This window comes from Dama dama, chromosome 22, assembly GCF_033118175.1.
Source record: "Dama dama isolate Ldn47 chromosome 22, ASM3311817v1, whole genome shotgun sequence".
NCBI classification, from domain to species: domain Eukaryota; kingdom Metazoa; phylum Chordata; class Mammalia; order Artiodactyla; family Cervidae; genus Dama; species Dama dama.
Window position 1 is genome coordinate 38,550,023 of NC_083702.1, and position 243,793 is coordinate 38,793,815.

A 243,793-nucleotide genomic window follows, 5' to 3' on the forward strand; every position below is an offset into this window, starting at 1 on the left:
TCCATAAGAAAGGAAGTATGTCCTTAAAGAGACCCAGGAGGACGTCTCAGAATGCAGGAAGGTGCAGTAGGACAGATCATGCTGACCCACCAAGTGCATGCTGTGAGGAGTGAAAGTGAAAGTCACTCAGTCGTGTCCGATTGTTTGCAGCCCCATGGAAGGTAGCCCACCAGGCTCCTCTGTCCATGGAGTTCTCCAGGCAAGAACACTTGAGTGGTTGCCATTTCCTTCTCCTGGGAATCTTCCCAATCCACGGATCGAACCTGGGTCTCTTGCATCGCAAGCAGATTCTTTACCATCTGAGTCACCAGTGAGGAGTAGAGAAATGTAAATGTGGGGAATAGAAGGGTGTCTGGGTGTGTGAAAGAGAAGAAAACAGAAGGGAAGGGGAGAGATGGAAGGGAAAAAATTCTGAATGTACTGTTATAACCAAGGGAGACCTCTGGAGGTGAAGTGGGGTGGAAGAGGGAAAGGAAGCCTTTATAGCCACACTGCAACAGAGCTTGTGACTTAAAAGATGTTGCTGGAATCCTTGACCACTCCTAACTGCAATTTTTGCTATTTTAATTAACTAAATAATTAATTATAGAAAGTGACTAGCTTCCATTTGAAGATGGGTAAGAAATCAGCATGTACTGATACATAAAAGGACTGATCAGGACTGATCTCCTTTAGGATGGACTGTTTGGATCTCCTTGCAGTCCAAGGGACTCTCAAGAGTCTTCTCCAACACCACAGTTCAAAAGCATCAATTCAAAAAAAAAAAAAAAAAAAGCATCAATTCTTTGCTGCTCAGCTTTCTTTATAGTCCAACTGTCACATCCATACATGACCACTGGAAAAACAATAGCCCTGACTAGATGGACCTTTGTTGACAAACTAATGTCTCTGCTTTTCATATGCTATCTAGGTTGGTCATAATTTTCCTTCCAAGGAGTAAGCATCTTTTAATTTCATGGCTGCTATCACCATCTGCAGTGATTTTGGAGCCCAAAAAATAAAGTCAGCCACTGTTTCCACTGTTTTCCCCTGTATTTGCCATGAAGTGATGGGACCAGATGCCATGATCTTAGTTTTCTGAATGTTGAGCTTTAAGCCAACTTTTTCATTCTCCCTCTTTCACTTTCATCAAGAGGCTCTTTAGTTCTTCACTTTCTGCCATAAGGCTGGTGTCATCTGCATATCTGAAGTTATTGATATTTCTCCCAGCAAAGTTGATTCCAGCTTGTGCTTCCTCCAGCCCAGCATTTCTCATGATGTATGTATTTAACATATAAGTTAAATAAGCAAGGTGACAATATACAGCCTTGACGTACTCCTTTTCCTATTTGGAACCAGTCTGTTGGTCCACGTCCAGTTCTAGTTGTTGCTTCCTGACCTGTATACAGGTTTCTCAAGAGGCAGGGCAAGTGGACTGGTATTCCCATCTCTTTCAGAATTTTCCACAGTTTATTGTGATCCACACAGTCAAAGGCTTTGGCATAGTCAATAAAGCAGAAATAGATGTTTTTCTGGAACTCTCTTGCTTTTTCGATGATCCTGCGGATGTTGGCAATTTGATCTCTGGTTCCTCTGCCTTTTCTAAAACCAGCTTGAACATCTGGAAGTTCATGGTTCACGTATTGCTGAAGCCTGGCTTGGAGAATTTTAAGCATTACTTTACCCTCATCTCTAGAGGGTAACATTTCAGCCATAGTGATTGGTTCAGGAACAGATCTGTGACATAAATTGGTCAACTCACAATGAAGCAATTATTTATGTGCAATATCTGAATTTTCTTTAAAAAAAAAAAGCCTTTTATTACTTTATTTCTATTAGAATTTAAAAAAAAAAAATGAAGGTCTGAAATTTGCTTATAGCCATGTTATAACCACAAGGGGAGCTCTTGCCTAAGGATGGAACCAATACCAATAAATTCAATTTGAGAAGTTGAGAAAGAGAGGGAGAGAGGGAAAGAAAGAAAATAAGTCCTGAGCACATACTTTTAGTCCTGATTAAACTCATCCCCTGGTCTTTTCAAGATCTAACCTTTTGTTGTTGTTGTTGTTTTAAGCCATTTGAGTCAGTATTTATTGCCTGTTTAGGAACATTCCTAATTGAAGCACAAGAGATCAAGAAATAGCCAGTAATAGAAATAGATAGCATTTATTGATTACTTGTTTTGTGACAGGCATGATACTAAGCTCTTTATGGGGACTATCTTAATTAAACATCAGAGCAGGCCTACATAATAGGTACTATTATTATCTCCACTTTATAAATGAAATAACTGAGTGACCCAGATGAAATAAATAATGTGACTTTCCAAAGTCACAGCTAGTGAAAAATTGAGCAATTATTTACACTAAGTAAATCTAATTCCAAAGCTATACTTAAACAGTAGATGGAATTCCTTCTGAAAAAGATCTTTTACACAATGTAAGAATATAAATTTCGTTCAATCACTTAGTCATGTCTGACTATTTGCCACGCTTTGGACTATAGCCCACCAGGCTCCTCTGACCATGGGGTTTTTCAGGTAAGAATATTGGAATGGATTGGCATTTCCTCCCCCAGGGTATTTTCCTGACCCAGGGATGGAACCCACATCTCCTGCATTGCAGATGGATTCTTTACCGCTGAGCCATCCAGGGAAGCCCAAGAACACAAATTAAGTAGATATAAATAAACTGGAACATGTAAACTATGTACATCTTTTTCTATTCCATTTGTTTGTTTTGCCTCTTCTTGCATAGTGCTAATTTGGAAGTTGGATCTCTTTATCATCTTTCATATTTATCATATTTTTTATTAAAATGTTTATATTCATTTTTTACAATTAATTGAGATTTTTTCAAGTTTTTTTAAAGTGTTTCAATAATGTTTATTAGCTTTATAAAATTTTGGTTGCTCTATAATGTTTTATGTTTGCTTCTTCCTTTTCTTTCTTTTAATCTGTTATTCTTATTTACAGATGACATGATCACCCATGTACAAAAATGCTAAGAAATCTGAGAGAAAGCTGCTAGCAGTAATAAGTGAGTTTACTAAAGTCAATGGATACAAAGTTGATATACATAAATCAATTGTGTTTCTATATACTAAAAATCAACATTAGGAAATTGAAATTTAAAAGCAATATTATTTGAAACATTATCAAACACTATAGAAATAGATATAAATTAAAGAAAATATAGTTGAGCCTTGAACATGTATTTGAACTGCACAGATCCATTTATACACAGACTATAAATAAATATTGCAGTACTATGTGATTCATGGTTGATTGCATCCATGGAGGCAGAACTGAGGATATGAAGGGCCAACTGCTAAGTTACACATGGGTTTTCTACTGTGGGGGTGGGGTGCGGCATCCCTTAATCCCCCGTTGTTCAACAGTCAACTGTATGTGTAAGACTTGCATACTGAAGACTGGCAATGCTGACAGGAATTGAAGAAGCCTTCAAAAATGTAAGGATATGTGATATACATGGATTAGAAGTTTTAATAGTGTAAAGAAATCAGTTCTTCCTAAATTAGTCTATATATGTAACAGAATTCCAAACAAAATTTCCAAGGGCTTTTTGGTAGAAAGAACCCAACAAAATTAGAAAATTTACATTAATTAACTTTAGTATTTACCATAAAGCTACAATAAATAACACAGTGAAATCTTGACATATAGATGTAAAGCATGTAATACAACAAAGTCCACTGATGAAACTACACATTCATAACAAATGGATTTTCAACAGAAGTATCAAGGTATTCAATGAGGAGAAGGATAATCTTTTCAGCAGATTAAAAAGGATTGGTACACCCATATAACCAAATGAATCTCAACCTAACCTCGTACCAAATTCAAAAAGCAGTTTGAGTTAGATCATGCAACTTATGTGGGCTTCCCCAGTAGCTCAGCAGTAAAGAATCAACCTGTAATGTAGGAGATGAGGGTTTGATCCCCAGATTGGGAAGATCCCCTGGAGGAGGGCACAGCAAACCACTCCAGTATTCTCGCCTGGAGAATCCCATGGACAGAGGAGCCTGGGGGGCTATAGTCCATAGGGTCGCAAAGAGTCAGAAAGGATTGAAGCAACTAAGCACACATGTTCACGACTTATGTGAGAGCTAGTACCATAAAACTTGTAGGAAAAAACACAGGGGAAAAAACTTTGTGAACTTGGAATAGGCCAGATCATCAATCCTGGAATATATTTCTTAAATACACACACACACACACACAAATAAAAGAAAAAATTAATAAAACTTACTTTATTTAAATTTAAAACCGTACTCTTCAAATATTGCAAAAATGATGAGACAATCCCAGGTTGAGAGAAAATAATGGAATGCACTCATCTGAAATTGGACTAGTATACAAAAATATAAAGAACACATCACTCAATAACAAAAAGACAATAATAAAGATAAAAAACTCAATTTTGACAGGCAAATATTTAAACAGATACTTCATCAAAGATATGAAGATGTAGCAAACAAATGTCTATCTTAAAAAATCAGCATCATTTTTAGGGAAATTAGAACCACAGTGAGATATCATTAAAATGTCAAAAATTAAATAGATTGATAACACCAAGTGTTGACAAGAATGTGGAGCAACTAAACTCACACATTGCTGATGGAAACGCAAAATGATAGTGGCACTTTAAAACATAGTCTAGAAGCCTTTATAGTGTATACATGAAACTCCAATAAAACACAGAAATTTATACCTAAGTATTTACCAAGAGGGAAAAAATGGACATGTCCACAAAATATAAGTGGCAACATGGAGAACAAAAACTGTAAACAGTCCAAATGTCAATCAACTAGTAAATAGATTAGCAAAGTGTGTTATATTCATAAAATGAAACTCCATCATAAAAAGAAATGTACTAATATATTCACAACAACATGGATCATTCTCAAAAGACTTATCCTAAGTGACAGAAGCCAGACATAAAAGACTGCACTCTATATGATTCCACTTATATATGAAATGGTGAAAAGATAAATCTAGAGTGACAGAAAATAGATCATTGATTGCCAGGGTCCTGGAATGAGGGGAAAAGATTTACGACAAACAAGCATGAGAAAAATTTGGAGGACAATAGAAATGTTTTATACATCATAATTAGTTGTAGTTGTTATTACCCAGTTGTGTTTATTTGTTAAAATTTATCAAATTTCATGTTAAAAATCACAGGATTTTATTGCATGCAAATTATAACTAAAAAGGTTAATTTTTTTAATTAAAAAGGCTCTCATCTGTATATCATAATCATCAGACATGTAAGATGCTGATTATTTTAAATTACTATTGTAATCTTCAGACAAACAAAAGAAATATTTTGTTTAAAAAAAGACAGGTCATTTGAGAGTGGAGATCTAGATGGTAGATTAGAAGGAAACTGAACTCAACTCCTCTGATGAACACATCAAAAATACAACTACACATGGAGCAATTCTCACTGAAAACAACTTGGACCAGCAGAAAGTCTCTTCTACAACCAAGGCGGGTTTCTCTGGTGGCTCAGCAGTAAAGAATTCACCTGCCAATGTAAGAGACGCAGGTTTGATCCCTGGGTCAGGAAGACCCCCTGGAGAAAGATATGGCAACCCACTCCAGTATTCTTGCCTGGAAAATCCCATGGACAAAAGAGCCTGGTGGGCTACAGTCCATAGGGTCAGACACACCTGAGCATGCACACACAACCTAGGCTGTAAAGACAGGAAGGAAGCAAAAGTGATCTTGTCAGGATCTGCACCCCTAGAAGGGGACACAGACGAGCAGGGGGATTTCACGGGCTCTGTGATCTTCCCACGAGAGTGAGGAATTTGAAACATATTGGTCACCCTGGCCCTGGAGTCTGACACCAGGAAGATTATATCCCTTTGAAAACCAGTGGGACTTACTGGAGGAAACCAAGCTTTTGCTCTTGAAGAGTGAATACATGCACCTGTTTACTCCTGGTCACATGGATTGAAAACTGCTTGGGGCTTTGGCCAGGAACATCTAGTTTGCACCCCAGCCCACACTAGACACCAGCTCCTGTCCCCACTGAGCTAGGGCTGCTCTCTACTGGGACACAGGGTGCTGTCACCAAATAGAGTGCTCACACTTAGAAAAATGCACCTAGCTCAGTCCTGACCCTGCCTCTGACAAGGGTAGAGGAAGGCATTGCCAACATGCATGTCCCTGCCCACATATAGGAGTGAAATTAGCTGTAAAGACAGGGACTGACATTGCCAGCAGGAGCTAACACAGCTATTAGTGAGTCACCAGTCTCTCTTGGCCTGACCAAACGTCTAACCAGTGTACCCTCAGCAGGGAAAAAATGAGACCAGAACAGAAATGTAGCCCCAAGCTGTTAGGCCTCCACCACTACCCTACCCAAAGCAAAGATAACCATTACAAACACAGGAGTAAACTGATTCCTTCAAGGCATCTGCTGGAACAGATCTGGGCCTTGATCCCACCCCTGACTGTCATTAAGCACAGGAGAAGCCCTAGGTCATACCTGGTTCTGACTCTAGTTCCTCCATCTCTAATCCTACCTCCCACCAAGGTGGTGGCTGCCAGCATATCTCAGGGGAAGGCATGACCCTGGATCACTTCAGATCCAGCTCTCCTACCAAAGCCCCTAGACACTTGAAGACCACACAGGGATGCTCCCAGACAAAGACAAGATAGGTAACTGTTTTACCTAATTTCATCGAGACAAAGTTGAACAGAATGAGAAGACTGAGGAACACGTTTCAAACAAAACAATAAGGAAAAAACTCCTAAAAAACCTAGTGAAACAGAGATAAAGAATTTACCAGCTAAAAGTTCAAACCATTAGTAACACATATGCTAACTGAAATTGGGGAAAGTATATACGAATATAGTGAGAATTCTTTTAAATAATAGAAAATATTAAAAAAAGAAACATTCAAAGCTGAAGAATACAATAACTGAAATGAAAAATATATTAGAACTAAGAAAAGAGTAGGTGATAGAGAAAAATGTGCAAGTAATCTAGAAGGTAGAGTAATGGAAATCAACTAATCAGAACAATAAAAAGAAAAAAGAATTTGAAAAATGAGGATAGTTAAAGGGACCTATAGGACAACATCAATCATACTAACATTTACTTTAAGGGTTCCAGAAGGAAAGAGAAAGAAAGGGGTTGAAGAGTTATTTAACAAAAGTATGACTGAAAAATCCTCAAAGCTGAAGAAAGAAGCAGATTTCCAGGTACAGGAAGCACAGAGAGTTCCAAACAAGATGAACCCAAAGAGATCCATATTAAGACACATTATAATAACAAAACTGCAAAAGTTAAAGGAAAAATTTAAAGTTAGAGAGAAAAACAAAGAGTCACGTACAAGGGAACCCACATAAGGCTATCAGTTGATTTCTCTGAAGAAATTTTACATGCCAGAAAAGAATGGCATAATGTATTTAAAATGCTGAAAGGGAAATACCTACAACCTTGTAAATTCTACCCAGCATAGTTAGCCTTTAGAAGTGAAGACAAGATAAAGAGATTCTCAAACAAAAAAATAAATAAATACACTAAGCTGACTTTTAAGAAGTGTTAAAAGATCTTTAAGTGAAAAAGAAAAAGGCTACAATAAAATGTAAGAACTTATAGGAAAGGAAAAATCCCACTAGTGAAGGCTAATATATAGTAGAGGCTGAGATCAACCACTTGAATAGCTAGTATGAAGGTTAAAAAACAAAACTGTAAAGTCAGCTATGACTGTAAGAAACAGTTAAGGAATAGACATGAAGACATAAAATATAACATCAAAAACACAAAATATGAGGGATGGGAGTAAAAATGTAGATCATGTTTATTTCAGAATTATTCACAGCAAATAAGATATGGGAACGACTTAATTGTCCATCAACAGATGGATAAAATGTTGTGATACACACACACATACAAAATAAGATATTACTCAACTTTTAAAAGGGAGAAAATCTTACCACTTGCAACAATATAGATGGATGACCCTGGACGATATTAATGTAAGTGTCTTTCAGACACAGGAAGAAAAATATTACATAATCTCATTTATGTGGAAACTTTTTAAAAGTGGAAAGTCACATTTAAGTAGCACAGAGTAAAATAGTGTTTACCAGAGACACCACCGCTGAATGGAGTTGGGAGTAAAGGGAAGACACTAGTATTTAAATTTTCAGTCAAGATGAATAGTTTTCTGAGGCATGATATACACCATGTTATTGATAATGTTATTGTTAATGATAACATTATTACATACTTGAAATTCACTAGAATAGATCTCAAGAGTTCTCACCACAAGAAAAGGTAATTAATTATATACATATGCTAATTTCCTTCATTATGATAATCATTCAATGTACACATATGTAAAAATAATACATTGTTTACCTTAAACATACATAATTTTTGTCAATCATGCCTTGATAAAGCTGGAGAAAAATCAGTGAAAGGCTCATGAATCAATTTATTTCACAATAGAATTTGTTGCCACAAGAAGGAAAATTCACTTGGTGGTTAAGAATAATATCAGTGTGCAGAATTACAGTGAGTAAAATTCTTGGATAAGATGCAATGTGAGAAATTGAAAAGGTTCAATTCTCCAATAGTATGAGTCAACTTTTTGATAACCTGTCAAATGAATTTTAAGAGATCTTCTGTAATAGACTAAAGAACAACAGCTTCATTATCCAATTTGATATCAACAGATTTAACCAATAAAAGTCATTGTATGTAACATTTGTAAAAATTACATATGCTGGTGAAATTAAAGAAATTATATCTGCTGCAAGACCTGTGCCAAACAATCAAAGCCCTAAATATATTTAATTTTTTGTCTTCATACCTAGCGAAAAAATATTCTGCTAGTATTTGACAATTATGTTCGTTAAAGGTTTCACCTCTCTTGTGAAATATAGGGAAATGTGGGCTTTGTCCCATTTCTTTTTTTCACAGAGAGATTCTAGTGTCAAATATTCTTCGAAATGAAATGAAAAATTATCTGGATGATACTAAATGGTTAGACTCATTAAAGAAAGACCAGTTTCCTTGAGAAAAAAACAGTATGAAAACCTAAACTAAGAACACATAAAAATCTCCTGCCACACACAGAAATCCGTTGGCTTAAATTATGAAGTGCTCCTAGTAAGTTGTTTGAGTTGAAAGATGCATTTCAGAAGCAATTTCTGGAAGCTAGTAGTATAGATTTTGAAGCATGCCTGCTCGATGGGGAATAGTTCCAGAAACAAGGCTCACTGGAAAACATTTTTATCATGACAACCAGTTGAACAAGCTCCTGCAAAGCCTGGAGAAAATGTTTTAACTTGAAGTGACACAATTCTTGGACTGAAAAAATCTCAGTCTTTGAGAAAATCATGTTGCAAAATGAAATCTTTAAATATTTCCACTGCTGCTTGGACTTGAAAGTAAGAAAAGATATCAAGTTTCAAGTATTGTTGAAAACCAGCCAGAACAACTGAAGATTAGAAGAGAATGAAATTTTCAACTCTTTTCTCTGAATCTTCTCTTCAGCCTGAAAATGTGACTGTGACAGAATTAAAAATCCCTTTATGAATTACACTTAATATGAAGTTTATTAATCTGCTCCTCGACATAGTCTGGATTTTTGTGTACAAAGAGTATCACACAAATCATAGGAAAGCAATGTGTGCTTTGCTACAGTTTTTACTTTCTTAACATGTATGATCAAACCTTTTCTTGTTCCATTAATAATTAGAATAAAAATTAAAATCTCATTTCAGTTAAAAATGAAATGTGTGTGTGTATTTATCTCAAGTGTAACCCAGAACTGAGTGCTTGTGTAGTAAAAATCAATGTTAGTTTTCACAATAAACAGGTGAATTTCATTCTTCACTTTTAATGTCAAAAATAGTGCCTTTATGTATACATATTTCTATAGAAACTACCTACTAACTCAGGGCTATCGGGTAGCTTCCCTGGCTACCAGGTTCTTCCCAGGCTCAGCTGGTAAAGAATCTGGCTGTAATGCAGGTGATCACAAATTCAATTCCTGGTTCTGGAACATCCCCTGGAGAAGGGATAGGCTACCCATTCCAGTATTCTTGGACTTCCCTGGTGAGTCAGCTGATAAAGAATCTGCCTGCAATGCAGGATACCTGGGTTCCATCCCTGAGTTGGGAAGATCCCCTGGAGAAGGGAATGGCTACACACTCCAATATTCTGGCCTGGAGAATTCCATGGACTGTACAGTCCATGGGGTTGCAAAGAGTCAGACATAACTCAGCAACTTTCACTTTCACTACTTAGAAACTTACAAATAGCTGAGAAAAGGAGACGAGTGAAAACAGAGGCAAAAAGGAAAGATACACCCATCTAAATTCAGAGTTCCAGAGAATAGCAGGAGAGATAAGAAATCTTTCTAAGTGAACAGTGCAAAGAAAGAGAGGAAAACAACAGAAAGGGGGAGACTAGAGATAATTCAAGAAAATTAGAGATACCAAGGGAACATTTCATGCAATGATGGGCACACTAAAGGACAGAAATAGTATGGACCTAACAGAAGCAGAAGATATTAAGAAGAGGTGGCAAGAATACACAGAAGAACTATACAAAAAAGATCTTCAAGACTCACATAACTGCTATGATGTGATCACTCACTTAGAGCCAGACATCCTGGAGTGTGAAGTCAAATGGGCCTTAGGAAGCATCACTACGAACAAAGCTAGTGGAGGTGATGGAATTCCAGTTGAGCTACTTCAAATCTTGAAAGATGATGCTGTGAAAGTGCTGCACTCAATATGTCAGCAAATTTGGAGAACTCAGCAGTGGTCACAGGACTGAAAAAGGTCAGTATTCATTCCAATCCCAAAGAAAGGCAATGCCAAATAATGATCAAACTACCACACAATTGCACTCATCCCACACGCTAGCAAAGTTATGCTCAAAATCCTCCAGCTAGGCTTCAACTGTACACAACCAGAGAACTTCCAGATGTACAACTGGATTTTGAAAAGGCAGAGCAGTCAGAGATCAAGTTGCTGACATCCATTGGCTCATAGAAAAAGTTAGAGAATTCCATAAAAATATCTCCTTCATCAATGAATTGACTATGTCAAAGCCTTTGACTGTATGGATTACAACAAACTGTGGAAAATTCTTCAAGAGATGAGAATACCAGACCACCTGACCTGCCTCCTGAGAAACCTCTACGCAGGTCAAGAAGCAATAGTTAGAACTGGACATGGAACAATGAACTGGTTCCAAATTGGGAAAGGAGTACATCAAGGCTGTATATTTTCACCCTGCTTATTTAACTTATATGCAGAGTACATCACGTGTAATGCTGGGCTGAATGAAGCACAAACGGGAATCAAGATTGCTGGGAGAAATATCAATAATCTCAGATATGCAGATGACACCACCCTTATGGCAGAAAGCGGAGAGGAACGAAAGAGCCACTTGATGAAAGTAAAAGAGAAGAGTCAAAATGCTGACTTAAAACTCAACATTCAAAAAACGAAGATCATAGCAACTGGTCCCATCACTTCATGGCAAATAGATGGGGAAATGATGGAAACAGTGACAGATTTTATTCTCTTGGGCTCCAACATTACTGCAGACAGTAACTGCAGCCATGAAATTAAAAGATGCTTCCTTCAAGAAGGAAAGTTATGACAAACCTAGACAGAATGGTAAAAAGCAGAGACATTACTTTGCCAACAAAGGCCCATCTAGTCAAAGCTGTGGTTTTTCCAGTATCCTTTCAGTCATGTATGGATGTGAGAGTTAGAGCCCAGAGAAGGCTGAGTGCCAAAGGATTGATGCTTTCAAACTGTGGTGTTTGAGAAGACTCTCGAGAGTTCCTTGGACTATAAGGAGATCAAACCAGTCAATCCTAAAGGAAATCAACCCTGAATATTCATTGAAAGGACTGATGCTGAAGCTGAAGCTCCAATACTTTGGCTACCTGATGCGAAGAGCCAACTCACTAGAAAAGACCCTGATGCTGAGAAAGATTGAGGGCAGGATAAGAATGATGTGACAGAGGATGAGTTGGTTGGATGGCATCACTGACTCAATGGACATGAGTTTGAGGAAGCTCCAGGAGGCTGTGAAGGACAGGGAAACCTGGTGTGTTGCAGTCATGAGGTCACAAATAGTCGGACATCACTGAGCAACTGAACTGAACTGATTTCTATTAAAAAGATCAAAAGTGCTAGTATAATAATTTTGAAACACCTAGGTTTATGACTTGATCATGTAGGAAACTGTCTTTCAGTGTAAAAATAGTATAAAATTGTGTCTTGAGTTATACTTTCACTCACATAGGTGTAGCTTATGGTTTTAGTAGTTTTACTGCTTGGCATTGTCAATAAATTTTAATGCTGTAAATGTGTGTGTGTTAGTCACTCAGTCATGTCCGACTCTTTGCGACCCCGTGGACTGTAGCCCATCAGGCTCCTTTGTCTATGGGATTCTCCAGGCAAGAATGCTGGAGTGGGTTGCCATTTCATTATCCAATGCTGTAAATAGCATTAGTTAAAATTAGTAACCATTGTTTAAAATAAATCTAGCAGAACCATTTTTATAAAATTGAAATTTTAGTTTGGCTTAAGGCAGTAACTTACCACAGAATTATTAGGTTTAACTTGTGAATTTTTACATTTATAAAAATAAAAAAAAAGATTAATAATGGGAAATGTAAGCAAGGTTTTGTTACCTAGTTCTTTTTCAAGAATGTTTGGCTAAAATGTCATTTTTTGTTTTAAATACAAAAAGAAAAAAAATACTTTTACGTATATCATCTACTACATATAGCAGATGGGGCTTGCCAGGTGGCTCGGTATGGTAAAGAATCCTCCTCCCAATGCAGGAGACACAGATTCGATCCCTGGGTTGGGAAGATCCCCTGGTGAAGGGAGTGGCAACCCTCCCCAATATTCTTGCTTGGGAAATCCCATGGACAGAGGAGCCTGGCGGGCTAGAGTCCATGGGGCCACAAAGAGTCAGACATGACTTAGTGACTAAACAACAACAACATATGCCAGATACCATAACTTACTAGCATGCTGCATGCTAAAAATGTTTTATAAGACTTACCCTACTTGGGTAGGTAAAAAAAATCAAGAAGAACAAAACGATGTTTTCATTATCTATTTTACTGACATGCATTAAAGCTGATGTTCTTTGTGCAGAGGGGAAAGTCACACCAAAAGACTAAACTAAATCTTCAGCCAGAAGAAAGAGATCGTGAGAAAATAGCATTCTTTACTCAATAGAGCATTAACAGTTGTAATTGACTTCTTATATCTACAACTTACTAATCACGTTAATGTACCATGAACTGTACATACAGTTTTTATGCAGGTGTTCCTGAGATCTGATCATTACTGCGAGGAGTCCTCAAAGGCAAAAAAGATTAAGAAAGGCTTCCCTAATACAGCAACGTCTGTCGGATAATGCTTGGAATGTTTGCTCAAGGCAGTTCATGATTTCAACATTGAATTGTTTTGTTCCTTTTGAAGACATCATTTCTTTTTTGAAACTAGGTTTTTGGATGGATGTTTCTGTGGGGGAAAAAGGACCAAGATAAAATCAATGTGAAACAAGAAATGAGAGTGAAAGTATTCAGTTTCACTCCAAGATCTGAGAAGTTGTTCCATGTCTATCAAGTGCACATATGCTATGAGAAAATATTGAGTTACTGAAGAAGGAAATACAATTATTTTTCCTTAAAAAAACAAAAACAAACAAAAAGACCTCAATAGAATTACCCACTGGGAAGTCTCAGAGTATTCATAAATTTTCTGGAATGTAATGCAACATTTTTTAATAATTATTATTCTACATTAATTTCTATAAATTTTATATTTTTGCTACTGTGAACATAATAGTTCCTTTCATTTTGTTCTCTAATTGGTTATGATATTACATAAGCAAGTTATGTTTTTGTGTGTAAGTTTTTAAATCCACATCCCCCACAAAGCTATTATCTTTTGCTATTAACTTCAGTTGCTTACTATGGATGTTCTAGACCTAAAACAATTTAATCTGCAAATAATGTTAATAAATAATGGCAGTGGTAGTAAGTATGTGTTATGTAAAGTTGCCCAACATTCTAATCTTCTCTTCCTATTAGCATCCCACCTTGATTTGGAGAACACTCCAAGTATATGCAATATTGCAATGTTGGTGGGAGAAGTCCTCCCGCCAACTTAGAGCAAGGTGACCGACCCTCTCCAGGGTTTTGCATCTTGAGCCAGTCACTTGACAGTGTGCGCACTGTTAGAGGTAATAATCACAGTGACCAAGGCAGCCCTTGTAGATGAATCGCACTAGGACTACTTCTGACCAGATACCTGCCTGGTATCTCTGCTTCCACACCTTTGGGGTTTTCTCTAATCCTGTGGTTTCTAAGTCTGGTCCTCCAGCCTGTCAACAAATCTGTGAGCCTCCTAAGAATTTTCTAACCAACTTCCTTTTTGTGAAAATTAAGTAGTTTTAACTAAAGTAATTTTCATTCTTAATTATTCCTTGGTTTTAATAAGGCTATTTGTAATGTGCAAACTCAGTTGCTCAGTAGGGTCCAGCTCTTTGTGACCCCACAGACTGTAGCCTGCCAGACTCCACTGTCCATGGGATTATCCCAGCAAGAATACTGGAGTGGGTTGCCATATCTTCCTCCAGGCTATGTGTAGTAACCCAGTCTTAAATATTATTTTAGTTATTGATCTATAGCAAATATTCTTTTTTAGGTTAAGGAAATTAACTTTAAATTCTGATTTACTTTTTTAAAGTTTTTAAACAAAGAATGGAGTTTGAATTTTGTTATACTTTTTAAGCATCTACCAAAAAGATGGTTTTGTGAGTTGACCTACAAATGTGACATATCATAGTAATGGTTTTCTTACATTGAACTATTTCTAGAATAAAGTCTACTTGACCATGGTGGACTATTCCTTTACTTTACCTTCATTTGCTGAGTATTTAACCCTATACATTTATACTCATAAATAGGATATCCCATTGTGGGCCATCTTTGTTAGTTTTTGGTATCAGATTTATATTCATTTTAATTGGTTCATATTTTCACCTTTTTCTGTAATATAGATTATATGACATATATATTCTTTAAGAGTTGAAGTTAATAATAAGGCCCTCAAGCAATTACTGAAGATAAACCTTTCACCATAGACTACATAGTCAAAGATCTTACAAGATTGATGTTTTTTATAAGGTTTAATTATATTTTATAGAAGGTTTAATTATAAGTAGAAAATTCCTACTATTTTCTAAAACTAAAAATGTAAGTATGCTTAAGCAATATAATTAAGCTCTTCTGATTGTAGATATAAAACATATGTTTCATATTTAGATCATAAGCAAACAATCCAATCTCTCTGTCTACCTGTTGATAGGTTATTAATTTATTCTTGCATTTTCTCCATTCTGTTTTCAAGGTTTTTGATCATCTTTACTATCATTATTCTGAATTCTTTTTCAGGTAGTTTGCCTATTTCCTCTTCAATTATTTGGACTTCTGTGTTTCTAGTTTTTTCCTTCATTTGTGCAGCATTTCTCTGCTTTTTCATAATTTTTTTTTAACTTATTTTGTTTGAGGTCTCATTTTCCCAGGCTTCAAGTTTGAATTATTTCTTCCTTTTGGTTTTTGCCCTCCTAAGGCTGGTCCAGTGGTTTGTGTAAGCTTCACAGAGGGTGAGATTTGTGCTGAATTTTGTTTTGTTTTTCTTCTGATGGACAGGGCTGAGTGAGGTGGCAATCCTATCTGCTGATGATTGGATCTGTACTTTTGTCTTTGTTGTTTGGCTGAGGCATTCTGCACAGGGTGCTACTGGTGTTTGGGTGGTGCTGGGTCTTGTATTCAAGTGGTTTCCTTTGTGGAAGTTCTCACTATTGGATACTCTTTAAGATTAGGAGTTCTCTGGTAGTCTAGGGTCTTGGAGTCAGTGCTCCCACTCCAAAGGCTCAGGGCTTGATCTCTTTTGCAGACATTTCCTCCACAAAACCTACAGGATATTCACAGAAGACTGAGGAAAATTCCAGAGAATTTCTTCTTGTGGTGGTGGAGGGGAAAACCAGCTACTGTGGAAATTTGCAAAGAAGGGTTTCCCTGTCATCCCTTCAGATAACAAACCTTATTTAGGCCCAGTACTTCAATTCTAAGAGGGCATGTAGGATATGTGAAATCTACAGCTATGGAGATGCAGAGACCCAGTTCAGCCCAAGACTGAGGTTAACTCAAAACAAAGAAAGCCCCCGCCTCTCCAAAACACTTTTACCTGGTGAGGATATAGAGAAACTGGAACTCTCATTCATTGCTGATTGGAGTGCAAAATGGCACAGCCATTTTAGAGAACAAATTGACAGTTTCTTACAAAATTAAACATATACTTACTAGGCAATCTAGCAATCATGCTCCTTGGTATTTACCCAAATGAGTTGCAAGACTAAATACACACAAAACACCTGGAAAGGAATATTTACAGAAGCTTTATTTTTATTTGCCAAAATTTGGAAGCAATCACTATATATTTCAATAGATGAATGGATACACTGCAGTATTAGGATAGTAGAATATTATTAGGCACCGGCAAAGAAATCAGCTATCAAGGCGTAGAAAGACATGGAGAAACCCTAAAATCAGATTAATAAGTGAAAAACTGTTACATACTATCTAATTCCAACTATGTATAAAAAGTCAAAATTATGTAGACAGTAAAAAATTCTGAGATTGACAGAGGTCGGGGACAGAAGGGATGAATAAGCAGAGCAAATAGTATTTTTATGGCCATGAAACTATTCTGTTGGATATTATAATGATGAATATATATCATTATACTTTGACAAAACACATAGAATGCACAGCAAGAGTGAACCCTGGAGTAATGATGATAATGATATGGTGATAATGATGTGTCAATGTAAGTTCATCAGTTGTAACAAATGTACCACTCTTGCATCAGATGTTGGCAGTAGGATAGGCTGAGAGGAGGAGCACAGGAGGAATATGAGAATTCAATATTATGCCCTAAGTTCTTCTGTGAACATAAACTACCCTAAAAATAGAGTCTATTAAAAAAGAAAACAAAAAAAAAACAGAAAAATACTTTGATGCATGCTACAACATATGAACCTTGAAAACATTATGCTCTATGAAATAAGCCAGACAAAAAGAACAAATAATGTATGATTCCACTTATAAGAAGTACCTAGAACAAATAAATTCATAGAGACAGAAAATGCAGTAGTGATTACCAGGGGTCAGGGGAAATAAGAAATTGTTATTCAATGTGTACAGAGTTTTGAAGAGCCAGCTCATTGGAAAAGACCCTGATGGAAAGATTGAAGGCAGGAGGATAAGTGGACAAGAGGATGAGATGGTTGGATGGCATCACCGACTCAACTGACATGAGTTTGAACAAGCTCCAGGAGATGGGAAAGAACAGGGAAGCCTGGCATGTTGCAGTCCATGGAGTTGCAAAGAGTCAGACATGAGGGACTGAACAACAACAAAGTTTCAGTTTGAGAGGATATAAAAATTCTGGAGGTGGACACTGGTGATGATTACACAACAATGTGAAACTTCTCAGTAACAATGACTTGCACATTTAAAATTGTTAAAATAGTAACATTTTTGTTAAATATATATATATATAATCAAAATTTTAAAAAGCAAAGAAAGGAAAATCTTTGTTTATATATATATTTCTATTTAGCTGAGTTTCCAATATGGGCTTCCTTGGGTGGCTCAGGTGGTAAGGAATCTGCCTGCAATGCAAGAGACCCAGGTTCGATCCATGGGTCAGGGAGAGCCCTGGAGAAGGGAATGGCAACTCACTCCAGTATTCTTTCCTGAAGAATTCCGTGGATGAAGATCCTGGTGGGCTACAGTCCATGGGGTCACAAAGAATCAGACATGATTTGACTCTTTGTTTCAAACTATGTTTCCAGTGAAGTTAATTCACAACCCAAGTTGAACAATTAACTGAATGATCCTTGTCCAGGAGTATTATGGTTGCATCAGATTTAAGATTTGGCAAATAATTGGACTTTCTCTTTTTCTCAAGTCTTTATTTGTTTGAAGTGAGGTAGCAGACAGTGGGCCTATGGGCCAGACACCAGGTATTTGTCAAGTGGAGTAAAATTCAAACTTTGTTCTCACTCAGACAATCCAAATTTAGTGGTAAAAGCTGAGCTCTTCTAAAACAATGAAATAAGGTGCCCTGTCTGCACATGCACAGGAAGGTTTCTTGGGGATCGAAAAGGGAGGGGCCTCATCCCATAATCTGTGGACACGCACCCATAGGCCTCTGTGGTGGGATCAGTATTCAGTTCAGTTCAGTCACTCAATCGTGTCCAACTCTTTGAGACCCCATGGACTGCAGCACGCCAGGCTTCCCTGTCCATCACCAACTCCCGGAGTCTACTCAAACTCATGTCCATTGAGTCCGTGATACCATCCGACCATCTCATCCTCTGTTGTCCCCTTCTCCTGCCCTCAATCTTTCCCAGCATCAGGGTCTTTTCAAATGAGTCAGTTCTTTGCATCAGGGGCCAAAGTATTGGAGTTTCAGCTTCAGCATCAGTCCTTCCAGTGAATATTTGAAGGGATCGGAAAGGGAGGGTGCCCCATCCCATAATCTGTGGACACGCACCCGTAGGCCTCTGTGGTGGAATACACATTAGAAAAAAGTTGCCTGAGCATACACCTTGGGGAGGTTCCATGGACCATCAGGAAGAAAGAAACAAGAAAATTGGCCAAAGGTAAACAAAGTCCTGAAAGGACTCTCCTATATGAGTGATTTACGTAACCTCCTTACTCTGCTCCTCCTCACTCAGGATGCCCGCACTCCTCTCCGGCTATTTGTCTCTGCCTAGTTTCTGCTCCTCCTCATCCAAGATGCCCACATTTCTTTCTGGGTATGTATTTCTTCCCCACCCAGTTGGATAACAAAATGTTTTCCTGTATATGCTCTCCCCTACATTGTACTGTGTATCTAATAATAAATTTGATGCTGGGTTTTATATTTTTCCCCTCCTTTGAAACACTCTTGCTTTCAAACAGGGGCAAAAGCCAGGGCCACTTTGACTCTAACCTCTAGCCCCTGGTGGTCTAGTGGCGAGGACTCTTCATTTTCATCCAGGTTACCCAGGCTGAATTCCTAGGAAGGGAACTAAAATGTCTCTTCAGGACTGCTCACTGCTCTCCCTCTGAGATCAAAAGGCCTAAGACTCTACATGAAATGTTTTCTATCACTGGACAACCCACAACTCTCTTAACATGCTTCACAGGTTTAAAGCTGGAAAATTCAAAAGACATCATATTATGTGACAGAATTTATGTTGATCCTGGGAGAACTGGGTCCACAGTAATATTTATAAGACTAGGGATAAGATTATACTAACTTCTGGACAATATCATGTGATCAGCTTTTCCTCAAACTAGAACTTCTTTCCTTGTTCTGACACATTAAAAATTTACCCATCCTCCAATAGTAGAAAGAAGTTGGAGCACCCTAATTTATTAGCCAGGCCTCTTTATCTTTAGGTTCTAAAGTGCTCAACCATTTAGTGAATAAAGTGTTATACAAATTTTGCTTTGTCTTCAGATTTTAAAAAAAAACCCTCTGTTTCCATACTTTCTTCATAAGTGAAAAAACCAGTGCATACAGAACTAGCTGAAGTCACATTTAGATGTTTTCCCTAAAAGCTGATGCATCTTTCCCTTCACTTCTGTATAGCCTAAGTGTAGAAATATAGCATTCAAAAGTGATTTTAAGTCCATTCAAGATATTAGTGATAGAGAATGTAGAGTGCACGTTATTTACCAGTATTTTTTATGTACTTATTTTATGACAGTCACTGGGGTAAACATTTTAGAAATGCCACATTTACTCCAGGGATTACTCACCAAGATGGTGACATGGCAGGCTCCTGAATTTCCCTTCTCCCCTGAATGCCCCAAAGGTACACCTGTATATGAAGCAACTCCATATGAGAGAATTCCAGAAACTAGATGTTGCTCATACACATCAGGTGACTAAGAAAATTCCCACATCAAAATGAACAGGAAAGGCTGAGACACACTCTCACCATAAATCGAGCACCCACACAGCACTGTACAATGGAAAGGTATTGCCTAACTTCCAGCTTATACCTGACATGGGTAGGGTTTGGACCACATATCTTCATGCCCAACTTTTAAGGCTCCTACTCAAAGAATGTGCACCCAAAACACCTGACTCTGAAGACCAATAGTTCTTTATATAAAATGCAAAGGAGTCAATTTATCAAGACGTGAATATAAAGACTTGAATGTTAAGACCTGAAATCATAAAACTCCTAGAAGAAAACAGGCAGTGAGATCCTTGACATTGGTTTTACCAATGATTTTCTGGATGTGACTTCAAAAGCAAGGCAACAAAAGCAAGAACAAACAAGTGAGACTACATCAAACTAAAACGTATCTGTGCAGCCAAGGGGCCATATGCAAAATGACAGGAAAACTACTAAATGAGAGAAACTATTTGCAAGTTATATAAATATATGATAAGAGGTTAATATCCAAAATATATAAATAACTAATACAGTTCAACAAAAAGTAACCTGATTTAAAAAGTGGACAAAGAATCTGAATAGATATTTTTCCAAAGAAGATATGCAGATGGTCAATAGGTACATGAAAAGATATCCAATGTCACCAATCATCACAGAAATGCAAATCAAAACTACCATGAGATATCACCTCATTCCTGTCAGAATGGCTATTATCAAAATGATAGGCAACAGCAAGTGCTGGAGAGAATGTGGAGAAAAGGGAACCCTTGTACATTGCTGGTGGGAATGGTAATTGGTGCAGCTACTATGGAAATCATTATGGACATTCCTCAAAAAATTAAAACAAGAACTACCATATGATCCAGCAATTTCACTTCTGGGTGACTGTCTGAAAGAAATGAAAACACTAACTCAAAAAGATATATATACCCCTAAGTTCATTGCATCATTGTTTACAACAACCAAGATATGGAAATAGCCTAAGTGTCCATAAACAAATGCAGGATAAAGAAGATGTAGTATACATATATACAGAGGAATATTATTAAGCTATTAAAAAGAATAAAATCTTGACATTTGCAACAACATGGCTGGACCTTGAGGGCATTATGCTAAATGAAATAAGTCAGACATGCATGTATGTGTGCACGTGTGAGTGTTCAGTGATGTCCAAGTCTTTGCTACTCCACTGACTATAGCCCACCAGGCTCCTCTGTCCATGGGATATTCCAAGCATGAATACTGGAGTGGGTTGCCATTTTCTTATCCAGGGGATCTTCCCAACCCAGGTATCAAACCCACATCTTCTATGTCTGTTGCATTGCAGACAGATTCTTTACCACTAAACCATCTGGGAAGCCCAATAAATCAGACAGAAAAACAAATACTGTAAAATCTCACTTATATCTAGAATCAAGAAAGAAAGAAAAGGAAAAAGAAAAAAATATCATAAATACAGAGAACAGACTGGTATTTGCCAGAGATGTAGGGTAGGAAGTGGATGAAATGGGTTAATGGATTCAAAGATTACAAACTTCAGGTATTCAGGGGATCAAAATGGCAGAGTACAAAGATCCTGAACTCACCTTCCTCCATGAAGACATCAAAACCACAACTTACATAGAGCAACTGTCCGTGAGAATGATATGAAAACTAGCAGAATGGCTCTTCTCCAACAAACATGATAAAGAAAGAACCATGTGGAGACTGGTAAGAGGGGAAGAGAAGTAATCTAGTCAAGTCCCATATCCCTGGTGAGTTACCCAGAAGAAGAGGGGGATATCACAGACTCAGGTTTCCTTCCTAAGGAGCAAGGGGTTCTAGCCTAGCATGGGTCACCATAGCCCTGATGTTCATCACTGAGAAAACAAACTTTCTTGGCTGGTTTGAAAACCAATGGGGCTTAATCGAGGGTTGTAGGAAACTGAGACTGTGCTCTTGCAGATCACTCACACAGACCTACTTGTTGCAAGTCCCAGAACAGAGACAGTTGATTGACAGTGGCCTGGGCTCTAAAATGAGAAAAGGAATATGTTCCAAGTTAAAAAACAAGATAAAGTCCTAGAAATAAGCCCTAATGAAGTGGAAATAAGTAACTTATGAATAAAGAATTCAAAGCAGTAGTCATAAAAGTGCTCAATGAGCTCAGGAAAAGAATACAAGAACACTGTGAGAACTTTGACAAAGAACTAGAAAAGATTAAAAAAAAATAAGTAATCAGAGCCGAAGAGATGATAACTAATATTAAAAGTATACTAGAGGGAATTTAGACCAGATTAGGTTATATAGAAGAATGCATAAGCAACTGGTAAGAGAATTGTGGAAATAACTCAATTAAAACAGCAAAAAGAAAAAAAATTGTTTAATGAAGATAGCCTAAGGGACATCAGGGAAAGTATCATGCATAGTAAAATTCACATTTTAGGGGAAGAGACAGAGAAGAAAGAGAAAAGTGGTAAGAAAATGTATTGATTAAATTATGGCTGAAAACTTCCCTAACCTGAAGAAGGAAGCAGATATTCAGGTAGAGCAAACAAAGAATTCCAGATAAGATGAGACCCACCCCAAGACATATCATAATTAAAATGACAAAGTTAAAGAGAATTTTATAGTCAGCAAGAAAAAAAAAAAAAAACAGAGTATATACAAGGGAACTCCCCACCCATCAAGACATCAGCTGATTTTTCAGCAGAAATTTTGTAAGCCAGAAGGGAGTTACATGATATATATAGAATGCTAAAAGGAAAAGATTGCAATGAAGAGTATTCTACCCAGAAAGGTTATCATTCAGAACTGAAGGAGAGATAAAGTTTTTCCCAGATAAGCAAAAACTTAAGAAGTTCAGCACCACTAAACCAGACTTACAAAAAATGTTAAAGGATTTTTTAAGCTTAAAAAAAATGGTGTAACAAGAAATAAGAAAATATATAAAGAAAAAATCTCTCTGATAATAGCAGATATACAGTAAAGGCAGTGGATCAAAAATGCAAAAAGCTAGTGTGAAGATTAAGCAAAAAATTATAAAATCAGCTGTAACTTCAATAAATAGTTACAATAAAGACATAAAATATCAAAGCATAAAATATGAGGAGGGGAGGAGTAAAAAGTGTAGAGCTTTTTTAATGTGTTTGACCTTAAGTGACTAAATATCCTCATGGTAACAACAAATGGTGGCTCAGACGGTAAAGAATCTGCCTGCAGTGCAGGAGTTCTGGGTTTTATCCCTGGGTCTAGAAGATCCCTGGAGAAGGGAATGGCTATACATTCCAGTATTCTTGCCTGGAGAATTCCATGGACAGAGGAGCCTGGTGGGCTACAGTCCATGCGGTCACAAAGAAGTGGACATGACTGAGTGACTTTCACTTTCACAACCACAAATCAAAACCTACAATAGATACACACACACATACATATAAAGAGAAAGGAACCCAAATATAATGTCAAGGAAAATCATCACACCACAAAGATCAGACTAAAAAATGAAGAAAAGAACAAATAAGAACTCCAAAAATAACCAGAAAACAAGTAACAAAACTGGAATAAGTGTATACCTATCAATAATCACTTTTAATGTCAATGGTCTAAACACTCTGACTAAAAGAAAAAGCATAGCTGAATGGATACAGATATAAGACCCATATATATACTCCTACAAGAGACTCACTTCAGAGCTAAAGACACATGCAGACTGAAAATGAGGGGATGAAAAAAGACATTTCATGCCAATTGAAATGACAAGAAAACTAGTATACCAATATTCATATCAGATAAAATAAACTTTAAAATAAAGTCTACAACAAAAGACAAAGAAAAGCATTATATAATGATAAACGGGTCAATTCAAGAAGTAGATATAAGTTGTAAACATATATGTACCTAATATAGGAGAACCAAACATATATAACAAAAATTAACAGACATAAAGGGAGAGATTGACCATAAAGCAATAACAGTAGGGGACTTTAATTATCTATGTATGTTCATGAATAGATCATCCAGGCAGTACAGTAATATGGAAACAGTATCCTTAAATAACACATTAGATCAGATGAACTTAATAGATAACTACAGAATATTCCATCCTAAAGCAGCAGAATACATTCTTTTTAGGTGCACATAAAACTTCCTTTAGGATAGATCACATGCTAGACCACAAAATGAGTCCCAATAATTTCAGGAAGACTAAAATTATGTAAAGTATTTTTTCTGACCACAACCACATAAAACTAGCATTACAAGAAAAAAACTAAAGAAAGACACAAATATGGAAACCAAACAACATACCACAGAAAGACAGAGAGAGAAAGAGAGAGATGATTTTTTTGAAAAGGTGAGAAAAAATGAAAAATCTTCAGTTAGATTCATCAAGAAAAAAAGAAAAAGGCCCAAATAAATAAAATAAGAAATGAAAGAGTAAAAGTTATAACCAATATAATAGAGATACAATCATAATTTGCATAGTTATGTGCCAACAAACAGGACAACCTAGATGAAATGGATAAATTCCTAAAATACACAGTCTTTCAAAACAGAATCAGAAAAAAAAGTAGGAAATCTGAACAGATCACTTACTAGTATTGAAATTAAACTCCCCCAAAACAAAATTCCAGGGCCAGACGTTTTCACATGGGAACTCTATCAAACATTTAAACATTTTAAAAAGAGTTAATACCTATCTTTATCATAACTATTTGAAAAAAGTTGAAGAGAAGGTAATACCAATCCTATGAGATCAGTATTACCTGGATAAGAAAACCAGAAAAAGATACTCTAAGAAAAGAAAATTATAGGCCAATATCACTGATGAACATAGAAGTAAAAATATTTAATAGAATATTAGCAAACTGAACTCAACAATACATAAAAGGAATTCTACAACATGATCAAGTGGAATTTATTCCAAAGGTACAAGGCTGGTTCAATATCCATAAATCCATCAGTGTTATACACCAGATTATCAAAGCAAAGGGTAAAAATCAAATGACCATCTCAATAGATGCAAAAAAGCATTTGACAAAATTCAACATCCATTCATGATTAAAGTTTTCAAAAAAGTTGGTATAGAGAGAACAAAACGCAAATTAATAAAGGCATTTTGTGACAAACCTACAGCTAGTGTTATACTCAATGATGAAAAGTTAAAAGTTATTCCTCTAAGATAAGGCACAAGACAGGGATGTCCATTCTTATCACTTCAATTTAACATAGAATTAGAATTCCTAGGTAGAGCAATTAGACAAGATAAGTAAATAAATAGCATCCAGATTAGAACAGAATAAGTCAAACTACCACTATTTATAGACAACATGATACTATATAGAGAAACCCCTAGATTTTCCACCAGAAACTACTAGAACTAATAAATGAGTTCAGTCAAGTCATAGGATAAAAAATCAACTTACAAAAATCTGTTGCATTACTATACACTAATGATGAAATATCACAAATAGAAATTTTTAAAAATCCCTTTTAAAATTGAATCAAAAAGAATAAAATATTGAGGAATAAATATAATCAAAGAGGTGAAAGATCTATACTCTGTAACTTGTGAGGCATTGATGAAGGAAGTTGAATAAAATGAAATAAATGGAAAGATATCCTGTGTTCAAAGATTAGAAGAATTAATATTATTAAAATGTCCATACTATCCAAAGAAATCTGATGTAATCCCTATCAAATACCCATGGCATTTTTCATAAAACTAGAAAAAATAATATTAAATTTGTATGGAACCACAAAAACCCCAAATAGCCATAAAAATGTTGGGGTTGGGGGGAGGAAGCAAAAAGTATTGCTCTTCCTGACTTAAGACTACATTGCAAAAGTATAGTAATCAAAACAGTACAGTGCAGACACAGAAACAGACATATGGATCAATGGATCAATGGAACAGAATAGAGAATCCAGAATATAAACCGAGACATATATGATCCATTAACCTATAACAAAAAAAGGCAAGAATATACAATAGGCAAAAGGCAGGCTCTTCAAGAGTAATGTTGGGAAAACTGAATAGCATCATGTAAACAAATGATACTAGAACATCTTCTCACAGCACTTTAAAAACAAACTCAAAGATTTAGATATGAGGCCTGAAACTGTAAAACTCCCAAAATTAAATCTAGGTAGTATGATCTTTAATACTGAGTCTTAAGAATATTGTTTTGTATCTGTACCCTGAGGCAAGAAACAAAAGCAAAAATAAACAAGTGGGACTTAATAAATCTTAAAATATTTTGTGTGGAGAAGGGAACCAACAACAACATGAAAGGCAACTTTCTGAACAGGAGAAGATATTTGCAAACATTATGTCTGAATAAGGAGTTAATATCCAAAATATATAAAGAACTCTCATAACTCAATACCAGACAAAACAAAATTAAAACAAGCAATTTTTTATTAAATTAAAAAGTGGGCAGAGAACCTGAATAAGCATTTTCCAAAGAAAACATACAGATGGCCAATAGGCACAGGAAAAGATACTCAACATTACTAATCATTAACGGAATGAAAATCAAAATCACAAAATATCACTGGACATCTGTTAGGATGGCTATTATCAAGAAGTCAAATGATGACAACTGTTGGGAAAGTTGTAGAGAAAATGGAATCCTTTTATACTATTGGTAGAAATATAAGTTGCTAGAGTCACTATGGAAAATAGTATGGAGTTGTCTCAAGAAGTTAAAAATAGGACTAGCCTATGATTCAGCAATTCCATTCCTGGATGTATATCTGAAGGAAACAAAACCACTATCTTAAAGGCATATCTTCACTCCTATGTTCAATGTAGCATTATTCACAGTAGCCAAGATACAGGCAATGACATATGTGTAAGCTGACAGATGAAAAGTAAGAGAAACTGTGGTATATGTGTATAACGGAATATGAGTCAGCCTTAAAAAAGAAGGAAATTCTGGTTTTTGTCACAACATGAATGAACCTATACACCATTTTGAGGCAAAACAAGGCAAACACAGAAAGACAAGTACTGCTATGCTATCACATTTATGTGGAATAAAAGAAAGTCAAATTTACAGAAACAGGAGAATGATTGTTGCCAGGGGCCAAGGGTGTGGGACACACAGAGACTAGTCAAGGGGTATGAACTTTCCATTGGAAGATGTGTAAAGTCTTAGAATATAAAGTATAACATGGTGACTCTAGTGTATAATACTGTATTATATAACTGAAATTTGCTAAGAGAATAAAATTGAAGTATTCCCATCAAAAAAAGTTGAATATGTGGTGATAAATGTGTTAATTAACTCAATGGTAGGAATCCTTTCACAATGTATATGTATATTAAATCATCACGTTATACACTTTGTATTAACATTTTACTTGTCAATATCTCAGTAAACCAGTGGGGGGTGAGGGGAGAGCACATTTAATTCTCACAATGATCCTCTTAGGTAAATACAGTAATAGATTTTCTCTGAGTGAAAGAACCTGAAGCTTAAAGGATATTAACCAGTTTGCCTGAGATCAGTAGCCAGTGGCAGAGTGAGGATTAGAAACAAGGTCTAATTTCAAAGCTCATGCTTCTGAATCATTACAGAATTTGTAAACATTTCTGTATGGTCCATATTACAACATTGAAAATTCATGTATATATGAATTTTTGTTTTAAAGTTAAAAGATATGATGATGAACAACAATAACAAAATGCATGATTTTCTCTAGTCCTAAACGTTACATGTCCCTTTCATGGTTCAGCATTAGTTCAGTCTGATGTCTAAAATTCTCTTCTATCCTGCCTAGCTCCCCCTAACTTGGTGAGAAGAAGTAGAGTATTTATGTATATACAAATTTATCTTTTAACCAAAGACAGAAATGATAGAAGAAGCAGAATTAAAGGTTCTGACTTCACCACCACAAACTCCCGGAGCTCAGTAAACTAAAGCTTGGAATTATATGAGGTCATTGAATATGTGTGTCTAACTAGCCTTACTCCTGACCTGTGGACCAAGATGATATCTACAAATCTTATTTAATATTTTCTCCCATAAACATCTCAGAATCCTTAAGGATGAAATTGTAAAATGTATAGACACCAAAAGTCTTTATTTAGGCTGTGTCAGTGAATAAAATGTCACATGGAAATCTGGGCAATTCCCAGATATGTATTTAAAATTTTTTTAAATATGACTTCTTTAAATTAATGGACTTTATCTTTTTAGATGATTGAGGTTTGAAGAAAAAATTGAGCAAAAAAATAAGAGCCTACATTTACTTCTCATCTCCCTCTAACTTAGAACTTACTTTATTTGTAACAACTTGCATTACTGCAGTACATTTGTTACAATTGATGAGCCAAGTTGATACAAGCACAGTTTGTTTTACTGTGCTTCACTTTACTATGCTTCACATATACTGTTTTTATAGTGAAAGTGAAAGTCGCTCAGTGGTGTCCAGCTCTTTGTGATCCCACGGACTGCAGCCCACCAGGCTCCTCTGTCCATGGCATTCTCCAGGCCAGAATACTAGAGTGGGTAACTGTTCCCTTCTCCAGGGGATCTTCCCAACCCAGGAATCGAAGCCAGGTCTCCCGCATTATAGGCAGATTCTTTACCATCTGAGCCTCCAGGGAAGGTTTATGACAACGCTACATGCATCAAGCAAGTTTGTTGATGCCATTTTCCCATCAGCATTTTCTCACTTTGTGTCTCTGTGTCACATTTTGGTAATTCTCATAGTATTTCCAATTTTTTAGTTATTATTTCTTGTCACAATGGTCTGTGAACAGTGATCTTTTATGTTACTATTGCAACTGTTTGTGGAGGCCATAAATCGCATCCACATGAGACAGTGAACTTAATCACTAAATGCTGTGTGTGTTCGATTGCTCCATTGACCAAGCATTCTCTGTCCTTCTCCTTCTCCTCAGGCCTCCTTATTCCCTGACACACAACAATATTGAAATTAGGCCAGTTAATAGCCCTGCAATGACCTCTAGATGTTAAAGTGAAAGAAAGAATCACATGTCTCTCTCTCACTTTAGATCAAAAGCTAGAAATGATTAAGCTCGGTGAGGAAGGCATGTCAAAAGCCAAGACAGAACAAAAACTATGTCTCTTGCACAAAACAGTTAGCCAACTTATAAATGCAAAAGGAAGTTTCTTAAAGGAGATCAAACATGCTACTCCAGCAAATGCACAAATAAGAAACAGCCTTACTGCTGACATGCAGAAAGTTGTAGTGGTCTGGATAGATGATTGAACAAGCTACCCCATTTCCTTAAGCCAATGCCTGACCCAGAGCATGGTCCTAACTCTATTTAATTCACAAAGGCTGAGAGAAGTGAAGAAGCTGCAAAAGAAAAGTTGGAAGCTAGCAGAGTTTGATTCATAAGGCTTTCAAAAAGAAAATATCTCCATTAACACAAAAGTGCAAGATGAAGCAGCACCTGCTGATATAGAAGCTGCAGCAAGTTATCCATAAGATCTATTCAGATAAGTACTGAGAGTGACTACATTAAATGACAGATTTTCAGTGTAGGTGAAACAACCTTCTATTGGAAGAAAATGCCATCTAGGACTTTCATACCTAGAGAGGAAAAATCAGTGTCTAGCTTCAAAGTTTCAAAGGACAAACTTACTATCTTGTTAGAGGCTAAAGCAGTTGGTGACTTTAAGTTAAAACCAGTGCTCATTTACCATTCTGAAAATCCTAGGGCACTTTACAATTATGCTAAATCTACCTGCTTGTGCTCTATAAACAGAGCCTCAAAACCTGGATGACAGCACATCTATTTACGACAAGGATTACTGAAGATTTTAAAGCCACTGTTGAGACCCACTACTTGGGAAAAAGGATTCTTTTCAAAATAGTTTTGGTCAATGACAATGCACCTGGTCACGTAAGAACTCTGATGGAGATATAAGATGAGATTCATGCCATTTTCATGCCTGCTAATGCAACATCTATTCTGAAGCTCATGGATCAAGGAATAGTTGTGGCTTTCAAGTCTTATTCTTTAAGGAATACATTTCATAAAGCTAAATCTGCAGTAGACAGTTATTCCTCTAAAGGGTCCTTCTGTAACAGATTTACCATGAAGAACACTTGTGATTTATAGTAAGAGTCAAAATATCAACATCCACAGGAGTTTAGAAGAAACTGATTCCAAACTTCATGGACAACTTTGAAGAATTTCATGACTTCAGTGGAGAAAGTCACTGCAGATATGATGAAAATATTGAGTGAACTAAAATTAGAAGTGGTGCCTAAAGATGTGACTGAATTACTACAATCTCATGATAAAACTTTAATTGATGAGGGGGTGCCTCTTATGAATGAGCAAAGAAAGTGGTTTCTTGAGATGGAAGCTACTCCTGGTAAAGACACTGTGAAGATTGTTGAAATGACAACAAAGAATTGAAAATATTACATAAACTGAGTTAATAAAGCAGAGGTAGGCTTTGGGAGGCTTGTCTCCAAATTTGGAAGAAATTCTAGTGTGGGTAAAATGCTATCAAATAGCATTGCACGGTACAGAGAAATCATTTGTGAAAGGAATAATCAATCAATGTGGAAAATTTCACTGTTGTCTTATTTTGAGAAGTCCCCATCAACCACCCTACCTTTGTCATCCATCACCCTGATCCATCAGCAGCCATCAACGCCAAGCTAAGACCTTCTATCAGCAAAAAGATTGATTTACTAAAGGTTCAGATGATGGTTAGTATTTTTTAGCAATAAAGTACTTCTAATTAAGGTGTGCAAAAAAAAAAGTGTGCACATAGGCTTCGTTTCTTGTTTTTTACACATAATGCTATTGCATACTTAATAGACTATGGTATACTGTAGACACAAGTTTTTAGATAAATTGGAAAACCAAAAACTTTGTGTGACACTGTTTTTTTATTTGCTTTACTGTGGTGGTGCAGAACTGAATCCACAAAATCTCTGCAGTATGCCTATACATTTTTATTAACTAAAGCTCAGAGTTTACATTGGGTTTCACTCAGTGTTGTGCATTCTATGGGTTTTGAAAAATGTATAATGGCATGTATTCACCATTATAGCCTCCTAGAATTTCACTGCCCAGAGTACCCTCTATGTTCTGATGGCCCTCTGATGACCTTCTGTGCTCCACCTGGTCAAACCTCCTTCTCCCTTTATCCTCTGACAACCACTGAACTTTTCCCTGTCTCCAATGCTTTGCCTTTGCTGGAATGTCATGTAGTTGGCATTAAACAGTTTGGAAGCTTCAGATTGGCTTCTTTTTCTTTATATCTTTTTATGACTTGATAGCACATTTCTTTTTAGAACTGAATAATATTCTACGGTATGGTTATAGCAGTTTGTGTATATATTCACCTATTGAAGGACACCTTAATTGTACTAGTTTTGGTAGTTGTGAATGAAGTTGCTATAAACATCCTTAGGCAGGTTTTTGTGTGAGTAACTTGCCTGAGGTCACATAGTGGTGGGCCAGACCTGACCACCTGGTTCCAGAGCTCATCCTACAGAGTCTCCCTACAATGTTTTCTTAGGAGTAAAACAAAACTGAAACTCAGTGATTTCTTCGTAAGGTCTCCAGATGATTCCAGGTCTCCAATTGGTTTCTTGATTTCAGACTCAATCCTCTCAAAATCATCCCACACATAGCTACCACTAACAAAAATGAAACCTGTTTTCTGCCTCAAACTTTCCTGACCCTCCTATAAAAGAAGAGCTAGGTCCCTTAGCACAACGCCCAAGAGACTTTATGTGAGCAGGTCTCTGCTTCATAACCTCTGTACACCTTCCCACATTGACATTGCAGCAACAGATAACAGTCTGTAGTTTCTTACACACACTCCATAATCTCTAATTAGTTTCTGAAACACATGACTATATGGGCAGTTCTTACACCAAAGTCTCATTCCATCAGGGAAACACCTATCAACCCATGGCCAGGAATCCTTTCCACACCGGACACTCCTCTTAACTCCACACACTTCACTGAGGATGAGCCCTCCTCTACACTAGTCAAATCTCCCTTAGAATTTTATTTATGGATTCTGTATTAAAGTCATAATACAGGGGTCAAATTTTGCCTTTAAACTACAGGCTTTTTGAAGGCAGAATAGACCTCATTCCCTTCTGTTCATATATAAACGTTATATAATTTAAAATTTGACCAACACTGGGAAATGAAAGAGTGATCTAGTGATTTGCCCTGGCCCCTAAATAATTCTCCATCACCGTTAAGCAGTTCAGGTACTTTTGAATGGAGTCATCACTAAGAAAACTCAGGAGTGGGAGGAGGGAGGCACAGGAGCTCTGCTTGGTACCTGAGCCTAGTCTGGGGCCTGCATCTCCTGGGAGCTCACCAAGCCTCTTGACCAGTTTGCAGTAAATGGGGCAGAGCCTGAAAGGAGTGGCATAGAGTATAATAAAGCTGAGTATTCTGTCTCAAAATAGGACCAGAGACTAGGTAACACATGGATCAAAAGATGCTGAGTCAGTGTTAGTGAAATTTTCCAACTGCATCATGGCTTCTTTAGAAAAGTTTTAACTGAAAATATCCATGTTTTATTTCACATCATGCCCTCGCACAAAACTCCCAAGCTGTAAACCTTAATACAACAAGCTTCCTGTTTTTAGTCAAAGCAGTCTAGTGAAGAGCACAGTTGCCATGTTTTACAAGATATTTTTCTCCCTCCAATTCTTTTAAGCATGCAGTGTGATTTAATGCCACTCTCGCCCTTTTTGAAAACCTAACAATGCTGGTTTATTTCTTGGTTATAACAAGTCACTTGCTTTAATGTGTCAGTTTTCTCAGAAGGCTGCCCATAATAGAACTGTCTTGATAACTTCAAAATAAAGCCTAAGAAATTGATTTTAGAAGGTAAAACCCTACTATTGCAAGCTCTTTGTAGGTGTGCGTGCCAAATCAGGCTATTGACATTAACCTAGCTGACTTTAATTTCAATTCATTCACTCAACAAGCAAGTATTGAGTCCTACATTTATAATATCACCTTAAAATAGATTGAAAGACTTGACAAGGAACTTGCTAAATAATCTCTTAAGCTTGTTGACATGAATAACTCCTGATTTATGTTGAATGAAGAGAGTTCTTGGTATTGAGTGTTTACTCATCTTCCTTTTTATCAGTCAGGGAAAAAAATTAACCCTCTAGAGAGGAAAAAAAAAATCACGAAATATAGTATAATCCAGCTAGAAAGGGAAATAAACATTAGACTAGCTCAGCCTTCCTCAAGATACTGAAATCTGAAAACCAAGTTTTCCCAACTTCCCTTTGGCAAGTTTTCCCTTGCCAAAATTCTCATAGCAAGAAAAGGCTGGGCTGTTTAGTAAGCATTTTCATTATTTTGTTACAGTGAATTCTCAAATGTAAAATGTATCATAGTTAAACATCAGTGTAAGTCTCTCAGTTGTATCCAACTCTTTGCCATCCCACAGACTGCAGCCCACAAGGCTCCTCCGTCCATGGAATTCTCCAGGCTAGAATACTGGAGTGGGTTGCCATTCCCTTCTCCAGGGGATCTCCCCAACCCAGGGATCAAACTCAGGTCTCCTGCATTGCAGGCAAATTCTTTACCATCTGAGCTAATAGGGAAGTCCAAACATCAGCGGAAGAAGGTATTTAAGAGGCTTATTTTTAAATAAATTGATTCTAAATTAAGTACTTTTTTAGATTACTCATTTTTCTCTTCTGTGAAATAAGAAACTGTGAAATAAGATGTGAAATAAGAAAAATTGTTACACCATTTTCCAAGAGAGCAAGTATGTCAAAGCCATGGATACAGAGATGCAGTTTTGTTCACAGTGACACACAGATACACAATTTCAGGTTAAGGTACTATTACTATTCTCTACTGCCATCAATTCTGAATATTTTTCCTAAATGCAATTTATTCCAATTAATATCTTAATAATTTCAGCTGTAAAGTAGGGATAATAATAGTGCCTGCCTTCTGGGTTTGTTGTGTGAAATGAATGAACATATATATATATATATATATATATATAAAGCACTTACAGTGATGTAGCACACAGCTGGTGTTATTTAAGTGTTAGATATTACTATTCATTCAAAAGCTGTGATATATTTACAAGTTAGACATGTTGTCTAATTTGTGTTCACAATTCAGATAGTATGAAAGCATGGGCTATCAGAAACCAAACTAACCTCACCAGTAACAAATAGGAGTGTGAGGAGTACCCAAAAAACTCATCTCCATAAAAAGATGATTATGTAAGAAGGTTAGAGTTGTCTAGGTTGAATTTTAAATGTGCTTGAGAAGCAGGCTTAGCTATTTTTGAAAGTGGTAGAAATCTATTTGTGTTGCTTTGCAAATGAAGATGTGTACTATAAAGATGGCATTAAAGACATAAATGGCCTAGATTCAGTTAGGCTAGTTGGAGGCCTACAGAAGAATTAGAGGCTGGGGAATAGACCAAGAGCTGATGGACTACGGAACAAGGAAAGGAGGAGAAAGTGGAAATAATTAGCTGGGCAGAGATGTACAGAGGTGGTATCATAGGAAGGAAATAAAAGAATATCAAAAATGAGGGGAAAAGATAGGTGACAGAAAACTGAGAGGTGGCAGAAGGGCAAACCTGTGGACAGGAGGTAGAATGAGGACATGGAGGCTGTCAGAGTGATCTGAACTCATGCAGTCTAAGAAGAGGCTGAGAGCAGGGCCTACTGCCTTAGAAGCACAGGAAGGGAAGAGCAGGAGTGACCACTTAAATCTTAGTATCTGAGCCACCCCTGTATCCCCAGTGGGGTCACTGAGTGCTTACCAACATGGTGAAATTGCCTGAACTACATGAAACTTTAACACATTAAATTCTGTGAATAGTGCCTGTTTCACACCACAGTACTCACACACAAGAATAAAACGTGGCTGTGCATCAGAGTTTTCCCTAGTGGCTCAGACAGTAAAGAGTATGCCTGCAGTGTGGAGGACCTGGATTCAAACTCTGGGTCGGAAAGATCCCCTGGAGAAGAGAATGGCAACCCACTCCAGTATTCTTGCCTGGAGAACCCTACGGACAGAGGACCCTGGAAGGCCCCAATCTACGGGATTGCATCCAAATTCTTGTTGCATCTTATTTAATGGAAGCTGGCAGAAAGAGAACCTAGCAGTGTGCCCAGGACAGAAAGGGGCTGCTGTCTGCTGTCGTACAAGTGGAAGTCAAGCTGGGACGGCACAGATGAGAAGTAGAAGCAAGGTGTCCTGGTGATGAGGTGAGGGGTACTGGGACAGCAACGCCAAACTTAGCAACAGAGAGATATTGAGATGGGCATGGAGTAAATGTGCACATAATTCATCTCAGGGTAGTGGGGTTAATTTGAGGGTTTCCTTTGCAAAATGTATTTTCCAAATTTTTCAAACATAAATATTTGATTTTGATGATTAAAAAGACAGTTTTCCAAAAACAAAGAAAAAAAAAATCAAAGTAAAAGCTGGTGAGGATAGTGCTCCCTGGGCAAACCTGTATTTCCTGTTCACACATTGTAGTTCCTGCTCCCACGTGCCTTCAAAGTGCCCTCCACCATCTGACAACCTGCTTTAGGGGATTGGCATCTCAGGTTGAGGAGGACTGCCCCCCATCTGGCGGCAATACCATCTTACTCTTACAATCAGCTCCATTATGGCACAAAATTTTCCTGGGGTATAATTTTGAGGACACAGACCTTGAGATGTGTCTGCAAGCCCTCATCATCAGTAGAAACTTTAAGCTGTTTCCCCTCTAAATAGATACACTGAGTAAAATTGTTTTACAGGAAATATATGTGATCTTGAGCCAGAGAGTTTGGAAGCTGGCTCCATCATTTATTAGCTGTATATTAGTTAATCACTGTGTGTTTTATTTCCAAAATTACTGAAAAAGGGTAATAAACTTACGCTATGCATTATAAGGATTAGACATGAAATTTTAAAGTGTCTAGTGTATGACAGATATAAGGTGTTCAACAACAATAGAAAATAGCTGTTATTATTGTTAAACTGGGGAGGTGATATAACATGGCTGATTATGCACTTAAAGAGCATACCATTTAGGCAGACAGGCAAGCTAATGATTATACAGAGTGTAGGAAGTGTGCTGATAGATCTATGTTCTAGGAACCTGGAGGTGGGCACACACATTAGACTGGGAGAGGACAGGTTTCCTGAGTGAAATGATGCTTGTACTGAATCTTGATGAGAAGAGAGTCTACCACAGGGTCAGGCTTAGGGTGAAACAGAGAGGCACCAGCCTCAAGCACAAAATCTAAAAGGGGAGGGGGCAAATACTCAATAATCAATAGAAATAATGTTTTAATGCAATACTTTAAAAGTTGAATTAGCAAACTGTAGCCTGCAGGTTGACTGCTTGTTTGTATAAAGTTGTATTGGAGCAGAGGCCACCTTTAGGTAAGTTAAGGCAGGGGTATAGAAATGCAGGATCAATTTCTGTCTTTATTTCAGGTTTGAATTTTCTTGATTATTATAATTATTTTTTTCCATTTATTTTTATTAGTTGGAGGCTAATTACTTTACAATATTGTAGTGGTTTTTATTTTTTAATTTATTATTTTCTTTATCACTGCACTTATTGGCAACTCCTTAGACTTTCTACTTCAGAGGAGTGACTTACCCTATGATGAGAAGATATCAAGGCAAAGGAGACCGAGAAGTTAGGGGATTCCAAAAGGGAAAGAGGCATTGTGAAGACCCTGGGGGCAGGCATGGAATGCTATCCTCACAGAAAATAAGAAGACGGCTCTGCGGGGCTGGAACAGAGAGAGCAGGAGGGAGAAGGGCAGGTGAAGGGTCAGAGAAGCTGGGCAAGGCCAGATCTTGAAGAACTGTTAAATACAAGCTTAAAATAATTAAATCCTAGCGAAGCATCAACCATTCTCACTAGCAGATTGACGGGATAACATTTTTGTTTGAGGGAAAACAACTCTTGGGGAGCCAAGACCAAAGTATGTAAGAGGCTATTTTCAGTTCAGTTCAGTTGCTCAGTCATGTCCAACTCCTTGCGGCCCCATGAATCTCAGCACCCCAGGCATTCCTGTCCATCACCAACTCCCGGAGTTTACTCAAACTAATGTCCGTCGATCCAGTGATGCCATCCAGCCATCTCATCCTCTGTCTCCCCCTTCTCCTCCTGCCCCCAATCCCTCCCAGCATCAGGGTCTTTTCCAATGAGTCAACTCTTCACATGAGGTGGCCAAAGTACTGGAGTTTCAACTTCAGCATCAGTCCTTCCAATGAACACCCAGGACTGATCTCCTTTAGGATGCACTGGTTGGATCTCTTTGCAGTCCAAGGGACTCTCAAGAGTCTTCGCCAACACCACAGTTGAAAAGAATCAATTTTTCAGGGCTCAGCTTTCTTCACAGTCCAACTCTCACATCCATACATGACCACTGGAAAAACCATAGCCTTGATTAGACGGACCTTTGTTGGCAAAGTAATGCCTCTGCTTTTTAATATGCTGTCTAGGTTGGTCATAACTTTCCTTCCAAGGAGTAAGCGTCTTTTAATTTCATGGCTGCAGTTACCATCTACAGTGATTTTGGAGCCCAAAAAATAAAGTCTGACACTGTTTCCACTGTTTCCCCATCTATTTCCCATGAGGTGATGGGACCAGATGCCATGATCTTAGTTTTCTGAATGTTGAGCTTTAAGCCAACTTTTTCACTCTCCTCTTTCACTTTCATCAAGAGGCTTTTTAGTTCCTCTTCACTTTCTGCCATAAGACTGGTGCCATCTGCATATCTGAGGTTATTGATATTTCTCCCAGCAAACTTGATTCCTTCTTGTGCTTCCTCCAGCCCAGCGTTTCTCATGATGTACTCTGCATATAATTTAAATAATCAGGGTGCCAATATACAGCCTTGACGTACTCCTTTTCCTATTTGGAACCAGTCTCTTGGTCCATGTCCAGTTCTAACTGTTGCTTCCTGACCTGCATACAGGTTTCTCAAGAGGCAGATCAGATGGTCTGGTATTCCCATCACTTTCAGAATTTTCCACAGTTTATTATGAGCCACACAGTTGAAGGCTTTGGCATAGTCAATAAAGCAGAAATAGATGTTTTTCTGGAACTCTCTTGCTTTTTTGATGATCCAGAGGATATTGGCAATTTGATTTCTGGTTCCTCTGCCTTTTCAAAAACCAGCTTGAACATCTGGAATTTCATGGTTCACGTATTGCTGAAGCCTGGCTTGGAGAATTTTGAGTATTACTTTACTACTGTGTGAGATGAGTGCAATTGTGCGGTAGTTTGAGCATTCTTTGGGATTGCATTTCTTAGGGATTGGAATGAAAACTGATGTTTTCCAGTCCTGTGGCCACTGCTGAGTTTTCCAAATTTGCTGGCATATTGAGTGTAGAGGTTCGTGACATTGTACAGGAGACAGGGATGAAGACCATCCCCATGGAAAAGAGGCTATTTTAGTCACAGGTAAAAGGATGGTGACATGAATTATGGAGTAGACAGTGTGGGAGAGCAGAAGGGCCTGGGTTCACAGACATCTAGAAGGAGGGAACCTTGACTAAGCATTGACAATAACTATCCTAAAAGGTTCTCTTCCTCTCTCTGCTAGAAAGATGGCAATGCCATTCACCTAGATAAGTCATACAGGAGGAAGAGCAAGTCTGGAGGAAGATGATGATGGGGTTGGTGTGGTTCAGGTAAGAGGTATAAATGGAAATAACATTACAGGCTTATTGTAATCACCAGGAGAATTTCCAAAACTCCACTGGAATGATAGACACTATGTGAGCAGGCACCAAACTCAGTCCTTTGTCTTGGAAAAGTCACCTGGGCGATGTGAGGCTGTGGAGACCTGCCTTGCACAGGAGTCTATGAACCTCTAATGCTCAGAGTTCCCCTCAGAGAAAAACACTCATCGGTGTGTCTTTGTAAAGTTGCTAAGCCTGTCCCTCTAGTCATTACTGAAGGAACTAGGAGCTGGTGCCCAAGGGAAGTCAACTACCAGAGAGGTGCTTTGGTCCCAAATCCACTCTTAAGGTCCCTTTGTATAGGAAGTTGATAAAATGTCCTTAGTGTAATCTACCAGAAGTAAGCATATCCAAAAAAAGCAGCAGGGATTAATAGATGCCTGTTCTGAGGAAACAATAAAATGACCGAAGTATGTGGGGGAGCTGTTATATCCTGTTTAGCAATGAGCTGTTGACACTTCTCCCTGAAGCTGGCTGTCCACATTGTCTGGCCATGGAATCCTTGGGACTCATCCTAAACCAACAGCAGACAAGACAGGTTTTGGTGCATGGGGTCACAAAGAGTTGGACATGACTGAGTGATTGAACAACATTTTTGGGTAATCCCTATAAGCCCCTGACATGTCATTAACATGTGTAGCTTTTTTTCCATGCAACCTAAAAAACTATCGGTGAAGTAAGGCCCCTTTCTCTGGAAGAGCCAGAAGACCAAAGTCTGAGGGCAAGGTTGTGACAGAAACCAGAAGCTCATAGCTAATAAGGTTAGGACATAGGCAAATTCCAGGAACAAAACTGAGTCACGAGCCAGCACAGGAATCAGATCCTGAAGACTGACAATGGGAAACCTAAGGAGGAGCCCCAACAAAACTCATTCAACAGTGACCTGGCCAAGTCCGTTCTCTGTGCCTCGTTTTCCTAATCTGCAAAATGGAGTTAATCTTAGTATTTCTACATGGGGTTGTGATGAGGATTAAATGAATTAAATGTGTAATGTCCTTACAGCCAGGAGTAAACAAACATTATGTAAATGGCTGTCAAAAATACACTATTTGCTTTTATAAAAATTGACTTGTATTGGCCATTTTCTCCCTTCTTAGACACTAGGTAGCTTCTGACACATATCACAACTAAAGTTAACCAATTGCCAAATGTACCCCAAGGTCCTGGGTCAAGAAGATCCCCTGGAGGAAGGCACAGCAACCCATTCCATTATTCTTGCCTGGAGAATCCCTTGGACAGAGGAGCGTGGCGGGTTACAATCCATGAGGTCACAAAGAGTCAGACACAGCTGAAGTGACTTAGCGCAGCGCAGACACACATCAAGGCCAACAGTTGCTTGACTCAGTTTAGGGTTAAACTTTCTCAATTCGGTTTATTTAACAGCTGTATACAGGACTGCCAGGACATATTAATACATTCTCCAGTGAATCTGAGGAAATGAGCACTTGTGTCTACACTGGATATTTAGTTTATAGGGTTACTTGTAGGGGGGAAAATATCATCGTACTCTGATGTAGTTCCTAATAAGGCCACCAATCAACAGTAAAAGAATGTCTTTCAAAGTGAAGAAACAACAGTTAACAAAGTCAATTGTTGTGAATGTCCTTTACTTCCATAGTCTAATTTTCCTGTTTGATAATAAGCATCTACTTTAGTTTTTTTTTTCTATAAAATATGCTGTTTCTGATTCTGAAGTAATTCTTCTAATTGATACATATGCAATTCATTTTATATAATTTTTAATTGGCTAGAAAGAAAAGAAAGGGAAATTTTCATTGAGAAACTACAATGGTTTATGTACTATGTGCTTCACTGTTACACATTTTTCTCATTAACTTCTCATTGCACACGTATAAAGTTAGCAATATCATCCTCACTTAAAATGCAATTAAAGAATCGAGAATTGTTTACTCTTCTTATAATATTGAATCCAGAAGATCATGTTAAATTGTAAACACTTTTTGTTCACATTTTCATAAATGATGAATTCCACATTAACAATGAAAGAAGATAATACAGTGCTTTGTTTTGAATTTTATTTATTTATTTTTGCCTCTCTTCACAACTTGAGGAATTTTTAGTTCCTTGACCAGGGAGTGACCAGGGGCCCTTGCCAGTGGGAGCTCAGAGTGCTAACCACTAGACTGCTAGGGAATTCCCAAGGCTCTAGCCTTCTAAGAACTGCTCACAGTGAGTATTCACGCTGATTCCCTCTGGTAAATGCTTGATGTGTGACATCTTCACTTCCCTTTAGACATCCCAAATCTTCCAAGAATTAGGGTACAGGACTGCCAAAGAGCAAAGATTTAATATTGTGCTTTAACTTGACTTAATTCTAACATTTTGGAGCCTGTTAACCTAAGGTTTAATGGATTTCCCCAATTGGCTTAGTGATAAGGAATCTGCCTACAATGCTGGAGACTCAGGTTCAATTCCTGGGTTGGGAAGATCCCCTGGAGGAGGAAATGGCAATCCACTCCAGTTTTCTTTACCTAGAAAATTCCATGGACAGAGGAGACTGGCAGGCTACAGTCCACAGAATCACAGAGAGTTGGACATGACTGAATGTCTGAGGAGGCCTTACAAATAGCTGTGAAAAGAAGAGAAGCAAAAAGCAAAGGAGAAAAGGAAAGATATTCCCATTTGAATACAGAGTTCCAAAGAATTGTAAGGAGAGATAAGAAAGCCTTCCTCGGTGATCAATGCAAAGAAATAGAAGAAAACAAAATGGGAAAGACTAGAGATCTCTTCAGGAAAATTAGAGATACCAAGGGAACATTTCAGGCAAAGATGGGCTCAATAAAGGACAGAAATGGTATGCACCTAACAGAAGCAGAAGATATTAAGAAGAGGTGGCAAGAATACACAGAAGAACTATACAAAAAGATCTTCATGACCCAGATAATCATGATGGTGTGATCACTCACCTAGAGCCAGACATCCTGGAATGAGAAGTCAAGTGGGCATTAGGAAGCATCACTATGAACAAAGCTAGTGGAGGTGATGGAATTCCAGTTGAGCTATTTCAAATCCTGAAAGATGATGCTGTGAAAGTGCTGCACTCAATATGCCAGCAAATTTGGAAAACTCAGCAGTGGCCACAGGACTGGAAAAGGTCAGTTTTCATTCCAATCCCTAAGAAAGGCAATCCCAAAGAATGCTCAAACTACCGCACAATTGCACTCATCTCACATGGTAGTAAAGTAAAGCTCAAAATTCTCCAAGCCAGGCTTCAGCAATACGTGAACCATGAAATTCCAGATGTTCAAGCTGGTTTTCGAAAAGGCAGAGGAACAAGAAATCAAATTGCCAATATCCTCTGGATCATCGAAAAAGCAAGAGAGTTCCAGAAAAACATCTATTTCTGCTTTATTGACTATGCCAAAGCCTTCAACTGTGTGGCTCATAATAAACTGTGGAAAATTCTGAAAGTGATGGGAATACCAGACAATCTGACCTGCCTCTTGAGAAACCTGTATGCAGGTCAGGAAGCAACAGTTAGAACTGGACATGGACCAAGAGACTGGTTCCAAATAGGAAAAGGAGTACGTCAAGGCTGTATATTGGCACCCTGATTATTTAACTTATATGCAGAGTACATCATGAGAAACACTGGGCTGGAGGAAGCACAAGATGGAATCAAGATTGCCAGGAGAAATATCAATAACCTCAGATATGCAGATGGCACCAGCCTTATGGCAGAAAGTGAAGAGGAACTAAAAAGCCTCTTGATGAAAGTGAAAGAGGAGAGTGAAAAAGTTGGCTTAAAGCTCAACATTCAGAAAACTAAGATCATGGCATCTGGTCCCATCACCTCATGGGAAATAGATGGGGAAACAGTGGAAACAGTGTCAGACTTTATTTTTTGGGCTCCAAAATCACTGTAGATGGTGATTGCAGCCATGAAATTAAAATACACTTACTCCTTGGAAGGAAAGTTGTGACCAACCTAGATAGCATATTAAAAAGCAGAGGCATTACTTTGCCAACAAAGGTCCGTCTAATCAAGGCTATGGTTTTTCCAGTGGTCATGTATGGATGTGAGAGTTGGACTGTGAAGAAAGCTGAGCCCTGAAAAATTGATTCTTTTCAACTGTGGTGTTGGCGAAGACTCTTGAGAGTCCCTTGGACTGCAAAGAGATCCAACCAGTGCATCCTAAAGGAGATCAGTCCTGGGTGTTCATTGGAAGGACTGATGCTGAAGTTGAAACTCCAGTACTTTGGCCACCTCATGTGAAGAGTTGACTCATTGGAAAAGACCCTGATGCTGGGAGGGATTGGAGGCAGGAGGAGAAGGGGGAGACAGAGGATGAGATGGCTGGATGGCATCACTGGATCGACGGACATTAGTTTGAGTAAACTCCAGGAGTTGGTGATGGACAGGGAAGCCTGGGGTGCTGAGATTCATGGGGTCGCAAAGAGTTGGACACGACTGAGCGAATGAATTGACTGAACTGACTGAATGAGGGACTGAGCACACACACAGTGTTTATGGGAGATGTGCCTTCTTGTTTGAAAACACTCAGAGCTTCTTACTTAACAACACAGACTATGCTACTCTTCTGTCACAGCCAGAAATCTCACTGTAGGGACAAAAAGAGGAAAAGGAAAAGTTATCCAATTTTTAAGCTTCTTCTTTAACTTTCCAGATTTAATTGAGTGGTATCTTTTTTTTTTTTTTTTTTAAGGATCTAATTGTATCAACTGAGAAGAGTTTCTCCTTTACTCAGTAAAAGGAGCTTCAGATCTTCTTTATTTAACAAAGCAAAAATGGCAATCAGAAATATCATCAAAATTATTATCCTCTCAACTCATCTTCCTTCTATATTTATTCTTTGGTTTAGCCTTCTAAAAGCACTAACAAAATACAAGAGTAGCCACTGCAGAAAATTACCAACTGATAAATTACATTTATAGTTAAGGGATTTTTTTATTGTTGTTTATTTTGTTTTGTTTTTAAATAAAAGTCCATGAAGTCTATTTGAACAAAATAACAACAATAAATAACTTTATGGGAAAACTTGATGTTTACTAGAATCCCAGAAAGAGTGAAAATGCCTTTGAAAGGACAGGATCTTAGGAAGTTCTGGGGACTCAGTAGCAGAAATTCATGGATTTTCTAGAACGCTGTCTAGAGTTACTGAGCTTCCAGAAAGTTTCAGAGTCTGTGTCTTTTGGGTCAATAATTCCAAATCCCTGGAAAGGAAAATCTGATTGACCTCACTAACCCAGGTAATCACCCTTGGATTAGCCCTCCAGAGGTTTCCACATCTCTCTCTTTCTCTCTCTCACACACACACACACAGACACACATATGTAAGCAAGAATGTTTCTGTCGTGGGAGACAGTGGCAATGTGATACACCGTCCTGAACATCCACTTTCATGATTAATAGCAATTATGTCCTAGGAAATGCCGTCTCTCTTGCCATGTATCCTCAAAACACAGTGTGACTGCATCTGAATGCCAGGAAGGTGTGAGGTTGCGTTAGTTAGTGTCAGAGAGGGGTGCTACTTTGGAGTATGAAGAGGGTTTGAGTGGCAGAGGCACATAAGCAACAAAGGAAAAGGCTAAATAAAAAAAGAAGCAAAATAATTAACACCAAATCCTGCCCCTCAGATACTGTGAATACAATAAACTCCTGCATGATAAAGTGCTTTTTCTTAGTGGTGCTGAAAGTCAAGTGTCTTGTTTCTCTTTGTGTTCCAATCTGATTCCAGATTAGTGATTCCAAATTTAAAACAGTTGCTTTTCACAGCTCAAGACCATTTTGCCATAGTAAACAATTCATATTACTCTTTAACTTGTGTATACCTAGATCTCAAAGTGATACTATGTAACACAATACCAGTTTTATTTATTTTTTTTGAATTAGCAACTAGAGGAACCTTGAACACTAGAATTGAAAATACTGATAATTTTATTTACATAAAAGTTCTTAATATGATGCATTAACTTTTTCCAAAACAATTTCATTTTTATTTAAAACTTTGATATTCAATAATTTAACTTATAGTTTGACTTTTCATTAAAAGATCATTTAAATGTTTTAGTAAACAGTATTAAAAATACTTTTCTTATTTTCAAACTTTGCATTTAATTCTTGTTAAAAAATAAATGCAAACTTTATCCCTTTTAAATATAATTTCATTTTATTGTTTAATTGATTCTAACCTAAAACAGAATACAATTTATACTATTGTCTTGGTATTAATAATATAATTTGTGATTTATTTAAACTCAGGCAAGAAAAATCATTTCTGGGAATAAATAATAAAGAATTTTTGAATTATGTGCATCTTTATTTTTTTATTCACCTTAGCATTGTCAGTCCATCAAGTGTGCATTCATGTACATGCAATAATTATATTGAGTCATCTTGTTACTTTGGCAACTTTTAGTCATATAAAAGTCCTGGATTTACAGATTTGTCATTATTTTGTTATTCCAAGGTATATTTGTCAAAATAGAAGGTTAGAAGATATATAACAGTGCATTAGCTTGATTTGTGATTTAAATGTCTAGACAATAAAAGCTAGTCAATATTCAGTCAAACTCCATTTGACTCTTGCAACAGGCTTCTTAATATTAGAGGCAGAGCTACATTTATGATTTTCTCTTTATAGCTTCTCCCTTCTCATTCATTGTTTACCTCTGTTACTCTCTGACTCTTTACAGAACTGGCCCTAAGCCTTGCTAGCAGATCCAGACAAACCATGGGAACAAAATCAAACCCTACAGAACAATGATGCAATATTTGGAGAGACCTGTCCTACTGGTAAGAGCTATACTTGTGTACAGTGTTATCACATGGAAGCATCATTGATTTAAGGTTGCACAGATAACAAAGTAGCATGTACACAATTCTTTGTTCTTTGCGGGTGTAGTCATTCTCACATTCTTTTGTTCCACGACATATAAGGCAAATTCCTTCAGTAGCCCTATAACCATCTGATTATAGCTACTATTACAAGGTCCTTCTCTGAGAATTTAAAGCATCTCATCACTGAGCTTTTTACTCTTCACAGGGTTACTTTTTCCAGAATGTTGTATACTTGGAATCATAGAGAATGTAGCTTTTTCAGATTTTTTTTCAGGTAGTAATGTTTATTTTGGGTTCATCTGCATTTTTTTACTGGCTTAATATCTCATTTATTTTTATCACTAATTAATATTCAGGGCAACCCAGGTATCGTTAGTGGTAAAGAACCTGCTTGGCAATGCAGAAGACATAAGAGACTCTGGTTCGATCCCTGGGTCAGGAAGATCCCCTGAAGGAGGGAATGGAACCCACTCCAGTATCTTTGCCTGGACACTCCCATGAACAGAGGAGCCTAGCGGGCTACAGTCCATGGGATCTCAAAGAGTCGGACATGACTGAAGCCATTTAGCCTGCAAATAATATTCATTGTATGGTGGGATGTGCAAGTTTATCTTTTTACCAATTGAAGAACATTTTGATTGACTCCAGGTTTTGGCAATTATGAATAAAGCTGCTATAAACATCCACATTCAGGTTTTGTGTGGATATCAGTTTTCAGCTCCCTGGTTAAATATCGAGGAGCATGATTCCTGGATTGCATGGTAAAAGTGTATTTAGCTTTCTTAGAAACTGACAAACTGTCTTCCAAAGTGGATATGCCATGTCCTCAGCAATTAATGAGAGCATCTGTTGCTCCGCATCTTTACCAGCATTTGGTGTAGTTAGCATTTTGAATTTTGGCCCTTCTAATTGGTATGTCATGATATCTCATTGTTTAACTTGAAAATTCTCTAGTGAGATATGATGTTGAACACCTTTTCATATGTTTACTTACTATTGATATTTGGATATATGCTTTGGTGAGATGTCTGTTTAGGTCTTTTGCTCATTTTTTAATTAGGCTGTTCATTTTGTTACTGTTTAGTTCTTTGTACATTTTGGATAACAGTCTTTTATCAGATGTGTCTTTCATAAATATTTCTCCCAGTCTATGTATTATCTTCTCATTTTCTTGACATTGTCTTCTGCAGGTTAGAAGCTCAAATTTAATGAAGTCCATCTTACCAATTATTTCTTTAATGAATTGTGCCTTTGGTGTTGTACCCAAAAAGTCATTGCCAAACCTAAGGCAATCTAGGTTTTTCTCCTACTTATCCTCTTGAAGTTTTATAGTTTTGAGTTTTACATTAAGGTCCATAATCCATTTTGAGTTAATTTCTGTGAAGTGAATAGTATCTTTGTCTGGATTGCTTTTTAAATGTCCAGTTATCCCAGCAATATTTGGTAAAAAGATTATCTTGGTTCCATTGTATTTTTCCTGTTCCTTTGTAAAAAATCAGTTGATTATATTTATGTGGGTTTCTTTCTGGGCTCTCCATTCTGTTCCATTGATCTATCTGTTCAGTATCACACAGTCTTGATAACTGTGGCATCATAGTCAATTTTGAAGTTGAATAATGTCAATCCTCCAACTTTATTCTTCTTAATATTAAGTTACTTATTTTTAGCTTTTTGCCTCTTCAAATACTCCTTGGAATCAGTTTGTTGATACCCACAAAAATACCTTGTTGAGATTTTGATTGATATTGCATTGAATATACAATCAAGTTGGAAAAACAAACATCTTGACAATACTGAATTATCATAATCATGGATATAAAATCTTTTCCTAGTTAGTTCTTCTTCAATATCTTTCATCAGAGTTTTGTAGTTTTCCTTATATAGATCTTATACATATTTTATTAAGTTTATACCTACTTAAGAATTTAATTTAAGGAGGATGCTAATGTAAATGGCTAAGTGTTTTTTAGCTTCAAATTCCATTTGTTCATTGCTGGTATGTAGGAAAGGGATTGACTTTTGTATATTAATCTTGTATACTACAACTTTGCTATAGTTATTAATTCCAGGAGTTTTTTGTTGATTCTTTTGTATTTTCTACCTAGAAAATCATTTATTCTGTGAAGACAGCTTTATTCTTTTTAGTCTGTTTACATTTTATTTCCTCTTATTGTCTAATCTCATTAGCTAAGACATCCAGTACAATGTTAACAGTAGTGAGAGGGGACATCCTTGCCTTGTTTCTGAGCTGGGATGAAAAACTGTTAATTTCTTACCACTAAGTATAATCATAACTATAGGTTGTTTGCAGATGTTCTTTCATCACATTGATGAAGTGCCCCTGGATACCTTGTTTGCTGAAATCATGAATAAATATTGAATCAAATAAAAACTCAAATGATTTTTCTCCTTCTATTGGTATGACTATATGATTTTTCTTCTTTTGCCTGCAGCTATAAAGAACTTGCCTGCCAATGCAGGAGACATAAGAGACGTGGGTTCAATTCCTGGGTAGGGAAGAGCCCCTGGAAGAGGGTATGGCAACCCCCTCCAGTATTCTTCCATGGAACAAAGGAGCCTGGTGGGCTACAATCCATAGGGTCACAAAGAATCGGATACAACTGAAGTGACTTAGCACACAAGCATGCACATGATGAACTACAATAATTGATTTCTGCATGTCGAACTAGCCTTTCATACCTGGGATAAATCCTACTTGGCTGTGGTGTATAATTATTTTTATAAATTGTTGGATTAAACTCATTAATACTTTGTCAGGGATTTTTGCTTCCACATTCATGAGAGGTATTGGTCTGTGGGTTTGTTTTCTTTTTCTAATATGTTTGCCTGCTTTTTGGCATTAGAGTAATGCTGGTCTCAAAATGATTAAGGAAGTGTTTTCTCTACTTTTATCGTCTGGAAGATCTAAAGAATTGCTACACTTTCTCCCTTAAATATTTGGAATTCTACCAACTAGTGAACACATCTAACTGGTGATTTTTGTTTTGGAAGGTCATTAACTATCAATTTGATATCTTTACTAGTTACAGGTATACTAAGATTGCCTATTTCTTCTTTTGCTAGTTTTGACTAATATTGCTTTTCAAAGAATTGGTCTATAAGAATAAATTATATTATTAAATCTGTGTGAATAGAGCTGTTCATAATATCCTTTTATTTTTGTTTTTATGTCCAAGAGATCTATCATGATGCCCCTTTCTTAATTTCCAATATTAGTAATTTGTGTTGTCTCTGTTTTTTTCTTAGTTAGCATGGCTAACATTCTTTCAATTTTATTAATCTTTCCAACTTTTCTGATTTTTCCTATTGATTTCCTGTTTGCAATTTCATTGATTTCTGCTTTAATTGCTATTAGTCCCTTTCTTCCACTTAATTAAATTTAATGTACTTTCTTTTTCTAGTTTCTTAGAAGCCTAGATAAGTGATTTTAGAGCTTTCGTATATTCTAAAAAAATATATTTAATGCTTTAAAATTTTCCCTAAGCTCTACTTTTGCGGCATCCCACACATTTTAAGTTGTATTTTCATTTAGGTAAAACCTTATTTGTGCTATGTGTTATTTAGATGTGGGTTGTCTAATTTCCAAGTATTTGGTCATTTCTCATCTATTTTTGCTATTGATTTCTAATTAATTCAACTGGTGTATGAGAACAGAAATTGCATGCTTTCTATTCTTTTAAATTTGTTAGAATGTGCTTTATGGCCAAGTTTGCCTCCCAAACTCTCTTGGTTTTATATGTAAACTTAAGAAAAATATATATTCTGCCATTGTTGGATGTAGATAACTATATTCAGTTGATTGATGCTGTTGTTAAATTCAACTATTTCCTTACTGATCTTTTGCCTGCTGTATCTGTCCATTTCTGGTAGAGGGATGTTAAAATCTCCAACTGTAACAACATACTGGTCTATTTCTCCTTGCAGTACTATCAAGTTTTGCCTCATGTGTTTTGATATCCTCTTGTTAGATTACTATGTCTTCTTAGGGGATGGCCCCCCTAGGGGTTAAAGATTATTATGTCTTCTTAGGTTATTCATCTCTTTACCTTTAACTTCATTAATGCCCCCTCTTTATCCCTAATAATTCCTTTGCTCTAAAGTCTGATCTGTCTGCAATTAACATAGATAATTCTGCTTTCTTTTGTTTAGTATTAGCATGGTATATCTTTCTCCATCCTTTTCCTTTTCATCTCTCAGTTCAGTTCAGTTGAGTTGCTCAGTCATGTCTGACTCTTTATGACCCCATGGACGGCAGCATGCCAGGCCTCCCTCTCCATCACCAGCTCCCAGAGCTGGCTCAAACTCATGTCCATCGAGTCAGTGATGCCTTCCAACCATCTCATCCTCTGTCATCCCCTTCTCCTCCTACCTTCAATCTTTCCCAGCATCAGGGTCTTTTCAAATGAGTCAGTTCTTCCCATCAGGTGGTTGAATTATTGGAGTTACAGCTTCAGCATCAGTCCTTCTAGTGAATATTCAGCACTGATTTCCTTTAGGATGGACTGGTTGGATCTCTTTACTGTCCAAGGGATTCTCAAGGGTCTTCTCCAAAACCACAGTTCAAAAGCACCAATTCTTTGGTGCTCAGCTTTCTTTGTAGTCCAGCTCTCATATCCATACGGACTACTGGAAAAACCATAGCTTTGACTAGACAGATCTTTGCTGGCAATGAAATGTCTCTGCTTTTTAATATGCTCTCTAGGCTGGTCATAGCTTTTCTTCCAAGGAGCAAGTGTCTTTTCATTTAATGGCTGCAGTCACAATCTGCAGTGATTTTGGAGCCCAAGAAAATAAAGTCTGTCACTATTTCCACTGTTTCCCCATCTATTTGCCATGACATGATGGGACCAGATGCCATGATCTTAGTTTTCTGAATGTTGAGTTTTAAGTCAACTTTTTCACTCTCCTCTTTCACTTTCATCAAGAGGCTCTTTAGTTCTTCGCTTTCTGCCATAAGAGTGGTGTCATCTGTGTACCTGAGGTTATTGACATCTCCTAGCAATCTTGATTCCAGCTTGTGCTTCATCCAGCCTGGCATTTCACAAGATGTACTCTGCATATAAGTTAAATAAGCAGGGTAACAATATACAGCCTTGACATACTTCTTTCCCAATTTGAAACCAGTCTGTTGTTCCATGTCCAGTTCTAACTGTTGCTTCTTGACCTGCATACAGATTTCTCAAGAGGCCAGTAAGGTGCTGTGGTATTTCCATCTCTTGAAGAATTTTCCACACTTTGTTGTGATCCACATAGTCAAAGATTTTTGCATAGTCAAGAAAGCAGACTTAGATGTTTTTCTGGAACTCTCATGCTTTTTTTGATGATCTCTGGATCCTCTGCCTTTTCTAAGTCCAGCTTGAACATTTGGAAGTTCACGGTTCACATACTATTGAAGACTGGCTTGGAGAATTTTGAGCATTACTTTGCTAGTGTGTGAAATGAATGCAATTGTGTGGTAGTTTGAGCATTCTTTGGCATTGCCTTTCTTTGGGATTGGAATGAAAACTGACATTTTCCAGTCCTGTGGCCCCTGCTGAGTTTTCCAAATTTGCTGTCATATTCAGTGTAGAAATTTCACAGGATCATCTTTTAGGATTTGAAATAACTCAGCTGGAATTCCATCATCTCCACTAGCTTTGTTCATAGTGATGCTTCCTGAGGCCAACTTGACTTCTCATTCCAGGATGTCTGGCTCTAGGTGATAACACTATTGTGGTTATCTGGGTCTTGAAGATCTTTTTGGTATAGTTCTTTGTATTCTTGCCATCCCTTCTCAATATCTTCTGCTTCTCTCAGGTTCATATCATTTCTGCATGAAATGTTCCCTTGGTATCTCTAATTTTTTTGAAGAGATTTCTAGTCTTTCCCATTTTATTGTTTTCCTCTATTTCTTTGCATTGATCACTGAGGAGGACTTTCTTATCTCTCCTTGTTTTTCTTTGGAACTCTGCATTCAAACACATATATCTTTCCTTTTCTCCTTTGCCTTTTGCTTCTCTTCTCAGCTATTTGTAAGGCCTCCTCAAACAACCATTTTGCCTTTTTCCATTTCTTTTTCTTGAGGATGGTCTTAATCACTGCCTCCTATACGATGTCACAAACCTCCATCCATAGTTCTTCAGGCACTCTGTCTATCAGATCTAATCCCTTGAATCTATGTGTCACTTCCGCTGTACAATCATAAGGGATTTGACTTAGGTCATACCTGAGTGGTCTCATGGTTTTCCCTACTTTCCTCAACTTAAGTATCAACTTGGCAATAAGGATTCACGATCTGAGCCACAGCCAGCTCCCAATCTTTTATTGACTGTGTACAGCTTCTCCATCTTTGGCTGCAAAGAATATAATCAATCTGATTTCTGTATTGACCATCTGGTGATGTCCTTGTGTAGAGCCATCTCTCATGCTGTTGGAAGAGGGTGTTTGCTAGAACTAGTGCGTTCTCTTGGCAAGACTGTGTTAGCCTTTGCCTTGCTTCGTTTTGTACTGTAAGGCCAAATTTGCCTGTTACTCTAGGTATCTCTTGACTTATTTTTTCATTTCATCTCTATGTATCTCTATATTTAAAGTATCTAAATACTGTAGACAACACATAATTGGGTTGTGGGGTTTTTTTTGATCCATTCTGACAATCTTTTCATTACATATTTATACCACTGACATTTAAGAGGACCTCTGATATGACTGTATAAATATCTCCCATATTTGTGATTGGTTTTTATTTTTATTTTCTTTTTGCCCTTATTCTTTGTTCTCATTTTTGTGTTTTGCATTTTTTCTGCTTTTTGTGGTTTTAATTAAGCATTTTATATGGCTCCATTTTTTTTCATTTCTTAGCTTAGCAATCATACTTTCTACTTTTGCTTTTTTAAAGCTTGCCCTAGAGTTCACAATATTCATTCACAACTAATCCAAGTCCCTTTTCTAATAACAGTATACCACATCACAGGTAATGTAAATACCTTATAATAACAATATATTCCCACTATCTGCCTCCTTTCCAAATTTTGTGCCATTTATACATTTTATAGATAGATTCAAATATATTGCTTCTATTATTTTGAATAATCAATTATATCAGTTAAGAATATGAAATATAAAATATATATTTTACTTCTAATTTTTTATCCACTGGTACTCTTCTTTTTTCTACAAAGATCCAAACTTATGACCTGTTTTATTTTCTTTCTCTCTGAAGAATTTCTTTTAATATTTTTTGCTAGGTAGTTCTAATGGGAACAAATTTCCTCAAATTTTATTAATCTGAGAAAGTCTTTTTTTCTTTTTCTTTTGAGATATAATTTTATGTGGCACAGAATTCTAGGTTGATGATCTTTTTTTCTTTCAATGGTAAACATTTCATTTCATGCTATTCTTTGAGTATTTTCTGAGGACAAGTTGGGTGAACTTAAGGATTCTTATTTTTGTTTCTCTATAGATAAGGTGTTTTTTCCTCTGACTTTCTTCAAGATTTTTTTTCTTTACCTTTGATTTTCTAACGTTTGAATATGAAAGACTTAGGTATAGATTTGTAGATTGGTAGGGTTTGGGGGTTTTGCTTTTTATTTTTGTTTGTTTTTGCATTTATCCTGCCTAGTTTTTCTGAGATTTCTGGATCTGTGGTGTGGTGTCTAAAACTAATTTGGGTTAATTCTCAATAATTATTGCTTCAAATATTGCTCTGTTTCTTTTTCTCTTTCTTTCCCTTCTGGTATTCTCATTATGCACATATATTTTTTTGTTGTCCCATAGTCTTTGGATATTCTGCTTGCTTTTTTCTTCTTTTCACTTTTCAGCTTTCAAAGTTTCTATTGTCATACCCTCAAGCTCAGAGATTCTTTCCTTAGTGATATCTAGTCTATCAAAGAGCCCAGAAGGCATTCTTCATTTCTGCTACAATATTTTCCATCTATTGCATTTACTTTTTATTCTTTCTTAGAATTTACATCTCTCTGCTTATGTTATCCATCTGTTCTTGCATATTATCTACTCTTTCCACTAAAGTCTTCAGCATCTTAATGATAGTTTTAAAGAAATTCTTGGTCTGATAATTCCAACATTCCTGCTATATCTGACTGATTTTGATACTTGTTCAGTGTCTCCACACTGTATTTTTTACCTCTAGTATACCTTGTAATATTTGTTGTGGTGGTGGTTGTTGAAAGCTGATCTGAGTGCTGGGTAAAAGTAATCACAATAAATAGGCATTTAGTAATGCAATGGTTATATGTGAAGAAGGGAAGCATTGTATGGTCCTATGGTTATGTCTCAATCTTTTGGTAAGTCCATGCCCCTGGACTGTCAACTTCACAGATTCTTCTTAGTTTTTCCCACCTTAGATGGAATGAGATGGGGGCTATTTCTCAACATCAACCATGAGCAGCCATGGTTTTAAGATACAACCCTGGAGACTACTCTGTAACCAAATCAGCATGGAGCTGAATTGTCTTGACAAGAGTTGCGTGTACAGCATATGTGAGGATGCAGAACTGTAGGACCCATTTCATAAAATCAAAATCCTTTGCAGTTTTATCAGCACTTGTGCCTATTGGAGAGTTTTACCATTGCAAGATGATAAAATATTTAACAAGTCTTCTGTCCATGACTTCAAAAGTGGATGAGAATTTTAAGATTTCTAGTAAAATACTCACTTGAAATGGTCTTGAGTCATAGATATCCCTTTCAAGAAAAAAAAAAAAAAAGTAACTAAGCAGGTTTCCACCTCAAATTGCCTGAATTGATTTTCTAGAGCTGTAGTAATAAATTACTGGGTAGCTTAAGCAACAAAGTTTTATAGGGTCACAGCTCTGAACGATGGAAATCTGATCTCAAAGTGAGGGCCTTGCTTCCTGTGGAGGCTCTAGGGGAGAATCCTTCCTTGTCTTCTGGCTTCTGGAAGCTGTCTGCATTCCTTGGCTTTCTTACCTTTTCCCCCACATTGCTCCAATTTCTGCCTTGTCTTCAAATCACTTTATCCAACATGTGGCTCATATGGTAAAGAATCTGCCAGCAATGCAGGAGACCCAGGTTCAATCCCTGAATCAGGAAGAAATCCTGGAGAATGGAATGGCTACCCACTCCAGTATTCTTGCCTGGAGAATCTCATGAAAACAAGAGTCTAGTGGGCTACTGTCCTTGGGGTTGCAAAAAGTCAGACATGACTGAGCAACTAAGCATGCTATCACTCTATGTGTTTCAAACGTCCCTCTGCCTTTTGCTTATAAATGCAATTGCCATTGGATTTAGGGCCCATCTGGACAATCCAGTAAGACCTTTTCTGAAGCCTTTTAATTTCATTGCCTATGCAGAGACTCTTTCGTCCAAAGCAGGTAAGAGTAATAGGTTTCATATAACTGCACCAGGACATATATTTTAGGAGCCACAATTCAACCTACTATGTAATAGGGAAGAATCCTTGTATTCTGTTACAAGTTAATCACAAAGATGTTGCCTATAAACTTAAATTATACATAGTGGCCCCTCTCTGGAAACCTTGACTCTCATGTGATTAGGACTAAGCTAAAATAACTTTGCTTAGCTCACAGGAAACATCCTTACCAGGCCCACTTTTGAATGACTGCAGGAAGGAAAAAAACACATCCCATTCCGAGGCTGACTGGAGCCAGGAAATGTTTGACTTTACTCTCTCCTCATTTAGTATAAAAGAGGCCTGAATTCTAACTCAGACAAGTTGGCTTTTTGGAACATGAGTCCACCATATTCTTGGTCTGCCAGCTTTCTGAATAAAGTTGTTATTACCTTCCCTACCAATTCACTTTTTTGATTTATTGGCCTGTTGCAGGGTGAGTAGTATGTGCTTGGACTACATGGTCTCTTCTCACTGTTATATGCTTATGGGTTGATTTACGTCTTTCTCCACATTTCTCCCAAACTCATGTGTTGGAGTCCTAACCCTCAGTACCTCAGAATGTGACTTTATTTGCAAATTTGTTGTTGTTCAGTCCTGTCAGACTCTTTTCAACCCCGTGGTCTGTAGCACGCTAGGCTTCCCTCTCCTTCACTATCTCCCAGAGCTTGCTCAAACTCGTGTCCATTGAATCAGTGATGCCATCCAACCATCTCATCCTCTGGTGTCCCCTTCTCCTTCTGCCTTCAATCTTTCCCCGCATCAGGGTCTTTTATAATGAGTCAGATCTTCACATCAGGTGGCCCAAGTATTGGTGTTTAAGCTTCAGCATCAGTCCTTGTAATGAATATTCAGGATTGATTTTCTTTAGGATAGATTGATTTGATCTCCTTGCAGTCCAAGGAACTCTCAAGAGTTTTCTCCAGCACCACAGCTGAAAAGAATCACTTCTTTGCATTCAGCCTTCTTTATGATCCAACTCTCACATCCATACATGACTACTGGAAAAACCATAGATTAGACTAGATGGACCTTTGCCAGCAAAGTGATGTCTCCACTTTTTAATATGCTGTATAGGCTGGTCATAGCTTTTCTTCCAAGGAGCAAGCGTCTTAATTTTGTGGCTGCAGTCAACATTTGCAGTGATTTTGGAGCTGAAGGAAATAAAGTCTGTCACTGTTTCCATTGTTTCCCCATCTATTTGCCATGAAGTCATGGGACCAGAAGCCATGATCTTTGTTTTTTGAATGTTGAGTTTTAAGCCAGTGTTTTCACTCTCCTCTTTCACCTTCATCAAGTGGCTCTTTAGTTCCTCTTCACTTTTTGCCATAAGGGTGGTATCATCTGCACAGCTGAGGTTATTGTCATTTCTCCTGGCAATCTCGATTCCAGCTTGTGCATCATCCAGCCAGGCATTTCCCCTGATGGGAATAGTGTTGTTGCAAATGTAATAAATTCAGATGAGACCATTAGGATGAGCCCTAGTCCAATATGACTGGTGTCTTTATAGAAAAAGAAAATTTGGACATAGACATATACATGCACATAGAGAATACAGTGAGAAGATGGAGGTAATGACCAGGGTTATACTTCCGGAAGTCAAGAAAAACCAGAAAAATTGTCAGCAAAAAACTGGAAGCTAGGTAGGCGGCACGAAACTGATTCTCCCCGTTTTCAGAAAAAGAATCCTGTCAATAGTTTGACCTTGAACTTCCAGAGTCCAGAACTTTGAGATAATTTCCGTTTAATTCACCCCTCCATGTACTTTGTTAAGGCAGTCCCAGCAAATTAATACATTATCCATAAAAAAAAATCAGTTTAAATAGTGAAAATAAAATTATGGTCCATCATAAAGGAAATCAGTCCTGGGTGTTCATTGGAAGGACTGATGCTGAAGCTGAAACTCCAATACTTTGGCCACCTCATGTAAAGAGTTGACTCATTGGAAAAGACCCTAATGCTGGGAAGGATTGGAGGCAGGAGGAGAAGGGGAAGACAGAGGATGAGATGGCTGGACAGCATTACCAACTCGATGGACATGGGTTTGGGTAGACTTCGGGAGCTGGTGATGAACAGGGAGGCCTGGCATGCTGTGATTCATGGGGTCACAAAGAGTCGGACACGACTGAGTGACTGAATTGAACTGAACTTATACTAATGTCAAATACGGATGTGAGAGTTGGGCCATAAAGAAAATTAAGTACCAAAGAATTGATGCTTTTGACTGTGGTGTTGGAGAAGGCTCTTGAGAGTCCCTTGGACAGCAAGGAGATCAAATCAGTCAATCCTAAAGTAAATCAACCCTGAATATTCATTGAAAGAACTGATGCTGAAGCTCCACTACTTCGGCCACCTGATGCAAAAAGCCAACTCATTGGAAAGACTGAAGGCAGAAGGAGAAGAGGTGAAAGAGGATAAGATGGTTGGATGGCATCACCAATTCAATGGACATCAAGTTGGGCAAATTCCAGATGATGAGGGACATGGAGGCCTGGAGTGCTGCAGTTCATGGGGTCACAAAAAGTTGGACGCAACTTGGTAACTGAACAATAACAAGTAATGTTGCATTTTATCAACACTCCATTGAAAGTACGTTATTTTACTTCTACTTTATAAATAATGCTATAATAAACATGTAACTTTGTCCATATCGCATTTTCCTTTTTGTGATTATTTTCTTTGGTTATGTTCTAAAGAATGAGAATTCTATTTCAAAAGATTCAGATAAAAAAGTTTGAAGGACTCAACATTTTAAGCCTTGGAAACTTCTTGCAAATTGTTTTTCAGAGTTGTAACAGTTTACCTCTATCTCCTATGTGATGAGTGATTTCAACACCTCTCACCACCATTTGACAGTATCATTTCAAGTGCTGTCATACCAGCTGTTTTGGCAACACTTTTAGATTTATTTTTCGGGTGGGGGGGGGTGGAAGGGGTGGGGGGGGTGGGGGGTAACAAAGTATATTTATGTGGTCCTAATTTTTTCTGTCTCCTTGCTTTCCGGCAATCACCAGAGGAAACTAGTCACAGTGTCTTTGGACTACATTTTGCTTAATACATTTAATTGTAGAGAGTCCAATAGAAGAGAATTCAAAATGAGTGTGATCTTTCTTAGAATGCAAAAAGTGGTTCATATTAACTCCAACTTGCATGAATTAAATTTTATTTATTTGTATGCTGATTGTTGTAATGAGGAAAATGAAGACAACTTATAGGACAATATTCCTTTTTTGGCTTTTCTTATTATCTCCCATATTGTCCAAGAAATGAGCCTGGGCGTTGACTGATGTTTTTGAGTACGTCCTGGCTCAGAACTGTGACAGCCCACTCATGTGCGTGTCTGTCCCCTTACAAGTCTTCCCTGATGAAGGCGCCAGTTTTTCCTTTCAAAACGTAACACAGACCAAACCAAATCTCCCGCCGCCCCCTCCCCCAAGCTACTAGGCTTATGAACAAAACCTCTCTTCATTCTCTTTTCTTAATCTTAAGAAGTGCTGCTGAGCAAAGCTGACCGGCAGCGTTTTTGCAGCCCCCTCTGATCTAGTCTGCTATTCACCTACCTAACTCCCACCTGACGCAGATAGAGCCTGATTTGTGCCCTCCGCACCCGGAGCAAGAGTGAACCGTGCCTCCGCCCAGCAAGAGGGGATCCGTGAATCCAGCCCCTCCTGGATTTTTAAAAGGACACTGCGCTGATCGGTCTTTGCCAGGCGCCTCCGCAGAGTTTGGAGCCCATAAGAGAGCATCCCTCCCACTGGGCGTGCAGTACAGACAAGCTGAGTACACTTGGATTTTTGGCTGCCTTTTCTGCTAGGGTGGGTGGGGAAAGGTGCGTCCTCCAAGCGTTCACAATAGAATCTCCGACCCTCTGTCTCCTTCTTCTGTCTCCGTCTCTCCCTTCCTGGTCTGTCTCTCCACCTCCCCTTTCTCCCACCTTCCCCCCCACCCCCTTTCTCTCAAGATGTGGGAGCTCCCCTTCTTTTCCAGACCGGAGAGGGGCGCCTTTCCTGCTCCCTCTCCCCCATCACCCACCGATTTAAAAAAAAAAAAAAAAAAAAAAATGAGGGAAAAAAATCCTACCCGGGAGTAATAGCGAGTGGATCTGCTCGGCGCTGAATGAATGGAAGCTGCGGGGCGGGCCTGCGCGCACGGCCGCCCTGCCCACGATGAGGTCGCCCGGCGGCCTGTAGGGCCCTCGCCAGCCCCTCGCCCTCCTCCCGCCCAGGGTAGAAGCAGCCGCCGGCTTCTCGCCCGACGCCCAGGCCGCGGTGGCCGCGGGGAAGGTCGGAGAGAGGGTTGTTTCCTCCCGCCCCACACCCAGTCTCCGAGCCGGATATATAGAGTGTCACGTTTGGGAGCCAAAAGACGAGAGCAGCTTCCTTGAGACTGGAGCACTTCCCGGAGCCCCGGGGAAGGACTGAGATTTCGAGGTCCACTAGTTGAGCCCGCCCCGCGCCGGAGGAGCAGGTACTCGGGGTCGCAGCCCGGTCGCGCGAGCGCCCACGCCTCTGCCGGCGAGAGCTGGCCGGGCTGGCCCGCAGGCGGGAGGCGGCGGGGTCGAAAGCGAGGGCGGGGCGCCTTCGAGGCCCAGAGGAAGGGTGGGCGCAGGGTCGGCGGGAGATGGGGGATTTCCGTGGCTCTGCCCTGGAGCTGCCCTGGCAGTCCGCAGTCACCGCCAGCGGGTTAGGCGCGCCGGGCGCCGGCTTCACTGGCCGAGGCGGGGCGCGCGAGGGCGGGAAGGGCGCGACGGGAAGGGCACGGTTGGGTTAACGCTGGAGGCGCGCCGTGGCCGCAGGCCCATGGGGCAGAGGCACCTACCGGGTCTCGGGGAGGCCTCCTCGGCCCCCCGGGCTGTTCCTCTCTGCTCGCTAGACAGTCGGGGCGCGCTTCCCGACTCCGGGCCCTACCTTGGGCTGTGCCCGCAAGAGTCCCCCTACTCGGGCCTCGCCGCTTACCGACCCCTAGACTGCAATGGGCCTGGGCGGCGTCTCACCCCATCAGGTGTGTTCCACCTCTTCTTGCCGGGCCTGGGCATCTTGGAGAGAGCAGGTAAGCGGGTACCAGAAGATTACCACAGGTGCGGATGGGCTTGAGGGAAGGCTGCTATCACCCTTGGCGAGTACGATAACACGCGGGGCAATTCCGTTCAATTGAAAGACTAAATGATCACCTTCCTTCTAGAAACCCTAGAAAAGCATCCCACCTGCCAGCCTCCTACTCTTTCACCTCTTGGGATGGGTAGAATTATGAACACTTATTCTTCCATGGATGGACTTACTAGGTGTGAGCAACCAAGGTTCTTTCTGGATCTGCCGGAGCTTTGGCGGCCGGTTGAATTATGTATTGCCCCATTGTGACATGAACAGGGATGAGAGTGGGGACTGCAGAGTGACCTAAATCTCAAGTGAATCGTGTCTTCCTACTTGTTAAAGGCTGCATCAAGAAATGTTTGACATGCTGTGCAAATGGAAATGTGAGAATTATCTTGAGGTTTCAATTAACCCATCTCTCTGTATCCGTATTCATGACTTGGAGATTTGGCTGAGAAGCATATTTAATGGAAAAGGGCAAAGAGACTAAACATAGTTTTAAGTCAGCCACTCAAACGGAAGGAGCAGGTCTTAAAGCAAAATCCATTTTAAGGGCTATTTGTATGTGAATCTTCTAGGAGATGGGATCGGTTTTTACCAGCCAGACTCAAGACTCACAGCCTTTCTTCTGTTGTATTTCCCAGGGTACAGGTCTTTAGAGTACTCTTTTCCCTTTTCTGAGAGCATCTTCTACACCTGTTCTGTTAACAAATTCCTACCTTACTCCTATTTCTGAGTTATAGTTATCTATAAAATTGATATAAATCAGCATGAGTTGGTAAATCTTACAGTGAGACATTTCTCCTTAAAAGAGTGAGTGTAACATCTAATTGCAGAAGAGGGAGATGTTTCTGTTAAGGTGGTGAAAATAAACACAATACCTCATATTAGGGTCATGTTTGGGTATCACTTTGGGGTTTCTGAAGAAAGTCATCTTGAGCATCTCAACATCACCTTGAATGTCTCACCGTTTGCTTTACTATCGTCTGAAAATGCAATCATGTTACTTCTTTCTGGCAATATCTGGGCAGCCCTAAGAACTCTTTGTCTTTGTGTTAATACTTGAGTGCTTATGAAAATTTATGCATGAACAAACACAACCTCTGAAGGAACATTAGTGTACATTGGCACCAGCAGGCCGCCTCTGCCAGTCTCTTGTGACACTGTGTTTGGTCTCTTTGACAACATTCATTACTCTCGAAGAGGAATTCTTAATGCTTTATTTTCTTTTGTTAACAGAGCACTTCAGGATCTGATAAAACCTACAAAATATGAAAAATAAACTTATGTGTATTAGCACAGAATTTTATCTACAATTTCAAGAGCTCACAGCCTCTTGGATACCCAGTCACCCAGATAGAGGTTCAGAGACCTCAGGCTAGGCCAGCTCACAGGGTCCAGTACCTAGAAGGGCCCCGTACTTGGTTTAATGTTCTGCTGTCACTGTCAGCTGTCTTAAACAGGAGCTCCAAATTTTCGTCCTATACTAGACCCTGCAAATTCTGTAGCCAGTGCTGAGCACAGGTTGACAAGCCTATTCTGTTCCTTTCTGAATAACAGCACTGTCTCAGCAATCCTACCTGGTGGGTGAATTCTCTGATACAATCTGAAATTTAGCTGCCTCATGCTTCTGTCCCTAAGTCCTTCTACACCCAGTTTTCTCATTGATAAAGTAAACATAACAGACAACATCTACTACTGTAATCATCCTAACAGGTTGTTGTGAAAACATACAGGTAAAAAGAGCTAATAATTGTTGAACTGTCTACTTACCTTGAACAGTTGTATACTAATAAAGATAGTATTATTACAGACTTACTTTTCTACTCTGTGTTTCAGAAGTAGCTTGAGGAAATCTGGTTAAGTACATCAAAAGGGTTGCAGAACTATTATAAACATTATGTTTTGGTGGAAGAAGAAAATAAAACAAAGTAGCTATGATTTTCAGTATTTTAAGTATTCCTTAAAAATCATTATTTGAGCAAGATTGAAATTGGCAACTAAAAGTACAGAATACCTTTCTGGATCCAAAAGATACTTTTAGGATTAAATTGATATTTGGGGAAAGTTCATCCAAAATTGAACAATGAAAAACTGAGTCAATGATTTAAATTTTTTGAGAAGGTAATCCTTTCTGCCTCATTTAACTTTTAGATACTCATATTTTCAAAACCTTGAGCAAAGCACTCTTTTTAAATGTTCTGGGAGATACCTGGCCATGTAAAGTACACCTAGGCCCTTAAGAGGTTGTTTTCACTTCCTGTAGCACTGCGGGAGGAAGTGAGAAACCGACAAGTCCTCTGTCCCCACATTCCTCCGTTGGTTACTTCCCTCTGACCTCAGAACTTATCCTTACCACAGCTTTCATTCCCAGCATGATGGCAACACACTGAGGAAGAAATAGCCTGAAAGAAAACGGGTCCTTTCTGAAAGAAAGGAAATGGCAGCACACAGGGTTGAGAAAGAAAATAAACTGAAAGGAAATGGGTCATATTTCCATATTAAAGTCTTAAAGTTGAGGCATTAAAAGCAGGTGGATGGGGACTCTTTCTTTCATTCAGCTACTCTGTGCAGAGGCAGGCATGCTGTGAACTATAGAGTATTAAGTAACAAGTCCTGTACTCCATAGATTTATGACATCATTGGCAAGACAGCATGGTAAATATAAGTTGTTAATTAACACACCTGATAAGCTGTTACAAGTCAATATGAGATTAGGCACCAAATGAATGGTACAGAAAATAAATACAATAAGTTCCTAAGAAGAGAGAGAGTAAAGTAAACCAAACTGGTTGGTGAAGTTTAAGAGAAGAGTTACATGAGTTGGTCCTTAAAGTTTGCCTTCTGATAGAGATGAATGAACGAGCCTTTTGGATGATAAGTGTGCAAAAAATGGAAATCTGGAAGGGTGTAAAGTTTCACATAAGAAAAAGGCAGGAGATAAAAAGAACTTTCCACTGGCTAATTTTAATCATGTAATATGTAATTTTAAGGCCATCTGTGACCAGACACAAATGACAATTTTCCTGCATTTAGTGTGGAATAAAGCAAGATGTGTAAGATCTTTTGGATCTTACAGACAGTAAAAAATAAATATATAATAGCACATTGTTAGAAGTAGTATGGAGAAGAACAGGGGGCTGTGGAAAAAAAAAAAAACAAAAAAACGGGCTGATTCAGATTTGGTGCTCTGTGAAGGCAAAGAGTCGGACACGACTGAGTGCCTGAACTGAACTGAAGGTCTCTGAAAAGGAAAGATTTAAATTGATATTTGAAGGAGGCACAGGGATTCACGTGGCAAAAAAAAAAGAAGAAAAAAGGAGGTAAATGCAATTTAGGTAGAGGAAATAGCATGTAGGAAATCTGTAAAGAGAAGAAAAGCTTAGAAGTGTTCAAGGGATAAAAGGAAGGCATGTGTGTTGGATAAGGGAGTTTCTGAGAGGTTGGACATGAGTGTGTGTGAGAGTGTGTATGTGTGTGTGTGTGTGTGTGTGTGTGTGTGTGTGTATTGTGGGGGTGGGTAGGCAGGAGCCTGGTCATGCAGATCCTCACAGATTGTGAATTTTATTTTAATGAGAAGATTTTGAAGCCAGAGGGTAATTTACATTTTAAGGATACCTTTGTGGCTGCAATAAAGAGAATGGACTAGCAGGATCAAGAATGAAAAGTAGAATACAGTTAGGACACAGCCAGCGACTGTGCTGGCAGGGGAAATGGAGAGAAGTGGGCACACTTGAAGTGCATTTCGCAAGTCAGATTGATAGACCTTGGTGAAAGACTGGTGATGAGAGGTGGCAGAGGAAAGAAGTGTGAGAAGAAATTCCTTCAGTAGATACTGCTGAGTTTTTATAACTCAAAACTATTGTCCCTGAAGCATAGAATTTAGAGTTTTCACAGAAGAACTGAAAAGTGACATGGAAACTTATAACACTGCCTGGTACCTCTGAAAAATATGCCAGGCTGTTGGCAATGGGGTGAGAGAGAAGAAAATAATATGCTTTTCATATTATCCTTTGTAATATTGAGATTATTTATGAAATGTGCACACACTTTACAATTTTCTAAGAGGTTTCCTCCACAACAAATGTGACTCCTGCTTTTCTGACTTGAACACATGTATAGCATATGGGATAATCTAAAATGACAAAAACTCAGACAGAAAGGCTGATCCTTATGCAAGTGGTTGCTCTATAGCATAACTTACTCCCTTGCTTAGAAGCTTTCCATTCTTCCACCTTTGCTGTATCAATGTTTCCCAGAAATATAGTCTATGGATCATTAGTTTCTTGGGATGTTAATAATAGTCAAGTAAAGAAAAAGAAAAGCTTCCTGATCATGTAAGTGCAAGGAACAATTTAACCTAATTAAGCAGTTTTATTGCAAGAGTCCTTGGAGCCTTTAATACACTATTAATGCTCTTTAAGAATCATCAAGACAGAAGAGATATTTTATGCCACATTTCCTAAACTTATTTGACCTTGAAATGCTTTTTTTGGCAGAACATCTGACAGAGTCAGCATTAGCCTAACACGCTTTGGGAAATGCTGCCCTATATTAATAGATTAAACCTCTTAACATCCATAGCTTTCTATTAACCATCGACTTCTCTTACCTCTTTCATGCAACTTAGTTGGAAGAAAGCAGAAGACCAGAATTGAATTGACTCTGTTAATAAGCTCAAAATTGATGAAGAAAACAATTCCACTGTATGAATCAGTGATAAAATTATATTCACAAGCAAGATCTGCAGTGTGACTAAAAACAGTTTTTAAAAATTTAACTTCTCCTTTCCTGGCAAAGCTATGCAGGACCTCTCGAGGGTACATTCTGTCAAGTTTAGATGTATCCATGAGGAAGCTGATGCATCGACAGTGGGGAAGGGCCTCTCCTGTCCCATGGTAGGTCTGAGCCTTAGTTGATGTTTGTAGTATATCCCCTACAAGGTACGCAGTGTGAACACATAGGATGTCTGCAGGAACAGTGATTTTGCAGTGAATCTCATTCATCTTTGTTCCTGCTTCCCAGTGTATTTGCATGGTGGTGGGCTGGAGGCAGAAGTGCAATTTATGACAAAAGAATAACCAACAGAGCAGAACAGAAGAAACAAGTTCACATAGCTATGGACTCTGGCCAGGGCTTCATCCACTCAGTACTCTAGCCAAGGGGTCCGCAAACAGTGACCCGAGGGCCAATTTTGGCTCCTGCCTATTTTACTATATCTATTGAACTAAGAATTGTGTTTATATTTTTAAATGGTTTTTTAAAAAGCAAGAATAATGTTCCATGGCACATGAAAGATTTCATAAGTTCACATTTTAGTATCTATAAATGAAGTTTTATTGGAAATCAGCTGATGCCATGCACTAATTCATCCTATTATCCTATTGCAGCTGCTTTGGTGCTCCACATAATAAGTAGTTGTGATCCGCAAAGCCTAATATATTTACCATCAGACCCTTTACGTAAAACATTTGTCAGCCCCTACTCTAGGCTATTAACTCATTGGCCGTTGAAATTTTAATAGACTTCTTTTATATATTAGGGGGTAGTCAGTTCAGGCTGCTATAATAAAGTACTATAGAATGGGTTGCTTATAAACAACAACAAAAACCTATTTTTCTTAACAGTTCTGGAGGCTAGTGGTCCAAGATGAAGGCACCAGCAGATGTGATGTCTGGTGAGGACCACTTCCTGGTTCACAAATGTCCTTCTTTCCATTGTAACTTCACATGGTGGAACTTCACAAGGGAGTTCTTAGGAGTCTCTTTTATAAGGTCACTAGTCTCATTCACCAGAGTTCTCCCTTCGAGACCTAATGACTTCCCAGAGACCCCACCTTCAAATACCATAAGGTTAGAGACTAGATTTCAACATACACATTTTTGAAGGATTCAAACATTTCAGTCTGTGTCAAAGCTAGAAATACAAATAGATACATTGATGGACTAGAAGCTCCTCAAACATTATTGTCATTGGAGTCATGACAATGTCATTTATTGTGGATGACTAGTATAGCTAGTCATTGGAAAAGGTCCTGATTCTGGGAAAGATTGAAGCAAAAGAAGAGGGCAGCAGAGGTGGAGATGGTTAGATAGCATTACTGACTCAATAGACATGAATTTGAGCAAACTCTGGGAGATAGTGAAAGACAGGGAAGCATGGCATGCTGCAGTTCATGGGGTCACAAAGAATCGGACACAACTTAGCAACTGAACAACAACAGTATAGTTAATGTTACCTGCCAATGTAAAGACCAGAAGATAGTTTTGAGGTGATAGCTTTTGAAAGTTACTCAGACATTTGAACTCAATGTAAAGGATGGACTGTTAGATAAACATACCCAGGGTCCAAGAAGTTTAGGGGGTAATTAACCCCAGTATTACTTAGTTGTTGAAGTCTGCTGCCGCTAAGCATGGGTTTCCTGTGAGTAGTCACCTTTGATTTTTATTTCAGTAAAGCAAATTTGTATTTTATTAATGCATCCTTTTTGTGAAGAGTGATGGTTTAAGGGTGACAGTCTTAAGTTTGGGATGACAACTATACCTTTCGTTATCCCTACCCCACACCTATTGAGTCAGGATTTTTGGTACAAGACTCCCCGTTCCTTCATCCATAACCAGCACAGCACAGGTACAAATGTGAGAACAGCTGGTCCAGTTGCTTCTGTGGGAGTTAGCAGATGGAGATGGAGGCTTGTACTTAGGTCTGTCACTGTGGTCACAGTCTATCCAGAATCAATCAAATAGGATGAAATACGGGGCTTCTTGCCAGCCACATTCATCAGGGTACTTTGCATGACTAATTCAGAGACCTGTCTTTAAAAAAAGTTTTGGTTTCAGGTGAGATCTTCATTCAACAGCCAATTTTCCCACTTAAGTCAACACTGAATCAAAGCAAAAAAAATTATATATTTCTTTGTGTAACCAACAATGTGATTAAGTAGACAGTGAAAAACATCATCTTGCGTTAATTGACAGACACTAAGAATAGCATATATCTATTGTTTTAGTCATGGTTTATTTTAAAACTCCTAGATAATTCTTTATCCTTTACCTCTGAAGTCCAGCAAAAGCCCTTTCTATCAGCAGCTGGCAATGCATCTCCTCTGGCTTTTGAACATGCTTTCTAATGCATTTTAACTTCCCAAGCTCCTCCAGAGATGACCCCCAGTTGTTGAAGTACACACTTGAGGGAAGGACAAGAAGCTCTGCCTTGTGAATCTGTGTAGAAAAGGCAAAACTCTGACCTCTCCTATCCACTTACCCACCCATCCACCTCAGTGAAGATGCTGGGTCAGTAACATTCACTGGTGAATAACAGGATGACCACAGGAGGCCAGAATAATATTTTCTGAGCCAAGAAATGAGAAAAAGTCATTGTGAAAATGCTCCACTGTTGGTCCTTTAATGGACCGGAACCTGGTGGTCTGGAGTCGATGATGAGAAAGTGAAAGGAGAGGCTAATATTCCCTGGGTTATGCAGCCAGCTTTCACGCTCCAGGGAATCAGCCAGAAATAGAATATATATATATATAGAGAGAGAGAGAGCGAGAGAGAGAGAGAGAGAGAGAAAGACACGGGGACCCAAGCTCTGATGGAGCAAAGGTGTTTTAATCAACATAGTGTAGGCATATATACTGTCTTACAAGGTAGTTATTCTCAGCAAAGATAAAGATTAAAATTCCAGACTTACAAAACATAAGGCGATCCCTATTAAAGAGAGAGAGTTGTAAACAATCACTTTTTACCATAAGGTTCATAAGAAGGAAGAGAGTACTTATCACCGTATTGAAAAACTAATGAAGGACATGCCTGGATTCCTCAGACCTGGGAAAGGTGTGCCTCTCCTCTTAATTCCTGAATATTCAGGAATTAATAAGGACCAGAGGATTCCTGACAGATCCAAAACAGCACACAGGAAGCCTCCTGTTTAATGCTTCCTGACAATTCTCCCTCTTTTATTATATTTGTAAGAAAGGTCCTGACCAAATGAGTTTGGTTAGTATTAACCAACCTTATAGAAAGGCAATGATAAACAACAAATACAATTATCAAGACAATCACCAAAGTTACAGTTCCAGACCTGATGCTGTGGGTAACACTTTGAAACCATTTTCGTGGGTCTAGCCCAGATAATTTGTTCAGCTAAAGTTTCTAAATTAGTGGAAGAGGACAGACGTTTAGAAAAAGTTTTAAAGATTTCTTTTTGTAGTAATTGTACATTTAGAGAGGCATTATCAAGTAAATGAAATTTGATTTGTTCCCAGTTGTAGGTAATATGACTGAAATGAACAGGAGTGACACAAAATTGGCAATTAATACAAGTTACAGAACGTAAAGTCTTATTAAAATTGTAAATTTCCTATGGCTATAACAAAAGGAAGTGGGACACAGGCCTGCATAAAATATGACTGATTACAGCGAAAGAAATAGTTACTGTGACCACGACTGGTCCCTGTGAAATGTCCAGTCTAAGTCCCAAGTTCTTCGGTGCTGGCAGCAAGTTTCCGTATGTCTGTATGTCCCATTGTTTAGGCCAACTCTGTTTATCGAGGACAATTCGAGGAGGAGGGGGCGCCATTCCACCGTCAAGCCAGCCAAGAAGTCCTTTGTCACGGTAATGCTTCAACATAGTGTTAGTAACCTTTTACATAATGTTTTTTGTTCTTTCCCTAAAGTTTCAGTAGTAAACATGGTTCACAGACAGAGAAAGGGCAGCAATGTCTGAAAGTCTTCTTTTGGAGGCAGGACGAAAGCTCAAGCTTGTGGGCTGACATTTATGCATAATTTTCCTGGGCCCAGGCACAGAGGAAGGCCTAAAGAAATGTTAATTAGTTTTCCTTCCTCCCCAGGGTGTGAGGGTTCCAGCGAGGGGGCATATGGGTGGAGTCATTGGTTGATACGATCAGTCTTTTCTTCATCCATTTTATAACATGTAATAAAGGGGAGTTGGGTAAGAAAGCCGAGTTAAGTTTGGGAGACACAAGCTAGCAGGAAAATGTATTCAGGACTCCAAGGCCTTCCCTGTTGAGAGACCAAATTTTCTGCTTTATTAGTAAGGGTTTTTATCTGTCCCCAAGAAGGGAGTTCATAGGGTTGATGCTGCCGAGGGCAGTGCTTTTTGGCGATCTTTAGAGGCACCATGGCCCGTGTTGGAATTTTTTCCTCCTGGGGTTCTTGGTGTTTCGTCTCCATTTTGAATGCTGGGGGCCGCCTTGAGTCAGATTTTCCAAGGGAAAAGTTTGTTGGATCCATCTGGGGAAATACAAGCATATCCCTTTCCCCGTAAGGTTAATTTCCCAAATTTCTATTGTTTACTGAACCCGTCCTGGTACCAAATGGGCAGAGGAAGAGAAGTGTCCTTCAATTCCTTGAAATGTCTTTCTGCTCTTGTTAAAATATTTCCCTGTCGTAGGTTTAAAAATTTTAAAACAAATAAAGCTGTATTAACAATAGTTATAGGTTTAGAAAATATCTTATGTTGGAATCTAGTGAAGTCTGCTTTAGATAAGGAAGACCTGTATAGTACCTGTAGTGTACCTGTATATTCCCCCTTCTTTAATTTTTTTATTTGTAACTTTAGTGTGTGATGTGTTTGTTCGACTATGTCTTGGGTCTGTGGGTTATAAGGAATACCTGTAATATGTTTAATAGAAAAAGATTGTAAAAATTGTTTAAAGTGTCTAGAAATATAGGCAGGGCCATTGTCTGTTTTAATAGAACTAGGAGTTTGTGGTGGAGGTTTCTATATTTTTTAATATAAAAACTGAATATATAGAGTCAGAGACTATATTAATGGGGTAAGGATGTAGGCAAATAACTTGAAAAAGAGCATATAATTCATTTTATTGAGCAGAATGAAATTTAGTGTAAAAGACTCTATATTTTTTAAGAGACCAGAATGAAGCTTTGGCGTTTTTAGTCCCATCTATATAAAAGAAATGCGAGAAATAACAAATTTTTTAGAAATTTGGAAATCAATAGAAGTTTGTAATGTGTTCTCAAATTGAGATTTATTTGTAATAAAGTTTTATTAAAGTATAAAGTATAAAGAGAAAGCTTCTGACATAGGCATCAGAAGGGGGCAGAAAGAGTGTCCCCCTGCTAGTCTTAAGCCAGGTGTCATGTAACTACTAGCAGTCTGCTAATTAGAGAAAGGAAATGTCTCAAAACTGAAGAGAATAGCACCAGGCCCCTCACCCACAACATGCATTTTGAGATAACCTTGGTACCAGGTGAGTTGTCCGGGGCCACAAAATGGTTGACATGAATCTTGAAGAAAGGTAGGTTTCCAAGCAAATGCAGTTTTATTTACATAGCTTAAGAGAACATTTGCAGGAGTAAAACACACCGTTTGTCAAGTTGGTTCTGAGTCTTATGCAGAATCGACTTGAATAAAGAATCTAGGATAAATACATAGTTCATTAACATAGCTTAAGACAAATATTTCCATAAGAAAAATGCATTGGTTAACTCAGTGCTTGAGAACAGTTAACTTCAAGTGAAACCAGGTGTCATTATGGCAACACAGTATTTTAAGAGAAACCTCCTTTTAATTTTGTATAGAGAAGGAAAAAAAAAAGAAATATCACTAGTTTGTTTTCTCCTGCCGCTTAAGAGAGAGAAAAATGTCTGACACTTGCAGCCTATTTTCTCCATTTGGAGACCCCTGGCCTTCTTGCCTGTTAAGTTAAACTGGATTGGCCAAGTAAAAGACCGAAGGTTTGTGGGGGCGGGGGCCCAAAAAGTCCGGTAGGTATTCTAGAGGGGACTGCTTGAGGGTAAAGGAGAAAGTCATTTGGGGCTGGTATATCTACAGAAGCACTGCTGGATGTTGAGGGTTTAAGGGAAAAGATGGAATTTGTCCCTGGTTTTTGTTAAAGGGGACCTGGGTGGGGGGGTCTCCTGCTTGGAGTTTCCCGGAATAGGTTTCCCTTCAGTATCAAATTTAGATTTACAGTCTTTGGCCCAATGCATTTCTCTACGGAAGTGAGGGCAGATTTTTGGAGGCTTTTTATTAACTTTCTTAGGGCAGTCCCTTTTTAAATGGTTTTTATCATCACATGTAAAGCATCCTTCATTTTCCTTTTTAAAGCAAGCAGCCATTGTCTCAGCTAGCATTTGCATTTTTTAAGTTTCTGATCTTATATGGCAACAAGCCTTCAAATAATAAAAAATAGCCCCTGTCTCACGAATTGGGGCTACAGCCTTTTGACATTCCCGATTTGCATTATCATAAACAAGTAATTTTTTTCTTTTTAGTTGTCTTTTAGCTTTTTTCTTTTTCTTTTCAATTACAATATGGGCTTAAGAGAGTCGTTGCCAGAATCTTTAGGTTCTATCAAGGGAGAGACTTTGGGATATGTGCCCTCCGGCAGGGGAGGAGCACTTGGAGCAACCAGGACAGGGTTAGCAGGAACATTCTGAAATATCTTATGTTGTTCTAACTGGGCCTTTTGTGAGGCTTTATTGTCTAATTCATATTCATGTAATAAGTGTTCTGCCTGTTGCCAAATATCAAGAGGGCTAGAATTACCATGAAATGGCAGAATCAAAACTTCAGTGAGAGCCCACAGGGGCCAGAAATCTATCGGAATATTTTTTCCCTGTCTGATGGCTCATCCAACACTCTCTTTGACCTGATGCCAAATTTCTAAATCAAAACTACCTTCATCAGGGAACCAAGGGCTACATGCAACCACTGTCTAAAGGCAAGCCTTTATTCGCTGGTGTGAAACAAAAAATCCCTGAACTTTAAATAACTGATAAAGTAAAGTAGAAAAGTGAGGGGGCTTTCCAGCCGATTGACCCATGTCTTAGTACTTACCGGCCTCAATAGGCCCTCTGGGGTCATTCCGTCCAAATCCACGTGTACCAAGTCCCTGTTTCTGGGCTCCACTTGTTGGTCCTGTATTGGACTGGAACCTGGTGGTCCAGAGTCGATGATGAAAGAGTGAAAGAAAGAAAGAGGCTAATATTCCCTGGATTATGCAGCCAGCTTTTGCACTCCAGGGAATCAACCAGAAAGAGAGAGAGAGAGAGAACGAAAGAAAGAAAGACATGGGGACCCAAGCTCTGATGGAGCAAAGGTGTTTAAATCAACATGGTGTGGGCCTATATACTGTCTTACAAGGTAGTTATTCTCAGCAAAGATAAAGATTAAAATTCCAGACTTACAAAACATAAGGCGACCCCTATTAAAGAGAGAGAGTTGTAGACAATCACTTTTTACCATGAGGTTCATAAGAAGGAAGAGGGTACTTATCACCATATTGAAAAGCTAACGAAGGACATGCCTGGATTCCTCAAACCTGGGAAAGGTGTGCCTCTCCTCTTAATTCCTGAATATTCAGGAATTAATAAGGACCAGAGGATTCCTGACAGATCCAAAACAGCACACAGGAAGTCTCTTGTTAAGTGCTTCCTGACACTCCACATTTTAGATCATTTCAGAAAAATGGTGCTTTATTTATCATAGGTCAGTAAGAGGACACATTCCACAGAAGTCAGTGCAAGTTCCCAGTATTTTTGAAGGCAAGGTAGTTGGAAATAGGAAGACCATTAAAGTATGTGTCTGGTCCCAATATATTTAAAACCACTAAAGCACTTCAAACAGAGTTAGATTCTCCAATATTGTTGGGAAACTGGAATAATCTGCCCAGAAGAATTTGATAACCTGAACAAAAGAAGCTCTGTATAACAGTTCACTATGTGTACATGTATTAAAGTTTTTTCACTATTGTTTTCAAGAAAGAACATTTAATACTAAATAGTGTGTTGGTAATAGCATAATTTTATCCAATAATAAAGGCATTTTAGAGATAGATAATACTCATTTAATAAAAATGGAACTATTTGTCTAAAACTTAAGAGAAATTGTCCACTTAATTCCACATGAAACATAAATGTAAATAAGATACCCTGATAAATATTAATGAAATCAACTATGTCCATCTGTGTATTTTTAGTTCTATTATGTTGTAACTGTTGTCTCATTCAGAATTGACTCATTTCCATTGTGTTTTATTTACATGAGACCTTCAGGACACATCTGTTCTGAAGATAACTGTGTCTTCTGAATGATGGACTCTTATTCTGTCACCAAAATGCTTTGAGAACATTAAGATCTACTTACAAAACTTCTCCAAGCTGAGGGAGAGTTTGAAAGAGTTAATAGTTCTTGAACTGAGCAGTTTCCTTCTTTCTCAGTGACCTGGACTTGTCAAACCTCTCTCCTTGGTAGAATTTTGACATTGCTTCTTCGTTCTTTTCTTCTTACTATTTTGGTCCAGTCCCGCCTGAAGCAGTGATTATGCAAGTGCCACTGAGTGCACTGCTGATCACAGGATTGCACTTTAGGTAAATTTATATCTCAGTTTCTTTTAGAACAGTGAAACTTTCTCAAATTAGCCTTCCCCTGAACTCTTAGACATACTATATGTTAGCACATATGGCATCTAATCTACCATACATAATGGTGAGCAAACAGCTTTGCCTTAACTAACTCTATTCATATTCTAAGTTGTGGAATGTTCAAGTACCGTATCTATATTTGATCTAAATCTGTCATTTTATAATAAAGAACAAGGCAGTCCCAAAGACCTAAAGTGACTTGTCACATATCTATTTAATGAATAAGTGTAGAATATTATCCAGATCTTATAACTGCAAATTCCATGATTATTCTATTCTATTTGTTCATTCATTCAGTTTACTGAGCATCTACCATGTGTCAGATTGGGTATTAGGCTCTGCAAATATAGTGGTCAACAAGTTATAGTACCTGCCATTAAGCTTTAGTGCCCTCTATTCATTGAACATTTTTTAGCCAGTCAAAACTTTGGAGTTTGTGAAATCTTTCAGCAAAGACCCTCAATGTAAAAATATAAGATACTCATATATTTTTATTTCCTGGTCTTTCCCCTCCTAACCAGCTTCAGCAAATGATTTAGCTTCCCATGACCCTGAGCAGTTAACACCAAGAAGGGAGTGATGGGAAATGGAATTAAAATGAATTAAAGTCCACAGGAAAGATAATGAAAATTCTCCCCAAGGAATAGTGTTCTCCTGTATCCACCATAAGTCCTGAGGATTAACTAGCCTGTGTCACCTTCCTCTTAGTCACTCACTCTTTCCCCAAACTGCCATGAATGGAGCTCAATCTTCATACTTCCTCCTTTCCTTTCTGCCCTTTAAGTTAGATACACAATCTCTTTGTGTTTTAAGTAGTTAACTGCTAATCATAGTGGAAAAAAGAAATGGAAGAGCAGAAACAACCAATGTGGGCAAGTTATAGTTTCAGAATGATACCTGTGAGTCTTGGTGTAGGGCCAGTAGTTAGGCACTGACTTCCTGTGTGATGACATGTGGACACCCCATTATCTTCAGCCATCCAACTTTATTTCTACAAGTGAGATCTAAAACCAATCCTCTGTTTGAAAAAATCCTCACCTTTACTCTTAAGTGCTTCCTCATAGTTCGGTTGGTAAAGAATTTGCCTGCAGTGCAGGAGACCTGGGTTCAATTCATGGCTCGGGAAGATCCCATGGAGAAGGAAATGGCAACCCACTCCAGTATTCTTGCCTGGAGAATCCCATGGACAGAGGAGCTGGCAGGCTACAGACCATGGGGTCGTAAGAGTTGGACACAATTTAGCGACTAAACCACCATCACCATACTCTTAAATCTGGATGAGGGTATTTGTCTGATGGGGACAGTCATAGTTTTCAACAGATTTTCAAAGGGGTCATAATCAAAGCAAGATGGGGAACTACTGCCTTAGGAACAATCAAGTGACCATTTTACTTCCTTGAAGACCTCCAGACTCAGGAAAGATCCCTTCTGAGGATTCCTCACAAGGACCATAGAGCTGTTCTGGATGCTTAGGTTTTCTTGATCCATTTTCAGTGTTACACAATCCAGAAAGTTCCATTGTTCCAAAACAGAAAAAGGATCATATCATTCCCCTGCCTAAACCCTCTGCTGCTCTGCATTCCCTAGAGCAGCCTTTCAAAGTGTGTGAGATGCTAGTTGAAGTAGGTGTGGGTGGTAGGCCTCCCTAATGCAGAAGCACTTTGAGCATCACCCATCCTTCCTGCATCTCAGAAATCTGGAGACTCAAAAAAGCAAGGTATTGAAAGGTTGGTTCCTTCCCAAAGCTATGAGAGAAGCAACTGTTTTAAGCCTCTTCTCGGCTTGTAGATGCCATCTTCTCTGTATCTTCACATCCCCTTCTCTCAGGTATGTCTGTGTGTCCAAACTTCCTTTTTTATTAGGATACCAGTCATATTGGATTAGGGTCCCATTCTACTTCAGTACAGTTTCATCCTAATAAGTTACCTCTATGATAATCCTATATCTAAATTATGCCACATTCTGAGATACTACAGTTGAGGATTTTAACATTTGAATTTTGCAGGACACAATTCAACCCATAACACCCAGGAAACTAGTACCTGATTCTTCCTTAGTGAGTGATTAGTGAAGTAGCTCAGTCGTGTCCGACTCTTTGCGACCCCGAAGACTGTAGCCTACCAGGATCCTCCCTCCATGGGATTCTCCAGGCAAGAATACTGGAGTGGGTTGCCATTTCCTTCTCCAGGGGATCTTCCCGACCCAGGGATTGAACACCGGTCTCCCGCATTTCAGGCAGACGCTTTAACCACTGAGCCACCAGGGGTGATTCTTCCTTACCATGATGGAATGTGGTGATAAAACTCTATCTACAAGGCACTTCAGTGTTACTCAAACAAAACAAAAACTCTACAAAAAGCAAACAAGAACAAGCAGAACATGAAACTGAAACCAAAACCAAAAACAGAAGAAGAAGAAAGGAACCCTCCAAAACTATACATTTTAGATACGGATTAATAATGAACATAGGTAATAACTATTTTCTTCAAGAGTTTCTTCTCATGTGTTTTTAATTTTTTCATGAGGTATAACTTACATGTGAAAGAGTGAATGTGTCATAAATACAGCAAGTAGAGCTCAGATTTCAGCTTCCAGATTATAAAGAAAAACACTACTAGCTTTCCACACACTGCCATCCTGTCATTACCTATTGCCCCCCAAAGTAACCATTATACTGACCTCTAAGTCATTGATTGATAGATGGTGGTGGTTTAGTCACTAAGTTGTGTCCAACTCTTGTGGCCCCATGGACTATGGCCTGCCAGTCTCCTCTGTCCATATGATTCTCTAGGCAAGAATACTGAAGTGGGTTGCCATTTCCTTCTTCAGGGGATCTTCCTGATCCAGGGATCAAATCCACCTCTCCTGCTTTGCAGGTGGATTCTTTACCAACTGAGTCACCAGGGAAGCCCAAGTCATTGATTAGCAAGATTCAAAGATAGGTTAGCTTTGCTAGTTTTTGGAGTTTTATATATAAGAAAAAAAAATACATTGTGCGTTATTTTGTGTCCAGCTTATTCACTCAACGTTATATTTGTAAGATTCTTTCAGGGCTTTGTGTATTCATTCACATTACTGTCTATCATTCAGTATGTGAATATACCACATTTAATTTATCTTCTACTGTTGATGAAATGTTGGGTAGTTTCCGCTATAGAGTTCTTGGGAATAGTGCTAATAGGAACTTTCTTATGAAAGTCTTTTGTTGAACAACTGTATGAATTGCAGATGGGAATACCTCCACATGGAACTGATTTATGTAGAAAGCTTAAATAAAAACTGCCAGAGGGTTTACCAAAGTGGTTTTACAGTGTGTACTCACAGAAGCAGTAGTCAAGAGGTTATACTCGTTCCATTTGTCAATACAAATGGGCATTTCTTCATGTGTCCTTTGCCTGTTTTTTTCATTTTATCCATTTCAGTGTGAGAGTAGTCGTATGACATAGTACTTCTGCTTATATTTTTCTGGTGACTGACAGAGGAGCACCATTTTGTATATTGGTCACTTGGATATCTTCTTTCTTCTTCTTCTTCTTTTTTTTCATTTATTTTTATTAGTTGCAAGCTAATTACTTCACAACATTGCAGTGGGTTTTGTCATACATTGACATGAATCAGCCATGGAGTTACATGTATTACCCATCCCGATCCCCCCTCCCACCTCCCTCTCCACCCGATTCCTCTGGGTCTTCCCAGTGCACCAGGCCCGAGCACTTGTCTCATGCACCTGGGCTGGTGATCTGTTTCACTATAGATAATATACATGCTGTTCTCTCGAAATATCCCACACTCGCCTTCTCCCACAGAGTCCAAAAGTCTGTTCTGTACATCTGTGTCTCTTTTTCTGTTTTGCATATAGGGTTATCATTACCATCTTTCTAAATTCCATATATATGTGTTAGTATGCTGTAATGTTCATTATCTCCCTGGCTTACTTCACTCTGTATAATGGGCTCCAGTTTCATCCATCTCATTAGAACTGATTCAAATGAATTCTTTTTAATGGCTGAGTAATATTCCATGGTGTATATGTACCACAGCTTCCTTATCCATTCGTCTGCTGATGGGCATCTAGGTTGCTTCCATGTCCTGGCTATTATAAACAGTGCTGCGATGAACATTGGGGTGCACATGTCTCTTTCAGATCTGGTTTCCTTGGTATGTATGCCCAGAAGTGGTATTGCTGGGTCATATAGCAGTTCTATTTCCAGGTTTTTAAGAAATCTCCACACTGTTCTCCATAGTGGCTGTACTAGATTGCATTCCCACCAACAGTGTAAGAGGGTTCCCTTTTCTCCACACCCTCTCCAGCATTTATTGCTTGTAGACTTTTGGATAGCAGCCATCCTGACTGGTGTGTAATGGTACCTCATTGTGATTTTGATTTGCATTTCTCTGATAATGAGTGACATTGAGCATCTTTTCATGTGTTTGTTAGCCATCTGTATGTCTTCTTTGGAGAAATGTCTGTATAGTTCTTTGGCCCATTTTTTGATTGGGTCATTTATTTTTCTGGACTTGAGCTGCAGGAGTTGCTTGTATATTTTTGAGATTAATCCTTTGTCTGTTTCTTCATTTGCTATTATTTTCTCCCAATCTGAGGGCTGTCTTTTCACCTCACTTATAGTTTCCTTTGTTGTGCAAAAGCTTTTAAGTTTCATTAGGTCCCATTTGTTTAGTTTTGCTTTTATTTCCAATATTCTGGGAGGTGGGTCATAGAGGATCCTGCTATGATTTATGTCGGAGAGTGTTTTGCCTATGTTCTCCTCTAGGAGTTTTATAGTTTCTGGTCTTACATTTAGATCTTAAATCCATTTTGAGTTTATTTTTGTGTATGGTGTTAGAAAGCGTTCTAGTTTCATTCTTTTACAAGTGGTTGACCAGTTTTCCCAGCACCACTTGTTAAAGAGGTTGTCTTTTTTCCATTGTCTATCCTTGACTCCTTTGTCGAAGATAAGGTGTCCATAGGTTCGTGGATTTATCTCTGGGCTTTCTATTCTGTTCCATTGATATATATTTCTGTCTTTGTGCCAGTACCATACTGTTTTGATGACTGTGGCTTTGTAGTAGAGTCTGAAGTCAGGCAGGTTGATTCCTCCAGTTCCATTCTTCTTTCTCAAGATTACTTTGGCTATTCGAGGTTTTTTGTATTTCCATACAAACTGTGAAATTATTTGTTCTAGTTCTGTGAAAAATACCGCTGGTAGCCTGATAGGGATTGCATTGAATCTATAGATTGCTTTGGGTAGTATAGCCATTTTGACAATATTGATTCTTCCAATCCATGAACACGGTATGTTTCTCCATCTGTTTGTGTCCTCTTTGATTTCTTTCATCAGTGTTTTATAGTTTTCTATGTATAGGTCTTTTGTTTCTTTAGGTAGATATACTCCTAGGCATTTTATTCTTTTTGTTGCAATGGTGACTGGTATTGTTTCCTTAATTTCTCTTTCTGTTTTCTCATTGTTAGTGTATAGGAATGCAAGGGATTTCTGTGTGTTAATTTTATATCCTGCAACTTTACTGTATTCGTTGATTAGCTGTAGTAATTTTCTGGAAGAGTCCTTAGGGTTTTCTATGTAGAGGATCATGTCATCTGCAAACAGCGAGAGTTTCACTTCTTCTTTTCCTATCTGGATTGCTTTTCCTTCTTTTCTGCTCTGATTGCTGTGGCCAAAACTTCCAAAACTATGTTGAATAGTAGTGGTGAGAGTGGGCACCCTTGTCTTGTTCCTGATTTCAGGGGAAATGCTTTCAATTTTTCACCACTGAGGGTAATGTTCGCTGTGGGTTTGTCATATATAGCTTTTATTATGTTGAGGTATGTTCCTTCTATTCCTGCTTTCTGGAGAGTTTTAATCATAAATGGGTGTTGAATTTTGTCAAAGGCTTTCTCTGCATCTATTGAGATAATCATATGGTTTTTATCTTTCCATTTGTTAATGTGGTGTATTACATTGGTTGATTTGTGGATATTAAAGAATCCTTGCATTCCTGGAATAAAGCCCACTTGGTCATGGTGTATAATTTTTTTAATATGTTGTTGGATTCTGTTTGCTAGAATTTTGTTAAGGATTTTTGCATCTATGTTCATCAGTGATATTGGCCTGTAGTTTTCTTTTTTTGTGGCATCTTTGTCTGGTTTTGGAATTAGGGTGATGGTGGCCTCATAGAATGAGTTTGGAAGTTTACCTTCTTCTGCAATTTTCTGGAAGAGTTTGAGTAAGATGGGTGTTAGCTCTTCTCTAAATTTTTGGTCGAATTCAGCTGTGAAGCCATCTGGTCCTGGGCTTTTGTTTGCTGGAAGATTTCTGATTACAGTTTCGATTTCCTTGCTTGTGATGGGTCTGTTAAGGTCTTCTATTTCTTCCTGGTTCAGTTTTGGAAAGTTATGGTTTTCTAAGAATTTGTCCATTTCTTCCAAGTTGTCCATTTTATTGGCATAGAGCTGCTGGTAGTAGTCTCTTATGATCCTTTGTATTTCAGTGTTGTCTGTTGTGGTCTCTCCATTTTCATTTCTAATTTTGTTAATTTGGTTCTTCTCTCTTTGTTTCTTAATGAGTCTTGCTAATGGTTTGTCAATTTTGTTTATTTTTTCAAAAAAACCAGCCTTTAGCTTTGTTGGTTTTTGCTATGGTCTCTTTAGTTTCTTTTGCATTTATTTCTGCCCTAATTTTTAAGATTTCTTTCCTTCTACTAACCCTGGAGTTCTTCATTTCTTCCTTCTCTAATTGCTTTAGGTGTAAAGTTAGCTTATTTATTTGACTTTTTTCTTGTTTCATGAGGTAAGCCTGTAATGCTATGAACCTTCCCCTTAGCACTGCTTTTACAGTGTCCCATAGGTTTTGGGTTGTTGTGTTTTCATTTTCATTCATTTCTATGCATATTTTGATTTCTTTTTTGATTTCTTCTATGATTTGTTGGTTATTCAGAAGCGTGTTATTTAGCCTCCATATGTTTGAAGTTTTAACAATTTTTTCCTGTAATTGAGATCTAATCTTACTGCCCTGTGGTCAGAAAAGATGACTGGAATGATTTCAATTTTTTTAAATTTTCCAAGACTAGATTTATGGCCCAGGATGTGATCTTTTCTGGAGAAGGTTCCGTGTGCACTTGAGAAAAAGGTGAAGTTGATTGTTTTTGGGTGAAATGTCCTATAGATATCAATTAGGTCTAGCTGGTCCATTGTGTCATTTAAGATTTGTGTTTCCTTGTTAATTTTCTGTTTAGTTGATCTATCCATAGTTATGAGTGGGGTATTAAAGTCTCCCACTATTATTGTGTTACTATTAATTTCCTCTTTCATACTCGTTAGCATTTGCCTTACATATTGCGGTGCTCCTATGTCGGGTGAATATATATTTATAATTGTTATATCTTCTTCTTGGATTGATCCTTTGATCATTATGTAGTGTCCTTCTTTGTCTCTTTTCACATCCTTTATTTGAAAGTCTATTTTATCTGATATGAGTATTGCGACTCCTGCTTTCTTTTTTTCTCCGTTTGCGTGAAATATTTTTTTCCAGCCCTTCACTTTTAGTCTGTATGTTTCTCTTGTTTTGAGGTGGGTCTCTTGTAGACAGCATATATAGGGGTCTTGTTTTTGTATCCATTCAGCCAGTCTTTGTCTTTTGGTTGGGGCATTCAACCCATTTACATTTAAGGTAGTTATTGATAGGTGTGGTCCCATTGCCATTTACTTTGTTGTTTTGGGTTCATGTTTATACAACCTTTCTGTGTTTCCTGTCTAGAGAAGATCCTTTAGCATTTGTTGAAGAGCTGGTTTGGTGGTGCTGAATTCTCTCAGCTTTTGCTTGTCTGTAAAGATTTTGAATTCTCCTTCATATCTGAATGAGATCCTTGCTGGGTACAGTAATCTAGGTTGTAGGTTATTCTCTTTCATTACTTTCAGTACGTCCTGCCATTCCCTTCTGGCCTGGAGGGTTTCTATTGATAGATCAGCTATTATCCTTATGGGAATCCCTTTGTGTGTTATTTGTTGCTTCTCCCTTGCTGCTTTTAATATTTGTTCTTTGTGTTTGGTCTTTGTTAATTTGATTAATATGTGTCTTGGGATGTTTTGCCTTGGGTTTATCCTGTTTGGGACTCTCTGGGTTTCTTGGACTTGGGTGGCTATTTCCTTCCCCATTTTAGGGAAGTTTTCAGCTATTATCTCCTTGAGTATTTTCTCATGGCCTTTCTTTTTGTCTTCTTCTTCTGGGACTCCTATGATTCGAATGTTGGGGTGTTTCAAATGGTCCCAGAGGTCCCTGAGGTTGTCCTCATTTCTTTTGATTCTTTTTTCTTTTTTCCTCTCTGTTTCATTTATTTCCACCATTTTATCTTCTACCTCACTTATCCTATCTTCTGTCTCCGTTATTCTACTCTTGGTTCCCTCCAGAAAGTTTTTGATCTCTTTTATTGCATTATTCATTTTTAATTGACTCTTTTTTTGCTTCTTCTAGGTCTTTATTAAACATTTCTTGCATCTTCTCAATCTTTGTCTCCAGGCTATTTATCTGTAACTCCATTTTGTTTTCAAGATTTTGGATCATTTTTATTATCATTATTATAAATTCTTTTTCAGGTAGATTCCCTATCTCCTCCTCTTTTGTTTGACTTGGTGGGCATTTTTCATGTTCCTTTACCTGTTGGGTATTTCTCTGCCTTTTCATCTTGTTTAGATTGCTGTGTCTGGAGTGAGCTTTCTGTATTCTGGAGGTCTGTGGTTCCTTTTTATTGTGGAGGTTTTACCCAGTGGGTGGGGTTGGAAGATTGGCTTGTCAAGGTTTCCTGGTTAGGGAAGCTTGAATCGGTGTTCTGGTGCATTCAACTAGATTTCTTCTCTCTGGAGTGCAATGGAGTGCCCAGTAATGAGTTTTGAGATGGGTCTATGTGTTAGGTGTGACCTTGGGCAGCCTGTATGTTGATGTTCAGGGCTATGTTCCTGCGTTGCTGGAGAATTTGTGTGGTATGTCTTGCTCTAAAACTTATTGGCTCTTGGGTGGTGGTTGGTTTCAGTGTAGGTATGGAGGCTTTTAGACGGTCTCTTATTACTTAATGTTTCGTGTAGTCAGGAGTTTTCTGGTGTTCTCAGGTTTTGGGCTTAAGTCTCCTGCCTCTGGATTTCAGTTTTATTCTTCCTGTAGTCTCAAGACTTCTCCAACTATACAGAACTGATAATAAAACTTCCAGGTTAATGATGAAAAGATTCTCCCCTGTGAGGGACACCCAGAGAGGTTCACAGAGTTACATGAAGAAGAGGAGAGGGAGGAGGGAGATAGAGATGAGCAGGTGGAGAAAAGGGGGGACTCAAGAGGAGAGAGACAGATCTACACAGTTGTCTGTTCCCAGAGTGTTCTCTGTAGCCCAGACACCAACAAAGATTCACAGAATTGGATTGGGAAGAGAAGGGGAAGGGAGGAAATAGAGGTGTTCTGAGGTAGAAAACAGAGAGTCAAGATTGGGAGAGAGTAATCAACACACTCCTGAATAAAAATGGGAACTGAATATTGGATTCTTAAATTTCCACAATTTATATCATATACTGAAAAACAAAGGTTAAAAATCTAGAGTAGAGGTTAGACTCTTAAAAATACAATATTAAAAACAAAAACACAAAAAAAATTTTTGAAATATATATGAAGTTTGGTTTAAAAATAGGGATTATCTTTTTTTTTTTTTTTTTGCAAGGTTATAGTATAATGAAAATGAAAATTGAGGAGTAATAGAGGACTTTAGAAGGAAATAAGAGAAAAAGAAAAATAGAAAAAAGAAGAGAAAAAGGAAAAAACAACAAGAAAAAAATTTTTTTTCCTAATTAAAATAATCGTAAAAATCTATGAAAATGAAAGTTAAGGAGTAATGGGGGAGTAATAGGAAATTTTTTTTTTTTTTTTTTTTTTAGTTTAAAAGAATTTTTTATTAATCAGGATTCTTAATTCCTTCCAACATGTCAGATAACAAATCTTTTTAAGATAACTAAGTCTTTGGTCTGACACATTAATATATAATTGATAATTTAAGTTAATAATAAAAGTTCATTATTTTTTAATCATGTTCCTGAAGAATAAGTTATAAATCTGTGAATAACAGTCCATGAAATTAGCACTTCATTTATACAGAGGAGAAACGGGAACTCCTATCACAGTCAAGGCCACAGTCCTGCTAAGAGTTGCTAGTTTTTCATAAACGTGTGTAACACACATCCAGAGCTTGATAACGAAGGTTACAGAATTTTCACATCTCAACAGCTAAAAGGAGAAGTCCTCTCAAGTAGAGCAAGAGATTGTCACTTTTATTGATCACACACTCTTATTGATCACACACTCTTATGGGGAGGAAAAATAAGCATACTCCCCCAACATACAAATATTTATAGATTACTTACGCATAACATGTATTGCATGTAATAAAATACACAAGAATATAAAATGAAAAAAGATGAACTGTGGATAAAATATGGCAATATTTTAAAGTATATTATTTGCAAAATAACGTTTATTGACAGCACAAAGGTTAAGTGGGTGTGAATGACAGTAATGTGATCCAATGTAGTTTAACTTGATTAACAATTAGAATGCCATCATTTTAAATTCCATAATGTGGCTGAAGAGCAAATACTGCGCCTAGAAAGGCTGTCAACCTGACGACGTTTTATTGCCTGCCGATAGTTTGGTTCCCCCTCAACTCACAACAAAAGCAGTTCCTAGACAAGGATTTTGTTCCTTAGGGAGACAACCCCATGAGGCTGCATGAGCGTGGTGAAGAGAGAGGGAAGGATGGAAGGCAAGAGACAGTGAGATAATGAACAGATGGCTCCTACAGGGGCCACCCTGAGAAATACCTTCTTTCTCACTGAGGGGTGAGGAGGAGGGAGTTACCCACCTACCAAACGCTGACCGTCACTGGTTAAGGACTGCCCCGCCTGGCCCACATGTCGCCCAGCAGGCTCTGCGTCCAGAAGACACCTGCAGAAGTCGCTGGGTTTGGGGAACTGCAGGTTCCTCAAAGCTGGAGCTGCAGGTACAGATAGCTTATGCTACATCTGCCATGCCTGCATTATGAAAATGATCTTTTAAGCCCTTACAAAGCAGCTTTATTAGATAAGTAAACATACAGTTAATTTTAACTAAGCAGGTTACATTTAAATGAACACACCCTTGAGAACACCCATGTCCATTGTTCTTCCCACTTTTCCTACAGGATACCTCAAAAATTCAAGTGACACAGGACAATCTGATATACAGGTTGAATGAGTGATAGGGTCAATCTGAATATCAAATATTGATATGACTTAATCCTTTCTTAGATTAGAATATATGAACCAAGGTTCTAAATTTCTCTTGCTCCTTCACCGCAGGCTACCTTGTGTGCCCCTGGAGGCGCATGCACCCCTTTCTGGCCATTACTGGACCAAGGGATATAAAGCCTTGTCCAGCTCTCAGCTGGCAACATTTCGATTCATTTCAGTGTATGTCTGACCTATTCTAAATGGGTAAGAAAACACAAGTAATGTGCAGTTATACTATGGTTTTAGCATTTGCCTCTTACTTAACAGACAGAAGCAGGAGGAGAAAGGGGTAACAGGACCAGATGGCTGAATGCCATCATGGACTCGAAGGACACAAGTTTGAGCAAACTCTGGGAGATGATGAAGGACAGGGAAGCCTGGTGTGCTGCAGTCCACGGGGTCACAAAGAGTTGAACATGACTGAGTGACTCAATAACAACAAGCAAGTTACTTAACAAGAAAGATGAATTTCAACCTTCACAGAATTCTCTGAATGGGTATCTCATTTCCTCATGATTCAACAGTTATACAGAAACCCAACCACAATGCAGCTGCATCCTGGGATTCGGTATGACAGATCAGAATGCTCCGACTTCCCGAAGTCTTGGATGTGAATGGCAGATTGGGTAGGCTCCCTGCTTTCATCCCCTTTACAGAAATAACAGCTCCATAGAAACATTTTCCAAGTTCACAGCTTCTTAAAGAAGTTACATATGAAAAATCAGAAAGGCGTTTCAACTTTCCTAAACAAGTATTTAACTGAGTTCCAGAAATGTGACACAAAGTTAGAAAACTCCATTTTATTTTGACTGAAATGTCTGTCTTATTTATTTAGCTTTAAAACAACTTAATGTAGTTTAACTATTATTATTATCACTCTGAATAACCTTCAACAACCCAGGAACAGAACAGTCTAAGGTTCCAGTTTAAGAAATCCATTCTGTGTAGAAATGTGGTTATGTTAGATTCCCTTAGAGTTTAGTTTCAATTAGCAATAATCGTGCCTCGGATAAACCTCATTGTCTATGATACTGCCACTGCGCAAAGTTTAGTTTAAAATTTTAGAATCAAATCATTTTAGCCTATTAAACACTTTTTAAAACTGTGTAAGATCTGACAAAAGACTGTTTTATGATACACATCAACAAAACTCAACACCACTTTCTCCAATAGTAAAAAAGTGTTTTTTTTAATTGTTACTTTTTAAATGACGTGAAACTAAAGAAAACTGGTTGCCGGCTTTAAAATCATTTTGTTTGGAGAAAAGTATTCTGTGCTTCACCACCTGCTGCCAGGCCTTACAGCGATAGGGTCTATAGTCTACATCCACATCACTCAGGCGATTAAAGGCACAGGAAGGCCCTTCCTCCAGGTGTGAGGCTTTCTGCATTATACTTTGTGTTGTTGCAAAGAGAACCAACCGATACTCATTTACAAGCTTCTCTAAGAGTTGAGAACACTTCTTCAGAGTAGACTCCTGTAAGTTAACACTTTCTCCTCCGTTGATGCGGTCTATCCAATAAAAAGCTGACAGGCTATCCAAAATCAAAAGGCAGACAGAGGGATGACTACAGAGCATGGTTTCCAGCGAGCACAGGGTGAGGAGTAACTGGGTGCTACTACTGCAGTACACCAAAAACAGTCGCCCAAGGCAGCGTTTTAGTATTTCTTCAGAGCTTTGAGATAGTCTATGCTCAAGGACTGTAACAAGCCGGAGCATGTCAAAGTGGTAATCTGTATCAATAAACACGACTTCTACTTCCAGTCCACCTTCTGATTTTGGAAGTATACATTGTGCTGTTAAATGATAAAGCATTTCTGTCTTTCCTGTTCCTTCTGGACCATGAAATTCAAGAATATCACCATGCACAGGTGACTCTTCATCAGCAAACAGATGTGGTTCTATTTCTTTCAAGGAACTTCTACCTTCCAGTCGGGCAAGGAGCTCCGTCCCAGATTCAGCCCTATGGAAGTCACTACACATCTCCCCGGAGGCTCGGCGTACCAGCCACTCAACCTTCCCGCCTGCAGCGCCATTTACTGCCCGGCGTCTTCCCCTCAGCCAGTCAGAGACGCTGATCCTTTGACCGGGAATTTTAAAAGAAAATAAAAGAGAAAAAATAAAAAAGAAAAAAAAAAATTTTTTTTAATTAAAAAAAAAAAAAGTAGAAATACATCTAGGAATTTCTCTGGAGCTTTTGTGGTCAGTGTGAGTTTGGTTCAGTTTCAGATAGCTCCTTGTTCCAGCTTACACTTCTTGATATCTACAGGCCCCTTCCAGTGTAGTTGGTGTTTTCTACAGGGATTTTAATCTGTTGCACCGGTCCCTTCTGAAGCGGTTCCCTTTGTTTATTTGGCTTCTGTTTGCCGGGCTCTTCAGTGCCTAACTTCTGCCCTGACACAGGCGGGCGGAGGTGGTCTCTTATTAGGTTGCTAGTTCCGTTGTGCTCCGGGGAGGGGCTGGCGCTGCTTTCCCCGTCTACGCTGCTCAGGGCTCCCGGCTGCTCTATATGGAGCGTGCCTTGCGCTGCGCGCGGTTCCAGCCCGTGGGTGTTCCACAAAAGCGTGGACTTGGCTGCGCCTGTGTTTTGTGCCTTCCCCGTCCTAGCGGCTCAGGCAGCCAGGAGCTTGACGGGCGCACTCCCCCCGGGTGCCACGTTCCTTCTGCCCTCCGCGTCCCCAGCCCCAGTCCCCGCCCGCGCCGGTCAGGTGCCTGCGCCCTGTGTCTCGCTACCACCCTTCCGGTGGATGTCGACCATCCAGAATCTCAGGAAGTCTTTGGTTAGAAACTGGAAGCCTGTTTGCAGTGTGGTAGGGGATGCGGTCCTTGGGGCCGAGCCTGCCCCTTTCCCCTCCCCCCTGCCTCCTGCCTCCTGCGGGGCTGGGCCTGTCCGCAGCTGGCTAGCTCCTCTGGACTTGCTCGGTCCCTTTGTTCTGTGAACAGCTGGCAGTGTGTTCGGGCCGGTTAATTTTCTCTCTCTCTTTTGCTGTCCCACAGTTTAAGTTGGTTAACTCACAAAAGCTCCCTCCGATTGCCCTCAGGGCACTCGGGCCCGGTCCTAAGCAATGCTGCCCACTCCTCTCCGTTCCGCCCCCACTTGCTGGGGGCGGATGCGGACGTCTGGGGTACTTTTCTGCTGGGAGTTGCTTTTAGGCAGGTAATCTGTGGGTTTTATTTATTTTTCCCCTCCCAGTTAGGTTGCCCTCTGAGATTCAAAAACTTTCTCCAGACCCGCCAGTGCGAGGGTTTCCTGGTGTTTGGAAACTTCCTCTATTAAGACTCCCTTCCTGGGACGGATCTCCGTCCTTAGCTCTTTTGTCTCTCTTTTTATCTTTTATATTTTGTCCTACCTCCTTTCGAAGACAATGGGCTGCTTTTCTGGGTGCCTGATGACCTCAGCTAGCAATCAGAAGTTGTTTTGTGAAGTTTGCTCTGCGTTCAATTGTTCTTTCGATGAATTTGTAGGGGAGAAAGTGGTCTTCCCGTCCTATTCCTCTGCCATCTTGGCTCCTCCACCCGGATATCTTTTCTTGAGATGTGCCCAAGTTTTTGCCCATTTGTTTATCAGGTTTATTATTTATTGGGAAATTTTTCATGATTTGTGCATGTACTTTACCTATCTTGGATGCAATTCCTTTATTAGATGTATGTAATTTGAATACCTTCTTCCAATCTGTCACTTGAAAGCTTTACTGAGCAAGGCTTTGCCCAGCGGAGCAAAACCCAGTTTTCACCACCCAGTCCCTCCCATCAGGAAGCTTACAGAAGCCTCTTAGCCTTGTCCACTAGAGAGCAGATTGAAGAAGCAAGAATAACCACAATCCCACAGCTAGAACAAAAACCACAGTAGAGAAAGTTAATCAGGATGAAAAAGCAGAGAGTTATGTCCCAGATGAAGGGGCAATATAAAACCCCAGGTAAACAAAGAAATGAAGTGGAGATAGGCACCTTTCAGAAAAAGAACTCGGAATAATGATAGTGAAGATGATCCAGGATGTCAGAAACAGAATGGAGAAGATGCAAAAAATGTTTACCAAAGACCTAGGAGAAATAAAGAGCAAACAAACAGAGATGAACAATATACTAGAAGGAATCAATAGCAGCATAATTGAGGCAGAAGAATGGATAAGTGACCTGGAGGACAGAATGGTGGAAATCACTGCCTCAGAACAGAATATAGAAGAAAAAAAAAAAGACAGCTAAGAGACCTCTGGGACAACATTAAATGCACCAACATTCATATGATAGGGGTCCCAGAAGGAGAAGAGAGAGAGAACCTGAGAAAATATTTGAAAGCATAATATCTGAAAACTTCCCTAACATGGAAAGGAAATTGTCAACCAAGTCTAGGAAGTGCAGAGAGTCACAGGGAGGATAAACCCAAGGAGGAACACACCAAGACCCATAGTAATCAAACTGACAAAAATTAAAGACAAAGATTAATATTAAAAGCAACAAGAGAAAAATAACAGATAATATATAAGGGAACTCCTATCAGGTTATCAGCTGATTTCTCAACAGAACCTCTACAAGCCAGAAGGGAATGGTGTGATATATTTAAAGTGATGAAAGGGAAGAACCTACAACCAAGAATACTCTACCAGCAACACTCTCATTCAGATTTGATAGAGATATCAAAAGCTTTCCAGACAAGCAAACATTGAGAGAATTCAGTGCCACCAAACCAGCTTTACAGCAAATGCTAAAGGAACTTCTCTAGGTAGGAAACGCAAGAGAAGGAAAAGATCCATACAAAATAAGCCCAAAAGAATTAAGAAAGTGGTTATAGAATCATACATATCGATAATTACATTAAATGTTAATGGGTTCAATGCGCCAACTGGCTGGGCAGGGAAAACATGTACATGTATGCATTTCCATCTACTGCATCACTCAGCTTAACCCCCAAATTGTATGTAAGTGTTTCATATTGTTAGGTTAATAATTTTCCCATTATGGCTTTATTTTTTGTTTGGCTACTGACTGTGAAAACTGATAAACATCTTTTACTATTGTGATCATGTAACTATTATTCACTTAATGCTGTTGTATCATGATTGGTTAATGGAAAAATAATAGAATTCTGTATCTCCAAAATTACAATTTAATAGAAAAACTTGTAATCACTTTTTAAAATCCAGATGCATATCAGAATTATCTTGAAAGTTTTTGAAAAATATAAATGCTCAGAGCATTTTTCTCTAGAGCTCCAGATATGTTTCTAATGAGCAGCCATGTTTAAGAATAACTGGACTATATGATGATCTTTTACTTTTGTGTAGTTTGTTTCAGTTTTTCTATTTCATATTCAGTGCCCCCATTTCATTTGGTGTCTGTTTTCCAATTTCCTCATCTCTATTTTTTTTAATGTTCTTTCTTAAGCCTTTATCAAGCATGGTAGATCTGTGTGTGTATGTGCATGTGTGTGTGTGTGTGTGTGTGTGTGTGTGTTGTGTGTGTGTATATAGTATGTATAATATATATATTTTAGAAATCTTATGAATTTTTGCCTAAGAAATTTATGACATTTTGATTTACTTGTTTGACTTAGTATGGATAGAAAGCTAGATTTATTATTTTTTTAAAAATAGATATGCAACAAGCAGCAAAGGTTTACAGTATAGAACCAGAAACTATAGTCAATATCTTGCAATAATCAATAGTGCAATAATCTGAAAAATAATATGTGTGTGTATATGTATAAGGGAATCACCTTGCTGTGCACCTGAAATGTTGTAAGTCAACTATACATCAATAAAATGTATATATTAAGAAAAAATAAGTCAAAGTATAAAATTTAAAACAAATTTGGGCCCTAGATATGGTGACTATGGATGAAGAAAATTGCTGTCTTAATAGCATGATGAATTCATCACCAAACATGGGGAACAACAATCCAAAGGCTTATCTTTGGTTTTTAAGGAAGATAAACAAAGGGTTTACGAGCCTCCATGGCACCTATAGACTAATGTCTCACTAGTTTCCCCAGTTCACTTCCATGTGGAAGATAGATGAAATAAGGAGAAATCAAAGATAGAGAGATTTAGTTGGCCTGTCATTCTTTCATGAATTCAATCAACATTTTTAAGTTGTTTGCAAACCAGGAGACAAAACAGACAAATAAATAGCCAATCCCATATAAGCTGATGTTTCCTGGGGGCTCAGAGAGTTTGGCAGATAAACGACTTTCAACAGTGAGGCAACAATTGGGAACTATTTCCCAACTGACTTCCCAAAAGAAGTCAGTCTGTGCTTTGGACAGGACAAAGGGCATACGATTGGGTGAAGGGGGCATGGCCTCTGGCACTAGTCTACAAACTATGTGAACTAGGGTAAATCACTTTAATTTTTCTGTGTCTTGGTTTCCTACTTGTAAAATGAGGTTTATAATAGTAAGTATTGTTAAATTGTTGTGCTGACTCATGAGGTAATACAGGTAAACCATTTAGAAGAGTGATTGGCCCAATGAGTTGAGCTATTGTCATGTGGGAGAGTTAGAGAGTTAAATGGGCCCTGCAGAGAAGCAAATAGGTATTATCTATAGTAGTGGCCCCCAACTTTTCTGACAGAAGGGACCAGCTTTGTGGAAGATAATTTTTCCCCAGACTGGGGATATGGGATGGCTTCAGGATGATTCATGCACATTACATTCATTGTGCACTTTATTATTATTGAGGTATGCTCAGTTACTCAGTCATTTCCAACTCTTTGCAACACCATGGACTGTAGCCTGCCAGGCTCCTCTCTCCGTGGGATTTTTCAGGCCATAATACTAGAGCGAGTTGCCATTTACTTCTCCAGGGGGATCCAGGTGCGTCTCTTGCACCTCCTGCGTCACAGGCAGATTCTTTACCACTGAGCCATCAGGGAAGCCAACTCATTTCTTGTGCACTTTAATTCTATTATTACATTGTGATATATAATGAAATAATTATACAACTCACCATAATGCAAAATCAGATCATCAGGCACTCAAGTCTCATAAGAAGCGTGCAACCTAGACCACTTACATGTGCAGTTCGCAGTACGGTTTGTGCTCCTGTGAGAGTGATCCGACGAGGTAGGACTCAGGCAGTAATGTGTGTCATGGGGAGCAGTTGTAAGTGCAGATGGAGCTTTTCTTGCTTGCCTTCCCCTCACCTCTGCTGTGCAGCCCAGTTTCTAACAGACCATGGATGGTTGCCAGTCCATGACTGGGGGGTTGGGGACCCCTGATCTGTAACATGTGAGTCCAGTGTGAGAAGAGAGGGGAGAGAAGAGCAGACCAGGGCTCAGGAGTCTAAACTATTGTCCTGATTCTGCCCCCTGCTCACTCAGTGACTGTGTCTGTATTAGAAAATGACTGGATTATCTCCAAGTTTCTCCCAGCTCTCAAGCCCTGGGGTTCTGTGGCTCCTTCTGAGGTAGGCTTAATAAATATCATTTGGGTTCTGGTTTCTTGTTATCATTCAGTTGCTCAGTCATGTCTGAATCTTTGTGGCCCCATGGACTACAGCATGCCAGGCTTCCCAGTCCTCCACTACCTTCCAGATTCTGCTCAAACTCATATCCCTTGAGTCGGTGATGCCATCCAACCATCTCATCCTCTGTCACCCCCTTCTCCTCCTGCCCTCAATCTTGCCCAGCATTGGGGTCTTTTCCAATGAGTCAACTCTTCGCATCAGGTGGGCAAAGTATTAGAGCTTTAGCTTAAGCACCAGTTCTTCCAATGAATATTCAGGGTTGATTTCCTTTAGGATTGACTGATTTGATCTCCTTGATGTTCGGGGGACTCTCAAGAGTCTTTTCCAGCACCACAGTTCAAAAGCATCAATTCTTTGGCACTCTGCCTTCTTTATGATCCAGCTCTTATATCTGTACATGACCACTGGAAAACCATAGCTTTGACTATATGAGTCTTTGTTGGCAATGTGATGTTTTTTCCTTTTTTATACTGTCTAGATTTATCATAGATTTTCTTCTAAGGAGCCCATGTCTTTTCATTTCATGGCTGCAGTCACCTGTGGTAAAGAAATTTAAAAAAGAAAGAAAATTCTATTATGAGATTTCCAGTTGAGTGACTAGGTGAGCACTGATTCATTTCAAAAGAAATAGCAAGGCATGAAGAGACTGGTGTATGGAGACTGGGAACAATGTAGCACAGATTCATGGATAGAATTTTTAGGTTGAAAGAAACCATTTCTATCATTTTAATTCAGGGTGGTGGAGAGGCAGTGTGTTTTGGTGGCTCACAATGATTATAGAAACAGAAGCTCAGTGATTAGGGCCCAGGCTTGACTCTTTCTGGAAAGTTACTTAAGTGTTCTGTTTCTTCATCTGTAAAATGTAGATAAAATTCAGGCTGAATTGTGCACAATGGCCATTTGTAGGTCACAATAGTTGACTGTTGGCAATTTCACATGTTTCAACCTAGTAATAGACACTAGTAAAGAATCCACCTGCCAATGAAGAAGATGTATGAGGTTCACTTTTAACCCCTGGATCAGGAAGATCCCCTGGAGCAGGAAATGGCAACCCACTCCAGTATTCTTGCCAGGGAAATTCCATGGACAGAGGAGCCTGGCAGGCCACAGTCTATCAAGCCACCAAGAGTTGGACATGACTGAATTACTGAGCACTCATACACAGAGAAAAAAATCTAGCAATCTAAAAGCAGCAGTTGATACATGATAAGGTGCCATAGAAATGGTTCCCTCATTATTAAGCCTATTTTACTTGTTTGGAATTTATTGCACCAGGTTTTATTTGGTGAGAACAACAGGCATTGCATAATGCATTTATTTAAGCCTCTTTCCCTTCCTTAGATATAGGCAGGCATGAGGCCTTGGTTGAGCAATTAGTCTGTTAAAGTACCACTGTATTTACTTTCAGGATGGCTGCCACTACCATTTTGTTTGTTTCTAGTGCTTTCATCTAGACAGCATGTAACTACTCCAAAGGGAAATTTAATATCAAAGTTCCTGGGTTGAAAAGAGCTTTCTCTACCTCTTTTCCTCAAACCACCCACTCCCTCCCCATCCCAGCCATTGGCATCCTCGGGCATAGTTTCTACCTCCCTCAGAGTGTAATGCCACCCATCATCTGAGGACCCTCAACATTACAGTCACCAGACTGGTCCTCAGGGAGGTGAAAGGAGCAGGGGATTCTAAGAATGGCCCTGCATGGAGGCCTAAAGGAGGAGCTAACTGAAGAATACTAGAGAAGTAACAAAGACAGAACATTTTCTTTTTGAAAAGGAAGAAGAAAATATGTCCTGAGTAAAAGCAGTATACCAGCTACAGTTCCTTACAAAACTGTTTATTAATCATTGCCTGGCATCACTTGTATATTAACCATGATTCATGGGGTTGGATTGATGTAAGTCCTGCCTTCTGATTTGTCTTTTACTTTCTTTCTGGTGTGTTTTGAAGAACTCTACATGTTGGTAAATTTACCAAGCGTTTTCTCTTTGTCCTAGATCTTTATGTCTTGTTTAAAGAGATCCTTCCCTATCTGTTTTGCTTTTTAAGTAATCAGTTTGTAAACTTCTTCCTCACTGACACTGTGATTTCAGACTCAATGTTTAGTCAGTTCAGTTCAGTCACTCAGTCATGTCCGACTCTGTGACCCCATGGACTGCTGCATGCCTGGCTTCCCTGTCCATCACCAACTACTAGATCTCGCTCAAACTCACGTCCCTAGACCCGGTGGTGTCATCCAACTGTCTCATCCTCTGTTGTCCCCCTCTCCTCCAGCCTTCAATCTTTCCCAGCATCAGGGTCTTTTCCAAGAGGTCAATTTTTTCCATCACGCATCCAGATAATATTGGAACTTCAGCTTCAGTGTCAATCCTTCAAATGAATATTCAGGACTGACTGACTTTAGGATTGACTGGTTTGATATCGTTGCAGTCCAAGGGACACTTAAGACTATTCCAACACCACAGTTCAAAAAAATCAATTCTTTGGCACTCAGATTTCTTTATGATCCAACTGTCACATTCATGTAGTAGTTCAGTTCAGTCGCTCAGTCGTGTCTGACTCTTTGCGACCCCATGGACTGCAGCAGGCCAGGCCTCCCTGTCTATCACTAACTCCCAGAGTTTACCCAAACTCATGCCCATTGAGTCGGTGATGCCATCCAACCATCTCATTCTCTGTCATCCCCTCTTCTCCCGCCTTCAATCTTGCCCAGCATCAGGGTCTTTTCAAATGAGTCAGCTCTTCATATCAGGTGGCCAAAGTATTGGAGTTTCAGCTTCAATATCAGTCCTCTCAATGAACACTCAGAACTGATCTCCTTTAGGATCGACTGGTTGGATCTCCTTGAAGTCCAAGGGACTTTCAAGAGTCTTCTCCAACACCACAGTTCAAAAGCAACAATTCTTAGACACTCAGCTTTCTTTACAGTCCAACCCTCATATCCATACATGACTACTGGAAAAACCATAGCTTTGACTAGACGGACCTTTGTTGGCAAAGTAATTGTCTCTGCTTTTTAATATGCTGTCTAGGTTGGTCATAACTTTCCTTCCAAGGAGCAAGCGCCTTTTAATTTCTTGACTGCAGTCACCATCTGCAGTGATTCTGGAGCCCCAGAAAATAAAGTCTGCCACTGTTTCCACTATTTCCCCATCTATGTGCCATGAAGTGATGGGACTGGATGCCATGATCCTTGTTTTTTAAATGCTGAGTTTTAAGACAACTTTTTCACTCTCCTCTTTCACTTTTTTCAAGAGGCTCTTTAGTTCCTCTCACTTTCTTCCATAAGGGTGGTGTCATCTGCATATCTGAGGTTATTGGTATTTCTCCTCGTAATCTTGATTCCAGCTTGTGCTTCATCCAACCTGGGTTTTCACATGATGTACTCTGCATATAAGTTAATTAAGCAACATGACAAGTCCGTCTGCCTTGATGGACTCCTTTTCCAGTATGGAACCAGTCTGTTGTTTCATGTCCAGTTCTAACTGTTGCTTCCTGACCTGCATACAGATTTCTCTGGAGGTGGTTGGGTATTCCCATCTCTTGAAGAATTTTCCACACTTTGTTGTGATCCAAATAGTCAAAGGCTTTAGTGTAGTCAATAAAGCAGAAATAGATGTTTTTCTGGAACTCTCTTGCTTTTTCGATGATCTAACGGTTGTTGGCAATTTGATCTCTGGTTCCTCTGCCTTTTCTAAAACCAGCTTGAACATCTGGAAGTTCACAGTTCACATACTGTTGAAGCCTGGCTTGGAGAATTTTGAGCATTACTTTGCTAGTGTGTGAGATGAGTGCAACTGTGTGGTAGTTTGAACATTCTTCAGCATTGCCTTTTTTGGGGGATTGGAATGAACACTGACCTTTTCCAGTCCTGTGGCCACTGCTGAGTATTCTGAATTTGTTGGCATATTCAATGTAGCATTTTCATAGCATCATCTTTCAGGATTTGAAATAGCTCAACTGGAATTCCATCACCTCCACTAGCTTTGTTTGTAGTGATGCTTCCTAAGGCCCACTTGACTTTTGCATTCCAGGATGTCTGCTTTTAGGTGAGTGATCACACTATTGTGATTATCTGGGTCATGAAGATATTTTGTACAGTTCTTCTGTGTATTCTTGCCACCTCTTCTTAATACATCTGCTTCTGTTAGATCCACACCATTTCTGTCCATTATTGTGCCCATCTTTGCATGAAATGTTCCCTTGGCATCTCTAATTTTCTTGAAGTGATCTCAAGTCTTTCCCATTCTATTGTTTTCCTCTGTTTCTTTGCATTGATCACGGAGGAAGCCTTTTTTTTCTCCTTGCTATTCTTTGGAACTCTGCATTCAGATGGGTATATCTTTCATTTTCTCTTTTGCCTTTTGCTTCTCTTTTTTTCTCAGCTATTTGTAAGGCCTCCTCAGACAACAATTTTACCTTTTCGCATTTCTTTTTCTTGGGGATCATCTCAATCACTGCCTCCTATACAATGTCATGGACCTCCATCCATAGTTCTTCAGGCACTCTATCAAATTTGTCTGACTCAAGGTTACAATTAGTCTGTTTCCTCCTATTGGTGTCAATACAATGATACAGTTCACACAAAGGAAGGAAATACTCCAAGAGTGAATTGCATGCTAATATATCATGGCTGATTAAAATCACTTTTATTTTACTGAATGTTTAACAAGTTAAGGTACTATGCAAGACACTTTATGAAGCCCATATCCGATCAATCATGGAGGTTACACATTTTGCGGATGAGGAAACTAAGATCTACAAAGTTTAAAATACAGTCATTAGGCAAGCATTAACACAAGAATACAGTTATTGTTGAAGCGTAATCATTTAAGAGAGAAAATTCCAACTCAAAAATCTATTTTGAGAGTGAGTAAAAAGAAGCCTTCATTATTAAAACACTCATGGTTTAGATATAGTAGATATTTGTGTTGAGAGTAGCATCCTACTTTCCTGAAATTCAGTGCAAAATTATTCTATATTCATTTTTGATGAACAGTGTCTAAGGCACAGAATTGTGGGTTTGTCTTCACTACCAAGAAACAGTTTGGAAAATAATTGTATCAACAGGTAAATATGTGAAGTCTCAGAACGGAAATTGACTGTTGAAGATAGAATCACCTTGCAAATTCAATACCTTTGAGCCTTTAAAGTTCTAATATTCTGGTATGTGGTGGCTAAGAAAAAATACAGAACAGAGAGGTATCGGGTATGCATGTATCCTAGATGTTATTATACAGGGAAAGTAGGAAGCACATGAACACATGGTAAAGAGTTTTTTTGTTGTTTGTTTGGTTTTTTTTTTTTTTCTTGTTACCTTTGGGAGTTAGAAAACTTCACTTTCTTTTATCCAAATTAAAAAAAAAACCCTTGGCTTTAGCCAAATCACTCATTGTCTTCAATTTTCATATCCATGGATAATGGTATCTACTATTTACCTTCCAGGATTGTGGTGAGAAAATACTGAAATGTGCATATGAAATGTTTTAAGAACTGTTAAGATAAAGTGCAAGATATTACAAGAGTTGCTAAAATTTTAATAGTAAGTAGTATTGATAGCATATGAGGCATAATTTTGTATGCATGTGGATAGATTCCAATATCCATGTCTATATATAATTTTGTACACAAATAGTAATAATAACACTTTTAATTTAAATTACATTTTATAACCCATGAAGGATTTTTCCATTGTTTCACATCAGCCTCCCATGTGAGTTGGGCCAAGTGTCACCCTGCCTTTCCATGTTGCTCATGCAGGTGTCTGTTTTCTCCCCAAAGGCAAGCCTCTCCTCTTGTGCAATTTCTGCAACTTCTGCCAGTCCTTGTTGCCATTACTTTTCACCTCCAGATCATTCTCCAATGTCTGTCAGACACACAGCTCACAAATGTCCATTCCTTTAAAACTTCTGCCAACTTTCATATCAAACACTAAATAAAGCACCCTGTTTTTAGAAACCTACTTCCAAGACTAATCCTTGGGCTTTCATGTTGCTCCAGACTGCTGTATCTGAAATCTCTAAATCTAACAGTTCACACTGGGACAGTGACATTCTTTATTCCAGCTCTCTCATTTTCTTTCTCGCACCAGAGCTACTGTTCCAATTTGGCAGGACCACCAGTCATTTGCCTCCTTTCTGCCCATCTACCCACCCCCCAACCCCCCACCCCCACCCCACCACAGGCCCCGGCCCCATACACACACATGCACACACACATACACTTTCTCCTACTCATCATGAGCTCCCTCCTGGTTTCACATCCTTCTCTGAGCACCAGGTCCATTACTTTACCCATCTCCCAGCTGCTGACCTTTTCTATTTGTTTCCTCCAAGTCCATTGTTTATACCTCCAAAGCTGCATTTTGCCAACAATCTATTTTTCCTGTTCCAACCGCAGGCACTCAGGTGTTGCTGCAGAAAACCAAGTATTTCTATGAAGTGGGATAATACAAATCTATCTTTAACCTCTGCTTGACACTCTGAAGCTTCAGCTTCTTCACTGGTTTCTGGTCTCTTTTCTTTCTTACCTAGAGCAATGGTTATGAATATTTATCCCTTCCCAAGAGCACTTTCCCTTAGCTCTTTAATTGGAAAAATATGATCTTGCCCTATACTCCTTAGAGGAAAAACAGAAGTAACCAAAGATCTCGCTCAGGTTCTGTTCCAACCTACATTTATCTACCTCCCCTCTCCCATACCTCTTTCCCTCCTTTTCAGAGGATGAAATGACCTTGCTATGTTCAGTGTTGATCACGCTATCTTTTCTACTAATTTTATGCCCTCCCAGCTCCTCTAAAACCTCACCTACATTTGTTTTCATTCTCTCTCTTTTCTGTTTAATTCCTCTCAGACTCTGCATGTGCTCAAACATCCCCTGTCACCAATAAATGAACTTTCCCCACTCTTCCTTATTTGTATGTTCTTCTATTCTGTTGCTACCTTGTCACCTACATTAGTTTTCTTTCTTTTCCTATTCACTTTCTCCCAGAGGTAATTTTCACTTCCCATTCTAATTAAGTGAACTGTCCAGAGTTGTCATATAAATACTATGATCAGAGAGAGTTCATGCATTATTCTGACACAATTTGATGCTTTATTTAGTCACTTTTTTCTTCTATGTTGACATTTTACCTTACTCAATAAAGGCGCCTTCTTTGGATGAGTATGTGAATGTAACTTGCTACTTTGACCAATGGCTGGGGATGGTATCTGGGGACCAAATGTAAGACCTCAGGTAGGAAATGAAAACTTTAAAGATAGTGATGGGAATTATGGGGAAATAAAGATCCCTCATTATCAGTTACTGATATGACATTCTTAGAGAAATGGTGCATCAAAGATAAAAAGTGTAGTCAAAGTAAATGTGCATATCCTCATCAATGAATTATAAATAGGTTTTGCACTCAAAGTTCCAGCAACTACCAGAGGGTGAGTTTGTGATAATGTGTCACTTCAAAGTAAACACATCAGGGGAAGTCTTTTCTGTATGGTTTATCCTGGCTTGACACCAGAGACCAATTGGGAGTTGTTGAACTTTGGTTCTTTCTCCATAAAAGAAGAGATTGTGTAATTAGATGAACCTGCCTCTGTTGACAGAAATTACTAAGATTTATGATGCTTTGAGGGAGTATAGGGAACCTTTTACTGTTAGCAAGTGTCAAGTTACCCCAATGATGTTCCTGGTCAACTCATTTCTGGGAGTAGGGAATTGTATGTTTGCTAATGGATGAGGACCCTTAGGGATACTAAATTTGTGCATGTCTAGATGCTACAGAAGCTGATTCCAGAAGACCAAGCTCAGAAGGAAATGAATAGAAAGTAATTCAATAATAATAACATAGTATTCCTCTTAGTATATATAATAATATATATAATGTTATGTATAGTATTCTTCCAATACTTTGGTTACCTGATGCAAAGAGCTGACTCATTGAAAAAGACCCTGATGCTGGGAAAGATTGAAGGCAAAAGGAGAAGAGGGCAGCAGGGGATGAGATGGTCAGATATTATCACTGACTCAGTGGACGTGAATCTAAGCAAACTCCAGGAGACAGTGAAGGACAGGGAGGTGTGTTGTGCTGCAGTGCACTGGGTTGCAAAGGGTTGGACATGACTTAGCAACTGAACAATAACAGAGTTCCTCTTATAAAAATGGTGGAGTGAAAAATTGAAAACTAAAACAAAATACCAAAATTAATATGATGAGTAAAACCTAGATGACTTCAGTTTGTGAAATTTAAAGGATAGTAAATTTAAATATTATACTCCTTCAGTTTTATAAAATTATATACATGTTGCTTAAGTTTTCAAAAGCAATAACTGTAGGCCATTTTTATGATCTTCATTATCAAATTTAATTTTAAACTTCCCAGATTGTTCTTTCGCCATATGAAAATTTTGGGGAAATGTCTACCAACTTTGTTAAAGTGAAGATTTAATTCCTAATAGATTGTGGTGGTGATTTAGTCTCTAAGTTGTGTCTGACTCTTGTGACCCCATGGACTATACCTCACCAGGCTCCTCTGTCCATGGGGTTTCCCAGGCAAGAATGCTGGAATGGGTTGCCATTTCCTTCTCCAGAGAATCTTTCCCACTCAGGGATCGAAACCACATCTCCTGCATTGCAAGTGGCCTCCTGCACTGCAGGTGGATTCTTTACCACTGAACTACCAGGGCTGTTTATTTTTCAATAATTGCAAAAGTGGTAAATGACAACTGCTAATAAATCAAGGTGTGCATTTTTTTTTTTTTTTTCTCAGCCAGTTTGCTAACTTGCGTGCATCATCTCATTGGGGCCATTTGCCTGCGGCTAAACACTCTGATACTGGTTATCGGAATTCTAGCTGTGTTTGTGTAAGAACAGCAAAAACAGACAGTTAATTTGCCAATGGCGAAGACAACATTTTGAATATTTTTATTTAGTTTGCATTACTTTCTTTTACATAGAAAAGAAAAGGTAATTTCAGGGGAAAAAATTTAATGAAAATGAAGTATAGATAAAGCAATTCAAAGATCTAGAGGAAAATGAAATAGGAACTATAGTTAAAACTATCACAACATTAACAATTGTTATAATTGAACAGAAAATCTGAAATATCTAATCACTGAGGAAATGATGCTACAAATGTTATGGATATAAAATACAGATGTTCGGCCCTTGCCCTCAATTATAAATGGTCGTGTGTAATCATTTAGACTGTTTTGATTCTGCCTTAACCACTCCAGGTTCACTTAGGCTTTTACCTATGTCAATGGACGGAAAATGGCAAAAGGGAAGTTTTATATAACTCAATCAAATACTTTTTCAGAGAAGTAATTGTTTTGATTGTGGAAAGAGCAGAAACTGTAGGTTAAATTATTCTTTAACCAATGACTAGTGAATTGTATTTAACCATGTTATGCTCCTATCATTCATCAACTTACTTAAGCAAGATAAACCTACACATAGGGCTTACTTCATAAAATGAAGCAATGGTGAACTTATTGAGAGCCAATGTGCAGTCAATTGAAAATAACCCAAGCTAAAAGGTTTATGGGTTTATGAGGACATTTATGTTTGGTGTAACAGTGAATGAAGTCAGAGCATTTAGAGGTAAAGTTGGACTGCCTTCATTGGGGACTCAGAGCTTCAGATACTTGATGCAAATTTCATCAGTCTTATTTTAGCCCTTCTTTTTTTTTGGGGGGGGGGGTGGTGTGTGCATTGAGTCCATGGTAATACAGATGGAGATGAGTTGCATAAATTTCAAGAAATTCGCAGAACAAATAACAGAGATAGCTGGGGATGTGGTCCAGGTTAGAGATTCCTTTCTGCTTCTGTTTATGTTTTACTCGAGAGTCTTACTGTACAAAGGCTTCTGTGGAGAAACATGGATGGGAGAATGATGCCACTGAGAACTAGGCCAGGGATCCTCTTAACTTCATGGTGGCATCTTTTCAGACACAAACTGGGATAGAATCAATTTTTTTCTGTGACTCATATAGGAAGGGCTATTCTAGGGTTTTCTCCTACAGTTGGATAAATAGCAAAGTATTTGAAAATGATAAAAATGGAGATTGGGTTGAATAAAGCATTGAAATGGCATTACTATGACACAGTAGCTGACATAGCATCAAATTCGCATACTCATAGATCTCAGTGCTGGACAAAACCTCAAGTGGGCACTTGCTCTGGACTTTGGAAGGTATAATTATGCTCACTTTGTAGCTCTGTTGCAGAATTTCCCCCAGATTATGTGTAATCATTAATTTTATTGTTAAATAGCAATTGTAATGTAAGTCAGAAGAATTCAACAACCATATTTCTGCCCAGGAAACCAATTGCCTTTATGAATAAGAACCATGCAAGAAGTAAGGAAAATTGAGTTTATCTATACTGCTGATGCAAAGGGGCTGTGTGGCAATGCAAGAACAGTGGTTAATCTGCATGTTGCCTCCAAAATTTCAAGTGCTGTCCATTACATCTATGAGACACATTGCTCATGGTCTGCAACATGGAGGCTAAACTAATGTTTTTTATCTGGTGATCAGTATAAATTTAATGACCCTCAGAAATAGTGGCCTAAGTCTGTCCTAATAATTATAACAATAAAAATAACTATAAAAAGAATTCTCAGTAACATTAATTTCCAATTCTGTCACTCTTTTTTTATTCTTAAAATGTATCAGGAATTCTTCTCCTCCCCTCCCTTCCCTCCTCTCTTCCTTCTTCCTTTTCTCCCTTTCCTCTTCTCTTTCTATTTAAAAAAAAATTAGGGACTATGTTGTTCAGTCATGTCTGACTCTGTGTGACCCCAGGGACTGCAATATGCCAGGCTTTGCTTTCCCTCGTCATCTCCCTGAGTTTGCCCAAGTTTATGTCCATTGCATCAGTAATGCCATCCAACCATCTCATTCTCTGTTGCCCCTTTCTCCTCCTGCCATCAATCTTTCTCATCATCAGAGTCTTTTCCAATGAGCTGGCTATTCACATCAAGCGGCCAAAGTATTGGAATTTCAGCTTCAGCATTAGTATTCATGCTTCCAATGAGTATTCAGGGTTGGTTTCCTTTGAGATTGACTCATTTGATCTCCTTGCTGTCTCATGGACCTTCAAGATTCTTCTTCAGCACCACAGTTCGAAAGCATCAATTCTTCGGTGCTCTGCCTTCTTTATAGTCCAGCTCTCACAACCGTACATAACTACTGGAAAGACCATAGCCTTGACTATGTGGACCTTTGTTGGCAAAGTTATGTCTTTGCTTTTTAACACACTGTTCAGGTTTGTCATAACTTTCATCATCTTCTAATTTCAAGGCTGCAGTCACCATCTTCAGTGATTGTAGACCCCAAGAAGAGGAAATTTGTCACTACTTCTACATTTTCCCCTTCTATTTACCATGAAGTGATGGGACTGGATGCTATGGTCTTAGTTTTTTTAATATTGAAGTTTAAGCCAACTTTTTTCACTCTCCTCCTTCACCTTAATCAAGATGTTCTTTAGTTCTTCTTTGCTTTCTGCCATTAGAGTGGTAGGGGCTGTACATATCACCAAATGCACATATTCAGAAATATATTCACCTCTGGTTATTTTGCTAGGGATACCATAATAAAACAGCAAAACCAGGTGGTTTAAATGACAGAAATTTAATTTCTCATAGTTCTGGAGGCTGGAAGTCCATGATCAGGGTGCTGGCAGGTTTGGTTTCCTCTGAGGCCTCTCTCCTTGGCTTGCATAGGTGGCCTCCTCACGTGTCCTCACGTTGTCTTTGTTCTGCATGTGTGCACTTGCGCACACACACACACACACACACACACACACGATATTTAAATTTCCTTTTCTTATAGGGAAATCAGTCAGAGTAAATTAAGACCCACCCTAAAGAACCCAATTTTGATTTAGTCACCTAGTTAAAGAAGTCTCCAAATACAGTTACATTCTGAGGTGCTGGGGGTTAGAGTTTTAACATAGGAATTTGGCAAAGGGGGAAGACACAGTTCAGTCCATGACAATATCTTAACTGTATTGCATCTGAAAACTGATGCCAAAATTCAGGTTGTTGCTGAAATATATAATGAGAAAAGGAAATGGGAAGGAAACCGACATTGATTTTTTTATACTTCTCTTGTGTGTGGAGCACTGGGCTAGGTAGTTCAGAGGCTGATGCCTCTATAGCCACCTGCTGCATACTCACCCTGTACCAGGATCTTTATGTTCATTATTTTCAGCCCTCACAATGAAGCTTCAAGCCAGACATGATCTCCCCTTAACAGAAGACAGAACTGAAGTGATTGGTGCTTTTCTGAGCTGAGATTCACACCAAGGCATATCAGACTAAGAATCCCTTGCTCACTCTTCATGACACCAGAGTGACACCTGAATAACACTAGATCCCTGAGAGGCAACCCATGGCCATTCCAACTTGTATGAGCTAATTTCAGAAACATTCTCCTGTTTTGAGTGGGGAAACTGAGGGCTAAAGAGAAGCAAACCTCTCCTGGCCCCTCTGACTCCTCTATGTTGGTGATCTGTCATCCTAAGCAAGTAGTCCATTGTCAACTACAATTGCCTCAGTCAGTCACAGAGTTTTGCAGCAGGGAGCGTTGTTGATGGGAATGAAATAGGTTCTTTTTCACATAAAATTTAAAACTTTGCTATGACTACTGCCAAGAATAGAAAAATGGGTAATAAAAAAATCATGCCTTTCAAAGTAGGTGGGCTAAGGAATGTTAATATTAAAGATGTTGCTGTTTATCTCATATTTCAATGGAAAATTCTCCCTAAGAGGAATTTGGGGACAATTCAATACTTTACAAGATCAGTCAAGAAAAGCTTCAGAAGAATCAAACAACAAAAACTGCCTTTAAAAGGTCAATATTATTGGTGAAAATGTAATAGATGCAGCTAACCCAAAGGCAGATGCATTGCTGGTGAAATAAGAGGATGTGAATGTGAAGCTGAAATATCACTTTTCTCAATCAAAGAAAAGAGCTATCACTTCCAAATACAGGAAATGTTATTCATTGAACCCTAAATGTTTTTCAGAGTAATAATGAATAATTAGGGCTTCCTCAGTGGCTCAATGGTAAAGAATCTACCTGCAATGCAGGAGCTGCAGAAGACATGGGTTTGATCCCTAGGTTGGGAAGATCCCCTGGAGGAGGGCATGGCAACCCACTCCAATACTGTGCCTTGAGAATCCTATGAACAAAGGAGCCTGGCGGGCTACAGTCCATAGGGTTGCAAAGAGCTGGACATGACTGAATCGACTTAGCACGCACACAATGAATAACAGTTGTATTAAGAAGGCATCTCTTTGAGAGCTCAGGACCACCAGTTATAGACTAGCTCATAAACACAGTCAAACCTGTTCAGAATGCTCCTGAGTTTTTCTTTCAGGATGGGTTTCCAGTGCCCTCATGCTGCTCTGGGTCAGGTCTGCCAAACTGCCCTCTTCCAATGAAGTCTTTGACCTCACATCCTTGGTCTTGAGGAAATTCGTCCATCTTGTTATGTCTAGTCACTCCTGGTCCTACTGAATTAGTTTCTTAAATTGGAGAGATGCCATAACCAACTGATATGTAACCACTTCTAAAGCACATATATACAGTTTAACCCCAAATTTCATTGTCTTCTAAGCGTTTTAGACCCCGTGGAGGACTTCTAGGAGAGAGAAGGTGGCCTAGAGAATCTTTCCTCTCTTTAAACTGAATGTCTTTTCCTAAGCTTACATATTCTATTCAGTGTATCTATCTATTATATCTATCTGTCTGTCTATCTGTCTATCTGTCTATCTATCTATCTATCTATCTTATCTATCTATTATTTATCTGTTAAAACCACTCACAAAATAGAAAGGGCCAGAAATCTCTGGATTTCTTGAGAGAGCGTTTGGTTCTCTCATAGCTTAATCCTTCTGTGTGCAGGTAAAACATCAGCTTGTGATATCTTCTCTCTACCTTATTGGTGTCAGAGTGGGAAGACAGCTCCTTTTGCTCTTTTCTAAGCATATATGTTTTTGCATCATCAAAGCCTATTTATTATCCTTAAATGTTCATTAATTCTTATGTACTTATCTATAAAATATGTAATTGCATATTTTTACTTGCTTCAATGAGCAGTGTTTACCTTGCCAGTATGCTTAACATTTTTCAACTATCATGTAACAGTTGGCAGACTTAGAGGGATATAGGACACGTAAAAGATGCAGGTTTGATCCTTGAGTTGGAAAGACCCCCTGGAGAAGGAAATGGCAACCCACTCCAGTATACTTGCCTGGAAAATCCCATTGCCTGAGGGGCTTGGCATGCTATAGCCCAGGGAATTGCAAAGAGTCAGACACAGTGTTTTTTATTAGTTTTTCTGAAATTCATTCACAAAATTGCCCATTAAAGATTGATTTTTCTATAGCTAACAGTAATCAAAATTTAGTTGAAATGTGCCTTTTGGAGTATAGTACATTTTTATATTTCTCCAGAAGCTAATTAGCAGAACACTCTCCAATTAGCATTTTACATTAACCACTAGCAATCTAACTTATTATTTATTTATCAAGCACAAACATGTATCATTCATGTATTAAGTGACTGTTTTAATTCCAGATGAAAATTTACCAAAACCCCTCAGATTGCTAGATTCTGTACCATGTTATTTTATTATGAAACCCAAAAAAGAAATACACAAAAGACTGCCTTAACTGCAAATATCAACACAAATTTGGAACTTTTCAAGGTGATGGTTGTGTACCATTCTGAATGTATTAAATGCCATTGAATTGTTCACATTAAAAATGGTTTATGTTATGTGAATTTCACCTCAATAAAAAAAAATCAACGCAAAGATAGAAAAATCTCAATCTCTCTTCTTTATATAAAAAAAAAAACATTATTTAACTCCACGAGGGTAAGTGTCTTGCCTGGAAAATCCCATGGACGGAGGAGCTTGGTAGGCTGCAGTCCATGGGGTCGTGAAGAGTCAGACATGACTGAAGGACTTCACTTTCACTTTTCACTTTTATACATTGGAGAAGGAAATGGCAACCCACTCCAGTGTTCTTGCCTGGAGAATCCCAGGGATGGGGTCGCACAGAGTCGGACACGACTGAAGTGACTTAGCAGTAGCAGTAGCAGGATGTCTATCCAGGCCACAGAAATCAATTTGAAACTGCAGTTCTGAAAGAGGTTAGATCAGGCTTTAAATAAAGAAGTTGTAGGCAAGTTAAGTTGTCACTGAATTCTTAAATACCATTCAAGTGTCTAAGAACTGTACTTCTTCCAAAATATTTGTTCTCATCATGACAAACTGTGCGGCCTGGTTCCTGAGATCCATTATAAAGGTTGAGCTATCATCCTTGTTCTTAAAAGTCCCTGGAGAGGAAATTTTTTTTTAACTTTTGGTGGCATTTTCTATTATTTTGCTCTGACTCTCAAAGTTTGTATGGCTCAATTAAATCTCTCTTTCTGCTTTTAATACCCATTTCTTCTCTTTTAAATTCTCGATAGGAATAGATAACAGCTGAACTGGGTCCAGTAGATAGCACTTCAGAAACTTCAGTATTGTTACTGATCTTCATTTTCCAAGTTCCACAAGCTTTTCCTCAAAGATTTGAAAACAAATGTTAAACTATCTCTATTATTCGACTCTTGTCTCTTTTCAATATTTCCATTTCATGTATCATTTCATAGGCTTCTAAACAAGATAAAATTTTTACCCAGATATATGATGGAAAATTAATTTCTTCTTCTAACATATCCTCTTGTCCTCTGGAAACATAATAATATCATCAAATGCTACTGGTGCACTGAATTAAAATGTGTGTTCACATCTGTATCTCATTTGTTCTGTCAGCCATATTCTCTTTATTTAAAACAATGACACTGATAATGTGTCATTATGCTATATTCTGCCTTAGAATTCAGTCTGAATTCAAAATCTTTAGCTATTACTGATGGGTCTTGTCTCTCTGAAATGTTTTATGTGTTCTATGTGTGTTTGCTATTAAAGTTCACTTTGTATACTTCTTTCAGTGTTTCCAACTTTTTGAATTCTAAAACTATTTCCAAAATATTCGTCCACCTGAGTCCAACCTAGAAAGGCCAATCTGCCAATGTCTTATTCAGATGGAAATGGGGTGTATTTTCTATGTGTGGCTGCAAGCAATACTGGAACATAGCAGAGCAGGTGGATGAGGGGCAAAAACAGAAAGATGGTGAGGACAGTCCAGGTGATTCACATGTCAGAGTCCCTAGCTAGGGATCTTGAGTTGACAAGGAAACCATATGAGAACCATGAGTACAGAATGTGAACCTCTAGTACAAGTACTCCAGCTTATTAACTCCTTTGGAGAAAGCTTCTCAAGCATGATGTATTCATTTGCTATTGCTGCAATAACAAACTATCACAAACTGGGTGGCTTAAATGATAGACCTTTATTTTCTCATAGTTCTGGAGGGTAAAAGCCCAAGGTCAGTTTTTTGGCAGGTCTGGTTTCTTCTGAGGCTTTCTCTCCTTGGCTTGGTTGCATTCTTGTTGTGTCTTCAAATGATCTTTCTTTTATGTGCATGCCCCTGATGTCTCTTTGTGTGTCCAGATTTCTTCTTCTCACAAGGACATGGCTGATTGGATTAGAGCCCACTCAAACATGCTTATTTTAGCTTAATCACCTCTGTTAAGGCCCTATCTCCTAATGCTCCAAATATCTCCACTTCCAGGGTTTGCTGAGAACCTGAGGCCTCTTTTCATAAGTGTGTGCATGTCTGACACTTTGAGACTTCATGGACTGTAGCTCTCCAGGCTCCTCTGTCCATAGAATTCTCCAGGCTAGAATACTGGAGTGGGTTGCCATGCCCTCCTCCAGGGGATCTTCCCGACCCAAGGACTGAACCCACAACTCCTGAGTTTCCTGCACTGGCATGTGGATTCTTTACCACCTCACCGTCTGGGAATATAGTGACTTAATTTCACGCCTTACTGGGTGCTTTTCACATCCCTGCTCCTCAAGTGTCCCCTGCACATGCCCAAACTTCCACTCAAATCTTTTTCTCTGGATTAACTTCTGTGGAAAGCCAGACCAGGACAGATACAAAGGAAAGTATGTTACAGTGTTGTAGAGTGACACAAAAACCATCAGCCCAGCATCAGATGACCTGAAGTCAAGTTGCGTCTTCAAATCCTGGTCATTCTGTCATCAGGTTTTCAATCTCCTTAAACGTCAGTTTACTCTTCAGTAAAATGGAGATGATAATGTCTACTTTTAAGGGTTCTTTCAATTTCTAAATTAGAAAATGAATATGATACCATAAAATTATTTTAAAATATTACCAAAAAAATAAAATATTACCATATATTAATAGCACATATCTTCTGCTCTCAAAGAATTTGTTTAATTTGGACAGTCAAATTTAAATCTATGAATTTTTATACTGCATATGGCAGTGTATGGTTAAGATCAAATGAATGACCATCATAGTCAGTGCTGAAAATGTTAAATAACACCAGATTCAAACTCAATCCAGAAAGCTATCCTGACCTCTGGATCCATTTGCTTCACTGACTTCTATTATTCATTTGCTGTGGGAGAGAAAGGTTATATAAGAAACTTTCTGCCATCAGAGCTTCTGATCCTATTTGGAGTACAAGACATGTACACAAATGAAATAAAAAGTAGCAGGTGTTAAGTGCTAGAATATTAGATGAATAAACCTCGTACAAACTTAGAAAATTATACAGGGTAAACACTAAAAATGGTTGTGTGTTCATCCCTCAAGTGGGCTGTCATTAAACACTGTATTCATATGTTAACAAAAAGAAATTTTCATAAAACTAAAACAAACAAACAAAAAGGAGTTTTATAAAAATCACACTGCAGACATAAAAATTTAGTACTGAAAAAGACCCTGTAACAATTTCCTAGCCCACTGGTTTTTAATCATCCTAGGGGCAAGACCATCCCCAAGAAAAAGAAATGCAAAAAGGCAAAATGGTTGTCAGAGGGGGCCTTACAAATAGCTGAGAAAAGAAGAGAAGGGAAAGGCTAAGGAGAAAAGGAAAGATATGCCCATTGGAATGCAGAGTTTCAAAGAATAGCATGGAGAGAAAAGAAAGTCTTTCCCAGTAATCAGTGCAAAGAAATAGAGGAAAACAATAGAATGGGAAAGACTTGAGATCTCGTCAAGAAAGTTAGAGATACCAAGGAAACACATCATGCAAAGATGGGCACAGTAAAGGACAGAAACGGTATGGACCTAAACTAAAAGAAGCAGAAGATATTAAGAACAGGTGGCAAGAATACACAGAAAAATGATACAAAAAAGATCTTCATGATCCAAATAACCACGATGATGTGATCACTCACTTAGAACCAAACATCCTAGAATGTGAAGTCAAGTGGGCCTTAGGAAGCATCACCACGAACAAAGCTAGTGGAGGTGATGGAATTCCAGTTGAGCTATTTCAAATCCTGAAAGATGATGCTGTGAAAGTGCCTCACTCATTATGCCAGCAAATTTGGAAACTCAGCAGTCACCACAGGACTGGAAGAGGTCAGTTTTCATTCCAATCCCAAAGAAAGGCAATGCAAAATAATGTTCAAACTACTGCATAATTGCACTCATCTCTCATGCTAGCAAAGTAATGCTCAAAATTCTCCAATTCTCCAAGTGTGGCTTCCACAGTATGTGAACTGAGAACTGGCAGATATTCAAGATGGATTTAGAAAAGGCAGAGGAACCAGTGATCAAATTGCCAACATCTGTTGGATTATCAAAAAAGAAAGAGTTCCAGAAAAACATTTACTTCTACTTTATTGACTATGCCAAAGCCTTTGACTGTTTGGATCACAACAAAGTGTGGAAAATTCTTCAAGAGATGGAAATACCATCCACATTACCTGCCTCCTGAGAAATCTGTATGCAGGTCAAGAAGGAACAGTTAGAACTGGACATGGAACAACAGACTGGTTCCATACTGGGAAAGGAGTACATCAAGGCTGTACATTGTCATCTTGCTTACTTAACTTATATGCAGAGAATTTTATGTGAAATGCAGGGCTGGATGAAGCACAAGCTTCAAGAATTGCTAGGAGAATTGCTAGGAATCAAGATTGCTAGGAGAAATATCAATAACCTCAGCTATGCAGATGCACCACCTTTATGACAGAAAGTGAAGAGGAACTAAAGAGTGCCTTGATAAATGTGAAGGAGGAGAGTGAAAAAGCTGGCTTAAAACTTAACATTCAAAATAACTAAGATCATGGCATCCGGTTCCATCACTTCATGGCAAATAGATGGGGAAACAATGGAAACAGAGACAGACTTTATTTTCTTGGGCTCCAAAATCACTGCAAATGGTGACTGCAGCAATGAAATTACAAGACGCTTGCTCCTTGGGAGAAAACCTATGACCAACCTAGACAGCATATTGAAAAACAGAGACATAAAAGCAGATGTAAAGGTCCATCTAGTCAAAGCTATGGTTTTTCCAGTAGTCATGTATGGATGTAAGAGTTGGACCATAAAGAAAGCTGAGTACCGAAGAATTGATGCTTTTGAACTGTGGTGTTGGAGAAGACTCTTGAGAGTCCCTTGGACTGCTTGAGATCTAATCAGTCAATCCTAAAGGAAATCGGTCCTGAATATTCATTGGAAGGACTGATGTTGAAGCTGAAGCTCCAGTATTTTCTGACCACCTGATGGGAAGAACTGACTCATTGGAAAAGACCCTGATTCTGGGAAAGATTGAAGGCAGAAAGAGAAGGGGATGACAGAAGATGAGATGGTTGAATGGCATCACTGACTCGATGGACGTGAGTTTCCACAAGCTCCGGGAATTGGTGATGGACAGGGAAGCCTGCTGTGCTGCAGTCCATGGGGTCACAGAGTCGGACATGACTGAGTGACTGAACTGAACTGAGGGCATTTGAAACTATGAGAAGGATGGCTTGGGCTGTTATGACTAGAGTTGGGGAAGCATGAGTGGGTGGAGCCTAGAAATGCTAGACTACCCTGCAGTAGAGGGTAGCCCAATAGCCCAACAAGGAACTCTCCTGCCCCATCCTACCCACCAATCTCCCAGTCTTCTCACCCTCTGTTACATAGGATAAAGTGATGCTCACACAGGACAAAAGATTCTCCATTCTGGGTTTAGTGTTCATATTTCAGACAGGGCTATATGGTAGAACTACATTTGAACCACAGATGCAAATTATGTGTACTTTTAAGTTTGCTAATAGTCATATTTAAGTATTTTAAAACTGGTGAAATTAACTTTATAATGTATTTTATTCAACCCAGAATATATAAGATATTATCATTTCAATATGTAATTAAAATGTAATTATTAATGAGATATTTTTTTGTTTTTATACTAAATCATCAAAATCTGTCATATATTTACACTTAACAATATGTCTCAATTCAGACTAGCCACATTTCAAATACATAATAGTCACCAGGAGCTAGTGGCTTCCATATTGCAGCTCCTGGAGAGTCTGTTTTTTTCTAAACCATTTTTCCTTTGTTTCAATATACATGTCAGAAGCAACTGAGTAAAAGACCTCAGTTAACTCTTTCTACCATTCTTGTCACTGTATCATAGAAAGAAATGAGATTTGTCTGACTAAATGTGTTTTTCAGAAAGCTAAAGCCATGTTGGTTGTTATTTTGTACTTCTTGATCTTCTAAGGAGTTGGAAATTGATTTCTGTATGAGTCACTTGAGTATTTTTTTTTAATATTTGAAGGTAAATCAAACATTTTGTAATTCCAGGCTTAATTTTTTTCTGAAAAATACGCAATCGTTTTGCCATTTGCCATAATTGCTTTCATTATTCAGAATATTACCTGAACATGAATTTCCAGCCTTCCTGCCAGAATGTTTTGTAGCTTGATTGTTCTTAGGTCTCTGTTTTTCTTTTTTAATAGTAGTTTGTCTAAATTCCTCTTACTGAAACTTCTGCAATTATTCACACATTTCCTCCAGCTAATAAAACTATTTGTTTCTTGCCCATTTTTTTACAAGATCAGTTTTGCGTGTCACTAGCATTTTTTCATGCTATATTGAATATAAGTATTTTGTCCATTCTTCCTCTCACTTCTCTAAAACTTAGTTATTAAATGATAAAAATTTTTGCCTGGGGTATTATATAATTATTTTTTATAAAAATTCTGTTTCTATTTTCAATAAAGATACCCCTGAAGTGAAAAATATAGTTTTTACTATTTGGATTTCAAGTATAAGACATTTGAACATTAAGTGTTTAAATCTAGCAAGACAGATTTTATATCCATGGTTAGATTATGAAAAAGAGGCACTCGTATCAACTTTTCTCAGGAATTTTAAGGGATGATATATCCACATTTTAGTTGGAATTTGGTAACTTTATTGTCAGAAAGTGGACAAAATAAATGGTCATTTCTAGTCTATACATTGTGTGTGTGTGTGTCAACTTCTCCTCAGCCAAAATACTTAAATGTGACTATTAGCAAACTTAAAAGTACACATAATTTGCATCTGTGGTTCAAATGTAGTTCTACCATATAGCCCTGTCTGAAATATGAACACTAAACCCAGAATGGAGAATCTTTTGTCCTGTGTGAGCATCACTTTATCCTATGTAACAGAGGGTGAGAAGACTGGGAGATATTTCAGGTGATAGAATTTTTTTTCCGTTATTTTATTGAATTACTGTTGATTTACAATTTCATATTAATTTCTGCTGTATAGCAACATGATTTAGTTATACATGTACACATATTCTTTTTCATATTCTTTTCCATTATGGTCTATCAGAAGACATTGAATATAGTTCCCTGTGCTATACAGTAGGACCTTGTTGTTTATCCAGACAATGGATCTTTACATCTGCTTTTATTTAAGTTTTTTGGCTGAATTTTCTATAGAAGTCCATATTATAAGCATTTTAAGTATCAGTATTCCCTTCTCTTGGTTTCCCAGGTGGTGCTAGTGGTCCAGAACTCACCTGCCAATGCAGGAGACATAGAGATGCAGGTTTGATCCCTGGATTGGGATCCCCTGGAGGAGGGCATGGCAACCCCCTTCAGTATTCTTGCCTAGAGAACCCCACGGACAGGGGAGTCTGGCCAGCTACAGTACACAGGGTTGCAAAGAGATGGACAGGACTGAAGCAAGTTAGCACGCACACGTGCATTCCCTTCTTCAGGGATTAAACCCTGGTCTGCTGCATTGCAGGCAGATTCCCAACCATCTGAGCCACGAGGGAAGCCCGTAAGTATTTTAGGCTTTTCCAACTCAATGGTATCTGTCGTAACCACTGCATTTGCCTGTCACTGTAGTGTGAAATCAGCCATAGATGATATGTAAAAGTACAGGTTTGACTGTACTTCAATAAAACTTTACAAAAGTAGACATCAGGCTGTATTTGGCCGGCATGCATGCCAGGTCACTTCAGTCGTGTCTGACTCTTTGTGACCCTATGGACTGTAGCACTCCAGGCTCTTCTGTCCATAGGATTCTCCAGGCAAGAATACTGGAGTGAGTTTCCATGTCCTCCTCCAGGGGATTTGGTTGGCCCTTGTTCTAGATATTCTAGAATCACTCACTTTACTCTGACTGTATAAACTAGCCATTCAATCTCCCATCCTGATTCTGGCATAATGTTGAGTTGTTACACTGAGCTTTGAATACAATGAAGACAATTTCAGACATCACTAATTCTCATCTGACTATGAAACTGTATTTGATGTCTTTATTTTCCTGCTATATGTATAATAAAAAAATCATTTATACCCCTGCTTTTAAAATTTATCCCATGTTTACATTGTTATTTTATTTTGGTAGTTTCCATAAAAATGCATCCCTTAGCTTTGGCTAGGGTTTACTGGTTTTAGCCCTTAAGTTTTAGTTATTTCCCACTTTGAGTTCTTTTACTATGTGGGGTGTGTGTGTGTGTGTGTGTGTGCGTTCACTCAGTAGCTCAGTCATGTCCGAATCTTTGTGACCTCCATGGACTGTAGCCAGCTAGGTTCATCTGTCCATGGAAATTTTCCAGGCAAGAATACTGGAGTGGGTTGACATTTCCTAATCCAGGGGTTCTTTCTGACCGGTGGATCAAACCTGCGTCTCTGGCATGTCCTGCATTGGCTGGACGATTCTTTACCACTGTGCTACCTAGGAAGCGCCTTGCTGCGTGGTGAACACTCTTAAATTTTCTGACGTGTTGTTGTTGTTTTTGCTTAGTCACTAAGTCGTGTCTGATTCTTGCAATCTCGTAGACTGTAGCCCACCAGTCTCTTTTGTCCATAGGATTTTCCAGGAAAGAATACTAGAGTGGATGCCATTTCCTTCTCCAGGGAGCTTCCTGACCCTGGAGTCGAACCCACATCTCCTGCATTACAGTCAGATTCTTTACTGCTGAGCCACCAGTGAAGCCTTTCTGACTTATGCTATAGCATAAAAACAGCCTTCCAAAGATGATTTATCATAAATATTTCTCCATAAAAGTGTATGGATGAATTTATAATGCCCCTGGCTGAAATGGACAATTTCAGGATGAATGTGGCTGAAGCCATCACCACTGAAAAATGAGGCCAAGTTTTTTTGAAGAGCTTTCAATTGTAGAATTTAAATGTGATGGTTTTGAATTCTTAATGTGAGTAAACACACCAAAACAAATGCAACATAATAGCCAAAAGTTTTCAAAGACAGAAAGGCCTAGAGCCACTGAAGAAATGTTTTCCTCTGGTTGTGGATACTCTGGGTTGCTACACGTGTTAAGTGGCTAAGTTACAATTTTGCTATGGGAACTGAGACTTGACCTTTGATATATTTACATATTTACCCCTAGCATTGTATTAACAAGCTTTTGAATTTACCCTGTGTTTGTAAGTGGCTTTGTTTTAGGCTTTCAAGGAGATTAACTTGAAAAGATCCCTTAGGAGGTTGAAAGCAGAAAGCTTAATTGCTTTCAGTCTCATTCCCTGCTAGCATCAGAGTTTACTTCTGTAGAATCAGTGTGTTAATGATGCTTTTTGAGGATAGGCAATGAATTCCCATATAGAGAGTACTCCTTGCTTAGCTATTTGTATTGGTTGATTAAAACTTTGTCTTCACAGCCTCTAAGCAGGTAGATTTTCTGTGGTTTGTCAGAAAGCAAGGGAAGAAAAGCAATAGTTCAGTGAGTAGCCGTAAGTGAGAAATAACCATCATTAATTCTTTCACCTTCTTCATTACATCGAATTCAAATATGGGTGCATCAACAAACTACTGTCATTTCTACTATTGTTTCATCATTGTGCTTGTACAAGTTAAATCAATTAAGCTATTCTTTATGATTATGCAGATTTGAGTATTCTGTATAACATGAACCGTTAGGCTTATGAAGCCCCTACAAGATTTCAGGGTACCAAAACTCAAAGGACTCACATAGACGAGATTGGAAATGAAAGGAATTGACATTTATGAAGCACTTCCTGTTCTGGGCTGTATGGTGGATGCTTTATATATGCAATCTCATATAATCCTCATAAGATTCTCCACAGGACAGATGAGGTTAATGAATTTTCCCCAGTCCCACAGTTAGTTACTAATTATTTGAACCTAACTCTAGATAACTCTAGAATCACAGAATTCTTTTTTTAAAAAGCTGTTTTTGCAGATTTCTAGTTCAGCAAATAGTTGTTACATTTTTATCAAATCGCTCAAAGTTTCCATAAAATATTCCATGAAATTTTGACTTTGGTATTTTCAAAAACATTTGGAAATACTGAAATTACCATCTGGATATCCTTCAGGAGTGAAGTCCATTTTTCTCAGATTTTATAGCAGTTAATGAAATATAAGGGTCTGGTCAGAATAAAGTAAAAATGAAAGTGTAAATGCAAAGCAAGAGAGAGTTGAAATAAAGGCCTTGGTTCCTTCAGTGGCATTTTCCTCCCATTTATATACATTGCTGTAAGTTGGTGTCTACATTGCAGATACCAAAAACTTTTTGTTTTTGTTTCCGTTTGACAACAAAGAAATTAAAATGCTGATATTCCTATTATGCAACTTTTCACATGAGCAGTTACAGTACAGGGTCAAAATCTGACTGCAATGCCTTTTTAAAGCACAGTAAAGAGGTGTTTTAATAGGAAATGTAATAGAGCCAGATTATTCTGGGTTGTAATTCTTTGTATTACAACCTGCTCCATTTAAGTTACCTACTGCCCCCTGCAGGCATTTAAGTTTCCCTCCCATAAAATAGAATTGTTCCTTCAAATGAAATGTGCTTTATTTCTTAGAGGAATAAAATTGTGTTTCCATACACTAAATAAAATAAAAAGAGAAATTGTATTGTAATGATTTGTTGGAGGGATTACCAGATTCCAAAGACTAACCTTAGCTTCTCAGTTTCTGAAACCGAGTTGTAATATCATTTTAACATTGATTAGATTCAATGGAATGAATTTCCAGTATATGAACTCATAAGAAATTGATCTATGAACTAGAATCCCTGTTTATTATGTTTCTATTGGATGCAGATTTTTTCCTAGGTACTAAAATTTTTATGTCTTCATTGCAAGGAAACCTCCTTCCAGTATCTTGGTGACTGGATGCTATGGCCAGTCCAGAGAGTTGAGGTGGATCCCCACTCAAAATTTGATTTGGATTTCCAAACTGATCATCACACACACACATACACATACACCAAGAACGTATGGAAAGGTTTATTATTCCCATAATGAAGCTTTCTGGGGAGAGCAGTACAGGTCTCTCAAGCTGATCTGAAATGTCTTGAAAGAACTGTGAAAGGAGGGAGACCAGCTTCGAGTTTTTGTGGTGGTTAGGGGCTGAGGCTTGGAGTGAGGGTTTTAGTGCATGATTTACACTTTCTGTTGGTGACAAAGCACCTAGGCTTTCTTATCAGCATGCCCAGATGAGAGACAGAAGGGGAAGAGGGAGGGGTAAGGCATAAAAGAAATCTGTATTCAAACATGAAGCAGACTGGTATGTTGGGTCCAAACAAAGATTGTTTAGTGAACATGAAATTAGTGCAACATGCAGTGAATACTTGTGAAGTGGATCATATAAAATAAGGCAGTGAAGTCTAAGCAGAATCCTGTCCCACAACAGCACAAACCCTTCTGGCTTCCATAATGTCAGGCTTTTATGTCTCTACCTTTTGATCACTGTTGGGAGAAAAAAAATCTACAAATTCTTGTTCTTTCCTTCTGTTCATGATATTTTCCCTGAAAACATTCTTTGATATTAGAAAATTTGGTAAGCTTTCTGACAAATCCAGTCCTTCTTGATTTTTTAGCCTGAGATTCAACTTACCTTTTTGATGATTTCTTCAGATCAATAAATTTCATCTTTTGTGGAGATAAACTATTTTAACTCATAGTATTTTAAGAAAATTTTACTGTTCACTATCTGCAATCACTTTCAATTATTTCTCTAAACTGAATGATAGTGAATCTTCTATTGTTTATAAAGTCTCATCTTCTATCCAGAACACTGACCTTATTCTTCCATATCATCATTTAAAAGGAAAATAATATGAATAAGGTGGTATATTGGTCACAGCAGAGAAAATTGCTATAAATGATGGTTTAATGGATGGATAGGACAGTAGCAAAGTTGAGATCAGTTCTGAATGACTGTAGACAACAGTTCTGTGTCTCTGCTGAGGAGAGATCAAAAAAATATACACAGAGAGAATATTCAGAATACACCTGAAAAGATGAGGAGAATTGGGAGGAAACCTTTTAAAAGTTTATTTTTAAATTTGCTCATAAGAAGGATAAACTACCTTCTATGCTTGCAATAGTCTAGACCAGTGATTCTTGATCTACTTGGAGTCATAGGTCTGTGGGAGACCTGATGAAAATCCTTGATGGAGAGAAAAACTCACATGAAGCAACATTTATTTGCCTTGGACCTATAATGTAAACTGTTATTCCATACTAACCTTATCTTGCATGATAGATAAAAAGATATTCCAAAGGGCAAGAGTTTGTTTCATAAGCTACTTAGTCTGCAGTGTTTCCTTACTGGCTGGCTCAGTTTGTGAGTTTTCCAGTTTGTCTCTGAACCTGGCTTTGTGTTTAGTTATGCCCCATTTATGGAACTGACATATGAGATGGACAGTCTTAGATTTTTATGACTATGTTGAAGATAAAATAGCCCTTTAACCAGCATCAGATATACACATAATAATAACAACCTTTGATTGACTGGTTACTATGTACCAGACACAGTACAAAGCACAATCTCATGTAATCCTCTAACAACTTTTGATATGAGTATTAATCCCATCTCTTTGATGAGTAAAAATGAGACTTAGAAGGTTTAATAATTTGCCTAAGCATTTATTGATCATCCCTTGAATGTCTGATATTGTAGAGGAAGATACAAATTTAACAAAACATAGACTCAGTAAACTTTTAAAACTAAAAGTTTTCTTTTAATTAACTGCATTTTATTCATTTTTTCTTTTTATTTTTTTATTGAAAGATAATTGCTTTACAGAATTTTGTTGTTTTCTGTCAACCCTCAACATGAATCTGCCATAGGTATACATATATCCCCTCCCTTTTTAACCTCCCTCCCATCCCCCTCCCCATCCCACCCCTGTAGATTGATACAAAGCCCCTGTTTGAGTTTCCTGAGCCATACAGCAAATTCCCATTGGCTATCTATTTTACGTATGTTAATATAAGTTTCCATGTTACTCTTTCCATACATCCCACCGTCTCCTCTCCTCTCTCCTAAGTGCATTTTAAAATATATGTGTTTGAAATTATGACATGCAGTTGCCAGCCTTATGGTTTAATTATAACTCAAACTAATGGTATGGACAGTCAACTTCTTCCAAAACTCTACGGGTGTTCATTTAAACAATGATATATTCCATCATAAGACTCTGCTGATGATGGCATTCAAACAGAGTTGTTGAATTTGAGACAAAATAAAATCTGACTTAATGCAACATAATTTTTACAAGCCCCAAATTCATCTCCCTTGTTTGTACCTATATGAAGTAATTGATACAGCATAACTGTGTTGAAAAACAGAGACCTTACTCAGCCAACATTACCCTGCCAGTCCCTATAGTCAAGGCTATGGTCTTCCCAGTGGTCACATGTGGTTGTGAGAGCTGAACCGAAAAGAAGACAGAGCACCAAAAAATTGATGCCTTTGAACTGTGGTGCTGGAGAAGACTCCCGAGAGTCCCTTGGACCAGGGAGATCAAACCAGTCAATCTTAAGGGAAATCAACCCTGACTACTCATTGGGAGGACTGATGCTGAAGCTGAAGCTCCAGTATTTTGGGTCACCTGATGCGAACAGCTGACTCATTGGAAAAGTCCCTGATGCTGGGAAAGATTGAGGGCAGAAGGAGAAGAAGCTGTCAGAGGATGAGATGGCTGGATGATGTCACCAATGCAATGGGTATGACCTTAGATGATGAGGGACAGGGAGGCCTGGCGTGCTGCAGTCCAGGGGGTTGCAAAGAGTCATGACCGGGTGGCTGAACAGCAACCACAATGGTGACATTACATGTACTTCAAATAGATGTTACATTGCTGCCTCTTTATAGCTGTGAACATTTATGTACTTTCAAAATAACAAACTTCAAAAGAAAATAGAAGAAAAACTAATGCTTAGAGAGTTTCCTATTTATGTTTCAGTTCAGTTCAGTTCAGTCGCTCAGTCATGTCTGACTCTTTGCAACCCCGTGGACTGCAGCACACCAGGCTTCTCTGTCCATCACCAACTCCCAGAGGTTGCTCAAACTCATGTCCATTGAGTCAGTGATGACTTCCAACCATCTCATTCTCTGTCATCCCCTTCGTCTCCTGCCTTCAATCGTTCCCAGCATCAGGGTCTTTTCAAATGAGTCAGTTCTTCCCATCAGGTGGTTGAATTATTGGAGTTATAGCTTCAGCATCAGTCCTTCCAATGAATATTCAGGACTGATCTCCTTTAGGATGGACTGGTTGGATCTCCTTGCCATCCAAGGGATTCTCAAGAGTCTTCTCCAACACCACAGTTCAAAGGCATCAATTCTTTGGTGCTCAGCTTTCTTTGTAGTCCAATTCTCACATCCATACATGACTACTGGAAAAACCATAGCTTTGACTAGATGGACCTTTGTTGGCAAAGTAATGTCTCTGCTTTTTAATATGCTGTCTAGGATGGTCATAGCTTTTCTTCCAAGGAGCAAGTGTCCTTTAATTTCATGTCTTCTAATTGCAGTCACCATCTGCAGTGATTTATGCTTACTGTTTTTTGAAATAGCATTGTGTAAAGACAATTTGGATTCTCTCCCATTATTCTTTTACATTTGAATATCATAGCACCTTTCCTCTAAGTATTATCACCAATATCTATCCATAACTTTGATACAGGTTTTAGAGTACTAGTGCTTTGTAGTAATTTGTCCTCTTTTGAAGATTAAAAAAAAAAACCTGAAGCATAAAAATGTTAAATATCTTTGTAAAATAATGATGCAATCAATGCTACACTTCTACCTACTTGGTTATAAAAGCTGAGTGATTTTGAAATCTAAAGATATGGACTGTATTACAGCCACTATTTTCTTTCCTACCTCTTTATGCTCCTCACCTTTCCTGATCTTTCAGAATAATTTGAAGTTCATAACATCCTCCCTTTCCTTTCTCTTTGACCTATGTATTCACCCATCTACTTGTCAAACAATTATTCTGAGTATCAAACACTAGAGATACAAAGATAAAATTATATCCCCTTTCTCAAGGTACTTAAATTAAATTCTAAGGGAAAGACAGATTTGGATACTATTGAAAAGTCCTTGGTAAATACATTGAAGTTCCAGGAAACACCATTGACCAAATCTGAGGGTTTGAGCTGGGCCCGTTAAGGAAGCCAAAAATCATGTGTATGACTGAAGTGTCTGATATGTTAGCACAAATGGTAGAAGTTGAAATGGAATAGCATGCCAGGATCAGCTCACTTACAGTGCCTTGTTATAGACCACAATTGGGAATTTAAATTTCATTGTGCATCACATTAACAGGATATAAAAACTGAAGAAGCTTCAGTGAGAGAGTGACCTGGTGATATACGCAAAGATCCCACTGGAAGCTAGATGGAGGCACGATGTACGACATTAACAGAAAAGGTGACAGGGAATTGGAGGGGACTTGAGGTCCCAAGGGGCTTTACAGATGGCTCAGTGGTAAAGAATCCACTTGCCAATGCAGGAGACATGGGTTCAATCCTTAGGTCTAGAAGATCCCTGGAGGAGGGCAAACCACTCCAGTGTTCTTGCCTGGAGAATCCCATGGACAGAGAAGCCTGGCAGGGTACAGTCCATAGAACCACAAAGAGTCAGACACAACTGAACATACACACACACATCTAATATGAAAGCTTGATGTTAATAACCAATAAGCACATGAATAATTTTCAACATCTTTAGTTGTTAGGTAAATTCAGATTGGACTTCCCTGGTGGCTCAGTGTTAAAAAAAAACCCACCTGTCAATGCAGGAGATGCAGGTTTGATCCCTGGGTCAGGAGGATACCCTAGAGAAGGAAAAGGCATCCCACTCTAGTGTTCTTGCCTGGGAAATCCCATGGATGGAGGAGCCTGTTGAGCTAACAATCCGTGGGGTTGCAAAAGGAGTCAGACATGACTTGAGTAACTGAGCATAGCACACACTAAGGTCCCAAACAGCTGCACTGAGAACGTAGCAGGGACATACAGGAAAGAGGTTAATTGAGGCAAATCTCCAGGATTCATAGATTGATGTTTTGTGGGGAGTAAGTGACATAGAGATAATTCTCACATTCTGGCTTGAGTTATAAAGTGGTGGTGGTGCTGTTAATCAGGATTGAGAATCAATTCATCTTTTTAATCTGTTGTGTTTTTGGTGCCACTGAACCATCGGAGGTGAACTGTGTAAAACCCAATTAGAGATGAGTCTAGTGCTCAGCAGGAAAGTCTGGTTGTAGCTAATTTAATGATTTAAGATCGTACAGGTGGTGGTTGAAGCTGTATGTATGAATGAGGTCATCAGTTTCTATATGAAAAATTAAAACTGAAAAGGGCCTAGAGTCTCCCCCAAGGAAGTACTGCAAACTCAGAATCAAAATGCAAACTCAGGTCTATCTGGTCCAAAGTCTATATTTGATGCCTTCTGAAAATCATCTCATGGTTACAGTTTATTTTCTCCAAGTAAAAGATGGGTGGGCATTTTGGTGCACACAGATGATAAAGACAGAACATTTGAGACCATTCAAGGAGCTATTTGTATTCTCAAATGAACATTTATTTGTTTAACTGATAAATAGATTGGTGTTCAACACTCTTGAGAACTTCATTTATTTTGAAAGTGAAAGAAAGTGAAAGTGAAAGACAATCAGTCATGTCTGACTCTTTGCGACCCCACAGACTGCCCATGGCATTCTCCAGGCTAGAATACTGGAGTGGGTAGTCTTTCCCTTCTCCAGGGGATCTTCCCAACCCAGGGATCGAACCCAGGTCTCCTGCATTGCAGGCAGCTTCTTTACCAGCTGAGCCACAAGGGAAGCCCAAGAATACTGGAGTGGGTAGCCTATCCCTTCTCCAGGGGATCTTCCCAACCCAGGAATCGAACCGGGGTCTCCTGCATTGCAGGTAGATTCTTTACGAACTGAAATATGAGGGAAGCCCTCATTTATTTTCTTTAAATCAAAAACCAAGTTCTTTCATGAGCTATCTATAACCTTCTAGTGAAGCAGTGATCCCAAATCCATTCTAGATAAATCTTCATGGAAAACCTGAAAAGCATAAAAGAAAAAAAATCTCAGTAATATTTTTCCAGAAAGTGGATGCTCTTTTGGTTAAGTTATACATTAGACCCTGAGAATTTGTGGGGACAGATAGTATGAATGACTCTGTAATTCATTTCAAAGATGACTTTTGAAGAAAGAACTGATAGGTGATATTCAATACTCTACAGAGGAGAGAAATACTTAACAAAACTTAATGTTGGTGAAGTTTTGGTCTAAAGCTGTGGCCTTTGGTTTGTATGACATTCTATTCTGACAAGCCAGGAATCACCTCCCCCCCCCCCCACCCCTGAGTTTTATGGTATTATTAACATAAACAAAATTGTGCAGTAGCCCTCTCTTCATTTTCTTTGCTGGGCAGCCTGGCGTTGGGATTGCAGACTCTGATGGCCAATAGGGCTGCTCTTTCCACAAAGGCTTTGGGGTTCTTGAAGGAGATGTTGTGAGCAGTCCTGGCACTGGAAGACGTTACACATCAGCAGCACTTCAAGCTCCTTGAGGTTGTGGACCAGGAACTTCCGGAAGCCACTGGGCCACAAGCGCTGTGTTTTCTTGTTGCTCCCGTAACCATGTTGGACATCAAGATCTTTGGCCATTGACTCTCCTGCTCACCCTGTTGTCAGTGCCTCTGGGTTTCTGCTGGTTCTGTTTAATTTTGACATATCAGTCTGACTGTTGCTGGATGAGCTCCTTGGTCCTCTTTTTGACCCTGATTTTGGGCTTCAGGAAGGGTCTGAGAGCGGCAGTAATGCCAGGCAGGAGATGGCTGCCATTCCTAGGCAGCCCCGAGAAAGACAGGGGAAATCTCCTCTTTGAACCACAGAAAAATAAATGGAAATACAGTTACTCTTTTACAATTGTTTCACCTTTATCATTTTTTCAGGAAAGTAATTTATGCTGTACATCTACCCTCTTTTGCAAAGAATTATTACCTAGGCAGGAAATTTCCTTGGTTTTTAGGTTGCCATGGGGAAATCACCCAAGAGTGAAGCTCCTAGTGTGAGTCTTACTTTGTGGGAAGTGTCTGCAGACTTAACCCTTGGGCCCCATGACAGTCTCTGCTGCTGCATCACATAAGTCGTGTCCGACTCTATGCGACCCCATGGAAGGCAGCCCACCAGGTTCCTCCATCCCTGGGATTCTCCAGGCAAGAACACTGGAGTGGGTTGCCATTTCCTTCTCCAATGACAATCTCTAGGTTATGGCAATTGCATTAGGTTTATATGACTATCCACCTCTGAGATTACTAAAGTCATTGCAGTTCCCACAATATTTTTTTTTTTTTTTTTTTTTAGCCTTCATGAAAACTGTGTCAATGCAGGAATAAAGGTTATAACTGGGTGGGACCTTGATCACCATCAGCACCTTACAAATTTCAGAAGACTTTGAGTTAGAAAATATGACAGAGGTAAAGTATAATCTTTTAATAGGATCTAGAGTGGTAAGGCCCAGTTTAATTTTGTAATCAGTGACTTGACAAACAGTGCAGTCAACTCACAGCAATTTGTTTATTGGGCATAGAACAAATGGGAAACATCTGTGTATAAAAAAAAGAAATGAATTTGTTCTTCATATAAGAACTAGGTCTTTTGCTTTTCTCCCTCATTTTTTTCCTAAGTGTCTCCTCTAAGCTAGGACTAGCTTGGCACTAGAGAGACAATGAAGACCTGATATTCTAATGGAATATCTGACAAAGTATATATAAGCAGAAACAGCTGAAAATTATCATAAGTTTTGTGAAGGAAATTTACATGAATCTGAGAGAAGGAAATATACTCATTACTATTACATGGGGTGTTCAGGAGGGCTTCTCTGGGCATGTGGCATTTAATCTAACACCTGAAGGGTAAAACAGGAACCAGCTTTGTGAACTGTGTGCTTCATGGAAGGAACAGTCTGTGCAATGGCCCTGGGGCAGCTTGTGTAGCTACATAGCTGCTGTGGACTTTTACAAAGTCTCTCTCTCTCTTTTTTTTTTCCTTGACAGAATCATACCAATCACTCCTTTATAATATTATGTTAATTATAAATATGGGTATCTGGGATCCTGGGATTGGATAATAAAAGTTTATGCATTTTACTACCTTCAGGAAATGTTGCTCCTGTGTCCTCTCCTAGACCTGAATCATTATATCATTACACAGATTTCAGGGGTAGTGGAGAGAGATCTGTAAACTTGGAATGAAATTTATTTTCTCTGTTCTCAGCACAGAACAGGCCTGGTAATGTTCAGTGCACCCATGTGCTATGCAAATCTTTGCCCTTTTTTGGGGGGGGGTAATTAATCTATATATTTTAATTGGCAGATAATTATAATACTGTGGTGATTTATGCCATACTTTGACATGGATCAGCCACAGGTGCACATGTGTCCCCACATCCTGAATCCCCCTCTTATCTCCCTCCTCACCCCACCCCTCTTGGTTGTCCCAGAGCACTGGCTTTGAATGATCTGTTATGCATTGAACTTGCACTCATCATCTATTTTACATATGGTAATATACATGTTTCAGTGCTATTCTCTCATATCATCCCACCCTTGCCTTTTCCCACAGAGTCTGAAAGTCTTCTTTACATCTCTGTCTCTTTTGCTGCCTTGCATTTAGGATCGTCTTTATCATCTTTCTAAATTCCATATATATTCCTTAATATACTGTATTGATGTTTCTCTTTCTGATTTACTTCACTCTGTATAATAGGCTCTAGTTTCATCCACCTCATTAGAACTGACTTAAATGTGTTAATTTTTATAGCTGAGTAACATTCCATTGTGTATATGTACCACAACTTCCTTATCCACTTGTCTGCCACTGGACATCTAGGTTGCTTCCATGTCCTAGCTGATGTAAACAGTGCTGCAGTGAACATTGGGGTACACATGTCTTTTCAGTTCTGGTTTCTTTGGTGTGTATGTCCAGCAATGGGATTGCTGGGTCATATGGCAGTTCTACTTCAGGTTTTTTAAGGAATCTCCACACTGTTCTCCATAGTGGCTGTACCAGTTTGCATTCCCACCAATGGTGTAAGAGAGTTCCCTTTTCTCCACACCCTCTCCAGCATTTATTGTTTGTAGACCTTTTTGATGGCAGCCATTCTGACAGATGTGAGATGATACCTCATTGTGGTTTTGATTTGGATTTCTCTAATAAGGAGTGATGTTGAGCATCTTTTCATGTGTTTGTTAGCCATCTGTATATCTTCTTTGGAGAAATGTCTGTTTAGTTCATTGGCCCACTTTTTTATTGGGTTGTTTGCTTTCCTGGTATTGAGCTGCATGGGCTGCTTGTGTATTTTTGAGATTAATTCTTGGTCAGTTTCTTCATTTGCTATTATTTTTCTCCCATTCTGAAGGCTGCCTTTTCACCTTACTTATAGTTTCCTTCATTGTACAAATGCTTTTAAGTTTAATTAGATCCTATTTGTTTATTTCTGTTTTTATTTCCATTACTCTCTGAGGTGGTTCATAGAGGATCTTGCTGTGATTTATGTCAGAGAGTGTTATGCCTACGTTTTCCTCTAAGAGTTTTATAGTTTATGGTCTTATATGTAGATCTTTAATCCATTTTGAGTTTATTTTTGTGTATGGTGTTAGAAAGTGTTCTAGTTTCATTCTTTTACAAGTGGTTGACCAGTTTTCCCAGCATCACTTGTTAAAGAGATTGTCTTTTCTCCATGCTATATTCTTGCGTCCTTTGTCAAAGATAAGGTGTCCATAGGTGTGTGGATTTATCTCTGGGCTTTCTATTTCATTCCATTGATCTATATTTCTGTTTTTGTGCCAGTACCATACTGTCTTGATGACTGTAGCTTTGCAGTATAGTTTGAAATCAGGAAGGTTGATTCCTCCAGTTCCATTCTTCTTTCTCAAGAAGAGTTTTTTGGTGTTTTGTTTTTTTTTTTTTCCCCCATACACATAGTGTAATTATTTGTTCTAGTTCTGTGAAAAATACTGTTGGCAGCTTCATAGGGATTGCACTGAATCTATAGATTGCTTTGGGTAGTATACTCATTTTCACTGTATTGATTCTTACAATCCATGAATTTCTTCATCTGTTTGTGTCATCTTTGATTGCGTTCATCAGTGTTTTACAGTTTTCTATATATAGGTCTTTTGTTTCTTTAGATAAATTTACTCCTAAGTATTTTATTCTTTTCATTTCAATGGTGAATGGGATTGTTTCCTTAATTTCTCTTTCTGTTTTTCCATTGTTAGTGTATAGGAATTCAAGGGATTTCTGTGTCTCAATTTCATATCCTGCAGCTGTACTATATTTGTTAATTAGCTCTAGTGATTTTTCTGGTGACATCTTTAGGGTTTTCTATATAGAGGATCATGTCATCTGCAAACCATGAGAGTTTTACTTCTTCTTTTCCAATCTGGATTCCTTTTATTTCTTTTTCTCCTCTGATTGCTGTGGCTAGGACTTCCAAAACTATGTTGACTAATAGTGGTGACAGTGGACACCCTTGTCTTGTTCCTAATTTTAGAAGAAATGCTTTTAGTTTTTTGCCATAGAGAATAATGTTTGCTGTGGGTTTGTCGTATATAGTTTCTATTACACTGAGGTATGTTCCTTCTATGCCTGCTTTCTGGACAGTTTTGATTGTAGCTGGGTGTTGAATTTTCTCAAAGGCTTTCCCTGCATCTATTGAGATTTGTTAATTTGTTAATATGGTGCATCATATTGATTGATTTGCAAATATTGAAGAATGCTTGCATCTCTGGGATAAAACCCACTTGGTCATGATGTATGATCTTTTTAATATGTTGTTGGGTTCTGTTTGCTAGGATTTTGTTGAGTACTTTTGCATTTATGTTTGTCAGTGATATTGGCCTGTTGTTTTCTTTTTTTGTGGCATCTTTTTTCTGGTTTTGGTATTAGGGTGCTGGTGGCCTCACAGAATGAGTTTGGGAGTTTACCTTCCTCTGAAATTTTCTGAAAGAGTTTGAATAGGATAGGTATTAGCTCGTCTCTAAATTTTTGGTAGAATTCACCTGTGAAGCCATCTGGTCCTAGGCTTTTATTTGTTGTGAGATATTTTTATTATAGGTTTGATTTCTATGCTTGTGGTGTTAAGCACTGTTAAGATTTCCTATTTATTCCTGGTTCAGTTTTGGAAGGTTATAGTTTTATAAAGATTTGTCTGTTCCTTCCAGGTTGTCAATTTTATGGGCATTTTATTGTTCATGGTAGTCCCTTGTGATCTTTTTGTATTTCTGTGTTGTCTCTTGTGATTTCTCCATTTTCATTTATAAGTTTATTGATTTGATTCTTCTCCCTTTTTTTCTTGATGAGTCTGGCTAATGTCTTGTCTATTTTATTTATCTTCTCAAAGAACCAGCTTTTAGTTTTGTTGATTTTTGCTATAGTCTCCTTCATTTCTTTTTCATTTATTTCTGATCTGATTTTTGCCTTTTTTACCCTAGTTATTCTGCTGATCTGAAAGGAATAAATTTTATCTTTGTAGTAGTCCTTACCCTTATGCAGAATTGGACCAAGGTGTTTTTCTTTCAGCACATTTTGAGTCTTGGATCTGAGCAGCTTTTATGGCTTACTTGAACTCTTTCAGGTTGTTGCAGTGTTTCTATAAGGTTTGATACTCAGTGTTTATTAAATGACTAGACAGGGGAAAAAAGATGAATGAAATATAGATACCAAAATCTATGCCATATTTTAAACTCTCCCTATTTTGGTAAGTACATAGAGAAAGAATAACCAAGTGATACCAATAGGTACAGGGAAGGCTGTGAATAAAAGGGGATCAGTGAAATGAAGAAGCCCCATATGATTCTTTAAATCTGAATGAAATAATGATACTGGCCAAACACAAAGGATCTCATATAGAAGGCAGGACACAAAGCATCCTTAGGTCTTAAAGGGCCTCAGAGACCCATGGTATTCTCATAAGTCTTAGTCTCTAGAGGAAAGAGCAGCTATACCATAGCTGGATGCTAAAGGAGGCTGCAAACAGAGACTTAGCAGTCCACAACTTCCTGATTCTTATTTTGATTTGTCTTAAAAAGAAACCTGTATTCTGTTTTACTGACTTGTGGTTACCAAATGTCCATTATAAAAAGCTTATTTAAAAAAATAAATAAATTCCCTTTGCTTTGATTAGAGCCAAGGATGGTATCTTAATGATAGCACATCCTGAGAGTAGAAGCCTGATAAAGATGTAGTTTTATAAATGATAGTGCTTCCTTTAAGTTTATACTGGGAGGCATTACTGGGAAGCATGTTCCATGAAAGCACATTCTTACCCAAAGAGAACAGTCCCGCACCACCTGTTTGTCTGACTTGTTTCCCAAAACCTGGGAGTGGATCACTAGAGGATCCAGTGGTCCTCACTGTTGTGCAGAATTGGACCAAGGTGTCTTTCTTTCAACACAGTTTGAGTCTTGGATCTTAGCGGCTTTTATAGATTGCTTGAACTCTTTCAGGTTGTTGCAATGTTTCTATAAGGTTTGACACTCAGAACATGAAGACACAATATTCAAAAAGTGACACCTAAGTTTACCTAATGCAGATTCTTGCCTCATCAGAACTAAGACTGATTGAGAAACTGTGCTGAATTTCCTAAACTCTGGTTTGTATGCAACTTGGCAAGAGGGCGCAGACCCTGAAAGCTAAACCTCAGGGTACTGTGGGGCATGCAGCTTTCCTGCAAAGCTTGCCTTTGGCTGTGTGGCTTAAATAATGGTTTGGCTTTGCTTCTGTGTCTCTGACCTCTTCCAGGCAGTGAACATATTTCTTGATCCCTAACTAAAAGGAAAACACAGTGGGATTCAACTCTCATTGTTTTCACCTCTAATTGGGGGATTAAGACACACAGACATTTAAGGAAGGGAAAGAACAGTGAAGGTGCTAAGTAAGAATAAAAAGAGATCATCAGATGAAATGACATGAGGCAATCAATGATTATGTGCCAAGGATTGATATAAACTGTAGCTGAGGGGGTGGTTAGAGGGAGATGTGCCAGGATCCCAGAGTAGCCTGGGCAGGTGTCATGGATGAAGTCAAACTTGATTTGGGCCTTGGGTAGGCCAGTAGTTTGCAAACTTTCCTGCTCATCAGGGCCATCTGGGGAGGTTCTAAAGAAGGTCAACTAGACAGGCATAAAAGAGGAGAGAGGGTGCCTCTGAGAAGGAAAGGAAGTTTAAAGAATTAAAGCTTGTTTGGTTGCTGTAAAAAGTTAGTGTAGGAGGAGAAAAAAGAGAGAAGGCAGATAAGTCAGGTTTCATCTGATTTTTAAATAACCTCGTGTGCCAGGCCAAGGAAATTTGGAAACATATTTGACTCAGAATAGTAAGGTATTTTCAGCCATAGCACCTGACTCTCACAACTGGACAAGGATATTATAATTCCTCTGTATCACATAGCTCCTCACTTCCCACTTCCACTCCCTGCTTCAAAGCTTAACAGAAATTAGGTGTAGATATGTGCTAATATGGGCTTCCCAGGTGGCACTAGAGGTAAAGAATCCTCCTGCCAATGCAGGAAACATGAGACATGGGTTCAATCCCTGTGTCAGGAAGATCCCCTGGAGAAGGGCATGACAACCCACTCCAGTATTCTTGCCTGGAGAATCCCATGGACAGAGGAGCCTGGTGGGCCACAGTCTATCAGGTCACAAAGAGTCTGACATGACTGAAGCGGCTGAACACGCATGCATGTATGTGCTAATACTTCCCCACTTTCTCATTCTCTCAGATACAGGATTCCCGTGGTTACTATGGGAATGTGGTGATTCATACAAAAGTAGTGCTGTGTGGGAATCTCCCGAGTAACACTCAGCAGGGGGCACCCTTGAGGCAGCTAAGCTAGCATCCCCAACACAGGGCACTCTCATCCTGTTTACCTAGGATGAGGGGACTCTTGCACTGGTCTGCCCTGAATCACAGAGATATTTTCACTATGGCTTGGATCCACTTGTCACTTTGGTTTTTTCTAGTGTCTCTCTGCTTCTTTTTCTTTCTCCTTGTTTGAAAGATGTGCACAGGTAATGTTTCAATCATATCGTAGCTTAGTGGGCTGAGATCGGTTTGATGGATGAATGGATGGATGATAGCTAGCTAGCTAGAGTTTGTTTTTTTTTTTTTTAAGGAGCCCATCTAATAGGATGGAAATGATTCTGTTTCCCCCTGGCATTTCATAAGATTCTTTGCAAATAAAATTCTATTAGATCTTAAGATAAATGTTACACTGTGCATGTGTGCTAGATGGCTTCAGTTGTGCTTGTTTCTTTGTGACCCTATGGACTCTAGCCCACCAGCCTCCTCTGTCCATGGGGTTCTCCAAGCGAGAATACTGGATTGGGTTGCCATGCCCTCCTCCAGGGAATCTTCCTGACCCAGGGATCCTGCCATCTACTCTCACTCAGCTTACTAGCACTGAATAGCCACAAGCTAGACAGGGCAGTCTTTTGCCCAAACCTCAGTGATGTGGGGGCTTGAACCCTGCTACTTCATCCACTGAAATAGGGAATCTAGGATTTATTAGAAACCAAGAGTCAGAAAACATTTCCTCTAATTTTTGTGTCGTCCTTGATAGGATAGTTTGCCATTCCCTTCTCCAGTGGACCACATTTTGTCAGAACTCCCCACCATGTCCTGTCTGTCCTGGGTGGCCCTACATAGCATGGCTCATAGTTTCATTAAGTTAGACAAGACTGTGGTCCATGTGATCAGATGGTTAGTTTTCTGTGATTGTGGTTTTCATTCTGTCTACCCTCTAATGAAGAAGGATAAGAGGCTTATGGAAGCTTCCTTATGGGAGAGATTGACTGAGGGGAATACTGGGTCTTGTTCTGATGGGAGGGCCCATGCTCAGTAAATCTGTAATCCAATTTTCTGTCGATGGGCAGAGCTGTGTTCCCTCCCTGTTATTTGACTTGATGCTAAACTATGGTGGAGGTAATGAAGATAACCGCGACCTCCTTCAAAAGGTCCCATGAACACACTGCTGCACTCAGTGCCCCTGACCCTGCAGCAAGCTACCCCCGACACGTGCCTCTGCCAGAGACTCCTGGACACTCCCAGGCAAGTCTGGGTCAGTCTTTTGTGGGGTCACTGCTCCTTTCTCCTGGGTCCTGGTGTGCACAAGGTTTTGTTTATGCCCTCCAAGAGTCTGTTTCCCCAGTCCTGTGTAAGTTCTGGTGGCTCTATGGTGGGGTTAATGGTGATCTCCTCCAAGAGGGCTTATGCCTTTCCCAGGTCTGCTGCACTCAGACCCGCTGCCCCTGCAGCTGTCCACTGCTGAGCTGTACCTCCACAGGAGATAGTCAGAAACAGTTCTGTCTCAGTCTCTGTGGGGTCTCTGGGTCCTGGTGCACACAAGGTTTGTTTGAACCCTCTGAGCTTCTCTAGTGGGTATAGGACTTGATTCTAAATGCAATTTTGCCCTTCCTACTGTCTTGCTGGGGCTTCTCCTTTGCCCTTGGATATGGGGTATCTCCTCAAAGTCGCTCCTGCACCACACAGCTGCTGCTGCCGTTGATTATGTTCTTTGCAGCCAAAGATGGAGAAGCTCTATACAGTCAGTAAAAACAAGACCAGGAGCTGACTGTGGCTCAGATCATGAACTCCTTATTGCCAAATTCAAACTTAAATTGAAGAAAGTAGCAAATATCTCAAATCCCATACAGTTATACAGTGGAAGTGACAAATAGATTCAAGGGATTAGATCTGATAGAGTGCCTGCAGAACTATGGATGGAGGTTCGTGACATTCTAAAGGAGGCCGTGATAAAAATCATCCCCAAGAAAAAGAAATTCAAAAAGGTAAATGGTTGTCTGAGGAGGCCTTACAAATAGCAGTGAAAAGAGAGAAGCTAAAGGCAAAGTAGAAAAGGAAAGATATACCCATCTGAATGCAGAGTTTCATAGAATAGCAAGGAGAGATAAGAAAGCCATCCTCAGTGACCAAAGCAAAGAAATAGAGTAAAACAATAGAATAGGAAAGACTAGAGATCTCTTCAAGAAAATTAGAGATCCTAAGGGAATATTTCATGCAAAGATGGGCACAATAAAGGACAGAAATGGTATGAACCTAACAGAAGCAGAAGATTTTGAGAAAAGGTGGCAAGAATACAAAGAAGAACTATACAAAAAAGATCTGCATGACCCAGATAATCACGATGGTGTGATCACTCACCTAGAGCCAGACATCCTGGAATGTGAAGTCAAGTGGGCCTTAGGAAGCATCACTACAAACAAATCTAGTGGAGGTGATGGAATTCCAGTTGAGCTATTTCAAATCCTGAAAGATGATGCTGTGAAAGTGTAGCACTCACTATGCCAGCAAATTTGGAAAACTCAGCAGTGTCCACAGGACTGGAAAAGGTCAGTTTTCATTTCAATCCCAAAGAAAGGCAATGCCAAAGAATGTTCAAACTACTGCACAATTGCACTTATCACACACACTAGCAAAGTAATGCTCAAAATTCTCTAAGCCAGGCTTCAACAGTACGTGAACCGTGAACTTCCAGACGTTCAAGCTGGATTCAGAAAAGGCAGAGGAACCAGAGATCAAATTGCCAACATCCATTGGATCATTGAAAAACAGAGTTCCAGAAAAAGATCTATTTCTGCTTTATTGACTATGCCAAAGCCTTTGACTGTTCAGATCACAACAAGGTGTGGAAAATTCTTTAAGAGATGGGAATACCAGACCACCTTACCTGTGTCTTGAGAAATCTGTATGCAGGTCAAGAAGCAGCAGTTAAAACCGGACATCATACAACAGTCTGGTTCCATATTGGGAAAGGAGTATGTCAAGGCTATATATTGTCACCCTGCTTATTTAACTTATGTGCAGAGTACATCATGAGAAACACTGGGCTGGATGAAGCCCAAGCTGGAATCAAGATTGCCGGGAGAAATATCAATAACCTCAGATACGCAGATAGCACCACACTTATAGCAGAAAGTGAAGAAAAACTGAAGAGCCTCTTTATGAAAGTGAAAGAGAAGAGTGAAAAAGCTGGCTTAAACTCAACATTCATAAAACTAAGATCACGGCATGGGGTCCCATCACTTCATGGTAAATAAGTGGGGAAACAATGGAAATGGTAAGAGACTTTATTTTTCGGAGGCTCCAAAATTGCTGCAGAGGTGACTTTAGCCATGAAACTAGAAGACACTTGCTCCTTGGAAGGAAAGTTATGACCAACCTAGAAAGCATATTCAAAAGCAGAGACATTATTTTGCCAACAAAGGTCCATCTAGTCAAAGCCATGGTTTTTCCAGTAGCCATGTATGGATGTGAGAGTTGGACTATAAAGAAAGCAGAGTGGTGAAGAACTGATGCTTTTGAGCTGTGGTGTTGGAGAAGACTCTTGAGAGTCCCTTGGATAAGTAAGGAGATCCAACCAGCCCATCCTAAAGGAAATCAGTCCTGAATATTCATTGGAAGGACTGATGTTGAAGCTGAAACTCCAATACTTTGGCCACCTGGTGCAAAGAACTGACTCATTTGAAAAGACCCTGATGTTGGGAAAGATTGAAGGCAGGAGAAGAAGGGGACGACAGAGGATGAGGTGGTTGGATGGCATCACTGACTCAATGGACATGAGTTTGAGTAAACTCCGGGAGTTGATGATGAACAGGAAAGCCTGGTGTGCTGCAGTCCATGAGGTTGCAAAGAGTTGGACATGACTGAGCAACTGAACTGAACTGACTGATTGGATGGGGTGTGTTGCCATGCAAATATCACAGTTTTTACCTTTTTTACTCTTCAGTTATACTTCTGCTATCCAATTTTACTAATAGGCTCACTATGACCAGCTTTGTAAGAAAAGATGCAGTTGTCTTTTTCAGGTAGCGCCTCTCAGGTGACACTAGTGGTAATGAACTCGCCTGCCAGTGCAGGAGACATAAGAGATGCAGGTTTGATCCCTGGTTCAGAGAGATCCTCTGGAGGAAGCCATGACAACCAACTCCAGCATTCTTGCCTGGAGAATTCCATGGACAGAGGAGCCTGGTGGGCTACCATGCATGGAGTCGAGCAGAGTTGGATGTGACTGAGCATACACACACGCAGTAAGAATTTATGAAGAACTGTGGTCTTGAGCAAAATGCTGAAGAGAAGAAACAGAAATTTTTTTGGTCATTGTGGCTTGAAAGACAGAATTATAAAATATGAGCCAATTAGAGAATAAATGAATGCTAAAGTGAGAAATACTTAAAACAGCTGCACTACCTGTTCTGAAAAGGAAATGATTGTGTGCTCTGGAGTGCTTATCTGAAACATGGGACTTACTTATGAGTGGGATTTAATTTCCAAGTCATGGGAGAAAAAACAACATCATGGGAGAATGTTCCAATAACAAAATATAACGTTGGTGTGACAAAATAGAAACGAATGTGGGAAAAGCACTCTGCTTTAGGTAGTTTAGTCTGGAGAGGATACACACAGGACTCTCTAAAGGAGAACAAATCTGGCTAGAAGACAAGCTAGAAGGCTGTTGCAGAAATTCCGGCAGGTAGTAATTTGGACCTGAACTAAAATCAAAGATATGCACAAGAAAACGAAGATCCAAGAAGAATCTCATCAAGAGTATAAGATCGTATAAACTTTTGAATTTAAAAGAAACCTTAGAGAACATATAGTTTAATGAATAACAAAATGTTTTCCTCGGGTATCAGTGTTTTCAGCAAAGATTTTTGTCTTTAGAAATGCTTTTGATGTTATAAGTATGTTCCTAAAAAGCCTTCTCTCACTGCCTTTCTTCTTTTTTCCCATAGATGAGGTTAAAGTGAAAACTGAAACTCTTAGTCGCTCAGTTGTGTCCAACTCTGTGGGTCCTCATGGTCTATAGCTTGCCAGTCTCCTCTGTCCATGGCATTTTCTAGGCAAGAATACTAGAGTGGGTAGCCATTCCCTTCTCCAGGGGATCTTCCCAACCCAAGGACTGAACCTAGGTCTTCTGAATTGCAGGCTGACTCTTCACTGTCTGAGCCATCAGGGATGGAGTGGAGCCATCAGGATGAAGTAGAGTAGATCGATCATCACTGTTTTTATTTTGAGAATCAGACTAGCCTGTGTTCCAGTTCATCTGAAACTGAACTTGTACATTTCATCAAGTGATGCCTTCCTTTAGGATGAATAGGTTTTTTAGTAGTTTACAAAGGCCAGATTGGTCCAGTGGTGGGAGCCGTGATGTCACCACCTCAGACTGGGAAGAAGTCATCACTGCCAATGAACTTTTAATCCTGCTGGTGGAAAATATGGAAGTTAGTGTTGCTAGGCAGGCTGGGTAGAAATGAACAGTATAAGACTGCCTCCTTGCCACTAATTTTTAAAAAACATATCAGGACTTTTCTGCAACAGAGAAGAACACAGTAAGGTGTAAAAGAAAAAATGATGAATTCAATCAGACGAACTAATGTCAAACTCAACCCTGCCCCCTACCTCCTTTTTCACATATACTAATTTTGTGACATTGGCAAGTCATTTAATTTCTTCTTGTTTCCTAAACTTCTCTTGCTTCATCTCATCAGCATCAAAACAATTGTCAATGTACGGTAGGCAGTTTATAAATATTTCTGTGAGACAGATAATCAGAGAAACATTACATTTCCTTATAATCAAGGAAACAGAAATACAGAGTTGTCCACAGAAAGCACATGTTAGTTTCTGTTCCAGGACTGATTTCAAAGCCTAAGCTCTTTACGCCACCTCACCCCAGTGGTGCATGTGGTCAAGTAGAGCTTATGCTATGTGTGGTCATTTCTGCCTCTGGCAGTTTTTGTCCTTGTAGGTATATAAATAAAAAACGGTAGAGCCTGGGTGCATCAGCTATGACAACAAGAATTGCTGACTTTTCTGTGGCTAGCTAGGCTTTTTATTAAATATTCAGTTTTGATACCAGTTCAGTTCAGTTCAGTCGCTCAGTCATGTCCGACTCTTTGCAACTCCATGAATTGCAGCACGCCAGGCCTCCCTGTCCATCACCAACTCCCGGAGTTTACTCAGACTCATGCCCATCGAGTCGGTGATGCCATCCAGCTATCTCATCCTCTGTCGTCCCCTTCTCCTCCTGCCCCCAATCCCTCCCAGCATCAGGGTCTTTTCCAATGAGTCAACTCTTCGCATGAAGTGGCCAAAGTATTGGAGTTTCAGCTTCAACATCAGTCCTTCCAATGAACACCCAGGACTGATCTCCTTTAAGATGGACTGGTTGGATCTCCTTGCAGTCCAAGGGATTCTCAAGAGTCTTCCCCAACACCATAGTTCAAAAGCATCAATTCTTTGGTGCTCAACTTTCTTCACAGTCCAACTCTCACATCCATACATGATTACTGGAAAAACCATAGCCTTGACCAGATGGACCTTTGTTGGCAAAGTAATGTCTCTGCTTTTTAATATGCTGTCTAGGTTGGTCATAGCTTTTCTTCCAAGGAGTAAGCGTCTTTTAATTTCATGGCTACAGTCACCATCTGATACCAGTTAGCTGAGTATTAAATGGCACCCCACTCCAGTACTCTTGCCTGGAGAATCCCAGGGACAGCAGAGCCTGGTGGGCTGCCGTCTATGGGGTTGCACAGAGTCAGACATGACTGAAGCGACTTAGCAGCAGCAGCAGCAGCAGAGTATTATGCTAGCCAGCCCAAATTTGATTTGCTCTTATAAAAATGTGTATTCAAATTAGAAAAACAAAAACAAGCTCACCAACCTCCCAAGACACAGTACTGATAACCCTTTATGTACACCACTGTAGAAGTTTGCAAATCCCTTTAAACACAGAGAATAATGACAAAAGACACCAGCCCACCAACCACAGTTCAGCAGAGGTGGAAAGTCAACTTCAAATGTGCTGGTATTTTTTTCTTTATCAACTTTATTGATGAATGGCTTATTTATGATAAGCTATGTCTAAAATGAATAATTCTAGTCATCGTATACACTGATTAAATAACCAGCCAATACCTAGAATAATTCCACAAACCTTGAATGGTTCTTCATTCCTTTTTAAATGTCCATCCCTTCCTCCAACCCTGACACCAGGAAACCACTGTTCTATTTTTGACATCATAGATTAATTTTTAATTTATATAAATTGAAAAATAAAGTAAAAATGTTTCATTCATATAAGTATGGAAAGCCATTCACTACTTTCATGTCTATATTGGTTATACATACATTTTTATCCATGTATGAAGCAGACTGGTGTTGATGGGGCTAATCTTTAGCTCTGTAAAGTCACATTTTTCCTACAGATACTCTTAAATAATCTGGCAAAGAATTAGATAAGCCTCTTCCATCCTCTTTCTAAGACTTTTCCCAAGTGCTTCACATTTACCAAATGCATGCACATCACTGTATTTGACTGATAACAACCGTGTCATGTATTTTGTGGCAAGGTTAGTATATCTACACATTGAGAAAACTCTATTCAGAGAAACTGTGATATTTCTAGTGAGTGGCTGACTGAGAAAGAGAATCCAGTTTTCCCCTCCTTTTGCAGTAGCCCTGCCATCATGAACAAGGGAACTTATAATATTAGTAAATCCAGCTGTCACATGAATCCCTAGAGAACTATTAATAACTCCTGTATAACATTCCAATCATAATGTTAGAAAATTAAATTGGAGAAGATGGAGTTGTGTGAGTGTTCTGAGTTGAACTATGTCCCTTCTTCTCCCCTGCAAATTCATATGTTAAAGTTCTAACCCCAGAGCCTCAGAATGTGACCACATTTGGAAATAGGGTTACTGCAGATGTAGTTAGTTAAGATGAAATCATACTGAAGAAAGGCCAGCCCATCATCCAGGGTGACCAAAGTCCTTATAAAAAGAGGAAACTTTGGACACTGAGACCCACAGGGATAAAAGCATTTGAAGACTGGAGCTATATAGTCACAATCCAAGAAACCATCAGAAGCTAAGAGAGGGGCCTGGAACAATTCATTCTCTGTCATCTCAGGGGGAGTGTGGCCTTATCAACACCTTGGTTTTGAACTTCTGGCCTCCAGAACTATGAGACAACTTTTCTTGTTCCATGCCACCCAGCTTATATTACTTTGTTGCAGCAGCCTGATGAACAAATCTAATAGAGCAATGAGTGAGCAACAAGATAACACATACCATACTATACCATACCATACTATACTATACTATACTATACCACATATTATACTATAACATGAAGAAAGTATATATTTTAACAAGCACACTTAAGATCTTTCTCTGAACATTAATGCTGATTAAGATCATCCAGATAGTTAATTGACAGAATCAGACACTTTGAAAAGATAAAGAAATTCAGTGTTGTCCCAACATTGCTTTAACTTGCATCATAGATTAATACACTTTCATGTCTGGAAGAAATAGTAAGGTCACCAAGCTCAGCCTTTCAGTGGATAATTGAGTATCTTTGTCAATGTACTAGCTAACTGGTTTTTTCAGCCTCTGCTTGGATACATCTGCTAACTCCTAGGGCAACCCACTCTCTCTTTAGCAGCTCTGATGATTAAAATAGGATTTCTTATGTGAAACTGAACTGTATAGCTTTCACCCATTTATTATAGTTTAATTTCTTAAAGCAAGAAAGAATGCATTTAATTTCCTTTTCACAGGTCGGGTCCTTTCAGTGTTTCACATCAATCGTGTCACTCCCAAGTCATTTGCTCCCTGAAATAGCTCTTGAGTTCTTTCTACTGTTAATTACATGACACAGTCTGATCAGCTCCATAGAGTGGTCTAGTTTATCTCATCTCTTTTAGAGTGGAATATCTAGATCTTGCTAATGGTCACAATAGTGATTAGAATTAAATTAAATATACTATTATTCTAGATAATATCCTTCAATTAATGGTGTCTTGGTGATAAAGAATCTGCCTGCAGTGCAGGATCTGCAGGAGATGTGGGTTCAATCCCTAGGTTGGGAACATTACCTGGAGGAATAAATGGCAACCCACTCTAGTATTCACACCTAGAGAATCCCATGGACAAAGGAGCCTGGCAGGCTACAGTCGATAAGGTCCCACAGAGTCAGACATGACTGAAGTAACTTAGCTAGCAAGATTATATTAACTTTGGGGAGCATCACCGTATTCATTTGTTGTTGTTGTTCAGTTGCTCAGTCCTGTCCTACTCTTTGTGACCCCATGGACTGCAGCACACCAGGCTTCATCCTTCACCATCTTCCAGAGTTTGCTCAAACTCATGTCCATTGATTGAGTCAATGATGCCATACTACCGTCTCATCCTCTATTGTCCCCTTTTCCTCCTATCCTCAATCTTTTCCATCATCAGGGTCTTTTCCAGTGAGTCAGCTCTTCGCATCAGGTGGGCAAAGTATTGGAGTTCCAGCTTCAGCATCAGTCCTTCCAGTGAATATTCAGAATTGATTTCCTTTAGGATTGACTGGTTGGATCTCCTTGCTATCCAAGGAACTCTCAAGAGTCTTCTCCAGCATCACAGTTCGAAGGCATCAATTCTTCCCAGCACTCCACTTTTTTTTATTGTCCAGCTCTCACATCCTACATGTCTAGTGGAAAAACCATAGCTTTGACTATATGGACCTTTGTAGGCAAAGTAATGTCTCTGCTTTTGAATATGCTGTCTAGGTTTGTCATTGCCTTTCTTCCAAGGAGCAAGTGTATTTTAATATCATGGCTGCCGTCACCACCCACAGTGGTTTTGGAGCCCAAGAAAATAAAATTTGTCACTGTTTCTATTTTTTCCCCATCTCTTTGCCATGAAGTGATGGGCCCAGATGCCTTGATCTTCATTTTTTGAATGTTGAGTTATAAGCCAGCTTGTTCACTCTCCTCTTTCACCTTCATCAGGAGGCTCTTTATGTTCAGTAATATTGCATAAAATTAACTAAAGTTCCTGAGTCATTTTTTCCACCAAATAAGCTGCATGATGATAGGCTTTGATTTGATCATCAAGAACCATAAGTGGTCTGGCACTTAGATAAGTCATCTAATAAATGAATGAATATATATGTATACACACACACACACGTATATATATGTGTATATGTGTGTGTGCATATAATACACAAAAATGCTAAACAATGCATTCCCTCCTGAACTTACACCATTTGGGAGGAGGGGGTTTGTACTTTATTTTGTTAAGCTCCACCAGAAAATAAATACCTTCTAACCAGTAAAGAATCCTACCATTTGTCACATATCTTCCAGATAGCAAGCACCTTCCATGTGTTCACAAATTGTTTCTTCTGCACACTTTGATAGCATTGAGGAAAACAGGCATTTTAAGACTTGGTCTATATCTGTCCTTCAACATAGACTTGCTGTGTATTCCAGACTAGTATTTAAACCTTCTGTTTTCTCCAGCAGTAAAATGGTACTAATATAAGATATTGTGTGTGTAAATTTAGTTGATTGTGTGTGCATGTGTGTATGCATATTTATAGATGACTGCATCATCAGGACTTTTATACTAACAAAAATCCTGGGGCTTCTCTGGTGTCTCAGTGTTAAAGAATCAGCCTGCTAGTGCAGGAGACATGGGTTCAATCTCTGATCTAGGAAGATCTCACATGCCACAAAGCAAGTAAGCCTGTGGGCCTCAACTATTGAGCGTGTGCTCTAGAGCCCAGGAACCAAAACTACTGAAGCCCTCGTGCCCCAGAGCCCATGCTCTGCAACAGGAGAAGCCATCACAATGAGAAGCCTCCGCACCACAACTATAGAGGAGCCCCCATTTGCTGCAACCAGAGAAAAGCCTGTGCAGCAACAAAGACCCAGCCCAGCCAAAAAATAAACAAAATTATAAAAAAACTATTTAATCCTTTGTTAATAGTTTTAGTTATAACATAGTGACTTATGGGATCACTTTTCCTTCAGTGTTTATATAACAATCCCAAACTATAACTTTATGTCAAGGAGGAAAGAGTCTCAACTGCATTCTATTTCCATTTTCCAAATGAATAATTCAATCTTATAAAATAATTGACTCTATCTCTTGTGCTAGATGTTCTGTATATTGAATGAAGAAACATTTTTTCCTCGACTTGCAGGGATGTTAAAGACTGATGAGAGGTATTTACAAATGCTACACAAGTTAGAGGAAAACTAACTTTGACAGCATCTTGATGGAGACATGAATGTTATATATATCAAGAAAAATCGATATTTCAATAAGTTGTATTCCACAAGAAATATTTTGAATAGCTTGAACTCTCTACTTGATAAGCTTTGGCTCTCTTAGTTACCTTATTGTCAAATTAATTTAACTATAGTCATTTTCATGAGGAACAGTTTCATGTTAGTTTTTCTTTTTAAATGAAGCATAACTATATCTTTAGTTTTGTGTTTAAATGTCAATCAAAAATTATAAAACAGTTCAGAAGATTTTTATTTTAATGACATATAATGAAATCACATTAATCAACCAAGAGTATAGCCCATATAATGATAATGAACACTGATCAAGGGTTTCACATTATGCCTTTGTTAGAAGAGCTACTAAACTTTGCTAGTGAAAGAAAAATACCAGTGTTATTTTGTTTTTAAATTTCCTAAAGAAAAATCCAAACTTCGTGTTGGGATATGACATTCCCTATAAATCACTGAAAGGACAGAGAAGTGAAAAGTGACTCATACATAGCCATTTGGTGGCCAACTACTACAGCATATTGCTTAAATGGTTGTATATTTTGGAATAATATGGAACTACCTGTTCCATATTATTTTACATGGTGCTTGTGGCCATATGTTAGTTTCAGGTAAACCCAATCTTAAATATCCTATTCTACTGTCGCTATGTTTTTATTTTATGAACCAGAATGCAGGTCAGATGTATTTTTCACTTAATACATTGACTTTTTTATGTTAATTATGCCCAGCCATTCTTCCAGTTGCATTAAGAAGTAATTGACATAATTGACTGTAAGCTTAAGGTGTACAACATGATGGTTTGATTTACATATATTGTGAAATGATTATTAAAATAGGTCCCACTAGCATCCATCCTCTAATATAAATATGTAAAAAGAAAAGAAAGAAGAGAATAAAGGGAAAACCTTGTGACAAGTACTCAAGATTTACTCTCTTAAGAACTTTCCTATATATTGTACACCAATGATAGCTCTAGTCATCACATTTTACATTATATCCCAGAACTTAATTATCTTATAACTGGAAGTTTGCACTATTCATACCTTCCTCCAACGCCCCTATCCCCAGTCCTCACCATTAATAATCACAAGTCTGATCTCTTTTTCCATGAGTTTCTAACTTTTTTTCTACACATAAGTGAGATCATACATTACTTTGTCTTACTCTATCTGATTTCACTTTAGCATAATGCCTTCAGGATCCATCTGTGTTCTTGCAAATGGTAAGATGTCATTATTTTTATGGAATTAAATAAGTAATGGAATAACATTCCATTTTATATACACATGCCATATTGTTTTTATCCATTCGTCTATCAATAGACACAGGTTGTTTCCATGACCTGGCTATTGTAAATAACACTACTATGAAGATAATGTGCAGGTATCTTTTGGGGTTAGTGTTGTCATTACCTTTGGATATATTCCTAGAACTAGAATTGCTGAATCACATGGTAGTTCTATTTTTAATTTTTTGAGGATCCTCCATACTGTTTTCTGTAGTCCAGCCATTTCTTAAATAACCTCATAATATTTTATTACATGGCTAAACTAATTTCTTTATTCTTCTGTTCTTTATTCTGTTGTCAGATTTTTTTAGTTTTCTTCCCCTATTATAAGCAATGCAGTGATGAATAGGGACAATATTTTATTAGGAAAAGTAGAAAATTACAGAGCATGGAAATCAGCCTTCACATGTCTTGGGAAATAAAGAATAAAAAAGTCTGAGTGATAATGGGGGAATACTTGGAGGTATAAAAATGAAAGAAAGAGGGCACCAGAAAGGGCATGAGAATGTCCAAGATACAGTTTATCTGCCAATGTGATCCTAGAACCATCTTTCTACTTGTTTGAAGGTGCCTGGCTGTAAGAGAAACCTGGAGTACTTATCAAGGCTTCACTCGATCTAAGTAGAAAATGTATTTTAACTACAAATCTGTGGTTAACATACCCTCTGCATTAGTGGTATTTGTTTAACCACTTAAAGAATAGTTAGAAATTCCCAAAGTATGTTTAGAAATCTGTTTATTGGAAATAAAATACATACTCATCAAGATACCACCAATAAAAAATATAAATCTGAACCTGAATCAGTTATAAGACAAATACTTTAAAATCTGACTTCTACTTCTTCCCTAAAAATAAAACAAATGCATTCTCTTGAAGAAAAAAGTAGTCATTGCTAATTCTAGTAACCACTTTCCAGTCCTCATTCTTGCTGACCTGCCTATTCTGTTTACCACTGATCACCAGTGTCTTTAATAGTTTCTCTTCATGATTGTGACCTCTACTCTTCAATTCTATTTTAACTTCTCTAGCTGATTTTTCTTGACTCATTTTTTATGTTTTACACATAGAGTTACTCAGGTGCTCTCTTCTCTTCTGTATTCTTTACTATCACTTGCAAAGTTATCTGTTTATTCTATTCCACATGCATTTGACCCTCAAATTTGTGTCCAGCCCTCATCTATTTTCAGATCCCCAAAAAAGGATAAATTTTTAAAAAATGACATCTAGAAAATTGTTGGAAAACAAGGATAAAGAGAAAAATGTTAAAAAGCAGCTGTAAGGGAGGAAAGTTATATTCAGGAAAACCACAGTAAGAAAAACAACTGACTCCTCCTCAGAAACAATGAATTTATGTCCAAAATAGTTACCACTATTACCTACCAAACACTTCCCAGGTAGAACTAGCAGGAAAGAGTCTGCCTGCCGGTGCATTTGCTGCAGGAGACTTGGGTTCGACCTGTGAGTTGGGGAAGTCCCCTGGAGGAAGTAATGACAACAGACTCCAGTATTCTTGCCAGGAGAATCCCAAGGACAGAGGATACTTGTATGCTAGAGTTCATAGGGTTGCAGAGAGTCAGACACGACTGAAGCAATTTAGCATGCACAGGGCTTATATGAGAAATTAAATGCGTTAATATTATTAATCACTTAGAACAGTATCTGGCACAAGGTAAATTCTAAATAAATGTTTGTTATGTAAAATAAAAGCTACATGGTAGTTGGTATTGTAAATTGTTAAAATGTCTCTTGGGAAAAAATTTCCTGAAGCAAATGAGACAACACCAAACACTGTAACTTATGTGGCATTTACTTTTTCCTTCATACTTTCTGTAATCATGTACTACTAGTATTATTACAACAAGACAATTTTGATACAAGGTATGATCCATGAAAACAGAGACTTTCTATAGTTCACTGTGTACCTCAGCAGCTAAAACAGTACCTACATCCTCTATAAAGTAGCTCATACCATAAAGATGAGAAAATACTTTTTTGAAAATAGTTCCTAATATATGTGTTGCAACTATGTACACAAGAAAGAAAAGAGGACAGATAAATAGAGTTTAGACCCATTTAAGTTCTTAAAAATTGAAATTGGGTTATTTAGAAAAATATAAATAATTTTGCAATTGCTTATATCTGTAGTGCAGATAATCAGCCCTTTCATTTTCAAAAGACCCCAAGGAGGAATATGATAGCATCCTTTGGATTCCCTTTTTCTAAAAGCTTCAGTGTTTCTTATTCAGATATAGAAAACTTTTTTCTTTTTTCCTTTTGGAGGATTGTGTTTAGGATCAAATCATTTATTATTATGGTACCTTACTGCGTGCTTCTGTCGTAAGCTGCTTCAGTTGTATCTGACTCTTTGCCACCCTATAGACTGTAGCCCACGAGTCTCCTTTGTCCATGGGATTCTGGAGGCAAGAATACTGGAGTGGGTTGCCATGACCTCCTCCAGGGGATCTTCTCGACCCAACGATCGATTCTCAACCCAGAGATCTCCTGCAGCTCCTGCATTGCAGGCAGATTCTTTACTGCTGAGCCACTGGGGGAGACCATGGTACTCATTATGAATCAAGACAATTTTAGAGCTAGAAGGGGACTTAGAGATCATCCGTGCATATTACAAATGAGCAAACTGAGCTCATTGAGGTTACAGGGCTAATTGGTCACAGAGCTTGGGCTAGAACCAAGGTCTTATCTTTGACATTCAAGTTTAGTTTTTAATGGACTCTGGCCTTGGCAGTTCTTATTTAAAGGTCTCCTTCACTTTTTCACCTTCACTGTTAGATTTTCCTTGCTAATGGATGTCAGTATAGCATTAGATCAAGAGCAGTATTCTTTTGGGGAATACGAGGGAAAGCTTAGACTAGTTTCTTAGCATAAATTGAAAGCAATTAGAATCCTATGGGTAAATATTTTTGAGTATATAGGAAAGATTTTTAATTTACAGTGATCCTAAAGAGACGTAGAGTTTGTTCTCATAAATGAGTTGCTATATTTCTCTATTCATCCAGTGGATGAATTTGACATTAATATGGAAAAATCTACAACTTGATCTTAAAGTCAAGGACTTTTTACTATTTATTAGTACTTCCCTTAGAAAACTGGTGACTTACCTATTTAAAAAGTAAAAAAAATAAAAATTATGACTAGTGTAAGTGCACATTTTTTTCTCCATGCACCAATATTTCCTCTCTTTATCCTCTGTCCTATCTCCTAATTAGGATTTTTGGAGACTGATATATTTTGAAAGCAAGTGACTGTTTTCAATTAGAAAAATGCAAATATGCTAATTATTATTGGTTCCGTCTCTTCAAAATATATTCAAGCTGAACTGAAATTTAACTGCTATAAATAGCCCTTCTATTTAATCTATGTTGGGGGGTTTCCAACTTATCAAGTTATTTTGAATATTTTGTTTCTACTGCATGATCAACTTCCAGTTTTCTCCCCTTGCTAGCCCTACTATTGTGCTGTATGTCTAAGAATGTTATGTCATTATTAGTACCACTAATGTTAGGAAATGAGTTTGTTTTAGGATCAATGTGAATAGTAACATTTATTTTATTGTTTTTCATTTATTTTTATTAGTTGGAGGCTAATTACTTTACAATATTGAAGAGGGTTTTGTCATACATTGACATGAATCAGCCATGGAGTTACATGTATTCCCTATCCCAATCCCCCCTCCCATCTCCCTCTGCACCCAATTCCTCTGGATCTTCCCAGTGCACCAGGCCCGAGCACTTGTCTCATGCATCCAACCTGGGCTGGTGATCTGTTTCGCTATAGAAAATATACATGTTTCGATACTGTTCTCTCAAAACATCCCACCCTCGCCTTCTCCCACAGAGTCCAAAAGTCTGTTCTGTACATCTGTGTCTCTTTTTCTGTTTTGCATATAGGGTTATCATTACCATCTTTCTAAATTCCATATATATGTGTTAGTATGCTGTAATTTCTTTATCTTTCTGGCTTACTTCACTCTGTATAATGGGCTCCAGTTTCATCCATCTCATTAGTACTGATTCAAATGAATTCTTTTTAATGGCTGAGTAATATTCCATGGTGTATATGTACCACAGCTTCCTTATCCATTCGTCTGCTGATGGACATCTAGGTTGCTTCCATGTCCTGGCTATTATAAACAGTGCTGTGATGAACATTGGGGTGCACGTGTCTCTTTCAGATTTGGTTTCCTCGGTGTGTATGCCCAGAAGTGGTATTGCTGGGTCATATGGCAGTTCTATTTCCAGTTTTTTAAGAAATCTCCACACTGTTTTCCATAGTGGCTGTACTAGTTTGCATTCCCACCAACAGTATAAGATGGTTCCCTTTTCTCCACACCCTCTCCAGCATTTATTGCTTGTAGACTTTTGGATAGCAGCCATCCTGACTGGTGTGTAATGGAACCTCATTGTGGTTTTGACTTGCATTTCTCTGATAATGAGTGATGTTGAGCATCTTTTCATGTGTTTGTTAGCCATCTGTATGTCTTCTTTGGAGAAATGTCTGTTTAGTTCTTTGGCCCATTTTTTGACTGGGTCATTTATTTTTCTGGACTTGAGCTGCAGGAGTTGCTTGTATATTTTTGAGATTAATCCTTTGTCTGTTTCTTCATTTGCTATTATTTTCTCCCAATCTGAGGGCTGTCTTTTCACCTTGCTTATGGTTTCCTTTGCTGTGCAAAAGCTTTTAAGTTTCATTAGGTCCCATTTGTTTATTTTTGCTTTTATTTCCAATATTCTGGGAGGTGGGTCATAGAGGATCCTGCTGTGATTCATGTCGGAGAGTGTTTTACCTATGTTCTCCTCTAGGAGGTTTATAGTTTCTGGTCTTACATTTAGATCTCTAATCCATTTTGAGTTTATTTTTGTGTATGGTGTTAGAAAGTGTTCTAGTTTCATTCTTTTACAAGTGGTTGACCAGTTTTCCCAGCACCACTTGTTAAAGAGGTTGTCTTTTTTCCATTGTATATCCTTGACTCCTTTGTCAAAGATAAGGTGTCCATAGGTTCGTGGATTTATCTCTGGGCTTTCTATTCTGTTCCATTGATATATATTTCTGTCTTTGTGCCAGTACCATACTGTCTTGATGACTGTGGCTTTGTAGTATAGTCTGAAGTCAGGCAGGTTGATTCCTCCAGTTCCATTCTTCTTTCTCAAGATTACTTTGGCTATTCGAGGTTTTTTTGTATTTCCATACAAATTGTGAAATTATTTGTTCTAGTTCTGTGAAAAATACCGCTGGTAGCTTGATAGGGATTGCATTGAATCTATAGATCGCTTTGGGTAGAATAGCCATTTTGACAATATTGATTCTTCCAATCCATGAACATTTCTCCGTCTGTTTGTGTCCTCTTTGATTTCTTTCATCAGTGTTTTATAGTTTTCTATGTATAGGTCTTTTGTTTCTTTAGGTAGATATACTCCTAGGCATTTTATTCTTTTTGTTGCAATGGTGAATGGTATTGTTTCCTTAATTTCTCTTTCTGTTTTCTCATTGTTAATGTATAGGAATGCAAGGGATTTCTGCGTGTTAATTTTATATCCTGCAACTTTACTATATTCGTTGATTAGCTGTAGTAATTTTCTGGTAGAGTCTTTAGGGTTTTCTATGTAGAGGATCATGTCATCTGCAAACAGCGAGAGTTTCACTTCTTCTTTTCCTATCTGGATTGCTTTTCCTTCTTTTCTGCTCTGATTGCTGTGGCCAAAACTCCCAAAACTATGTTGAATAGTAGTGGTGAGAGTGGGCACCCTTGTCTTGTTCCTGATTTCAGGGGAAATGCTTTCAATTTTTCACCATTGAGGTTAATGCTTGCTGTGGGTTTGTCATATATAGCTTTTATTATGTTGAGGTATGTTCCTTCTATTCCTGCTTTCTGGAGAGTTTTAATCATAAATGGGTGTTGATTTTGACAAAGTCTTTCTCTGCATCTATTGAGATAATCATGGTTTTTATCTTTCCATTTGTTAATGTGGTGTATTACATTGATTGATTTGTGGATATTAAAGAATCCTTGCATTCCTGGAATAAAGCCCACTTGGTCATGGTGTATGATTTTTTTAATATGTTGTTGGATTCTGTTTGCTAGAATTTTGTTAAGGAGTTTTGCATCTATGTTCATCAGTGATATTGGCCTGTAGTTTTCTTTTTTTTTGTAGCGTCTTTGTCTGGTTTTGGAATTAGGGTGATGGTGGCCTCATAGAATGAGTTTGGAAGTTTACCTTCTTCTGCAATTTTCTGGAAGAGTTTGAGTAAGATGGGTGTTACCTCTTCTCTAAATTTTTGGTCCAATTCAGCTATGAAGCCATCTGGTCCTGGGCTTTTATTTGCTGGAAGATTTCTGATTACAGTTTCGATTTCCTTGCTTGTGATGGGTCTGTTAAGATCTTCTATTTCTTCCTGGTTCAGTTTTGGAAAGTTATGCTTTTCTAAGAATTTGTCCATTTCTTCCAAGTTGTCCATTTTATTGGCATAGAGCTGCTGGTAGTAGTCTCTTATGATCCTTTGTATTTCAGTGTTGTCTGTTGTGATCTCTCCATTTTCATTTCTAATTTTGTTAATTTGGTTCTTCTCTCTTTGTTTCTTAATGAGTCTTGCTAACGGTTTGTCAATTTTGTTTATTTTTTCAAAAAACCAGCTTTTAGCTTTGTTGATTTTTGCTATGGTCTCTTTAGTTTCTTTTGCATTTATTTCTGCCCTAATTTTTAAGATTTCTTTCCTTCTACTAACCCTGGGGTTCTTCATTTGTTCCTTCACTAATTGCTTTAGGTGTAGAGTTAGGTTATTTATTGACTTTTTTCTTGTTTCTCGAGGTAAACCTGTAATGGTATGAACCTTCCCCTTAGCACTGCTTTTACAGTGTTCCATAGGTTTTGGGTTGTTGTGTTTTCATTTTCATTCATTTCTATGCATGTTTTGATTTCTTTTTTGATTTCTTCTATGATTTGTTGGTTATTCAGAAGCGTGTTATTTAGCCTCCATATGTTTGAAGTTTTCACAATTTTTTTCCTGTAATTGAGATCTAATCTTACTGCACTTTGGTCAGAAAAGATCACTGGAATGATTTCAATTTTTTTTAATTTTCCAAGACTAGATTTATGGCCCAGGATGTGATCTCTTCTGGAGAAGTTTCCGTGTGCACTTGAGAAAAAGGTGAAGTTGATTGTTTTGGGGTGAAATGTCCTATAGATATCAATTAGGTCTAGCTGGTCCATTGTGTCATTTAAGGTTTGTGTTTCCTTGTTAATTTTCTGTTTAGTTGATCTATCCATAGTTGTGAGTGGGGTATTAAAATCTCCTACTATTATTGTGTTACTCTTAATTTCCTCTTTCATACTTGTTAGCCTTTGCCTTACATATTGCGGTGCTCCTATGTTGCGTGCACATATATTTATAATTGTTATATCTTCTTCTTGGATTGATCCTTTGATCATTATGTAGTGTCCTTCTTTGTCTCTTTTCACATCCTTTATTTGAAAGTCTATTTTATCTGATATGAGTATTGCGACTCCTGCTTTCTTTTTTTCTCCGTTTGCGTGAAATATTTTTTTCCAGCCCTTCACTTTTAGTCTGTATGTTTCTCTTGTTTTGAGGTGGGTCTCTTGTAGACAGCATATATAGGGGTCTTGTTTTTGTATCCATTCAGCCAGTCTTTGTCTTTTGGTTGGGGCATTCAACCCATTTACATTTAAGGTAATTATTGATAGGTGTGGTCCCATTGCCATTTACTTTGTTGTTTTGGGTTCACGTTTATACAACCTTTCTGTGTTTCCTGTCTAGAGAAGATCCTTTAGCATTTGTTGAAGAGCTGGCTTGGTGGTGCTGAATTCTCTCAGCTTTTGCTTGTCTGTAAAGATTTTGAATTCTCCTTCATATCTGAATGAGATCCTTGCTGGGTACACTAATCTAGGCTGTAGGTTATTCTCTTTCATTACTTTCAGTACGTCCTGCCATTCCCTTCTGGCCTGGAGGGTTTCTATTGATAGATCAGCTGTTATCCTTATGGGAATCCCTTTGTGTGTTATTTGTTGCTTCTCCCTTGCTGATTTTAATATTTGTTCTTTGTCTTTGGTTTTTGTTAATTTGATTAATATGTGTCTTGGGGTGTTTTGCCTTGGGTTTATCCTGTTTGGGACTCTCTGGGTTTCTTGGACTTGGGTGGGTATTTCCTTCCCCATTTTAGGGAAGTTTTCAGCTATTATCTCCTCGAGTGTTTTCTCATGGTCTTTCTTTTTGTCTTCTTCTTCTGGGACTCCTATGATTCGAATGTTGGGGTGTTTCGAATGGTCCCAGAGGTCCCTGAGGTTGTCCTCATTTCTTTTGATTCTTTTTTCTTTTTTCCTCTCTGTTTCATTTATTTCCACCATTTTATCTTCTACCTCACTTATCCTATCTTCTGTCTCTGTTTTTCTACTCTTGGTTCCCTCCAGAGTGTTTTTGATCTCATGTATTGCATTATTCATTTTTAATTGACTTTTTTATTTCTTCTAGGTCTTTATTAAACATTTCTTGCATCTTCTCAATCTTTGTCTCCAGGGCTATTTATCTGTAACTCCATTTTGTTTTCAAGATTTTGGATCATTTTTATTATCATTATTATAAATTCTTTTTCAGGTAGATTCCCTATCTCCTCCTCTTTTGTTTGCCTTGGTGGGCATTTTTCATGTTCCTTTACCTGTTGGGTATTTCTCTGCCTTTTCATCTTGTTTAGATTGCTGTGTCTGGAGTGGGCTTTCTGTGTTCTGGAGGTCTGTGGTTCCCTTTTATTGTGGAGGTTTTACCCAGTGGGTGGGGTTGGACGATTGGCTTGTCAAGGTTTCCTGGTTAGGGAAGCTTGCATCGGTATTCTGGTGCATGGAACTAGATTTCTTCTCTCTGGAGTGCAATGGAGTGCCCAGTAATGAGTTTTGAGATGGGTCTATGTGTTATGTGTGACTTTGGGCAGCCTGTATGTTGACGCTCAGGGTTATGTTCCTGTGTTCCTGGAGAATTTGCGTGGTATGTCTTTCTCTGAAACTTACTGGCTCTTGGGTGGTGGTTGGTTTCAGTGTAGGTATGGAGGCTTTTGGATGGTCTCTTATTACTTAATGTTTCATGTAGTCAGGAGTTTTCTGGTGTTCTCAGGTTTTGGGCTTAAGTCTCCTGCCTCTGGATTTCAGTCTTATTCTTCCAGTAGTCTCAAGACTTCTCCAACTATACAGAACTGATAATAAAACTTCTAGGTTAATGGTGAAAAGATTCTCCCCCATGAGGGACACGCAGAGAGGTTCACAGAGTTACATGAAAAAGAGGAGAGGGAGGAGGGAGATAGAGATGAGCAGGAGGAGAAAAAGGGAGACTCGAGGAGAGAGACAGATCTACACAGTTGTCTGTTCCCCGAGTGTTCTCCGTAGCCCAGACACCAACAAAGATTCACAGAATTGGATTGGGAAGAGAAGGGGGAAGGAGGAAATAGAGGTGTTCTGAGGTAGAAAACAGAGAGTCAAAATTGGGAGAGAGTAATCAACACACTCCTGAATAAAAATGGGAACTGAATGTTGGATTTTTAAATGTCCAAAATTTATATCACATACTGAAAAACAAAAATTAAAAATCTAGAGTAGAGGTTAGACTCTTAAAAATACAATATTAAAAACAAAACACAGAAAATTTTGGAAATATATATGAAGTTTGGTTTAAAAATAGGGCTTGTCTTTTTTTTTTTTTTTTTTTTTGCAAGGTCATAGTGAAATGAAAATGAAAATTAAGAAGTAGTAGAGGAGTAATAGAGGACTTTAAAAGGAAATAAGAGAGAAAGAAAAAAAATAAAAAATAAAAGATAAAAGAAAAAGAAAAAAAATTTTTTTCCTAATTAAAAAAATCGTAAAAATCTATGAAAATGAAAGTTAAGGAGTAATAGGGGAGTAATAGGGAATTTTAAAAGAAAATAAAAGAGAAAAAATAAAAAAGAAAAGAAAAGGAAAAAAATTTTTAATTAAAAAAAAAAAGTAAAAATATATCTAGGAATTTCTCTGGAGCTGTTGCGGTCAGTGTGGGTTCGGTTCAGTTTCAGATAGCTCTTCATTCCAGCTTACACTTCTCAATATCTACAGGCCCCTTCCGGTGTAGTCGGTGTTATCTACAGGGATTTTATTTTTTTATTTTTTTCCCCTGTCTACACATTTATTTTTTTTTTATTTATTTTTTTTTATTAGTTGGAGGCTAATTACTTCACAACATTTCAGTGGGTTTTGTCATACAGGGATTTTAATCTGTTGCACCAGTCCCTTCTGAAGTGGTTCCCTTTGTTTATTTGGCTTCTGTTTGCCAGTCTCTTCAGTGCCTAATTGCTGCCCTGACACAGGTGGGCGGAGGTGGTCTCTTATTCAGGTTGCTAGTTCTGTCGCGCTGCAGGGAGGGACTGGCGCTGCTTTCCCCGTCTATGCTGCTCAGGCTCCCGGCTGCTGTATATGGAGCGTGCCCTGCGCTGTGTGCAGTTCCAGCCCTCGAGTGTTCCACAAAAGCGCGGACTCGGCTGCGCCTCCGTTTTATGCCTTCCCCAGCCCAAGCAGCTCAGGCAGCCAGGAGCTTGACGGGTGCACTCTCCCCGGGTGCGGCGAGCCTTCTCCCCTCCGCGGTCCCAGCCTCAGTTTCTGCCCACGCCAGTTGGGTGCGTGCACCTTCTCCCCTCCGCGTCCCCAGCCCCGGTCTCCACCAGTGCTGGTTGGGTACGTGCGCCCTGGTTCTAGCCGCGACCCTCCCGGTGGATGTTGACCATCCAGAATCTCAGGAAGTCTTTGGTTAGAAACTGGAGGCCTGTTTGCAGTGTGGTAGGGGATGCGGTCCTTGGGGCCAAGCCTGCCCCTTTCCCCTCCCCCCTGCCTCCTGCCTCCAGCGGGGCTGGGCCGGTCCGAAGCCGGCTAGCTCCTCTGGACTTGCTCGGTCCCTTTGTTCTGTGAACGGCCGGCAGTGTGTTCGGGCTGGTTAATTTTCTCTGTCTCTCTTGCTATCCCACAGTTCAAGTTGGCAACTCACAAAAGCTCCCTCCGATTGCCCTCAGGGCACTCAGGCCCGGTCCTTACCCTAAGCAATGCCGCCCGCTCCTCTCCATTTTGCCCCCACTTGCTGGGGGCAGATGCGGACATCTGGGGTACTTTTCTGCTGGGAGTTGCTTTTAGGCAAGTAATCTGTGGGTTTTATTTATTTTTCTCCTCCCAGTCAGGTTGCCCTCTGAGACTCAAAAACTTCCCCCAGACCCGCCAGTGCGAGAGTTTCCTGGTGTTTGGAAACTTCCTCTATTAAGACTCCCTTCCTGGGACGGATCTCCGTCCTTAGCTCTTTTGTCTCTCTTTTTATCTTTTATATTTTGTCCTACCTCCTTTTGAAGACAATGGGCTGCTTTTCTGGGCGCCTGATGACCTCAGCTAGCAATCAGTTGTTTTGTGAAGTTTGCTCTGCGTTCAATTGTTCTTTCGATGAATTTGTAGGGGAGAAAGTGGTCTCCCCGTCCTATTCCTCCACCATCTTGGTTCCTCCCCCCTAACATTTATTTTAAATGCGGAAAAAAAAAAAAAACCTAGAGAAGTATTTTAAGTTTTCTATGTTTGTTTTTATGACCAGCCCCTCTTCACCTTTATCATCCAACTGTCATAAGAAAACGTGTCTCTTTTCATCACAAGCATTTTAATCTTTGAGAATTTTTTCACAAATGCCCTGTGTAGAGACTGAATCATAAGTCAACCATCAGTTCAGTTCAGTTCAGTTCAGTGGCTCAGTTGTGTCTGACTCTTTGGGATCCCATGGACTGCAGCATGCCAGGCCTCCCTGCCCATCACCAACTCCCGGAGTTTACTCAAACTCATGTCCATTGAGTCGGTGATGGCATCAAACCATCTCATCCTCTGTCATCCCCTTCTCCTCCCGCCTTCAATCTTTCCCAGCATCAGGGTCTTTTCCAATGAATCAGTTCTTCGCATCAGGTGGCCAAAGTATTGGAGTTTCAGCTTCAACATCAGTCCTTCCAATGAATATTCAGGACTCATTTCCTTTAGGATTGACTGGTTGGATCTCCTTGCAGTCCAAGAGATTTTCAAGAGTCTTCTCCAACACCACAGTTCAAAATCATCAATTCTTCAGCATTCTGCTTTCTTTATAGTCTAACTCTCACATCCATACATGACTACTGGAAAAACCATAGTCTTGACTAGATGGACCTTTGTTGGGAAAGTAATGTCTCTGTTTTTCAATATGCTGTCTAGGTTGGTCATAACTTTTCTTTCTTCCAAGGAGCAAACGTCTTTTAATTTCATGGCTGCAGTCACCATTTGCAGTGCTTTTGGAGCCCACAAAAATAAAGTCTGTCACTCTCTCCATTGTTTCCCCATCTATTTCCCAAGAAGTGATGTGACCAGATGCCATGATCTTAGTTTTCTGAATGTTGAGTTTTAAGCCAACTTTTAACTCTCCTCTTTCACTTTCATCAAGAGGCTCTTTAGTCCTTCCTTGCTTTCTGCCATAAGGGTGGTGTCATCTGCCTATCTGAGGTTATTGGTATTTCTCCTGGCAATCTTGATTCCAGCCTGCGCTTCATCCAGCCTGCATTCCGCATGATATACTCTACATATGAGTTATATAAGCAAGATGACAATATACATTCTTGATGTACTCCTTTTCCTATTTTGAACCAGTCTGTTGTTCCATGTCCAGTTCTAAATGTTGCTTCTTGACCTGCATACAGATTTCTCAGGAGGCAGGTCAGTTGGTCTGGTATTCCCATTTCTTTAAGAATTTTCCAGAGTTTGTTGTAATCCACACAGTCAAAGGCTTTGGCATAGTCAATAAAACAGAAATAGATCTTTTTCTGGAACTCTCTCACTTTTTTGATGATCCATCCGATGCTGGCAATTTGATCTCTGGTTCCTCTGCCTCTTCTAAATCCAGCTTGAACATCTGGAAGTTCACAGTTCATGTACTGTTGAAGCCTGACTTGGAGAATTTTGAGCATTACTTGGCTATCGTGTGAGATGAGTGCAATTGTGCAGTAGTTTGAGCATTCTTTGACATTGCCTTTCTTTGGGATTGGAATGAAAACTGACCTTTTCTAGTTCTGTGGTCACTGCTGAGTTTTTCTAAATTTGCTGGCATATTGAATGCAGCACTTTCACAGCATCATCTTTCAGGATTTGAAGTAGCTCAACTGGAATTCCATCACCTCCACTAGCTTTGTTCATAGTGATGCTTCCTAAGGCCCACTTGACTTCACATTCCAGGATATCTGGCTCTAGGTGTGTGATCACACCATTGTGATTATCTGGGTCATGAAGATCTTTTTTGTACAGTTCTTCTGTGTATTCTTGCCACCTGTTCTTAATATCTTCTGCTTCTGTTAGGTGCATACCATTTCTGTCCTTTATTGAGAGACTAGAGATCTCTTCAAGAATATTAGAGATACCAAGGGAACATTTCATGCAAAGATGGACTCAGTAAAATACAGAAGTCAGCATTAGCAATATTTCATTCCATTGTTCAGTTCAGTTCAGTTGCTCAGTTGTGTTCAACTCTTTGTGACTCCATGAACTGCAGCACGCCAGGCCTTCCTGTCCATCACCAACTCTCAGAGTTCACCCAAACCCATGTCCATTGAGCCAGTGATGCCATCCAACCATCTCATCCTCTGTTGTCCCCTTCTCCTCATGCCCTCAGTCTTTCCCAGCATCAGGGTCTTTTCAAATGAGTCAGTTCTTCACATCAGGTGGCCAAATATTGGAGTTTCAGCTTCAACATCAACATCAGCTTCAACTGATGTTGAAGCAGTTTCAGCTTCAACATCAGTCCTACCAGCGAACACCCAGGACTGATCTCCTTTAGGATGATTGTTAAGCAGAAGTTATCCTGATACTTGTTAAAAATCGCAAGGAAGATTTTATTCGAGACTATTGTGATAGTGGGAGAGGTTGAACTCAACTCCAAGTACAGACAGGGATGAGTAGGACTTTATAGCTGGTGACAGGATGAGGGAGAGCATGACAGATTACTAAGAGGAGCTCCTTAAGATATTTATGATATTAAGGTGGGGATGAGAAAAGGAACTTGGTTAGATACCAAGGCGGAGGATGAGGAGCTTGATTGGATTTCAAGAGTGGGAAGGATTCTTAATAAACTGTTTAAGGAGAGTTCTTTTCTAAAAATGGATTCAGCAGGTCAAGATTGAGACATTATCAAGAAGAGGGCTCAAAGGAGCCTGACTAAAGTTTTGTCAAGAAGGGAGTCTTTGTGACCATAACCTTCTACATTTGGATTTACTCACTAATATGGATGATGATCTGACTGTGGCTCAGATTATCAGCTCCTTTTTGCAAAATTAAGCCTCAAATTAAAGAAAGTATGGAAGCCCATTAGGCCATTCAGGTATGACCTAAATCAAATCTCTTATGATTATACAGTAGAGGTGACAAATAGATTCAAAGGACTATATCTGATTGAGTGCCTGAAGAACTGTGGATGGAACTTTGTAACATTGTACAGGAGTTGGTGACCCAAACCATCCCCAAGAAAAACAAATGCAAGAAGGCAAAGAGGTTGTTTGAGGAGGCCTTACAAATAGCCATGAAAAGAAGAGAAACATAAGGCAAAGGAGAAAGGGAAAGATATACCCAGCTGAATGCAGAGTTCCAGAGAATAGCAAGATAGATAAGAAAGCCTTAAGTGAACAATGCAAAGAAATGAAGGAAAACAATAGAATGGGAAAGAGTAGAGATTTCTTTAAGAAAATTAGAGACACCAAGGGAACATTTCATGCAAAGATAGGCACAATAAAGGGCAAAAATGGCAAATACCTAACAGAAGCAGACGAGATTAAGAAAAGGTGGCAAGAATACACAGAAGAACTGTACAAAAAAGTCTTAATGACTCAGATAACCAATGGTGTGATCACTCACCTAGAGCCAAACATCCTGGAGTGTCAAGTGGGCCTTAGGTAGTATCATTACTAATGAAGCTAGTGGATATGATGGAATTCCAACTGAGCTACTTCAAATCCTAAAAGACGATGCTTTGAAAGTGCTTCACTCATTATGCCAGGAAATTTGGAAAAACTCAGCAGTGGTCACAGGACTAGAAAATGTCAGTTTTCATTCCAATCCCAAAGAAAGGCAATGCCAAAGAATGTTCAGATTGCACTCATTTCACATGCTAGCAAGATTATGCTCAAAATCGTTCAAGATAGGCTTTAACACTGCATGAACCAAGAACTTCCAGATGTACAAGCTGGATTTAGAAAAGGCAGAAGAACCAGAGATACATTGCCACAATACACTTGGATCATAGAAAAAGCAATGGAATTCCAAAAAAAACATCTATTTCATTGATTGTGCTAAAATCTTTGACTGTGTGGATCACAACAAACTGTGGAATATTCTTAATGACATGGAAATACCAGAAAAATACCAGAATAAAAAAAAAATACCAGAAAAAAATCACATTGTCTGCCTTCTGAGAAACCTCTATGCAGAATAAAAAGCAACAGTTAGAACTAGACATGGAACAACAATCTGGTTCCAAGTTGGGAAAGGAGTACATCAAGGCTGTATATTTTCACCCTTCTTATTTAACTTATATGCAGAGTACATCATGTGAAATGCCAGGCTGTCTGAATCACAAGCTGGAATCAATTGCAGGGACAAATACAAACAATCTCAGATATCCAGATGATATCACCCTTATGACAAAAAAAAAAAAAATGAAGAGAAGCTAAAGAGCCTCTTGATGAAGGTGAAAAAGCAGAGAGTGAAAAAGCTGGCTTAAAACTCAACATTCAAAAAACAAAGATCATGGTATTCGGTCCCATCACTTCATGACAAATAGATGGGGAAAATGTGGAAACAGTGGCAGATTTTATTTTGGGGGGCTCCAAAATCAATGCAGATGGCCACTGCAACCACAAAATTAAAAGACACTTGCTCCTTGGAAGAATAGCTGTGACAAACCTAGACAGCATATTAAAAAGCAGAGATGTCACTTTGCCAACAAAAGTCCTTATAGTCCAAGCTATGGTTGTTCCAGTAGTCATGTATGGATGTGAGAGTTGGACCATAACAAGGCTGAGCACTGAAGAATTGATGCTTTCAAACTGTGGTAGTGGAGAAGACTCAAGAGTCCTTTGGACAGCAAGATCAAACCAGTCCATCCTGAAGGAAATCAACCCTGCATATTCATTGGAGGGACTGAAGCTGAAGCTGAAGCTCCAATACTTTGGCTACCTGATGTGAAGAGCTGACTCATTGGAAGACCCTGATGCTGGGAAAAACTGAGGGCAAGAGGAAAAGGAGGTGACAGAGAATGAGATGTTTGGATGGTATCACTGACTCAGTGGATGTAAATTTTAGCAAATTCAGGGAGATAGTGAAGGACAGGGAAGGCTGGTGTGCTACAGTTCATGGGTCACAAAGTGTCGGACTTGACTTAGCAACTGTCTTCAAAACAACAACAGTGGCCCAATTTGAGTTTCCCAGGTGGCACCAGTGGTAAAGAACCCACCTGTCAATGCAGAAGACATAAGAGATGGGAGTTCAGCCTCTGAGTTGAGAAGATCCCCTGGAGGAGGGCATGGCAACCCACTCCAGTATTCTTGCTAGAGAATCCCATAGACAGAGGAGCCTACTGGGCTGCAATCCATGAGGTCGCGAAGAGTTGGACATCACTGAAGCGACTTAGCACACACACTCACGTGGCTCCATTGAGAATGCTAGAAATATTGTCCTAGTTCTATATCTGTGGAAGATAAGCTCTGTTATCATTCATAATGCTATTGTAGGTGAGTGGAATCAAGGTCTTTATCAGCATGAAGTCTTTTAGCACAACTATACCCACACTGCTAATTTGTTCCAAATGAAATCCAGGAAATCCAATCAAACTCAGAGAATGATGAGAATATTTGTAGTATTTGTATTGAACTGCTTGCCAGGCACTACCCTGGATAATTTATGTCAATTAATCATGCATATCCTCACTGCAATCTTCTGATGTAAGTACTATTATAATATCATCCTCATCCCAGGATTTCAGGCAGAGAAGCTAAAGCACATAGCAGTTACAAAACATGTCCAAAGTTACTTAATTAAAATATGTCAGAGTTGCAATTGGAACCTAAGTAACATAACTTTTGGAATGGTGCTCCTAACTGCTGTGCATTCCTTTTTCCATGAAATCTCTAGCCCTCCTTTTTCCCAAGCAAACGCAGACAACTGGGAGTTGGGTGAACAGGCAGTAGAAGGATATATTAAGATGTTTGTGGAAGTCCATGTATTTTGGCACATTCTTCACATTTAGAGCTCTTTCTCTCTACTACCTAGTGCCGTACTTTAGATAGCAGGTCACCAGTAATTTTGTTTTGTTGGATGAATGATGAGTGAATAAATTGCTACATGATATTCAGTTCCCGATCACCAGTGAGATAACCAAATTAATGTTTCTCAAACTCTGGCACACCGAGGAGAGCTGCAATGGCAATATTTTAGGACAAGAAAGCATTATCTGCATTTCACAATACACAGGTGATTGCAGCAGTTCCTGGGAGCTCCGCCCACAGAGCCCTCCTGTCAGCTTGGGCTGAGCTGGACCTCCGCCTCATGGATATAACAGTGCAATGAACCTTCCTGTCCTGAGCTTTTAGATATCCACTGATGAGAGGCTGTTGGGTCATGGGATGCTGTGGATGCCCCTACCATTGCTTCTTAGACCTGATTTAAATTATTCTGCTACATTTCCTGCTCTACTCTTACCTTCACTTTTTGTCCAAGAGAAACCTGAAGCCTGAAAAAGAAAGACAAGAGGTAAGAAGGAAACAAGAAATGAACAGAGTCCCAGATATTGCTAAAGTTATTAGTAGGAGTGACAAGCTAAATGAGCCTTGGGGTGACAGACTGGTTCATTATTTCATTTTCACTTTTCCATGGTCTCCACTATAGCTCATCAGAACTCATTTATCCTAAGAAATCAATTACTTCCTGTGAAGTAGAATCAATAAATCTGCAATGTTCTAAATTGCTTAAAAATGAGTACTTGGTTCACCTGGGGCCGTGAAGTATAACCCAAATAATGGTTGTGAGTTATTTAAATGTTTGAGTGAAGAAAAATTGCTTTTTGCTATGACTGCATGATGTGAAATGCTGAACTTTTGTGGAGGCCAAGGACCAATGGGGTTGGGTGGAGGTGGTTGTTGCTGATCTCTGAAATTCAATTCTGCCCTGAGTGTGTGCATTACCAAGTGTCACTTCAGCATGTCTGGTGGAGGTTGATAGTCTAAGAGTTTTTATATGGGGTTCAAACATAGACTACAGTAGCAAGGAACTTGAGAGCTCCAGGGAGGAATATGATATTTCAGGTGCATTTGGTTATTTTATTGAATTTGCCTGGAAAAATCAATTTGAAACTTTAATTTGCACACTCAGAGCAGAGGTTAATCATTTCATCTCATGCCTGACAATAGATTTGTGTGTGTTTGTGTGTGTGTGTGTGTGTTTTCATTAAATAAGCAACTTCAAAGTGTTCAAAAGGCAGCTTATTGTATTTCATTGGGCATGGGGGAATTGGACTGATACATTCATTCTATAAATATTTTGCCAACATTTTTGCTTCACCTGGCTTCTCCATGGGACATGTTCTAAGTGTTTACAAACCAAAGTAATGATTTATTAGACTTTGGCAGTGTTTTAAAAAAAGATATTAATAGCACATTTAAATTGCGAAGTGAAATTAGTACAATAATATGAAAGACATATGATTGTATAGACTAACTGAAAGGTCACTACTCAGTGCTTAATTAACTCATATTCTTTTTTGAAGTAAAGGGATATAAAAGTAATGCTAATTAACTTGTAGTCAGTTAACTTTGTAAATAAAAGACACTTTCAGACTAGTTTCTTATCCTCTCTGAGCCTCAATTTTCTCATTTGTAATAATCATGCTTGCCTCAAATGGTTGATGTAGGAATAAGTAGGATAATACACATGGAACGCTTACCAGAAGGCTTAGCACAGAGGTCCTGGCTATTATTGTCATTGCTGTTGTTAGTCAAAGTTCAAGGCTGTAGGACAGAGCCAGGTATGTTTTACTCTAAACAATTAGCATAAATTTTTCCCAGTGGGAAAATTGGATGGAGGGACTCTTTGTACTGCTCTATAATAACAGTGTCAGTGTGAACTTATATAGGACTCTGGCCTTTCTGGCTATCTAATAGGAATGTAGAACAAAGGCTGATGTGGAAATCTTAAGATGAGCAGCAAGAGTTAAGGAACCGATCATGCTCTCCCTGGAGTGGGGCCACCACAGCTTTGCCCAGCAGTTGTTGCCTTGAGTGCACTCAAGGCGTCAGCTTGAGTGAACTACAAAAATCATTCCAGTTTCCTTTATTTTCAAACTGAACAACTTATAGGGGTGAAGATGCACACTCTTTACCCTGAGCCTATGTATTTAAGGGCTTCTCACTAGTTTTGTGCAGAAGGAAACAAGCTCTGGAGACAGAATTCCTGGATTCAAATTCCTGTTCTTATCTTGCCATCAGACTGGCATAGGTTACTTAAGCTCCCTGAGAGAAGAGGCTTCATTAGTCACCTCATGTAGTTATTGTAAGGATTACGTAAAATAATTGCATGCCATGTGGGACATTTTCTGCAACTGTTGTGCATGCTAAGTCACTTCAGTCACGTTCTACTGTTTGCAACCTTATGGACTGTAGCCCTCCGAGTTCCTTTGTCCGTGGGATTCTCTAGTCTAACATACTTGAGTACTAGTCTCAATAAATGTTAGTGACCCATTATTCCTTTGGGTCGATGATACTTTCACTGAGAAGTGTTAAAAGAGAAACTGAGGCATATTAAGACTTTAAAGAGTTTATTTGAGTGAAAATCAATTAGAATGAGGCAGCACCAAAGCATAAGAGATTAGAAACCTTCTGTTAACAGAGGTTATAGGAAAGACAATTTTTCAAAAACACTATGGAATAAGACCTTTTAGTTTTAAATTTTAAACAAGTTATTATGTTTTAAGTATTGTAATATCAGAAACCTTAGGGAAACTTGCTATAAAATTGTTTCTATAGTGATTTATTCCAGTTTCTTTCCATCACATTCTGGCAGAAAATATTCATTGTCCCTGAAGAGTGAACATCTCTGGTTGGCATATGAAGTATTTGAGAGTTAAACTCATAAAAGAATGTCTTTATCTTGAGCAGAAGATAAACACGGAGACTATTAACGTTTTGTTTCTTCATTTGCGGGAACTCAGCAATGTTCTTTCTGTAGCTACTTTAGTTTTGACATTCTTTGCAGTTGGGTCAACAATGCTGTTTTTAGAAACGTTTCTACCCATGATATACTATATTTTAAAGCCCATCTTCCCCACTGAGTATGGTATGCTGAGTTTTCCTTTATAGTTTACCTGAGTATGATAATTGATATATTTTGGAATTGTGGTCTGTTTTTAATTCTTCTAAGGATGAGAAACAAAATAAGGTGTGAGGTCCTGAGAGGTGTCTGGCATATTTTAACAGTCTCAAATGAAAAAATCAGGTGTTCAGTTCGGACACTCAGTCATGTCCAACTCTTTGCGACCCCATGGACTGCAGCACCCCAGGCTTCCTGTTCATCACCAACTCCCGGAGTTTGAACAGATTCATGTCCATTGAGTTGGTGATGCTATCCAGTCATCTCATCCTCTGTCATCCCCTTCTCCTCCTACCTTCAACCTTTCCCAGCATCAGGGTCTTTTCAAATGAGTCAGTCTTCACATCAGGTGGTCAAAGTATTGGAGCTTCAGCTTCAGCATCAGTCCTTCCAATGAATATTCAGGACTGATTTCCTTTAGGATTGACTGGTTGGATCTCCTTGTTGTCCAAGGGACTCTCAAGAGTCTTCTCCAACACCACAGTTTAAAAGCATCCATTCTTTGGTGCTCAGCTTTCTTTATAGTCCAACTCTCAAATCCATACATGACTACTGGAAAAACCATAGCTTCGAGTAGATGGACCCTTTCCATCTTTTATGGACCTTTTCCATGCTTTTATGTCTCTGCTTTTCAATATGCTGTCTAGGTTGGTCATAGATTTTCTTCCAAGGAGCAAGCATCTTGTAATTTCACAGTACAGTCACAATCTGCAGTGATTTTGGAGCCCAAGAAAATAAAATCTGTCATTGTTTCCACTGTTTCCCCATCTATTTGCCAGGAAATGATGGGACCAGATGCCATGGTCTTAGTTTTCTGAATGCTGAGTTTTAAGACAACTTTTTCGCTCTCCTCTTTCACTTTCATAAAGAGGCTTTTAGTTCTTCTCTTGCTGCCATAAGGGTGGTGTCATCTGAGTGTCTAAGGTTATTGATATTTCCCCCAGCAATCTTGATTCCAGCTTGTGCTTCATCCAGCCCGGCATTTTGCATGATGTACTCTGCATGTAAGTTAAATAAACAGGGTGACAGCATACAGCCTTGATGTACTCCTTTACAGATTTGGAACCAGTCTGTTCCAAACTCAGGTGTGAGGCTTGGGAAACTGATTTTTGAATGAGTTCTACAAGTAGTCCATATGGGCATCACTATTCTAGCAATTCTACTTTAAATTCATGATATACCAGCTGACAACTTCATCTCTCAAATTAAAGAAAACACTTATGTGAAAAATAAAATAGTCCTGAGAAGCAAAAAGAAATTGGTTGCTGAAGTAAAGGCGTCAAAAGTTTGTAGTGTAAACTTTGAGGCTTTTATTTTATTTCGTTTATCTTTTAATTGAAGTATAGTTGATTTACAATGTTGTGTTAGTTTTAGGTGTAAGCACAGTGATTGAGTCATATATATATGTATAGGGTAAAGAATTTAAAAAAAAAAATATATATATATGGTATATATATTCTTTTTCAGATTCTTTACCTTTTATAGATTATTACAAAACATTGAATGAATTTCCCTGTGCGATATAATAGGGCTTTGTTGGCTATTTTATGTAGAGTGGTGTGTATATGCTAATCCCAAAGGGGTACAGATACAAGAAGATTTATTTGTATGCTTCATTCACTCAACAAACACACATTGTACACCTATCACCTATCACAGCTCAAATTGCTGGGGATACAAAAATAAAAAGGAAACAGCCTTCCCTATCAAGTATTTCTCAGTCAAACAGGAGAGAGAATACATGTGTAGCAACAGAACAGAGTTTCTGAGAGCCATAGGAGTACAGCCATGGCTAGATGTACACCCTGGAACTTTGGGAACCTAGATTTTCACAAGCCAGAGAAGAGACGGGTATGTTATTATGGCCTTTGATGCTGTAAGAGAGTGTATTTCAAGGTGGTTTCGAATCCAAACGGAGAAGGCAATGGCACCCCACTCCAGTACTCTTGCCTGGAAAATCCCACGGATGGAGGAGCCTGGTAGGCTACAGTCCATGGGGTCACGAAGAGTCAGACACAGCTGAGCAACTTCACTTTCACGCATTGGAGAAGGAAATGGCAACCCGCTCTAGCGTTCTTGCCTGGAGAATCCCAGGGGCAGGGAAGCCTGGTGGGCTGCGGTCTATGGGGTTGCACAGAGTCGAAGACGACTGAAGCGACATAGCAGCAGCAGCAGCAGAATCCAAATCCAAGAATTCAGATTTTGTAGTTTATCCCTGAGAAGAGACAAATACTGACTTCCCTGATAAGATTGGCTATGATATTAACAAATATTATTTCTAATATGATATAATGAAGTGTTAATATTTGGAAGATCTGCATAATTCAGTGAATTGTTATTTTCCAAATGACCAATCATTATACTATAAAATTATGCATGTGTAAAAGAGTCATCTAAATAGTGAGATAGGCCAGTGATCTTAGTGCAACAGAATACGAAAAGTTCATTGATATGGTCCACGTTGTACTAAACTTTAAGAAAGTGTAATTTGCCAAGTTTTTGGCATAATATAAAAAAGTATATCCATAGTTATCTAGAAAGGCTTATAAAATGTCCCTCCCTTTCCAAATACATATCTGTGTAAGGCCAGACTTTCTCCATATGTTTGACAAAAATAATATAACAGATTGAATAGAGAAACAGATAGAGAAGTCTAGTTGCTTCTACTAAGGCAGCTATTAAAGAAGTTTGTAAAAATGTAAAATGGTGCCAACCTTCTCAATATAGATTTTTTTTTTAATTTTGGAAAATATTAGTCACTATTCAAAACAGTCACTTTTCAAAAAACATGTTATTTCTGTTAACATGTAATGAGCTTATCATGGTTTTAAATAAGTAAGTATTTTAAAATATCAGTTTTATTTTCAAATATGTGAAGTATTGGTAGTCATAACCACATAAAGGCTCTTTGGGATATTCAGTAATTTTGGGTATAAAAGATTCTGAGACAAAAAAGTTAGAGAACAGGTGGTTTAGCTGATCCTAGCAAGAGAGAGACTATTTTACTTATGCTGAACTGTAGGTACATAGAAACAGCATATAGTGACACTTAACCCTAAGAGAAAAGTAATTGGTTGTGTTGCTTATTGATTAAAATATGCTTCACAGATTGCAGCCCAGGAAGTTTTAAGGAGATCTAGCAAGTTTTATCTGGAGAAGGCAATGGCAACCCACTCCAGTACTCTTGCCTGGAAAATCCCATGGGCAGAGGAGCCTGGTGGGCTGCAGTCCATGGGGTCTCGAAGAGTCAGAAACGACTGAGCGACTTCACTTTCACTTTTCATTTTCATGCATTGGAGAAGGAAATGGCAACCCACTCCAGTGTTCTTGCCTGGAGAATCCCAGGGATGGGGGAGCCTGGTGGGCTGCCGTCTATGGGGTCGCACAGAGTCAGACACGACTGAAGTGACTTAGCAGCCGTAGCAGCAGCAAGTTTTATCAGTCAGAGTTCTTTGGTTGAAAGAAACAGAAACCAACTAAGACAACTGGGTTAGTTTTCTATTTTTGTTTAGTAAACTCCTCAAAATAAAGCAGTCTAAAACAACAAGTAAATATCATCTCATAGTTTCCATGCAGTTTTAGAACCCATGGAACTTGTTTTTCAAAATCAGTAGAAGAATCTCTTTCTTTAGGAAGACAGTAATTCTTATAAGGGAATCACTGATTAGATTAGGCCCAAAAAGGATAATCTCCCTTTTCACTTAACTGAGGACATTAATTACAATAAGGTAACATAAACATGGGAGTATAAATCATCATCATTCTTCTGGTTAGAAGCAAATTACTAGTCCTTCCCATTTCCAAGGGAAGCGGATTATGAAGTAAATCATTGGGGATCATTTTAGGATCTGCTTACCATAGTAATGTAAACAAATAGAGAATTTATCAAAAGAAAATGAGGTAACCACACAGTCAAAGGAATGGCTAAAAGTCAGTCTTGGAGAAAGCAAGAAGCCCTTTTCCATTATCCTGAAAGCTATCAAAGACTTGCTTGCTTTTTGTATCAAGAGAACAAGTATTAATTGACTAAATTATCTAGTCAACATGCCAGCACTAGGTGAATCAACTCCATATTGTTTTTTAATGTTGTGTCCCTTTACTCAAAATTAAAGATCCTCCTCCTTGGCTCAGTGGGGCAGAGGGTCTTGAATGACAGCCCCTTGAAGACTATCCACAATGGAGAAAGAGGTGCTGCCTCAAAAGGAGGTTTTGGGACAGTAGAAGGTGAAAGATGCTGGAAGGTCAAAACACAGGTGTCCACAAAAGCCATCAGAATCAAAGGTAGCATAACTTTTCAAAGAGCAAAGGCAGAGTAATATTATCCTTCAATAATATGTACTTATGATGTAAAATCTAACAGATCTTTTATACTTATGAGCTCAAGTTTTGAGGAAAAAAAAAACTTCTGAATACATCGTTATTATATATTCCCATTGACTTGTTTTTTAATGACATGGAGTAGTTTCACATTATATTTTGTTTATTTCATTTATTTCTTATTGCTATGAAAGGAGGACAGACAGCTTTTTGGGGTTTTAAGCAAAAAAATTATTTAGAAATTATTTCCTCATTATATTAGTTCTTCCCAATGACTATCCAGTTGTCTTAATCTTCCTTCCAATGTTCCTTTTATCCTATACCTGAGATGTTCTCTCCTGCCCTAATTTTCTAGCCATCATCAATCATTCCAGTAACATCCAAAATTGCTCTTCCTCTATCAAGAAGACAAAGTTTATATTCCTCTGACTCCAGCTTCTGACCAGAGCACCTCCTAAAAATCACTTTAACACTGTGTATACAAAGTAAAATTTCTGGTATTTTTATCCCCACTGTCTGGTTGGAATCAACCTTTCCTTAATATACAAATAACATTAGCCTCTCATCCCAGGCATTTTGGGAAATTTCCAAGAATGCTTGGTAGGCTTATATTCTCCTGATTACCTCTTATTCTGAATTACTGCTCCCACTGAATTCTTCATTCCTCTTCTTATTTGCTCATCACCTGTTGAGGTTACTCTTTTTTTTTTTTTTTCTTGTGCATATGTGCGAAATTTTTCCTTTTTTTCCTCCCCCAATCATCTATTTATTTATTTATTTATTTTTTCATTTATTTTTATTAGTTGGAGGCTAATTACTTTACAATATTGTAGTGGTTTTTGCCATACATTGACATGAATCAGCCATGGATTTACATGTGTTCCTCATCCCGATCCCCTCTCCCGCCTCCTTCTCCATCCCATCCCTCTGGGTCTTCCCAGTGCACCAGCCCTGAGCACTTGTCTCATGCATCCAACCTAAGCTGGTGATCTGTTTCACCCTTGATAGTATACTTGTTTCAATGCTATTCTCTCAGAACATCCCACCCTCGCCTTCTCCCAGAGTCCAGAAGTCTGTGGTTACTCTTTCCCTACCTCTTCTGATGGCAGACAAGGTTGCCTTTACAAAGAGTACCACTAACATAAATGTATAGCAGGGACTTCCTCAAGGCATGAGCTAACAGAGAGATTATAGCACAAAATCTAAAAAAAAATTTTTTTATTTCACTGTACTTATCTCACTGCTTCATTATCTACAGCACAAATTTTTATTCACATTCCTTTTCCCCAGAGAGCTCCCACCATTGCAGTCAGGCCCTCTCTCTTCTCTCTAGAATATCTCCCCCCTTTATATAATGTATATACTTCCTGTCATGTGGAAGGGATGAGATGTGATTGTTATCATGACTAAACATGCCTGTAGTTGTAAAAAGAAATGATCTGTATAACAGAATTTCTCCCTTCCTCATAACTGAATTGTAAATCTCTATGTATAATATCATCACTTTACATTTTACTAGTATTATCTTTTTTTTTCTTTGTAAGCTTTTCCTGAGGAGAAAAATGCTTTATATCTGTTAAAAATGTTTCTAGGCATATCTGAGCCAACACCAATTCCAGATACAATTTTTTTTGGTGGGAGGAGTGGGGGAGATGATATAATTGAAAAGGGTAATTAAACTGTGGAATTATTCACTGAGAAAAGTTATACATTTTTTTAAAGTGCTAGAAATGTTATTGAATTTTTAAAGGACAGTTTTGAAAATGTCATTCTGAACTTGTACTAAAGAAAGGTTAAGGTCAGTATATGCTGCATGTATGATGTGTGTATATGTGTGTGTACATGTATAATGTATGGCTATTTATATATGTGTGTAAACATGTGCTAAGATGCTCCTCCACTTCTCTGTCATTTTTGTCCTTTAGTAGCACTGTGACTTTTCTCTTTAAATTTGATAGAAATCTAAAAATACTTTCTCAAGAAAAGGAAGGAGGAATTTCTGAAGTTTTTGATTAATTTTACCTACATAGCCTGCAAATTGTGGTTTCTATTTTTAATGTGTCTTTACTCAATTTCCTTTTCTTTTCTTTAGCCTGTTCTTCCCTTCCTCTTGTCTCTCCAGATCTATGTATTTATTTTTACTTTCAGATACTGAGGTATTTTTTGCAGACTGCCCTGCAATCTGACAGTGTGTCCTTTGATGTATTCTGAGCTGCTTTTTCAAAAAAAACCATGACATATAAAATCCCTGCTTTCCTTCCTGTGTGAATATTTGACTTAAAAACCAAACAGTCTGCTTTCTGCTGCTGCACATCCCAGCAGTGGGACCTGTGCTGCTCACTGCCTGTCTCACCTTTCGTGCCCCAGGAGGTACCTCAGCTGCTCCAGGGAGTGGTTGATCCTGAGAGAGTTGCTGATGGTGGGCAGAGTTCCTTAGAGGTGAGGAGCCCCCCTTTGGTCCCTCCAGAAAAGTCACTTGCATTTGCTCACTCCGTGATGGTGAAGGATGGCAGGCATGGAGGCCACCTGGCTTCTTAGCATGCTGAGTCTGAACATTCAGCATGAGCCTTGCCTCTCCATATATTTTTTGCACATCCATTTCAATGCACAGTATTTCATGTTACACAAAAGGATTCATACAGGCTTTGACACAAAACTTGAGGATTTCTGTGGAACTGGAGAGCAAAGTTTCTGTGAGTTTTGAAGCCTTACCCTTGGCACCTTTATTTCATTTAGAACAGGGTCGGGGAGATCCCCTGGAGAAGGAAATGGCAACCTATTCCAGTATTCTTTCCTGGGAAATCCCATGGACAGATGAGCCTGGTGGGCTACAGTCCATGGGGCCACAAAACAGTCGGACATGACTAAATAAAAAATAATCCAAATGACAAAACGTAGCAACTAAAACAAAAACTTATTTCCTTTAAAATTTTATTGTTCTTAATCAATACTGTCCTCCCTTTCTTGACCTCTGAGCACTTTTATACAAGTAAGTTTACCCTGCACTCTAAATTAGTGAATATACAGATGCTAAAAATCTGCATCATGGAGGTAGCAAGTTATTTTTAAGGGCCTTTAAAGTTACATAGAGGCCCACACTCAATACAATACATCCCCTAGGAATGAGTTCTGTTCAGAGAGCACATTCATAAGTCCAGTTTGTTTGTAAATCCAACAAGGTTAGCCTAGGTACCCAATTAACACAATTGGCTATAACCTATTGTATTGTAATAGGTTTATAATTCTTTTCACACAAATAATACATTAAAAAACAAACACAAAATAAAGAAAACATTTTTAATCTTACAGTACAGTACCTTGAAAAGTATTTAGTACAGCACAGCAGCTGGCATACAGGAGCTGGCATTGGGTCAACAAGAAGAGTTATTAACTAGAGGAAGGAGAGGTGGTGGGAGATGTGAAGTTGAAGGATCATCAGCAATAGGAGATGGAGGTCAAGCTGCAATTTCATTCACACCTGATGTTGATGGCAAAAGTTCTGTTTCCTTGCTGGATTCAATTCTATCTATCCTCTTATAAAAATGATCCAGTGATGTCTGGGTAGTAGCTCTTTTTTTTTTTTTTTTCTTGTCATAGATGACATCCTGGGCTTGAAATAAAGATATTGTATTACCGTACTCTTTACAGCACTATACAGTGAAGTACACAAAATCATAATCTCTTGTAGAGGATGTACACACATTACAAGTATACCAGACACATGGACTAACTTACATGATTAGACATGTGAATGCAGATTTGCATCTTTGAAAGTTTGCAACTTGAAGGTTGGTATGTAGGGAACTTACTGTAAATGAAATGTCCTAATTCAGTCATTGACATGCAGCAGACATAGGCAGCACTGTGGTCCCATGAATCAGAGACAACACAGAGGATTATTTCCCTGTGAACAACTCAACTCTCTTCACGGGCTGGACTCTAGACCTGTTGATACTTTCAATTCATGATAAAGAAATATGGAATTAAGTTTACCGTTATAATCTGAGGCAGTTCCTTAAACTCTTTTTTTTAATTTCCATTTTCACTGGTTTTTATTTGTAAATAATTGTTAAATTTGGACAAATGTTTTTAAAATGATATTTATCAGAATTATTTTTTTCCCATTTATTGTTGTTAGTTGGAGGCTAATTACTTTACAATATTGTAGTGGTTTTTGTCATACATTGGTATGAACTCTTAACAGTGTATCTATGAAATTTTTGGCTAAACCAGCAGACCCATAGATGACTGTTATACTACTTGGAGTCACTAAAGGAAGTGACTTAAAAGGACAAGGAAAGATAAAAGTCATCCCAAAATACAAATTAGGTTTAGCAGAGGACAATAGAAGAAAAACTTATTTTTTCTACATTTGGGTAATGGTTAATGGAGTATCTATGGAATTAATGAAACCAGATTCAAAACCTAGCTCTGCCACTCATGTGCCCCCATCCAGAAGTTAATCTCTGTAAAGATCCCTTACCTGTAAAAGGAGTAGAATAGTTTTGTGGAAATAAATGAAGGTGCACCAAATGAGAATAAGCAAAGTCTGTTTACTCTGAGCTGGCAATAGCAAGAAAGTCAGCAACTGTCACCTGCATTTTGGCACAGACTCAGAAGCAGGTGCAGGAGCCAGGAAGGCATTATAGTAGAAAAAGGGAAGCCGCAGTTGTGCCCTGACTGGGGGCTGTTGGGGAGTCTGTAGGCCAGCTCACTAGGAGTGGGGCATTCTGCGTGATAGATCAGTGCTATGTATTTGGCTTGCTCTGGTTGGTGCTAAGTGGAAGCGGGGACAAAAAATTAGGGGAACTGTTGATTATGAATCAAGCCCTGACTCTTTGGGGCCAACTGTCATGGAAGTTATTGTTCAGCTTCCTGGATCGTCCCTAGAGATAGCAATTTGACTTTCTGAAAATCTGACTTCTAGCTGGCTGGCTTTCCAGGTTGTTTGTTATAGATAATGGGTTGGGATCTTGGGCAGGTTGATGCAGGTTATGAGTCACAGTTCTATTTTTTTTATATATTCTGGCCATGGTTCATTGGTATATTCAGTCTCTCAGTTATACCCATGAATGGCATTCATCACAAGGGAACCACATAGCAGATGCTCAATAAATAGAAATTCAGTCTCTGCAAGTATTTGAAACCAGTACTGTCTGGTGCATTTTCCTTGATGTCAGTGTTAGGTAGATGTGGGAGAAGTCAGATGATGCTGGCATAAGGTCCTTCTCTGGAAAGTTATGTCAGAGTTGGCAGGTACTTTATTACTTGTGGGAAAAACATCTGTGAATAACTTAGGAGGACCTAAAAGCTGTACATTCCATCAATTTCATTTCTAGAACTGTCTAAGCCCAGAAGGAACTCCAGGATCCTAACAGGTCTCTAAATTCATCCTGAGTTTAAGATGTGTTCTGGGGAAGCCAATGAGCTTAAAGACACTTGTGACTGTTAATAGCTCAATAATAAAAACACTCTCATTTGAAGAGAGATGAAGTACCTTATCCTGAACAGGTGGGTATCATGTCCGTCCTTGTATCCCCAATATCTGGCACAATACCCAGAACACCATACACACTTATTCAGCAGCTGAATGATTGAATGGATGAATTTCTCAACTTAGATCAAGTAGCTATTGCAAAGATAGTAGGGGGTCCCCTTGCCTGTTATTTCCTATGTAATTTAGATATTTGTTATGTTTTATTCTTCACTAGAACCCTTAAACTCTGATTGAACTAAAAATAATCAAATGATTGATCACTTAATTTATAATGATAGAAAAAAATCATTTTGGTCACTTTTTGGTCACTTTCTTCCCCACAAATGCTGAATTCTGGAAAGAATGTGTCAATGAACACACTAAATGGAATTTTAAATCCCTGTTCAGTGAACTGGAAGGAAAGATGACTTAAAGTAGCTTATAAGTGTCCATGTGAAATGGTGCCTAATTTGAACTTTAAATGCTAAACTTATTCAAATGATTTCACAGAAATATATTCCAAGCCAGTTGGTTCACACAGCCTCTTGGGAGCTGTTCATCTCAAAGTGACAGGCAGAACAACTTGCATTTTGTGTGGCAGAGTCCCCAGAGACCAGGATTTCAGACATAAGGACCTGAATTACCATCCAGCCATTATTAGAGTGCACTTCATCCTCCGCCCATCAATTTGTTCATTGATTCATCACTTAAATAACATTGATTGAGCACCTTGAGTTTACTAGGCACTAGAGATAAACAGTGAAGCCACTGTCCTTAAAGGGTTCAAGGGTATGATATAAAATCAATGATGAACATAAATGCAGCTAGAGGCAAGAGCGGACCGAATTTGTTCATTCGATTACAGTATCTGGAGCACACAATAATGACTAAGATTTCTGCCCTTGAAGAACTCTAGTTCCTGTACAGCAGAAAACTCATGTACACAAATATGAGCATGAGAACATGGTTACTTAGTCAGATAAAAAAACAAAATATCCTTGCAGTGTTTCTACCATTTATCCCTTCCCTTCCAGCTTCATTGACCCAACAGTAAAATGTGTCAGGTTTTGTCTAACCTTTCTTTAAATTAAATCCCCCCACCAAAAAAATGCTCCCATTTTATAAACGAAAAAACAGCATCTAATGATGTCTAAATCACTTACCTAAAGTCATGGCTAGTAAATAGTGGAAGTTGAAACTCACATCTCCCCTGTTTAGATGTTATTACTCCTCTAATTATATAAAGCTTTTCACATATAACCAGTGGAAGACTCCCACCCAGATCTACTGGGTCAGAATGGGGTAGGGGGTGGATAGAAGGCTGTGGATCTGCAGTTTGAATAAAGAATACCATGTGAGAACCATACTGTCTTGCCCCTCATTGAATTCTTCCTTACCTTCAGCCATTGAAATAGATTGGACCATTGAAACAGACTCCATTCTCAGACCCTCTTGTGCATTATCAGTCACTTGTTTAAAGTCTTCTGCCCTTGTAGAGAGCTACCTCTTTATCTGGGTACTGATTTTCCCACAATCTGTTGTCAACTACTCTTTTGGCCAAGGATTCCTTGACTTCTTTTTAGGTATTATTTCCTACAGCCAGGCTAGTGTGTTTTTAGTGTACATACCAGACTTTCTCATATCCCTTTGCTGTATTATCATCACTCCCTTAAATACCTTCTGAATTTCTGCATCTCCCATCATACACCTTATTCAAAAACCAATTTCACAGTACATGGATGATTTACTGTTCACCCTCAAAAGAAGTAAAAACTCCTTTCTAAAGTCATTTTAATATTTTATATTGTTATATATGAATAACATATAGTATCTTATACTTTATATAGTATTATATCTATGCCAGACTTTCCCTTTTACCATCATGGTATATGAATTCATTTCCTGATTTAATTCAGGCCCTTAGAAGATAGGCCAGAGTCCAGACTCAGGAATTCTTCTTTTGTTTGGGTTTTTTGGTCATGCCTCATGGCAGGTATGTGGGATCTTAGTTCCTTGACCAGGGATCAGACCTGTGCCTCCTGCAGTGGAAGCCCAGATTCTTAACCACTAGACTATCAGGGAAGTCCTCAGAAATTCTTGTATCTTCCCCTTTGTCCCACATCTCTATCACAACTTAAGGTGGGGTACACAGAATTCAAAAGGAAATAAAAATTCATTTTTGATTGATAAGTACACATCAATGTGTACTAGATACAAAATGGTTAATAATAAATTGCATTGGCCTATACATGCTGAAATAATGGTTCTAATTTAGAACTAGATGGCAGAGGTTAGTCTGTGAAACAGCAGCTTAAAAGATATGAAAAATATTCTATCCCTGTCCACATTAAAATGAACAGAGTGGATTTTACAAATCCTTTAAATACTATGAAAAGCATATGAAACATAGGTTATTTGATTGGATAGTATATGTTAATCAGCATCATAAAAGAGTTTGGTGTTATTCACTCAGTCATGTCCAACTCTTTGCAAACCCATGGGCTGTAGCCTGCCAGGCTCCTCTGTCCATGGGATTCTCCAGGCAAGAATGCTGGAGTGGGTTGCCATTCCTTTCTCTAGGGGATCTTCCTGACCAGGAATTGAACCCAGGTCTCCTGCATTGTAGGCAGATTCTTTACCATCTGAGCCACAGTCATTTAAATAACATAGAAACTGGAGAAGAAAACAGAGTGCTTTTATTTTTTATTTATTTATTTTAATTGGAGGCTAATTACAATATTGTGGTTTTTGCCATACATTCACATGAATCAGCCATGGCTGTACACGTGTTCCTCATCCTGATCCTCCCTCCCACCTCCCTCTCCATCTCATCCCTCAGGGTCACCTCAGTGCACCAACCCTGAGCACCCTGTCTCATGCATTGAACCTGGACTGGTGATCTATTTCACATACGATAATATACATGTTTCAATGCTATTCTCTCAAATCATTCCACCCTTTCTCCCACAGAGTCCAAAAGTCTGTTATTTACATCTGTGTCTCTTTTGCTGTCTTACATATAGGGTCATCGTTACCATCTTTCTAAATTCCATATATATGTGTTAATATACTGTATTAGTGTTTTTCTTTCTGACTTACTTCGCTCTGTATAATAGGCTCCAGTTTCATCCACCTCATTAGAACTGATTCAAATGCATTCTCTTTAATAGTTGAGTAATATTCCATTGTGTATATATACCACAGCTTTCTTATCCATTCATCTGCCGATGGACATCTAGGTTGCTTCCATGTCCTAGCTATTGTAAACAGTGCTGTGATGAACACTGGGGTACATGTGTCTCTTTCAATTCTGGTTTCCTCGGTGTGTATGCCCAGCAGTGGGATTGCTGGGCAATCTTGAGAAAGAAGAATGGAACTGGAGGAATCAACCTGCCTGACTTCAGGCTATACTACAAAGCTACAGTCATCAAGACAGTATGGTACAGGCTTTTATTTCTTTGTTCAAGTTACCATCAAACAGTCAGCATAAGAATTTGCCCCAAATGCAGTTTTTATGGATGGTGTCTGTCTGATAGCTTGTACTTTGTTGTATAAAACCTGTATTTTTCTTCTCATTTTTTTATAGCTACTACCCATGGCTTAGTACTAATATGAAGTATATGATTTTTTCACATCTTTAAGTACATTCTCTTAAAGACAAGTACCTAAAATCTTTGTGATAAAATTCATTGCACACTGTCAGAGAAAAATAGGAGTGCTGTTTGTGATTTATTGTTCTTCTGACATGGGATAAATTCCCAGGGAGAGAATTGTAAAAGAGAAAGCGTTAGCTTTACTTCAGAACTTAGTCCTTCATGAAGCCCTAGCTGTGTATTTCCAAATGCATAGGATAATTACCTTTATTCAGATATTTCCTGTCAATTTATTGGCACAGATTATGATCAGGAGCTTTAATGAAGAAATAAGGATTTCTGATTTAGTGCATCATATCAATGTATGTATAATCAACTAACCTTTATATTAACCTTTAAAAAAGATATAATTTACCACAAGATTCAAGAGTAGTTGAATTCAGTCACATCTTTAGGGTCCACTCTTAATTGCAGATCTCTTGCTATTTCTACCAGATCTGCAGGCCCCTCCTCCACTGAAGCTTCAGACTCCTCAAAGTCATCCCTTAGGGTTGGAATCAAATTCTTCCAAACTATTTTTAGTGTTGAGATTTTTACTTCCTCCCATGAATCACAAATGTTTTTGATGGCATCTAGAATGATGAATTCTTTCCAGAAGGTTTTCAACTTATGTTGCCCAGGTCCATCAGCATAATCACTGTGTATGGCAGCTATAACCTTCAGTTCAGTTCACTTCAGTCCCTCAGTCATGTCTGATTCTTTGCAACCCCATGCACTGCAGCACACTAGACTTCCCTGTTCATCACCAGCTCCCAGAGCTTACTCAAACTCATGTCCATCGATTCAGTGATGCCATCCAACCATCTCATCCTCTGTCATCCCCTTCTCCTGCCTTCAGTCTTTCCCAGCATCAGGGTCTTTTCCAATGAGTCAGTTCTTCGCATCCGATGACCAAAGCATTGGAGTTTGAGCTTCAGCATTAGTCCTTCCAATGAACACTCAGGACTGATTTCCTTTAGGATTGACTGTTTGCTCTCCTTGCTGTCCAAGGGACTCTCAAGAGTCTTCTCCAACACCACAGTTCCAAAGCATCAATTCTTCAGTGCTCAGCTTTCTTTATATTCCAACTCTCACATCCATACATGACTACTGGAAAAACCATAGCTTTGACTAGACAGACTTTTGTTGGCAAAGTAATGTCTCTGCTTTTTAATATTCTATCTAGGTTGGTCATAGCTTTTATTCCAAGGAGCAAGTGTCTTTTAATTTCATGGTTACTGTCACCTTCTGCAGTGATTTTGGAGCCCGAGAAAATATAGAAAATCTATGTCATGTCATCTCGTAAAAGAAATAGTCTTTAATTCTAAGCAGAGCATGAAAAAGTGTGTTGGTTTACTATTCATTTGGTTAGGTTCCTTTTTCCATTGGGTTAATAGATCAACCATTCTTTTATTCATAACCTAACTCAATTTTTACTTCACCAGGAGGAAATAGGAAGCATCAGATTTACATTTGATTGTGATTCTCTTGATATGATTTTGGAATCATCACATGCTGACTGAAGTTTGATTTACCTATAAACAATAGTAACAATATCATGTACTTTTATAATACTTCACCAGTTAACAAGAATGTTTGCATATTAATTATCCACACTTAACAGGGTATAGCACACAGTAGGTACAAAATACATCTATTGAATCAATTATGATGAAGTGATGTTTTAAAATTATATCTTTCTCATTTGTTATTTCTGTTAAAATTGCAGGGTTGTTTTTTTTTTTTTTTTTTGATGACTTCCTAAGGAGTTAAGAAGCAAAGTAGGAAGAATGTGTTGAGGTGATTGCTAAGCTTTGTTTTTTAAAGCCAGCCTGGACCATCCTTCCCCAGCTGGGACAGCTTCCAAATTGGTTTCTCTTGATGATGGAGCATTGCTAATTGAATTAGTGAGGCCTGTGCCCCAACACCCCTGGGGGTTATTAATTCCTCCATCAAGATCTTAAAAGTTCTCCCAGAAAAACTTTACATAACAAGCTCACAGTGAAAAGTATCTAAGTTCATTGCTGAATTACATAATGGGATATACTCAGGAAACCAGTGTTATAAAAAAAAGAGCTCTCTGATGATAACTTTTCTTTCACTAAGTTCTTGACCAACAGATATGTGACTTACATATGGATTTTTTTTCACAGAGACAGCATATTTAATTTTCCTGGTTTGTACTAAAATAAAATCATACTTTTTTCTGTGGGGAAGGGGGCTTTTTTCTCTTCCTCTTTTACATAGATGGATATCCAAGGAACTAAGAATAGATGACTTGCCTGTTTTACTTAGGAAAACAAGTAAGAAACTATTTGATTATGCAAACATTCCTAGTCCTTTCAGATGTCACTTTTCTCTTTATATTATTTTAAAATATATTGTTATATATTGTGTTTGGTTAGAAATATACTGATTTCTTTAAAATTGTTTCTAAGCTGTTGAGAAAGCCTAGCAATTTGTATATTTCCTCTTCTCATGTAAAAGATATTCCTTGACTCAGAAATTGGGAATCATTGCCTTTCATGGGTATTTCTTTTTGCCCTGGCTTTTGTGCCTGTGTGTGTGTGTGTGTGTGTGACTAGAATGGACTTGGGCACTGTAACCCGTGTAAAGCCATGGGCTCTCTGCTGTGCTGTGCTTAGTCGGTCAGTTGTATCTACTCTTTGTGATCCCATGGATCACTGACTGTAGCCTCCCAGGCACCTCTGTCCATGAGGATTTTCAAGGCATGAATACTGAGGTGGGTTGCCATGCCCTTTTCCAGGGGATCTTCCCAACCCAGGTCTCCCCCATTGCAAGCAGACTCTTTATCAGCTGAACTACAGGGAAGCCCCCAAGGGCTCTGACCAGAATCTAATTAGGGCCCTTTTATCACTATGTTGTCCTTTCAGTTATAAGATGAATATGTTTGGGGGATTTAATGGGCAGATAGTGATTATGGTTAACAGTACTGTATTATATATTCAAAAGTTGCTAAGAGAACAGATTTGGAAATGTTCTCACCACAAAAAAGGTAATTATGTGAGGCTAAGGATGGTGTCAGCTAACACAATGAGGTTAATTATTTTGATACATTTGTAAGTGTATCAAATCAGAACATTTGTATGCCTTAAATTTACACAGTATTATATTTCAACTATATCTCAATAAAGCTGAGAGGAGGTAGGGGAAGAATTATGTATTCCTGAGATTAAAATTTTATGAATCCTGATAAGGTGGAACATACATTTACTTAAGATCCAAATAAATACAAAATCAATTAACAGACCAGCAGGATGGACTACAGATTGGGCTGCAGAAGCCCATGGATGGAAGAGATTGAAATAGGCTATGAGACTTGTAGGTTCAGTGACTTATATATGGATTTTTAAGGCTTGAATTATTGAGATCTCTGTTGGCTATCATAAAAGATCTGTCCATATTTTCACAAATGTATAAAAATCAAGAATGAGTATCCTACCTCTGTGCTGCAAAGATGGAACAATGTGACAGATATTTGTTCCATTATAGAGTCTTACTCCAGGATGGAAAAGGTGGATATAGATTATTGTTGAGTGACTTTGCACACTTATCCAAAAATGTCCATGTCGCTGTCCACGCATGTTTGTGTGTGTTGGTCGGCTCAAGTTGCTGTGAGAAAAGACCACAAACTGGGTGTCTTAAACCACAGACGCTTGTTTCTCATGGTTCTGAAGACTGGAAGTCCATGATTAAGGTGCCAGTAAATTCAACTTCTGGTGGAGCTCTCTTCTTACCTTGTAGACAACTGCCATCTCACTGTGTCCTTACGTGGTCTTTCCTCGTGGCCGTTGCAGGAGAAATTGTTCTCTGGTGCCCCCTCCTCTGCCTACCGGGACACTGCTGCTGCTAAGTCACTTCAGTCGTGTCCGACTCTGTGCGACCCCATAGACGGCAGCCCATCAGGCTCCCCCATCCCTGGGATTCTCCAGGCAAGAACACTAGAGTGGGTTGCCATTTTCTTCTCCAATGTGTGAAAGTGAAAAGTGAAAGTGAAGTCGCTCAGTCGTGTCCGACTCTTCGAGACCCCATGGACCGCAGCCCACCAGGCTCCTCCGTCCATGGAATTTTCCAGGCAAGAGTACTGGATGGGGTGCCATCGCCTTCTCTGATTGGGACACTAGTCTTATCCAATTTGCGCCTCATTCTTATGATCTCATTTAACCTGAAATACCTCTCAAAGGCCTTGTCTCCAAATACCATGACATTAGAGACAGGGGCTTCAACATATGAATTTAGAGGGGACACAGTTCAGTCCATAACACTGTGTAATGTCAGTTGAGCCACACCTTTAAATACATCTTAAATGTATTTAAATACACCTTTAAATACACACACTTTAAATACATCTTAAAATAAGGAAGTTTGTTTTCCAAGTTTCGTTGTATTTCTAGTGCCCACAAAAAAAGAGACTATAAAAATGCCAGCTGCTATTTCTTCCTAAGCACTTTTTGAAAGTATTTATTATTTAATATTTATCATTAAATGCTCTTTTAAATCATGGGGAAAATTAAAGACATGAAGCAAAACTCTTTACCATTAATCCCATCACACTGTTATACAATCACTGTCATTTATTTCCTTCCAGTCTTTCAGTGGGGGTTTGTGATAAACATTGTCATGTCTTTACAAGTTCTTGTTCTCCTTTGTTTTCATTGAATATTATTTTACAAGTGCATTTCCTTAATTTAGCATACTTATTGAAAGAATTTCAGTTTAATTTTGATGAAGCAGACCAACTTTCATTTACTGAGTTTTACAAGATTTTTTTTCAATAGCCCATATTACTGTGCACATCGCCAACTAAAATCCCACTTGCCTACATGAGATCTCTCCTATTATACAACATACTTTGAACCTTCAAAAAAAGGCAACACAACTACCAGTAGATGAGACTGATTTGATTGTTCATAGAATTATTACTATTCAGCAACCAATACTAAATAGCTTTATGTTTCTCAATCTCAGGCTGGTCTGATTGCCATTCTTTCTTAAATGTTCCCAAATAGGTCTAGATGAATGAAGTTGAGAGGCTCAATCTGTGTTAAAGGTGGGATTAATAGTCTAATTTATAGCACAGAGGGACTACCCAGGTGGTGCTAGTGGTAAAGAACACACCTGCCAATGCAAGGTAGAGGTAAGAGATGCAGGTTCGATCCCTAGGTGGGGAAGATCCCCTGAAGGAGGGCACAGGAACCCACTCCATTATTCTTGCCTTGGAAATTGCATGGACAGAGGAGCCTAGCGGGCTATAATCCATAGAGTCACAAAGAGTTGAACATGACTGAAGCGACTTAGCACACATGCACACATAGCACAGAGATTGATAAATAAAAAGTAGAGAATCTTTATCTGGAGTAACCTTCCTTCATCTTCATTTTGAATTCAGTCAAGATTCACCACATGTGTAATTTGCTTGGGTAAATGTAAGTAATTGTGAATGACTCAATATAGATAAAATAGAATGTAAAAGTGGGTTATATTTCTACTTAGCTTCACAAATAGAAATTTAAACTTTGAATTTTGACTCTTAATAGGATGGACAGAACATTATAAATGGACAAATTTTTAAAGTACTACTAAGAAGTGGCTCTCTGAAAGGGGAGGCAATTTTTCCCCATGAGCACAGTTAGCAAAGTCTAGAGACATTTTGGGGTTCCCTGGTGGCTCAGTCAGTGAAGAATCTGCCTGCAATGCAGGAGACTCGGGTTAATCCCTGAGCCGGGAAGATCCCCTGGAGAAGGGCATGGCAATCCACCCCAGTATTCTTGCCAGAAAAATCCCATGGACAGAGGAATCTGATGGGCTACAGACCGGAGCGTCGCAAAGAGTTGGATATAACTGAAGTGACTGAGCACGCATGCAGAGACATGGCAGGCTATCACGCCTGGCTGGGAACAGAAGGATATCATGACCCTCTAGTGAGTAAGAGGCCAGGGTGCTGGTAAACACTCCATATTGCCCTGGAGAGCCCCCACAACAAATATTTATCCCTCCCAAAATGTTAATACTGCAAAAACCAAAAAGCCTTGACAAAGTATGATTCCTGAGAGGCGAAACACCTGTTTCTTTTCAAAAATTTTTTCCTTTCAAGGGCTACCAAGAAATATGGATTGTCTACCTTAAATGATTTTTTGAATCTTAAGTTTTTTATTTTCCAGAGGAACCACCCAAAGAATAATTAAAGTTCCCATATGCTTAAACCTGCAAAAAATGTTTAACTTGCCACAACTGTTTGTGATTCAATGTTTTAATACCCATTCTCTAGAAATGAGAACAGCCTCACTTCTAGAAAACAAAAGGAGAGTGGCAACTATGAATCCCACTCATTACCATGGAGAACTGGTGATCTTAAGGAGAAAATATGCTCCAGAATATAGGAAGAAAGAATCTAAGCTGCATAAGGCCTGTTCACTATTAGTCCCAGTGCCTGGACAGTGCCTGGCACATGCAGACAGTCGTTAAAAATGCATTGGCTGACTCTCACAGTCAGCCTTGTCAGCCTATTCATCATTCAGCCTTGCATTATACAGGCTGGTTCAGATATTGTCAAAGCAGTTTAGGCTTCTCACACACCATGTAGAGTATGAGGAATAGGAAAGTGGCCTTTGCTTTCTGCATTAGTAATCTGAGACTATATGAAAGGTAAGCCGTGTTCTAACCATGTTCTTCCTTCTAGAGTTATATATCCTCCATTTCTGAGTGCAAAATTATTTTAATTTTTGAAACAATTTATTTTTTATAATTATTTAAATTATATGTATGGGGATATAAGATGTTATTGGAGGAAGCTGAAAGAAGAGTACACAGACCTCTCTGCACTCTATTTTTTAAAATATGTGCTTTTAAAGTATTTATTTATTTACTTGGCTGTGCTGGGTCTTAGTTGCAGCATGTGGGATCTTTAGTTGTGTCATGTGACATATGACACAGTGTATGGGATCTAGTTCCCTAACCAGGGATTGAACCTGGGGGCACCTGATTGAGAGCACGAGTCTTAGCCCCTGAACCACCAGGGAAGTCCTGAAACAATTTAACTATTTTAATACATTATATTGCGCTTAGTCACTCAGTCATGTCCAACTCTGCAACCCCATGGACTGTAGCCCACCAGGCTCCTCTGTCCATGGGGATTCTCCAGGCAAGAATACTACAGTGGATTGCCATGCCCTCCTCCAGGGGATCATCCCAACCCAGTGATTGAACCCAGGTCTCCCGAACTGCAGGTGGATCTTTACTGTCTGAGCCACCACGGAAGTCCAAATGAATTATATCAAGAATTAGCAATTCCTGGGCCTTGCAAATCTATGACAGGTAAAATGGGGCTTCCAGGGCCAAATTTTATATGGGAGTTTCTGCGTTCAATAACCAAGCCAGTAGCTTGAGAGCGGAAGCAAAAGTTTAAAGAAACATCTCTGATGTCGCTTTGATTTGACATTTTTCAGAATCACTTGCTTTAATTAGAGTCTTGACCACAACTCCCCTGCCACCTGCTTTTGCCAATTGGGTACTGAGTGCCAGGAGATACTGGCTTATGTTTTGTTTCCCTCTCAAAGCACTCATTATACTGTGCTATGGTTTTTGTTGTGTTTGAGAAATACTTGGACTGTGGGCAGGCACATTCCATTCTTTGGGGACACATCAAGTTTTCTTCTGTCCCACAAGAAATAGGTTCATTAGAGATATGCAACCTGCTCTCTAAAGTTTTTCCTCACACATTGCAAACTTGTCTGGGACCAAAAATCTTAACAGTATCTTTGCATTTCTAGAAAATATGACTCCACGAAAGCACACATTATTACAAAACAAGCACATAACATCTTCAGAACCAGTGAGGTTGGGAAGTTGCACTTTCCAAATTCAGTTTCCCATCTATATTTTCCTGCCAACCATGCTCATTTATGACTAATAACATAAACATTTTTATATGTAAAGGAGTTGGAAAGATTTATCATTAAGTAGAGTTGTATTTGGGGAAGGCACTTTATTTGGCTTGATGACTGAGTATAAATCATCCCCTCATATTTCCAAAAGAAGGCATATAAAATACATGTCAAAAGGAAAAGCTGAACACCATTAAGATGAAAAATGTGGAAGCAGTGACAATACTAATAGACAGTACTAGAGGTAAGTTGTATTTTTTAAGGGTTTTACATGTATTCATTCATGTAACTGGATACTTTATCCCCATATTACTGATGAACAGACTACAGCACTGAGAGATTAATAATTTGCCTGAGATGACATACCTTGTAAGTGGTAGATCTGGGATTTGATTTTAGACAGTCTTGCTTAGAACCTGAATGCTAAACTAGAATATGTACTGCCTTCCAAACTTGATGATATCACTGTTGTGAGCTTCAAGGCAGGCAAGGCAAGAATATTCAATACTTTCCCCGCATGTTACATTCTTGAGAAAACAACTGGATAGACTGTAATATGAGTAACCTTATGTAACATGACAAAAAGTATCTTTCATTGCTCTTTTGCACAAGGTCCAAATGTGCTCTTCAAAATATTATTCTCATATCAACCTTTAACAAACAGAATTTAAATAACTCAGTGAATATAGCTAATATTTGAAATCCACAATGGTCCCTAAAGTGAATGACATTGATGATTGTGATTTTTTTCATTGATCCTTACTACATTTATGTTTGTAACAGTCTGTAATTAACTTGTCAGTGTATTTATTTATCAGTATATCCCTGGCCTCCTCTGCTTGAGTGACAGCAAGAATTTATTTGCTTTATCCAACTGTTTATCTTAAGAACTTAGAGTCTGGCATAGCAGGTGCACAAAATTATTTGTTAATGAATGAATCCTCCAAAGGCAAAGAGTTCTGCCCAAGAACATAGACTCAAGATGCTCAAAAGTATAAATTACAACTATAATTTATACCATATTGGACCATAATTTATACCAATTTGGACCATAAAGAAGGCTGAGCACCAAAGATTTGATGTCTTCAAATTGTGGTGCTTGAGAAGACTCTTGAAAATCCTGTGAACAGCAAGAAGATCAAACCAGTCAATCCTAAAGGAAATCAACCCTGAATATTCACTGGAAGGGCTAATGCTGAAGCTGAATCTCCAATACTGTGGCTGCCTGATGTGAAGAGCCAATTCATTGGAAAAGACCCTGATGCTGGGAAAAATTGAAAGCATGAGGAGAAGGGAGTGACAGAGGATGAGATGGTTGGATGGTATCACCAACTCATGGACCTGAGTTTAAGCAGACTCCTAGAGGGAAGGACAGTGAAGGACAGGGAAGCCTGGCATGCTGCAGTTCACGGAGTTGCAAAGTCAGACACGACTTAGTGACTGAACAACAACTTGAAAAGTCATTATTTGTTAAGGAGTCACTGGAGTTAACTTGGCTAGAGCTAAAGAGGCAGGGTGTTGACTTTTTCACTTGTTTGTTCTTCTTTACAAGCCCTGATGTCCAGGCCAGTCCCCAGAGTTTTTTTCTATTAGATATACACACAAATGGCCAAGAACTAGCTGCAGGCAGCACAGCCAAGGGCAGAATGGAAGGTCTGCTCCCACACTACGGCCTTGCTTCCTTCAAAGCTCCACTGCTTCCAATCAACAATCTTGAGGCCAGGCTTAAAGACCAAACACTTCTGGTTGCATTTGTATAACGTGGAGTGCTTTTTCTCAAAAGTCACAGCATCCAAGTGCTGCATCTGGCAGCCCACCACCAGACTTGCTCCTGGAAATGATTTTCTCTAAACACAACTGCAACTGAGGGACTTCCTTGGCGTCCAGTGGTTAAGACTTCACCTTCCAATGCAGGGGGTGTGAGTTTAATCCCTAGTCTGGGAGACAGGATCCCACATGCCTCACAGCCAAAAAACCAAAATATAAAATAGAATTGATACTGTAATAAATTCAATAAAGTCTTTTAAAATGGTCCACATCAAAAAAATTTTGTTCTAATAAAATAAAACTTTAACCGAATTTAAAAATTACATCATAAGTTTTAAAATTTGATAACGGTTCTCATCTTTGGTGTTTCAGGTTTGGGGCTACTCCTAACCTTATTAATTACATTCTCCCACACTGAATTCCTTGTATTATTTCTCCATATGGCATCCTACACCACACCTTGGACCTTTGCTTTTGATCTTTCCTTGGTCTGGAATGCCCTTACCCCAGTCCTTATCTCTTTTCAAGTTTGACCACTGGTGTCACCTTCTGTAGGGGCCTTCCTGAAATTTCCAGATCCTGCTATGTACCCTTCCTTTGTGCTTTCTTTGGTCTTAGAATTACCATATAATATTTATAGTTTCTAGGAAGCTGTCTCCTCCATTAGACAACAAGCAGTTCCTTGAGAGCAGAAACCACATCTTACTCATTTCTTGCCCACAGTTGCTGGCATGATGTCAGGCATAGAGATTAATCTCAATAAATATTGATTGAAATGAATTGTGTTGCCAATAAACCATGATGCTATCGCTCCATCTGATCCTTTCCTGCCTTCAAAACTCCTGGAAATGCCAGCAACATTTTAAATGACTGCATTTTAGCACTTCTGAGAATGTAATCTTTTGTTATTTCTCTTTCTTTTCAGGAACCTCTTTCTGAAGTTATAGAAGACAAAAGGAAGAATCATGTCCATGATTGCAGCTTTCTATGGTGGCAAGTCCATTCTAATTACTGGGGCCACAGGCTTCTTGGGCAAAGTGTTGATGGAGAAGCTATTTCGTACCAGTCCAGACCTGAAAGTCATTTATGTCCTGGTGAGGCCCAAGGCGGGCCAGACCCTGCAGCAGAGGGTTTTCCAGATCCTAGACAGTAAGGTATGCCTTATGGGAAGAGTCTTGGGGGATGGTGACTCACTGCAATGTTCTTTTATAGCCCCAGCTACAGATGGGACCCAGAATATCTGGGCAGGCAGAGGAGAGGAGACAAAACAAGAGAGCGACCAACAGCCCATGGAAATCTATGGCCAAATGCAAGAAACATCTTTCATTTCTGGAAGGTGTTTAACTTGAAAAACTTTTTCACTTCACTTTGAAAGAGCCATTGTGCCCTTTCCCTAATGTGCTGTATGTTGAAATTAGCTCTTGATTGGATTAGAATATGCTGGTGGAATAAAGGAGAAAATGAGGTCAAATTTGAGATTCTTTGGGAGAGGGGGACTTGGATGGAAAATATACTGTAACTGAATAAACCTCCTGAAGGAAAAAAAAAAAAGAAATCTGAGGTGTTTTCCCTGAAGAGGGGAAAGAGTGCTTAGACCCTGTCAAGGGCAAATGAGCAGATAATCTAAATATAATCTGCAAATTACTGAGTAAGAATCAAAATGCTAAAACTCTCCAAGTGGACTCAGTTCAGTTCAGTTCAGTCATTCAGTCGTGTCCAATTCTTTGTGATCCCATGGACTGCAGTACAGCAGGCCTCCCTGTCCATTACCAACTCCCGGAGTTTACTCAAACTCATATCCATTGAGTCGGTGATGCCATCCAACCATCTCATCCTCTGTCATCCCTTTCTCCTCCTGCCCTTAATCTTTCCCAACATCAGGGCCTTTTCAAATGAGTCAGTTCTTTGCATCAGGTGGCCTAAGTATTGGAGTTTCAGATTCAGTATAAGTCCTCCCAATGAATACTCAGGACTGATCTCCTTTAGGATGGACTGGTTGGATCTCCTTGCAGTCCAAGGGACTCTCAAGAGTTTTCTCCAACACCACAGTTCAAAGCATCAATTCTTCGGCACTCAGCTTTATAGCCCAACTCTCACATCCATACATGACTACTGGAAAAACCATAGCCTTAACTAGACAGACCTTTGTTGACAAAGTAATGTCTGTCCTTTTTAATATGCTGTCTAGGTTGGTCATAACTTTTCTTCCAAGGAGTAAGTGAGTGGACTCAGGAGGCTTCAAATCTATCACAAGTTCATCCAAACTCTTCCTTAATTTTCTTCTAAATTGAGGGTAGCTTTCCTCCAAATTTTTGGAGAGTCTTTTACATATTATATCATATCATATTATTAATATAAACAGATAAGATTACTAAGTAGCCATGCAGTTATACCTTCAGTTGTCTAGATGCTGCAAGTTGTATGCTTTATCTATGATAACTTAATATTTCTCTTACTACACATCTGTTATTCTGTAAATTCCTCTAAGGGAAAAACATGCAAGTGAAATACATGTGTGAATGAGCATATGAGTCTCAATCTCTCTCACTCCCTTCCCAGATTATGAATATATCACCTCATGTCTTAATTTATATATTTGAAAGCTTTGGTCTGAAAAACTTTATCAATTTGTTGTCAATTTATACCTCTTACCCTTCAGCTTTCAATGTTTAAAAACAGTGACCTCGTAGGGTTGCCATAGGAGTTAAATATATGTGTCTGGAATGTACAAGGTTAGCAAAAGGAAGATTTAAATATGAATTTTTTTACAAAGTCTCCTTTCCAGTATTTAGGCCTGCTGACATCTAACAGAGATGTGTATCTGATAGCACAGCACATTATAGACACCCAGTAAACTTGATGACTATATTTTATCTGCTGGTACCAGCATGAGACTTTGTATAAACCATCATCAAGAGAAGCACAAAAGTCTCTTCTGTATCTCATGGCCTAACTCAGCTGTGGGACAAGTAATAATAGCTGACACTTACTGGATACTTAGTACATGGCAGACATTACTCAATGACTTTTTCATGACTTGCATGCTCAGTCACTTTAGTCATGCCTGACTCTTGCCACCCCATGGACTATAGCCCGCCAGTCTCCTCAGTCCATAGGATTCTCCAGGCAAGAATACTGGAGTGGGTGGCCATGCCCTCCTCCACAGGATCTTCCCCACCCAGGGATCCAACCCGTGTTTCTTATTTCCTGCAGATTCTTTACCACCAGCACCTCCTGAGAAGCCCCTTTCATGTCTTATCTCATTGATTTTTCAACAATGCTGTGAAGTGAGAATTATTAATATACAAATTTTATAGATGAGATAAATGAGACCAGAAGTATTAAATTACCAAAGATCTGTGCTTAGTCACTCACTCATGTCCAACTCTTTGTGACTTCCAACCCAGGGATCGAACCCAGTCTTCTGCATTACAGGCAGATTCTTTACCATCTGTGCTATCAGAGAAGCCCACCAAAGGTCACCCAGTTAGTAAATAAGAGAGTTAGACTTTAGAGACCCTACCCCAGTCTGGCTCCAGGGCAAGTATGCATGCATTGTAACTAATGGTCCTTAAGAATAAGAAAAAAAGGCTGATGTGGCATAAAACCAAAATCTAGAAGAAACTCACAGATCTCTCTTCTTATACAGCTTTGCTCAGCTATACATCCCTGATGGACTTCGTTTTCATCACACATTTAGCTCTGTAGTCAGCTTATGAATTTCTAGATAAATATTATGGCAGAGAATCTTGTGGTCAGCCCGGTCTCCACCTCCTGTTACATTCAATGTGCTGTACTTGATAACTCTGAGACATTACTTTTGTTATGGAATTCTTGATTATACTATTAATAACATTTGTGAAACTGACTTGCAAACCTTTAGCCCTGTTTTCACTATTGGGCTGTTTATAACTGTCAGCTGTTAACTTTTATGAAGGGTGGTTCTCAGACTGTGGTCTCCCAACCAGCAGCATCAGTACCACCTGGGAGCTACCTGTGGCTATTGGATGTTGCTTAAGAGCATGGGCTTCAGAAGCAGATTGATCTGGGTTTGAATCTCAGCACTACTGATTATAAGCCGTGGAACAGTGTGCAAGATATATTCTTTACTGAACCTTAGTTTCCTTATCTGTAAAGTGGGATAATACTTTACTCACATACATATATGGCAATCTTTGAATGAGGAGAGCTGGCTCTCCCTAAAGCTGTCTTTCGAGATTGATGAAACTTCTTTTCTGGAAACCCTCAGCAAAATTTGCCTTACGTCTCATCAGTCAGGGTTAGGTTATGTATCAGTTTCTGGACCAACCTGTGTGGCCTGAGGTATGCCATATACCAATAACCTATCACTGGCCACGTGGAAATTCTCAATAAGCTCACAGAGAATCTTAAATTAGGGATATAAAAACAATTATAATTTATTAAGTTTCTAGGGAGATCCAAGCTGACATATGGGTTGAGAAGGCCGGATAAATTTCTCTGTGTTTTGTTAATGTAAAATAGAAAATGATCAGCTTTGTGGTATTTTTTAATTTTTAAAAATTTATTTGTTTATTGGCTGTGCTGGGTGTTCATTGCTGCCTGGGCTTTTCTCTAGTTGCAGCAAGCAGGGGCTACTCTCTAGTTGCAGTGCATGGGCTTCTCACTGCGGTGGCTTGTCCTTGTGGAGCACATCTCCGGGGCCTTCCGGCTTCAGTAGTTGCAGCACGTGGGCTCAGGAGTTGTGGCTCCCAGGCTCTAGAGCAGAGTCTCAATAGTTGTGGCTCGTGGTCTCAATTGCTCCACTGCATGCACCATCTTTCTGGATCAGGGATCCAACCTGGTGTCTCCTGCACTGGCAGGCGGATTCTTTACCACTGTACCACCAGGGAAGCCCCTCAGCTTTGTGTTTTAACTGATCCAAAACATACCCATAAATTTTTCATCTCCAGTGCAGAGAGAACGTAGTGTAGTGTTAGTCGCTTAGTCGTCTCTGACTCTTTGTGATCCCATAGGCTGTAGCCCACCAGGCTCCTCTGTCCATGGGATTCTCTAGGCAAGAATACTGGAGTGGGTTGCCATTCCCTTCTCCAGAGGATCTTCTTGACCCAGGGATCGAACCCAGGTCTCCTGCATTGCAGGCATATTCTTTACCGTTTGAGCTACAGGGAAGAGAGAACTTAGTGATATCTTAAAACCAAGAAAACTACATTCAGCAGCCATCTGCCAAATTCCTCAATGCTCAGGGCTTTGCATTTCTAGTCCAGGAGTTGTCTTCCAGTTGCAATTTTAGAACATTTTCTCCAAATCTTTCAAGATAGCCCTAATAGAATCAAATCCAGCATAGAAAGTTAGTTTCCTGTAACCAGTCAGTCTCATCTACCTACCACCTTGCTAAGCTTTCCTTCACACAGGATTCTAAATTCAACATCAGAATAAAAGGTATTTTTCCTTTGTCACTAAAAAAATCTTTCCTTTGTCTCAAAGAGACTTTGCTGTTACAGTAACACTATTGACGATATGTATAAATGAGTATAAAGTGAACAGTTACTGTAGCACCAAAATGCTCAAGAAATCGAAATTTTGAAATAGGGACATTTCTTCTTACGTCTCTATTTCTGGTTTTGTAGCAAAGGCGTTAATTATACTTCCATAAATTTTGACCTACATGGTCAGATAGAAGGACAGGGCCTGGGCTTCATAAAAAGAGACTGATGTAGTTTAATATTTTTGCAGCATTTCACTAAAAAGTGAAAATATTCCATATGAAGTCTAATCTTCCTCTATTTGGTTAGACTTTGGAGGGAAACAATGCAAGTTGCTTATTCCAAATATGTGGGACCCCCACAACCAACTTTCCAATATACACAGACAACTTTGGTGCAGGAGACCTGGATTTGATCTCTGAGCCAGGAAGAGCCCCAAGGAGAAGACCGCTCACTCCAGTATTCTTGCCTGGAAAATTCCATAGACAGAGGAGCCTGGTGGGCTACAGTCCATGGGATAGCAAAGAGTTGGATATAACTGAGCAACTAACACTTTCACTTTCACTTGACACTGCAGGTAATCAACCAAATTTGTTCAATGAATGAGTTTAATGTATTCCAGTTCTTCAGACCAGTCTTTTACTTCTATTGTGTGACCACTCTTGCCCTAGGTTTTTACTCAGAAGAGTTTTCCTGTATGGGTTAGAATTTCTTCTGGAAGGCCTCTGATTTTACAAATTTTTATTGAATATTTTCCATGAATTAAGACCCAGTCTAGAGTCAGCCATTGAACTTCATTTGGACATAGACAGAGTGATTTCAATGTACCCATGCCTTATTCCCAAGAAAGATCTGGTATCACTTTTAAGCAGTACTTGTCTCCTGTCACACAAAAGTGATGCATGAATTCTTACTGAGCTATATTAATAGTAATACAGTGTGCTTAAAAGTCGATTGATGGTATCAGGTGTGCGAGGTTTGGAAACTTTTCTTTAAACATAAATAAAAATGTTACCAGTTTGCCTTTGATTCCCTTTGTATTAAGAGGAAATATGATTGAGCCTATTTATTAAAAACCTGTTCCTCTATCTATTAAAATTCGTTCATCAGTTTCATTCCTTTTCTTTCATGGTATGGATAGCAACCACCTCTCACTTCCTGTTTCCATGCCTTCACAGGGAGACAATCAAGTAGGAATCCTTTGGAAAGAAGATTATTTTTAACTATTTGGTCATATAGGACTGGGACTTAAGAATCAAAAGAGAGGATCAGTTTCCCCACATGTGACTAAGATCCTTGAGTATTTTCAGAGCACTTAAAGGAACACATCAATTGAGGGAAATCTATCTGAATTAATGGCAGATTCTTGAGGACTTTCTCACAAAGATAAGGTGGTACTCTAAAAAAACAACCAGACATATATATAAGTACTGTAAAATAAATATTTATTGTAGTATTACTTATAGTAGCAAACCTGGAACCAGTCTGAATGTTCCACAGTAGAGGAAAGGTGCACAGATGTGTTGGACTGTTATGCAGGCACTGAAGTTTATATTTTATGAACTATTAAATAACATGAGAAAGTGCTTATAATACATTCAGAACCAAAAATATGCAAAATAACATCCAGTGTAATCTCAAGTAATGACCCTAAATAAATGCTGATGGAATCTTGGATTAATTTTAGTTTCAGATTATAACGAGCATGTTTACTTTCATGGTGAGGGAAAAAAGCACTGTCTTTCGTAGTGGAAAATCAGAACAATAATCATTTTCCGAAAGAATTCTCTACATACAATCACAATGAAGATGTTTTATTTTTATGGTGGGAGAAAAAGCCCACACTTTTTAAGATGGTAAATAAATAAGGCAGCAAAGCAATCACAAATTTCAAAAATTATGGAATCAGCTATAAGTTCAGTTGATTTTTAGTTTTGAAACTTTATCAAAATAAACTGGTTTGATTTACTTTTGATTAAAAATATGATTCTAAGTCTATAACATTGTTTTTAAGAAAGATCTCCTAATTTCTTTTACAAAATCTGAGGAGTTTCTAGAGGAAATAAGCCAAATTTCCAGGGTTGACATGTGAACATGCTTACCACAGACCCATTTACGGGTTGCCAGGAATCCCAAGCTGCCTGCTTAGTCTCTTATTATGAAAAATGTGCCCATTTAGCTGAACCAACCACCTTTCCAGCTAGCAAAAATAATTTTCAGTGGTGAAATTTATTTTATGTTGCTATCTAGAATATGGCTTTATTTAACAAGCCATGATTCTTTCCCACTACAACAGATAATTGGTTGCAAATAAATCATTCAGTTGTGAAGTTCAGTGTTGAGAGCATTTTGAGGTTTTTTAGTGCTTTAAAGATGCATTCCTTTGTATAACAATGATGTCCCATTTATATCCATTTAGGACCTTAAGTTGGTCATAACCTACTCTGAATAACTCTTTTAAAAAACATCAAGAAGACAATATCCATATCTGAAAAATAAAACCACAAGTAGATGAATTTATATTGAGTGAGGTAGTTAATTAAGAGTGAGGTCAGAAAAAAAAAAAGATGTTGGAGAGACTATCAGAAATGGTTGGGCTTTTCCTCTTAAGCTATAGTAATTAGGTAAGGCAATGGTTACAGTGAGATGTCAGGTTTAGAATGGAGCATGTGAGAAGACCAGGCAAAATTCAGAGTTTTGCAGGGAAAGGCTATCCTGTATTATGTCACTGGGAAGTGGATTTATAAACAAAGGCAGAGCTTGGCAGGTTGCACTGGATATTTCAAGTCAGCTTCTCTGGAAAAATGTGAATTACTCAATAAGCTTTCAGTGCCTTTAAGATAAACCTACTTTGAAATACCCTGGAGAGCTTTGGATAGTGAATTAGCTGGGACACACATGGGGCCCTCGGTTCATAGAACTGATTAGATTTAAGACAATAGAAGATAGCAATATTCCATGAAATAGTTTATTGAATCCTTTTGCAAAACTATCACTATTTGGTAGTTTTTAGAAGACATTAGATCCCGCAGGGGAAAAATAATGCATTTAAAGAAATTAACTTCTACCAAATAACATCTGCGAAGAAAAGATCAGCACTCTGACATCACTACTATTAAGAAGCACCCAACAGAAAAGTGGGCTTCCTAGGTGGTACTAGTGGTAAAGAACCCACCTGCCAATACAGGAGGTATGAGAGATGAGAGTTTGATCCCTGGGTCAGGGAGATCCCCTGGAGGAGGGCATGGCAACCCACTCCAGTATTCTTGCCTGGAGAATCCCATGCACAGAGGAGCCTGGTGGGCTGTGGTCCATAGGGTCGCAAAGAGCCGGAGACGACTAAAGCAACTTGCGCAGCACAGCACACGTACTGTGGCTCCACCCTTCCTTCCTATAACAGAAAAGTTAATTTCATATAATATAAAAGTCCCTTGGTAGTTTGCATAGAATTTCATAAGGAAGAAGAGCATTTTCATGCTTGGTTCAGGCTACCCCATGTAAAAGTTGCTTGTTCACAACTTCCAGAACATGAATTTCTGATTGATATTAATGATTCTGTTAGATCTCTATTTAAGGCAAAGGCAATTAAAAAAAAAAAAAAAAACTTTGTATTTTAAATTCCCAAAGTCAGTTTTGTTCCATTACTATATTTTCTTCTTCCTAAGAAACTAATGATCCCACAAAAAGCAAGAGGCTTTTATAAACTTGGGACAACTAGAGGTAATATAACCTTGCCAGGAATTAAAATTTCCCCATGATTAACAGACACATACTTTTGAAAGGGTATAACTGATTCTCAGTTTGACAGTTACTCAATTCAAATTAGTTGACGCATGTTAAGCCTCCCTTCAATGGGTGATTTCTTTCAAGAAAAAAAAAAAAAAAACCCTTTTAAAATTAATTTTGTCTTAGGGATATTCTTTAAGGTCCCAGAAACAGAAATAATTTATTTCTCAATCTCTTGTTTTCTTTCACAATACCATTCACTGGTTCATTCAATCACTAGCATGATTTCACATGTCCAACCTTCTTTCCTTCTTTTAAAATTTCTTCCAATCATATTGTCTTTTTCTTAAAAGCTTCATATTTCCTATGCCTGATTTTACTCCAGAAGTCACCAAAGCACAAGATTCAGCATGACTTTGAAATATATTCAGTTTTTAGAGGTATATGGATCACATGGCATAATCAGAAACCTTGGGTGACCCAAGGGGAGCTCTTGGGTGACCCAACACACACAAATACACACGCATACTGTCTGATTAGCACATTTTGGAAATGCAGTATTTCTGATGGAAACAGAAGAGAAGGTTTCCTATTATTAGAAACCTACTAAGTGGTAGCCAGTATGCTAGGCATCTGACTTTTATTACCCTATTTAATCTTCACAAAACTCCATGGCATGCCTTATTGCTGCAACACAGATAAATTAATCCAAGAAAGTTGTCACCTATCCAAGGAAATACCAAGGAAGTGGCAAAGCATATTTTAAATGCAGTTCTCTTATTTCTAAAGCCTATTTTTTCTCCACTGCATTGCTTTACCACCCCTAGATTCCTTTAACCAGGTACTTATTCTCAAAGAACTCTGTGAAAGTGGCTTTTGATGTGGGAACAGAGCATTAACAAGATGATGAACTGAGTCACCTCTAGCATTTATTACAGATTCTTAAGTAAAGTGAATTATAATTTTGCTAAATGCAAAATTGTTTTCAACGATAGCAGAATATGTAGGATATAGAAGTTGTTAACAGTAAATTCGAAGGGTTCTCACCACAAGGAGAATATTTTTGTTCCTTTTTTTCTTTATTTTTATTGTTATCTCTATGAGGAGATGGATATTAATTGAACCTATTGTGGTAATCATTTCACAATATATGTAAATCAAACCATCATGCTATACCTCTTACGCTTATATAGTGATGTATTCCAATTATTTCTCAATAAAACGAGAAAAAAAGAGTAGTAGAAAAGAAAGAATAGCAGAGTATATACAAATTATTACTTCTCTGAGATCATAGAATGTTACAGTCCTTTGATTGACATTTTAGATAAATAAACACGAAATGAGTAACTTACCCCAGTCACACAGTTAATAAATGGCAGAACTAGGCTGCAAACTCTGGCCTTCCTGAATCCAAAGCGCCAAATCCAAATTAGGATCTTTCTAATACAAGTGGTTCTCATCTTCAGTGTATTATCAGTGTCCCCAGTGAGCCTGTACAAAGTGCAGTTGCCCAAGCGTCAACTCAGAACTGAGTCAGAATATCTAAGATTGGTACATCTGGGTTTTTGTCTTTTTAAACAACTTCTCAAGCAACCCTACTGTATGCTAAAATTTAACAACCATAGTACTACACTTACGACTGCTTTGTGGTCCTAGAGAGTAATCCTCATGAAAGCAGTAAAAACGTCTAGGTTAATCCCTTATATCTTATGGAAGCTAGCAATGAACTAGCAAAATTCTAACATTTTGTGAATCTTTACATTAGGTATGATGATTTTTGGTCTTAATTTACATGTACTTATTTGTATTTCATTGTACTCAACTTAGATTATATATATCCTTTTAAAAATAAGCCTTTCTTGCTCAAGAGCTGACATGAAAAATTCATTGACTTGTTGTAACTTAGCACTCTAAAATTTCAGTGATAAATGTTCCAGGCTCTCCTTTTCATTGGGATACCAGATATTTTATAGAGATTGCCCTTTATTTTAAGAGACTTGCCCACTTTTTTTTACAAAATAAAAATGTTAAGCAAATTTTGGTGGGTTATTGTGATTAAATAATAGCTACATTTGAAGAGAGGAATCAGTAAACTGAATAAATATCAAAACCTCTCATGATTAGAAAAGAATGATAATGTATAGTAGCCTTTAGAAAGTAGTAACCTCCTTGATGCCTCCCAAGTGAGATCATGTGGATAACAAATTGACTGTAGAAGTCCAAGTTCAGGGTTTCTACATTGTTTCAGAAGCATTATATAAATGTCATGCCCCTCAATTTTTGCTCAAGTCCTGTTTTTAATAAAAATGCAGTCTTAATATTTGGCCACATAAATTATACCTCAGTTTATTGAACCCCCAAATTTCTCTTTCTTTGAGTTTTTTTCTTAGGCTTTTCAAGTTTCTCTCTTGCATCTGGGCTATAAGTAACTATTGCCAAAATAGTCTCTCATGTTTAAAAAAAAAATTGAAAAAGAAATACTTGTCTGTGTGATGTCAAATCAATGAAACACTCCTAAACTTTCTAAGAGAAATGTATTGTTTTATTATCAGTTCAAAATGTTTAGATCATCTCCCAGCTATTATCTTTCAGTGACCACAGAAATATATCTTCATCTGTCAAGAGCATGGTTTACTAAAATGAAAAAGCAGCCTTCTTGAGTGTTCAAACATAGCAAATAGTTATTCAACTCTTTACCTTCTTAATCCTGTGCCATTAAATAAAGAATATATGAGAAGGAAGATGATGAACTCTTAGAATCTAACATAATTATATTAAGTGCTTTATTAGTGGGCCTTCAATGAAATTTTTGAAATTTTATTTTTTAGCTCATTTTTATTCCACCTATTTTTTGCCTTTGATGTTTTGTCTCCCACCTCAACCCTCCAAAAAAAAAAAAAAACTTTCAGAAGAACTGATATCTATTGAGGATCCATTTGCATCATTTTGTCTGTCCTTTATCTTGTCATTATTACAAAAGAAAAGGATCCACATCCCCTACCCTTGGCAGTTATTACAAAGGACCCATAGATCACTTTGAGTCTTCTTTTAGCAGTAGTTACCTGCTATCTTTTATCCCACCAACACAAAAGAACTGGTAACCAATTTCAGGAATCAAACTCTCATTTATGGTTCTATTACTGTTCTTACAGTGAAGAGTGAAAGTATTAGTCGCTCAGTCATGTCCAGCTCTTTGCAACCCCATGGACTGTAGCCTGCCAGGCTTCTCTGTCCATGGAATTCTCCAGGCAAGAATACTGGAGTGAGTTGCCATTTCCTTCTCCTGACCCAGGGACTGAACCCAGGTCTCTGGCATTGCAGGCAGATTCTTTGCCATCCAAGCCATCACGAAAGCCTATTCTTAGAGTAATTACTTCCAACTTAACAAGCAAAATTTGAGTTGTTTCAGTGAACTGGGTGCTGTCAAGCATAAAGTGATAAAAGAAGAATCAAGGAGTTTACAAACCAGAGGGTGAAATTTAAGTGCAGAATTTTTAAATGGACATACATTTTTGGAGTCAGTGTTTCTCTAAGTATGGGATTGGACCATCAGTCCTATCTATGGAGATGGTTAAGAAATACAACTCTTGGTTACATACCAAACTTACTGAGTCAAGATCTCTGAGGGTAAGAGTAAGGGCATTGTGAGGAGAGAGCAAATTAGCCAAGATGGCATGTTCAGGCCCTCTGGCCCCACATTTTGTAAATAATGCCTATGTAACAGCTGAGATCATTTATAGCACTGCACATGCACAACACAAGGCACTCGCTTGGTCATGAGCTGCTTTGTGCTGTAGGGATAAATGAGCTCCGCCTCAAATGTGGCGTTTCCCTGGTGGCTCAGACACTAAAGAATCTGCCTGCAGTGTGGGAGACCCGGGTTTGATTCCTGGGTCGGGAAGATCCCCTGGAGAAGGAAATGACAATCCACTTCAGTATTCTTGCCTGGAGAATTCCATGGACAGTGGAGCCTTGTGGGCCACGGTGCACAGGGTCCCAAAGAGCTGAACATGACTGAGTGACCAACACTTCTCTTCATTTCACTAGAACGTGGCATTACTGCTGCATCACGGCTGTGTCTGTTGTGTTTGGGTCAGCCACGAGCGGAGAGAATGTAGTGTGTCTACTGCTATGACTGCAGCATCAGCCAGGAGACAAGAAATGTGTCTGCAGTTCCTATGGGTCCTTGAGTCTTCTTCCAGCCTCGTAACTTGCACCTTGCCTGCCCTGGATTCAGTGAACAGTTTAAACAGTGAGACAGTTGGCGCTGTGGGCAGGATCAGCAACAGAGGCATCATTTTTAATTAGTCCCTAAAATTTTCTTTTGCCTATACAGTTTTGAAAACCACTGATGTCTTGAAACTGCCCTGGGCTGTTAAAGAGGGAAATGAGTCATACACAGTTGTTCATCAGTTATTTGTGTTAACAATGCAACTAAGGAAGTTCTCATCTTGGGATCAGTTAAAATCAACTTTGAAACCTAATGTGAAATGCAAACTCCTGGGCAGGGCCCAGTAATTTCTTACTTTGTGAGCATGGTATGGGGTCCAGGAATTTTTTCAGATGCATATCTACTGATTTCAGTGCAGTTCACTTGGGGATAACATTTTGAGAAGCACTGACCTGTTGCATGGCAGTTGGCAGCAATCTCTAGCACTCTTTTTAGGCTTTGCCAACATTTAAGAAGTGTTATTTTGTTAGAAGCTACAACCATATGCTGAGATTCCAGATTAAAAGTTCTTTTTACCATATGAGCCACCAGGGAAGGCCATTCCAGACTAAGGCAAGTCATATTATCAGTTCAGTTCAGTCCAGTCGCTCAGTCGTGTCTGACTGTTTGCAGCCCCATGGACTGCAGCACAGCAGGCCTCCCTGTCTATCACGAACTCCCAGAGTTTACTCAAACTCATGTCCATTGAGTCAGTGATTCCATCCAACCATCTCATCCTCTGTCGTCCCCTTCTCCTCCCTCCTCCAATCTTTCCCAGCATCAGGGTCTTTTCAAATGAGTCAGCTCTTCGCATCAGGTGGCCAAAGTATTGGAGTTTCAGCTTCACTATCAGTCCTTCTAATGAATATTCGGGACTGATTTCCTTTAGGATAGACTGGTTGGATCTCCTTGCAGTCCAAGGGACTCTCAAGAGTCTTCTCCAACACCACAGTTCCAGGGCATCCATTCTTCAGTGCTCAACTTTCTTTATACTCCAATTCTCACATCTATAAATGACTACTGGAAAAACCATAGCTTTGACTAGAAGGACCTTTTCTGGCAAAGTCGAGTCTCTGTTTTTTAATAAGCTGTCTAGGTTGGTCATAGCTTTTCTTCTAAGGAGCAAGTGTCTTTTAATTTCCTGGCTGCAGTCACCATCTACAGTGATTTTGGAGCCCCCCAAAATAAAATATGTCACTGTTTCCACTATTTAACCATCTATTTGCCATGAAGTGATGGGACCATGTGCCATGATCTTAGTTTTCTGAATGTTGAGTTTTAAGACAACTTTTTCATTCTCCTCTTTCAGTTTCATTAAGAAGCTCTTTAGTTCTTCTTCACTTTCTGCCATAAGGGTGGTGTCATCTGCATATCTGAGGTTATTGATATTTCTCCCGGCAATCTTGATTCCAGCTTGTGCTTCCTCCAGCCCAGCATTTCTCATGATGTACTCTGCATATAAGTTAAATAAGCACAGTGATAATATATAGCCTTGACGTACTCCTTCCCCAATTTGGAACCAGTTGTTCCATGTCCAGTTCTAACTGTTGCTCCTGACCTGCATACAGACTTCTCAGGAGGCAGGTAAGGTGGTCTGGTATTGCCATCTCTTGAAGAATTTTCCAGAGTTTGTTGTGATCTACACAGTCAAAGGCTTTGGCATAGTCAGTAAAGCAGAAGTAGATTTTTTTCTGGAACTCTCTCACTTTTGCGATGATCCAATGGATATTGGCAATTTGATCTCTGGCTCCTCTGCCTTTTCTAAATCCAGTTTGAACATCTGGAAGTTCAAAGTTCATGTACTGTTGAAGCCTGGCTTAGAAAATTTTGAGCATTACTTTGCTAGCGTATGAGATGAGTGCAATTGTGTGATAGTTTGAACATTCTTTGGCATTGCCTTTCTTTGGGATTGAAATGAAAACTGACCTTTTCCAGTCCTGTGGCCACTCCTGAGTTTTCCAAAGTTGCTGGCAAATTGAGTGCAGCACTTTCACAGCATCATCTTTTAGGATTTGAAGTAGCTCAACTGGAATTCATTCCATCCCCTCCACTAGCTTTGTTCATAGTGATGCTTCCTAAGGCTCATTTGACTTCACATTCCAGGATGTCTGGCTCTAGGTGAGTGATCACACCATTGTGATTATCTGGGTTGTGAAGATCTTTTTTGTACAGTTCTGTGTATTCTTGCCACCTCTTTTTAATATCTCCTGCTTCTGTTAGGTCCATACCATTTCTGTCCTTTACTGTGCACAGCTTTGCATGAAAAGTTCCCTTGGTATCTTGAACTTTCTTGAAGAGATCTCTAATCTTTCCCATTCTATTGTTTTCCTCTATTTCTTTGCATTGATCGCTGAGGAAGGCTTTCTTATCTCTCCGTGCTGTTCTTTGGAACTCTACATTCAAATGGGTATATCTTTCCTTTTCTCCTTTGCTTGTCACTTCTCCTTTTCATAGTTGTTTGTAAGGCCTCCTCAGACAACCATTTTACCTTTTTGCATTTCTTTTTCTTGGGGATGGTCTTGATCACTGCCTCCTGTAGAATGTCACGAACCTTCATCCATAGTTCTTCAGGCACTCTATCAGATCTTATCCCTTGAATCTATTTGTCACTTCCACTGTATAATCATAAGGGATTTGATTTAGGTCATACCTGCATGTTCTAGTGGTTTTCCCTACTTTCTTCAATTTTAGTCTGAATTTGGCAATAAGGAGTTCATGATCTGAGCCACAGTCAGTTCCTAGTCTTGTTTTTGCTGACTGTATAGAGCTTTTCCATCTTTGGCTGCAAAGAACATAATCAATCTGATTTCAATATTGACCATTTGGTAATGCTCATATTATCAGGCCTAGCTAATGTAGTAAAATAGGACCCTAATTATTACTGTGGCTTCAGTTGATGCAGCCAATTCATTGATTTATGCCAATGGATTGTAATCAATACCACCTCAATCAGAATACTGAAACTTCTTTTTAAATTATATTATGTTCATTCAGATATCCCCTCTTATTTGAAAATATAAATCCATAAATAGGATGAAGATTGGGACTTTATTTCCTGAAATAGTAATTATCTCCTAAAACAGTAATGCTGTAAATGTATCTTGGTGCTGTTCAACATTGCACAGGTGGTCTGAAAGTATAGTACAATTTAATAATATCCTCTGAGTTTTAAAGTCACAAAAACCAGGGACTTTGCTGTTGATCCAGTGATTAAGAATCTGCCTTCCAATGCAGGGAACTTGGGTTCTACCCCTGGTTGGGGATTAAGATCCCACATGCCATGGGGCGACTAGAGAGCCCAAGTGCAACAGCTAGGGAAGCCCCTCCATTCCACAACCAGAGAAAGCCTGTACACCCTAACAAAGACCTGGCACAGCCAAAGAAAATTTAAAAAATAAAGTCATAAAAACCAAAGGCAACAGAAAATGTTTGCATGGCAGCTTGCATCATCTGTGACCAGCCGCATTGCTAGAAGAGTAGCCACTGAGGTCATCTTCCATGTCTCGCTCTCAAGCAGCCAGAAGTCTTCACAGGCCAAAGTCAGACTCAACAGAACCCCAAATAGATTTCTCATGAATGAAATCTATCACGGCTCAGAAAAAGCCTTGTATAAATTCAGTTGTTAAAAATGAGGATAACTGTATAAATATGGCATAAACTTATCCAAAATTATTCAACCTGTGTCTGTTGTACAATTAGCATGAACTGCAAAAGAAAATTGTGATGCTGGAGAAGACTTTTGAGAGTCCCTTGGATGGGAAGGAGATCAAATTAGTCAATCCTAAAGGAAATCAACCCTGAATATTCACTGGAAGGACTGTTGGTAAAGCTGAATCTCCGATACTTTGACCACCTGATGCAAAAAGCCGACTCATCAGAAAAGACCATGATGCTGGGAAAGATTAAGAGCAGGAGGAGAAGGGGGCAACAGAGTATGAGGTGGTTAGATAGCATCATGGACTCAGTGGACATGAATTTAAGCAAACTCCAGGAGATAGTGGAAGAGAGAGAAGGCTGGCATGCAGCAGTCCATGGGGTTGCAAAGAGTGGGACATGACTTAATGACTCAACAACAACACCACCACAAAGGAAAACATTTGACTATGAAAACAAATATTAGCATGCTTATGATCCATTATGACTGGAGAGCTGTTAAATGTCTTTCAAAAGAATTGAAATGAACTTTGTTGAGAATGTCCCTGAGTTGCTTTATCAATCTTAGATGTCGAAAAAGCATTGAAGAGTGGCCTAACTTTTGAATTATTTTCAGGATTATAGTAACACAATATTAAAAAGGCTGGCCTTACAGTGCAGGAAAATAGTAGCATGGAGACAGATGTGTATTACCCTGCCAGGTCAGTATGTGGATTTAATTCCCTCCGCTAGTTGGCTTCATTAAATTTCCAGGATGTCCTCTGAACATGGTCTTACCTGATGCAAATGAGACATGATTTCTGTAAATACCTGAAATCAGCTTCTTATTACCCAACAGAGAAGCCTGGGGTAAATCTCTAGCAGGAAGAAGCCTTCTGCTAAGGATCAAGGAACAGATGAAAACATTCTTTTGGAGTTAAAAGGGAGAGCAGGATTGTTTGTCTCCACTACTATATTAGTATTAAAACCACATCCTAATTTTCTCTGCTCTTAACCTTTCTAAACGTTTAACCTTACTTCTCTTGCCCTTACTTTTCACATACCAAACCATTACTACAATAAAGTTTTATTTTATCAGAGTAGATTGGAACCAAGATGCTTTCATTAAAATTGTTATTTTCTGAGAAAATGGAAAATACCAATTCAACCTGAGAACTTCTGTGTAGAAGGGAAAATAGAGGCTGTGTTTTATCTGAATAATTGTAATAAAAGCTATATCTGCCAGTACTCTTTCCTTTTCCCTTTATAAATAAATTAGAATATTAAAAAATCAATTAAAATCCAATAAAAAGTACATGAGTTCATGTAATCCTCTTACTAGACAATAACTGCCATTTACATATTAGAATGAGATTATATAAAGATTTTATTTGTTTTACCCATTACAAATTTGCTTAATTTGCTTTTTTTTTCTAATTATCTTTGTGCTTCTAAGACCTCTTGTAAATCTGGTCCAATTAACCAAGTTGTTTTGAACCTGTGCTTATGAGACCTTCTTAAAGGCAGGTAATTTTGCTGGTAATTTGTCAAGGTATATAAAGGCGGGTGAATTTGCTCGGAAAACAGTATCTCTAAGGCAGAAATGGAAATAACCACCATGTTTAAACACGAAGCTGCCTTGGAAGGGAAGAGAGGATGGTGCAAGATATGGATGGCTTACTACCAGTCCTTCACCCAGGAAAAGTTCAAAATACACTCCTTACTGGTCACTGGAACTTTTTCCGGATGTTTATCAAATTAAGAGGAGCAAGAATTATTCTAAGCTGACCTTGAATTGCATGAAATATAGCAGATGGCTGAGTCATATTCTTACAACTAACAACCAGTTTTTGTGAATTAAAATGAAATGTCATTGAAAATAAGAACATTGTTGGTGATGATGATCTTTGATGACTTATATGTTTTAGCTGTTTGAAAAAGTCAAAGAAGTTTGTCCAAACGTGCATGAGAAGATCCGAGCTATTTCTGCAGACCTCAATCAGAATGACTTTGCCATCAGCAAGGAGGACATGCAGGAGCTTCTTTCACACACAAATATCATCTTCCACTGTGCCGCGACCGTGCGCTTTGACGACCACCTCAGGTACAGTCCAAGTCCCCTTTCACGACTTGTATTACACGTGTGTGTGCACACGTATGCGTAAGTTTCTTCATTATTTCTCTTTTAAAAAAAGAGATATTCTCAATGAAAACAAAGGAGTAAATCTTTTCTAGAATCTTACCATCCACAGATAACCATTTAATATTGTGAAGACCATCCATTTCAACTTTTCTTTATGCATCTGTAATAAAATAGACTTATGTTCAATTTCTCCAAAAAACGAAATGATGTTTTTTGCAACCTGTTCAGTTTTATTTTTAGATATCTTTCATTGTCAACTGATAATTTATTATAATTTGTAGTGACTGCATGGCATCCCATTGTACATGTATATAATACACTCAAGTGGTTCTGTACTGAGGGACATTGCTTAGATGTTTCACTGTTATAAACAGCTCTGCAATGAACATCTGTATATATACATTTTTTCCCTTCGGGTAAATTCCCAAAAGTAGAATTATTAGACACATGCCAGATATGTCCAGGTTATGAACAGTTTATATTTTGACATATAATGCTAAGTTGCTTTTCAAAAAGGTGGTATGAATTTACACTGTTCTTGGGCATGGGAGTGCTCATTTCTAACACAGTAGTACCATACTACAATTCTTTAATTCTTTTTATCATTGTCAATATGAAAATAGAAATAGTATTGCATATTTTGGTTTTATTTCTTTGATAATCAGAAAGCTTGAGAATGTTTAAATGCTGATTGACAGTTTATTCTTTTGTGAAATGCCTATTTGTGTTCTTCACCTATTTTTCTCTTGAAACAATCTTTTTTTGTCTGTTTTAAGACTTCTTGGAAGATTTAGCATATCAACTCTTCATCTTTTATAAGGCTCAAAATATTTTAACAGTTTATCATTTGTCCTCAGCTCTGTTTTTATTATTTACAGTTTTTCATAATTTTTTCTAGTATTTAAACTGCTCCATGTTTACATTTAAATCTGACTCATTTAAAATTTACTTACCTCTAAAGAATAATAGGAAAATTCTATAAAAATAAGAGTGATGTGTGTGATATACAGTATTTTTTTACTATTAACAGATGGTTATTTTTTAAACAACATATATTAAATTATTTATTTTCACTTTTTGTTTAAAAGAAAATAGTATATTAAATGCCCATTTCTGAATCCTTTTTTAAAATGTTCCATTGATTAGACTTTCTTTTCCAGTACCACAATATTTTAATGACTACTATTCTTATTTTATTAGGCAAGTATACACGCATTTTTCTCTTTTTAAGGAATTTTCCTGACTATTCTCACCTCTTGATTAAGCTTAGAATAAATCTGCCAAGTTTGTTTAAGGGTTATGAGTTTGATTGAGATTACCTTGACTATGTAGATTGATTTAGAAAAATAGCATGATTTAGACATTGACTTTTCTTACCCAAGAACAATGTATGCTCTATTCAATTTTTCTCTTATGATCCTTAATGAAGCTTCATAATTTTCTTTATATAGAGCCTACTTATTAATTTGATATCTTTTAAATGTTCTTTTTTTGACTATGTGCCATTCTTCCATTGTAGACTCTAATTTTTGTTTCTATACAGGAAAGATAGTGATTTTTTTATATAACTTTTAGAAGTGAACACCTTATTGAACTATTATTGTTCACCCCAGTTTTTTCCAGTTGCTTCTGTTTCTTCTCAGATATACAGTTATATAATCTGATAGTGATTTTGTGGTTGGCTTTGCGGTGATGGTGTTTATTAACTTTATTTTCCTCTCTAATTATAAGGCTGCAACTTCAGAGCAGTGTTAAGCAGTAGTGATTGTGAGCATTTTTCTTGACTCTGACTTTAAAACCAGTGCTCCTTACTTTTCGCCATTAAGCATGACACAGGCTATCAAATTGAAGCATATATATTTTTAAATCATTTTCTTCTTCTGTTAGTGAAATTATAAAAATTGAACTGGAAATGGGTATTGAATGCATTTAAAAATTTTTCTATATATAAATGTACACATGATCACATGTTTTTTTCTTGAGTTAGAGTAATAGGTTTCCTAATTTTGTATGAAACATATTTCTAGAAAAAGAATTACTTCAATGTCATCATATCCATATGTTTATGCAGCTTTGTGTTCTATTAGGTAAAATTTAGGGTTTTGACATCATTTTTTTAACTGAAGTATAGTTGATTTACAATGTGGTTTTAATTTCTGCTGTATAGCAAAGTGATTCAGTTATATATATATATACACACATATATATGTATACATTCTTTTTTATATTCTTTTCTGTTATCGTTTATCATAAGATACTGAATATAGTTCTCTGTGCTATACTTTAGAAACTTGTAATTTATCCATCCTATAAATAATAGTTGGCATCTGCTGATCCCAAACTCCCAATTCATCCCTTCCCCACCTCTCTCCCCCTTGGCAACTTCATCTGTTCTCTATTGACATCAATTTTTATATCTGACCTATACCTTTGCAATAGAAACATATTTCTCATTCTATATTCACCGTTGCTCTCCTCTAGTTTATTTGAATTTTCTAACTTAAGTTAGATGCCTAATTTATGTTTTTCATTCTTTTAATGGCTGCTTAAGAAGTCCCTGTATAAATTCAGAGGATTGTGATTTTCTTTCCTTCCAGTTTATTTAGAATCAGATGACTTCTAAATGCAACATGTACAGTGTCCCATAGGTTTTGGGTTGAATGCTGGAGAGGGTGTGGAGAAAAGGGAACCCTCTTACACTGTTGGTGGGAATGCAAACTAGTACAGCTGCTATGGAAAACAGTGTGGAGATTTCTTAAAAAACTGGAAATAGAACTGCCATATGACCCAGCAATCCCACTTCTGGGCATACACACTGAGGAAACCAGATCTGAAAGAGACACGTGCACCCCAATGTTCATCGCAGCACTGTTTATAATAGCCAGGACATGGAAGCAACCTAGATGCCCATCAGCAGATGAATGGATAAGGAAGCTGTGGTACATATACACCATGGAATATTACTCAGCCATTAAAAAGAATTCATTTGAACCAGTCCTAATGAGATGGATGAAGCTGGAGCCCATTATACAGAGTGAAGTAAGCCAGAAAGATAAAGAACATTACAGCATACTAACACATATATATGGAATTTAGAAAGGTGATAACGGTAACCCTATATGCAAAACAGAAAAAGAGACACAGAAATACAGAACAGACTTTTGAACTTTGTGGGAGAATGTGAGGGTGGGATATTTCAAAAGAACAGCATGTATACTATCTATGGTGAAACAGATCACCAGCCCAGGTGGGATGCATGAGACAAGTGCTCCGGCCTGGTGCACTGGGAGGACCCAGAGGAATCGGGTGGAGAGGGAGGTGGGAGGGGGGATCGGGATTGGGAATACATGTAAATCCATGGCTGATTCATATCAATGTATGACAAAACCCACTGGAAAAAAAATAATAATAATAATAAAAATAAATTAAAAAGAAAAAAAAAAGAATACAAAAAAAATAAATAAATAAATGCAACATGTATCACAGGATTTATATGCACAAAAGACATCATCAACATATAACATATTCCAAGTATCATGTAACTGTGTGGCCATGACCCATACTTTTCTTCCTGGTCCTTCGATGCAGCCACAAAAATCAGATGGATATGCCAGTTACGGCAGTAGGTGCAGCTCCAGCAAAATGTGATGTGACTTGCCTCACTCTATTTCCTTCTGCCTAACCTTCTCCAGACATGCTGTGCAGCTTAACGTCACTGCCACCCAGCAGCTTTTGCTCATGGCCAGTCAGATGCCAAAGCTGGAAGCCTTCATACACATTTCTACTGCCTTTTCAAACTGTAACCTGAAGCACATTGATGAAGTCATCTATCCATGTCCTGTAGAGCCAAAAAAAATCATTGACTCCATGGAGTAAGTTGGGTTACATGGGGGGTGGGGGTGAAGGGAGATGGACTGTCATTCATTTGTAAGGTAACACATTGAGATACCCTGGGAGCAGCATGCTTTGAAAAGGTGCCAGCTTCAGCTCTCTGTCCTTGCTGTTCTCTGTCCCCAGTGTGGAGTAGAGTGCTTCTTGATGGAGGAGAATAGGGATAGGATAGCTGTATTAGGTTGCTTAAAATTCCATGAGGTACTTGAGAATACTTTACATGGAGGTGGTTTCTCACTTCTTAGTGAATTAAGCTTTGCTACTAGATTTATTTTTTTCAAGGGAAGTATCGGGGCTTCCCAGGTGATGCTAATACAGGAGACACAAGAGGTGTGGATTTATTTGATCCCTGGGTCAGGAAGATCCCCTGGAGGAGGGCATGGCAATCCACTCCAGTATTCTTGCTTGGAGAATCTCATGGACAGAGGAGCCTGGTGGGCTACAGTGCATAGGATTGCAAAGAGTCAGACACAACTAAAGCGACTTAGCATGCACGCAAGGGAAGTTAGCATACATAGTATATAAATGTCCAGAAGAAAGGTTTTGTCATTAAACTGGCAAAGGTTCTGCAACTTACTAGCTCTGTGACCTTGAGCAAATCTTTGGCCTCTTTGAACCTTAGTTTCTTCATGTGTGAGATGAGGCTAATAATAGTGCCTGTCTTTTTAGCTGTGATGATAATGTGAGTTATACAAAGCAGTTACTACAGTGCTTAATAGCAGTTAATCAAAAAGTTCATAAAGAAGAACTAATAGGGAAGAGAAATTTCTTCCAAATCTGGCGGAAAGTGTAGGTTTCTTGATCTGTTCAGCTGAGAGACACTTCCCTTATGATCCTATTATGCAGGAGGGACAGAAGTCTAGCATTTTTCTCTTTGGCCAACTAACAGAAACTAATTTCTTTTTAGGACATCACCCTGATCTCAAAATAAGTATGTTTTTCTGTTCTGCCTCTTCATTCTTCTGTTCCATTTACCAAATTTGCCTTATTTTGTTTGCTTTTTAAAAGACTCTGCATAAAACATATTATAGCAGAGGAAATATACTCTCACAGTGGATTTGTCAGATTTTAATTTTTTATAATACTGTATTTCTATTTTAGATATACTGTTTAGCTTTAGCTAAATCAAGAGTTTATTCCCTTCAGGGCAAACATTTTTATCTCATACAGCTCTGAGAACAGATATTTTTACCTGTCATTTTAAAATAACCAGGACAAAAGAAAAATGAAAGTCATTTAAAGGAGACGGAGGTTGGTTAAATAAATGATGATTTGCTTAACTGGTGCAAAGGAACCTTTCAGAGTCCAGAACTTCTCGGGATAGTTGGAGAAAAGACACTATGATGCCAAAGTCGGTGCAGGAAAGTTGAGGTCTAAAGCCTTGGCGTGTTTTCAGGATGGAAATGATTTGTATGCTGTTTAGCCATCCTCTTACAGCTTTGTCTTTTGGTAAATGTGGTGTATATGGATGTGATAAGCCCATGAAATAGGAAATGGCAGCCCACTCCAGTATTCTTGCCTGGAAAATTCCATGAACAGAGGAGCCTGGCAGGCTACTTACTGTCCATAGGATTGCAAAAGAGTCAGACACAACTGAGAAAATGAGCACACATACACAGAAGCCCAGGAAAGGAGCAGACTTCCCCCCGTCCTTTGATTCTTCTGAGAGGCCACCAGAGAAAAAGGTAGGAAATGGAGATTCAGTTCACCCAAAGATTTCATACCACTTTCTCCCTCCCAAACTGTGTCCAGATGCTCAAACCCTCCCACACCCCATTTCAAAGAATAAACTCACCTCCCAGAGGAAGAGTTGATTTGTCAACAGGCATTCTCCACTTCCCAGCATATGTAAACTGGTAAAGGCAGGTATCTGCTACATGATTGATGATCAAACTGTAATGGACATTAGTACAAAATTTATATCTGTCTGTCATGTACTGATCTCCAAGGAGAACAATTATTTTAAAACATACATATATGTAGCCAAACAGAACTGGGAGAAAAATTATATTTTGTCTCGACAAAATACATTTCAATGCAGTTAAGGAACTAAATTGCCCTTTTTTTAAAACAAAGAGAACATCGTTACCACAATTTATTTAAATTTTTATACTCAGAACCACCTGTCCAGCACCATCCCTCTCAGCCTTACATTTGTGCCACAGTCACACAAAGTACTCACTCTTTCTCTCTCTCATGCGTCTCTGCCTTGGCTTAGGTTGTTCTGTCTCTAGAGGCTACTTCTACCTCTGCTTCCTCTGGTAAGTTCTTATCCAGACATCAAAGCTTTCCTCTGGGAGCACATGGACTCAGGTGGCCATTCCCATGCTCCCAGAGTGCCCTGTGCTCATCCTCATCATGACATTTAGCACAGATCATTCTAAATGTCTGATTATTTGTCTATATCTCCAGTGGCCAATGAGATTCTCAAAGGAGGAGACTGTCTCTTGTTCCTTCTTGTTCTTCAATGCCAGCACATAATAGGGACTCAAATATTCCCTAAATGAATGAAAAGTTTTTGATGGAACTGGATGATCATTGTTCATACCACTCTGGCTAAGATGTGTTGTTGCTTGTTTGTTTAGACAAAGGAGGAATAGACAGAATTCCATAGCAAGCTGGTATTTGAGAGTGTGAAGTCTTACATATAAAATACATATATGCCCTCATCTTATCTGTGTTTTGGATTGCTCTTTTTTTCTTCTTGAACTTGGAATAAAACCTATGTGTTAAGTTTGGAATAATGCTTTGAATAAATCCCAGCAGCCCCTGGCCAACTAGACCATTGTTCATGACTGTTTCAACAATTCCTATGTCAGATAGAATTTTCTGAAGTTTTAAAATGACAGCATTAAAATTATCCTGAATAAATACTACTGCACCTAAATCCAGGTTTAGTTGCTCTGTTCTAAGAAAATATTTTTCTCTGATTTCTTCTTTATTTTGTAATTGGCCCATGGTTAAAACAAAATTGCCCTTGGAAATTCTTATTAACAGTAACCCTATGGGGTCTAGCCACTGTCATTGTTCTTAGTACTGCAGTAGTCCTCATTTTTTACAAAAAAGGAACCAAGAGTTAAACAGCAAGAAAATGTTGAAGCTTTGTGATCAAATAAAATCTCTGATAAAAGAGTAATGAATGCATTAATTTTAGATGGGGGAGAGGGGGAATCCTTTTACAATGTATGTATGAATGCTATGTTGCTTCAGTCGTGTTCAATTCTTTGTGACCCCGTGGACTGTACAGGCTCCTCTGCCCATGGAATTTTCCAGGCAAGAATGGTCAGAGAAGGCAATGGCACCCCACTCCAGTACTCTTGCCTGGAAAATCCCATGGACGGAAGAGCCTGGTAGGCTGCAATCCATGGGGTCGCGAAGAGTCAGACACGACTGAGCAACTTCACTTTGACTTTTCACTTTCATGCATTGGAGAAGGAAATGGCAACCCATTCCAGTGTTCTTGCCTGGAGAATCCCAGGGACGGCGGAGCCTGGGGGGCTGCAGCCTATGAGGTCGCACAGAGTCGGACACGACTGAAGCGACTTAGCAGCAGCAGCAGTACTGGAGTGGGTTGCCATTTCCTGCTCCAGGGGATCTTTGCCACCCAGGGATTGAACCCTCATCTCCTGCAGCTCCTGTATTGCAGGTGGATTCTATATCACCAAGCCACCGGGGAAGTATATGTGTACCAAATCATCACAAGATGCGCTGTCTTAAAATTTTGTTCATCATACCTTAGTAAAGCTGAAAGAAAAGACAATCACCCATAAAACAGTAAAATGAACCTTTGTTTTTCCAGAGAAGCAATTTAATGGGAATTACAGTTCTGGGAAATAAAAGAGGGTTTGCACTTTTTTGCCAGGAACTTCCCCAATTGTGCAGGCTGAAGAGATCCTGCTTGGCATTGTTAACAAAGGGAATGGAACTGTGAACCAAACCTGACACTTCTCATTCCTGCCCTATACTTCTGTCCTCAGCCCACCACATGTTCTGTCCATCTCACAGCCCAGCCCCTCCCTTCCTTCAGCCCATCTCTGAAAATCCAGAATTACCTTTGTCCCTAACCATTCCCAAAATATAAATTTTGATTATCTTATTATGGAAACTTTAGTATACACATATTTTCATAATAAATTAGGACTTGATGCTTTTAATTGGCATTTCGTGTTCAGCAACTGATTATTTGTGCACTTGTTTTCTGCCCCTCATTCCAACACAGACGTTTTATGATGTAATGATGTCACCATTCTTATAATTTCTGCCTTTATATTTCCAGCCTCTACATAGTTGGTAATATTTACATTTAGAAACTCATGTGTGTAAATGGATCAGGGATGACCAATAAACTCCAGTCTTCCAGAATAACAGCTTAAGTGGAATGTTTATTTTTTAAAATGCTCATAGCTGACCAACAAGGACAGAAGTTTGGGGCTTATGCTTCCCATACTTTTTAGGCCAAGGTTAATCCTCTTAGTGGGACTGTGTAGAAGAAAAAAGCTTTTACATCTGTATAAAACCTGAAATAACTAGAGTTAGGAACCAGAAAAATGGATCCATAATTACTTAGTGCTTTATTTAGCATGCTTAAACCAATCTAGTAAATATGCAGTAAGAAGGGAAGGATTCTATGAATCATCATTGAGCAATTACTTGGAACAAAGACACTTTCACAGACATTTAATTCCTTAACATAATATTGTAGGGTTGATACTATTATGGCTAATGTACTAACAAAGGAACACAGGCTCAGAAAGGTCAAGTAACTCTTCACAAGTCTCTCAGCTAGTAAGTTGCAGAGACACAAAGGTTTTCCATGGCCACGTGATTATGGTCTTTCTAGTATATGCACATACTTGGCCATGTGATTAAATGGTGCTTTCTTAAGATAGGGACTGTACTTTCAAGGAGCCCACAGTCAAATGCAAATAGAACATAGCAGAATTACCTCAGAGGTGTGGTGGAGGAAATGGGATGTAGTAGGCTTGCTGGTGCTAAAGGACTCTAAAGACAGATGTGGGAGATAGAACTGGAAGAATATGTACAGTGGGGGCAGGTCAGATAGGGCACACACTGGGCAGAGCTAGTGAAGGAGGAAAACCTAGGGCTTGCCTGGAACAGAGCTGCAAGTCCATTTTGGCATCACATAGGTTATGTGTAGGCAAGCTGTTAGAGGTTAAGCTGGAAAAATAGAATGGAGCCACACTGTGGGCATTTTGAGTACCATGTAGAGGGTTATGTTTAATTCTACAGACAGATCTGTTGAGGGAGGACTCTGTGTGTGTGTGTGTGTGTGTGTGTGTGTGTGTGTGCGCGCGTGCATGATTTTGGCCATTTGTTTCATTTTGTTTTAATCAAAAAAAGACTTTGATGAAAGTGAGCTTTAGGAACATGATGGTTATGGAGCCAAAGGGGATACATTAGCATGGGGAGTCTCCAGAGGCATGGAGATCCATTACCTGAAATGGAATGGTGAAGGGGACTAGAGCTTTCTGAATGGCAATACATGTAGTAAACCGCTATGTGTTTGTGGAAAGAAAAACCAATAGGGCATGGCTACTGCTTTGCCTATGGGCTTGCATACACCTTTTTTTTGTTTGTTTTCATTCGGTTGCTAAGCCCTGTCTAACTCTTTGTGACCCCGTGGACTGCAGCCCGCCAGGCTCCTCTGTCCATGGGATTTCCCAGGCAGGAATACAGGAGTGGGTTGCCATTACCTCCTCTAGGGTATCTTCCCAACCCAGGGATCAAATCCACATCTCCTGCATTTGCAGCCATATTCTTTACCACTGAGCCACATGGGAAACCCCTGTTTATCTATTCTAGGGGAAAGGAAAAAGCTAATTTTAGCATTTGTGCTTTTATTGTCAGGATTGTATAGCATTAGGATGGCATCTAAGCAGCTGACAAAAAAAAAAAAAAAAACTGGAAATTTTGTGTACTTTTAATAGCACCAGACTTCAACATGAATCAGAGCAGGGTTAAATTGTTCTTAAATAAGCTGAATAATTTCCATGGTGTCAGGTCACTGGAACCAGAATATGTGCTCAATAAAAGTCTATAGGGTAATACAGAGGCCAAGTCATCACAAGCATTATGCTCAGATATACCCTTCTCTCCAAGAAAAGGTTCAAATTTACTTTGAAGTCAGTTAAATTTACTCTGAAGTCACCGCCCAGTTGAAGTCGGCCAACCTTTAGCCTTTCAGCTTCCCAGCACTTTTCACCACTGCCACCGGATACCTTAACTTCCAGTTTTTCTTCATTTCCTCAAAGACACCCCCTCTCTAACTTTCCCACAGTCTCCCCACAACCACACCTCCTTCTGAGTTCACCCAGTCCCCCTACCATTGTCCCTCTCAGCTTCCCAAACTTTGGACAGAACTGGCCAATCATGACTGTCCTATGAAAGAGCACACATTTAGCTGGTTCCTGGAGAGAGTAAGGTGACTGGACATGGAGATTAAAAAAATATAATCCTTGCACTCCTAGACTCATTGTAAAGTGGGGAAACAGACATGAGCAAGAACTTTTGTGTTCAGTTGCTCAGTCATGTCCAACTCTTTGTGACCCCATGGAATGTACAGTTTCCTCTGTGCATGGAATTTTCGAGGCAAGAATACTGGAGTGGGTTGCCATTTTCTTCTCCAGGGAACCTTCCCCACCCAGGAATTGAATCTTCGTTTCTTGCTTTGGCAGGTGGACTCTACCCTGGGAAGCCCAAGCAAGAACATATAGCATGATAATTGTAATCAAGGGACAAACATATTCCAGGTCAGAGAAAAGACAGCAAAGGTTACCTTGAGGCAGGATGTCCAGTACTTACTCTCCAGAAAGCTTTTCCTGATACACTACTAGGCTGGCCCTGTTTGCTGCATAAGAAAATTGAGGAAAAAAAGATAGTAATATTTAGAGGAAATCGTCTTTGGGGAGTGTGTGTGTGTGTGTGTGTGTGTGTGTGTGTGTGACTTTTTGCTTCTTTTACAGCGATTTAAGTAGAAGTTTAGAATTTGGAGCCCATGAGTTGAGACATCTCCTTGAGTATCCTGAAGTGCTTTGACTTAGTTTCAGAAATGTGCTTTGGTTTATATGGTGTCCTTTTTTCATGCTAATTTATTTACTAGTTTAAAGACAAGCAACAGCTCCAAATCAAATTTTGATACAGGAGAACAGGAACCAATTTTAGGTCCTAAAAAGGGCATCACTTAACCAATGAATGTTACATTAATCGCTTTGAATCCAAGAAATGGCAGGATGAGATATGATCTGTTTGGCTGTATTAGAAAAGATATTTTAAAACCAACTGTGAGCTTTCTATATACATGCTTCTTGGCAGTTTTACTAAATAGGTGTTGGATGTGTTAGCTCATTTTGTTTAATCAAATAGTTATAAGTGTAGTTGTGAATGTTCCTGTTTGTCCTCATAACCTGAAAATTTAGAACACATGCAATTATTGCTATTTTTCACAAGTGCCAGAGGAGGAAATGAGAAAATGATACAGTAGAATGTGGCGGAGCTACAAATAGTAAAGGCAGACCATCTACAGAGCACTGCAACTTCTTTTGCTTTGTGTTCTTAGAAACCTAGAAACCAGTATTTTCTAAGATGAGCTAACTCACCGAACTTGGAGAGGCCTCCAGGTGTTACTTTCTTCATGCCCACCAACAGCAGTGGCAACACATGGTACCAGCCACGGGACATACAATCCGAGGGTATTGCTGGCTTCTGATGCTTTCTTAAACTTGTTTTCTTCACAGCTTTGTTAAAACTGGGCTGTATTTCTTCAGACCTAGTTTTTGTAACCTGTATGCTTTTGTAAGTGAAAAGAAAAATGGTCTTAGGTCAGTTAATCCACTGCTGACCCACAAATAAGATGAGGTAAAGGTAACATTATTAGAAAGACAGAGAGGTGCCTAGATTATCCCTCACTCTCTCCCAACACTCAGTGACCACATGATTGAAATAACTTCTGTTTTTCTAAGTATTTGGAGTTGTTTTTAATGCTCAGACCTTCTCAACCTTTCTCTTTTCAGTACAAACCAGAAGGCATTTGATAGCTAGAAGATATTCAGCACTAATAGCCACAAAGCAAGGAAAATTAGACCATAACAGACAGTATTAACATTCCTCTCCAATATGGAAATTGAGAGTTGTATTTCTGAATGTCTTGGTGTTAAGCACTTCTTAAATACTCAGTAATTTGTTGTGAGAGGAAAACGAGAACCTCTAATAAGATTTTTCTGCAATCAAAATAGTATGATTGTGTTGGGTCCAATAAAATGGGAATAAATGTACCAAACACATTAATTATAAAGTCACACTGACATGTCACCTAATTTTTAAAAACTATTATATCCAAAGATTTACCAAATAGATCTACCAGCTAAGAGAAACATTCAATATTTAATCAATAATAATTTCATTGCTCTCTTAGAGAAAAGCAGGTAGACTCTGGGATTATCAAAATGGTTTTAACATCTTTTTTAAAAAAAATTAGATTGTTGCCATGGTAACTCAGTTATTCATGATACAGATCTTCTTGAAGGTAGAAGTATTCAATAGTCATTATATTAAAGTTGCTTCATTGTGCTATTCTCACCCCACTTGACAGACTATTAATAGTTATTAGAGCACTTTAGAACTCATTGGAAATCTCTGGAAATGATTACCAAGTTATTAGCATAGACTCTAAACAGATCTTCAAAATACAGTGCCTGGATTTGCTAAAACAGATTGTAAATTCTGATAAATGTAGTTGCCTTTCTTTGTTAAGGTGTTAAGTAGAATTTAAAACAAAAATCAAAGCTGAAGCTTTCAAGATTAGTGCCAAGGTTCTAAGTGGACAATAATGAATGAGAGGGGCTGCCACTGACACCTCGGATGACAGCCTCTCAAGTCCATGACCAGGGCAGCCAGCCCACTGTTGGACACCCAACTGGCACTCACAATGCATTCATTGAATGTACCTTGATAGGTACATTCCCTCTGAGAGGCTATAATTGAAAATAGAGATTAGCTCTATCTAATCAAGTAGCAGGGAGCTTCCCAGGTGACGCTAGTGGTAAAGAACCCACCTGTCAATGCAGGAGACAGGAGACACAGGTTCCATCCCTGGGTCGGGAAGATCCCCTGGAGGAGGGCATGGCAACCCAGTCCAGTATTCTTATCTGGAGAATCCCATGGACCGAGGAGCCTAGTGTGCTGCAGTCCATGGGGTCGCAAAGAGTTGAACATGGCTGAAGTGACTTAGCATGTGCACACATGCACACACACACACACACACACACACACACACAATCAAGTAGCAGACTGCATAACAATTGGATAAATCTATTGAGACAGAAGGCCGTAGGATTCAACTAGTAATGTTGGGCTAAGCAGTGGGGAGCAAAGATCTCATCCATCTTGCATCATTTGGATAGGTTCACACTCAAGCCTTGGTATCCTTTCACAGTTCCCAATTTCAGAACTCAAGTTAGAACGGGGAAGTTCTGTTTGTTGGTGTCTCAGTTTCTCTTTGGTATGTTGTCTAACACATGCTGACAACGTTCTTTTGCACTCTGACTACCTTCAGGTGGTTAGACGATGCTATCATTGATGAGATCACACCCAAACTGATCGGAGATCAGCCTAACACGTACACCTATACCAAGGCCTTGGGAGAGGTGGTGGTGCAGCAGGAAGGTGGCGACCTCAACATTGCCATCGTACGGCCCTCCATCATGGGAGCAACCTGGCAGGAGCCCTTCCCAGTAAGCCCACTTGCCTGGATTCCACGCTTTGCTTCTGAACCAGCATCCCTCCTGTCCAATTACTCTCTGATGTCTTTTTTTTTTCCAGTATATATAGCTGAGTACAGCAAATGTGAGGACCAAAGTGCACGTTTGGTTCAGGATCTACTCACCACCGGGCTCCTCTGATGTTACACTGACTGTCCTAGAGTTGGGTGGAGTCTTCAGTTAGTTTCTCATTAACTAGAGTCTCAAAATTCCCATGGGAAATAGCTTTATTTCTTGACTTCTCCACAATAGTTTAAATATACCAGAATATTCCTGCTGGCCAAATTGATAATGTTAACAAATTGCCAGGGTAAATAGGAATTGCAAAGTTCAGAGAAAGTCCTCAGTTTAGGAATAATGATTTTTATTTGTGTATACGTCTATATCTTTTTGAGAGTACTTTGAATTATAGCATCTTTTTTGAAGCAATTCTGTAAAGCTTTTGCACCAGATAAATCCAAGCTCCATTACTTATTGACATGCAGCCTTTTACATATGAGTTGTCTCATATGTAAAACTGGGCTAACCACACCCATTGTGGAGGGTTGATGAGAGGAGGCAGTGTAGTGGTATGTCTACTGCAGTGCCTGGTCCCTAGTAAAAGGCTCAACTAATAATCCCTTCAAGTTCTCTCTCCTCTCCCATCTTATACATTTTGACTTTCAAAGATAAACAGACATAATGAGGTCAACTGACTTGCTTTGGGCTTAGGAGACAATCTCATAAAGACATTTTTCTCTAACTGCTCCTAAAGATAATATTTTCTCTACCATCTACAGCGAGCTAATACAAGTTGATCTTGAGACAGAATGAATGAAAGATGCTATGACTCTTACAACTGTCAAGTAAGAGCCAATTTTCTGCAAACTATGTTTGAAATGTTCCCCTGAGAAGTTAAAATCAGGCCCAGGTGAGAAAAATGAATTGATTAGCAGATTATGATATTAAGATGAGATCCAATTTAACTCCTAAGATGTCATAGACAGCTTGCAACTATTCTTGATTCCTGCTATGAAATAAATGCCAGCAGAATTTTAATTCTTCCACAAACCAAGTGCAGAAAATATCCAGTGCTTTCTCATTGATCTCTGTTTGTAATTTTGGAAATAGTGGACTAGATAATTTATCAGCTGGAGTCTGTGTTCTTGTTTGAAGTTTAAGACTAGACTGCAGATATTCCAAAAGTACTGTGATTTTCTGACATGTGGAACCAACTAGAGATCTTTTCCCTTTTCTCTTTTCAGGGTTGGGTTGATAACATAAATGGACCTAGTGGGCTCATTATTGCGGTATGTATAACGGTGTGGAAATAATTACTTCAAATGTAGTGGAGGGACAGTAACAAAATGCTAGTATTGGCTTAGCTTTACTGATGCAAAACCATAAGCGTTCCTTTACTCACTACAATTGATGCAAATTATTTCAGTTTTGCTGTTTGAAAAATAGAGGCAGAATGAAGTTACTTTAATTATCTGTCAATATCATTATCAGGAAAATAGAAGTACTGTGATATCATCAATTGCCACTTAGGAGTTTTATTTTTGGATAGAATTTTGAGCCTCTAATACCATGCTTGTATGTCCCCTTAGTTAACACAAGATGGGAGTATTTCCTTCTTTTTGCTCTTTAACCATAGCTAGAATTAGGGATGTGATAAAACTCATATCCCCAAAGATTATTAAATTTATATGCATTTGGATAGAAAGTATATAAATGCATAAATACATCAACATCTATTTCTCAATATATCTAAGAACAAGGACTACCAATTGGAGCAAGTTTTTCAAATATAAAAATTGATGACTATAGGAAACACTTTTCAACACTAATTCTCTCATAGACAAGGAGAAACATCAACCATTCCTCATTCCTCTGGGTCAGCAGCCCTTTGTGTGCATCTCCCCTCAGTGGAGACTGATCCTGTGAGCTGCTGAGCTTTCTGGTTCACACTAAAGCATTTTAGGCTGAGAACTACAACTCCTCATTTGGACATTGAAATGGACTTCACCTCTTTAAACGAGTTTAAATTTTGTTAGGGATCTCATGTTTCAGACTGTGCCTCTATTCTTCACAGAACTAGATCCAACATGAACTATAATGCACATGAAAGACAGTGAATTATGACTACTTGTCAAAGACAGTGACAATGAACTTCTTTCCAATTTCTTTCTCTTTCTGTTCCCTACCTGCCTTCAACTCTTGAGGCTTAGTTGGAAGTGAGTGTTCAGTAACTTAGAACATAGCTATTTTAACATGATCCCAGGGTGAGTTTTATTACACTGTGAGCGAATCTGCACATGCATTCAGATTTTCTAAAATTTTCCAAATTGATTTCCCACATTCCGAAGGACAGGAGGAAGGCATGGCAACCCACTCCAGTAATTTTGCCTGGAGGAATCCCATGGACAGAGGAGCCTGGTGGGTTGCAAAGAGTCAGACTTGACTAAGACGACTTAGCAGGCACTCTTGTCCAAAGGAAGGTTAATCAGTTACAAGAAGACAGAAATTAGGAATATAAGAAAGTGCTGACAACTGCAAATTGATGTTGGAAACTTGCAGGGTGTAAATAATCAATTACTTCAAAAAGTCAATAAATTGGCTCCTTTATTTATTGACATGGCATTTATTAACATGAACAATTCCCAATTCTTGCATCTATATAGCATCAGTGATCTGTGAGGTAAACAAAGATACTGAACAAAAAGTAAATAACGGTGGCCTTTTCCACAAGTAATAAAAAGTTTTTGTTAAGTAGTGGAATTTTATCAGTTTGAAAAGGTGTTTCTTAAACTTCTAGTGCCTAACTGGGATGACCCAGAGGGATGGGATGGGGAGGGAGGTGGGAGGGGGGTTCAGGATGGGGAATACGTGTAAACCCATGGCTGATTCATATCAATGTATGGCAAAAACCACTACAATATTGTAAAGTAATTAGCCTCAACTAAAATAAATAAATAAAAAAAAAACAAGACCAAAAAACTTCTAGTACCTATTACTTCTTGTAAACTAGTAGACTTTAGCAAAAAAAAAATGACATCATTTAAGAAATGGTAAGTTAAATTAATGGGAAATTTGGGAAAACTTAATTCTTAGAATATCTTATGAATTAATTTTTAAGATATTAAATCTTATTCTTGGTTTTGTTTTTTTTTTTTTTTTACTCTTGGTGTTTATCAATTAACTAAATACATTAAACTCCTCACAAGTTTGAGGAATTTCACTCTGAAGAGGAACCCGAGGATCACTGGTGGTTCTTGGAGATGTTGGCATTTGAACTTGGCTGGGGAGGTTGGATGGCCTGAGAGCAGTCAGTCTTGGCACATTAACTTAGCAAGCAGTGAATCAGTGTTAGTTATTATTACTACCAGCATTGATACTCTCTCTCTGATATATACTTTAGCCCCAGCTGTCACTTAGCACCTGGTTCAATAATTTATGTCCTTTTTCCTGTGCAGGCTGGGAAAGGGTTTCTTCGGTCCGTAAGAGCGACTCCGATGGCGGTGGCGGATTTGATTCCAGCAGACACAGTGGTCAATCTGACGTTGGCTGTAGGATGGTACACGGCAGTTCACAGGTGTGGAGTGGATACTTAAACTGGCTTTCAAAGATTTGGTGAGGAGGAGGGTAGCTATGTTGGGCACCTATTCAAAATATATGAATTTTCCTGAAGAAGACCCCAAATGTGAGAGGGTATCTGTTTGGATATTTCACAGAGTTCCAATTATGTCATAATATAGGCATTAAGTTGTTTTATAAATACCAGTTAGTACTTGGTTGACCATAAAATAATAAATTCTTCAAATCATTTAACCATGAAATTCTCAATAATTGAAAAGCCTTTCTTTCTATTCAGCAACCTAAAATACAGCTTCCTTTTTTAAGGCAAAGAAGATAAAAGTAGATGAAATGAGAGCATATTTTTCTTCACCTCTCAGTTCCTAATAAAAGTCAAAAGTTCAGATCACCATGTGTGTGTGAGAGAGGTATTTTCTAGTACAAAGAAAAATAATAGGTTGTTTGTATATTTAGCTTTGTTAGTAAACAAAATTTTTATTAATTATTTGAAGTTAGACATTTAGATGTTGTTCAATCCAACAGCGCTTTATTGGATTTAGGAAAAAATATAGCCCATATTTTTGCCCAGTAAAGATGTCAAGAAGTTAGAAATACAATTTGCTTTGTCATCATCATGCTGCCTCCATTTGCTCCATAAATATGTCAGCCTATTGGGATTTTTGTTCCTCATACACATGTACACACGCACACTTGCACTTTTCCTAGTTTTCCATTTTGTTTTTAGCCCAAAGAAAGAACAAAAGATGAAAGTGTTGCAGACAGTGCCTCGTGTGTCAGGTGGTGCTTAGTCGCTCAGTCGTGCCCAACTCTTTGTGATGCCATGGACTGTAGCCCGCCAGGCTTCTCTGTCCATGGGGATTCTCCAGGCAAGAAAACTAGAGTGGGTTGCCATGCCCTTCTCCAGGGGATCTTCCCAACCCAGGGATCGAACCCTGGTCTCCCACATTGGAGGCGTATTCTTTACCATCTGAGCCACCTAAGAGTGCCTTAGTCATGGGAATTGTTGAAAGGAAAAAAAAAAAAAAAAACTTGTTTAAGTGTTATTTTCCCTTATCTTTCTTTCATTAATTCTCCATTTTCTTGTATTTCCCTAACTCTTGTTTTTCAGACCTAAGTCGACATTGGTCTACCACTGTACATCTGGCAACCTCAATCCCTGTAACTGGGGCAAAATGGGTAAGTGCCTGTAGCGGGGTACCTAAGGAACCATTAGAGGATGCTCATTCACAATTAGTGTTTGCCACAGGGAAAAACAATGTGTGTCATGGAGCTTTGAGTCTAATGGGGGAAAAGACAAAACATAGGTAAAGCCAGAAAAATAATTGCAAATTGTAAAGGTGTAGAGTTAATTAGAATGCACTGTGGTATCTCAAAGAAAGGGACCAGTGAAACAGCGGCATGATTGTGAGCAATAAGGGGTCCATTGGCTGTAGAGATTTAAAAAAGAAAGTCAAGCCAAAGTCAGTAATTATAAGCAATATCAGGGATAAAATACTTCTCCTGAGCCACTGTGCTCATGCACACAGCCCTCACCCCCTTGGACATATCACTGAGAATGTGCCATGATTAATGGCCAAGTAGATTTAGAAAAGTCCAATGATACTAATTGGTGTCATTGAGTCAGTGATACTCTTTATTAATTTAGACAGTCAGCCATAGTGTAACCTTGAAAGTAGCCTGTTGGATTGAATTAGAATTAATCCTGCATGTGATAGAAAATTAGCTAACCAATCTTGTGCTCTGCTTCTGGTTTTCTTATGAATATCTGAAACTTTTAGATCATCTAATTGTTGTTTAGCTACTAGATGTTGAAAAAAATTAAATGTGCTTAATTTGTTAGAATCTTTTTTCCAATTCAGGGCATCCCACTGTGCTATTCTATTTGCAAAGTTATTATTTCAGTAAAAGTAAAATGAAATTATCTATTACCATCATATCCAGTTATTTAGATCATATAGCTAAATAATTCTGGAAATATTTGGAAATAAAAATAAATCTCCTCTATCTCAGTAACAGAATTAAGGTATCATTCATAAAAAGAGGCATTAGTAGAAGCAACCAAGACACTTAAATTCTAAATCAAAAGATGCTACATGTAAATTCCATACCTGGGATTCAAAATAATCTTCTTCCTTGCTGAAAATTCCTACTGTCTATTTTATGAACATACACAATGTAACAGTTGAAAATGATCTTAAAAATAATCTAGTGCTTACTTCTTTTCATCATGGTATGTATAAAACTCTCATTCTGCTTTTTCTCTCTTTTCCTTGCTTTTAAATTGAAGTATACTTATTTACAAGGTTGTGTTAATTTCATGTATACAGCAAAGTGAATCAGATAGATAGGTATTGTTCTGCTCTTAAAAATAAACTTTGACAGAAATTTCTGAATCAGTGAAAGTCAGACAATCAAATCATTGCATCTTGTTTCATGTTACATAGCCATTTATTAACTTTTTTCTTTATATATATATATATATATTATTCAACTATAGCTGACTTACAGTGTTTCCGGTACACAGCAAGGTGATTCAATTATACATAAACACAGATATTATTTTTTAAATTATTTTCCATTATATTTATTACAAGATATTGACTATAGTTTCCTGTGCTATACAGTAGACCTTTGTTGCTTTTTGCATATCTAATTTTTTTAAATTAGAAATCTAGCTTTCTATTTGCCACTTACTAACTTTAACACTCAACAAGAAAGATGAAATTTAGAGGAAAGCCTTTCATTCACAAAACCATTACAAATTTTGTATTTTTGAAATTAAACTATGGTACAATAAAAATTAAATTCTTAAAAAAAATAGTACAGTGTTCCCACTTTATTTTACACACAAAGCCCAGAGACAGTAAATGATTTATTCATTTCACATGGGGAGCGGGAGCCTGACATAGAAGTAGATGATGGGTATGAATGCGTAAGGATCACCCCCCTAGGGATTCCTAAAGTCAACATGAATCCCTCTGGGAGGAAAAGACCCAGAATCAGATGTTTCTGGATAATCTTTTCTGTATGGGGTATATATTTTTCATACAGATTTCCAGGTAGTATCTTTTACAGAGGAGAGTAATCATATTATCATAATAATTGATAAGTTCACCATAACTGAGTAGTGAACTTAGGCAACTTTCAAAATTCTACATAAATAAAATCAAAACTGAGTTCAAAAAAATGAATGCCTTTTGAAAAGAAGTATTTGATTTACAGATGTACATTAAAAGCTTTAAACCAGGTTTTATGTAAGTAATGATATACTTTTTAAGATTATTATTTAAGAAAACTCTGGAGACAAGAGTAAAACAATTGAGTCTGACATATTGCCAGAGTAGTAGAAATACCAAAGAAGTAAAAGACTGGTATTTAAAGTGAACCAATATGAAGGAATCCTAATTTTATAGTCTCACTTTTACGTAAATCTTTATAAAAGTTTAAGTAAAATGTTAAGAAACTTTCCTGATTGTTCTGCAAGTAATGATCCACCCAAAGAAATAACACCCCCAGGTTCCATCTTGGGCTTTCTGAATAGACTAGATAACCTTGAAATTGAATTGAAATTTTAGTATTGACTAAAACTATTTTCCCAAGAAGTTGTTTTAGTGTAAAGGTTTCAAGAGAAGGATTCAGTTCTTAACCAATTTACATTGTTTAAATTTGCAGATGACCACTTGTCTGGTGTAAAAATCTTAGTATTATTCTTGACTCTACACAGCAAATCCTTACTATTTATTGTTTTGACCCATTGCAAATGCCATCTACCATAATGGGTGGCACTTGCAATGCTCCTGGACTTAGCACTTAATCTCCCCCACCCACTCCCCCACCTCCAGGATTCCAAGTCTTGGCAACCTTTGAAAAAATCCCATTTGAGAGAGCTTTCAGGAGACCCAAAGCTGACTTCACAACCAACAACATCTCAACCCATTACTGGAATGCTGTCAGTCACCGGGCCCCTGCCATCATCTATGACTTCTATCTTCGTCTCACAGGAAGGAAGCCCAGGTGAGAAACGGAGACAATAGCTCTAGGAGTGTCTCTGCATGAAAGTTAAGGATTCCAGTCCTTCACCTTCCCACCACCTACGGATCAAAGTGACAACTGAGTCATGGTTATGATTATATCTCTAAGGGAGTTAATTATATCTCTATATAGTTATGATTTTATCTCTATAGAAGGAGTCAAAGCAGTCATAGTGGGAGCCCCAAGGGAACCCTACCTTAATGTTAAGGAACTTGCTTGATGAATTCAGCAGGTAATCATTCACCTAAAAAGAAAAGCAACTGAGATTCTGTATCTGGGAGTTTGTAAATTGTTGGATCCAATCCCTGGGTCAAGAATTTCCCTTGGAGGAGGGTATGGCAACCCACTCCGGTATTCTTGCCTGGAGAATCCTGTGGGCAGGAGAGCTTGGGCTACAATCCATAGGATCCCAAAGAGTCAGACGTGACTCAATGATTTAGCAGGACAGTTAATCTTACAATGTACTACAATGCTAACAGCCTCACATACACACAAGGGGTGATGCATGACGAGCTCTTTTTAATTCTCACAACAACCCAAGGAGGGTGTTCTCATCCCAGCTTTACAGATGAGGAAATGGAAGTTAGAGGAAGAATATTAAGTAGTCTCAGAGGAAGAGACAGAGGAAAGATCTGGAGAAACCTGAACTGGACTTACTGCCACCTGGAGAAGAGTGAAGAGAGTGGAGGGAGCAAAGTAGAGTGTCAGGGTCGATGCTGGGTGACTTAGGGCATGTCCCTTTCTACTCTGGTCTCACTTGAATAATGCTTTGTGTGTCTGAGGAGTCATCATTATCAAGATTACCAAAGGCAATTCCTGCCGTCAGAAGCATGTTAGCCTCTTTTAAAGGAGAAATTCTCTCTCAGTGTGTTTATCTCCATTCTTAGTAAAGCAAATGAGTGATGCTTAGGCAATGTAGAGTTTATCCACATTTTCAGAGATCTTACTTAGAGTTCATAACTCACTGTCAGTTTCTTCTTGAGTAAGGTGGAAAGGGGGACACTATGTTTGTGGGAAAATATTTGTATAAGGGGCTTATTAAATAAAGATGGGAAAAGAAGGGAAACCAAACACTGCTGGCAGAAACACTGAAGCCTTTAAAATATATCAGAGTTGGAAGGAGACCTGGATGAAGAGCAAAGTTCAGTAAGTAGAGAAGAAAAACACAGGAGGAACAAGCCCAGTAAAAATCTTTATGTATTTTGTTTGTAAGAAATTAAATTGTAATATTCATGGGAAATGGTTATTCATTTGGTGATAAGAATCTTAAGAATAATCTTTATGGCAGACAGTGCTAGAATCCTTCTGGACTCTTTCCTTCCCCAAGTGTGTTTTTGTGTAATCACTTATGCATTTACAACCATATGTATGGTTTTGCTTTGAGGTAAGGTGTGTCTCTGTGTATGTTTAAATCAATTGTACATACTTTCTTTTTCACTTGTATTCCATGAATATCCAAGTCTGCTAGTACTGTCTTTTTCACCCCCATTACAAATAATGGGACAACAAGTATCAGTGCGCATGCATCTTTATAAAATGTGCCTTTAGGTCTGTAGAGGATGCTGAGGGGTAGGCTTGCTAAATTGGACGGTACATTCAACATGGATATAATAACTACTACCAGGTTGCCTTAAAGGAAGCCTCTGTCAATTTATACATTATCACAACAGCAAGTGAAAGTATAAATCTTCTTTCTCACTCTCATTTATACTTTGCAAAAATCAATATTTTGAACTGTTAAGCTAATGACAAGAAATAGCATCTCTGTCACTTTGATTTGCATTTTCCTTGATTGATGGAGGGACTGGGCTTTCATTTGTTTATTGGACATTCATGTTTTCTCTGTTATGAGTTGCCTGCTTCTATTTAGCACCTATTTTTTAATTTTGGTTTTATTGAAATATAATTTATTTACAATGTTCAGATGTACAGCAGTGATTCATATATATATATATGCACATATATATATATATATATATTCAGGCCCTTATTGCTTATTTCATATATAGTAATGTGTATCTGTTAATAACAGATTCTAAGTTTATCCCTCCCCCACTTTCCCCTTTGGGAACCATAAGTTTGGTTTCTATGTGATCCTGTTTCTGTTTTGCAATAGATTCATGCATATCATTCTTTTTAGATTCTACATATAAGTTATATCATATGATATTTGTCTTTCTCTGTCTTAATTACTTCACTTAGTATGATAATCTCTGTGTCCATTCATGTTGCTACAACAGCATTATTTCATTCTTTTTATGGCTAATAATATTTCTATTTTTCTATTGGATTGTACTTACTAATTTATGGAAGCTATGTATATGTATATATGTGTAAATATATAGTTTTTAAAGGAGGAATTCTCTCTCAGTGTGTTTATTTAGGGGCTTCTCTTGTGGTTCAGGGTAAAGAATCCACCTGCCAATGCAGCAGATGCGGGTTCAGTCCCTGAGTCAGGAAGTCTCCTGGGGAAGGGAATGGCAACCCACTCCAGTATTCTTGCCTGGGAAATCCCATGGACAGAGAAGCCTAGCAGGCTACAGCCCACCGGGTCATAAGAGTCGGACATGATGTAGCAACTAATCAACAACAATATTTCTATTTTTCTGTTGGGTTGTACTTATTACGGAAGTGGTGTGTGTGTGTATATATGTGTAAATATATAATTAATGTGTTTTCTTGAAGTCAGTTTCTTATCCTGTAGCTCTGATTATGAAGCTTTCTTTAATACAAGGGAAACTACATATAATGCAGGTCTTAAGAGCATGGAGTTTGGTCAGACTTATAGACTTAAATCCTGGCCTTCACCAATTTATCCACATGAGCCCTAAATTACTTTACCTTTCTAAATACTAACTTATTAAAAAGAGATTGTAATCATACCTATTTTACAGGAGTTTACATTAGAGTGCATAGAATATAGTAATCACTATTATTACAAAAAAAATTTTATATGATAAAATGAATCATCTTTCCTTTATAGCTTTTGTGTTGTATGCATTAATAAGATCTTCACCACATGAGAATAATAAGTATTCTTTCTTTCTAAAAAAATACTATTTTGCTGATACAGTCCTATACATACAATGATACACCATTGTATACATTGTATAATCACTTGCACAATGATTATTTTTTAAAAATAAAACTATTGAAATCATACCAATTACTTCAGAGTTGTAAAATGAATAAAGATTGTCAATTTGTTTGGACTGCTGTAACAGAATAGCATAGACTACATGGTTTATAAACAATAGAAATTTATTTCTCATAGAACTGGAGACTAGAAAGCCTAAAATCAAGGTGCTGGTGGATCCAGCATCTGCTGAGGGCCCACTTCCTGGTTTCTGACAGCCATGTTCTCTGTGTCCTCACAATCTGGCAGGGCCAAGGGAGCTTTCTGGGGTCCCTTTTATAAGGCCTTTCCACATCTGCCAAAGTCTCCTTCTCCAATACTACAACATTAGGAGGAATAGGTTTCAACATGTGAATTGTGGGGGAATATAAATATTCAGTCTATAGCCAAGATGTTAGATAACAATAGCAAATGGAATCCTATTATGATGCTTGAATTAGGGAATAGTGATTCTATAGCCTTGCTTAAGAATTTCCTATAATACAATGAGAGAAGTACCTCATGAGTCATTAGGGATATGGACATGAGGATTTGACCAGAAATAAGACCAAATTCCCAAAATAGTATCATAAGTCATTATGGGGTCAACTATAGTAGTCACTGTTACCAAGATTAGCCTAACTGATTAAGATAAAAATTAACTGATCTTTAGGCCAGATATGATTTGTAGCCAGAAAATCTAGGTTTGAGCATTAACTATGTGACCCTGTACCTATTAATCCTTCTGCAAAATGAAGATAAACAATATAGACCCTGACTACCTCATGTAATCATACTGTATAAATTAAGAAAGCATGTTTTTTAAAAATATAAATTGTTACAAAATTGGGAAGTTCAAACAGCAGGTCCTCACCATGGGGTTAAAATATATGGTCCATTTTAAGTAATGAGATCCAGGGGGTCCCATTTGCAAAAGCAGAGACTTTTTGAAGTCCATAAAAACTGGATTGGAATTTTGGCTTTGACATATGATATTATCATGGCTACTCAATCTTTTCTAAGCCTACTTTACCTGTTCATAAAAAAAGAAACCTACCTAACAGGGATGTTACAGTTAATAGTGGAGTCAATATTTTTGTAAACATTATCAGCACTGTGCCTGAGTAGATTATTAACAAATAAAATATTTTCCCCTTAAATCTGCATTAAGAGCTGTTTTTGGTTCACCAGATGCTAATACAGTCTCCACTTCTGCCTAGAGTTATATACAACTCTCATTGATTTGAGACCTCAAATCAATCAATTAAAAAAAAAATTCCAAGAACATGCATTAAAGAAGAGAAATAGGTTTTCTTCATGTCTACCTCAGAATTCCAAGAACGAAGAGTATGTCACTGGGGGTGGATATCTTGCTTGGCTTTTAAAATACTTGCAACTCTTGAGAAAGAGATGGTAGGAAAGAGAGAAGTAGCTAGTGGTATTAAAATGCCTTCTAGAACAAGCTCCTTTAGGTTCAGCCACATCCCTTCTTTCAAAAGAGGGTTAATGTGGAAGAGAAAAAAGAATAAAAATTTTAATGAGGAACTGAGGGAAAAATAGGAAGAAATAACTTTTATATTTTTCAGACCTAATTTGTCATATACCCCTATGTGGTAGCAGGAAAGCCACCATCTGTGGTGTGTTGGGGTCCTTTAATGGACAGGAACCTGGTGATCCTGAGTCGACGATAAGAAAGTGAGAGAGAGAAAGAAGCTAATATTCCCTGGTTTACGCAAAGAACCAATAAAACCCTAGAACAGGGCTTGCACCGCTCATGAAGGCACAGGGCGCCCCCTTGAGGAGGTCTGGAAAGCCGGGGCATGAGAGTGAGCTCGGCAGGTTTCCACGCTCCAGAGAATTGCTGGAGGGAGGGAGAGAGAGAGAAAGACATGGGGACCCAAGCCTCTGGTGGAGCAAGGGTGTTTTAATGATCTTTCTGTGAGTATATATAGGCTGTTGTCCAAGGAATTTCTTTCGACAGTGATAAAGATCAGAAAACCAAAGGTCCAGCAACCGTTACCAAGGGAACAAGGGATTAACAATGGTCATACAGTCAGGAGACAATCCATATCTCAAGAAAGAGGATTGAGACTAAGCAGTTTTGTTGTAAGGAGAATGTGTGCTGAAGGAGATTCACGCATGTGTTTCATCCTATGACCTCAGTTCTGGCAGCGGCGCGCCGTTCCACTCATTCCCGTTGCCAGTTCTGATGAGGAGCAGAGGGTTTATGAGAAACAGCACGCAGGAGTCCTGTTAAACGTCCCCTGGCAGTGGTGCACTGATCCTCGCCCCATGTGATCTTTGCCTCAGGATGACGAAGCTCATGAACCGGCTTTTAAGAACACTTTCCATGTTGGAGTATTTCATCAACCGGAGCTGGGAGTGGAGCACGCACAACACTGAGATGCTAATGTCTGAGCTGAGTCCCGAAGACCAGAGAGTGAGTACAGCCCTGACCATCGGTGGGAAAGCCTTCCCCACGCAAAATTTAGAACGATCTGACTTGGAGAGCTGATCAATAAAGGCAATTTTAGTTATATACACAGAATTATTTTTCCTTTTGGGCTAAGAAAATCAGTGAATGCTATCAACACAATGGCAGGACACCAGTTTAACCTAGGGAAGAGATCTAGTTTCTTAGCCTTTGGTCAGCTTCTCCCTGCTATTCTGCAGTCAGGTCTCATAAGCTTTGTTTCACTCCTTTGTTCACCTTTGGTGGCTGTTATCTTTTCAACAAATCCTTAGTGTCTCTGTCTTTCCCTCCCAAACATATGCCTTCAGTGAAAAATAATAATTTTATGGCTCAGCAAGTCTCTCATCCACTGTTCTTGTCAAATCAAAATCATTCTGCATCACCAAAGCTACAGCTCCTTTCTTCCTACCTTTTAAAATCTAACCTTTCACCTCTGCATTCTAGCCCACCTAAGATCTCCTACCATCAGCATTCCCCTCTCTGTAGGACTGTCATTCTTCCTCCCTATAATGATTTCTCTTTGACCATTCAGACATTTATTTCTCAAGACGGGCCTATACTTTACTTGTTTAGTGTAAGTACTACTTGGGCTTCCTGGTGGCTCAGATGGTAAAGTGTCTGCCTGCAACTCGGAAGCCCTGGGTTCGATCCCTGGATTGTTAAGATCCCCTAGAAAAGGAAATGGCAACCCACTCCAGTACTCTTGCCTGGAAAATCCTATGGATGGAGGAGGCTGGTAGGCTACAGTCCATGGGGCCGCAAAGAGTCAGACATGACTGAGTGACTTCACTTTACTTTTTACTTTCTAAGTACAATTTATTTCTCTGTATTAGGTTCTAACCAGTCACAAACGGTTGTCCTAAAATCCACAAATATAGAAAACTGTATTTTGTACATGTTCCTAGCTTTGTTTTTCCTCTGTTTGTTCCTTGAGCACTTCCTTGGTTTTCAATTAAGCTTTAAAGTTTTCAATCTCTTGACTGACATTTTCCACTAAATTTTCTTAAAAAAAAAAAAAAAAAAGATAAATGTCTTGATTTATCTTGTACTTGACAGCATGTAGAAGAAACCAAGTCATGTTGAGAAGTAAATGTTAGATAGAGACCCTCACCTGCCAGCTCCTATCTACCAGCCTCATAGTACATGATTCAAATGCAAGTCCTAAAATTACTTCCCACCAGGAAACCTAAGGATTGCTTGTGGTCAGACACAATAATTGTTATATTAAATGTACTAGTTGAGATTTTGTTGTTGTATAGTCGCTAAGTCATGGCTGACCCCTTGAGACCCCATGGACTATAGCCTGCCAGGCTCCTCTGTCCATGGGATTCTCCAGGCAAGAATATTGGAATGGCTTGCCATTTCCTTCTCTAGAGGATCTTCCCAACCCAGGGATTGAATCCATGTCTTCTGCATTGGCAGATGGATTCATTACCACTGAGCCACCAGGAAAGCCCAGTTGAGATTTAGAGGAATATTTTAACTGAAATCATTGCTAAGTACCTCTAAATTGAAAAGTGAAAGTCACTCAGTTGTATCCGACTCTTTGCGTCTCCATGGACTATACAGTCCATGGAATTCTCCAGCCCAGAATATTGGTGTGGGTAGCCTTTCCCTTCTCCAGGGGATCTTCCCAACCCAGGGTTCGAACCCAGGTCTTCCCCATTGCAGGCAGATATTTTACCAGCTGAACCACAAGGGAGGCCCCAAAATACTGGAATGGGTAGCCTATTCCTTCTCTAGTGGATCTTCCTGACCCAGGAATCAAACTGGGATCTCCTACATTGTAGGAAGATTCTTTACCAACTGAGCTACAGGGGAAGCTCAAGTAACTCTAAAATGGACATGAAATAGAACCTTTATCCCAGAAATGTTTACATAGCTTGTATAGACAAAATTCTTCAAAGCACCTATTTTTAAAACACATGGATCAAACCAGATTATTTTTAAAAACCCATCATGCTATTATAAATTACTTTTAAAATTAGCTTCAAATATCATGTGACTTATCTTTATTGCACTTTCTTCATGGAATTTACCCATCTAAATAATGCAAAAGATAATAAGCTTATAGTTTCAATTTTGACACTTTACAAATATTTTAACCTAAAATAAAAATTTTGTGTAAAGAAAAGAAAGCTGCAGTGGATTTCACATATACATATGCTTGCAAAATATTTTAGCAATGATAATAGTCCTGAATACTTGCATAATTGCCAAACTCTGGTGTGGCTCAGAATTCAGTTTCATTTGCCATATAGAATAAGGATTCCAAACTAGGGCTTCATTGAAATCTAATCTAGAAGTATGAAATAGCATAAAAATAAAATTCTCTGCATATATAGATGAATAAGCAGCATTTGGTGGTACTGTGGAAAGTAAAAATATCCAAACAAAGTGATACAGAATTACTTTTAGAAAGCAGTTTTTTGATAAGTCTGTGAAGCTCTCTGGAACTCATTAATCTTGTCTGCTTTCCTTGTTAATACTCCAATTTACTGCACAAAGATTTGAGGTAACTTGCAGTAAATACATGTAGTAAAAGAACAAAGCAGAAATAAAATATAAGCCAGGGAAAATGTGTACTAAAATATGAACTAAAGAGCAAGAATGAAAAAAACTGACATTCATGTTTAGTCTGTAAGATCCTACTGTGTGTGCTATTGCGTCAGTTGTGTCCAACTCTTTGCGACTCTATGGACCATAGCCCGCCAGGCTCCTCTGTCCATGGGATTCTCCAGGCAAGAATACTGGAGTGAGTTGCTGTGTCCTCCTCCAAGGGATATTCCCAACCCAAGGATTGAACCTGTGTCTCTTCTTTCCTCCTGCATTGGCAGGTGGGTTCTTTACCACTAGCACCACCTAGAAAGCCCTACAAGATCCTACTAAGTCACTACATTTGAGTAGGAAATTTGTTCTTAAGATTTTTGGTGGCAACGTGAAAAGGCATTCTTTAAGAGGAGGAAATACACTAGTGTTCTACGCATTCTACTCTAAATGGTTCTGAAGGGCTCCATCTAGTGGCATACCAAGAGACAGTGGATAAACATATCTAAAGCAAATATAGAATATAAATTCAGCTTAGTTAGTCCTTAGGAATTGCTTCTCAAAATTTACCTTAATCAGGAAAATGAAGTAGTGATATTTCAGGAGAGGGTGCTAGGCCAAGGGGACAACAAAATTTAATAATGGAAAGAAAAACATATGTAATTTGTCTTGGTTCCTAATGTATTGTTCTCTCTTAAAAAATAATTCTCCTTTACTTGAAATTAAATTAGGTTTCACCAGACTAATACCAGTTCCTTAAAATTTCTAAGACTTCCTAAAAGCCAAATATTCGTGCTTGATCAACGTTTAGATCTGATAGAGTGCCTGATGAACTATGGACAGAGGTTCATGACATTGTACAGGAGACAAGGATCAAGACCATCCCCAAGAAAAAGAAAAGGAAACTGGCTGTCTGAGAAGGCCTTACAAATAGCTGTGAAAAGAAGAGAAGCAAAAAGCAAAGGAGAAAAGGAAAGATATACCCATTTGAATGCAGAGTTCCAAAGAATAGCACAGAGAGATAAGAAAGCCTTCCTCGGCGATCAATGCAAAGAAATAGAGGAAAACAACAGAATGAGAAAGACTAGAGATCTCTTCAAGAAAATTAGAGATACCAAGGGAACATTTCATGAAAAGATGGGCTCAATAAAGGACAGAAATGAAATGGACCTAACCGAAGCAGAAGATATTAAGAACAGGTGGCAAGAATACACAGAAGAACTGTACAAAAAAGATCTTCAAGACCCAGATAATCACAATGGTGTGATCACTCACCTAGAACCAGACATCCTGGAATGTGAAGTCAAGTGGGCCTTAGGAAGCATCACTATGAACAAAGCTAGTGGAGGTGATGGAACTCCAGTTGAGCTATTTAAAATCCTAAAATATGATGCTGTGAAAGTGCTGCACTCAATATGCCAAATATGCAAATTTGGAAAACTCAGGAGTGGCCACAGGACTGGAAAAGGTCAGTTTTCATTCCAATCCCAAAGAAAGGCAATGCCAAAGAATGCTCAAACTACCACACAATTGCTCTCATTGCACACGCTAGCAAAGTAATGCGCAAAATTCTCCAAGCCAGCCTTCAGCAATACATGAACCATGAACTTCCAGATGTTCAAGCTGGTTTTAGAAAAGTCAGAGGAACCAGAGATCAAATTGCCAACATTCACTGGATCATCAAAATAGCAAGAGAGTTCCAGAAAAACATCTATTTCTGCTTTATTGACTATGCCAAAGCCTTTGACTGTGTGGATCACAATAAACTGTGGGAAATTCTTCAAAAGATGGGAATACCAGACCACCTGACCTGCCTCTTGAGAAACCTGTATGCAGGTCAGGAAGCAACAGTTAGAACTGGACAACAGACTGGTTCCAAATAGGAAAACGAGTACGTCAAGGCTCTATACTGTCACCCTGCTTATTTAACTTTATGCAGAGTACATGATGAGAAACGCTGGGCTGGATGAAGCACAAGCTGGAAACTAGATTGCCAGGAGAAATATCAATAACCTCAGATATGCAGATGACACCACCCTTATGACAGAAAGTGAAGAAGAACTAAAGAGCCTCTTGATGAAAGTGAAAGAGGAGAGTGAAAAAGTTGGCTTAAAGCTCAACATTCAGAAAACTAAGATCATGGCATCTGGTCCCATCACTTCATGGCAAATAGATGGGGAAACAGTGGCTGACTTTATTTTTTGGGGCTCCAAAATCACTGCACATGGTGATTGCAGTCATGAAATTAAAAGATGCTTACTCCTTGGAAGGAAAGTTGTGACCCACCTAGACAGCATATTAAAAAGCAGAGACATTACTTTGTCAGCAAAGGTCCATCTAGTCAAGGCTATGGTTTTTTCAGTAGTCATGTGTGGTTGTGAGAGTTGGACTACAAAGAAAGCTGAGTGCTGAAGAATTGATGCTTTTGAACTGTGGTGTTGGAGAAGACTCTTGAGAGTCCCTTGGACTGCAAGGAGATCCAACCAGTGCATCCTAAAGGAGATCAGTCCTGGGTGTTCATTGGAAAGACTGATGTTGAAGCTGAAAGTCCAATATTTTGGCCACCTGATGTGAAGAGCTGACTCTTTTGAAAAGACCCTGATGTTGGGAAAGATTGAAGGCAGGAGGAGAAGGGGACAACAAAGGATGAGATGGTTAGATGGCATCACCAACTCAATGGACATGAGTGTGGGTAAACTCCGGGAGTTGGTGATGGACAGGGAGGCCAGGAGTGCTGTGGTTCATGTGGTCACAAAGAGTCCGACACAACTGGGCAACTGAACTGAACTGAATGTTTAAATATTTCTATGTGCATGGTAATCCATATTATCACTGCCTTTAAAATAACAGCTCAAATAATCTCATTTGGAGGGGTATCACATAAATCTTTCAAACCGAATGTCACTCATTTATATAAAAGAAACTTCATCAAATGTGCAAAGGGATCATCCAGCAATTCTGACAATCCATAATCTCTTCTTGCCTTTCAGGTATTCAACTTTGATATACGTCAGTTGAACTGGTTAGAATACATTGAAAATTATGTTTTAGGAGTTAAGAAGTACTTATTGAAAGAGGATATGGCTGGGATCCCAGAAGCAAAGCAACACTTAAAAAGGTAAGTGTAACAGTTAACATTTATTGAGTACTTAGCATGTGTAGCTCATTTTATACCAGGCATGAAATTTGAGCAGAACAGTTAATATTTTTCCAGCCTTTATACTATATATCCTATCATACACTGTTTATTTAGACTTCACCACACTTCTATGAGGCAGGTAGTATTTTTGTTATCCCATTTCCATCAAAGAACTATTTAGGTTCAAAGGAGGAAGTGGGCAAGCCGCACATGGTAAGCGGAGGAGCCAGATTTGTATCTAAGTTTGTTTCTTCTACCATATCCTGTCATAATGTGATATAAAGAATACCCAACAGGCAGGAAACCTGATGATGCTATTTAACATGGGCGAATCAATTAACTGTTCTTCAGTAGCATTGACTGCCTGAAATTTTTTTCAATAATTAATCCCTAAGGAACATAGAATTATAGCAGTCTTGCGTAATTCTGGTAGAAGCAAAGGGTTTTTAATGCAGAGATGATCAGGATGGGAAAAGTTGATTGCAAACAGACAGGGACCTTGAAAAGCAAGGTGAGACTTTAGAATTTACCCTCTAGTGAACAAGAATCAGGGATTTGTGATATACAGTACCATGATCAAAGTGTATTTAAGAAAGCTTATATTAGCCATGTTTATAAGACAGGTTAAAGCAGAGAGGTATGAGAAAGGGAAACTAGTCAGGGGAATATTGTAGAAATATGATTACTCAGAAGGAAAGTGGTAGAAATGAAAGATATCAAAATCAAAAGGCTATCAGATAATGCCACATGCCTGAGGACGCTTAATTATTTGCTGGTCATAGCCAGGAAAAGATACATTTATTTTTAGGTAATATAGTTGGGTATTTGGTACTCCTTTGACTTTGGTTATATATGTCTGTTTTCAGGCTCCGAAATATTCACTACCTCTTTAATACTGCTCTCTTCCTCATCGTCTGGCGTCTTCTCATTGCAAGATCTCAGGTGGCTCGGAATGTGTGGTTCTTCATCGTGAGCTTCTGTTACAAATTCCTCTCCTACTTTAGGGCATCTAGCACACTCAAGGTCTAAGAACATTTGGCAATCTCCCTTTGTCTGGAACCTCTCAGATACCTCTAAAACAGCAACTGTGGTTCTCAAGATTAGGTGACAAATATGCCCATTATTACCTGTCAAATGTGCTGTCATGTATTCATCCTTATTTCTTAACTATACATTTTCATTTCATTTCAGTGAGAGAAGAAAAGTCATATCCTAGCCAATTATCATACAAATTTTAGGGAAAAATTGTTTCCAGATTGTTTCTTAACACTATTCTGTGCTCTTGAATATAAAACACCAAAGGACACCCATCTTCCCTTATTTAGCTTTGTTCTCCTTGAGAGGACTAATGTCAACTCAGTAAACATGGGAGGACACATGGCAGAAGCTGAGATATGCTAAAGAAAGGCAATTGTCACTGGAACCATTTAGTATAGTGTACTTAGTATAAAGGCTGAAAATCAAGATAAGTAGACAAAGGTCTCAACATTGTCATAAATGCTGTAAGAGAAACAATTCTCCATGGAGGTTTCTGCTTTCTTTTTGTGCTATACTATGGAGTCCTGGTTGAGGGCTGGGGGAATTAGAAAAGTGGGTTCACATCTAACATTTTCCTTAACTATACCCACATCTGAAACCTGAAGAGAACCAAGAGGTGTAAATAATGTGTATAGAATGAGGGCTCAAGCATATTTTCATTATGGCTGATTATTATGCTTTTAAGTAAAAATTGGTTCTTGTAATTTGAATTTGACAACTATTATTTCTAAATCTTTTGAATCATCAATTTTCCTGATTACCTCCTCTTAAGAGTTTTCTTCTTGTTCATTAAAGTGGCCAAATCCCTGATATTTAAGCTTATATGGCCCAGGCCTTCGATTAGTGACTAATGTTAGAGAAAGGCCTAGGCTAAAATCATGTAAAAACCCATTTTCCTGATCTTTGCACTGAGAAGAGCAAAATTGTAAATAAAAATTTAAATGCTAGTCGTATTTTCTGTGGGGAAGTTCACTCTTTCACCAGGACTTGCTAGTATCTTGATCACTCCAGTTGCAGAATGTTACCTGTACAATGTTCAGCAGAAGAGGACAGACTTCATTAAGTGACTCAAAGTTCAGAGAACAGGTGTTGTTTTTAAAATATTTTATGAATAATGCAAATGAATTAATAAAAATCTGTTCTCAAAATCCTATATTAATAATATAACTGTTATCCCAACTTTCATCATATTTGAGAAATGAGTGCATTTTAGATTGCAGCCCTTCATGTTAAAAACATGGGATACAATTCAGATAACAGTACCTGGGGCCTAAGTAACTAAAAATAATCATAACTACTAGAAAACTATATGAGCATAAAACATTCAATGGTAGTTATACATATGCTCACTTCCTGGGATAATTGGTTAATACTCAGACAGGCACATCCAGGTGGTAGAAGTGTACTAGAACTGTGAGAGCAACTTCTAGCCCAGTATTATTGGAAATTTTTCTGAACCCCATAAAGTGCACTTGGGGTCAGCACAGGGAGGCTCTTCTGGGCAATGTCTTTCTCAATCTCATCTAAGTTATGCCAACTACTTTCCAGGGCAGAAAACCCAGCTCTGAAAGAAAGCACCTGGTTATCTTCAGTTTGAGAATTCTGTGTAATATGTTTGAGTTGATTAAGATAACTATAGATGATAAAAATGAAATCAAGATATAACTCAATGAAATTGGATAAAACATAATAGTTCTAAGAATTTACTATCTTTTGGTTATTATGTTTCACCAATTCAATAAATTCCACTGATCATTCAGTTTTGACTTGATTAAATGAAAATTTGAATTAAAGACTGGTTTCCTCTCTTCTAGTGTTGTTATCTTTAACTGTTGACTACTGCAGTAGATCTCCTCCCTCATTTTAGGAAAATAAAAAGAAACTACCAGATGAATATGAATTAACATATACCCATAATGCTTCGTTTTTTCAGACACCGTTAATAGGGTACAGAGCGGGATGAGCACAGCCCTTACAGGTAGCCATCGCTGTGCCTCATTACTCTGCACCCTGTTACTAGGCAACAGGTCTTGCTCAGCCATTGGTCAGTGCCTCAGTGGGCCCCACCCATAAGCAGCAGTCTGTCAGTGAGCAACCATTAGTTGTCCTGCAGGTACTGGTCAGTGCCACAGTTGGCACGCCCCACAAGTAACTGTCAAGGAGGGACCTTTAGGGAAGTGATTCAGCCAAGGGTCAGTGGTGTGGTGGTCATCAGGTGGAAAGGCAGATTCAGGCCTTCTCCTGGAGGCCCTCTTGCTCATCCGGCCTTGGGCCAGCGAGTGAACTGGAGGACCCAGGGAACAGACTGGGAACTGTGTCCTGCGGGGCTCCAGAGCCCTCACTAAGGCCCTCCACTAGCCTTGGCCCAGCCCCTGAGGAGCAGTGACCCTCTCCCCCATCCCTGTCTCTGCTACCAAATGGCACAGCCACCTGCCTTGGCTGCAGTCTGTGAGATCTGGTCTCCCCTTACTTTTTGGGCAGCCTGAGGAGACCGAGGGCAAGGTGGGTTGGGTGCATGGCAGAGATGACAGCTTGGCAGGGTTTGGGGACCGGGCCCTGAGGGAGCTGCCAACTGAGATCTGCCTCCTCTTAGCCAGGACCAGGACCTTGGAGGATGCAAATTTTGCCTTGGACCTTGCCCTTTCTTGACAGGACAGAGAATAACTTTGGTTTGGTAGAGATTTACAGGAATATTGTTCCCTGATCATGACCTGACCTCAAGAACAAAGGATCTGATGCCAAGAAGTTTGCAACAACTAACCACGCCTCTCTCTCACCTTTTGCTTTTAAAGGGGCTTGTTGAAAGCTTTCACTAACTGGGTTTCTTAAGGCATGAGCCACCCATCTCCTTGTATGAATCTGTAATAAACCTTTCTCTGTTCCAAACTCTAATGTTTTAGAACTGACAGACCTTACTATTTGTCAGGCACATGGACTTGCAATTTGGTAACACATGCTGAAGAATGTTCTACCTGTGGTATTAGAGAAATGACACAAAGTTCTCTTGTGATGATTAAGCTGTAAAAGTAGGTATCTGCATGAAAGAAAACCCCTAGCTACTTTATATCAAGACCAATTAACAATAATTTGAGTGCCTAATATATACAATCCAATAAGAACTTTCTATTTTTGATGGAGAAGG

At 38.6% G+C, this 243,793-nt stretch overlaps 2 protein-coding genes and 2 pseudogenes across 2 annotated transcripts; 1 reads left to right on the forward strand and 3 right to left on the reverse strand.

Annotated features, from left to right (window-relative positions):
• The first annotated feature begins 59,204 nt into the window (after positions 1 to 59,204).
• On the forward strand, positions 59,205 to 242,662 carry FAR2 (fatty acyl-CoA reductase 2). The gene is made up of 12 exons (XM_061125201.1): positions 59,205 to 59,435; positions 188,813 to 189,041; positions 206,850 to 207,025; positions 210,757 to 210,936; positions 220,527 to 220,704; positions 221,976 to 222,020; positions 224,187 to 224,305; positions 225,416 to 225,483; positions 228,150 to 228,321; positions 233,765 to 233,894; positions 239,465 to 239,592; positions 240,480 to 242,662. Exons 2-12 carry the CDS (start codon positions 188,853 to 188,855, stop codon positions 240,640 to 240,642), a joined length of 1,548 nt encoding a protein of 515 aa, XP_060981184.1. The 5' UTR covers positions 59,205 to 59,435; positions 188,813 to 188,852; the 3' UTR covers positions 240,643 to 242,662.
• On the reverse strand, positions 85,733 to 85,812 carry LOC133044120 (U4 spliceosomal RNA; annotated as a pseudogene).
• LOC133043313 (DNA repair protein XRCC2-like) lies at positions 85,953 to 86,819 on the reverse strand. Its single transcript, XM_061124142.1, has one exon. The coding sequence runs from the start codon at positions 86,745 to 86,747 to the stop codon at positions 85,953 to 85,955; it is 795 nt and encodes a 264-aa protein (XP_060980125.1). The 5' UTR covers positions 86,748 to 86,819.
• On the reverse strand, positions 124,287 to 171,707 carry LOC133043097 (large ribosomal subunit protein eL32-like; annotated as a pseudogene).
• Positions 242,663 to 243,793: the final 1,131 nt, after the last annotated feature.

Excerpts from the sequence above, each read along its gene's own strand:
- LOC133043313 (XM_061124142.1), bottom strand. The coding sequence starts at position 86,747 with ATGTGTAGTGACTTCCATAGGGCTGAATCTGGGACGGAGCTCCTTGCC.
- FAR2 (XM_061125201.1), top strand. The coding sequence starts at position 188,853 with ATGTCCATGATTGCAGCTTTCTATGGTGGCAAGTCCATTCTAATTACT. Across the intron at positions 210,937-220,526 it reads AAAATCATTGACTCCATGGA|GTGGTTAGACGATGCTATCA; the intron begins GTAAGTTGGGTT and ends GACTACCTTCAG. Across the intron at positions 224,306-225,415 it reads TGGTACACGGCAGTTCACAG|ACCTAAGTCGACATTGGTCT; the intron begins GTGTGGAGTGGA and ends CTTGTTTTTCAG.